The sequence below is a fragment of the Cucumis melo genome, chromosome 6 (assembly GCF_025177605.1).
Source record: "Cucumis melo cultivar AY chromosome 6, USDA_Cmelo_AY_1.0, whole genome shotgun sequence".
Classification (NCBI taxonomy): Eukaryota; Viridiplantae; Streptophyta; class Magnoliopsida; order Cucurbitales; family Cucurbitaceae; genus Cucumis; species Cucumis melo.
Genome location: NC_066862.1, coordinates 25,352,474 through 25,640,831, shown reverse-complemented (window position 1 = coordinate 25,640,831; position 288,358 = coordinate 25,352,474). Strand labels below are relative to the sequence as shown.

The 288,358-nt window shown below is 35.1% G+C and overlaps 9 protein-coding genes and 2 long non-coding RNA genes across 25 annotated transcripts; 9 read left to right on the top strand and 2 right to left on the bottom strand.

The window, feature by feature from the left end:
• Positions 1–9,324: 9,324 nt before the first annotated feature.
• On the top strand, positions 9,325–53,836 carry LOC103491686 (protein root UVB sensitive 1, chloroplastic). Of its 5 annotated transcripts, XM_051086936.1 has the most exons (8): positions 9,325–10,347; positions 10,460–10,589; positions 10,687–10,962; positions 15,051–15,107; positions 24,586–24,784; positions 39,514–39,629; positions 45,332–45,511; positions 53,283–53,836. In XM_051086936.1, exons 2-8 carry the CDS (start codon positions 10,479–10,481, stop codon positions 53,550–53,552), a joined length of 1,209 nt encoding a protein of 402 aa, XP_050942893.1. In that variant the 5' UTR covers positions 9,325–10,347; positions 10,460–10,478; the 3' UTR covers positions 53,553–53,836. The 5 variants fall into 5 exon arrangements, with proteins under 5 accessions (XP_050942893.1, XP_050942891.1, XP_050942892.1 ...); XM_051086934.1 differs by lacking the exon at positions 53,283–53,836 and adding an exon at positions 51,482–52,468 and having other exon boundaries at positions 9,388–10,589; XM_008451734.3 differs by having other exon boundaries at positions 9,390–10,589.
• Positions 53,837–60,097: 6,261 nt separating this feature from the next.
• LOC103491855 (uncharacterized) lies at positions 60,098–60,784 on the top strand. Its single transcript, XM_008451973.1, has 2 exons — positions 60,098–60,280; positions 60,362–60,784. The coding sequence occupies exons 1-2, from the start codon at positions 60,098–60,100 to the stop codon at positions 60,782–60,784; spliced, it is 606 nt and encodes a 201-aa protein (XP_008450195.1).
• A 36,096-nt stretch (positions 60,785–96,880) lies between these two features.
• LOC103491688 (uncharacterized) lies at positions 96,881–98,540 on the top strand. Its single transcript, XR_538096.3, has 2 exons — positions 96,881–97,438; positions 98,171–98,540. It is a non-coding gene; the product is annotated as an uncharacterized LOC103491688 (long non-coding RNA).
• Positions 98,541–116,839: 18,299 nt separating this feature from the next.
• LOC127150091 (uncharacterized) lies at positions 116,840–118,282 on the top strand. Its single transcript, XR_007822091.1, has 4 exons — positions 116,840–116,867; positions 116,963–117,033; positions 117,117–117,165; positions 118,114–118,282. It is a non-coding gene; the product is annotated as an uncharacterized LOC127150091 (long non-coding RNA).
• A 19,434-nt stretch (positions 118,283–137,716) lies between these two features.
• Positions 137,717–206,138, top strand: LOC103491690 (uncharacterized). 4 transcript variants are annotated; one of them, XM_008451737.3, is made up of 25 exons: positions 137,717–138,032; positions 138,434–138,923; positions 143,862–143,960; positions 144,468–144,692; positions 144,802–144,921; positions 145,188–145,271; positions 145,341–145,400; positions 150,486–150,614; positions 155,363–155,424; positions 160,226–160,282; positions 165,791–165,914; positions 172,574–172,708; positions 174,660–174,740; positions 175,827–175,940; positions 176,079–176,158; positions 181,405–181,540; positions 181,861–182,010; positions 188,066–188,151; positions 192,690–192,877; positions 192,953–193,045; positions 193,690–193,877; positions 193,997–194,108; positions 195,547–195,704; positions 203,824–203,940; positions 205,280–206,138. In XM_008451737.3, exons 2-25 carry the CDS (start codon positions 138,696–138,698, stop codon positions 205,499–205,501), a joined length of 3,048 nt encoding a protein of 1,015 aa, XP_008449959.1. In that variant the 5' UTR covers positions 137,717–138,032; positions 138,434–138,695; the 3' UTR covers positions 205,502–206,138. The 4 variants fall into 4 exon arrangements, with proteins under 4 accessions (XP_008449959.1, XP_016900840.1, XP_016900839.1 ...); XM_017045351.2 differs by lacking the exon at positions 137,717–138,032 and adding an exon at positions 138,039–138,192; XM_017045350.2 differs by lacking the exon at positions 137,717–138,032 and adding an exon at positions 138,200–138,351.
• LOC103491689 (eukaryotic translation initiation factor 5A-like) lies at positions 155,899–159,189 on the top strand. Its single transcript, XM_051086933.1, has one exon. It carries the CDS (start codon positions 158,455–158,457, stop codon positions 159,007–159,009), a length of 555 nt encoding a protein of 184 aa, XP_050942890.1. The 5' UTR covers positions 155,899–158,454; the 3' UTR covers positions 159,010–159,189.
• A 3,071-nt stretch (positions 206,139–209,209) lies between the features above and the next one.
• Positions 209,210–223,775, bottom strand: LOC103491691 (acetyl-coenzyme A synthetase, chloroplastic/glyoxysomal). Of its 3 annotated transcripts, none has more exons than XM_008451740.3 (19): positions 223,716–223,775; positions 222,188–222,404; positions 221,956–222,102; positions 221,677–221,832; positions 221,408–221,530; positions 221,140–221,308; positions 220,543–220,625; positions 220,060–220,161; positions 219,900–219,988; positions 219,723–219,813; positions 218,595–218,708; positions 218,315–218,391; positions 218,102–218,180; positions 211,991–212,059; positions 211,700–211,875; positions 211,514–211,570; positions 211,260–211,350; positions 211,009–211,107; positions 209,210–209,605 (listed from the first exon to the last, which is right to left on the bottom strand). In XM_008451740.3, exons 1-19 carry the CDS (start codon positions 223,724–223,726, stop codon positions 209,420–209,422), a joined length of 2,136 nt encoding a protein of 711 aa, XP_008449962.1. In that variant the 5' UTR covers positions 223,727–223,775; the 3' UTR covers positions 209,210–209,419. The 3 variants fall into 3 exon arrangements, with proteins under 3 accessions (XP_008449962.1, XP_050942889.1, XP_008449961.1); XM_051086932.1 differs by lacking the exon at positions 223,716–223,775 and adding an exon at positions 222,840–222,865; XM_008451739.3 differs by lacking the exon at positions 223,716–223,775 and having other exon boundaries at positions 222,188–222,962.
• A 32,978-nt stretch (positions 223,776–256,753) lies between these two features.
• On the top strand, positions 256,754–258,473 carry LOC103491692 (WD repeat-containing protein LWD1). Its single transcript, XM_017045370.2, has 2 exons — positions 256,754–258,002; positions 258,220–258,473. Exon 1 carries the CDS (start codon positions 256,957–256,959, stop codon positions 257,995–257,997), a length of 1,041 nt encoding a protein of 346 aa, XP_016900859.1. The 5' UTR covers positions 256,754–256,956; the 3' UTR covers positions 257,998–258,002; positions 258,220–258,473.
• Positions 258,474–264,517: 6,044 nt separating this feature from the next.
• LOC103491694 (glyceraldehyde-3-phosphate dehydrogenase A, chloroplastic) lies at positions 264,518–267,062 on the top strand. Of its 2 annotated transcripts, none has more exons than XM_008451753.3 (5): positions 264,518–264,881; positions 264,975–265,091; positions 265,657–265,961; positions 266,047–266,291; positions 266,408–267,062. In XM_008451753.3, the coding sequence occupies exons 1-5, from the start codon at positions 264,840–264,842 to the stop codon at positions 266,908–266,910; spliced, it is 1,212 nt and encodes a 403-aa protein (XP_008449975.1). In that variant the 5' UTR covers positions 264,518–264,839; the 3' UTR covers positions 266,911–267,062. The 2 variants fall into 2 exon arrangements, with proteins under 2 accessions (XP_008449975.1, XP_008449974.1); XM_008451752.3 differs by having other exon boundaries at positions 264,681–264,881; positions 264,972–265,091.
• LOC103491693 (OVARIAN TUMOR DOMAIN-containing deubiquitinating enzyme 12) lies at positions 266,637–273,016 on the bottom strand. 5 transcript variants are annotated; one of them, XM_008451749.3, is made up of 10 exons: positions 272,666–273,016; positions 271,958–272,129; positions 271,481–271,554; positions 270,359–270,413; positions 270,206–270,280; positions 269,426–269,499; positions 269,177–269,225; positions 268,645–268,729; positions 267,605–267,661; positions 266,637–267,485 (listed from the first exon to the last, which is right to left on the bottom strand). In XM_008451749.3, exons 2-10 carry the CDS (start codon positions 272,120–272,122, stop codon positions 267,439–267,441), a joined length of 681 nt encoding a protein of 226 aa, XP_008449971.1. In that variant the 5' UTR covers positions 272,123–272,129; positions 272,666–273,016; the 3' UTR covers positions 266,637–267,438. The 5 variants fall into 5 exon arrangements, with proteins under 5 accessions (XP_008449971.1, XP_008449968.1, XP_050942888.1 ...); XM_008451746.3 differs by having other exon boundaries at positions 272,622–272,998; XM_051086931.1 differs by having other exon boundaries at positions 271,958–272,211; positions 272,666–272,998.
• Positions 273,017–273,817: 801 nt separating this feature from the next.
• Positions 273,818–275,612, top strand: LOC127150090 (uncharacterized). The gene is made up of 2 exons (XM_051086930.1): positions 273,818–274,234; positions 275,522–275,612. Exons 1-2 carry the CDS (start codon positions 273,917–273,919, stop codon positions 275,594–275,596), a joined length of 393 nt encoding a protein of 130 aa, XP_050942887.1. The 5' UTR covers positions 273,818–273,916; the 3' UTR covers positions 275,597–275,612.
• The last annotated feature ends 12,746 nt before the right edge of the window (positions 275,613–288,358 follow it).

The following is a 288,358-nucleotide window of genomic DNA, read 5'->3' as shown; positions in this document are numbered from 1 at the left end:
ACGTTGTTGAGTTAGGGAGAGAAAGGAAAAGACAAAGAAAACAAGAAATTGGTGCTCTTTATATGTCTCCTACTTCCTCTTGAATTTATTAAGGTAATTTGTAGAACTGTGCACAGGGGAAGTGATAAACGGAGGGAGAAGAAACGAAAAAAGAAAGATCAAGAACTCACCGGTGACGATATGGGTCTCCTCACCGTGGGTCTCCGTCGCCGAGAAGAAAGAACGTGGAGATGAGAAGAAAGGGGTTAAGGTGAGGGTATTCGTCGTGTGTAGTTCGTCTTGTAGTGCTATGTGATGACTGTATTTATCAATTAATAAATAGTTGTTCGGAGTTTTATTTTGTGTTTATAACTATTGAGTGCATTATATATTTACATTTTCTTTGCAGCTCTGATCATGTTCTTCAGACACCTTTTCAAGGTTAGCTGATGGCTATAGTAAGTTCTCATTCTATAATGCTTTATAAGAGAAGTGTGGTGTGTGTTTTGTGGGAAGAGTGATCCTTAAAGTACTTATTGTCTTTATGGTGGTTTGTTTTTATAGATTATGACACTCTTGAGTGGATTTGCTGGAGTGTACACTGAGGTGAATTACTTGTGTTCATTTATTACGGTTCTCATGATCCTAAATCATGCCCTCAGGTATTAAACAATTGCACTCTTAGAGTTATTAGCATCAATAGTAGATCTTATCTTAGGCTGACTTTATGGAAGTCTTTGTTATTCATTCAATTAAGTCTTGTGGGTTTGTGCGACAGTGTGGAACTATACATTACAAAAATAGCACCAAGTCTATTTTCTTAATTTTCTTATATTTAGAAAAATATGGTGACAACATTTGTTTTTTCTGTGGCATTGTTGTATCTATGTGTTGAAGTATGTAGATAATATTATGAAGGTATTGCTTATTACAACTACAAGGCCTTAATTCATTTGATGAATTTATTTGTACCTTTAAGGTCTTACTACTTAAAGTTGTTATATTGCAGTCCAACTACAATCATCATCAAATGTGTATGTGTTGTGTTGTTGAAGTGAATGTGCTGTGTTGTTGATGCGTAAAGTCTACTCTAAAATTTCTTTTTCTTTTCTTACTAGGTTTTGAAAGAATCCATTGGAGTAGTGAAGTCATATTTGCGGCAATTCATTGATGTATAGGTCTTTTTGTAGGTTTGGTAGCAAAATTTTGGTTCAAATGTACTTATTTGAATAGCTTGTTCGTACCAAAACATATATCTTCATTGTTTCATTGTACAAACATGTTGCCAATAATTGTACAGATATTAGAAAGTGTATGCTAAAGTATATATATTAAAGCGTTCAATGTTTCTTTCCATATGGGTGTGTTGTATAGTACTTTGTGATTGTATTGGTCTGTGTAATGGTAGGGCGGTATGAAAAACAGGGATTCAATAAAAAATAGGGCAAGAAAAACAGGGACTGAAAATACAATTATGACATTTGAATCTAAAGAAAAACTGTCATCGAAAACGTTTTCTTAACAATTAATTAAAGTCATGGTAGGTGAAATGATGACAGTTAATAAGTGTCATAATTGATAAATAATGACATTTAATATCTGTCAAGCAAAATTAATAATAACACTTATTCACTGTAATAAAATATAAACAATGACAATTATTATCTGTCGTAAATATAAGTAATGACAGTTGTTATCTGTCATCAAATCTAAATAATGACAGTTATAATCTGTCATAAAATAATAAATTCGTGACATTTATTTTCTGTCATGAAAAACACATTTTGTGACAGTTCTGTAGAATTGTCATAAAATACTTTCCATAACTGCTACATCAATGACTGCAAATAACTGTTACGAAATCTTTCTATGACAACATTTAATTATCACAGTAGGCCCTTTTTCTACTAGTATCAGCAACAACAACAACAACAACAACTACAACAAAATTAGAATAATAATAATAGCAATAATAATAATAAGTATAATAATAATAATAATAATAATAATAATAACAACCATAACAACAACAATAATAATAACAATAATAACAACAACAACAACAATAATAATAATAATAACAATAATAATAATAACAACAAAAACAATAATAATAACAACAACAACAACAAATACAACAACAATAATAATAACAACAACAACAACAACAATAATAATAAGATACAGAAGAAGAACAAGAATTATAATAATAATAATAACAACAACAATTTAATTACGGTGATGTATCTCTGATGGTGGTATTCATATTTAACAGCTAATTAAATATGTCGTTGTGACGTGAAGATTTAGTTATTCTTGAACCTGGTAATCATGGAGATAGTGATATAGATGTAGAAGTTGATGAACTATTTGGTAACGAAGAAAATATGGAAAAAGAGAATGAAAGGAACCTTTCTAAGATATTTACACAGATAGATTGAGACATTGCGAATTCTATTTGAGAACAAGGTTCTACATTGGCAAATAGGGATGAATCTGTAGACACATCTTGTTTAATCCAGAAGGGAACATTATTTGACTGCAAGGAAGATCTTCAATTAGCCGTAAAAAAGTACTGTATGACGCAACACCACGGAATTGTTGTAGTGGAATCAAACTAGAATATTTGGTCTGTTCGATGCAAACAATGGAGTAATGGTTGCAACTGGAGGTTACGTGGAAGTAGGCGTAAGAGCCACGGATTGTTTGAAATCAGTTGACTAGAAAGAGAGCACTCATGTTTGTACTCAAACCTAACACAAGATCACTCACAGCTAGATTCTAATTTCATGAGTGTCGAAATTCAAAACATAGTAAGAGTTGATAGTGTAACTATGCCTGTGCTCGTGGAAATGATAAAACAATAGTATGGTTACACTGTTAAGTATAGACGGGTGTGACAAGCGAAGAGGAAAGCCCTGGTTGTCATTTTTGGTGATTGGGAGAAATCGTAAAACGAGCTCCCGTACTGGTTGAGTGCCATTGTACATTATAATTCGAGAACTCGAGTTGATTAGTTTTTTCTTTCATTTGATGTACACGACTTCCATACACGTCGGACGGTCAAATGTCTAAATGTTGATGTGGTTAATGGAAGTCGTGTACGAGGTACATGAGTTTTAGGGAAGTCGTGTACCCCGTACACGACTTCCTTCGAGAAATCCAAAATTACCCTTTTTTGACAATTGTTTGCCCAACTACCCTATATTTGCCATTTCTTCTCAACCTACCTTATTTTTGTCAATAGTTTTAAAAATAACTATATTTCTAAAATTTACCCTTTAATATTCCTCTTTTCTCTTTCTTTTCCTTTTTAAAATAATAAAAACACTTCTCTCTCTTCATTTAATAACCAATCAAATCTCTTATTTAAAACTCAAATATCCTCTCTCCTCATTAACCCTTCCTATCAAATGTTCTTTTTATCTTCTTTTCTCTGCTCCCAAAATAATATATATTTTCTTAAATAATTATATTATCTCCAATAATATAATTATCTTAACATTCTCACAATTTAATTAATTATATATACACATAAATATAATTAATCATAATTCCCTTAGCTTTACCAAATATAAATCAACCAATCTCATTTCACTTAAAACAAATCTTTCATAACACCAAAAATTCCAAATCTCCAAACTAACTAAATATTCTTCCAAAATATTTCATTAATCCTACTTTCCACAAAATCAAACAATTTCAACAATTAACACCCATAATAATTTCAACATGGTTAAAATTAAACTTAAAATAATTAAAATTAAAAATTACCTTATTTTGAGACATTACAGTTTATGTAAGTGTTAATTCTTTGGAAGGGTCTTATTCTACTGTTAGTATTGTACGAAACAATGTTGAGATGTCATTAAATGTAGGTTATTCTTCTTTTGCTTCAAAGTATAAAATTACAAGAGAGCTTTCTTATCATGGTGATTTGAAGAAAAAACTTTTATTTAAAGGTAAAGAAGCGCTTTTAAAATGTTTTTACATAATAGCAATGAAGAACAACTTTTAGTTTAGAACTACAATATCAAATTTGAGGTCTCTTGAATTCAGATGTTTGCAAGAAGGGTGCAAATGGTATGCTAGAGCATCTCGTTATAAGAAGAGCAAGTTGTGGATTCTACGAAAATACATTTATGACCATGACTGTTCATTGAACACAACCCAAAATTGTCACATGCAAGCCTTTTCATCTATTGACAATTGCTTGATATATGATTTTAGATTTATGCCTACTGATCGTTCCATTCCAAAAATGATTATCTACAAAGCTCATACAAATCTTGCAATTAATAAAGTTATCAAAAAGCTTAGAGAGAAAAAGAACACATAGTAAAGATATCAAAAGGTGACGCAAGTTGAATCGTACACATTGACTCCAAGCTTCTTTGATAAATTGGTATAATTAGCTTTCTATATCAAATTTACATTCATTTCCATATACAAATATCACATTCTATCTTAGATAGACAAAAATTAACATCTATCACTGTCTATCTATTAACTTTTGTTGGTGATGATAAAAAATATTTTGTATTTTTTATAGGTACATGCATTTAGAGATTGATGATAGTGGTCGATTAAAGTTTTGCTTTATGGCTTTTGGTGCATCAATTGAAAGGTGGAAGTATTGTACACCTATTATTTCTGTTGATGACACGTTTTTGTGGCATTCTATTAACAACCTCGTCAGAAGATGGTAATAATCAAAACTTTTCTCTTATATTTGCTATTGTAGATTCTGAAAATAATGCATCATGGATATGATTTTTTTAGAATACACAGATGAAGTTTTGCAGAGAGCAAGATAGCTTAGTCATTATTTCTTATAGGCATTTTAGTATTCCTAAAGGAGTTTTAAAAGTGTTTCTTAATATTGAGTATTGTATGTGCACAAACTATTTCTTAAATAACTTGAAACTCCATTTTAAAGATGCACTTCTTGATAAATATTCCTTTAGTTGTGCTTATGCCTACACTATTGTGAATTTGAGTACCACATGAGGTGTATGGAGTCAGTCTATCCAAATATCAGAGATTATCTTAGTAATATTGAGTTTGAGAAGTGGTCTCTAGCATATTCAAGAAGACGAAGGTATATAATGATGGCATCAAATTGTGTAGAAAGTGTAAACTCTGTGTTTAAAGATATTAGAGAATTATTTGTGGCTACTATGCTTAGTTTGATTAAAGATGTATGGAAAAGTAGTTCTATGAACGAAGTAAAGTTGCTTTGGCAATGAAGACTCGTTTGACTTCTTGGGCTAAAAATATGTTACGAATAGAACATGAAAAGTCAAGAAGTTTATTGGTAAGAATATTGTTTTTCTTATTGTATAGTTTATGAGTTTGTACCTCAGATGGGCAAAGATAGATTACTATCCTTATCTATCTGAGATAGGTACAGATAGATTGCTTGATATAGACAGAGATAGAATTCTATCTATGTTTGTCTTAGATAGAGATAGAGACAAATAGATTGCTATCTATTGTGCCTATATATGCCTATATATGCCTATTTTCTCTATATGTAATTTTCTCTTACTCGTCTTATCTATTAGGTTGATCTCATTAGCATCATTGAATACAAAGTAATGGATGAAAATTAACAGTTTGAAGTGAAGTTTAACTTAGGATCTTGTAGTTGTCGAGTATGAGATGTTGAGAAAATTCAAGATTAATAGTGCCTAATAGCGGATCCTAACCATTTTCTGTCATATCACTTAATATATTTTTAAAGTTTTTGTAGATTTGTCTTATTCTATTAAATTTGTTTTTCAATTGATCAGGAGAACAATTATATCATGAACCAACATTTAGTTGGCTTCTCATATAATTCCAACTACTCTTTGTAAATGTTGTTGTTGGTCAATTGCCTTTTGCAACCTCTTAATCCATTAAGTCTACAAATAGAACTTCACTCTTGTCCAACCATGGTCTCTCACTTCTTAATCCATCAATTTCAACAACCTCATCGACACAACGTTGTTTAGATGATTTTTATGACATCTAGAATGTAATATTAATTTTAAAGTAAGTTATTATGTCATCAATATTCAGAATTGAAAAAAACGAAACAGAATTTAATTTTAACTCTACTACCTATGATGCTCTAGAGAAAAAATGGACAACACAACAACATATTAACACCAATCAACGTGAGGAGCATCTACGCATGCTTAGCAAATTGAAACTCTTACCGTTTATACGCTTCAATGCAAGCAAGTTATGACAAAAAATTTCTAGATCAAGCTATAAAATCCTAAAATAAAAAAAAAACTAAAAAACTATGGATCTAACACCAAACAAATAAGAAATAGAAAATTGGAAAGACAAAGATTGAAATTCATTTTCTTGAAAATCCATAAATTCATAAAAATATGTCTAGGTGTAGTGTAGCATAATAATAACAACAAAAGTGTACAACATAAAACACGAAAGAGATAGTTAGGGCGTAGCTACATAGAAATGCTTAATAATAATGGAGAATGCGATAAATTATTTACAAAATAAATTTACTAGGAAAACTTTCATAAATGTAGCAAAACATCAAACTATTTATGGTCCGTGTAACAAAGTCCATAAAGTTAGCAATTTTTTAAATATTTCAGGTTTGCCCTTCCATCTTTCTTCTCTTCCTCCCAATTTCTTTCATCGTCTTCCTCTTGCGATTTCTTTCATCGTCTTTCTTCTTTTCCTTTTTTTTTTATGTTGTGATTTTTTTCCATCGTATTTCTCTTTTCCTCTCATTTTTTCTGCTGCGATTTCTTTCCGTCGTCTTTCTTATTTTTTGATTTTTTTACATCGTTTAATCTTTTATCGTCTTTATTCTTTTCCTTTTTCTTACGTCGTTTAAATTTGGGTGACCAAATCTAAACAACCGTATACAAAAAATAGAAAAATATAAAAAATCGGGTATAAAGAATTTTGAAAAAAAATCATTTAGATTGGAGTAGCCAAATGTAAACGATCGTGTAAAAAAAGTAAACGATTGTGTAAAAAAAAATAAAAGATTGTGTATAAAGAATCTTGAAAAAAATAATTTATATTGGAATAGCCAAATGTAAACGATTATGTAAAAAAAGTAAACGATCGTGTACAAAAAATAAAAGATCATGTATAAAAAATCTTGAAAAAAATCATTTAGATTGAAATAGCCAAATGTAAACGATCTAAATGATTGTGTAGAAAAAATAAAAGATAATGAATAAAGAATCTTGAAAAAAACATGATTTAGATTAGAGTAGCCAAATGTAAAAAAAAATAAACGAGTAAAAAAAATAAACTATCGTTTAGAGAAATCTAAACGATTGTGTACCAAAAGAATTAAAAAAATTGTGTATCAAATTTTGAAAAAAAAAAAAATCGTTTAGATTTGGATCGTATAACCAAATTTAAACGTAATCAAATTAAATGATTGTGTAACAAAATTAAACGATAGAATTGAAAAGATAAATTGTAGCCTTATCTAAACGATCGCGTAAACAATAACCAAATCTAAACGATGCAAATATATTATGCACCCGTTTTCGAAATTATTCTATATAGTGTAAATATTTTACTCTTTTGTTATATTTTTGAAATGATTCAAGTTAACTATGTACAATAATGTGTCAATTTTCAAGATATTGGCATCTACCCTATCATGAAAATTCTAAATATCCAACTTGAACCTACAATTATCACTCTAGTTTAAATATTGAATAAACAAAATATCAAATTTACATATGCAAGACTTGTTCCCACAAACAAATATATGTTAAAGTTTTTTTTTACAAACATCTACTTTGCAGTTGATGTGATCTGATTATATAATCCATTATTCTGCACATTCATAGCTTAGTTATATATTCTCGAATTGCTCGATTACACACATCCACCAACCCCATATATATAATGAGAGAATACAAGGAATGACAGACGTTATACACATTAAAATTCTACACATACAAATATGGCATGCATACAAGTATTTTACACACGACTTGTATATTTTACAAACATATACAAGTTATTTCAAACAATCAAGAACACAAATCACACAAACAAAACTAAAACCCAACTTCAAGGGGCAGCCTAAAATCACAGTGAACCAAAACACAAAAACAAAGACATACCTTTGTTAAGAGAAAGAGAATCAGAGAAGATAGAGATCGAGATGAAGACGGAGATCTAGAGGATAGAGCCGACGAAGACGAAGACAAAAACCCAAAGTGAAGAGGAAGACGAAAACCCATATCCAACGAAAACACAGATTCGACAAAGAGGAAGACGAAAACCCAAATCCGGTGAAGAGGAAGACGGAAACTCAAATTTGGCAAAGAGGATGACGATGTGTAGTCGGCGACGATGACAGGAAGAGGAAGACGATGGAGAGGAAGGGGAAAACCAAAATGGAGAGGAAGGAGAAAACCAAAATGGAGAGAAAAAGGGAAACAATAGAAAATACACAAGAACAAAATGGATGAAACTATTTTTCTTGTTTCTTATATTTCTTTAAAAAATGAGAAACTTTCTAATTTTTTTTAGAACGAGAAACAGGTAACGTTATCAAACATTTCCGTTTCTTAAGAAAATGAAAATACAAACAAGAAAGAAACAAGATTGAGAACTTTACCAAACGGATCCTAAGTTTTGTCAAGCTTACTGAAGCCCACTTGCCACTTGAGTCTGCGCATAAAGTCACCCTTTGTACATGTATTTTCATGGGTGAAATCTTTGTATCTAAATAAGGAAAGAAAAACATGTTGCATGAGCATATTAGTTGGCAGTGGAGTCTTGTCGTTAGTTAAGTTTTGTTGTAGGACTTATGACACTAGATAGTTAAGAGTGGTATGAGGTAGTATGTCATTAATAAGAGTTTTTTTTTTCTTTTCAGTTTTCTAAAGTTTAAAGGTATTTTTGAAACATTTGAACTATCAAATGTATTTTTGACATACAACCTTGGTGGTTTGATCCAAAACAAATAGTAAAGGTATTTTGAACTTTTGTTGTAAGCTTAAAATTATTTTTGAAACTTTTAAAAATCTACTATCATTTTTTACGCAAAGTACAAAGTTTAGTTACATCTTGCACAATTTAGTCTATTTAAAAAAATTGCAAAATGAACTTTTGGTATTCCAATTTTGGACTTACGTTTATTTACGTTTATTTGGTCCATAATGTTTCAATATAATTTAGTCTCAAGGTTTGCAAAATAATTCTAAATGACCCATGACTTAACTTTAGACGATGATGATTGGATCATTAAATGTTACGATGAGATGACAAGTTTTTTTAATTAGTTAATTAAAATGGGTTAAAAAAGTAAAAGAATCGAGAAGACTAACCTAAATCAACATCCTTTCTTGTACGCTTTATTCATAATCTTCTTCACACTTTCCCGACTACCCACATATTTGTTCAATTCTTCCAGCCCACTACCAAATCACTTCTACCATTCTTATCGTCCGCCTAGCCGCCATTGACATCAACATGCACCAAGCACCGTCAACTTTTACGAACTGTCGTCTCCCCTCTAGTTCAAACTTACTAACTACCATCCATTTACTGACATGATAATTATTTCTAGTATTGTTAATATCTTAACCCATTTTAGTTTTTGCTAAATAGTTAATTGAAAGAACCTGACATACCATCGTTTAATGTTTGAAGTTTGAGTTATTGCATCCCACAATCTTTGTAATATCTTTAGAAATACATCGTAGTTCAAGATTAGGACAAAAGACGGGCGTGCCGGTCGCCTCGAAACGATGCTGGCAGTGTCCCCAAGCTCGTACCTGCTTGTTTCGTCTCATACATAACTCCATCAATCTGCACCTCACCGACTCCCATTTACATAGCGACGGGAGGCTTTCTTCATTGCAATGTATGGGGTGCTGCCATTCTCTTATCAGCCACCGCCGGAGCTGATTCCACTACGGCGAGTCTATGTCGATGTCTTGAGCTACGTACCAGTCCGCCGTTTTCACCATTGCTTGGATTCTTCTATGCGAAGGTCATGCAAATCACTACGACCTCCTCTTAACGTATTTCCTCACTTTCTTAAACCCGCAAAACTCTTCCGAGGTTATTCCTCTCCTTGTAATGGAACTAGAATCAAACCTGCTCTCGTTCATTCTCCTTTGCTGGCTGGTGACGGCTACGGTTGTGATGGAAATAACAATGGTGGCTGGAATAATTCGAATCCTTTTGGGGGTTTTGGATGGTGGCAGTATGACAGTGATTCTCCCCCATGGTCGGACAATGCCTTCCTTGCCCTCTTTTTTACCTCCGTTCTGGGTTGTTTCTGCCTTTTTCAATTGGCAGTAGCGCTAGCACGTAACGATATGAAAACCGAGTCTATTTGGGAAGTAAAAGGAGGTAAGCGAATCCGCCTCATTCTCGATACGTATAGAGATGAGTTCCATGTTGCAACTGGCATGCCGTCGTCTTCGTTATCCTTTTCCTTTGTCAACGTTTGGCTTCGTTGCAGCGATATATTCAAGCGTTTGATGCTTCCGGAGGGTTTTCCAGACAGTGTCACCAGCGACTATCTGGAATATTCTCTTTGGCGAGGCGTCCAGGGGATTGCCAGCCAAGTTAGTGGGGTGCTTGCAACTCAGGTGCCCATTTAAGTTCATCTGTGGTTTCTCTTTCCAATTTCTCATCCAACAAAAATGTAATTTACTGAATTTTGCTTGAACCCTCGCTGGGAACCAGGCACTGCTTTATGCTGTTGGATTGGGGAAAGGAGCTATTCCGACTGCTGCTGCAGTGAATTGGGTACTGAAAGATGGATTTGGATATCTAAGTAAAATTTTTCTCTCAAAATATGGACGGCACTTTGATGTTCATCCGAAGGGATGGAGATTGTTCGCTGATCTTCTGGAAAACGCTGCCTATGGAATGGAAATGTTAACTCCCGCATTTCCCCTCCATTTTGTCGTGATCGGTGCTGCTGCTGGAGCCGGACGATCTGCAGCTGCGCTGATTCAGGTTATTGGAAGTTGATACGTAATTTAATTTGCAGACGATATTAGAAGTTATGCCCCATTCCTTGTGTTTGTTGCCTTATATTTGTATATTTATTCTGCTGGTAAGTTTCTTCGAATGCATAGCTTAATTTGATTTAGATAGTGAAATGCAGAAGTATTAAGTGAAACCAATGGATGGGCAAATTTCTAAGCTTTTGATAGGTCGTGGAGGATCTTGGTTCATGGAATGAGAAGAAGATCAAGATCACAGATCTATTAGATCACCTTCTCTTTAACAATAGAAGTGGAGGTGGGTAGTAGAGAAGAAGTTTCAGTTTCAAATGTTTATGTTCCTTCAAATTATAGATCAAGAAAGGTGTTTTGGGAAAAACTACTGGGCGTGTCTTTAAAGATATTGTGAGCGACAATTGTAGAGAATCCCCGAAAAAACAAGCCCAAAATGGATCCTGCCTCATCATTTGACTCTTAAAAATTTTGCCACGCACATATGCCATCATTAGCTAAATATAACAAATTATCCTTAAATTTGTTTTGCCTTCTTTCTTCTCGATTTTCTCTTTCTCGACTTTTTCCCCCTCTTCAGTTGCAAGGGTCATTGAATGTGGATTTTCACCAGAGAGGGGGCCGTTGAAAAGTGGGTTTTCTGCCCTGAGTGTGCTCCACTCGCCACTCAACATGGGCTCCTTGACATGTCATGTGTTGCGAGACTTGGGGATTTGACACTTGCTGACGATAATCCTTTACTAAAGAGAAGATGACTGATAGAACACTAATAGACGTGTTAAGGATTACAAGATAGAATTGATGATCTCAATTCTTGAAGGAAGATACAAAACAAACTAAGAACAAAGCAAAAATAAAGAACAATGATAAACGAAACCACCCTCTCTGCCTTTCCTTTCTCTCAAGGAAACTTGCAGAATTCTCCCACCAAATGATCTCTCCTTCTCTCTCCCAAGCTCGGCATATTTAACTACCTCTTTCCTCTAACTAACTATGGTCCCTGGTCCCCACTCTTAGTGCCTTCACTCTCACTAACACGTAGTGATGCCCTCATCCCCGCTAACACGAGCACTATCTTTCTTCCTTCTTCTACTATGAGGTCTAACATTGCATTCCTCCTCCAAAATCACCTTGTCCTCAAGGTGAAAATCGGGGAACTATTGTGTAAAATCATCCCAATCCTCCCAAGTTGCTTCGTGTGGTGGCAGATCTTTCTAGCTGATCAGTACTTCCCAGTTCCCACTCCTTTGTTGTAGGATTCTTTCAATACCCAAACACTTCTTCTGGCATTGTCATTCATTCAAGATTCTCAGTTACATATGGCAGCAGCTGTTGGATCTTGGTGTGATCACCTATCATCTTTTTGAGTTGGAAATCGTGGAAAATTGGATGTATTGAGGTGGTGGCCGGCAGTTCCAATTTATAGGCAACAGAACCTATTCTTTCAATTACTTTGTAAGGTCCAAAGAGTTTTGGAGATAATTTTTCATTCCTTTTCTTTCTCAAGGATGTCAGATGGTACAACCTAATTGCTTTTTTCTCATTCTCCTGTTCAATCACTTTCATCTATGTTTCGCCCTAATTATAGTCTTCCTCAATTATCTCTACTTCCTCCCCATTTTCTCGCACCACCAGGACCCTCAATTCCTCCTGTTCCTTCACTTTACAACGGTGGCTGACATGATATTTTTCTTCACATCGTAAACAAAGGCCCTTTTCCCTCTGAGCTTGGAATTCAGCATTTGTTAGCCTTTTTGATGGTCCTTCACATTGATTCTCACCCGCAGTCACACCTCGCAAGGTTATAGGTTGCATTGGAAAGTTCCCTCCCGTATTCGATTCATTTACATTCACTGGTAAGTTAGTTTTAACGGTAGGGATACTAGTTTGGACCTTACCTCCAGGACTCCCTTTGAAGCCGACTTCTCTCCTTGTAATCTCCTTGTTTTTAATGCGCTGGGCCAATTTCATCATTTGAGCGAGCCCAACTGAATTCCAACATTCCATTTCAACCTTGATATGTGGGCTAAGCCCATTCATGAACGTTTCCTCCAGTACTTCGTTTGGCAAGTAAGGCAATAGAGCCACCAACTTGTTAAACAAATTTCGATATTCTTCGATAGTCGTTTCTTGTTTAATGGCCAAAAACCTCCCACAAATGGATCCCTCCCTCACCGATGGAAATTGAACTAATAACTGTCGCTTTAGGTTTGCCCAATCCTGGAAGAGTTCACGCTCTTCTTGTGATCTATACCAATCCAATGCCAGACCGTCGAAATTGATCACAACCACCATTCTCTTCTTTGAATACGTTAACTTTTGTTTCTGAAAGTAACGATCGGCCCTGCACAACTACGAATCTGGATTCTTGCTGCTGAAGACCGGCATTTCCACCTTCTTGAATTTGTTTTGATCGGCCAAATTAACCTCTCCTTCAGATTGACTTTTCTTCCCTTTGGATGTCACTTCCTTCATCGTTGCATTTCCCCCTTCAATGAATCTTTCAATCGAATGTCCCTTACTTGATGAGCGTTCCATGCCTTCACTAATATTTGACTTCGCCTTCACCATTCCTTCAATGTATTTCAGAAGCAATTGTTGCTGGTGTTGTTGTTTCTTCGCTTGGATGCCTAGTCTTTCGATGCTCTTTGCCATTGATTCTCTTCAATCGTTGGCAGCCTGTGTAACTCCACTCGTATTTCGAAATGTCTTGATCAAACGCCTCAAGCTTCTCTTCAATCCGTTTCTGTGCAATGGCTAATCAATTCCCATGTACGTACGCTCTGATACCAATATGATAGAATACCAATAGATGTGTTCGCATATATTGATATATTTTTTTGAAACGGAGACAAACCTCTTTATTAATAATAATAATAGAGACTAATGCTCAAAGTTCAAGAGAATTATATTGAGAGTAAAAGGCCTAAAACAGATGCAAACAATAACTAAATCAAACTCAATAATAACAACGAGCTAATCAAAATCATCTAAATTGGAACCACAAATGAAATCTAGAAAGTAAACTAGGTACAAAGTAATTAAAATAGATGTCAAAAGGAGCCCAAAGTAAGCTGACACGCCCACAAAAGCTTCGAGTTGAGTGGAGAGGGAACATCAAAAGATCAACAAACAGCAAAGCTGAATCTTCACTAAGATAAAACCATAAAACTGCTAAAAATCAATACTTGTTCAACCGGTTGGAAAATAGTTCTTGAGCTTAACTTCTCCTTTGATTCTTGGGAGAGTACTAGTACAAATTGATTTATTTACGAAAGTTCAGTTTAAATTGTTAAAAAAATTGATACAATTATGAGTTTGGGATTTTTGTTGATACAACCCTCAAAGATAAGTGTAAATTGACCTTTTCCCGTTATTATTATTATGTTTCTCCTTCCTGTACTTTTCTTTAAAGTTTTCCTTTCATGTGTATTAACATTTTTAATCTACTATGTACACTTGGCCTGCTAGGTTCTTTATCAAAAAAATTATATTAATAGAATACAAACATATAAGTTTTCTCACATTCATCTTTTTTCTTTTGACGTATCCAACCGCACATGCATCTTTATTTTTTGTAACTTCAACTCTTCAAGTCATTGATATCTCCCTCGACATCTACATTTAGCTCTTGATTTCAAGTTGAATAACGTATATTGCCATTTTACTTCATTCAAGCTTTTTCGTATCAGGTGAAGTCACTGAGCCCATGAACCTTATAGCTTGCCTTTTTTCTGCCAGATTATATTGCATAAAGCAGGAAGTTTTTATTTTTATTTTTAATTTTTTGAAACCGGAACAGGCTGGTAGTCCTGTTTCCGTTTTAAAAAAAAAATAATTCTGCTTTATGCAATATAATCTGGCAGAAAAAAGACTCATAGTCTTGCTTTCATTTCAGAATTTTTTTTTCTGCTATATGCAATATAATCTGGCAGATAAAGGCAAGCTATAACGTTAATGTACTTGGTGACTTCACCTGATAGACCTTGTAAAATAAGTTACACTTTTCTTAAAAAATTATTATGATTTTAAGTTTCCATGGAGTTGCACAGTTTTTGAAAGTTGAATACAATTTTTTTTCTTCAGGCTGCTACTAGGAGTTGTTTCTATGCTGGCTTTGCTGCTCAAAGGAATTTTGCCGAGGTGAAATAGAGTAATCTCTTCTCTGGTTAGTGTATGTTAGCAAAGTTACGATTACCGTACATTCTTGTAGTTGCAAGATTCATGTTTTTTTTTTCCTTTTTTTTTTCTGAAAAGGAGACGAGTTTCATGTTTTATTAATAAAACTCGGCTAATGCTCAAAGTACATGAGTGATATACAAAGAGCATACAAATGAAGAGGCCATGGGTCAGTAGTTGCACTCGGACATCTCAACTAGGTTGACACTCCCATAGCGCCCTCAACATATCCACCAAAAGGAGACTAGCAAAGATCAATCATAAAAGAGCAACTCAAGATTGTGTAGGAGAAGGACTCATTGATTTCTGTAGGAGAAGGATAGCTAGTATTTGGAAGAGTAGGAGAGTGGAGTGGGAGGTTCTTAAGGCTGAAGGTTTCTTTGGTGGATTCTTGTGTTGTAGAACTCGAGATCGTGTATTGCTTTTGAAGTGATCCATGATAGGCACTCCATTACTCTGGCTTTTTTGGATGGTGAGGGTCATGAGTTTTGGGTCAAGGGGTCTACGGTCCCCCAAGGATTAGGGGTAGGAATCTATTTTGGGAAGAACTAAGAGATCATTTCGGTTATTGTGGGGCGAGATGGTGTGTGGTGGTGGATTTTAACGTGGTTCATTCTCCTGATGAGAAAGCTTTTGGAGGGAGAATCACCAAATCTATGAGATGTTTTAACAACTTTATTTATGGTTTGTTTGATCCTCCTCTCGCTGGGGGTAAAGATACTTGAGCCAATTGTAGTGCTGGCTCAAGAATTGATAGGGTTCTTATGTCGGAAGAGTGGATTGAGAGGTTTGGGATCCCTAACCAGGTTAGAGGGCCTAGAATCACTTTAGATCACTGTACCCTTATTTTGACTAATGGGAGATTGAATTGCTGGTTCCTTTCAGGTTTGAGAACATATGCTTTGACCATCCCTCCTTTAAGAATATTGTTTCTTGATGGAATATCAGTATCTAAGGTAGGTGGGAGGGTTTTAGATTCATGGAAAAGCTGAGGTCTCTTAAAGGTCAACAGTGAGCTTGGAACAAAGAGGGGTTCGGTGATATTCGGGTTAAAAAGAAGGAGATTGTTGCTAGGATTGACAAAATTGACAATTTTGAGGTGGATGGTCCGCTTGAAAATGACCTTATTGTGGAGAGATTTAGTTTAAAAAAGACTTGAAGAGGTGATTAGAAAGGCTAATGTGAACTGGTTTCAAAAGTGTAAAATTAAGTAGGCCAAGGGGATTGTAATATGGGTTTCTTCCATAGGATGGTTAACGGAAGAAGAAACAAGAACCATAGATCATTTGTTTTTGGAAAATGGGGTTTGTACTAGTGATAGGGACTAAATTAAGGGGGAAATTTTAAAGTTTTTCTTTACTCTCTAGCCCTGAGGTGTCGAGAAGTCATTTTTGGAGGGTTTTGATTGGAGCCCTATTTCGGCCTAGGGAGGATGAGGAGTTTGCGGTCCCTTTTATGATTGAGGAGATTAGGAAGGTTGTTTTCAATTGCAATGGCAACAAGGTTCTTGGAGCTAATGGGGTTTCTATGGCTCTGAATCTTTTAGAGTAGTTTTTCTATGGCAGTGGCGGCAACTTCATGTTCAGTCTAAGTTTCTCCTAGGTTGGTTTCTAGGGTTTTGTTATTGCTTGTCTCAGATACCATATTGAAAGCAATAAACACTAACACGAGGCTTTAGGTGGAAACCCAAGAACCGGGAGAAAAACCATGATATACTTAATTTTATTATTTTCTGATGATTTACACAAGTACAATGAGGGAGATTAAATAGAATGCACAATAGCATAATAAAAAAGGAAAAGAAAGATTTGTGGTAAACTTTCCATAAATACTTTTTTCCATAAACACCCTAAGGGCCAACCCACAAATACTAACATAAATGATTTGTGCATACATATATAATCAAGATTTATCTTGTATCCTGATTCTTGAATCTTGAGCTGTTGATGAAATCGTATGAATATGAATGACTTTTTCAAAAATTCTTAATATTTTATACACCTATTGTCATCTTCCTTAAAAGTAGAGGACTTTTAATTCTCCCAAGTTCCAGAATTAAGATCCACTTAACATCTTAGGGTGCGTTTGGGGGAGGGAAAGAGTTATGGGGGAAAAGGATTATAATAATCCTAGGATTATGATAATCCTAGTGTTATGATAATATGTGTTTGGGGGAAAGAATATAAAAGGTAGTATTATAATAGTATGTGTTTGGGGGAGAGATTATGATAGTAGTGTTATAGTAATATGTGTTTGGGGGAAGGACTATGATTGTAGTAATTTAAAAAATAATAATAGAATTTAGATTGGGTTATTTAGGTAGGGTAATGTAGGGTTGTAAGAAAGTAAAAATAGGATAAGATAGGGTTATTTAGGGATTAGGATTATTTATCATATTCCTTGGGCCAAACACGGTTTGGCCCAATTTCCTAATCCTTTTCCCTCTAAAACCCCACCCCAAACACGCCCTTAAAGGTTTGTTCCCTATCCTTTCTCTCCTCTCTCCTCCCTCCTCCTCCTCCCCTTGAAGCCCCCTCTTCCCTTTCCCACAACTTCAACCATATGGCAGCTGTAATCTGATCATCGTGCTCCGTTCTCTGATGAGAGTGTAACCAGAATATTTTGACCAACTATTCAAAAATAGATATGGAAGTAGAAAGCTGCAAAATAGATCATTTGTTTTACTGCATTTGGTACGAGAATGGAACATTCCTAGTTGAAGACATGGAAGCCAAGAAAATTTTGCCGATATCAAACTCCCAATTGGTTTGGTTCCAAGAAGCTATTTCATAGCTAAGCCAAAAACCAGAAAATGAATACCTCTTCAAGAAAGAAAAATTTGAAAAGGTAGTAACAAAATTTTCCAAATTCAGAGCGAAGAAAGGTTGGGTAATGAGATGCTTCGTCTGGCCTTGTAAAGGGGGAAGTCCTTCATTCATATTCCCTTAGGTGAAGACAAGCAGGTTTGGAATTCATTTAACGAATTGCTAGAAGGATTCAAGACAAAACACGAATTCTTCTCAAATTTACCATCAAGTAATGTCAAGAAGGATGAGGAACAGATACAAAATAAAACGACTGTAAGCTTTGTAGACGAGGTGAAGAAGAAGAATTACAGACAATCCCTTGTTTTGGCACCTGAAACACAGAGCATAAGCCGATATTGGGTTATCAAGATTTAAGAAGTATTCAAAGCAGATTTTAATAATTTTTTTTTTGAGAAAGGAAACAAGCCTCCTCGTGAAGACAAGGTGATGAGACAATACAAGGTAATGAAATACAATGTGATGAGACAATGCAAGGTAATGAAATACAATGAAGAGACAACAACAAAATCCTTTGTGGGGGGTTTTGTGCGTCTTTGAGTTTGATAATTGGTTCGAAATTATATATTTTTTGAAACATAGAGAAGCTTCTTTATTAATATAAAACTTAAAGTATAAGAGAATTATACAATGAGAGTAATAGAGAAGCCTAATAAGGAAGGTGGGGGAATCAGGAGACATACTCAGACATCTTAGCTAGGTTGACACTCCCATAGCGTCATCATATCCCATACAGCTTCCGAAAAACCTGTGAATTCCAAATTAACCAGAGACAGAACAGCCAAAAAAGGCAAATACACAAAAACATATAGTAGAGAAAAAACATCGGAGGAGATAAACAGTTCCAGACAGGCCCATAGATAATAGCCCCTATAGCTAACAATCAAAATAGGAGGTCTTCTCTAAGAGAAAACAGCAAACTTGCATGGTCTTGAGCTTCTGAAAAACACAGAGAGAACAACACCCATCAACTTGGATGATAGATGGAAGTCATCCAGTTTAAACATAAATCTTGGATGGAATACTCAAATTCCTTTTTTGAAGAACACCAAGCTGCAACATTTCTTTTTGCAGTGTCCACGGTATCAACCTAGCCCTTTGCCTTGTCATGAAATATACATTGAGTGCGTTCAAACTAGATTTCTGCGAGCAATTCTTTCGACACGTTCTCCCATATTAATCTTGGTCTCTTTGATATTACTGGACCCCTCAGCAACTGAAAGACATTTGAGCTTAAAGATCCATTGAAAGCCCAAGCTACATCAAATAGGGAAAAAATACTCCCCCAACAAATGGTTGAATAAGGGCAGATAATAAAGAGATGCAGCAGGTCCTCACTGTCCTTCATACATAGTGGGCACATCAAGGGCTCAAGGCACTTATTGAGGGTCTTTCTTTGCATAATCAAGGAACAATTTAGAAAGACCGAAAGCCATAATCCAGATCAATATATTAACTCTCTTTGGACAGCTAGATTTCCAAAGAGCTTTGGAAGTACCTTTGTTCAGCGAGGATGACGGAGAAAGGTGAACCGAAAGGGAGTTGATTGAAAATCTGCCTGGCGAATCAATTAACCAATATTTACTATCGTTTGATTCTATCACCCTCTTGGAAGAGAGAAGATATAGTATAGACTGGAAATCTGGAATTTTGTCTTCTTTTAACAGTCTTTGAAACACTATTGACCAAGACAACATGAAATGTCATCATCAGATTGTTGTTTGCAAAGAATGCTTTGGTTGGAACGGATTGAGGACCTTTGAACGAATTAATCTACAATCCAGGTAAATGGCAAGAACATGGCACCTTCCACCTAAAGTTTGATAAACGGGACAAATTTACTCACTGTAGACCATTGTATACGAAGGGATAAGGCATGTGGATCTTAATGAAAAATCTTCCACTTGATTATTGGAGCAAGCAAATGTTAGAAGCAATAGTGTTAAAGGAAATTAGGGTTTATTGGGTTCATTCCTATTTAATATTTTTCATATTTGTATTTTTCCTTTATTAGTATTTTGGTTTCTTTTTATTCACCAATGTAATAGGTTATTATGTACACTTTAATTTATTCTATATATTATATAAAATTATCATGGTATCAGAGCTTTAGGCTTTGTTCAACCTCTGCCTCTGTGGATTTGACTAGCCATCAACAGATGCAGACTCTCGTGTAGATCGACCCTCTCATTATCTAAGTTTGGCTTGCTTAGATCGCATTTACAAACACATCCTCCCAAGTCATTCAAATCCAACCCATTCTCTGCCAAACCTCCACTAGTCGAATGGCTATACAGTGGTAGCCATAAACTCAGATTTGCCGCTAGTCATCCTTTAGATTTGCACTGCTCAGATCTATCAGCGCACTTCACGTTCATCTCATCTTTGACCTCCTTAGATCCGTCACCATCACGCCTTTGTCTGCATAGCTCAACCCCGATCTCCTTCGTTGCCCAGATTTGAGGAGTTCCGCCAGCCACTTGAGGAATTTGCATCACTGCCCTCTGTTTTAAAATCTACCCTCGCGAACATTGTCTTCACTTTATTCGTGGCATTTGTGTGGGTTGTTTTCCATGTTTGTAGGAATTTACTAGAATTGATTTAGATTAGAATCAATTTAGATTTGGTTCAATTAATCCATGCCGGCCCCGTCACCACCTATTTCGATTCGGTTGTGTTCTCTCAGCCCATTTTGGTTTAATTGGCTCCATTTGCTTCACTTTGGTTCCTTGGTCAAATCAGTTTAGTAAAACCGGTCCAGTTTTGGTTTAATCGTTTTGGTCCCGTTCTATTTAAAAATAAAAGAAAACCAGTTTAGGTCCGGTTTGGTTCATTTCAATCAGGCTAGTTTTGCTCAATTTGGTCAGACCAATTTGGTTCAGTTTGATTCTTTTCTAGTTTCATCCTTTGGGTATCTGTTTCGTTTTCAAATCAGATTTCGTGGGTTTTGTTATAGATTTCTCTACGAGGATCTTTATTATTATCCAAAAGTTCATGTTTTGTTTTTCATAAGTTTTATTATGGATCTCTATACGAGGATTTATGTTTCTAAACCAGAAGTTTTTGGTTTTGTTGTTTGTGGGTTTGTTTTAGCCTTGAAGTTGTTTGTTTGTTTGGTTCTTCGTGAGTTTCTAATTCTATCCCAGAACCACTGATTTGATTCAGACGTTTTCTTAGCAAACTCAAGTTGTTCGTGATTCTACCACCTTGAGTTTCACGGGAGCGTGTTAAAGGAAATTAGGTTTTATTGGGTTTATTCCTATTTAATATTTTCCATATATTTATATTTCCTTTCTTAGTATTTTGGTTTCAATTTATTCACCTATATAATAGGTTACTATATACACTTTAATTTATTCAATATATTATGTAAAACTATCTGTGCTTATTTTGGTGGATTGGAAAATATTGTAACTGAAACATTAAACTTTCTTAATGTTTCAAAAGCCAAAATCTCCAAGTTAAAGGAAAATTTGTGTGGTTTCATTCTGTCAACGATATAAATTATTGATTAAAAAGGGGAACATCTTCTTAAAGTTTGGTGATAGTTCATTATTTTTTTTGGAAAAGGAAACAAGTCTCTTCATTAAGATAATGAAATGATACAGTACAAAGTGATTAAGATACAATGATGAGACAAAGAAAAAGGATCAACAAGTACACTTGGACTTCTCAACTAGGCTCAGTGGTGATATTTCATCAATTGAACCACCAACAAAGTAAGAGATCAATCTGGTTATGATTTTTCCAATCCAATCGACATAGTTCTTTTGAATCAAGTAATTAAAGATGAAGTTGAATGCAATTCATTAAAATCTTTTTTGAAAGGGAAACACACTTTTCATTAATTAATAAAATGAGACAAAGTCTCATAGAACAAGTACATACTTGAACTAGGTGGTGGACACTCCCTTAGCACCCTCATCATATCCAAAAAGAAAAACGAAATACTTAAAAGCTCCAAAGTCTGGCTCTCTATAATTGTTACAAGAAAAGAAAGCCCAAAACGCTAATAAAACATCAGTAACTGCAAAACCAGAATTACAAAATGTTGATATATAATTAAACATGCCTTCAACCTCTAGCTTAAGCTTTTGGGTGGATTGGTAGTTTAATATAGTACTAGAACAAGTGGTCCAAGGAGGTCCTGTGTTCAAGCTCCTACATTGTTTTTTCTCCTCAATTAAAACTCATTTCCACTTGTTGGGCCATTCGAATATTTCAAGCTCACGAGTGAGGGGAGTGTTAGTGATATATAATTAAATTTGCCTTCAATCCCTAGCTTAAGCTTTTGGGTGAATTGGTGGTTTAATACAAAATACAAAATACAAAATAATGTGAACGACTAAACAAAGAAGAAAACCAAAGTGAGAGCAGCTTCTAAAAAGCAGAGAAGATGAATGCCTCCCAATTTCAGTTGAGCTCTTGTATTGAGTAGTCTTTGAAATGTTGTGGAGCGTGCACCATGAGGAGACATTTAAACAAGCAAACTCAAATCGGTCTATCCAGTGGGAGAATTTATCATGAAAAACATGCTGGTTTCTTTCAAACCACAGCTCCACGAGTAAGGCCTTAACCGCATTGCTCCAAAGCAAAAAGGCTGGCCCTACCACAACTTGCAGCACGTTACTCCTAAAGTTCTCCTTGACACACATTTTTGGCAGCAGGTCCAGATGGGTTCACAGTAGAATTCTTTGTTAAATTTTGGGATCAGTTCAGATACAACTTCACTAGCCTCTTCAACGAATTCTAGAGGATGGGAAAATAAATGTGTGTCCAGGAGAACTTCATTTGTTTGACTAAGAAGAAAGAAGATACAGTTAGGGTGAAAGATTTCAGACATATTAGTCTTACCACTTCGGTGTGCAAGCTGACTGCAAAGGTACTAACAAAAAGTCTAAAGAAGGTCATGCCAAGCATCATTGCTTCTACTAAGAGTGCTTTCTTGGAAGGCTGGAAAATTCTGGACCCAATTCTCATTGCAAATGAAGTAGTAGAGTAATACTGAGCTAAAAAGAAACAATGCTGGATTCTTAAATTAGATCTTGAAAAAGCCTTTGATAGAGTGGATTGGGTCTTCTTGGAGAAAGTGTTGAAGACAAAGAACTTTGATCCTTGTTGGATCTCTTGGATTATGGGATGTGTGAAAAATCCAAAATACTCTATCCGTCATCTAAGAGGGAGAATTTTAGCTTCAAGGGGATTAGGGCGGATAGACCCACTCTTTCCCTTTCTTTTCCTACTTGTTAGTGAAGTTCTGTTTTTTAAAGGAAACAATCTCTAATTAGTAATGAGACAAAAGCTCATAATACAAGAGGATTGTACAATTAGCAAATAAACAAAGGATCAGGAGATGTACCCGAGCATCTCAACTCGGTTGACACCCTCTTAGCACCCTCATCATGTGCAAACAAAATATACATTGCCTATAAGCAAGGCTAACATAAGCCTACTTGTTACCGAAGTTTTGAGTAGTCTCATCTCCAAATTACACACAAAGATGTTTGAAGGCTTCATGGGCAAGGATATGGTTCATGTCCCTCTTCTTCAATTTGCGGATGACACTGAAGAGGAAATGCTGGAAAATTTACGAAAGACATGCCAACAAAAGCTTAGATCAACTGGCACCTGCGTATGTCCCTGAGGACAAGAGGTCTCGAGTTCAAATCCCAATATTCAATTTGTACTAAAAAAAGATTTGCCAAAGACATTAGAATTATTTGATTCCTTTCAAACCATAATTCAACAAGCAAAACTTTTAACTGCATTGTCCCAATTATATTTGTTGTTTTATAGAATTATCAATTTATAATATTTGAAGGGACCATAAATTTATATACTCATATTTGTGAAAATTATTATCTTATCAATTTATCGAAATTATTAATTTAGGCCTTTGGTCCAAGTTGGGACTGAAAAAAGTTATCAGTTTAGAGAGGTTACCAGTTTATCAATTATTCAATTATAGGTGTTCTTCTGTATTCCAATATTTCATAGCTTGTCTTTCTACATCTTTATGATTTGTACGTGTGGACAAATGAGGGATATATATTAATTGAATGGTGGACATATATTAGTTTATCTTTGCTGATTTTCTGCATAAATGTATTCTATTTAACCTTCGCGTGTAGGTGGATGCCTTTTAATTGCTTCTACATTTTTGTCACTTCAATCCATTTTGATAACTGTAGTTTACGTATTATTTGATCACAGAAACCATCCAAAGCGTGTATCTTCTAGTTTCAGCTGGGCTTGAGGCATATGCCCATTTTCTATGTTTTTCTTACTCTTGATGCATAAGGAAATTAAGGTCTTTTGTATTTCTTTTATTTTGTTTTGGTCCAGATGGTATCCCCTTTTATTGTACTTATCTTGGAAGCCTACAAGGATTGATATCTTATTCGGAAATGATGAGGTGCTAAGGGGATGTTAACCTAGTTGAGATGGCCGGATGCACTTCCTAATTCGTTGTGCTATGCTCTTTATTTCCTTTGTTCTTTGTATCCCCTTTGTACTTCGAGCATTAAGAAATCTGTTTCCGTTTAAAAAAAATAGATACCTTGAATGAAATTGACCTTATCCTGCCAATGCATATATGCTGACAGAAATTATTATAGGTGATTGCCAAAGGTGAAGCACAAGGAATGGTGAGCAAGTCTATTGGTATGATGCTTGGCATTACATTGGCCAATCATATAAGGTCCTCAACATCACTTGCTCTTGGGTGCTTTAGCATAGTGACCTTAATCCACATGTTCTCCAATCTAAAATCATACAAGTCCATTCAACTAAGGACATTAAATCCTTATCGTGCAAGTAAGTTCTCGTGCCTTCTTTTGGAGTTTAGGGCCGATGCGATGTATTAGTACTGTTTTTATTATTTGTTTGTATTTTTGGTATGTTTCGATTCATATTGGTTCTGAACTCTCGTAATCGTTGGTCTAGGATTGGAAATGATGAGAGTGCTAAGGGGTGTCAACCTAGTTGAGATGCCCAGTGCACTCGTTGATTCTTAGGGCTTAGGCTTAGTCTCTTCATTGTACTTTATCTATTTGTATTGTCTATTCATTTCCTTAACGAAGGGGCTCGTTTCTTTTTTTTTTTTCAAAACAATATATCATGGCAATTTCCTTGCTTGGCAGTATGTTAGACGATACTCTATTTCAAACCCACTCCTCTGCACTTCTTGAAGGGGATTTGTCGTAACCTTTTACATGGAAAATTGAAGACATTTCCTAGGGTTGATGGGGCAAGGTTGTTAACTTGTGAATTGAAATGTGATTTTGTTTTTAAAACGAAAACAAACCTCTTTATTAATATAATAAACAATTAAGTATTGCATTGTATTTAGCTCTCTACTGATGTTTTGAATTTTAGTTGCTTTTAATAGCTCGTTGTTTTTCTGTTTGTGATCGTTTTTTAGGTGGTTATCATATTTCTGTTGCCCGGGTACAACCTTCGTGTCAGTTATAGGTTGCATTTTCCCTTAGTCCTTTTTGCTCTTAGTATAATTGTTAGAATTGGTGGGCTTGGCCCAAAGAAAGATTTATCCTAATTGTCTTTCCTTTTTTATCATTAGCTTGTTATCTATTTACTTTTCCCCTTTGTATCTTTTCTGAACAAGAGATAATAATAAGAAAGTTATATCGTGGTTTTTCTCTGGGTACTTCGATTTCTACGTAACTCGGTGTTTATTTTTTTTTACGGTTTTTAATATGGTCTCAGAGAGGGGTAAAGATAAAACCCTAGACATCGAACTTGAAGAAACCCATATTGACCACGAGATAGTCGCTGTTGCCGCCAAAATCAATGCTGCTGTCACCGCTGAGTGGAAAAACTACTCCAACAGCTTCAGAAGCTGTCACTGAGTAGTTGTCTTACCCTTGGAGCCGGTTGTGCCGCCTAGTGGAGGGAACCAATTGCACGCATCCAGTTTTTCCGCCCACGCGACGCTGCTGCCTAGTGCGAATGGCCACAGTACCCTTTTGGTTAGCCAATGTCCAATTCCTCAGCCGTTCAGCCGGCGTACTCCCACCTGATTTCTCAAGTCTAGTCGCAGTACCCTCTTGGTTAGGTGCACACCCATGTGCCTCCACTGTCCTTGTTTCACACGCCGTTGCCCTCTGATTCTTCGATAAACCACCGGTAATCCATTAGTATAGCAGTAGAAAGAACAATTAGTTGAGTAAGTAGTTACAAAGTTAGTTAAGAAAGTCGGTTGAAGTGTGGGGACCATTGGGTAGAACAGAAAGTTATAATAGGACATTAGGAGAGGGAGTTAGCCGGTAGAATTTGAGTGAGTCATTGTGTTCAACCTTGAGAGATAACCTTGAGAGAGAGGTTATAGATGTGAGAAAGAGAGTTTTACGAATTGAAGGCATTCTTCAATTCAGTTCCTATATTGTAATGAGTTCTATTGAAAAGCAATAAAGTTCATCATTCATACTATCACATACCTGTGTTAGAATTGGATTCCATCATATTGGCATCAGAGAGGAAAATTCTGGGAAAGCAAAAGAAGATGGTGAAGAAGCATGAGGAGAGATTTGAGGCACTGGAGCAATAAGTTGCTGATATGAAAACGGATCTACAGAAGTTACCGGCCATGGAAGAGAAATTATCATCGATAATGAAGAATACAGAGCGACTGAGTATTCAAGGTGATAAGCAGCAACAACAGCAATTGTTGATGAAAAATATGGATAAGCAGCAACAACAACGTCAGATATTAATGAAATATATCGAAGGTATCGTCAACGATAAATCAACGACTACTTCCGATGTGGAAGGATTGTCTAGCAATTCAAAATCAAATTGGAAGATGGAAGAGAAGGACACGACGAACAACGATTCATGCGACGAATAAAAAAAGAGGAAAAAGAAGAACAAGAACAAAATGCCGATCGAAGAAAATTTAAAAAAGTTAAGATGCTAGTATTCAATGGGAGCGATCCGGACTCTTGGCTATTCAGAGAAGATTGATACTTCCAAATAGACAAGCTTAGCGAATCAAAGAAGATGACCGTATTAGTAATCAGTTTCGATGGACCAGCGCTCGATTGGTACTGATCACAAGAAGAAAGGGAGAAGTTCAAGGATTGGAGCGATTTAAAGAGAAGATTTTTAGAAAGATTTCATTCGATCAGAGAGGGCTTAATATATGATAGATTTTTCGCAATCAAACAAACCTCAACTATCAAAGAATGTCGAAATCTTTTCGACAAATTAATAGCTCCATTAATAGACCTGTTCGATAGGGTGCTAGAAGAAACTTTCATGAATGGGTTAGTACCATGGAACAGGGCTGAAGTAGAATTCTTAGAGCCCAAAGGATTAGTACAGATGATGAGGTTGGCCCAGAAGGCAAAAGTAAGAGAGATCATCAGGAGGGAGGCGAATTTAAGTAGATATTCAGGTAACAAATATTCTTTGTATCCAGCAAATACGAATAAAACTAATTCTTTTTTTGTTTCTGTTAGAATTAGTAGGGCTTTGCCCTTAAAATATTTTTGGAAAAAATAATATATAAAATTTTATTTCCTAAATATTTCCTAGATCTTTTCCTTTCTTACTCCTATTGTACTCTATTTATTCTTTCCCCTTGTACCCATTATATTCATGAGAAAAATAATAAAAACTAAAGTATCGTGGTTTTTCTCCTGGTTCTCGGGTTTCCACGTAAGTCTCGGGTTGTTAATTGCTTTCAATATGGTATAAGAGCAAAGCAATAACGAAATCCTAGAAAATAACCTAGGAGAAACCCAGATCGAAACTTAACCCTCACTACTGTCGCTGTGGACGCTGCCGTCTCTGCCACTATGGAGAAACTGCTCTAAAACCTATAGGAACCGTCGATCTACTTAACGGGAGTGGCTTTGCAGCCATACGCGCCGTCGTCTGACCAGAAGATGCCTCACGTGTCGCTCCTGTCCAGCGTGTGGGCCCACGCACCATCGCCTTTTCATCTCATCGCCCAACCCATTCCCTTCTACGCGCCGTCGGATGTCCAACCGTCAAACCCTTCTAGCCATCCGCATCCTCACGCGCCACCTATGAGCTCCGGACAGCAACCCTCAACAGTAAATCTGTCAAATTTGTACAGTAAGCATCCGTTGTACGTTGACTCTTTACAGCAACCGTTATTTGCTGGTAACAAAATTGATCAACCCCAGGACAGATCGGACATTGAAGCGGGCGAGTCTTCGATGGATTCCAAACCAACCGAGTTGCCGATGTATTCCAAGAACTCTCGTTTTCTAATTTACCGTCAAATTGTATAACTGGCTCTTTGGGTTCATCTACAGGGAATTTTTAAGGTGAAAAATTAAATGGGCAAAATTATTTTTCTTGGTCCTAATCAATAAATATGTTCCTCGAGGTCTCCACCAGTTCGGCTTCTTAACTGGAGAGACTGTACGTCCTCCACTAGGAGACGCCTTGGAACGACTCTGAAAAGGGGAGGGCTGACTTATTCGGTCCATGCTGATTAATAGTATGGAACCACAGATCGGCAAGCTACTATATGCAACCACAACAAAAGATTTGTGGGATACAACTCAGACCCTTTACTCGAAACGACAGAATGACTCTCGATTGTATACACTGCAAAAACAGGTCCATAGTTGCAAACAAGGGACCTGGGATGTGACTACCTATTTTAACAAGCTCTCTCACCTCTGGCAAGAGATGGATTTGTGCAGAGAGACTTTAGGACACACCAAATAACGGTACACAATATACTAAACTTGAAGAGGCTGACCGTGTTTATAACTTCATTGCAGGACTTAATCCTAAATTTGATACTGTTTGTGGTCGTATACTCGGACAAAGACCTCTTCCTCCCTAATGGAAGTTCGTTTTGAAGTCCGCCTGGAAGAGGATCGCACTAATGCCATGAGTGTACTGACTACCCCTACCATTGACTCCGCTGCCTTTAGCGCTCGGTCCTCAAATCATGATAGTGACAAGAATAATGGGAAGTCAATTCCTGTGTGTGAGCACTGCAAGAAACAATGACACACCAAGGATCAGTGTTGGAAACTCCACGGTCGTCCCCCAGGAGGTAAGAAACAGTTCTCCAACGCGAAACAGAACTTAGGACGTGCCTACATTAGTGAGACCATCCCTGCCAGCACTTCTTAATCAACTGATCCTACTGCGAGCCAAACCAAGACTCCGACTCTAGGTGCCATTGCTCAGTCAGGTATGCCTCAGTCCCTTGGGCTTATTAGCGTTGATGGGAAGAATCCCTGGATCTTAGACTTGGGGGACTACAGATCACTTGACAGGTTCTTCGAAACACTTTATCTCATATGCCTCGTCTGCCGATAATGATAAAATCTGAATAGCCGATGGCTCTCTAGCTCCGATAGCTGGCAAAGGACAAATAATTCCCTTTGACGGTTTTGCTCTCTAGAATGTTTTGCATGTCCCTAGACTGTCTTACAATTTGTTATCTATAAGCAAGATCACTCGTGAGTTGCATTGTAAAGCTATCTTCTTACTTGAATCGGTTTATTTTCAGGACATGAGCTCGAGGAGGACGATTGGCACTGCCTGGCATAGCAGGGGACTTTACATCCTTGATGATGATACCTCCTGTAGTAGTTTGTCTAGGGTTAAGTTTACTGTCATCCTACTTTAGCACTTCTGAACAAGACTGTGTGTTGTGGCATTTTCGACTGGGCCACCCAAACATTACATATATGCAATATTTATTTTCCCACATTTTTTCTGAACTTGATGTCTTCTTTAACTTGTGATGTGTGTATCGGGCTAAACAACATTAGGTCTTTTTTCCCTCACAACCATATAAGCCTACATAACCCTTTACCCTCATCCATAGTGACGTTTGGGGTCCTTCCAAGGTCACCACCACATCGGGAAAGTGGTGGTTTGTAACTTTCATCGATGACCATACTTGTCTTACCTGAGTCTACCTTATCACAGATAAATCCGAAGTTTCATCCATTTTCCAAAACTTCTATCATACTATTGAAACACAATTTCATACAAAAATTGCAATTTTTCGGAGTGATAATGGTCAGGAATTCCAAAACCATAACCTTAGTGAATTTCTAGCCTTCAAGGGGATTGTTCACCAAACCTCATGTGCCTACACTCAACAAAATGGAGTGGTCGAACGAAAAAACTGTCACCTTGTGGAAGTAGCTTGTTTCCATATGCTTTCCACTTTCCTTCCATCATACCTGTGGGGAGATGCTATTCTTACAGCTGCTTACTTAATCAATAGAATGCCCTCTCGTATCCTCTGCCTTTAGACTCCATTAGATTGTTCTAAGGAGTCTTACCTCTCTACTCGCCTTATTTATGAAGTTCCTCTTCGTGTGTTTGGGTGTACCGCTTATGTCCATAATTTTGGCTCTAATCAGACAAAACTTACTCCTCGGGCTCAAGCTTGTGTGTTTGTTGGATATCCCCTTCACCAACGCGGTTATAAATGTTTTCACCTGCCGTCTAGGAAATACTTTGTCACTATGGATGTTACTTTCTGTGAAAACCGACCCTACTTTCCTGTTAGCCATCTTTAGGGGGAGAGTGTGAGTGAAGAGTTTAACAGCACCTTTGAATTTATTGAACCTACTCCTAGTACCGTATCTGACGTTGATCCTCATCCCGTAATCTTACCCACAAACCAAGTTATCTGGAAAACATATTACAGGAGGAATCTTAGAAAGGAAGTTGGGTCCCCTACTAGTCAACCGTCGGCTCCAGTTTAAGATTTCGAACCTCCTCGAGACCAAGGTATGGAAAACCCTACAGAGCCTTGTACTAATAATACGATGAGTGAGAATGACAGGTCTGATGTTGCTGTTCTTGAAAATATGGAAGAAAAGAACCGTGGTGATGAGACTGGGGTTAGAATAGAAATTAGTAATGATGAAGCAGAACAGGGTCATATAAGGAAACTTGATGAGTATGATCCTTCTCTTGACATTCCCATTGCTTTGAGAAAAAGTACCAGATCCTGCACTAAACATCCCATTTGCAACTATGTTTCCTATAATAATCTCTCTCCACAGTCTAGAGCGTTTACAGCAAGCCTTGACTCTACCATAATATCGAAAAATATCTACGCTGCTCTAGAGTGTCCTGAATGGAAAAATGCTGTTATGGAAGAGATGAAGGCTCTTGAAAAGAATAGAACTTGGGAGATCTGTGCTCTACCCAAGGGACATAAAACTGTAGGATGCAAATGGGTTTTCTCTCTCAAATAAAAAGCAGATGATACGCTTGATAGACACAAGACAAGGTTAATTGCTGAGGGATTTGCTCAGACCTATGGTATTGACTATTCAGAAACCTTTTCTCCAGTTGCTAAGTTGAATACTGTTAGTCTTGCTATTTGTTGCTGTGAACAAAGATTGGCCTCTATACCAGCTGGATGTTAAAAATATTTTTTTGAACGGAGACCTTGTGGAGGAAGTCTACATGAGCCCCCGCCAGGATTTGAAGCCCAATTTGGTCAGCAGGTGTGTAAACTCTATAAATGCTATATGGTTTGAAACAATCTCCGAGAGCATGATTTGACAGATTCACTACCTTTGTCAAGTCCCAAGGATACAGTCAAGGGCACTCTGACCGTACTTTATTTACAAATGTTTCGTAGACAGGGAAGATTGCTATTCTAATAGTTTATGTGAATGACATTGTTTTGACTGGAGATGATCAAACAGAAATCAGTCAACTAAGACAGAGAACGAGTGATGAATTTGAAATCAAGGATTTGGGAAATCTGAAATATTTCCTTGGAATGGAGGTGGCCAAATCTAAAGAAGGTATCTCCATGTCTCAGAGAAAATACATCCTTGATCTACTAACCGTGACAGGTATGTTGGGATGTCGTCCTGCTGATACTCCTATTGAATTCAACTGTAAACTAGGAAATTCTGATGATCAAGTTCCAGTTGATAAAGAACAATATTAACAGAAAGTCTACCTCCAGGTATTGTACCTTTGTTTGAGGCAATCTTGCAACTTGAAGGAGTAAGAAGCAAAGTGTTGTGGCCAGGAGTAGTGCTCAGGCTGAATATAGAGCTATGAGTCTGGGAATATGTGAGGAAATTTGGCTCCGAAAGTCTTGTCAGATCTTCATCAGGAATGTGAGACACCACTGAAGCTTTTTTGTGATAATAAAGCCGCTATTAGTATTGCTAACAACCCAGTTCAACATGATAGAACTAAACATGTTGAGATTGATTGGCATTTCATCAAAGAAAGACTTGACAATGGAAGCATATGCATTCCGTACATTCCTTCAATCCAACAGGTTGTTAATGTTCTCACCACTGGGCTTCTTAGACCACACTTCGACCTTTGTGTTAGCAAGTTGGGACTCATTGATATTTACGTCCCAACTTGAGGGGGAGTGTTAGAATTAGTAAGGCTTTGCCCTTAGAGTATTTTTGGATAAAATAATATAGAAGATTTTATTTCTTAAATATTTCCTATATCTTTTCCTTTCTTACTCCTATTGTACTCTATTTATTCTCTCCCTTTGTACCTATTGTATTCATAAGAAAAATAATAAAAACTAAAGTGTCGTGGTTTTTCTCCCGACTCTTGGATTTCCACGTAAGTCTCAGTTTGTTGTTAATTGCTTTCAATAGTTTCAAATGAGACAAAGGCGGGAACCACCTTCCTAATGAGAACGATCACTTCAAGAGCAACACCACCTGGAGAAAAGAAGGAAGGGGGGGCCCTAAAAAAGACTCTTTGATGCAGGATTCCAAGCGAAGAGAGAAAAAGGATCATGCTTTAAATGTGACGAAAAGTACCATTCTGGTCATGAATGCAAAGAAAGAGAAGTGAGAGGAAGAAATTGTGGAAGAAAACGACTGTGAACCAAAGGAGCTGAATATTATGGAATTGTTAGAAGAATTGGGAACTGTAGTCGAATTATGCATTAATTATGTGGTTGGTTTGACCAATCTAGGTACAATGAAGGTGAGAGGAAAAGTTAATGGAGAAGTTGTTGTACTCGGTTGATTGCGGAGCAACATCCAATTTCATTTAAGAGAAATTGGTTGGATCACTTAAACTGCATACAAAAGAAACATCCAATTATGGGGTGATTCTTGGTTCCGACATTGCTGATAAAGGAAAAGGAGTTTGCGAGAAGGTGGAAACTATGTTGAATGATTGGTTAGTTGTGGAAAGTTTCTTACCCTTGGAACTAGGAGGGGTTCATGTCATATTAGGGATGCAGTGACACTACTCTCTAGGGGTCACGAAGATGGACTGGAAGAATTTAATCATGACTTTTGTTCACAATAATAAGAAGATTATCCTCAGAGGAGATCCAAGCCTAACTTAAACTCAAGTCATTTTGAAGAGTTTGATAAAAACACGGACAGATTCTGATCATGGCTATTTGATTGAATGTAGATCATTGGAAGCAATCATGCCATATACAGAGACTCAAGAAGAAGCACCCGAAATAGAGGAAACTGTCAAAACAGTGTTAAGCAAATATCAAGATGTTTTTGACGTGCCTGAAGAACTACCCCCAAAGAGGATGATTAAACACCATATACATCTGAAAGCAGGAACTGATCTTGTAAATGTGAGACCTTACATGTATGGATTTCAACATAAAGCCAAGATGGAGAAGTTAATCAATGAGATGCTTTCATCTGGGTGATTCGCCCTAGCACAAGCCCATACTCAAGCCTTGTACTATTAGTAAAGAAGGATGGCAGCTGGAGGTTCTGTGTTGATTACAGAGCTCTCGACAACATAACCATCCCAGATAAGTTCCCTATCCATGTTATGAACTTTTTGATGAATTGAATGGTGCTATTCTCTTTTCTAAAATTGATCTAAAATCCGGATAAAGAATGTGCAAGGAAGATATAGAAAAGACAACATTTAGAACGCATGAAAGGCATTACAAATTCTTAGTTTTGCCGTTCGAATTGACTAATGTACCAGCAACTTTTCAGTCTTTGATGAATAACATTTTTCGCCCCTATCTAAGAAAGTTTGTACTAGTATTCTTCGATGATATTCTCATATTTAGTAGGGGATTGGAAGAGCACTTACATCATATAGAGTTAGTTTTAGAAGTGTTGAGAGAAACAAACTATATGCTAATAAAAAAAAGTGCAGTTTTGCATATTCAAAAGTGGAATATTTAGGCCACATATTATCCGGAAAAGCGGTAGAGGTAGATTTTGAAAAGATCCGAGCAATCAAGCAATGGCCAGTACCTACTAATGTGCGTGAAGTCAGAGGGTTTCTAGGCCTAATCGGATATTATAGGCGCTTTGTACAACACTATGGATCTATGGCTGCTCCCTTAACGCAACTTCTGAAGTTAGGAGCATTTAAGTGGAAAGAAGGAGCTGAAGAAGCTTTCCGAAGATTGCAGCATATTGTTCTTGCATTACCTGATTTTAGCATACCATTCGAAGTAGAAACTGATGCTTCTGGATATGGTATTGGAGTAGTACTAATGCAGAACAAGAGACCCATAGTCTTCTATAGCCATACATTGGCAACAAGAGATCGTGCCAAACCAGTCTATGAGAGGGAGCTAATGGTTGTGGTATTAGCAGTACAACGGTGGAGACCCTATCTTTTATGTAGGAAGTTCTTAGTCAAGATTGACCAACGTTCACTGAAATTCTTGCTTGAGCAAAGAATAATACAGCCACAGTACCAAAAGTGGATAGCAAAACTACTCGGGTATTCATTTGACGTGGTGTACAAGCCCAGATTAGAAAACAAAGTAGCAGATGCTCTATCTCGAATGGGAGCATCTCGAATGCCACCCACTGTACACCTTTATAACCTAACAGCTCCCACATTGATCGACTTAAAGGTCATAAAAGAAGAGGTGGATAATGATGAACGATTAAAAGAAACTATCAGCAAGCTGCAAAGTGGTGAAGAAATGAAGAATTACTCTATGCAGCATGGTATGCTTCGATATAAAGGAAGAGTTGTGATTGCAAAGACTTCCTCATTGATACCAACAATAATGCATACATATCATGACTCTGTATTCGGAGGGCATTCCGGATTCCTAAGAACTTATAAGAGAATGACGAGAAATATTTTGGGAAGGAATGAAACAAGATATCCTAAAATACTGTGAAGAATGCACGGTTTGTCAAAGAAATAAATCCTTAGCCTTAACTCTAGCTGGGTTATTAATGCCTCAGCAAATTCCAGATAGAGTGTGGGAAGATATTTCAATGGATTTCATTGAAGGCTTACCCAAATCAGCCGGTTATGAAGTAATTCTAGTGGTGGTTGACTAGTTCAGTAAATACGCCCATTTCTTGACTCTTAAAACATCCATTTGATGCTAAAACAGTGGCTGATCTCTTCACTAAAGAAATCGTAAGGCTACTTAGATTTCCTCAATCCATTGTCTCAGATAGAGACAAGATATTCTTGAGTCATTTTTGGAAGGAGTTATTTCACTTAGCTGGAACCAAGCTAAACAGAAGCACAACATACCATCCACAAACAGATGATCTAATGGAAGTGGTGAATAGATCAGTAGAAGTCTATCTACACTGCCTTTGTGGTGAAAAACGTAAAGAATGGGCGAAATGGATCCATTGGGCTGAGCATGGTACAATACTATGTACCAAAGATCGCTGGGAGTCTCCTTTTCAAGTGGTTTATGGAAGATCACCACCAGCACTCATTTATTATGGAGATAGAGAAACCCCCAACTCAACATTAGATGACCAATTGAAGGAGAGGGATATAACTCTAGCAACATTGAAAGATCATCTACGGGTAGCTCAGGAAAAGATGAAAAGCTACGCTGATATCAAAAGCAGACATATAGAGTTTGAAGAAGGGAAGATGGTTTACATGATAATTCGGCCGTACAGGTAAGTGTCACTGGAAAAGAGGTAAAATGAAAAAACTATCCCCTAAAATACTTTGGCCCATATCGTATTCTTAAAAGGATCGGGTCTGTAGCATATAAGCTGGAGTTACCACCCTCGGCCACCATCCACCCTATTTTTCATATCTCTCAGCTAAAAAGAGCATTCGGAGAATGTCAAGAAAGGCAACATGTAGTACCCTACTTGACTGAAAATCATGAATGGCTAGTTGTGCCCGATGAAGCTTATGACTATACTAAAACTAACAAAGGCGAATCGGAGGTCCTAATGGGCTGGAAGGGATTACTGCAACATGGGAGAAATACGATGATTTTCAGCAGTCTCTTCCTGATTTTCACCTTAACCACAAGGTGAATTTGGACCGGGGATGCAATGGTAGACCACCGGTAATCCATCAGTATAGTAGAAGAAAGAATAATTAGTTGAGTAAGTAGTTACAAAGTTGAGTAAGTAGTTACAAAGTTAGTTAAGAAAGTCGGTTGAAGTGTAACTAATAGTAGTGGGGACCATTGGGTAGAACATAAAGTTATAAATAGGACATTAGGAGAGGGAGTTAGTAGGTAGAATTTAAGTGAGTCATTCTGTTCAACCTTGAGAGATAGGTTGCAGATTTGAGAGAGAGTTTTACGAATTGAAGGCATTCTTCAATTCAGTTCCTATTCATACTATCACATACCTGTGTTGGAATTGGGTTCCATCAGTCTTTTCAGCAATCGCACATCTGCGGTAGCAGAATCAATCAACTCCATAATAAATAAGGGTTTGAAGTTGGTGAATCTTCGGCACAATCCAAACCAACTAACTTGCCTATGTATTCTAATAACCTAGCAACTTCACTCCCTACTTTGTCCTCAAATTATTAACTAGTTCTTTGGTACCATCTACGGGTGTTTTTCCAGGAGAGAAGCTGAATGGCTAGGATTACTTTTCTTGGTCTCAATCGGTCAAGATGTTTCTTGAGGGACGTCACCAATTCGATTTTCTGACAGGGGAGACACTTCGTCCTCCAATCAGTGATACCCAAGAATGTTTTTGGTGAGGGGAGGATTTTTATTCGGCCCATGTTGATAAATAGTATGGAAGCACAAATAGGCAAGCCTCTTCTTTATGTAGCAACTATGAAGGATCAGATACTACTCAGATACTCTATTCGAAGCATTAGAACGCTTCTCGTTTGTATACACTGAGGAAACAAGTCCATGATTGCAAGCAAGGAACTCTAGATGTAACCTCCTACTTCAATAAACTCTCTACCTTGGCAAAAGGACCTGTGCAAAAAGACATTATGGGATACTTCGAATGATGGCATACAGTATGCTAGACATGAAGAAGTTGATTGGATTTATGACTTTCTTGCAAGTATCAACCCTAAGTTTGACATTGTTTGTGGTCTTATACATGGTCAGAAACCCCTTTCCTCCTTAATGGAAGTGTGTTATGAAGTTCATCTTGAAGAAGATCGTATGAGTGCCATGAGTGTTTTGACTACTCCTGCTACTGACTCTGCTGTCTTCGGTGCTAGATCCTCTATCCATGATAGTGAGGAGAACAACGGAAAACCGATCCTTATTTGTGAGCATTGTAAGGAACAATGGTACGCTAAGAATCAGTGTTGGAAACTTCATGGTCGTTCTTTAGGAGGTAAGAAATGGTCCTCAAATCATAGACAGAATTTAGGGTGGGCTTATATGAGAGAGTTTCTTGGAACTTCTCAATCATCTGGCTCTGCTATTAACCAGTACGGTCCTAGCACACCCTCCACTCTAGGAGCCATTGCTCAGTCAAGTATGTCTGTCCCTTAGTCTTATTAGTGTCGATGAGAAGAATCCCTGGATCCTAGACTCGGGTGCTACATATCACTTGACAGGTTCCTTCAAGAATTTTGTTTCTTATATTCCATGTGCTGGCAATGAAAAATCAGAATAGCCGATGTTCCATAGCTCTAATTGTTGGGAAGAGGCAAAATTTTTCCTTTGAGGCGCTATCCTTCTAGAATGTGTTGCATGTACCTAGGATTTCCTATAATTTGCTATCTATATGCAAGATCACTTGTGAGCTAAATTACAAAGCTACTTTCTTACCTGACTCTGTTTCTTTTCAGAACTTGAGCTCGGGGAGGATGATTGACACTACCCGACATAGTAGGGGACTCTATCTTTTTTACAATGATACCTCCACTAGTAGAAACTCTAGGACGAGTTTACTATCTTCATATTTTACTATTTATGAACAAAATTGTATTGTGTGGCATCTTCGGTTAGGCCATCCCATTTGTAACTATTTTTCCTATGAGGGTCTATCTCCACAGTTCAGAGCCTTCCTAGCCAACCTTGACACTACCATGATACCTAAGAATATCCACGATGCTTTAGCGTGCCTTGAGTGGAAAACTACAATTATGGAAGAGATGAGAGCTCTTGAAAAGGATAATGTACCCTCCCTAATGGACATAAAACCGTGGGATGTAGATGGGTGTTCACACTTAAATACAAGGCAAATGAAACTCTTAACAGATACAAGGCCAAGTTAGTTGCAAAAGGGTTTACTCAGACCTATGGTTTGGATTACTTTGAAACTTTTCCCCCTTTTGCAAAACTAAATACCATTGGAGTCCTGTATCTGTTATTGGAAATGAAGATTGACTCCTATACTAGCTAGATGTTAAAAATGTGTTCTTGAACGGAGACTTGGAAGAGGAAGTCTATGTGAGCCTCCTCCAGAGTTTGAAGCCCAGTTTGATCGTCGGGTTTGCAAACTCCAGAAATCCTTGTATGGGCATAGTAACTTGGCATAGTAAAAAGCAAAATGGGGTGGCTAGAAGTAGTGCTGAAGCAGTATTTAGAGCTCTAGCTCATAGAAGGAATATGGATAAAAAAATTACTTGATGAATTGAAGGTCTCTCAAAAGGCACCTGTACATGTATAGTGTGACAACAATGTTACTATCTCTATCACCCATAACTCAGTTCTACCTGATAGGACAAAACATATTTAAACCGATAAACACTTCATGAAAGAGAAACTTAAAACCGGTGTGTTTTGTATCCCATATCTTCCCAGTACAAAACAAATTGTTGATGTGTTGACTAAACGGCTATCAACAGCACAATTCGATAGATTGGTTTCCAAGCTGGCAATGGAAGATATATTTGAAGTAGCTTGGGGGAGAGTGTGGGTTGTAAATAAGATAATTAGTTGTAAAATCACCAAAGATTTTATTTTATTCTTTTTATAATTCTTTCCTTTTATGTATTGAGCCTTTCTTCTGTATAAGAAGACTACGTATCTTGCATTTAGATTATTGGAATACAAAAGTAATTGATTCCACACAAACCAAAACACCCTCATTAAATGCCCTCTCAAAACCACTACCAAAAATTAGTTGTAAATAAGATAATTAGTTGTGAAATCACCAAAGATTTTATTTTATTCTTTTTATAATTCTTTCCTTTTATGTATTGAGCTTTTCTTCTGTATAAGAATACTACGTATCTTGCATTTAGATTATTGGAATACAAAAATAATTGATTCCACACAAACCAAAACACCCTCATTAAATGCCCTCTCAAAACGACTACCAAAAATTACTTCTGTAAATTTTAAATTCGAACTTTATTTTTTAGTGGTAAATTTTACCTTAAATGTTTGACAGGTTTGGTCTTCAGTGAATATCTGTTTAGTGGTGAGGTGCCTTCGATTAAAGAAGTGAACAATGAAGAACCTCTTTTTCCGGCTGTACCACTCCTTAATACAAGGCTTGGTTGTGATGTGAGTGAATTTCTTTTCTATCTCTATTGATGGCATTTTCTTCTTATGATTTCATTTCCAATATGAACTACGTTAATTTGAATAGTATGCAAATGTAACGTTCTCATAATGGGATTGATAACCTGGAATTTTAATACCGAATGAAGTGGCAGAGTGGTAGAGAGTTAAAAAGCAGAAGGGTTGGGTTCTAAAGTTTGACATTGGAAAAGCTTTCGACTTGGTTAATAAATGAATGGTGATTGACTTGGTTATTTGGGACATTTTTAGAAGAAATGAAATTTAAGTGCTTTGACACAATAGAATCAAGGAATGTCAGGGCTGCATTCCTAATATAAAATTTTCTATTTTCATCCACTTCCTCCTTGAGATAGAGTTCTTGCTTCATACTATGGAAAAAGGAAAGGGTAAGTTCTCTCTCCCTTTCTCTCTTCCCTCTCGCCTCTTCTCTCTCCCCTTCTCCTGTCTCCCTTCAACATCATCGCTGGTCTATTACCTTCTCCGGTAGACACTGCTATACGTCAATTCGTACTTTGGCGATACCTTAGCAACCATTCTTCACAAATATGGAAGTAAAAAGCTGCAAAATCGACAACTTTTTTTCTCCATCTGGCATGAAGATGAAGCTTTTCACATAGAAGATGTTGAAGCTAATATTATTATGTCAATATCAATCTTTCAACTTCGGTGGTTCATTGAAATGGTGAAAGAATTAAATAAGAATTCTGAAGAAGATTATTTCTATAAGAAAAAAAAGTTGAGAGTGGAAGCGTCAAAACTTCCAAACTTAGAACCAAAAGTGGGTGGGTTTTGAGATGCAATGCATGGCTTCATATGGGAGAGAGATTATTTATTCATATCCCCATCGGTGAAGATAAATAGGGGTGGGAAATGTTTGGAAAAATTTTGGGAGACTTCAAGGACAACCATGAATACAAAATCTGGTTCTCTTTCCTAATCATCATGTCCAACACAATTATGAAGCAGCCAAACAGAAGTATGAAGGGAAGCTATGCGGGGATAGCAAAATCAAAAGAGACATCCAAGAACTCTTTCTTCGATACCACAAAACAGAGTACAAGCAAATATTGGGCGATTAAGAATTCGGTAGTCTTCAAAGTAGATTTTGATAATCTTTGGGTTGTTTCAAAATTTTTTGAATTTGATAGTTGGGTAAAAATTAATGACACATTAGAACTCTTTTTCGACTCAAAATTTATCATCAATCCATTATTTGCAGACAATGCTTTGATTGAATTGGAACGTGGTCCTTTGCAGGAGTTCATTGAAAATCTAGGCAAAGGGAAATATTTTGGTGCCTTTCATTTAAAGTTTGAAAATTGGAACAATCTCATCCATGGAAGACCATTATATTCGAAAGGCTATGGAGGGCAGATTACAATAAAAAAAAATCTACCATTTGATTATTGGTATAATAAAACTTTTGAAGTGATTGGAGCTCATTTTGGAGGTTTAGAAAATATTGTGGCTGAAACTATCAACTTCATTAATGTATCAGAGGCCAAAATTCAAGTGAAGGAGAATCTGTGTTCATTCCAGCAACCATTGAGATATCTGATGAAAGAAGAGGAAACTTTTTTTTTGAATTTTGGGGATATTTCTGTATCCAATCCACCCAACAAAGTACAAGGTGATTTGTTTACTTAGATTTCTCTAATCCTTTAGATATTGTCAGATTAAACCAAGTTATGAAGGATGAAGGTATTGAGGAACATTCATATGGCTCCAATTTTGACTTTCTCCTTCCTTCGAACTCCATTCCAAGCATGCAAAGGAACCCTTTTAAGTTGTCTAAAAGACTGTTCAAACATCATCATCAGAGGCCATCAACAACTCACAGGAATTGCAAACCAACTTCGGATTTTGGGAAATCTTCTCTGCAACCTCCGGCAAATGGCAATTCCGTTAGAAAATGGATGGCAGAAGACAAACGAAAGTTAGAGAAATCCAAGATCATTCTAAATCAGAACCACCAATCAGGAGAGGCTTAGTTTTCCCGCCAAAGGAGACTGCTTTTAGTTTTATTCCATTTGAAAAGTCGCTTGAAGGAGTTCAGCAGTCACGTATTTGCAGTATTAAAGATGATAATAATGTTGTCTATGAATAAGAGTGCCAACAAGACATTAAAGACTGCTTTTAGTTTTATTCCATTTGAAAAGTTGCTTGAAGGAGTTCAGCAGTCATGTATTTGCAGCATTAAAGATGATAATAATGTTGTCTATGAATAAGAGTGCCAACCAGACATTAATCACCATGAAGGCCAATAATAATGTTCAGACTGAAGTTGCATTCACTCTGCTGGAAAACGAAGCAATGTTATTAAAGAAGAGAGAAAGGAGTGCAGAAGACAGCACTGATATTTATTCAGTGGGTCTCAGGCACTTGCCAACGACTCCTATTTTTGAAAATATGCTATGCGAAAAGACAAAAAGGGGAAGCAAAAGTCACCCAACTTTAAAGAAAAATAAAAACAGTTGTGTCTTTCCTATAGATAACGATGCCAGGCCACCATTATTAAATCCAATCTCTCCGCATGGATCATCAAAAGTTGACATCCTTGCTTCTTCTCCAATTACTGTGTTACCAAGCAAGTTAGTTAACAAAGAAGAAAGACTTTCTCCCTCCTCGTCAGCTCGGTTTAACAAGCTCCAGAAGTTCTTGAAGCATTTTATAAGGAAAAAGACATCCTTCAACAATGTTTGGACTGCTCTTTTCAATTCTAAGTCTTTTGGAGCTTGTTCATTCAAGGATCAAGAGAAGCATTTCCAGGGTCAGCAATCATTTAGGTCTTCGTTCATTGATGTTAATCCGGATCTCCTGGAATTTTGCAGCTCTCTAGTCCAAGCTTCTGGTTGCAATACCAGGTTAGTCAACCCTCAATCTAAGCTTCATTCTTTCTTTTTCTCCGAATTCAAACCAGCCAGCTCAAATGTGTCCTTTATGCGAGGTGCATTGAACTCAGCAAGAGTGCAAGTAAAATACAAGCAAGGAGCAATATGGGAATGCTAATCCCGGAGGAAGCTGGCAGTCTCGATGCTCAAGGAACTCAAGACTCAGATGTTGAATAAGTTTCAAGCCCTTTGAGTTTTATAAACTTTATCTCCAGCCATTAAATTAGTCTTGAATGTGGTAGTGCATTGAAAGTCCTTTTGTGGAATACAAGTGAGCTAGGTGTTAATAAATAGTTAGGAAGCAGATAAAAGGATTACCTTGGTTTTGGTTTTGCTACAAGTAACAAAAGTAAACAGCAAGTATCCAAGCCTATTCCGTATTGCCCTTAATCAAAAAGGGTCATTTGCCGACCAATGGGACAGCCAAACCAGTCCTTGGTCTCTATATTTCAGAAGATTATTGAAAGATGAGGATGTCCCTGATTCGCAAGCCTTGTTGAGTTCATTAGAAGGAATCATGATAAATACCTCCCTAAATAGAAGAATTTGGTCTCTTGAATCAGCTGGTACCTACTGCTGCAAATTTTCAATCCTTGTTAGCGCTTTTGGTGACAACATCAGGAGCAACGTGCTGTAAATTTTGACGGGTCCAGCCTTGAAGAAAAATACTTTACTCTTATGGTATAACGCGGTCAAGGCCTTACTAGTAGAGTTATGGTTCGAAAGCAATCAGTGTGTATTCCATGACAAGGTTTCAAGTTGGAATGATCATTTTGAGTTTGCTCGATTAAATGAATCGTCATGATGCTCCTTATCCAAGGGTTTCTAGGATTACTCCTTGCAATAGATTCAATTGAACTAGCAGGCTTTCATTTTCTAAGTATCATAAAGAGTATTGTAGTATTTTGTTTTCTACATTCTGCTTTTAACTTTCAAGTGCTAGACTTTTGTATCTTTTCAGCTTGATATGGGCCTGAGTTTTTTGATGTAACTTGCTCAGCAAGTTATGGTTATGGACATGATGAAGGCACTAGGGGTCAACCTAGTTGAGATGTCCCGGTGCGCCTACTGATCCAAAGGTTCTTTGCTATTTGTATATTTCTCATGTACTTGGAGTTTTGTCTCTTTATTATTTTACCTATCTAATAAAGAGTTCTGTATCTTTCCAAATAAAATAAAACGAGATAAATGAATTGGATTTGAAAATTCCTTAAAATATAGACCTTTATTGACTTGATTATGGGCTTCTAATGAATCGAAACCCCCAAATTAAGGAAATAATTGCATTTAACAACATTTCTTAGTTCAAATGTCGTTGGCATAAATCCACACAAATTCCTCTTAACTTGATTTCTTATCTTTCAACAGTTGATGAGATTGAGAGTCTCCATCGCAATGCTTTCTAGCCCTCCCAAGTAAGCTCCAATGACTTGAAAAATATCTCTCCTCCAAAGATCTAAAGGGTGATTTTTCATAGTAATCACCCTCCATATCCTTTAATGACCGTTTATTCCATTTCTCAAATAGCAAATAGTACTTTCCACAGTCAAACCATTTTCCTGGAGTGACGATCAAGTCTAAACTGCAAACAATGGATTAATGATAATTTTAACTTGAAAAAAGCTTTCCAAGAATTCAGCTATTTCGTTCCAATCATCAAAGGAAAAAAAGTCTGGATAGAACCCATAAGTTGCTAAAATCTTTCTTATGAACGTCCCTGCCTTTTCTGACCCAGTAATTCTGCGTCCTCTGTTTACTGGTGAGAAAAACAGGGGATATTAGTTGGTTATTTTCCACTAGAATCAGCTCTGTTTTGTTGTTCTAGAAACAGGGTAGACCTCTTTGCCGTGGTTTCTCACCTTTTTCGTATAGCTTGAGCCTGGCTAATAGGTGTGCGAGTCTATGTTTGTTGTCAGAGTAATGGAGGAATGCCAGTCCAAGTAGTCTTGTTTCATAAGGGAGCTTTTTAGCATTTTTAAAACTGCTTGCCAGCCTTGCTTGTTTTCCCTTGAGAAAATACGAATGGAGGAATGGTAACCAGAAGTTGGTCGAACGACACACCTTAAAACCCAACCCGAATGTGCCTGAAAATTCATCAAACTCATGTCTCCCCTTTTATCCTCACCATTCTAAGAAAGAATCTGTTTTCTAAACCCTGAATCAGGTCGTTGATGGACTCAATGAACCATTTTAACTGTGGCTTTGTGACCTTGAGTATTTTGTTGAAATCTACGTACTCGATGTTGAATAATCCATTTTCGAACCAGATGCAGTTGTAGGAATTAATCACTTTGCTGCTTACCACTTCCATTTGGCCCTCCAAGTTGACTGCTCTATTGGACAGCGAAGTTGCCGGCGAGAAGGAATGGCCGGGGGGGGGGGGGGGGAGATGAAGGGGTCAGGGGAGGAGAGAGAAGAGAGAGAACAAACCTTTGACCCCGTAGGCCTTCACCACTTGAGTCAAATCAAATGTTCAGTCTATTTTCAATTGGAGAGTTTTTATCTTCCTAGATCTTTTTTTTTTTTGAAAGGAAATACATTTTCATTGATTAATAATCTCAAACATTACATGGAAAAATACAGAAAGAAATACAGTCAATGACCAAAATAAAGGACTAAGCTATAAATCAACTGGACTTAATGCTGGATAGATCCTCTAGCTGTTTGTATATCAATCTGACTAACTTTTTTTTTCCCTTTTAATATCAACTGGACTTTATGTTAGGAAGATTTCTAGCCGGTTCATATTTCAATTCAATTAACTGACTCGATAATAATTTTATTTTTGATAAGGAGCCAAAATTGGGCTTACTATCTGCTGAAGCAAAGGAATCAGCAGCTAATATTGACCAGCGACTGCAATTGGGTTCGAAGCTCAGTGATGTGGCCACCTGTGAGGCGGATGTTCTTGAACTCTTAAGTCTGTTTAATAAAGAAAATTATATTCTATCAGAGCACAGGGGAAAATATTGTGTAAGTTAAATCTAACCCATTTCATTTTAGACCTGAATAATACTTTTCTTTGGGAAAGGCACAGAGTTGATGGAATTATTTTTCCTGCTTAATTAAATTTGCATTTTGGTTAAATTTTGTTTCTTCTGATTCATTTATTTAACTGTATTTCCACTGTGCGTATTGTTTTGGATTATGCAGCATTCTTCTCAGTCCAATAAGTACTTAATATGAAGCTTTACACCCTTGTTCCCCATGGATTATTAGTCTACTTTGGTTTTAGAGAATATTGCAAAAATCATCTATAAAGTATGGTGGTAGTTGCAAACTGCAAAATGACGGGCTAGTAAAAAAACCTCTATACACCCCCTTTTCTATTCACCCTCTTTAACCATGTTTTGATATAAGGCCTCGGAACTCCTGTCACAAAAAGGAAGCACAAGAGCACACACAAGTAGTAGGGGGAATATATCTATTGAATTCTAGCACGCATAAAAACCAATAACCTTAGCCTAATAGGAGGGCTTTACACAGTGAACTATTGTTCATCCACAGAAAACACACATAAACCAAGATAACTGGCCTAGCACAAAACACCCAAATATATACCAACATTTCCTAACATAGGATCACGAAAACTACCCTTTTGTTGGGGTGAAAACCCCTTCCTACTCCTCGTATATACTTGCTTAATAGGAGGCCTTGCAATACTCCCATGGAGAAGAGTTACCTTGTCTTCAAGGTATAAATCAAGCAACTGGGCCTTAAGGACAACATACGATTCCCAAATTTGGATGGGAAGGATTGGACTCACGACAATCAGGGGGACAGGGTGGCCATGGTGGAGGATGTGGTGAGGTATCCAGCTATCACCAAGGACACTACAACAACAGGTCACACAACCATCCACCTCCAAAGCACCAAGCGCACATTGCTTCTTCTTCATCATTAATGGAAAACTTCCTTCGCAAGTACATGCTGAAGAATGATGCTCTTTTGAAGAGTCAAGTTGCTACCATCTGCAGTCTGAGTTACAGATGGGGCAGATTGTCGTGACATCTCCGGAAGACCAAGGGGGTTCCTCCCTAATAGTACTATAACGCCAAACCAGGTGGGGGATGAGGAAAGAATCAGTGTCAATCTGTAACACTAAGAAGCTCAAGGAACTTATCCATCCGCGAACTAGACCAAGAATATTCCATCTACTTCTACGCCCAATATCACGAATGACCATTCACAGAGTACTAACATGTTAGGATTCTAACAATATAAATCAAAAGAAATCCTAACCAATAGGCGAAAACTGAGAAGATACTTTGTTATTTATATATATTTCAGCCAAAATGAGTCAAGATGGAATAAAGAAGATAGAAAACGACAAAACTTACCTAGCACCTTTACATGGGGCTTGGAAAATACCTCAAAAGCCTATAGCAACTTTCCACAGAAAATGATAGAAAAAACCTAGGTACCCTATCCCATAAGGATGTATTTATAGCTCTCCCTCTCTTTCCTTCCCGTGGGCCCCACTAGGCACGATCTCCTGTTGTATCATTACCTCATCATTGGTTTCCTGTGTATTTACCTTTCTACCCTTTCTATACATGTAAACAATAGGAGGCCTTATATAACACCCCACGGTTCCAAGTTCATCTTTTCCTCGAGGTGAAAAGTAGGGAATTGTTGGTTCACTAGATACACTGATTCTTAGGTGGTCTCACTTTTTGGTAATTCCTTCCATTTGATCAGCCATTCGTTTGCTCTCAGTTCCTTACTCTAGCGAGTCCCCAAAAGTGTTTCCGACCATAGCTGTAACTCAAATTCTTCTGTCATAATAGGATGTTGGTGTTATACATCTTGCTATTTTCCCAGTTTTAACTTCGATTGAGATATATGGAACACATTATGTATGACAACCACTGGTGGTAGCTGTAATCTTTAAGCCACTTCTCCAATTTCTTCTATTATTTTTTGGGTCCATAATATTTATGGACAAATTTTGCACACCTCTTCCTGGCCAATGAGCACTGCGTATACGCTCTAAGCTTCAAATACACCTCTTTCCCACTTTAAACTTGAGTTCTCTCCTCTTTAGATTAGCTATTTTCTTCATTCGGTTCTGAGCAACACATAGGTTTTCCTTTAAAGCTAAGTCCCTTTCTTTCAATAGTGATTCTACTTCCTTGTTGGGGTCTTTCTATCTCCATAGAATAATGGAGGAGGTGGTGGTCTCCCATATACTGTCTGGAATGGGCTGGTCTTCGTGGAGGCATGAAAGGTAGTATTATACCATAGCTCCACCCAAGGCAGAAACTTATCTCATTTGTTCGGCTGCTCATTACAAAAACATCTAAAAGCACCTATTCACTCTCTCGATTTGTCCATCTGTTTGAGGATGAAAAGCAGCACTTTTTTTCAGTATAGTGCTCGTGGTTGCAAACAGCTCCTTCCAGAAGTTACTGAGGAAGATCTTATCTCTATCTGTAATTATAGACTTTGTATGCCATGCTTCCTCACAATCTTATCAATAAAAGTTGCAGCCACTTGTTTAGCGGAAAAAGGGTGTTTCGTAGCAATAAAATGGGCGTATTTGCTCAGTCTATCAACCACCACTACAATGACATTAACTCCCCCTGCCATAGGTAGCCCCTCAATAAAATCCATAGACTAATCTTCCAATATTCGATCAGGGATAGGGATGGGCTGTAATAATTTGGCTCCCTTAGTCGCTTCATATTTGTTTCGCTGACATGTGTCACACTGCTCCACGTATTTCTTTACATCAGCTTTCATTCCCTTTCAATGCAACTCTCCACTCTCATTCTCTTGTAGGTTCTCAAAAACTTGGAATGAACCCCTAGGATTAAGTCATGGAAGGTATGTAGTAAATTAGGGATGAGTGTGGAGTTCTTTGATAGCACCAACCTTCCTTTATTGAGGAGCCTTCCATTCTCCTATTGATATTTATTCTCTTCTTTTGGATTTTTCTTCAAATCTTCAATACGTTTCTAGAGCTCAACATCGTCTTCCACTTCTTTCGGTACCACTTCTAAATCCACAATTCCAGGGGTGGACATAGTATTAATTTTCGGGGATGGCTCTATTCTAGAGAGAGCATTGGTTGCCTTATTTTGTAACCTAGGTTGGTAAAGTATCTTAAAATCGTATTCAAGAAGCTTTGTCTACCATTTTTGAAACTATGGTTGGAGTTCTCTCTCTTCTAGTAAGAACTTCAAAGCTTTTTGGTCAGAAATTATATTGAACTTCCTTCCTAAGAGATAATGTCTCCATTTCTAAACAGAAAGGACAACGGCCATTAGTTCTCTCTCATATATAGATTTAGCTTGAGCTCTTGGGGACCGATTCTGACCAAAAAACACAATAGGATGAGCATTTTGGGATAACACGACTCCTAAACTAATTCCAGATGCATCAGTTTCTATAATGAATGGAAGAGACCAGCCGGGTAGGGTCAGGATAGGGATGGTGGTCATTGCTAGTTTTACTCTCTCAAAGGCTTCCGTAGCTTTTTCACTCCATTTGAAGGAATTCTTCTATAAAAGTTTGGTTAAGGGAGCTGCAATCTCTCTATTCCCTCTCACAAACTACGGTAATAACCAGTCAATCCGAAGAAGCTTCTCGGTCATGGCTGAGGCCAATTTACCATACTTATATAATTTTCTCCTTATCTACTTCTACCCCTTTCTTTGAAATTTGGTGGTCCAAGTATTGTATTTTCGAGTGTGCTATCACACATTTCTTTCTATTAGCAAAAAGTTGGTTATCCCTCGTTACAGCAAAGACCATCCCAAGATGTTTTTCATGCTCCGTTACATCAACATTATAGACTAATATATCATCAAAGAAAACTAATACATAGCGCGTTTTAGGAATGGTTTAAATACTTGGTTCATGAGTGATTGAAAAGTGGTAGGTGCATTAGTGAGGCCAAATGGCATTACCAGGAATTCATAGTGACCCACGTGAGTTTGGAAGGCTGTCTTTTTGATATCTTCCTCTCTCATCCTGATTTGATGATACCCCGATTTTAAGTCCAACCTTGAGAAAACCATTGCTCCATGAAGCTCATCAACAACTCTTCAATAATTGGGATTGGAAATTTGTCCGAGATTGTAACTTGATTCAACTTTCTGTAATCCACGCAAAATCTCCATCCTCCATCCTTTTTTTGAACTAACAGCACAGGGCTTGAGTATGGGCTGTGGCTAGGTCGAATCATCCTGCTTGTAGCATTTCGGTCACTAATTCCTCAATTTCCTCTTTTTGCACATGACCATATTCGTAGGATTGTACGTTGATAGGCTTTTGTCCAAGTAGAGTCATGATATGATGATCTACTCCTCTCTTGGGAGGTAACCCCTTGGGTGTCTCAAATATATCTGCATACTGTCTCAATAGGAATCTGATCATAGGTAGATCCTCCTCTGTGTTCCTTTTCAAAGTGATCCTCATCTTCAATATTAAAGTTCTGTAGCTCTAAAAGAAACGCTTGATCTTAACTTTCCCAGGTCGTCTCTATGGTCTTCGAAGAGCATTCTGCTTTAATGAGGGAAGGGTCTCCCTTTGAGTAATCTATTTCTCCTATCCAAAATGTCATGGTTAAGGATGGCCAGTGTACCCTCATTGTTCCAGTAGTTTCTAACCACTGCATACTCAAAATTACAAGGCTAAATTTCAAGGCTAAATTTTGGTCAGTCACCAACTGTGCTTCCTTCATACAAGCTTCCAGTGTTTGTGGACGTCTGCTAACTACCTCCACTTGAAGACACGGTTCTAAACCTGTCACATGTGAGGACACTCTCTACATTATGTGGTAATGGGGTTGAATAGTTGACGAATTTTTCCACTTAAAGACACGGTTCTAAACCTGTCACAAATGCATCCCTAAGGACACTCTCTACATTGTGTGGTAATGGGGCTGAATAGTTGACGAATTTTGTAACGTAGTCGTTGTAGGATCCATCTTGTTGAATTCAGATTAGTCTAGCACCCGAGCTTTTTTGTTCAGTGCACGGAAAAACTCAAACATCCTTCCGTTTAGGTTTTCCCATGTTTCAACTTTGTTCCGGCTATGGCTCCATCTATACCAGTCCACCTCATCTTGCCCAAAACTGACCACTGCCACCTTCACCTTCTTTGCATTAGGGAGTTTATTAATTTCAAAGAAATGTTCAGCTTTATACACCTACAATTCTGGATTTTCTCCAAAAAACATGGGCATTTTTAACTTTTTATACTTGCTCCTATCACCTGCAGGGGTATTCATCTTAGTTTCTACATTCGACTCCTCCGATTTCCCTTTTAGTTTCATGGCTGATGCATTTGAGGTACTTGATTCTTCCCTTCTTTTATAGCTAGTATTCTCCCTCATCTCATCTGCCATTCGATCCATTGTTTTCTTGAGTTCCAGCATCGTTTCCTTCAGCCCTAAGATCTCCTTTTCCATTCCTTCAACCCTTTCCTCCATCTGTCTTTGTGCCATTAAACGCGTAATAACTCCCATATTTTTATGGGCTCTGATACCAATTGTTAGGATTCTAACAATATAAATCAAAAGAAATCCTAACCAATAGGAGAAAACAGAGATGCTACTTTGTTATTTATATATATTTCGGCAAAATGATGATAACAAGTAGTCGAGATGAAATAAAGAAGATAGAAAAAAATAAAACTTAGCTAGCACCTTTACATTGGGGATCGAAAAATACCTCAAAAGCCTACAGCAGCTTTTCATAGAAAATGATGGAAAGAACCTAGCTACCCTATCCCATAGAAGATGTATTTATAGCTCTCCCTCTCTTTCCTCCTTGTAGGCCCCATTAGGCACGATCTCCTGTTGTATCATTCCCTCATCATTGGTTTCCTGGGTAACCTTCCTACCCTTCATTTTATACGTATGAACAACAGGAGGGCTTACATAACACTTCTCCTATTGTTATTTCTTCAACTAATGATCTTTCTTCCTTGCATAATGACATACAGAAAAACAAGGAAGTGGAGACTACCAAGCGAGATCCAGAACGTAGAGAGACGTCCAATCAGGCGTCATCATCTAATCTGTTGCCTCTCTTTTAACCTAGCATAGCCCCTACCGCCACATCACTTGCTTCACACTTCAGTTTGAAGCGTTGCGACCAATCGGGTGTAATGAAGGATAGGCTCTGAGGTCAAGTTCGAAACATCTGGTTGCATTTACCATCAAATATATAGGGTTGGTTGGCGCTTAACAGGTTGCTCAATGGCTTAGCGCTAGAAGGAACCTCTCATGAATCTTTTGTAAAAGCTGGCATGTTCCAAAAATCTTCATAGCAGTTTTCTCACCACATCAACCTTCGTAGAATCTACTTCTAAGCCTACCTTGGAGAGCTTGTGCCCTAGCACAATCCCCTCGATTACCATGAAATGACATTTTTCCCAGTTGTGTACTAGGCATATCTCCTCGCATCACTTCAACACCTTTTCCAAGCTGTTCAGACATTCGATATATGAGTTTCCAAAGATTGAGAAGCCACCCATAAAAATTTCTATTGATCACTCCAGAAAGTCTAAGAATATTGATGCACCTCTGAAATGTCCTTGGCAACTAACACAACTCAAAAGGCATGCAACAAAAAACAAGCGTGTCGTAAGGACAAGTAAATGTGGTTTTGTGCTGATCTTCCAGTGCAATAGTTATCTGGTTATACCCATAATAGTCATTCAGAAAACAATAATACTTGTTGTCTGCAAGTCGGTCCAGCATTTGATCAATAAAAGACAAGAGAAAGTGGTCCTTCTTTATTGCCACTTTCTGCTTGTGTTAATCCATATAAATCCATCATCTCGTCACTGTTCTTGTTGGGATTAATTCACTACCCATCGTTGCGGTCTTTAATTGATTATTTGTTGGCGGGTTGGGTAGCTTAGATGTGATTTGTTTCTTCCATTATATGCATTTGAGGCTTTTTTTTTAATCTTTTTCTTTTCATTTTTTTTCTAATTTTATTTGAAATCTTAACATAAAATTTACAAGTTAAAGATAGAGCTATTCAACTAATCAATGGGGAATTTGTTTCATAATTTCCTTGATTTCAAGATTCAATTGAATTAAATAATAATAACAAATAACAAAAAATTAATAATCTTCCAATTCTGTGTAGTAAGAATTCTTTGAACAACTGAAATTTTCTATTTGCAAGTGCCCAAACTAATGGTGAAAAGAAGATTTTGTCTCATGAAGTCAATTTGCTAGATTAGTCAACATAGTGGTGGGTGGTTTGACAAACCAAAAACAAAGTTCGTTGAAAGATCATCTTAAATAGAATTATTTGATGACTTAGACTTTGTAGTTTATAAACATATGTAATTCCATTAAATCTTATCAATTATTTCTTAAGGGCTAAATTATTGCATATTAAAGTGAATTGCCACAAAATATGAAGTATGTGACAAAATCGTTACAAATCAAAGTTCAAAGATTAAAGGGTTGTTTCCATCGGAGTTCATTGACCTCAAAAGGTTATGTTAAGCCAGAATATTATCACCCAAAAAAAAAAAAAAACTAGTTCATGCAGAGTTATTAAACAATCCATGCCCTCCCTCTTGTGTTAATTATCAAATCTTTCAATAGATCCAAATCCCCAAATAAAAGGTAGAGGAATTATCTTCATTTCATTTGAATGAAACACATCTAAGGTTAGAAAATCATTTTATTTGAAGTGACCAAGTTTTATTTGCTAAAGTATTACCATTTAAACTCAAATCATGCTGGCAATGTTATTTTATTGTGCAGGTAATGCTTAAAGAAAGTGCTTCACCTGTAGACATGCTGAAGGCGGTGTTTCATGTCAATTATTTGCATTGGTTAGAGAGAAACGCAGGAATAACAGCAAGAAGTGCTTCTAATGACTGCAGACCAGGAGGAAGGCTACAAATGTCTTTGGAGTATGTGGAGAGGGAATTCAAGCATGTCAAATATGATGGAGAATTGGCTGGTTGGTTGACTGATGGCCTAATTGCAAGGCCCTTAACTACTAGGATTTGTGAATGTCATGTAACTTAGGGACTGAATTACTATACTACAAATTAAAATACAAAGCTAGCCAGGACATTTCTACTAACACTGGATTTTTGAGAGATGGATATGAAATTCATCATTTTAAAAAATGAGAACAATCAAAATATTTCAGTAATAGTAGTTAGGAGATTATTAGTCATTAATCTGTTAGTAAAATTGTTACTATTTCAACTGTTTATTTCTTCTTCTCACACATTTATATGTATTGATTGGGCATTATCCCAACAAAGTGAGTCATTTTTAGTTATTTTTCTTCTAATATGGTATCAGATGTTGAGCTTTCTACCAAACTAATTGTCTTTAACCTTTTGACTTTAACTGCAAAAATTGCCATGACTACTGATAACCTTCGGCTTGAAGCTCTAGTTCCTCTGGTTCCTCCCATGAATTCTTCAGAGGCAGGAAAATGTTCATAATTCCTTTAGAGACTTCTTAACATTTAATGGATCAAAGTCAATGATAACTTAATCCTTATTATCTACATCACAACGATAACACAAGTTTGGTGTTAGTCACTGAGTCATTAATTGAGGAGAACTATGTTTCTGAGAGTCGTTTGATGGTGATTGGACTATCTATAAAAAATAATGCTTTTATTGATGGAACTTTTTCTTGTATGAGTGATGACCTTCCTTCATGGATCAAGAATAACATTGTCATATCTAGGATCTTGAACTTAGTTTCCAAGCCTATTTCAGCTAGTATTTTCTTTGTTGATTCGGCAAGAAGCATTTGGTTGAATCTCAAAGAATGTTTTCAACAAAAGAATACTCAAAGAATCTTCCAATTGAAGAGGTCTGTGTACTTGTGGAAGTTACCAATGTGGAGGAAATCGACAAATTGTTGAGTTTCTTCAAGTAGAATACCTCGTGTGTTTTATCGTGGGACTCGATGAATCTTTTGTTCAAGCTTGTGTTAAGTTACTTCTAAATGAAGTCAATTCCTTATGTCAGCCGAACATTTTCTCTTTTTCTTTAAGAACAATAGTGAACAATAGGATCATTCTCCAGTCTCACCAGTTGTTTCGCTTGTTGTCACTTCAAATTCTTCTAAATAATAATTTCTCAAACAAGAAAACGGAAAGAACAACCAGTTTGCACTTATTGCAACATTCTCAAACACACAGGTAGTAGATGCTACAAGATCCATGGCTTTTCACTTGGTTACAAGTCCAAACAACAGTGTTTCAACAACAATAATCTGAATGCATCTACTAATAATGTGAACCCAACAACAATTTAGAGCAATGAGACCTCTTCACCTTATCCAACTCTTGCTCCAAATGTGAACAGCATCACGAATCCAATAGAAGCATTATTGCAATGCCAAAGTCTTCTCAAGCGGTTACAATCTCAGTCTGTTGCATCTTCGAGTCGATCCACTTCCCACATAGTAGGTTTGAATCTTCCTTCTTCTTATTGAATAATTGACTCAAGTGCTTCCATGCATAAACGTTGTTATAAAAATCATTTTGTCGATTAGTCTGCCGAATAAGCTGACTTATGAAGTCAAAAGCATTTGTACCGTGAGACTATCTGAAACACTTGAACTGAAAAATGTTCTTTTTATATGCCTGATTTTTCAATCAATTAGTTGTCTGTGAGTGCTCTTACAAGGGATTTACCCATTATTGTTTAATTTTCTACTGATTTTTGCATCATTCAGAACAAGTGTGCTTTGCAGAGGATTGACAGTGCTAAAATTCTCTAAGGATTATACATTCTTGAATTACAAAGTGTTGCTTTTACAAGTCTGTCAGTATGTGCAATTGCTGATAGTAAAGCTTCTCTATGGCATCAATGGCTAGGCCATCTTTCCACTGAAATTCTTCACCAAGTGTTTTACATTTGAAGTCTTTGATAGATAACAAACTATCTCACAGTATTGTTTGCCCATTGGAAAAACAAAGAAAATTGTCATTTCCTTCCAACAATCATTCATCTCCAAATGCTTTTGATCTAATCCAGATGATGCTACACGTTACATCTAGGTGTTCATGTTTAGACCTATATCCATCATACCTCAGTTTTTCAAACTAGTTGAAACTCAATATCGCAAAGTAATCAAACAAATAAGGCTCATAAAGCACCGAAACTAAAGTCCACTTCTTAAGCAAAAGGTGTAATACATTAGTTTTCATGTGTCAATTGCTCAACAAAACTCTGTGGTAGAAAGGAAACATAAACATTATATTATATACTGCTCGTACACTTTATTTTTAATCCAAAATTCCACTAAATTTTTGGCGAGAATGTTACTAAATGTTTGTTTATTTCATAAATAGAACTCCATCCAAGCTTTTATTATGGAAGTCTCCTTTGCAAATGCTGAATAAGGTTGTTCTTGACTATAACACATTAAGCCTTTGGCTCTTTATGTTATCCCTTCACATTGCCTCACAATCGTACCAAGTTTCAACCCATAGCAGGTATCATTAGTGTTTGTGTTAGATACCTAGATTAGTATAGGATAGGGGTATAACGGTAATTAGCTAGGTGGTAGTTAGATGGTTATAAATAGGAAGTTGGGGAGTGAAGAGAGGGTATGAGATTTTTGTTAGAATTGTTTAAGCCATCGTAACTTCTTGAGAGAGAGAAGTACATTGGAGAGTGTATAGAGAAGAATTGAGAATTCCTCAATTCTATATTGTAACCCATTCATCAATCAATAAAGAGAGAAATTCAGTACAAGAAGATAGTGTTCCACCAAATTAGTATTCGATCATCAAACTTGGGAAAATAGAGGAAATGGCGAAGAAGATCGAAGAAACTTTGAGGTCTTTGACAGAGGAGATTGATCGGTTTAGGGTTCAAATTGAGAAAAACCAACCGCTGATGTTGAAGTACATTGAAATGATGCTGAAGAAAAAAAGAGAAACAAAAGATTTGCTAATGAAATTTGTGGAAGATATGGTACTTGAGAATTCTACAACAAAGAGAGCAATAGAAGGTTCATTCAGTTGAACAAAGACGAGTGAGAATATGGTAGAGTAAGTTGAAGCTTCGATACTTGAAATAATTAAGGAATCAAAGACGAGCAAGAAGATTATCGAGCATCAAGTTGAGAAATAACAACAGGTACCGTGCATCAAAAGCTTGGCGAAGGAAAAAATGCAATGAATGAAGGAAGCACAACATCGACAAGTCGAAGGGGGAAATACAACAGCAAAAGAAACTAGGGACGAAGAACAAAGAAAGAAGATAGGAATTGAAGAAGATATGAGTGATCGAAACAAATTCAAGAAGGTACAGTTACAGAGGTTTAGCGGTAAGAAGTTCGATTCATTTATTTTTTGGACCGAACAGAATTTCCAAAAATATAATTGATCGATTATGATAGAGTAATCCTTGCTGTAATCAGATTCGATGGAACCACATTAGATTGGTCTCAGTCGAAGGATGAACACTATGCATTCAAGAATTGGTTGAGATTAAAATAGAGGTTGTTACTTCCTTTCCAATCAGTGAGGGAAGAACTTAACCGTGGGCGATTTTTAGCAAACAAATCGAAAATCATGGAAGATCGGCGAGAATTACCGACGAGACCTGAAACGAAGATCCAAGTGAAGAAAAAGTTGCTGTTTGAAGACGTCGAAAGTGACTAGTTTCGATTGAAAAAGAAGATGGCAGCAGTTGTGTGGATGAGAAGGAGGAAGAAAACGCCGAAAAATGGTGGTTGTCCGAAAAGGTGATACGAAAAGCGGAAGAGTTGCGTAGAGAAGAAGATGTTGTCGTGATGCTGATGACGTGGCAGAAAGGGATAGAAAAGGAGGTTAGAGGAAAGAAAACTAAACCTTAAAATCTGTTGAAATGGGCTGCAACTTATCTTAGATAATACAATAGAGACCCAACATTAAGTAGGTGGAGTGACATTTGACAAAACAAATTGATTAGGGGAATCCGTGGAAATGACAAATATAAGAATGGAAATTAGAAAAATAGCAAACTGTTATTTTTTTTTTATTTATGGCAAAACTAACTGTCTGAAATAGTTTTCCACTTTTTTAGTTCGAAATTGCCTCTCAATGGAGAACTGTTCAGATTCAAATACAATATATCTAAGGAGATCGAAAAATCAAATAAAATATCACATATCCGATTACAGTGTATTTCCGAACACACCCACTTATGATAATTATTAACCAAATCAAAAAATTATTATATTCTTTCAAAGATCCCTAAACATATTCAATTGGTTTCAATATCTCATAATTATTCCGATTTTTACCTTCAATAATTATATATTCAAACTTTAGCTATTAACGCAATGAATACATCCTAAAATTTTAATGCAATGAATACTTCCTAAAACAATGATAAAGATGATGCAATAATTAACTATTAACAAAAACATTCCTAACCATTCCCTAAAATTATGGCAAATATAATTCAAATTCAAATTCCAACCATTCCCTAAAATTATGGCAAATATAATGGAAATATTTATGTTTAGAATCAAATCCTAACCCTCCCTAAAATTATGCCAAATAAAATGTGATCTATCTTTAATTTTGTCAACCAACCAAAATTATGGAAAACGAAAATAGAAGATTCACCGGAAGACAATCAACCGGAACGTTCATGGCCATTAAAACGTAAATTTCAACGAAGAACGGAGCAAAGGATATTCTTTTTGAAATTTTAACATCTTTATTGTCTAAATTACTTTAGAAAAATAACTAATCTTGCCTTCCTAACATTATATTCATAAGATTATGCTATATACATTTTATTTCCTTGCCCTAGTCTACCATATTTTTGTAATATCTGACCAGTACATCAAATTAAAACGTGATCGCTACAAATGAAACAGATACCCGTATAATATATGAAACAATAATTTAATTTAATATTCATCCTTCCTATATACAATCTACCAGTGAAGACTGTATTCGATAAACGTGTTCCCTTTGAATTTTTTCTATGGCTTTACAACGAGTGAAAGCCGTATTTGATGGTAGATGGATTGAGTCATGTTGATATATTGACTATCGCCTCCTTGATGTATATGTTCCAGTTTCATCGTCGTTTCAAGAATTTGTAAATTGTATCCAATGTAGACTTTTTCCAAATTCAGAAGTTTCTGTCTCAAGGTTGACCATTTACTGGAAAGATTGCAACAATTTGAACCTCATTCGGATTGTTAATGATAAGGATGTGTCTTCGATTATGTTAGTCATATCGAAATTCCCCGACAATGATCTACTTGTTGTCGTTGACACTGTACCTGTTACTGATATTGGAAATACCCCATATTTGAGTAGTGTTTTACCTAGAACCGAAGACTCGCATAGCGAAAATGTAATCATTGACCTTAATGCATTTGAATCATCACATACTGGTATATCCATTAGAGTTGGATCAATGTTTAGGCAAAAATCAATTTTGAAGAAAACTATTTATATGCTCGCTTTGAATAGTAGCTTTGAATTAGTTACTGTTAGGTCCAATCGTACATCATTCGATATTAGATGTAAAGATCCATCTTGGCCTTGGTATCTATGTGCTTCGGTATTAAAAAAAAGTGATATTTGGATAATTCGTTAATTCACGGATGCACATAAGTGTTCTGTTGACGTCGTGAAGAATGACCACAAACAAGCAACATCCTGGATTGTATCTGAGTGTACGAAATTAATATTTAATATGAATGACAAGGCTTCATGTCGTCCTTCGGATGTTATAAATTATATGAAGATTCACTACGGAGTGAACGTAAGCTATGATAAAGCTTGGAAAGGACGTAAAATTGCTTTGAATTCCATTAGGGGTACTCCGGAGGACTCGTATGCCATGCTATCTGCTTTTTCAGATGCATTGATTTGAAGCAACCCAGGTATAAAAATCACAAATACTTGTATTTTAACAAATACCACACGATCAATCTAGAAATACAATGTAATTCTAAACTACTTTATTTGACTGTTTTTAGGTACATATACGGCTGAAGAAGCAGATGATGAAGGTCGGTTTAAATTCTATTTCATGGCACTAGCTACTTCAATTGATGCATGGAACTACTGCGTACCAGTTATTTCTGTTGATGGTGCAGCCATGAAGAACAAATATATTTATACCCTCATCTTTGCTTGTACTATTGATGAAAATTCTCAAATTGTGCCACTAGCTTTTGCATTCGTTGATTCAGAGAATGATTTGTTATGGGCATGGTTTTTCGAAACCTTAGGGTCGTTTTTGGGGAACATAATGAAATGTTAATTATGTCTGATGCTCACAAAAGTATAGAAAATGGGTTTAATGTCGTTTTTGAAATAGCTGAACATGGATTATGTGCATTCCATTTGTTGAAGAACTTGAAAAAGAACCATAAATCACTTCCCATGGAGGACTCATTCAATAAATGTGCCAAAACTTATACACCATTGGAATTTGAGTACTACATGAGGCAACTCGATCAACTATCTCCATCTATGAGGCATGAGTTGGAAGCAGTGAGAAGACACAGGTGGGCTAGGGCATTTTTTGAGGAGAAAAAGATACCAGGTTATTACAACCAACATCTCTGAAAGTATGAACTCTACCTTGAAAGAACAACGAGAATTGCCTGTAATTGGACTTCTAGAATCAATTCGTAGTTTGGTTCAAAAATGGTTCTACGAACGTCGTACCAAATGGAGTTTCCAATGCACAAAACTTTCAATATATGCAGAAGATATGATTCGAGAATCTTTAAGGGAGAGTCGCTCAATGAATGTAAGTTATTTAATATTCAATAAATGCAATAAATGTGTGTTCACTTGTTTGTAAATGATATTTGTTGTACTGTTTTGACAGATATATCCTGTAGACCAACATGAATTTGAAGTCCACCATCGTAATGAACAATTTGTCGTCAACATTTTAAATCGGACATGTTCATGTTGCCAATGGGACCTTGATTTGATCCCTTGTTCACATGCATGTATAGCATTGTCCACAAGGAATCTTAATCTTCATTTGTACACCGATAAGTTCTACTATGTCTCAAATTTGATAAACCTGTACAAGAAGGGAACGCGTCCTATTGGTAGTGTAAACCAAATTAGGAATACGCACCAAGGTGGCAATGATGGAATACTTCCACTGCAGGTTAAACGTCTAGCTGGAAGACCAAAAAAGAAGAGGTTTACTTCATTTTTAGAGAAGAAAGCCACCGTTCGTTGCAACAGGTGTGGTAAAAAAGGTCACAATTGCAGGTCTTGTAAAGAACCCATTTAGTAATTGCCATATTTAATAATTTAAAGTTCTAATTAGTTTATATTTCCTTTCTAATTGTCTATATTCAAAGTTGTATTTTGTTATCAAGTGGGTTGAATGATTCGTTCAAATAAGATTGGTCTTTTGTTCATTTAAATACAAAGTATTTCTTAGGTATGTTGACTAAATACATTACATTGTATTGATCTGTTTTAGATTCAACTATAATTATGTTCAAAATCCAATGTATTTCAACTTACTTAATAATTATCAAATAAGCATGAATTGATAAGTTTTGTAAAATGAATATATCAATTTTGCCTAACAAAAAAGCATAAAATGAATATATGAAGCTTGACTTAGATGCAGATCAAACGATGGCCATTCTGAGGATGAATTCTCTTTATCTTTCCTTGGTGGAACTACTTTTCCTCTTAAAGCATCTATCCATATTCCCGTTGAAACTGGTGTAACCTCTCTATACTCTTTAGCATTTGATCTTTTCATTCCCAATCCTTCCTTTGTGTTGTTTAGCTAAAAAAAAAAAGAAAGTCAACGAATAGGACAACAAGTTATAAATTACGTATAAATTAGATCATATACTTACATGTTTTAGAATACCCCTCGCTGCTGGTATATTTTCCTTCATATTTGAAAGCCTATCATTACTTGGCATTTTCCCTATAATCTACAAGTTATTGGCAAACAAGACTCTATATTAAGTATGTTATTACCATTTTCGAAATGTTGAACCGAGATTCATACTAGATATGTTATCACCTTGGCCATCTGAGGTGTATCTTTAATTTTGTCAAATGCTGGTTGCACATTTTTCAACATTCTTGGGGTTGAATTCAATGAACATTGACCTTGTGCATTCTTTAATATTTCTCAGGTATTAGTTAAAGATACCATTCATAAACAACAATTCACATCTTTCTAAGGAATAGGTAGTCAAACCACACTTACAACCATTCACATCCTTATAGGCCACATTTCATATACACTCTAATTGTTATTTGAATTGCTTAAATATAATAGCCATACATTCATTCAATATTATACCTGTCCATTTATTAACTGATATTCATAATGTTAAATGTCTCATAGCAACCCATTCAATGATATTCATAATGATAAATGATATTCAATGGTATCTATAATGATAATTACCCAGAATAACACTGTAATCAACATATACTATGTAATTACCATCATTCGTTACAAAAAATAGTGGCAACTTGTAGATAACCCAAAAAAACTTTCATGTCATCGATTGCCACACACTTAAACTAATAGTCAGCTTACTACCACAGCTAAAGGTACAAATTCAATGTAGTTTATATTATAGTCATTAAACTAATAGTCATTTAGTATAATAAACATACACAAATCCACAACTTTACCGTTCTTCTCCTGTGTTCTTTTTTCTTGATCTCATCATATATAACACTTTCATCGATTGACCGTATCAACCTGTTTATCTCCTCATTTGTTTCCTCCGTGGCCTATTACAAATATGTACATATATTAGTCTATAATATGTATTATACACATCTTCAACAATTGGATTTTTTTCTTTACCTTATACAGCGAAGAATCTTTATCTCTGGCTGTTGGTGGTGTCTCTGATTTTGTCACTTTAGATTGACCACCATCTTGTCCTCTTGAACTTTCTACTCGACTTTCATCCACAAGCCCTTTTCCATCTTTGTCTTCATCGTCATCCGTTTTTCCAAGCACTGTTCGATCGCTTGAATCCAAGTTCAAATCTTCAACATCATCTTCTTCTTGGTCCTCCTCCACCTTGTCAAGGTGCTCTTCAAATGCCCTTGCTCCCTGCGCAACAAATACAAACCATATACACTGTATTTGTTAAGATTCTGTTACATGCACACAGATTATTCAAGTCTACACAACATGCTTACCATAAATTCATGGGTGTATTGACCACCTGAAGAACTACATTGTTGCCTCCTTATTGTTCTATTATTCCATTCATCTTCTGCCCTAGTTCTTCAAACCAATTATTCATTTTCAGCTCTACACATTTAAGAAACTCAAGAATACCTTCCACACTTGTCTCCATCCTCTGTTGGCTATTCTCAATCTTCTCTACCATTTTCATCAGGACATTAATCTCACTTGTAGAGGGCATGCCTCTATTCAGCGAAACATGGACTATGTGGTCAGAATTCTTGGTCTTTCGAAGCTCATCTTCTGCTTCTTTGAGTATGTCTTTTTCTATCTCGATGAATGGTGCAAAGTATGGCATTCCCACTTCAGTTGGGGTTGCGAGCATAGGAGACACTTCAAGCTGTTTCAAAAAAGAACAAAATACTCTATAAACAAAACTATTAGGAATATATAAACTACTACAAATTACGAGATTTACATACCATTGGCGAATCGAACACTTTCTGTTTTAAGTCCTTCCATTTGGGTTGTGTGTCAGCTGCCCAATTTATAATCCTAGGGACTTCATTGGAAATCCTTGTTGCAAAAAAGTTGGTCGGAGTACTTAATGTTGGGATTACCTCGTAAGCCCAAGCAAGAATGGGAAAAATAAACCCCCCATCGAAATACCCATTTGCCACTTGCTACAAATGACCTTATTCATGAAGTCCACTAAGAGTTCAAAAGCAACTTTACCCCACAGGTACCCATCAAATACTTTATCATCATCTACCATAATGATATGATCCCAATCTACACTTTGACATTCTTGCTTAGGGATAAAATAAACTCTACAGAAAAAACAGTTTGACCATTTTTATCCTATCATCATCGGTTCCAGCAGTACTTATATTGAACATAACGTTCAAGTATTGCCTTGTCACAGTTTTAAGATTTTTAAAATATACCCTTTTTAGCCGCCCACCACCCTTTATATCCTCATGGTTAATATCAAGAATCTCATGGCATTTTAGGTCGGTTATAAGCACAAATTCTCTCAATCCAAACCTCAGAACTCTTCCTCCTATTAGAAATTGAAGCTGACTAGTCGATTTAGGTTTGCACATTCGCTGAATAAGGTGCAACAACAATTGGGAGGATTAGTTTGTTATGGAGAAGTTTAGAAAGTGCCCAAATATGCCTTCCCTAAACCTATTAATTAGCCTATCTCCAAGATTTTCCTTAATTTTGTCTACTACTGTGCTCTTATGTGTAGATTGATTTTTAAAGGCTCGCTTCTCCTTTCAGAACACATTAAGTAGACCGAGTCCTAACATTGATTTGGAAAAATTATCAGTAACCACACACATATCTATCACATTTAATTGATCAACACTAAAGATATATTGTAACTAGCACAAATTAATCTCAGACCGTGAATACATTCAATGTAACAATGTAACAGAACATGGTTTACATTCGTAATAAAAAAATATTGTTTAATTGGATGCACCATATACACATATCTCATAATGAAATTCATATGCACTAAACCGATAAATACACTGTCAACATAAAATACAGTCAACATATATAATTGAATACACTATCAACATAAGGTAACATACAACACATTCACAATTTTCATTACCAATTTACACATACATTGTAATTAACTACATTGCATACAACTAAGTACCCTAAACATACAAAACATAGAAGCCACAAATGCAAAACACATAAAACAGAAGTACCATACAATACATTTGCAACACTACAAATACAATGTATCTAAATGACTCACATACAATAGAAATACATACCTCATATTTTTTTCGATTCATCGGGGCTTTTCCCTTCCTCTTTCTATCTTCTCTTACCTTTTCTTCTTTTTTAATAGCCTTCACCTAGTTTATAAAACCAAAATTTAAGGTATGTACGTAAAATAACATACACCAAATGGAAATTATTTGCTTACTTTCTTTCCTTTTTCTGCAGCCTTCTTTCTTTTCTTAGTATCCGTTGGTATTTCACTTGTTGATGAATTTGAATCTTCACCTACGGCGGTCCCCCCTTCCTCTTCTTCATCTTGTTCTTCTTCATATTGTTTTTCTTCATCTTCTTTATCTTCATCTAGTTCATCTTCTTCTACTTCTTCATCTTATTGTACTTTTTCCTCCTTTTCGCTTTTGCTTTCAGTATCTTCCTGTTTATCAAATTTATAATGAATTTATACACTACATAATTCATCCATAATAAATGTTTGACTGTTATACCTTTCCTTCAACCTCTTTTTGTTTTTTTCCTTCACCTTTCCCTCTATAAACTTGCCTCCTCGAAACCTAAAGAGGGAACAATATAAATAAAAGCTTTTTTAAACCTAACAGACCACAAGTCATTGGAGAATAAATCTACACTTTACCAAACTTTTAATCCTTTGTTTCTTCTTGACATTGACCTCGTATTTTTTCGTTTCAGTCCTCACCCTCTTTCTTAAAGTTCCTGGACTCTCTCGCTTGCTCTCGGAGCCTTCTCCCATTATATTTTATGTTCTCTGATATGTATAGAAAAACTTATAAACATCTATAACTTGTGTATAATTTCAGAAAACATGCATTTGTACCTCCTCAGAAGAACTTGATAGATTTTGAATTCCAGTTGCTAATGATTTTCTTGAACCAGTGATCCCCGCACTCTTAACCGATCACTTGTTCTTGTTTTGACATCTTCCTTCCCCTTTTTCATTTTTATATTCTATACAATTTGAAAAAGTTCAAAAGGAAATATATATTTATATATAACAACACAACAAATCCCAAGTAATACTCCTAAAATAAAGGGCATATCTGTTCACATTTTATGCTCTTTATTTTAGGAAACATAAATTAAGGAAATAAAATAAGAAGGTGGAAAGGGACGGTGTCGGGTGGAAAACAAATGCGGGTGGAAAGCCATTTGAAAATATGAAGAATGTTAGAACCGAAGAAAATTTGAAGAAAATTTTGAGAACTCGGTATTTTTTACCGATACATGCAGAAAATAGAGGAAAAATCAAAAGGTTGAAGAAGAAACAGAAGCGTGAAATGAAACAACTCATCGATACTTTGCACAATGGGTGGTGCAAACTGATTGAAAAAGGAGGGCGTGCAGATGGTGGAAAAGCGACAGAAGAGAAATCAACTGTGAAAAAGTGACGAAAGAGAAAGCAAAGGTGGAAAAACGGAAGAGAAAGCTACGGTGGAAAAACGATGGTGGAAATGCACTGGAAAGCCTTTAAAAAACGGAAGAACAAATGCGCCTGGAAAGCTTTTAAGAAGTAAAAGGGAAGGAAAAACTAGGGTTTTCTTGGAGATGTGGAGTGGTTGCTTGCAGAAGACGTGATGTTTTATAGAAGATGGTTTATTTTTTTGGGAGGGAAAATTAGAAAATTGAAGGGAGTGCATAGTATGTATTAGTTACAGGGTATTTGTGGTTTTTCTTACTATTGTATTTAGGAGTCTATATTGTAAAGTAGATAGGGACATTTAAGGCATAGTTATCCCATTTATTATGTGGAAATTAACTGTTTTGCTATTTTGACAATTTAAAAATAAATTTGTCATTTATCCAAAGTAAACCTTAGATTTTGCTATTCTTCTTGTCGTCCCAATTGATTATATGTCTAGCCTACTGGAGGAGAAGAGCTAAAAATAATGAAAAAACAACACGAAGCTGATGGAGGATTTTTTTTTTCCTGAAGGACAGATTACTAAAAATTGTTGATAACTTTAAAAAAGAAGAAAGCTGTAAACACACCTTGAGGACAAGGTGTTTTTGAAAAGTCGAGTAATGTTAGATACCTAGATTAGTATAGGGTGTGGGTATAAAGGTAATTAGTTAGGTGGTAGTTAGATGGTTATAAATAGGAAGTTGGGGAGTGAAGAGAGGGCATGAGATTTCTGTTAGAATTGTTTAGACCATTGTAACTTTTTGAGAGAGAGAAGTACATTGGAAAGTGTAGAGAGAAAAATTGAAAATTCCTCAATTCTATATTGTAACCCATTCATCAATCAATAAAGAGAGAAATTCAGTACAAGAAGATAGTGTTCCATCAGTTTTTCAACTATTCTCAAGGCATAAAAGCTTAGAAACTATATGACATTGAGCGTCAGCAGTTCCTTGTCTCAAGGGATATGGTTTTCATGAGGATGTGTTCCCTTTTTTACAAACTTGTCTTCTCAAATTTCATTTGATCCATTTCTAGGATTCTCGTTACCAAAATATTTTCATTAGTGGAGTGGTCATTCTTGCACATTGTCCATAGGTTTGATGCCTTCAGCTTCATAAAGGTTTCAACACTTTACTCTTATCTGAAAGAAATGTAATTGATGCGAATGACAACACAATTGAACCAAGTGGATCTTCACAGAGTCAACAATCAGATGAAAATGCTTGTAAAGGCAGTCTTGTTGAAACCAACACAAGCAATCCCCAAATTAGAAGATCCATGAGGGTTACCAAGCCACCATCATGTTAGCATGCTTACCATTGCAGTTTTCTTAGTGCTCGATCATTGCCCTAAAGGTCAACTCATTATCCTATCGATCAATTTATGTCTTATCAATCAATGTCACCAGCTCATAAACAATTTGTTCTTCAAGTTTCTATCATGAGGCTATTATTCATGAAGAATGGCGACAAGCCCTGAAGACAGAGTTAGAGGCCATGGAATGAAATCAAACTTGGAGCATTGTCCCCTTACGAAGTGGTAAAAATTTTGTTGGTTGTCAATGGATCTACAAGACAAAGCATATAGTTGCCAAAGGTTACACTCAATAAGAAGGCTTTGACTACTTTGAGATATTTTCTCCAGTTGCAAAAATGGTAAAACTTAAAACTTTGCCAACCATAGCTCTCTCTAAAGATTGGCCAGTTGTTCAACTTGATGTGAAATTTGTCGTCTACGATTAGGCTACAAACCACAAGTCACAAATCAAAGGGAGAAGTTAGTTTGCAAACGTCATAAATCCATATATGGATTAAAATAAACATTTGCTAGGTTTTTAACGTTTGTTGTTTCACTAGGGTTTCAACAGCCTAAAGCTAATTATTTTCTGTTTGTCAAAGGACAAGATGACTCATTTTTGGCTCTTCTGGTATACGTTGATGACATTATCATTACCAGAACAAATCATCTTAGTGTACAAATATTAAAGACCGCTCTTAGCGACAAGTTTCATTTGAAATATTTGGATCTCTCAAATTCTTTCTTGGTCTTAAGTTGGTTAGAATTACTTCCAAATTATTTTTGTCCTAAATGCATTATACACTACATTTTGTTAATACATGCACTCTCAGCAGATAAAGGCAGAGAGTTCTTTTGATAAAAAATACCGTTTGAAATTACACCAAATTTGGTATCAGAGCATCCCCGATCTTCGGACGGATGGCTGATCGGAGAGGAGGAATCCCTGTCGCGGGTGACAACCGTGAGCAAGAAAAGGTGGAAGAGAATGCCACCCTCTCTCCAAGGACATCCACGATGCGCTTGCTGGCTATTGAGGACTCGTTGAGAGATTTACACGAGAAGTTTGATCGAGTAATGGATACTTTGGAGACACTGTTCTGAAGGATGGACGAACTACCAGCCCCTGCAAGAAACGAAGCCAACGTAAATAATGATCGGAATGATGGAAACAAAGGAGGCCAACGAGCTCGAAGGAATTTTAGAGACTTGTCTAATCAAAGAAATGACTAAAGAAGGAGGCCAATGGAGAACCCGCTGCATTATGCCGATGATGATTCAATGGAGGAATATGAAGCTTAGCAAAATGGGCAAGAATGTGATTCTTCCAGCGATGATGAACAAGGAAATATTTAGAATGAAAATGGAGATATTCGAATGAGACAAGTTTATAGAGGACATGAAACACGAAGGGAAGTTCATCATGATTATAACATGAAAATTGATCTTCCAACCTATAACGGTAAGCGTGATATTGAATCTTTTTTATATTGGATCAAAAATACTGAAAATTTCTTCAATTACATGGATACTCCCGAAAGAAAGAAAGTGCATCTAATGGCTCTAAAGTTACGTGGATGAGCCTCGACATGGTGGGATCAACTTGAAATAAAAAGACAAAGGTATGGTAAGCCACCTATTCGTTCATTGGAGAAGATGAAGAAACTATTGAAAGCACGCTTCCTACCTCCGAATTATGAACAAAACTTGTATAACCAGTATCAAAACTGCCGCCAAGGAAGCAAATCAGTAGCATAATATATTGAAGAGTTTCATAGACTGAGTGCTAGAACTAATCTGAGTGAGAATGAACAACATTAGATTGCATGGTTCATCGGTGGCTTAAGATTTGATATAAAGGAAAAGGTAAAATTGCAGCCATTCCGTTTTTTATCTGAAGCTATTTCTTTTGCAGAAACTGTAGAAGAAATGATGGTTGCAAGATTGAAGAATATTAATCGAAAGAATATATGGGAAACAAATATTTCCAAGAAGCAATCTTACATTAATAATGCAAATGAGCAACCTTCAACATCTATTGCAAAAAAAGGTAAAGATGTTGAAGCACTGGAGGCAACCAAGAAGAAAGAAAATGCAGTCAAAGGAAGGGCTCTGAATAAATACAATCGACCATCATTAGGCAAGTGTTTTAGGTGTGGCCAAACTGGTCACTTATCTAATACTTGTCCCCAATGAAAAACGATAGCTTTGGCTGATGAAAAGTATGATTCTGCAAGTGATGGTAGCAAAACAGTGGAAGAAGAAACCGAATTGATTGAAGCTGATGATAGTGAGAGGATATCCTGTGTTATATAGAGAGTTCTAATTGCCCCTAAAGAAGAAACCAAACCTCAACGCCATTGTTTGTTCAAAACTAGATGCACGGTCAATGGAAAGGTATGTGACGTGATTATTTATAACGGAAGCAGTGAGAATTTCATAGCAAAGAGGCTTGTAGCTGCTTTAAATCTAAAGGCAGAAACACATCCTAATCCCTACAAGATTGGTAGGGTAAAAAAGGGTGGAGAAACTTTAGTGAGTGAGATTTGCACCGTGCCACTTTCCATTGGAAGCGGATACAAAGATCAAATTATTTGTGATATAATCGACATGGACGTATGTCATTTGCTCCTAGGAAGACCGTGGCAACACGACACTCAAACCTTGCATAAGGGGAGAGAAAATACCTAAGAGCTTTGCTGGATGGGGAAGAAGATTTTTCTACTTCCTCTATGAAAAAATAACGAAGGAGAAAAGCATATGAAGACTAAGGGGCAGCTATTTACCACTGTCAGTGGAAAGAGATTGATTAGTGAAAGAGAAAGAGACATCCTGGAGCCAGTTGTTGTTGATAAGTCCACAGGAGAACAAACAAAAATTATGGAACCTGAGTTACAATAATTAATTGCTGAATTTCCTTACTTGAGAAAAGAACCACATGGCTTACCACTTTTACGAGATATTCAGCATCAAATAGACTTGATTCGAGGAGCATCTTTGTTGAATCTAGCCCACTATCGAATGAGTCCTCATGAATATCAAATTCTTCATGAACATATTGAAGAACTGTTGAAGAAGGGACACATTAAACCAAGTCTAAGTCCTTGTGCAGTACCAGCTCTACTCACACCTAAGAAAGATGGAAGTTGGAGGATGTGTGTAGACAACCGAGCAATTAATCGAATAGCTGTAAAATACAGGTTCCCTATTCCTCGAATTGGTGCTCTTTTAGATCAATTGGGCAAGGCTAATATCTTTTCAAAAATTGATCTAAAAAGTGGCTACCATCAGATACGAATTAGACAAGGAGCTGAATGGAAGACAAGATTTAAAACTAATGAGGGCTTGTTTGAATGGATGGTTATGCCATTTGGATTATTCAATGCACCCCGCACCTTCATGAGATTGATGAATCAGGTGCTCCACCCTTTCCTCAATAAATTTATTGTAGTTTACTTTGATGATATACTTATTTAGAGCAGTAGAAAGGATGAACACATGCTGCATCTCAAAAAACTATTTCAAGTGCTAACTGAAACAAAATTATATATCAATAAGAAAAAATGCACCTTTCTAAAAGAAGAAATCTCTTTCCTTGGGTTCGTCATGAAAGAAGGGAAGATTAGTATGGAGCCTAAGAAAATTGAACCAATTAGAACTTGACCAATTCCGGCTTCTATCAAAGAAATCCAAGCGTTTCTTGGATTAGCTTCTTTTTATAGGAAGTTCATAAAAAGTTTCAGTTCTATTGTTGCTCCACTTATCGATTGCTTGAAGAAGGGAAATTTTAAGTGTACTTTACAACAACAAGAAAGCTTTGAAAACATCAAGAAGAGACTAACTTCTAGTCCCATTTTATAACTTTCAGACTTCATAGCACATCTAGACAAGCGTGTAGAACATATGAGCAGGAATTGTATGTCCTTATTCGAGCATTGAAACAGTGAGAGCATTACCTACTGTTTAAAGAATTTGTCCTCTTAACTGATCATTTTTCACTAAAGTATCTTCATTTCCAGAAAAGCATTAGCAGGATGAATGCTCGGTGGATCTCCTTCCTATAGAGATTTGATTTTGTTATCAAACATCAGGCCGAAAAAGAAAACAGGGTGGCTGATGCCCTTAGTAGAAAGAATTCCCTCCTTACATTGCTATCTTCAGAAATCATAGCCTTTAAGCATCTCCTTGATCTCTATAAAGAAGACATTGAATTTGCAGAAATTTGGTACAAATGCAACAACTATCTAAAAGCTGATGATTACCATATTGTAGAGGGATTTCTCTTTAAGGGGGAACAATTGTGCATTTCGCACACCTCCCTATGAGAGGCATTACTTAAAGAAGCTCATTCATGAGGCTTATTCAGCCACTTTGGCCAGGATAAGGCATATGATTTAGTATTTAAAAGATACTATTGGCCACAACTAAGAAGGGATTCCAATAATTTTGTCAAGAGATGCTCAATTTGTCAAAAAGCAAAGGGATCAAGCTCTAATGTCGACCTATACTGCCCGTTACCTATCCCAGAATCCATATGGAAAGATCTTTCCATTGATTTCGTGATTGGCCTCCTTAAGACTCAAAGAAACTATGACTACACCCACACACAACTCATTTATTTCTTCCAATTGCCATGGAGGTCATATCTTATGTAAAAGGACGAAAAACATAAGTGTTAGTGAGGGGTTGGCTTTGGACTAGAAAAAAAGTTGAAGCAAATCATCTTTGAATGCCCAAGAATAAGATAGTGTGCTCGTGTGCAAGTCAAGGACCAAGGCCGAGGCCTTCGAGTACAAAGCACGGCCATGGGCGCGCGCGCCGTGCGTTAGTGGGTTTGTGTGAGTCGCGCGCTGCATGCCCGTGCGTCTGCGGGGGCGTGCGCGCAGGGGGCCGCGCGCGCCATGCGTCTACGGGCGTGTGTGGGGCGTGCGCCGCAAGCCCAGGCGACTGCAGTGGAATGACCCATTTTGTTGCTTGTAGTAGACCGGTTCAGTAAAATGACCCATTTTGTTGCTTGTAAAAAAACGAATGATGCTATATATATTGCTAATCTCTTCTTTAGAGAGATAGTATGATTACATGGGATCCTTAAGACAATCATCTCTGATAGAGATGTAAAATTCCTAAGTCATTTCTAGAGAACCTTATGGAAGAAACTTGATACAACTCTTAAATATAGCACTACAGCTCATCCTCAAACAGACGGCCAGACAGAGGTGTCTAACAGAACATTAGGGAATCTCATAAGATGCCTTAGTGGATCTAAGCCTACACAGTGGGATTTATCCTTAGCACAAGCAGAGTTCGCATTTAACAACATGAGAAATCAGTCAACAAATAAATGCCCCTTTGAAATAGTCTATACTAAACAACCAAGGTTGACCTTTGACCTTGCTTCCCTCTCTACAGTAATAGACATTAATCAAGAAGCTGAAAACATGGCAGAGAAGCTTGAACAACTACATAAGGAAGTCACCGATCACCTCAGGAAACTACAGATTCCTACAAGAAGGCAGCTGATATGAAAAGAAGACAAGCCAAATTTGATAAAGGAGACTTAGTAATGATGCACTTAAAGAAAAGTAGAATCCCATCCGACACTTGCAACAAATTGAAAGATAGACAGATCGGCCCAGTACGAATCCTAGAAAAATATGGAGAAAATGCTTTTATAGTAGAACTCCCGCCAGAGATGAATATTCACCCAGTATTCAACGTCATCGATTTAAAGCCTTATTATGCACCGAACAAGTTTGAGCTTTCACGCTAATGGACTTTGGGGCAAGTCCATTCTAAGGGGGGTGGAATGATGTAAATAAAGTAATTAGAATAATACAACCATTAAAACAGTCTGCTGTTAGAAAGACTGTTAAGAAAGCTATTAGAAAGACTGTTATAATCTGTTCAGCTATAACTAATTAAGCTGCCTAACCACTTGTAACTACTTAAAGATTATTCTATAAATACATTGACTCTCAAGAGATAAAGGCAGAGAGTTCTTTTGATAAAAATTATCGTTTGGAATTACACACAAATTTATAAGAGTTTAAGGATGACTAAATCAACTTAAGATTAGTATAAGTAAGAGATTTAGACAAAAGAAAAGGTAGGTTATTCTAAGTTTTCATTAAGAAATTTCTTTAGGGTGGTGTTGCCGAGAAGTTTTCAGGTAGGAAGAAAACTTTTGGGTTTGGTGTTGAGAGAAAGAAGGGATACTAAGTAGTGAGTGGTTTTTCCAAAATTAAAATTGATTTTAAGTTTTCCTCTAACGTTTATGTTGTTCTGTGATGATGTGATTCACGTTTATATTTATGTTTTTTAAAAGCATGATTTATGAAGAAGTTTTAGTATTACGTTTGAGAGTTAAAGTTCATGTTTTATTGATTGTATTGTATGCTATGTTTGAGAGTAAACCATTAGTCAATTCCTATTAATGAGCTAGCTATTACGTGCACATAAGAAGTAAAGACAACCATGTAGAAAAGGGTTGCATGGTGAGTGAAGCTTGCCAATGCATAAAAGGAGTGTATTGAGCTTAGCGACCTAAGCAACAATAAATGAACAAGGAAATTCTCGGATGTTGTTGATGAAAAGGACATCACAGTAGTCTAAATGCAAGATGTCGAGTCTTGGCGTAGGGAATGGTTCATGTACTTGGTAGAAAGGAATATGTGAGACTAATGTGCATCTTTATTCAATTTTTTTATTTAATGAAATGAGGTGTTGAGCTTTTATTTGTGAAACGAAAATGATTTATTTTTTTGCATTATATTCCCTAAAAAGGTTTTCAAAAACTATCACTCACTAAGCCATTGACTTAAGATTTAAGTTTTTCCTTCCTCATATTTTGGTGTAGAGGCCAAGTTTGGGCAAAGAAGGGGAGTAAGCTAAGCTCTTGAAGGTTGAAAGTTGTGAAAGCATCTAGGATTTGCTTTTTTGTTAAGTTCTTGTATTAAGGTTGTTTGTATTATTTTTGTGATCGTAGAATGCATGGTTTTATGTTAATAAGAGAAGTAGTTTATGTTAAAGTTATTACGGTTCTCCTACTTAAGATTTTAAATTGCTTAATTGTTTAAGTTCAAAGCTTCTAATCGCGTTCTGTTGCTCACAGCTAGATTAAGGATGCATGCAGGGAGGGGCGTGACAGTAGTTGTTTGGCTTCGTGATCTGCTCAAATCGATGTATCTTCTCAAGCACTATTATTTTGTGATAATTAGGTTGTCATTTACATTATTAGCAATCTGATGTTTTATGAAAGGACCAAGCATATTGAGCTTGGTTGTCACATTCTTGGCAACCTAATGTTCTTTTAATTAGGTAGGATATATATATACCAAACCTCTACCAACAACTTCTCTTTTTCCTTTGATTAGCAAGATGAGTGTTAGAGTTTTTTCTGTCTTCTAGGGAGGATTATAGAGTTAGTTAAGTAATTATTAGTTGTTAGTCAGTTAGTTAATTTGTTATTATTTCAACACTTTATTTCTTCTTCCCACACGTGTTATATATATTGATTGGACATCATTTCAACACAGTGGGAAAGTCATTTTTTAGGGTTTCTCTTCTAATAATTATTATTAGGATACCTTGTAGATATAACAAAATGAGGCTAAAATTGATGGAACATGAGACACACGTAACACAATTAGGACTAAATTATACTCTAACTGCATGTAATTAAGCAGCAACTAACATGCATGAACCCGAATTTACCTAAATAGGGTATAGAAATTACACCTTTGTAGCTCTCAAGTACTTGTGAATTCTACACAGTATTGATACGAATCCGCCATTAGAGTTCACTCATTATCCTCTAGACTCAGAACCTGGCTGTGGGATCTAATGAGCGAAGGATTTCAAAAGAAGAAAGAGATGGAAATTTAGAGGAATATGAAAGTTTATAAGAGATGTGAGATGCGTCTTTTTTGGTGAATAATTAAGTAAGTAAAACAACAAAAGTAAAAAAAAAAATTAAACCTTTGATAATATCTAACTTTTAGAAAGGAATCGATGGATTTTAGACATGCGCACAACGAAATTTGATCGAACTTCTATCCTAATTGCTTTTAATTAACATGTAATTACTTTAAATAATAAATTAGGTTTTTGAGTAAATTTACCTTTGTAGCTTTGATTTCTTGAAATTCTTTCCGCATACTGGACTCGAACTACCATTAGAGTTGACTTACTATCCTTCAGACTCAAAACTGGGTTGTGGAACCCGAAGAATGAAGTAACTGAAAGAGAGAAAGAGATGAAAATTGAGGAATTGAGCTTAGGTGAGATATTTTTTGTGAAAGAAATTGATTTTTCAAAAAACAAGAGAGTGGGTAAATCCATCCCACTTGAAAGGGTATAAAAGAATGTCAACCCGAAATCATTTTGAAAAACCTATTATATGAAAAAACCATGCAATATGCATTAACATTTAGTGGGCTTATTGTCTTCACCAGAAGATCATAACACCTACACCACTAGAGTTAGTGGGATTATCCAACAAAATGTTAGATTTTTCCACTAACTTTGGTTAAAGGGCAAAATGGTCATTTGGTCAAAGTCAAATTTTGACTTTCAAACCAAAAGTTAACATTTTTACTTTTTACAATTTTGTCCGTCTGGACTAATTTCGATCTCTCGAACATGAATCCGCATTCATTTTCTCGAAATTTAAATCATATTTGAATATGTTGTCGATCAAAGTTTGACTTTTCAATGTAAAATGTCAACCCTTTTCATCATTGTACAACTTTTCACAACTTGACCATTTTAACCATTTTCGAGCTTTCGAGTATGAATTTTCATTCATATTTTTTTTTATATTTAAGTCATATTTAAACTTAAAGTTGTATCTCTGAACTGATAAATGACCGTTATATCACATATTCTAGTTAGTTTCTCTTTTCTTTATTAATTTGAACTATTCGAACTAATCCAAGATATTGTTCTAAGTTATTTTCATATGAGCTAGCAAGGGAACCTAATGGACCTATAGATCATGGACTTCAACGATTCGAGATTAACTGGATAAACTTTTTTAGATTGAGCTAATCAACATTCTTTAACTAACGAGTCATTCCACTAAAGTCTCATAGTTGTACTCTCCTAACTATAAATTATATATTGATGTCCATTTGATATAACCATGATTAGTAAGTTAATTATTCACAAGTCTTTTGTAATCTCGATTAGGTTAAAATTATTGTCTTACCCCACATATTACATATTGTACCTTAAGTCCCACTAATCCACTATTGAACAATTGGTTTAAAGTCAACCTATAAATCGAATTCTCTTCGGGCCAATTAGAGGGTGGACCCCCCTTATTCAAGACTTGGATTGAGTTCTTAAAAGTGAATTCCTTAAGGGAACAACCTATCTACTAATCTTATGATAGGAAGAAGTGAATTCCTTCTTGCAACCTTTGTCCCTAGTTATCCACCCAGTCTTACCTTTGAAATTGGAGGCTTATTGGGCCAACGTTGATTAGCTGCCCTTACCTATGAAGATCTAAGGACAGTCCCATGTAAACAAGAGTTCATAGTTAGCTCAGGATTAAAATTAAATTATTTAGGTCATCAATAAACGAAATAGTCAATTTAATACAATAAATGATGTTATAACGTAAAAGTGACTATTTCATGGTTCAGTCTTAAGTAAACTCTTGTCACATAAGATGTCTCTACTTTCATATCTTCACATGAACGGTTCAAAATCACATTATTTGTAGTGACTACAAAGCGGGCAACATCCATAGTATCCCAGAATAAGGTGCTCAACCTTATTCATATTGTATAGACCATTTAGGTTATATGCTTGAACTTGATCTATGTTTATATCTCTACATAAAGTTCAAATTTGCTCAAGATAGCCTCGGACCTTAGTTTATTGGATTCAAGAGTATTCAATTTCATTAATAATGCATGTAATTTATTCACAAAAGTTCGACACCTTATAATACAGTATCTCGTAGTGAGCTAGATGTAAGTACCTCATGCTTTCACTAAAAGGCCACTAGAGTTAGTGAGATTATCTAACAAAATGTTGGATTATTCCAGTAACTTTAGTCAAAGGGTAAAATAGTTTTTTCACAATTTTAGTCAAAGTCAAACTTTGACTTTTCAAACCAACAGTCAACATTTTGGTTTTTTATCATTTTGTCCTTCTTGACTAATTTTGACCTTTCGAACATAAATTCATATTTATTTTTTAAAAATTTAAATCACATTTAAATATAAAGTGTGTCAAGGTTTGACTTTTCAAATACAAAAGTCAACCATATAACTTTTTACAAATTTGACCATTTCAATCATTTTCGAGCTTTTGAATATGAATCTGTATTCAATTCTTGGTATTCAAATCTTATTTAAATACAAAACCCTATCTCTTAACTAATAGCTGACAGTTATATCATATATACTTATTTCTTCTACTCTCCTTTCTTAATTCAAGCAATTGGAATTAATCCAACATATTGTTCTAAGTTTATTCCATATGAATTAGTAGAGGAACCTAATGGACCTACAGATTATCATGGGATCCAACAATTCAAGATTAACTGGCTAAATTCTTTAAACTGAGTTATCAACATTCGTTATCTAATAGGTTACTCCACTAAAGTCTCGTAGTTACACTCTTCTCACTAGAGATATAATTATGTCCATCTAATATAACCATGATTAGTAATTCAATCCTTCACTAGTTGTTCGTAATCTCGGTTGGATCAAAATACTATTTACCCTCGTGATCATTTATTGTTCCTTAAGTCCCATTGATTCTTTATGAACAATGGTTTAAGGTTCAATCTATAAACCAAATCCCTCTCAGACCAATGATAAGACATGACCCCTTATTTAAGACTTAGATTCAGCACTTAGGGGACAACTTATTTGCTAACGCTATTAATGGTAGAAGGTAGTAGTGAATTCCATCTTTTACCTTATATCATCAGCTATCCACTTAATCTTACCCTTGAAAATGAGAGGCTTATTAGGTTAGCACTAATGAGTTGTCTCACCTATACAAATGTAAGGATAATCCCGTATGAACAAGAGTTAACTTAGGATTAAGAAGTTACTCAAGTCATCAATAGAAAGAAGTAGTTAGTTTTAAACAGTAAATGACACATAAAATTGACTATTTCATGGTTCAGCCTCACGTAAACTCTTTACATAACATGCCCCCAATTACATGTCTCTACATGAAAAAATTTAAGATCACATCATTTATACTAACTACAAAGCAAGTCACATTCATAGTGTTACCAAAATAAGGTGTCCAACTGTAACGACCCAACTTTTTATACTTAGTTGAGATCATTACTAGGAAAATAAAACTTTCTTAAATGAAAACGAAAAATAAAATAAATATTCATAATCAAAACCTCAAATACTCATTAAAATTATAAATAAACAAATTTAAGTAAAAATAAAATCCTTGCTCAAGCCCTATATAGTTTTAAATGAGTAAAAATAAAAATGCATAAATACTGAAATAAAAAACTAATAACATAAGGGGGAAGGCAAAAGTGTTTCCTTATAACACGCCACAGTCACTTCTTGTCCTTTGCCAGCTTTCCTTTGCAAGCTTTCCTTTGCCCTTACCTCTACCCTGGCCTAAAAATTAAACATAAAAGAGTGAGTATAAAAACATACTCAGTAAGGGACTTACTACTAGTCTCGCTAGGTGAGAGTCTTGTAAAGTGGTACCCCTAAATTGGCTCATTCCCGAACACGCGCAATCTGTGATCCCATAGGAACATCCTTGATTTTCGTTGAATCCAAAGGAACACCTAGGACAAAACTGGTCTTTAGTGAACTTGAAAGAAACACTAAGCCAATTGGGCTGTGAGTGATCCCGTCGGACCACTCATATACATATAATCTCATACTGGACTGGTGATCCCGTCGAACTACACAATCCTAAAAAGGTAGTGATCCCAAGGGACATCTATGTGGGGTACGACTTTAATAGATAAAACTAACAGTACACCCTATCTATAGCATGTAGCATAACATAACATCATAAGCATGACATGAACATTAATCATAGCATTCTTAATCATGAGATTAACATTTCATGCATTAACTTCAACATCATCAATCATCATCAACATAACTTAGTCATAACTATCAGTCATTATAAACATAAGCTCTGTCATGACTATCAGTCATCATAAAGATAAACTCATTATGCATCTTAGCTACACAATGCATAATGAAAAATTTCATGCAAGCTCTTACTTCAGTTCGAAAGTCGAGTAGGAGAATCTCTTATCTGAAGATTAGCTTAACCAAATATAATCGTGACAGAAAGGTCAAGCTTCCCAAGAATAAATCCTAAACAGTAAGGGTAAATAGCTAAGTTCAATAACTTAATTATCAGCTGTTAAGGATTCAAAAATTCAATTAATTCAACTTACTCAAAGTTGAGGTCGAATCCAATTTATCCTTAGTTGGAAAAATTTCACAACTCAAATTTCCAGTTAAATCTAACCAAATAAATCTAAATTAAATTATTTAGGGTCCAAAATTAATCTTTGTTGAGCATTAACCAAAACCCAATCAACTTATCACACTTACCAAAAAAATACATGAAAAAGACCGAAAATAAAGGCTCGCGGCTTAGCTAAGGGGTTCGACTCGGCTGGAGGTAGAAAACGGCTAGCAGAGAGGAGACGACTTACACGTGGCTTGGATCTGAGGCTATCGGCTCGGCAGTACGCGACTCAACTTCCACGCACAGGGGCGACTCGAGTAAGGACGTGTGTGGCTGAAGAGAAGAAGTGGCTCGCGGCTTGGTGAGGGTGAATCAGCTTAGAGTGGAGGTAGGTTGGGACGCGCGACTTACAGACGGCGTGGGGTTTGCGTGCGGCTCGACGTCGCCTCGAATGGAATGGCACTTGCGTTCGATTTGACTGGTGCAGACGAAGCCCGAACGACGACTGACGACTGACGATAGAGGACCGACTAGCGAACAACTGACGAAATGCGACAGAACACGGAGGAGACGTGGCAACTGACGACGAACATGAGACAGATGAAGAGATCGATGGTAGACGCGGCTCGACGGATGGTGGATGACTTGCGATGACTGTCAAACGGAGGATGGTAGCGAATTGAGTGGTTTTAGGGTTTTTTTTCTTTATAGGGTTTCGTGAGAAAGATGGTGAATAGTAAACCAAGCATCCCGAGGTTCTTTTTAAAGAAATAATAATATTATTATAACTATTATTGTTTCTCCTTTTATTTTTCCTTATTCTGTCCCTAAGTAAAATCTCATACTCTCTCTCTTCATTTAAAATCCATAAAATCTTCTTTTTTTAAAGTCAAATCTCCCTCTCTATGCAATCACATCACCTTTATCTTTCCAAAAATAATATATAACCTTAAATAATTACATATCTTCATAATATTATTATTTTAACTTTAAATTCAATTAATTATATACTCTCATATATAATTATTCAAAATTCTTTCAAATACAAATCCCCTAACACAATTCACTTAAAAACAAACAAATTCAATCATAAATTCCAAATTCAGTTAATTAGATATTTTCCCGTAGTATCTAATTAATTCTAATTTCTACAAATCAAAGATTTCCAACAATTAAATCAAATAACACCCAAAATAATTTCAACAATTGTCAAAATTAAAATTAAGATAATTAAGAATAATTTACCTTAATTTGAGGCGTTACACCAACCTTATTCATATACTATAGACTATTTCGACTATATACTCAAACTTGACCCATATTTATGTCTATACGTAAAGTTCACGTTTACACAAGATACCCGTTGGACCTTAGTTCATTGGATTCAAGAATATACAATTTTCACTTATAATTCTTCAATAACCTTTTTATTGAAAAAGTGAATATAAAACTACGAGTTTGAACACATAAAGTCCAACAAAAATATTGTAAAAATAATCAAAATTTCAAACCAGTTACAAATATAGAAAAATTTTAAAATCGGTCTGTGGAAAATGTCCAAAAAGTTAATCATCACAAAATCAAATAATTTTGAATTAAAAAACTACAGCAGATATTCCCAACATATGAACTCAACTGCACGCCAAACACAAACATGTATGCTTAGACAAAACATCTCTACACCTCAAATATTGACATATGAACTCTTTAGACATATAAACTATATAGATGTATGAACTTCATACGTTATATCTCGACTTAACACTCAAACAGACCCTAAAATAGAGTTTCTTCATGGGTATGTGACATTTCTCCATTGTAAAGCATGCTTAATTGCATTCAAGTTGTTTGTAAGCATTGTTTTGTTTTATCCTAATATTTGCTCGCTACAAGAAAATGTCGGTAGGTGTTTTGAAGATATTTTTAGGCAATTTCATAATTAAAATCATTCAATAAATCATTTTTTCCCAAATTATAGAATATAATACGTCAAAGAAAAAGTAATTAAAAATTTTCATTTTTTCCTATTTTTTAATATCACACGTGGAAAGAAAATATTTTTTTATACTTCTTTTTTGTTTAAATTTAATCTCAAAATTGAGAGGCTAATTAACACTCAAAAAAATTTTCTTAAAAATGATTATCATTTAATAATTAAGTTTCATTTTTAAACTTCACTTAGCTCGTACAACACACATAGTATCAAATTAGTTGCATTCAAATGTATTCGATAATTTACTTATGGTAAAAAAAATTGGACAAAAGGCAATTAAACATTTCTGTTTAAGGAACTTTGTTTCCTCCAGAGGTGCTTATAGATCCATTAAAAAAGGGTGATTGGTAAAGAGAGTAGGATAGTAAAGAAAGTAGGGTTGAGGCTTTTTCCATCATCCCTTTGAATAAACTTATAAACTATATCTTGTAAATTTTAGTTTCATCAATAAAACCCTAACATTGTATATAACGATAAGTGCCAAGATCTTTGAACTAGATAATTTTACAAATTAAAATTAGTTAAGGAACAATATACCTTGATCCATGATAATCTTGTTGAATAATTGTGTTTCTCTCACTTGCCTTCCTTTAGAATTTAATTTAGATTTCTTGATGGGAAGAATAAGCTACTTAATGACGCAGTGAGAGAACGAATCTCTAAGGTTCTATTTATAGATACCATACATCATGGTGTTGAATTAGGACATTATCTTTTAACCTAATGGACCTAATAAAATAATAAGCCCAAATGAGATAAATAATATATAATGCAATTGGGCCACATTAAAAATAATATTAAATTTAAGAATAAATCTAACATTCTCCCACTTGATCCATTGACATTATTTACCATATACGGTCAAAGACATAATGCACAAAATTAAACTTTATAACATATCCTATCAAGTAAAAAAAAAACTACTAAAGGATCATGGCGGTCATACATCATTGCATAACATACTCCCTTCCATGTATCATTGAAATAGTTCTTCTATTAACATGATATATAATAAGATAATCAATAATGATCCAACAATAAGTGTCTTTATCAAAGACGATGTCCTATTTGGTTTACATAATTCATTTATGTATATACTAATCATAAGAACAGAACCATAAGATAAAATCAGAAAAATTAAGTAAATGAGCTCAGAGTGTCAAATAACATAATCTTGATTTCAATAATTATATCTACTAATGCCCATACGTTCAACGTGATCATTGAACGTCTTTGGTGGCAATCCTTTAGTTAGTGAATTCACAATCATAAGTTTAGTGCTAATGTGTTCGATTGAGGCCCTTTGTTTATGAACTTCTTCTTTAACGACAAAGTATTTTAATTCCATATGTTTAGTACCTTTAGAGTACTTGTCGTTTTTTAAGAAGAAAACTGCTGCATAATTATCACAATAAATTATCAACGGCTTGGCAATACTGTCGACAATTTCAAGTCCTAAGATAAAGTTTTGCAGCCATAAACCATGAACTGTAGCCTCAAAGCATGCTATAAATTCAGCTTCTATAGTGAATGCAACTATAATAGACTGCTTTGCACTTTTCCATGAAATTGCTCCTTCAGCTAATAGGAACAAATAGCCAAAAGTGGACTTTCTTGTATCCACACATCCGACAAAATCTGAATCTGAATATCCAATCACCTCAAGATGATCAGATCTCTTGTAAGTAAGCATATAATCCTTTGTTCCTTGCAGATACCTTAAAACTTTCTTTGCAGCTTTCCAATGATCCATTCTTGGATTACTTTAATACCTGCCTAGCATACCCATAACAAAACTGATGTCTAGTCTAGTGCAAGTCTGTGCACACAATAAGCTTCCAACAATAGACGCATAAGGAATAGTTTCCATCTGATTTTGTTCTAATTCATTTTTTGGACAATTCATGAGACTAAATTTATCTCCCTTCTGAATTGGAACTACACTTGAAGAGCATTTTTCCATCTTAAATTTCTCTAAAACTTTATTAATATAGGTTTTTTGAGACAATCCTAACAATCCATGTGTTCGGTCACAGAATATTTCAATTCCAATCACATAGGATGCCTCACCCATATCTTTCATTTCAAAGTTTTTATAAAGAAATTCTTTAGTTTGACATAACAAACCAAGTCATTTGTAGCAAGCATGATATCATCAACATGTAGAACAAGAATTATAAACTTACTCCCACTGATCTTTAGGTATATACATCGATCAACGATGTTTTCTTTAAAACCAAAAGATGTGATAGTATCATTAAACTTAATATACCACTGTTTGGAAGCTTGTTTAAGTCCATATATTGACCTCTTTAATTTGCACACCATATGTTCCTTTCCTTCAACCATAAAACCTTCTGGTTGATCCATGAACACTTCTTCATCTAAATTTCCATTTAGAAAGGCAGTTTTCACATCCATTTGATGAAGCTCTAAATTATAATGAGCTACCAAAGCCATAATAATTCTTAATGAGTCCTTTTTTGAGAAAGGAGAAAAGGTCTCTTTGTACTCAATGCCATCTTTCTGAGTATAACCTTTGGCTACAAGCCTAGCCTTGTATCGTTCGATATTGTCATTTGAGTCACGTGTGGTCTTAAAGACCTATTTACACCCAACTCTTTTACTTCTTTAGGCAATTCTACAAGATCCCAGATTTCATTATCATTCATAGATTTTAACTCTTCTTTCATGGCATCTAACCATTTGGCAGAGTTATCTCCTTTAATGGCTTGTGAAAACGAAACCGGATCATTGTCAATGCTTAAGTCAAATTCTGACTCATGCAAATAAACCACATAGTCATCAGAAATAGCTGATCTTCTTGATCTTACAGATCTTCTTAACTCTATTTCTTGTGGTCCCTCAGTTACAGGTTCATTGGTTATAACATCATCATGTGGTGTTTGACCATTAATTTGTTGTTCTTGTGGATTGTTAACAGAGTCAACAACTACAGGAACAACAACTTGAGAAGAAGTTATAGATGAAGGAATTTCCACCCTAACTTCTTGAATTTCCACTTTTTGTGGTTCCAAACTCCTACTAATTATGTCATTTTCAATGAATCTTACATTTTCAGTTTTCAACTATTCTCGTACTGTGGTTAGGACAATAAAATTTATATCCTTCCTATTCACAGTTCACAAGGTGTCTTTGGAACTGACTTACTAAGAACTCTGTTTAATAAATATTGAGCAGTTCTTAATGCATACATCCACAAGGACACAGGTAAAGATGAATTAATTAACATGTTTCTAACCATATTCATTAATGTACGATTTTGCCTTTCTGCATCACCATTTTGTTGTGGTGTTCCTGGCATTGTGTATTAAGTACATATGCCGTGGCTTTCTAGAAATTTAGCGAATGGACCGGGGCATTGTCCATTCACCGGGGCATTGTCCATTGTCATCATATTTTCCATAATACTCACCACTTCTATCAGATCTTAAGATTTTCACCTTTCTATCTAATTGCCTTTCAACTTCATTTATAAATACCTTTACGATATTTATTGCTTGAGATTTTTCATGCAATAAATAGATATAACCATAACGTGAGAAATCATCAATAAAGGTGATAAAATACTTTTCTCCACCAAAAGATGGAACATCAAAAGGCCTACGAATATAAGTGTGTATAATTTCAAGAAGTTTGAGCTTCTTGTGGCTTCTTTATTAACTGTGTGTTTTATTTATTTTCCTTTAATACAATCCACACAAATTCCAAGGTCAGTAAAATCCAAATCTGGAAGAATTTCATTCTTTATTAATCTTTTAATTCTTTCTTTGGATATATGACCTAAATGTTTATGCCACAAGTAAGCTGATGATTCATTAGTTTGACCTCGTTTAGTACCAACATTAAGATGTAGGGTTAACAAACTCTCAGCAAAAACATTATGAAGCTTTAATTTATATAAGCCATCACAAAGAATACCAGAATCAATAAAAATGTTCTGTTTGAATAAACTAAAATACTTATTCCCAAATTTAAAGTAATAACCTGAAGTATCAAGTTTTGACAAGGAAATCAAATTACGAGAAATAGAACGGACATAAAAAGTATCAAAAAGGTCTAAATGATGTCCAGTGTCTGAAGTTAAACGATAGGTTTCCACAGCTTCAAGAGGAACTTTGATTCTGTTTCCCATAAAAATGAATCTCTCATTTGGGTTTATGGTTCAAGTCGTAAGGAATCCCTGCATCGTATTAGAAACATGAAGGGTACAGTAAGAATCAATCCATTATGTATTATAAGGAACTTCAATTAAGTTTGATTCGAAACATACTAAAGCATTATGCTTACCTTTATTCTCAAACCATACTAAAGCATTATGCTTATCTTTATTCTCGAACCATGCCTTACATTTTAGACAATCTTTCTGATAGTACCCAGGTTTGTTGGAAAAACGACACTTATCCTTAATTTGTCCATTTTTGTGGATTGGGGCAGATGACTATTTTACCTTTAATTGTCCATGATTCCCTTTTCCATTCTTTTTACCAACTTTGTTTCCAGCTCCTTTGTGACCCATGACATTGGCAGAGTGAATTACTGGTTTCTTAAGCCTCGCTTCCTCTTGAATGAGCATACTTTATAATTCATGCACATTATATTTATCTTTCAGAGTGTTATAGTTCATGTGAAATGGACCATACTCTAAAGGTAAGGAATTAAGGATAAACGTTACCAAAAAATTTTCATTAACTTCCATTCCCATGGTCTTTAATCTTGCTGCCAAGTTCGTCATTTCAAGGAAATGCTCATGTATAGTACGAGAACCATCAAACTTGATGTTGGTTAAAGTACTCATAAGTGTTCTAGCAAGTGACTTATCAGTCGACTCTGGCTGAGAACATTTTTCTATAGATTTCATAAATTCCTTAGCTTTATAGAAAGATCTACCCTCATCACTGCTAGTAGAAGTAATTGCAGCAGGTTTCTCACTTAAAAGTGCTAAATCAAGTTCCAAAACTCCAAGATGGAGTCGGATTTGTTCGCACCAATCAAAGAAATTGAGTCCATTAAACTTTATTATAGATGTAGCATGCGAATAAAGAGAAACAGGAGTAGATGCTGCAATTACAAAATAAATATGCTTATACATCATTGCTTTGAGAAATAAACTTAAAGATACTGACATATTTTTAGATAATATTAAATAATCATTAATTTATACATTGAAGTTCTTATTTGGAAGGCACAACAATGTACAACATTTACACTTAACTGATGCTAGATTTAGTTTCATATAATTGGTAATTTAAATGCTCAAATTAGATACATTAGCTATCTTTGGATATACTAATAATATCTAACCAAACACTTCAATTAACCACAATAAGATTCAAAATTATAAAACTGCTAATTACCTTTGGGCAAATTAAATGTTCTATAATAATGAAAATCAATATACTCATGCCAAATCATCAATGTTTCATAATATTAGCTCATTCATTAGCATCAAATGGACATGAGTAATTGAATCAACTTTAATTAGGTATCTCCTTTGAAAATGTTCCTAAGGGAATTGTTATTGAGAATGGTCTTAAGAATAATGGTACTAAATCAACATGGGCTTCTCTTTTTGGGACGTCTAGTGAAGGGTCTCTTCCTTATACTCTGCTCAAAGCAATTGGGGATAAAATTGTTGTCATTCCTCCTGAAGAGGTTATTGCTCAAGGAATTCGGGTGTGGAAAAATTCCTTAGTAGGACAATTAATAGATGAAAAAATGCCTTATGTTGTCATATATCGGCTTATTGAGAAAATTTGGGGGAAAGTTGAAATGCCCACGATTACTATTTTGGAAAATGACCTCATTTGTTTTTAATTTAGACGTGCAAAATTAGTGGAGTGGATTCTATCACACGGACCCTGGCACCTAGGCGACAAACCTATGCTACTCAGAAAATGGACTCCAGGTATTGTTCCTGAATCCTTTGTTTTTACTTCAGTTCCTGTCTTGATTAAATTGGGGAGAATTCCTATGGAGCTGTGGACAGAAGCGGGGTTGACGGTTGTTGCTAGTGATGTAGGTAAACCCTTAACTTTAGATTTAGCCACTAAGGAGCGTTGTAGGCTATCCTATGCTTGTGTTTGTGTAGAACTAGATGTGAACTCTCATATGCCTGCTGAAATTACTGTTAGTCTCAAAGGAGTGGATTTTATTGTTTCGGTAAATTATGAGTGGAAACCACGGAAGTGTAATCTGTGTTGTGCCTTTGAGCACTCTAGTGGAAAGTGTCCTCGGAGTGTGGAGAATTCAGTCCTACAGGAAGAGGTTGTGAGCAAGATTATTCCTGGCAAACGGGATGAACTAGACAGTGAGACATGTGGGGAAGTTGTTCTAGAATCATTCAAACAGTTGGAGGAAGGTGAAATTAGGAGTTCTCCAAATAGACCTAGTAGTCAAGTGGAGAAGGAGGTGGGTAAACGAGATGATTTTACCTTGTTACTCGCAAGAAGAGGGAGTTAGTCTCTGTTAGAGATCGTGGTAAAAGTTTGGAGGTGACTATGCCAAACTCTTTCGATAGCCTTTTGTAGGTGGGTGACGTTGAAAAGTGGACATTAACTATACTATAGGGCTTACCGCCGCCATTACAGATGGATAAAGATGTTGTTCTTCTAAGTGGTGTTAGTTCAGAGAATGGTCCTAAGGGAATACATACGCTCGATAACTCTCATGATTAGTTGGTACACTTGGAATGTACATGGTCTAAACCACCAGGTGAAGTGTAAGGCAGTTTTTTATTTTCTGGGGTCATCCTCTATGGGGTTCTGTTGCCTCTTGGAGACTAGAGTTCGCGAAAGTAATTTTGAAACTGTTTCTAGAAGGTTTGGTAATTCTTGGGATTACTCATGTAGTTACAGTAACAGTGGTGTTGGTCGAATTTGGGTGATGTGGAAAAAGAACAGTTTTTCTTTCTCGACTCGTGTGGTGGATGAGCAATTTGTTACAGGTACGTTAACAGATCTGTTGTCCGGTGTCCCTGTGGAGGTATTCTATGTTTATGCCTCTAATAGTAATATTGAGAGACGATTATTATGGTGTCGGTTAGTTGAGATTACTTATGGTTGGTCAAGCCCAGGGATGGTCATGGGAGATTTTAATGCTATTAGAGTGCATTTTGAAGCATTTGGGGGGTCTCCTATTCAGGGTGAGATGGAGGATTTTGATCTAGCTATACGTGATGCTGATTTAGTAGAGCCTTCGATGCAGGGTAATTGGTTCACCTAGACAAGTAAGGTTCATGGGTCGGGGGTGTTACGCCGCCTAGATCGTCTTTTAGTGAATGATGACTTGCTATCTGCATCGCCCACTTTGTTGGTTAATGTGCTACCATAGGGTATTTCTGATCATTCCCCTATTTATTCTATCCTAGCTTTCCGCAGAATAGAAGAGTGGTGTCATTTCGGTTCTTCAATCATTGGATGGAGGATCCTTCATTTATTGAGGTAGTTTCTAGGATGTGGGATCGCAATGAGGGTGTCTCACCACTAGTGAGCCTCATAAGAAATCTTCAACATCTCAAATCTACCCTCCGTAGGCATTTTGGTAGGCACATCCAAAGCCTCAGTGAGGAGGTGCGTAATGCAAAGGAGGCCATGGATAGGGCTCAGAGAGAGGTAAAACGTAATCCTATGTCCGATGTCATGAGTTGCCAAGCAGGTCTTGCTACTGAGGCCTTCTAGACGACAGTTAGATTGGAGGAAGCCTCTCTTCATCAAAAGTTCAGAATTCAATGGTTAGAACTTGGTAATCAGAATACGGCCTTCTTCCATCGATCTGTTCGTTCACGTATGAGTCGTAATTCTCTGCTTTCTTTAGTTGATTTGGATGGCTCCAGGGTTTCTTCTCATGATGGGGTGGTTTAGCTGGCAGTTAACTATTTTCGTAACAATTTAGGTTCCCAGGAGATTTGCTATAGAGAGTTGTCTCCCATAATTGATGACATTGTGCAGTTTAGGTGGTCTGAGGAGTGTTGTCAGGCGTTACAATTACCTATTAGCCGTGAGGAAGTTAGGAGGGTCTTATTTTCTATGGATAGCAGAAAGGCTTCTGGTCATGATGGGTTCTCTGTTAGTTTCTTCAAAGGTGACTGGTCTGTGGTTAGGGAAGATTTTTGTGATGTTATTTTGCACTTCTTTGAGACTTGTTATCTTCCTCTAGGAGTAAATGCTACTACTATTACCCTCATCCCTAAGCGACGTGGGGCTGAGTGTATGGAGGAATTTCGTCCTATTTCTTATTGTAATGTGATATACAAATGCATCTCTAAGATTTTGGCTGATAGGCTTTGTGTGTGGCTTCCTTCTTTTATCAGCGGAAATCAGTCTGCTTTTATCCCTGGGAGGAGTATTATTGATAACATTCTGCTTTGTCAAGAACTGGTCGAGGGTTATCATCTTAATTCTGGTAAACCTCGATGTACTTTCAAAGTTGATCTTCAAAAAGCTTATGGCTCTTTTAACTGGGACTTTCTGTTTGAATTGTTGATTGCTATTGGTACTCCTTTGAAGTTTGTGGGTTGGATTAGGGCCTGTGTTACTTTCCTTATGTTCTCTATTATGATTAATGGCTCTTTGGAGGGTTTTTTCCATGGCAGGAAAGGTGTAAGGCAGGGTTATCCTTTATCTCCATTTCTTTTTCTTATGGTGATGGAAATTCTTTCTCGTATGCTGAACATGCCTCCCCAGAGTTTCCAATTTCATCAACGTTGTGGAAAGGTTAAGTTAACTCACCTTACCTTTGCTGACGACCTTATGATATTTTGTGCTGCTGATGATCCATCTCTAAGTTTTATTCGGGAGTCTCTTCAGAAGTTTGGTGAGCTTTCGGGTTTGTTTGCAAATCTTAGGAAAAGCTCTATTTTTGTTGCTGGGGGTAGTAATGAGGTTGCTTCTCATCTGGCTGCTAGTATGGGTTTTGTCCTTGGAAATCTCCCTGTTCGATATCTTGGGCTTCCTTTACTTACTGGTAAGTTAAGTCCTAATGATTGTGCTCCTCTTATTCAGCGTATTACTAGTCGGATTCGCTCTTGGATTACTAGAGTTTTATCTTTTGCTGGTAGATTGCAGCTTGTTCGTTCTGTGCTCCGCAGTCTTCAAGTGTATTGGGCTAGTGTGTTTGTTCTTCCTGCGTCTGTGCATAATGAGGTGGACAAGATACTGAGGTCTTATCTTTGGAGGGGTAAGGAGGAAGGTAGAGGGGGTGTTAAGGTGGCGTGGGTGGAAGTGTGTCTTCCCCTTGAGGAGGGCGGACTTGCTATTCGAGATGGGCCTTCTTGGAATATTGCGAGTACTTTGAAGATTCTGTGGTTGTTGTTGACAAGTTCAGATTCTCTTTGGGTGGCTTGGGTATAGGCATATATTCTTAAGGGGAGGTTGTTGTGGGTAGTGGATAGTGGGGTGGGTCGGTCTTGGTGTCTTCGGGCTATTTTACGTAAGCGAGATAGGCTGAAGCATCATGTGCGGATGAACGTGGGAGATGGTAGTAGATTTAGAGTATGGCTTGATCCGTGGTTGCAGGGGGGTCCCATTCTTGAGCAGGTTAGGAAAGGGTGCTTTATGATGCGGCGAGTTGGAGGGAGGCTAGACTTTCTGAGTTTATTGACCCAGATGGGGAGTGGCAATGGCCACAAGTGTCAATGGAGTTAATTGATTTATGGGATAGGGTTCAGGCTGTTAGTCCGTGTCTTAGTGTTAGGGATATATGGGTCTGGGTTCTTGGTCGTCAGGGTGGTTTCTCTATCGCGAGTGCATGGGAAACTATTCGTCCTCGAGGTGGTCAGGTTCTTTGGGCTGGTTTATTGTGGGGTGGGGGGAATATCCCAAAGCATTCCTTTTGTGTATGGTTGGCCATTAAAGATAGGTTGGCCACTAGAGATAGATTACATAGGTGGGATAGTTCAATATCGATGTCGTGTATTTTATGTTAGGGGGGTGTTGAGTCTCGCAATCCCTTGTTCTTTTCGTGTCCTTTTGGGGGGGATGTTTGATCTCGGGTCCTTCGAGTCATGGCTTCCTCTTATAGGATTAGGCATTGAGGGGTTGAGTTGTCTTGGATTTGTCATCAGGGTATTGGAAAGGGTGTGAGGAGGAAGTTGTGGCGAGTTCTTTGGTGCGCAACTATTTATATTATCTAGAAAGAGCGGAATCATCGTCTCCATGGTGGTCAAGCTCGTGATCCTATTGTCCTTTTCCAGCTTATTTGTACCTGTATTCGTGCTCGTGCTTCCTCTTGGCGGGAGGATGCTCAACTTTTTATTTAACTTGTTCTATTGTCTGATTTTTTTTTTTTTTTTTTGCTTGTCCCCAGGCTGTGGGGTTTTACTTATGTTTTTTGTTGTGTTGTTTTTCCCTATTTGGTGGGATTGTTTTGAGTTTGTTGACATTTTGTCTTTTTGTGACATGTATGTACTTTTTTCCATGCTTTTGTTATGCTTCGTGTCTCATTGCTTTTTGTGAGCGTTTCATGCCCTGTTGCCTTGACCTTAGGCTGTGAGGTCCTCCTTTGATGTTGTATAATAATATTACATTTTCAAAAAAAAAAAGATCTACCAATTTGGCCACTTTGGTGACTAACAAATTGTTCATAACATAGGCATCATGATAAAAAAATTCCAATTAACCACAATAAGATTCAAAATTATAAAACTACTAATTATCTTTGAGCAATTTAAATGTTTTATAATAATAAAAATCAATATACTCATAATAACATCTTTATGTTTCATAATATAATATAATTCATCATCATCACGTAAATACAAGTAATTGAGTTTAACCTTAATTTGATATCTATTGAACTTACTAATTCGACCACTTTGGTGGCTAACAAATTGTTTATGATATAGATATCATATTAAAATAATCAAAAATAATTATTTCCTTAATTTGCAAAACACTATCAATGGAATATCTATAAAACTTACTAATTTGGTCACTTTGATGACTAACAAATTATTTCTAACATATAAATATCGAATAACATAATTCCAAGTGATTTACCTCATAATTTGCAGTTAGATAAAATAATTTCATGAAAACTTCATACATTCATACATTATCCTCTAAAATTTAATTGCTTAATTTAACTTTTAAAGATAAGTGGGTACTTTAAACATAACACATAAAATATAATTAACACATGATCACAACTTCAACATCAACTAAATATATGCATATTAAATATAGCAATTTTTCGAAAATCATCAAAATCTAAAAACTTAATTAGATTTAGGATGAATTAGATTTTCGACAATATCCTAACCTTCATTAGATTTTAATTCATTTAATTATAGATTAGAAAATTGATTTAAATTACTTATGCCTTCAAAAGATAATTGAAATTTATATCAAAATTCAATATCTTAATTCTTTAAATTATTAATTTTAATGAGAAATTTTAATCATTAATAATTAACATTCTATAGACTTTATGGCCGACTGTAGATCAAAAAAACTTGCTAGAGGAAATTTAAAAGCCTGAGGAAACAGTAAATAAATTGTAATCACAAGTTTCCTCGCTAATTTTACAAACACAAAATTGATTGCAGCTGGTCGTGAGAAATTCGATTTAAACTTCTAAAATTTTCTTTCCTTCTTCTGGCTTTCAATATAAAATCAAATTCCCAAATTCATAATCTTTAATCAAAGAATCTTTAATTCAAATGATAATCGATAATTAAAGAATCTCGATTTGAATTTAAGAAAACATGCAGCGGAAACATAAAAACAAATCATTAATCATCCATGTAAAATTACAAGTTCTCAATCAAGACTCTGATGCTACATGTAATCTTTAGTTTCATGATCATACAATAAAACCCTAACATTGTATATAACGATAAATGTCAATATCTTTGAACTAGATAATTTTACAAATTAAAATTAGTTAAGGAACAACATACCTTGATCCATGATAATCTTGTTGAAGAATTGTGTTTTTCTCACTTGCCTTCTTTTAGGACTTAATTTAGATTTCTTGATGGGAAGAATAAGCTACTTAATGAGACAGTGAGAGGTCAATCTCTAAGGTTCTATTTATAAACACCATCCATCATGATATTGAATTAGGACATTATTTTTTAACCTAATTGACCTAATAAAATAATAAGCTCAAAAGAGATAAATAATATATAATGTAATTGGGTCACATTAAAAATAATATTAAATTTTAGAATAAATCTAACATTTATAACAACATAGTAAATGCGAATTGTTATTTTTTTTATCCTTGTCTCTGAGGATCACTTGTCTTCATTAAGTGCACTATTAATTTATTTACCCTCCTTGGATTAGTCGGCTTGTTCATACTTAACTCGGTACCAAACGAAATAAAGAGTGGGAGTTTCTTTTGTTTTTTTTTTTTTTTTTTGAGAATAATATTTAACGTAACAACTTGACTTTTCAATATTCCTAGCAAGGATCATTGCTACCTCAAATATAATTTTTAAATAAAAAACTAATCGAAAACTTTTGTAAAAAAAAAGTTATTTTCTAAATGCATAAATAACTAAAAATAAGATTTGATCATATATTCCTAAAAACATCGGAAATAATCTATAAATGCAGTCATGAAACGTTTAAATAGACTCAATGTTATTGTTTAGCAATTGAAAACTTCTAAAAATATGAGACTAGGCGAAAGCATCGACACTTATCCGATATGACATCTTCAACAAATCTCCTGCCAAGGGTTTGTACTTTTTCATACATTATTTATAGAAAGGTTTGAGTATATAAAAACTATGCAAGTAAACTCACTAATAGGGTTATGCTATGCAAATACATACAAACATGATATGAATGTTCTTAATTAATGAGACCTAAACTTTACATTTCTAACATTCACTCCACTCCTTTCTCTTGATGGCATCAATTTCATACACATCAGCTCAATGTACATCAATTTCATATAGATTGAACACCGAACATGTGAGCATGCATTAATTTCATGCATGAGTGGACATCAATTTCATACACACTAAAATCTATTCAAGTATACATTGGACTTGCATCAATTTCATGTCATCTATAACTACGGGAAGGAAAGGAGGATGAAAATTCTTACTTCACATATTTCATGTAGTATACACATATGCATGAGGTCCCACATAAATCTATATAATAACATAATGTCATAATACATGCTTATCAATCAAAATTTGCATATTCAATCATATAAAGAAGATCATATGCTTAGTCAACCTACATAACATAGACATTCAATCGATTTGCCTGGCTCGAAGGAATCCGAGTAGTATGATCACGTACCTTGAATTTGAGCTTAGATAAAACTCTGCAAGCCAAGATCCTTCCCTTTCTAACTTTTAGGAATGCTTGTTGGAAAAAATAGTTGTCTCTCTCAAACAACTAAATGTCTTTGGAATGAAGTGAATGGTTTGAATATGTAAATTTTCTACGAGGATCGACCGACAGCTAAAAAAAATGTGGTAAGTATCTTAATCAGAACTTCTTTTTTTCTCTAATTGATTTCTCTTTGGAATGAAGTGAATGGTTTGAAAAGAAGTGGATGGTTGTATTCACAGAGGAAAAAAATTCTAATCCTAAATTATTTGGGATTTTATAACTAAAGTAATAGATCAGTTAAGTAGAAGATAGATTAGATTTTTTTTTTAAATATGACATCTTATCTAATTGGGAAATATATTCTTTAATTTAATTAAAAAATCAATAGTTAAAGAAATATGTAGATTAGATTTTCTTTTTGAATAAAGACACTATCTTTAATTAGGAAATATACATTTTAATTTATTAGAAAATCCATAAGTAAACTAGTAGATAGATCAGATTTACTTTTTGAGTATGACATAATCTAATTAGGAAATCCGCATTTTAATTAATTAGAAAATCTGTAATTATTTTTGTAAAAAAAGAAAAAATTGACAAATTATTTACGTTCAATTGGACAACCATGTGATTTGATTTTTCTATGAAATATAAATATTTTGTCAAATATTCTATTTTTGACAATTTCATTTTTTAATATGACATAATCTAGTTCAAAAATCCACATTTTATTTAATTAGAAAATTCATAAATGACATTTTCAAATTAACTTAGTCTAAGAGGGAAAACTTTCATAAATGTCACAAAACACCAAACTATTTACGGTCCGTGTAAATAGTTTAGGGTTTAGGGTCTATGTAACAAAATCGATAAAATTAGCCATTTTTTAAATATTCAAGGTCTGTTCTTCTATTCTTCTTCCCCATTTGTCTGTTCCATCGTTTTCTTCTCTCTCTTTTTTTCTTTCTTCCCCTTTTTGTTTGTTCCATCATCTTTCATTCTTTTCGTCTTTCTTCTTTTCTTTTTTTTTTCTTTATTTCCTTTTTCGTCTAATCATTCTTTTCGTCTTTCACTCTTTTCTTTTTTTTTGTTCAAGAGATCGTGTACTCAATATAAAAAACTGAAAGAAAAAAAATGTCGTTTAGATTTGGGTAGTCAACTTTAAACGATCTTGTACAAAAAGTAGCAAAATCTAAACAATCGTGTACAAAAAATCCTAAAAAAATTATTTAGATTCTGGTAGCCAAATCTAAACGATCATGTACAAAAAAAAATAAACGATCGTGTACACAAATCTAAACGATCGTGTACCAAAAGAATCTTACAAAAAATCGTTTAGTCAATCTAAAAGATCGTGTACATCGTGCAGAGAATTTAAAAAATAAATCGTTTAGATTTGGTTACCCAAATCTAAACGATCAAATCTAAACGATCGTGTACAGAAAATTTAAAAAATAAATCGTTTAGATTTGACTATCCAAATCTAAACGATCATATACCAAATAATAACCAAATATGAGCAATCGTGTACCAAATATATTAAGCGCATTGTTGACGGGGCATTTTTGGTATTTTCCGTTGTGGGCCTGTAGGCTTTTTCTGTTTTTAGAATTGTTCTATACAGTGTAAATATTTTGCCAATATTGTTATATTTTTTAAAAGACCCCATTTAAGAATCCATATTTTAATTAAATTGAATTTTATAGGCGATCTTTAAAAATAGAAGAATTGGGCAAACTATTTACTTCCCATAGCAAAAGTTTTTAGCCATTTTGTAGAAGCCATGCATTGTAGATGTGAAATACCAAAAATGCCCATGCAAAATCGTAAAAAACCTAAATTCTTTGGCATTGTTTGGCCCAAGAAAAGGAATATCTTATTCCTTTCCCCTTTTGGCAATTGAAAAAAAAAGGAGAGGAAAAAAAATTCCCCTCATTTTCCCTTTTTAATCCCTCCCATAACCCCTCTCTCTCATCTTTCTTCCCTTATTTATTCCTTCTTTTTCTTAATACCTACCCATCTTCCTTCTTCCTCTCTCCCTTTCCCCTCTACCCAAAAGCTCCCTCTGTCGGCCACCATTTGAACCGTCTTCACCTCATTTATTTTCCATTTTCGATCTTTCATTTAGGCATATTTTATTTTTTCATTTTTTTCGGCTTAATGGTCACAAATTTTTGTCTTTGCTTTTGTTCGACAGTTCATCTACGTGCACTATTTGCTTGTAAACCCATTTCGATGCCGGTCGATCTCTTTCTTTAACCCTCTATTCGGCCGCAAAGTTGGAAAAGATATATTAGACTTGAAATTTTTTTCCTTTTACACTCCCGTTTGGCAACTGATTCCTTTTCTCTTTCAATCTGTGCATGACTTCTCTATTTGATTTGCCGCTCGAATCTGAACCATATCCTTCGTCTAATAGCTTGCTGCTCGGATCACGCCATTGATGCTCCGATTTTCCTATTACGATGAGTTATGGATACTACCCAGTTGTGGCCTTGTGGATCCGAGAATGGTAGGGTATTGAGGTATACATTACTTCCTTTTTTCTTAATGCCAATGATAGGAAAATCCTTCTGATATATTTTGTTTGTTGTCCTCGGATCTGCCTTGTTCATGTGTTGTTGTTTCAATTTTTTTTTTTTAGTTTGGAAAAATAATCACTATTGTAGATCTGACCATCGTTGAATGATTTGTTGTTGGGTTTTGATCTTTATTTCACTTTACTTCTCGGATCTACCTTGCTCTTGTGTTCTCGACTCTTTTTTACTTATCGGTTTACATGTATTTCCGGTATAGCAAGGTTTTTTTTAGTTACATGTGTGTTTGGGTTTAGGGCATTTGATATAGTTTCATGTTTTTTTCATATTGGTACAACATTGTTCATACGCCATTTTGATGTTTCTTTTTTTGTTGCATATGTTTTTGTTGAAGTGTCTTCCACTCCTCGGCTGGTCTACTTTTGTTGTTATGTGCATTATATATATACTGATGACAGTCAACTTTTGTTTGTCGCAGAATACTGTTCTCTTTTTTTTTTCTTTTATGTCTGAGTTATGTTGTCTTCTTTCTAACTTGTTTGACCATATATTGCTTTACTCTATTTAGGGCATTAACTCTAGTTGAACCTCAATTTTGTATGGTCTTTAATGGAGCATTCATGTGTGATTTTTACTTATGCATTTATGACATGCTCCATGTGTGATTTTTACTTATGCATTTATGACTTTTGTATTGTTGGCATGTATGGTCACTGAAAGAATTGGGGGGACTCCCGACGCACACACACGTCAGCAAAAATGCTAAAAACATCGCAATATGATTTTCCGACGCAGAAGGCCACGTCGGGAACATCGTCAGAAGAAATGCGTGGGAGAACATTTTTTGAAGCGTCATAACAAGGTGTCGGGAGTAACCGTCTCCCATACGTTCTATTTTCTGATGCTGCCGCTGCGTCCGCAATAAAGATTTCCTGACGTCCTCATTGTCGTGTCGCCTGTGCATCGAAAATACCTACTCTCGACGTCCTCATTACCAATGTTTTGTGCTTCAGGAATTCGTTTTATATGTATTTTTTTTAAAATATGTAATTTTTATTTGTTTTCCCTAAAATAAACTATAATTAGTCAAGTCTCTATTTTATGAAATATTCACATTCGTTTTGGATTAAATTAAAGGAGATTCAAAATAAATTAGTAAATTACGAAATATTGATAATTTAGATAATACAAAAAAGTTCAAAAAATATAATAGCGTTCATATTACAAAAAATATAATTATGTTCATAATAGACAAAAGTGCAAAGAAAGTCGTACATCTTCTAACGAGCCTCGTACGCAATTCTACATCGCGGGTCCTACAATGATACAAAAGTGGATAAGTTTAGTACATATATATCCATATCATCATTGTCATTTCAAAAAACTTAAAAATAAAAGAAACATATATATGTATTGCAAAGCTAGGGATCATGTGGTGGTCCTTACTGTGCCTGAGTCATGTTTTGTATCAGCTTTCGCATTTGTTCCACTTTTGAAGCTAACGCTTGGTAATTTCTTGTCTGTTTTTCAATCCGTTCAACCTGTTCCAAAGCTTCATCAAGCTTAGCTTGTAATTGAATCTCTCTTTCTGTGGACTGCGAATCGTGATCATAAATGATCATTGTTCAATCAGGTGGACTATCTAGTAATTTGATTTAAACGATCATTTACAACATTCAAGCGATAATATTAATTATTTTAAACGATCATTTGACAACATCTAATCAATAACATTAATTATGATAAACAATCGTTTTACAACATCTAAGCGATGATGTTATACAAGTTAAACGATCTCGTAGTTAATCCAAAACGATTAAATGTAAATGTTTAACAAGTATAAAAGAGAGAAGTTCTGAAAAGTTCTTAGACATTGATTGTAATGTTATTACATGTAAATGTTATCTGCCTTTCTTAAACAAACTTCCGATTGTATGTAAATGTTATAGAACATGTAGAATAGACGTTCATAAAATGTAAATGTTCATGCACATAATGTGTTTATAATTTTGACCATCCAAAAATCATACAATCATTTCATTAAAGAACACTGGAGTTTTGAAGCTCTTATCTACCCATTTTGAAATGAATCTTGACCATCCAAAAATCGTCCAATCATTTTGTTAATAAACATCAGAGTTTTAGAGCTTTTGTCTACCAGTTCTGAAACGAATCTTCCAGATCAAAGTCAAGATCTGTTGTGAAGCCAACTTTCTATTTCTTCTAGCAGGATCTGGAAACTTCATAATCTAGGAAATATATAAAAGCTTACCACAGTCTTTTCAAAACATTTTCGAAATCACCATCACAGTTTGGGTGAAGAAGACCACACCCATGTTACGGAACATGTAAAACTACACATGCTTTACATGTAAATGATATCTGCTTTGTAGGGAAGCTTCAGAGTCGCAGAACTTGATAAGAGCTTTCCATTTTTAAAAAAAAACTTTGGAATCACCATTACCGTTTCTAAACAGCAGAAGATGAAGGAGAAGCAGATTTTCTCCTTAAGGAAGTTGATAAGAGCATACCATAGTCTTTTATAGAGATTTCCATAAGCAACTTGAACGTTTTTTCCTTTTTCTTTTGGACCTTGTAGTTCAGTGTCCAAATAGAGCACCTTGAATCTCAGCATTTTGAACCTCATTTTATGGGAATGATGAAAAGTTTGAGAGGAAAGTTCGGAAACCCTAAAATCTAATGGTTTGTGAGAAAGGGTTTTAAAGGAAGATGAAGAGACGGAAAAGGAAGAGTTTTTTTTTTTTTTTGCATTATACTCGCTGACAAGTTAATAAATGCGAATTTATTATTTATAACACGTGTATTGCCCTTTTTCACCATAAACCTTAAACTTTACACATGGTCGCATCGTAGCCTTAATCCCTTTAATCTTATAATTGAAATCACTTTCACTAAACTCTACACACGATCATGCAAGTAAATCTAAACAATCCTGTTATACGTTCTAGATTATGGTAATATATGTTAAACGATCGTGTAGTTATGTCAAACAATCTTTGGGTATGTCTAAACTATCTTGTCATTGTATATGAACTGTAAATGATTAGGTTTTAAGTCATAAACGATCATGTAGTGTTGTATAAACGATTGTTTATGTAAGTAAATGATTTGATAATAAAATCCAAACGATCTTCAAACAACATGTAAATGAACTTTTCTATTTACAGAAGGTGCTCTAAAGGAAGATGATGGGATGGAAAAGGAAAAGTTTTTTTCCATTGTACTTGCTCACAGGTTAATAAATGCAAATTGATTATTTACAACATGCATATTCACCTTTTTCACGTACAAACTCTAAACTATATACATGGTCTCCATGTGGCCTTAACCCCTTAATCTTATAACTGAAACCAGTTTCACTAACTGCGTGATAAAGGTAAACGATCGATTAAGATCATACAATAATCTAGACTTTACTGTAATCTAAACGATATCTGACTTAAATGTAAACAATTGTGTTGTTAACCTTACACGATCGTGCTAGTAAATCTAAACGATCCTGTTATACATTTTACATGATGGTAATATATATTAAACGATCGTGCAGTTATGTTAAACGATCTTGTCATTACATATAAACTATAAATGATTAGGTTGTTAGTCATAAATGATCATGTAGTGTTGTATAAACGATGGTTTATGCAAGTAAACTGTAACGACCCAACTTTCCGGACTAAGCTGAGGTCACTACGCAGTACCAAGACTCAACCATAAAACACACAAGCTTATAAAAGACCGGTTACGATTCATTAAAAACGTTTCAAAATATCATAAAAGCAGTTTCGGGCCCTATTTTAAATCACATTCACGAGAGTTCCAAAATACATTACTCAACTCATCAAAACAACAAAACCACAAACCAAATATTCTAACCATGACTCGATCCGACAATGAAAATAACGAGCAACAAAATACATGTAACGCCCAAAAAATTTAGATAATTTTGGAGTTAATTATCTTAATTTTGTTTAATTAGATTTAATTTTTGGGCGTTATTTTGAATCCATTTAATGAGAATTATTTGATTTATGTGGGAATTAAAATTAATTAAATATTTCTTGGATGAATATTTAATTAATTAGAGGTTTTGACACGTGGTGTTTGTTGAGTTTTTATTAAATGGTAGGTTAAGAGGATTAAGTAAAGTTGTGGATTTTTTTGTGTTGTTGAAGTTGAATTTAATTAAATAATTATGGACGTTATTTAATTAAACCGTAGGGTGGAAAGTTTGTTGGAGATTTGATAATTATATGTATACGTGGAAATATATATATAATTATTATGTCAAAGGAAAAGATAATTATATTTGTTGAAATATAATTATTTAAGGAAAAGATAGTTGTATTTTGGAGAAATGATATTTATTAAAGGAGAAAAAGTAAAATAATTATATTTTGGGAAAATATAATTATTTGTAAAAGGATAATTAATTACTTTGGAGAAGATAAATAATAATTAATTATTGTGGAAGATAATTAATTATTTTGGAGAAAGATAAATAATAATTAATTATTGTAGAAGATATTTAATTATTTTGGAGAAAGATAAATAATAATTAATTATTGTGGGAAATAATTAATTATTCTGTAGAAAGATAAATATTGATTCTGGAGTGAAGTTGTTATAGTTGGGTTAAGATAATTCATGTTGGAAGTTATAAGTGATTTATTGGAAAAGATTTGATTGATTAAAATAATTGAGGATTTAAGTTAATTTGAGATCTTGGAGGGAAAAGTTGGTTTTGGTGGAATTGTAATTAATTGAATATATATATATATATATATATATATATATAGATAGATAGATAGATAGATAGATAGATAGATAGATAGATATTTAATTAATGATATGGAAAAGTGAAGTTAATTATATGATGGAATATAATTATATTTGTTTGGAAAAGAAGATAATCCATAAGGGGAGAGATGGTTGATTTGATTGGACGAGAAAGATATATATTTATTTATAAGAGAGAATAATGGTTTAAATAAATATATATTTATTGTAGATTTTGGTGAGAGAAAAATAATAATAATAAAGAAGTATTATTATTATTACTAATGGTTATAAATGTCTAAGATTAAGGCATTTATTTAGGAAAGATAATGGGAATAAAGATATATGTATATTTTTTTTGGTATTATATATATATATATATATATCCTAAAAGGAAAAGGAAAAGGAAATAATAATAATAAATATTATTGTTATTATTTGGGTCTATAAATAGCATTGGAATGCTTAAATTAGAAAGTAAAAGGAAAAAAAAAATGGTTCTTCATCTTCTTCTCTAAGATAACCCTCTGTTGTCGCCGCCTCATCAGTTGAAGTTAAGATTGGTCTCTTTGGAAGCTTGAGGATTTAAAGTGATGAATTTTTCCATCAAGGATAAGAGAATTTTTCAACCTTCATCTGAGTAACCTTGGTAAGCCAATAAAATTAAATTAATATTGTATTAATTTAATCTTGGATCTATTTGGGGTTTCTGTAAAGGTTCAATTGGCTAAACTTTTTAAGATTTAAATCTTGGATTTTTCCCAATCAAGGTTGAATTGGTTTCAACCCTTTTTTTTAGAAAGTTAATTAATTTGGGAGAATTTTTGGATGTTAGCCAATTGCTAATTTCATTAATTAAAATACTAAGTTTTCCTTTTATGATTAGGATCAAGTTAATTGGAGAATTTTTACTGTCAACTAGGGAGTACCTTTGTTTGGCTAAAATCTCCAGGTAAGAGATTCTCCTACTAGACCTTTGAACCGAATTTAAGAGACCGCATGTAATTATGTTTATGCATTGATGGTAGCTAAAATGCATAACTTGATGATTGATGATGATGACTGATGTTATGTTAATGACCGGTAGTATGTTGTTGATGACTGTTGATGATTGTTGATGCATGATATATTAATCACATGATCAAGGACGTTAAGATTAATATTCATGTCATGTTATGATGTTATGTTGTGCTACATGCTATGGATAGGGTGTTCTGTTAACTTTGTCTATTAGAGTCGTACCTGCATGGGTGTCCTTCGGGATCACCACCTATTTAGGACTGTGTGGTCCGACGGGACGCCAGTCTAGCATGTATATAGATATGATTCGAGTGATTCGACGGGGTCCTCGCATCCTGATTGTCTTAGTGTTACCCCCGGGTTCACTACAGACCAGCATGTCCTAGGTGCTCCCTCGGGACACCGAAGACCAGATTTTCGTTTCTACGGGAGCGCATGTTGCACGTGTTCGGGAACGTGCCAGAGATTGGGTACCATTTACAGGACTCTAATGGGAAGTTAATAGACACCTAGCGGGACTAGTAGTAGGTCCCTTACTGAGTATATGTTTATACTCACTCTTTCTATGTTTAACATTTCAGGCGAAAGTAAAGGTAGAGGAAAGCTAGCGAGCGACAAAGAAGGATCCGTGACATGCCACATGGGGACTCAGTTTTGCGTCCGCGTTTATGTTTCAGTGTTTTAATATTCCGTTTTTAATGAAAATTTATTCTTCCCTCGTTTCACTCTTTTTAGTAACGACCTCAGCTTAGTATAAAGAGTTGGGTCGTTACAATACATCAGCGGAAGCATAAAGAAAACCAGACGCGTCCATATGGCCTTCACGCATCCTTCTTGCCCCTCGTCGGTCTCTCCCTCGCTGTACCCTTACCTGAAAAGATAAAGAGGAAAAATGGTGAGTATAAGATATACTCAGTAAGGGACTCACTACTGGATCTGTTAAGGAATAACAGTTAACTTCCTATTCAGGGGTACCCTACATAAACAGTCTAGTGGTTCCGTAGAACGCACACATCAGTCTCGTGATCCCGAAGCATGCACGTATCAGTATAGTGATCCCGAAGGATACACGTATCAGTCTAGTGATCCCGAAGGATACACGTATCAGTCTAGTGATCCCGAAGGATACACCTATCAATCTAGTGATCCCGAAGGATGCACATATCAGTCTAGTGATCTCGAAGGATGCACATATCAGTAAGGTACACTACCCCATAGATGAAGCTAACTGTTACCCCTCAGTCCATACTAAACCATCTACAACAGTCACACTCCGACAACGTTCATACTAACAATTCTGTCATAGGCTTCGCCAGTCAGACAGTATAGGTTTAAACAACTATGTCCTTAGTTGCTACATGCATATCCAATTCACACATCATTGTGACATTCTTTAGATCCAATCAACTAGTCAAATCAGAATCGGACTCTTAGTCCTTCCACGACATAACTCCATAACCAATATCCGGACAATAGACTGCCATATACCTAACATTCAGACTTTAAAGTCCACCGACATACAATTCCAGTTCACAACGTAGCCCACCAACACAACTACAATACACAGAACATGCGGATATCGGTGTCTATCCGTAAACAACTCATTACACACGATGGCACACAAGCTACAACTAGCGGTCACGCTACCTTTAATCATACAAGAGCATATAAGTGATATGTATTAGTCAAACATGCGTCAATTCATTCAGTACAGTTACTAACGTATAATCCCCTATGGATTACTACGTTTCCAGCCTCGATCCGAGGTCCAGTAGTAAGAAATCCCTTACCTGACACTTGGTTATGCCCCTTGATCGAGTCCACGTCCAACGAATCCACCTAAACGAAATCACAAGGGTTTAAACGATGACACTAGTAAAAGTCATTTTTAAATGGTCCTAAGCAACATCCGTTGACTTACCCGAGTAAAGGAGAGTTATCTCCAATCAAGCCTGCCACAGAACACGAGAACTTGAGCGTCAACTTCCCTAATACCTTCAAGGAATGAAAGGTAGGACCATGTCTTACTCCAAAATCTAAACTCGAATCGGTTATAGCAACAATAGGAAACTCACCAAAATAATCCTTACCAAAGACTCACCGTGACCCGAAGTGGAGGAAAGAAGGCTTAGGTGGTTCGGTGAACAAGGAGCTCGGCTCGGCTTGAAGGTGATCGGCTCAGCTCGACTCGCAGCTTGGGTTGGTCAGTTCGCGGCTCGGCTCGGCTTGGCTTAGATCAGCTTGCAGTTCGGCTTGGATCGCAGCTCGACTCGGCTTGGATTGCTGCTCGGCTCGGCTTGCAGCTCGGCTCGGTCTTCGGCTCGGCTTGGCTCGACTTAGCTCGCGGTTTGCGACTCGGCTCAACTCGCGGCTTGCGGCTCGGCTCAACTCGCGGCTCGTGGCTCGGCTCGATTTTCGACTCGCGGTTCGGCTCAGCTTGCGGCTCGCGACTTGCTCGAAGTACCCGGCGCACACGCGAACGGCTAGTCTTGGCTGCACGCGACGACGGACGAAATCTCACACGGCGACGGCGGTGACTATCTGTGATTTAGCCCGAATCTTCTGGGCTGCACCAGACGGCATACAAAGGAAGGAACGTATCTTGCGGTATAGACAGAGATGGCCGACAGATCTACGGTTGCGTGAGACAGGGAGGTGGATCGGAAAGAGGGCGGCTGCGACGGCTGTTCGATGCAGAGACGGAGACGACGACGGGCGACAACCCCAGAGATGGAGACGGAGACGAAGTTAGAGACGGGGGACGGAGGCGGGACGCGTGCTGAAGAGAAATGGATGGAGAGACGGCGGCGACGTCCGCTTCGTGAAGGGCTGAAGACGAAGAACATGAAGGAGCAGGGGGGGCGCGCGCGCGATTAGGTTTCTTTAAAAAAACAATAATATATATATATATATATATTAAAATAATAATAATAATAATCATAATATAATTAATAATAATAATATAATTAATATTATATTATTATTATATTAATTTATACTATATTATATTTAAAAAAAATCATATCCCTCAATTTCTTCTTCTTCCCTCTTCAAAACCGACCAAGAATTAACACCAAAATTTTAAATTCCCGAAAATTTACATAAAATGATAAAATTTACCTTGAAAATTTTGGGGCGTTACATAAATGATTTGGTAAGAAAATCCAAATAATCTTCAAAAACAATGTCAACAACATGCTTATTGACCTTTTTCACCCACAAACCATCATTTACACTTATCATTTAATATATTGAATGATGTTTTAATTAAATAATTACATGTAAACAATTATTTACAAAATATAAACGATTTTGTCGTTATCGTAAATGATCATTGTTCATTCATGTGGGCGATCTAGTAACTTTATCTAAACAACCATTTAATAACAACCAAACGATAATGTTAATTATTTTAAACTATTGTTTAAAAAATCTAAGCGATAACGTTAATTATGTTAAACAGACATTTTACAAAATCTAAGCGATAATGTTATACAAGTTAACGATCTCGTAGTTAATACAAAACTATCAAATGTAAATGTTTAACAAGAATAAAACAGAAAAATGTTTAAAAAAACTCTTATACATTTATTGTAAACATTATTACATGTAAATTTTATTGAACATGTAAAATATACATCCATAAAATGTAAATGTTCATGCACAAACTTCGGATCTAGAAGCATGAAAACCTTATATGTTTTTAAGCATAAACACAGGACGTTTCAAAATGTAAATGTTCATAGAAAAAATGTGTTTATACATCACACCATCAAAAAAAATTTACTCGTTATTTGTCAAAACCACGTTCCATCTATTTCGATTTGGTTGGAAGCTTGTAACCCCTTAAAAAAAACTATACAATCATTTAACTAAAAATGCACGAGTTTTGACTTCTTCTTAATCCACCTTCAATCTGTTTCCATCTGGCTTTGGAAGTTTGTAACCTATTAAAAAGGGTATATAATCATTTCTACCAAGACCAACGTTTTCTAGAGCAGAAAGAGGATTTGGGGTCATGGAAGTATGTAAGAGCTTACCATAGTCTTTTATAGATATTTCCGAAATTACCATCACAGTTTCCTTTGTCAAACCTTCCATCCATTCCTTTCCATCTGCATCTTGCACGCTTTTTCCTTCTTCTTTTCGATCTTGTTGTTCTTGATTGAAATAGCAGCATCTTGAAGCACATTTTAAGAGAGGGAAATGTTCGAGAGGAAAACTTTGGAAACCCTATATCTAATGATTTGAGAGCACAGGTTTAAAAAGAATATGAAGGATCCAAAAATGAAAAGTTTTTCTGTGAAAGGCTAATAAATGAGAATTAATTGATTATTTACAACACGCAAACTCTTCACATGGTCTCAACGTGGCTTTAAACGATCGTGCTGCTAATAATTCATATCATCACCACAATAGACGTAAATGATCTCATAGTTAATCTAAAACTATTAAATATAATGTTTAACAAGAATAAAACAAAGAAATGATGGTAAGATATGTTAAATGACCGTGTAGTTATGTCAAACGATCTTTGGGTATGTCTAAACGATCCTGTTATTACATATAAACTATAAACAATTGTATACAAAGAAACTCTTCACATGGTGTACACGTTGTCTTAATCTCTTCATACAGTCGCAACTATAAACATAAACGATGGTTGGTGTTTAACCAACACTATCGATCTTCTACAACTTTAACTGATTGTGTTGCTAATAATGTTAAACAATTGTGCGGGATATTATTTAAACGATGCTTTTAATAATTTTACATGTAAATGATCGTACTAGTAATTCTAAACGATCTTGTATTGACATGTAAACGATCGTGTTGTTAAATTTACACGATCGTACTAGTAAATCTAAACGATCCTTCTATACGTTTCACATAATGGAAATATTTGTTAAACTATAGTGCATTTATGTTAAAACAATCTTTGGGTAGGTCTAAACGATCATACTAGTAATTCTAAACGATCATGTATTGACATGTAAACGATTTTGTTGTTAAACATACACGATCATGCTAGTAAATATAAAAGATCCTTTTATACATTTATGCTCAAACAATCTTTGAGTAGGTCTAAACGATGTTATCACTAGATGTGAATGATCATTTAATAATATTTGAAAGATTAGTCAGTTAGTCATAAACAATCATGTGGTGTTTTATAAATGAATGTTTATCTAAATAAATGATATGATAATAAAATCTAAATGATCTTTGATTTACATGTAAATGATCGTGTTGTTAAACCTACACGATCGTGCTAGTAAATCTAAACGATCTTTGTATACGTTTTATATAATGGAAATATTTGTTAAACGATCGTGCATTTATGTTAATAAAATATATTGTATTCTATAAATAAATGTTTATGCAAGTAAACGATCTGATAATAAAATCCAAACAATCTAAATGAATATTTATATTCTTTACTATAAACGATTGTTTTACAATATATTGCCACATGTTACTGTTTTACAAGTTAATACAGAGAAATATTCAAACGTGTACAAATTCTTGAGTTATTGGATCTCACTCTCCATCTCCTTCGACTCCTCAATTGTTTTCTTCCACTTCCCAAATCCTTTAGGATCAACCTCAATCTTGTCTTGGTCGACCATGGAATCATGAGTAAGATTGTCAAGCCTCAGAAACTCGTATTTACTTTGCAGTATCTCATATTCTTTGTTCTTGCTCTCAATCTCCTTTCTCATTTTACTTCTTTAGCAACCAAAACCTCCTCAGCCATAAATTTCAGTCTCAGCCTGGTATACAATCAATTTTAACCAAGACCACTATTCTATAGAGTTAAGGAGATTCAGAATAAAGAAAGTATGTAAGAGCTTACCATAGTCTTTTATAGACATTTTTCAGAATCACCATTATAGTTTTCTTTGTCAAACCTACCGTCCATTCCTTTCTATCTGCATCTTGCATGCTTTTTCAGGCTAATAAATGTGCATTGATTATGGACAAAATGCAAAAAAACCCACATTCTTTGCATGGTCTCCACGTGGCTTAATCTCTTCATACGATCGCCACAACGGATGTAAACAATCGTTGGTGTTTAACCAACATTATCAGTCTTCTACATCTTTAAACGATTATGCTGCTAATAATATTAAACGCTAAAAAATGCGAATTAATTGACTATTTACAACACACAAACTCTATGGATTCCACTTGACTTTAAACAATCGTGTTGCTAATAATTCATATTGTTGCCACGATAGATGTAAACGATCAATTGTGTTTAACTAACACCATCGATCTTCTACCACTTTAAACGATCGTGCTGCTAATAATGTTAAATGATCATGTTATACGTTTACACGATAGTGTATGATATTATTTAAATGACGTTGTTATATATTCTACATGTAAACGACATTGTTATACAATTTACACGATCCTGTAGAATATAATGTTAAGCGATCATGTTGTACAGTTACACGATCATGTAGGATATTATTTAAACGATGCTATTATACATTTTACATATCAACGATGCTGCTATACAAGTTACGAGGTGATGAAAGATATTATTTAAACGATCATGTAGTATGGTGTAGTTATACGTTTAAACGATAGTATTGTTGAATCTAAACGATTGTGATAATAAATGTAAACGATCTCATTTACTTTTACATGATGGTGTAGAATATCAAGAGTGGAATGAAATACAAATTACTCGAGTATAAAATAAAGAAAACTTAAAAAGGTAAAACTTATAGATTTGAAGCTTTATGAACACTATAAATCGTCTCTAAAATATTGAGAAATTTTTAAGTCAAAGGATGAAAATGAGTCAATGTATTCATGAGTTGACATTTTTCTTTCGTTCTTCTTGTTGTTTTCTTCTTTTTTTGAAATTGGTTGTCTCCATATCATTTTTTAAACTTTTGGCTTTTTTTGGTCACCACCACCTTTTTTCCTTTGCTTTTCTTTCCTTTTGTTTCCAATTCTTCTATTTCATCTTCTTTATTGCTATCAGTGTCAATCTCTTCTTCAGTTTCCTTATTATCAACATCCTCATCTTCATTCAACTTTTGTTTCCCTTTTGTTGTATCTTTTTTATTTTGTCCACCTTCAACTTTGTCATCCTATTTTTCTATTTTCTTTTCTTCAACAATATTTACCAATTGATCTTGGCTTTGTTTTGTTTTGTTTTCCCGCCTCCTATTTTCTTCTTCATCACTTTCATCTGATGTTTGATTATCTTCTTGTTCATTTTCAACTTCTTTTTTCTTTTCTCCATCTTGAACTTCATCTGTCTGAATGTAACAATAGAATATGCTGTCAAAATGGTTGTGCAAGAAAATGTAAACGATTGTGCAATGTAAAGATCGTTTAAAGATCTATACACGATAGTGTAAAATATATAAACGATCGTGTAACATAAATAAACGATCGTGTAAACTATATAACTGATTGTGAAACAGGTAATATACCAAAGAAATTAAAGTGTCTATAACCTAAATGAACGATCGTGTGAAATATATAAATGATCGTGTAAAATATATAAACTATCTTGTAACATAAATAAACGATTGTGAAACCAGTTATATACTAAAGAAATTAAAACATTTGCCAACACTAGTGTTTTTGGTGTTTCTAAATTTATGATTTCTTTCTTCATCATCTATCTGCAGGTATGTAAAATAAGAATGTTGAGAAAACATCATATAGAAAACCATCTCTTACTATCACATATAGACAGAGATAAACCTCTATCTTTGTCTACACCAGATAATGTGTATTTATTGTTTGCAAAAGAATTAAACCTGCGGTAATATTTGTATTTTGGGTGTTTCTAAATCTGTAGTTGCTATTGTTTCCAAACTACTTTGTATTTCAAAAACCACAGTTCTCTGCATAGAAAAAGAAACAACACTATTGTCTTTTACTTGGAATTTAAGCAATTTTAAACAACACAAAAGAGTAGATAATGAATAAAGCACTAACCGTAGAGCAATATGTTGTTGCATACTTCACCATTGTATTAACTTTTTCATCTTCATCTAGAAGGCCAAGGCTAGAAGTAGGTGGTTTATTTTTCTCCACGAATTTTGCAATGCACTTTCTTTCTTTCTCTATTGTTGTTGAAGTTTGGTCGATGTGGCTGAACATTCAATCTTCTCATAACCAGTGTCAACATGCTTTTTATTTCTTTTAGTCCTTGTCTTAATAAAAAAAAAATTGCTTCTATTTTTTTCCATTTTTTCTGATTTCTCTTATTTCATTTAAGATTTTGTTTGTTTCTAGTTTTTTTCCATTTCTTTCTCTTTTTTCTATTGCTCTACCTGTTCTTTTCTATTCTGCTTCTCAATATTTTTGAAATATTTAAAATTGTTTGAGACTCTTCTTCTGTTGATTCTAGTGGCGTCATGGAGAACGAGAAATAAAATGATATTAGATTATTAGTGAAAAATAGCAAATGTATTGATAAACAGTAACAGATTTATATCATCATCTATTCCAGATAGACATGCATAAAAAAATTCTATTGTCTATCTAGACAGACATATATAAAGCATGCTCTAAATTTACTTACATTCTCATATTAAAAAATGATCATGTTTAGAGTCTTCCAATCACTTGTATCCAAACATTCCCATGTCACAATTGTTGGCCCTTCAATTCCAAGCTTTCTTCCAAACCCAACATCTAAATTGGAAAGTCTTGGTATTGTCTCAAAAGCCTAATAGACTAAAGCTAAAGGAAATCCTTGAAGGTATACAGCATCCTTGTCGCTATATGATGCTTTTTTTAAGAATTGATATGTTAGGATGTATGATAACCTTCCCCATGGATAGTCTTTGAAGGTTTCTTCATGATCCAATATGTCTAGATGTGGGAGATTTATATGGTTGTGTTGTTGCTTGGAAATTAAAAACACTTCTAAGATATAAAGGTTAACTAGTTTTTTCTTTCAATCAATCTTTTTCGTTGTGTAATGCTTTGAAAGTTTTTTCTATATCTCTTCTTGTTATAAAGTTTTCATGATGGAAAAGGGCATTTTTCAAACCATTTTATTTTCTTTTTTCTAGATTTAATTCTGAGAATTTGTTGCCTTTTAATTTAGTCACCAAACAAAATTCTTTCAGCTCAAATTCTTTCTATATGTCCATTAAAGTTGAAAGCAAAGACATTGGTTTTATTGTATTGCATTTCTTCCTTATTAAGAAATTCAGGAATTGTGTTGTCATTTTGGCCACTTTAATGTTAAAGACTGGCCAAAAGGGTTGTTCATCAAAACTCGAGAAAGAATTCTTTGGTCTATTTTTAATTTGATCTGATTTAATGTTTCTATAGTATACAGTAATTTTAAAATTTTTTTGTTCATCTTCTATAATAATGTCATTTGGATAGTGTTTCACCTGTTCAAAGACATAATAAACAGTTAAATAAGGGCTAGTTTTAACAAATTCATAAATGCACAGCACTATTCAAACAAAGATACACAAATATAGAATACAGACAGATATTCACATTCTAGTTTGTTACCTTCATTTCTTTTTCTTTCTTAATTGTTCTTTCTTCTGCATTTCCTTTAAATTTCATTGATTTGCTACTTGATGCTTCTTGCTTACCATTTATTTATTAAAAAAATGTCAGTGATATGTTACAAAGAAAAATAATTATGATTATTCAATGAAATATATATAATGAATATAGATTCAGACATCTTTGTATGTGAGATAGATTGTGATAGATAAAGATAGATGATTGAGATCGATCTAAATAGATGGAGATAGATTTGATTGTGGAAACAAAATATAGATTAATGCCGAAAACAGATTTTCGAACAACCGAAAGTAAAGAATGATTGCTGAAGAAGAATTTTTGTAGTTCTGATGAAGTAGTTACGAGGAAATAAATGATTGACGAAGAAGATGAACAACAAAAATGTAGGGAAGAAGATGAATGATTGTAAAGAAGATGAAAAGTCTGACCAAGTGCCTTCTCCTTTTTTATAGCGCCTTGGTTTTGATGGTATTTTTGTAATTATGAGTGATTAGAGCTAGTTTCTCTAAACGATCGTTTATACTTACATATAGGATCATTGAAGCTACTTTACATGATCGTCTACATCTAAACTTTTTCATCATCGTTTACCCTTTATTACCTTATCATTTATATGTATGGTAATTTACAAGATCGTGTATGACTTCTTTCTTTGTTTATACGATCGCATATGCTGATCGTTTATACTTAGATACATGATCAGACGTACATATGTGATGATCATTATAGATAATCTACATGATCATTTATATCTAAAGTCTTTCGTTATCGTTTTAACATTTATTATTTGATTATTTATATGTTTGGTAATTTGCAACATCATATATCAATTGTATCTTATTCTATACAATTGCGTATAATAATCATTTAATAAAACATTAATCGCGCGCGTGGTCGACTAATCGCCATTTATTGGGATATTTTTTGTATTTCGCATTGTGGGCCTATGGGCTTTTTCCATTTTTGAAATTGTTCTATAGAGTGTAAATAATTTTCCGCTTTGTTATATTATTGAAAAAACCCCTTTATTTAATTAAATTAAATATGATTTAGTTAAAAGTTAAATAAATCAAAAAATCCATATTAATTAATTTGTTTATATAATGGTTATATATTGTTAGATGTATGTTATATGTTTGTCTAAAGTTTTTAAAAGTGTATAAAATGAATTAGACTTTTAAAATCTATAACAAAGATAAGTTGTATGCTCACCTAGGTTAAAAACATATCAACCAATTTTTTTCATAGAATTAGGTTGATAACTTGTAAAATTGGTTACAAGCGGCTCACCTGATTCGATCTCGTCAACTAGTTAGATAAGATAACTAATAAGGTTGGAGGTTCTTAAGTTGATAGTTTACGGAACACCTGCTACCTAGAGATCATAATCATTTCTTGAGCTTAGTTAACCTAGTTTTATGAGTAGTGAGAGATGTGAGGTAATAAAACTGGTTTATCACTTAAACATTGTAGGTTAAAATCTGGTATGATGGAATGTCGGATGTTTCACCTAGACATAGAATGTGTTTAAGTTAGCCTAAATATGATCCTATTTTTATGAGTACCCTTTAAAACTTTCTTAGAACACTTCAGCTAGAGAAAAGTAGCGTACTTTTAGCTCCAACGTCCCTAAGAGTTCATCGTGAAGTCTATGTAGGGCTTTGGGTCGTGCATAGGAGCGGGCTCCCTTTAGAGAGTGTCTGCATGGATCAATATCAAAGTGAATAAGGGAAGTAGTTCATAGTAAGTGGGTGAAGGATATGTGACAACACATTCCATGGTCTCTTCCATTAGGTCGTGCCATGAGATTCCTATAATGTACCTGCTTGTCTGTTGTGGAGCGATGTTCCCTTCAGAAGGTTGTATTATAGGATTCAGAACACTGCAAACTTCTTATTGAATAGGGTCTCTTTGAGCGGTTTTCATATTGACTTTCTACTTTTGGGAGCATAATGATTCTTATCCTAAGATCCAAAAATAGATGATTACACTTCCAAGAATTACTAAGTTGTTAGTATTTTCTCGATCGAAGTAGCGGTAACTATGTGTTATGCGAATATGAGATATTCAGGAGTTAACATTTGGTCAAGATTGTCCTGGTTCAAAATAGGAGTAATCGACTACTCTTCGATAGAGGTTATTCTAAACTTTTGAAATATCGTTGTAAAACATAATAATGATGGGTACATTATTAGAATTTGTTAAGTTAATTGGTTCTTAAAGGATTGTAGTTTTTCACTAAATAGAGTATGTTTTATTTTTTAGCATGAATAGCTCAATAGTACAACTCTTAGCTTCTGAAAAACTTAACGTCGACAATTATGCAACTTGGAAATCAAACCTAAATACAATACTAGTCATAGATGATTTAAGGTTCATCTTAACTGAGGAACGTCCTCAAGCCCCGACCTCAAATGCTAACCAAAATGTTCGAGAAGCATATGATCGATGGGTAAAGGCTAATGAAAAGGTCTGTGTCTATATTCTTGCCAGGATGTCTGATATTTTGGCAAAAAAACATGAATCTTTAGCCACGGCTAAAGAGATTATGGATCCATTAAGGGAAATGTTTGGGCAACCACAATGGTCCCTAAGACATAAGGCAATCAAATAAATTTACACTAAACGAATGAAAGAGGAAACCTCTGTTAGAGAACATGTCCGGGACATGATGATGCACTTCAACATCGCCGAAGTAAATGGTGGTGCCATCAATGAGGCAAATCAAGTGAGCTTTACTTTACAATCTTTTTCGAAGAGTTTTGTACCATTTCAGACAAACACGTCTTTGAATAAAATAGAGTTCACCCTACCCACCCTTTTAAATGAGCTCCAGCGATTACAACCTTACTATAGGTAAGGGGAAGGAAGTGGAAGCAAATGTTGCAACCATAGAGAAAACGTTTATGGGACGATCGTCCTCTAAAACTAAAGTTGGACCTTCACAAATGAAGAAGAAGGGAAAGGGGAAGACTTTCAAGAATACTAAGGGAAAGAAATGTAACGTCCCAAAATTTCGAGGTAAACTTTTATCGTTTTGTGTAAATTTTTCGGAAATTTAAAATTTTGGTGTAAATTCTCGGTTTCCTTCGAAGAGGGTAGAAAAAGAAATTTAGGGATATGATTTTCCTTAAATTTAATATTTGGGTAAATTGATATAATAATATTAATTATATTATTATTATTATTATTTATTTTTATTATTATAATTTAATATTAATATTATTATTATTATTTAATATTAGTATTATTATTATAATTTAATAGTAATATTATTATTATAAATTAATAATATTATTATTATCTAATATTAATTTTATTATTATTAAATATTTTATTATTATTTATATTATTATTATTATTATTATTTTATTTATTTTTATTTAATATATATATATATATATATATATTAATTTTTTATTATTATTCAAACCCTAAAGAACGCGCGCGCGTCCCCCCCCTTCATCCACTTCGTCTTCTTCTTCCTCGCGCCGCCGCTGCCCATTTCCAGTGCTTTCTCCCTCTCCGTCCTTCACCCGACGACTGCTGCCGGCCGTCTTCGCCTCTTCTCCTCCGTCGCGTCTCCGTCTTCGTCGTCAAGGTTTGTCAGCTTCAACGTTTCGTCCGCCGCAACCCCCGACCATTTCTGATCTCCTCTCGGGCTCACGACGCCAGCAATCGGCGTGCGCCTCTCCTTCGGTCGTCTGCCGCGTTGAAGCAGGGCCGGTCGTCGAACGCCTATAAGCTGCGAATTATCCCGATCGTCGAACGCCGACCCGACCCGAATCGCGAATCCAAGCCGACCCGACCCGAAGACCAAGCCGAGTCGCGAGTCGAGTCGCGAGCCGAGCCAAGCCGAGGGTGAGCCGCGCCGAGCCGAGGGTGAGCCGCGAGCCGAGTCAAGCCAAGTTGAGCCGCGAGCCGAGCCGTGAGCCGAGCCAAGCCGAGGGTGAGCCGCGCCGAGCCGAGGGTGAGCCGAGCCGAGCCGAGGGTGAGCCAAGCCGAGCCGAGCCACCTAAGCCATATTTTTTCTCCCTCCACTTCGGGTCACGGTGAGTCTTCGGTAAGGATCATTTTGGTAATTTACCCAATGTTGCTATAACCGTTTCGAGTTTGAATATTGGAGTAAGAATGGGTCCTATCTTTCGTTCCTTGAAGGTAATAGGGGTTTGACGCTCAAGTTCACGGTCCCACGACAAGTTCATTTGGGAATAGCTCCCTTTACTCGGGTAAGCCGACGTTGTTGTTCCGAATGATTTAAAAAGGTGACTTTTACTGGTGTCATCGTTTAAACCCTTGTGTTTTCGTTTAGGTGGATCTGTTGAGCGTGGACTCGATCGAGGGGCATAACCAAGTATCAGGTAAGGGTTTTCCTACTACTGGACCCCGGATCGAGGCTGGAAACGTAGTAATCCACAGGGGATTACACGTTAATAACTGTACTGCATAAATGGATGTATGTTTGACTTTTAAGTATCGTTGCTATGCTCTTGTCTGATGTAAATGTAACGTGACCGCTAGTTGTAGCTTGTGTACCATCGGGTGTAAGGAGTTGTTTACGGATAGACACCGATGCCCGGATGTTCTGTATATTGTAGTTATGTTAATGGGCTACGTTGTGGACTGGAATTGTATGCTGATGGACTTTACAATCTTAAGGTTAGGTGTGTGGTAGTCTATTGTCTGGATGTTGATCATGGAGTGTTGTCGTGGAAGGACTATGAGTCCGATTCTGATTTGACTAGTTGACTGGATCTAAGGAATATCACATTGGTGTGTAAATTGGAAACGCATATAGCAACTGAGGATGTAGTTGTTTAAACCTATACTATCTGGCTGGCAAAGCCTATGGCGAATTTGTAATATGAATGTTGTCGGAGTGTGACTGTTGTAGACGGTTTAGTATGGACTGAGGGGTAACGGTTAGCTTCATCTATGGGGTAGTGTACCTTACGGATAGGTGTATCCTTCGGGAGCACTAGACTGATATGTGCATCCTTCAGGAGCACTAGACTGATGTGTGCATCCTTCGGGAGCACTAGACTGATATGTGCATCCTTCGGGAGCACTAGACTGATATGTGCATCCCTCGGGATCACTAGACTAATAGGTGTATCTTTCGGGATCACTAGACTGATACGTGCATCCTTCGGGATCACGAGACTGATATGTGCGTTCTACGGAACCACTAGACTGTTATGTAGGGTACCCCTGAAAAGAAAGTTAACTGTTGTTCCCTAACGGGCCCAGTAGTGGGTCCCTTACTGGATATATTTTATACTCACCCTTTCTCTTCTTTAACTTTTCAGGTAAGGGTACAGCGAGGGGCAGACCGACGAGGGGCAAGAAGGATGCGTGAAGGCCATATGGACGCGTCTGGTTTTCTTTATGCTTCCGCTGATATATTTTGTTAGGATATTTGGTTTTGTGATTTGAGTTTGATGACTTAAGTATTGTATTTGAAACTCTCGTGACTGTGATTTAAAATAGGGCCCGAAACTGCTTTTGTAATATTTCTAACGTTTTTAATGAATCGTAACCGGTCCTTTATGAGTTTTTTTGTGTTTTGGGGTCGAGTCTTAGTACTGAGTAGTGACCTCAGCTTAGTCCGAAAAGTTGGGTCGTTATAAGAAAGTTGCTAAAGGTAAATACTACCATTGCAACCAAAACGGGCTTGGTTGAGAAAATGCAAAGTACCTTGCTCAGAAGAAAGCTAAGAAGGAAGCACAAGGTAAATATGATTTACTAGTTGTTGAAATGTGCTTAGTGGAATATGATACTTCAACCTGAATACTAGATTCAGGAGACTACTAAATATATTTACTTCTTTTTTCAGGAAACTAGTTCTAGAAAAGCTTGTAGAAGATGGGATCATTCTTAAAGTTTGAAACAAAAGAGGTGTCTCGGTTAAAGAAGTGAGAGATCTGAAGTTGTTTAAAAATATATCTCATACTTAACATTATTTTGTACTATTCTTAAAAGTTGAGAAATTTAATATATATTTCTTGTATTTCAGAACAAATGTACAGAATATATTTTGAAATGAAGTGTTCATTTTTTTTAGAAAGTGTATTCAGATTTGTTCTACTATAACAACTCATATAAATTAAGACCAATTAAAGCAGAATTTGTCTTTAATACTGAAATGTTTAGAACAACAGACAAAAAGTTCTAATACCTATATATGGTACTTAAATTCAATCACATAAATCTCAATGCAATTGGGATATTGGTTAGGAGTAGACTTCTAAATTTGTTAGAGGATAACTCTTTACCTTCATGTGAGTCTTATCTTAAAAGGAATAATGACTTAGAGATCTTTTGCCGAAAAGGTCTTAGAGCCAAAATACTTGTGAGCTTGAACATTTGGACCTTTGTGGAACTATGAATGTCAAAGTTCAAGGAGGGTATGAATATTTCATCAATTTTGTTGATGATTATTCAAGGCTTGGTCATATTTACCTATTGCATCCTAAGTCTGATTCTCTTGAAAAGTTTAAAGAATATAAGACTGAAGTTGAGAAACAATTACGTAAAAATATAAAGACACTATGATCAGATCAAGGTGGAGAGTATGTGGTCTTAAGATTCCTAGAATACATGATAGAGCACAAAATCCAATCATAACTCTCTACATCTAGTACGCTTAAGCAGAACAGTGTATCAGAAAGAAGAAACCAGACCTTGTTGGACTTGGTTCGTTCTATAATTGGAGCTCTTTTGATCCTCAAGAAAATAAGAAATTTGCATCGACAAAGACCACATTCTTAGAATAAAACTTCATCATTAATCATCAAACCATATAGTAAATTAATATTGAATATGATTTGAAAAGACATTATAAAACTAGTTCATCCACTAAAGTAGTTAATAAAACTAGTGAATCTGGTTAGGCACATCCTTCTCATGAGTTGAGAGTGCCTCGAAGTAGTATGAGGGTTTTTCATCAGCTTGACCATTACCTGATTTTATTGAAAACTAAATAACCATACTTAATGATGGTTTAAGAGGATCCATTGACTTAAGAACAAACAATGAATGATGTAGATTATCTAACTGGCGTCAAGAAATGGCTAGCTATGCAATTTGAAATAAAAGATTTCAAAATGTGCAATGTGTTCTCAAGATCCAAATTGTTCGGAACCACGAGATCAGAATACTAGCCAATCTCAAGCATCTTATATAGACAAAATGTTGTCAATATATAAAATGTAGAACTCCAAAAGGAATGGATTATCGTTCAGTATATTCTAAAACAGTTTAAGAAATCAAAAGACTATGTGTTTGTATATAATGATAAGGATTTAATCCTTAATCGATACAATGATTCTGATTTCTAAAGATGCTACAAAATCTACCACGAAATCAGTATCACTCTATATAGAGGAGCAGTAGTGTGAAGAAGCGTAAAGTTAAATTGTACTACCTTATCTGGGTAATTGTACATCATATTGACATTGTAGTAACCCTGATACTTGTTGGGCAAATCGTGGTTGTTTGGTTTACAAAGTCCTTCATGGCTAAAGTGTTTCAAGGTCACCTAAATAGTTTAGGTCTATGCAGTTTGTGCACTAGGACAAGTGGGAGAATGTTTGGGTGTATGCTAGTTTATTGTATTGATATGTTTAATTCAATATTGTTTTTTCACACTAGAGTTTTAATCCAAGTGGAAGTTTGTTGGAATTTATGTCCTAAAACTCGTAATTTGTAATTTAAATTACATTCTATTCAATAAAGTAGGTATTAAGAACTTATTAGTAAAGATAGAATACTATAATCTGGAATCCAATAAACTAAGGTCTTGAGGCTATCTAGTGTAGACTTGAACTTTATGTAGAGACATAAATGTGGATCAAGTTCAAGTATATAGTCCAAACGGTATATAGTGTATGAATAAGGTTGGGCGTCTTATTTTGAGAACACTATGGATGTGGTCCGCTTTATAGTTAGTACAAACAAGTTGATCATGAATCGTTCATGGAGTGGGGGCATCCTATATAAAGAGTTTACATAAGACTGAAACCATGAAATAGTAACTTCTAAGTTATAACATCGTTGACTATATAAAATTGATTGTTTCAATTATGATGACCTAGGTAACTTAATCTTAATCCTCAGCTAACTATGAACTTTTGTTCACACAAAATTATCCTTAAATTTACATAGGTGAGAGCAACTTAACGGCGCTGACCCAATAAGCTTCCCAATTCAGTGATAAGACCGGGTGGATGGCTAAGGACATTTGGTGTAAGACACAATTCACTCATACCCGTTTTAGGGTTAGTAGATAGGTTGTTCCCTTAAGAACTAAATCCAAGTCATGAACAAGGGGCCCCACCTTTTCATTGACCCGAGAGGGATTCGAATTATAGGTCGCACCTTAAACCAATTGTACAGTAATGGATCAATGAGACTTAAGAAACAAGATGTAATCTCGAAGGTAAAATGGTATTTTGATCCAGCTGAGATTACGGACAATCTGTGAAGGATTAACTTGAGATTATGGTATTTTAAAACTACTAAGAAATAAAAAAAAAAACTAAAATTGAACTAAAGGCTATCATAAATGTAGGATAGCCAAAACGAATCTCAACCAAATTTTTAAAACAATAATAACCCTCGCCCCCCCCCCCCTCTCAAAATTTCATCTTAAACCCCACTCCTAATTCTCAACCCATCTCCTTCAAATATTCAATTAACCCCCCCCCCCCTCAATAACCTCTCCTTCAAATTTTCAAGCCACATTAAAATTTTCAACTTCAAAAACCAAAATCCATTCCTAAATAATATCCTAAAACTAATTCACCATTGAAATCTTAAACTAACTTCAGAAAACAAAACTCTAAACATACTAACCCAATCTAACCTAAGTAAAACTAACATTAAAGGATTTGAACTTACCCAATAGGGATGAGAAGCAGCAGTGGCACAGCGGCGAGGTTCTCTTTGTTTCTTCTCTTTCCATTCCACTCTCTCGTTTCCTCTTCGTTTTCGGTTTTGTGAATTATAGAACTGAAACGAGTATAAATAAGGGAACTCCTAATGCACCAAGAAAATTTCAAGAGATACCCCTATTCCCGACGCCATTAGTAATTCGTTGGGAATAGTCAGGAACATTTCTGATGAATCACTAATGGCATTGGGAATAGATAAAACCATTCTCGACGCCATGCATGGGACATTGAGAATCTTGATCTAACATAATTAATGTTCGAATATTTTTTGACGGTCTTCGCACAACGTCAGAAATGAATTTAACTATTTTTGACGCATGACGAATGCCGTTGAGAATAGGGGTGTCCATTCCTGATAACAAGCATGGGGCGTCAAGATAAGATATGTATTTTATTTTATTGCAAACTATTTCCAACTCTCTAGACCTAGTCACCAGGAATGGCGTCTTGTTTCCCAATGTCCCATGCACTTCGTCGGGAAAAGGTAATATTAAAATAATGTGTTCGCCATTTTCCAACGTGTGCAACACGGCATCAGGCAAAGGTGTCTGTCCCGACATACTTTCTTCCGACGCCGTTTTGTGCATCAAAAATCCCCTGATTTCTTGTAGTGATAAACCTCTCTTCAGTCAATCAAATAAAAATTTATAATTCACTAAACTCAATAACTACTACAAAGAAAACATAACAATTTCGGCAAGTCTAGAGTCAAACCATAGAAATGCATGAAAGGTAAGTTCAATTAAGCTTAGATTTAGTTAAAGTGGTAAATGAAAGGTTTAGTATGGAGAGAAAGATAAATGAAAGCAAGAAAGTAAAATGCAGAAATGTAAAATAGAAATGCAGTTAAAGAAAACACTTTACTTAGGGAATTGGAATGAATCAATGCAACTTTGTTCATTAAAATGCTTAAAATAAAAATTATGCTTCTTGTTTATACCCATCCTGATCAATCGAGACCTCAATCGACGGTCCTAGTTACCAAACTAGCTAAACATTCCAAGTCGAAACTTGCACCTAACATGCTTGACCAATCGTATTATGCTCTAAGAATTATGCTAAAATAAATGCTCGAATTTCACCATCAATCAATCATTCAATATGGTTTTCCCTAGGTCCATTTGACAAAGCACAATTTGTTATAGACAACCAATAGCAAGCCTATCTAACTGCAGGCTTCTATAAGATTAACCTATAATTTTCATGCCACGTATTATAAGCTAATAAAAAAAACATTCAATCACATAATCCTGAGTTGTTTGTCAGACATACAAGAGAGAATACAATCATAAAACACTTAAATTAGAAAAGAAAACCATTACCAAGATATAAGATCATGTTAGGAAAAAATCTTCAAAAATTACATTGTTTCAAAAATTCCTAAGCTAGAGAACAAGGGTCTTCCCCTACTCTATTTTGGAACTTACATCCTAAACCTTGAAGTTTGTAGTTAAATTATATTATATTCAATAAAGTGGTTATTAAGTACTTATGTAACGCCCCAAAAATTAAGATAATTTTGGAGTTAATTATCTTAATTTTGTTTAATTAGATTTAATCTATTGGGCGTTATTTGGAATTCATTTAATGAGAATTATTGGATTTATGTGGGAATTAAAATTAATTAAATATTTATTGGATGAATATTTAATGAATTAGAGGTTTTGACACGTGGTGTTTGTTGAGTTTTTATTAAATGGTAGGTTAAGAGGATTAAGTAAAGTTGTGGATTTTTAGTGTTGTTGAAGTTGAATTTAATTAAATAATTATGGACGTTATTTAATTAAACCGTAGGGTGGAAAGTTTGTTGGAGATTTGATAATTATATGTATACGTGGAAATATATATATAATTATTATGTTAAAGGAAAAGATAATTATATTTGTTGAAATATAATTATTTAAGGAAAAGATAGTTGTATTTTGGAGAAAGGATATTTATTAAAGGAGAAAAAGTAAAATAATTATATTTTGGGAAAATATAATTATTTGTAAAAGGATAATTAATTACTTTGGAGAAAGATAAACAATAATTAATTATTGTGAAAGATAATTAATTACTTTGGAGAAAGATAAACAATAATTAATTATTGTGGAAGATAAATTATTTTTGAGAAGATAAATAATAATTAATTATTGTGGAAGATAATTAATTATTTTGGAGAAAGATAAATAATAATTAATTATTGTGGGAAATAATTAATTATTCTGTAGAAAGATAAATATTAATTCTGAAGTGAAGTTGTTATGGTTGGGTTAAGATAATTCATGTTGGAAGTTATAAGTGATTTATTAGAAAAGATTTGATTGATTAAATTAATTGAGGACTTAAGTTAATTTGAGATTTTGGAGGGAAAAGTTGGTTTTGATGGAATTGGATTTAATTGAGTATATATACGTGGATATATATATTTAATTAATAATTTGGAAAAGTGAAGTTAATTATATGATGGAATATAATTATATTTGTTTGAAAAAGAAGATAATCCATGAGGAGAGAGATGGTTGATTTGATTGGACGAGAAATATATATATTTATTTATAAGAGATAATAATGGTTTAAATAAATATATATTTATTGTAGATTTTGGTGAGAGGAAAATAATAATAATAAAGAAGTATTATTATTATTATTATTAATGGTTATAAATGCCTAAGATTAAGGCATTTATTTAGGAAAGATAATGGGAATAAAAATATATGTATATTTTTTGGTATTATATATATATCCTAAAAGGAAAAGGAAAAGGAAATAATAATAATAAATATTATTGTTGTTATTTGGATCTATAAATAGCATTGGAATGCTTAAGTTAGAAAGTAAAGGAAAAAAAAAGTTCTTCATCTTCTTCTCTAAGATAACCCTTTGTTGTCGCCGCCGCCTCATCAGTTGAAGTTAAGATTGGTCTCTTTGGAAGTTTGAGGATTTAAAGTGATGAATTTTTTCATCAAGGATGAGAGGATTTTCCAACCTCCATTTGAGGAACCTTGGTAAGCCAATGAAATTAAATTAATATTTTATTAATTTAATTTTGGATCTATTTGGGGTTTCTGTAAAGGTTCAATTGGCTAAACTTTTTAAGATCTACATCTTGGATTTTTCCCAATCAGGTTGAATTGGTTTCAACCCCAATTTTTAGAAAGTTAATTAATTTGGGAGGATTTTTGGATGTTAGCCAATTGCTAATTTCATTAATTAAGATACTAAGTTTTCCTTTTATGATTAGGACAAGTTAATTGGAGAATTTTTACTGTCAACTAGGGAGTACCTTGTTTGGCTAAAATCTCCAAGTAAGAGATTCTCCTACTAGACCTTCGAACTGAATTTAAGAGACCGCATGTAATTATGATTATGCATTGATGGTAGCTAAAATGCATAACTTGATGCTATTGATAATGACTGTCATTGTATTGATGTTGATGATGATGACTGAGATTATTATGTTGATGATTGATGATGATGACTGATGTTATGTTAATGATTGGTAGATTGATGTTGATGATTGTTAATGCATGATATATTAATCACATGATCAAGGACGTTAAGATTAATATTCATGTCATGTTATGATGTTATGTTGTACTACATGTTATGGATAGGGTGTTCTGTTAACTTTGTCTATTAGAGTCGTACCTGCATGGGTGTCCTTCGGGATCACCACCTATTTAGGATTGCGTAGTCCGACGGGACTGCCAGTCTAGCATGGATATAGATATGATTCGAGTGATTCGACGGGATCCTCGCAGCCCGATAGTCTTATTGTTTCATCCGGGTTCGCTACAGACCAGTATGTTCTAGGTGCTCCCTCGAGACGCCGAAGACCAGATTTCGTTCCTACGGGAGCGCATGTTGCACGTGTTCGGGAACGTGCCAGTTCTTGGGTACCATTTACGGGACTCTAATGGAAAGTTAACAGACACCTAGCGGGACTAGTAGTAGGTCCCTTACTGAGTATATGTTTATACTCACTCTTTCTATGTTTAACATTTCAGGCGAAGGTAAAGGTAGAGGAAAGCTGGCGAGCGATAGAGAAGGATCCGTGACATGCTATATGGGGACTCAGTTTTGCTTCCGCGTTTATGTTTCAGTGTTTTAATATTCCGTTTTTAATAAAAATTTATTCTTCCCTCGTTTCAAAAAGTGTCTCTTGTCATTGTTTCTTTTTAGTAATGACCTCAGCTTAGTATAAAGAGTTGGGTCGTTACAACTTATTAGTGAAATTTAAATACTATAGTCTTAAATCAATCAAACTAAGGTCTAAAGGCTATCTAGTGTAGACTTGAAATTTATGTGGAGACATAAACGTGGATTAAGTTCGAGTATATAGCCCAAACAGTCTATAGTGTATGAATAAGGTTGGGCGCCTTATTCTAGGAACACTATGGATACAGCCTGCTTTGTAGTTAGTACAAACAAGGTGATCCTGAATCATTCATGTATAGACATGGAAGTGCAGGCATCTTATGTAAAGAGTTTACTTAAGATTGAAATCATGAAATAGTCGATTTTAAGTTATAACATCGTTGACTATATAAAACTGATTGTTTGATTATGATAACCTAGGTAACTTAATCTTAATCCAAAGCTAACTATGAACTTCTGTTCACACCGAATTATCCTTAGATTTGCATAGGTGAGGGTAACTCAATGACATTGACCCAATAAGCCTCCCATTTCAGGGGTAAGACCAGGTGAATGCCTAAGGACATATGGTGTAAGACGAAATTCACTTATACCCGTTTTAGGGTTAGTAGATAGGTTGTTCTCTTAAGAACTAAATCCAAGTCTTGAACAAGGGGTCCCACCCTCTCATTGACTCGAGAGGGATTCGAATTATAGATTGCACCTTAAACTAATTGTACAACAGCGAATCATTGGCACTTAAAGAACAAGTTTGGTTTATAGGTTGGACTTTAAACCAAATGTTCAATAGTGGATCAGTGGGACTTAAGGAATAAGATGTAGCCTCGAAGGTAAAACGATATTTTGACCCAGCCGAGGTTATGAACAACTTGTGAAGGATTAACTTACTGATCATAGTTATATCAGATGGACATAAATATATCTATAGTGAGGGGAGTGCAACTACGAGACTTTAGTAGAATGACTCGTTAGTTAACGAATGTTGATTAGTTTGGTCTAAAAGGATTTAGCCAGTTAATCTCGGATCATTGGAGTCCATGATCTATAGGTTCATTAGGTTCCCCTGCTAGTTCATACGAAATTAATTTAGAACAACATGTTGGAATAATTCGAATTGTTCGAATTAGGTAAAAGAGAGAGAAACCAACAAGTATATATATGATATAGTCATCGGTTATAGCTTTAAGCAAGAGCTTGATTCTTAAATGTGATGTAAATATTTAAAATATGAATAGATATTCATATTTGGAAGCTCGGAATTAATTGAAGTATAAAAGTTGCAAAAAGTCAAAATGTTGACTTTTGACCTTGAAAAGTCAAATTTTGACCGGCTTTATAATCAAATGTGATTTTAATTTTAGAAAGATGAATATGAATTCATGCTCGGGAGATCGGAATTAGTCAAGATGAAAAATGGTAAAAAGTCAAAATTTTGCATGTAATTTGCTTATAAATAGCTTACTTTTCAAATTGAAAAAGACTTTTGGTTTTTTTTAATTTGAGAAATATATTTTAGATCTCAACCCTCTAAATTCCATCTCCTTTCTCTTTCTTTTTCCTTCATTGAACGAGTTCCACAACCCGATTCTAAATCTAGAGATTAGTGGGTAAACTCTAGTGGAGGTATGGGATTGTGTTCGTGAGGAGTTTTTGAAGTATCAGGAAGCTACAAAGGCAAGTTTTTTTTCATCCCTATTTTAATATAATTAGGGTTCTCATAAAGCATGTTAATTACTAAAATTAGTTTAGTTGTAATTAGAGTAATTATCCGATCCTGTTTCTGTTGCAATTGTATGCTTTCCATCATTGTTGGAATTTATGTCCTAAAGTTCATAGTTTGTAATCATATTCTATTCAATAAAGTCGTTATTGAGAAATTGAATACTATAATCTTAAATCCAATAAACTAAAATTCCAAGGCTATTTTAGTTCATCACAAATTTATCAAATAAATTAAATACCCACCATATGCAATTGAGTAAAATAAACATATGAATATAATAAACTAGGGCACATGCCCAATATAAAGTCATAAAGGATCTAGATAAGAGTTGCAGGTTAAATAAGATCGACATGTGTTGTTAGAAGAAGAACGATGTGATTAGCTTCACGCTACATCTCGGACCTAGTGAGGAGGTACTCCGGAATGGGGTGTGACAGATAGGACTATGAACATAATTCTCTATTAATTATGTATTAGAAAAGGTTAATCTTGAATTAGTTAATCTGGACATAAGACTCTTAGATGTATGATTATCATAATTTCAATCAACGATAAAAGTACTTAACTAACTCATTGATGAAATTATAGTCCTAAGAACATGTCTTTACTTGATTCTCAGCCCAGTAGGTAGGTGGGTCTATTATGGCTTTGAGTCACGCCATAAATGAGTTAGTTCTGCGACTCGGCTTAGTAAGGAGTTCAACCCAACTTAGTCAATTCACACCAATTCAAGGCAGTCGGCTCCATTATGGCAGCAAAAGTAGTTTTACAATAGAGATTTTGCTAATAAATATTTTTTTAAGCTTTATTTTATTATAGGAGCCAAACTTATTAGTTCAATTGACATTTAAATGCTTTGTGGATGTCATTTAGATAAAATCTACCATATTTAAGCATATTCATACATTTTTAGTATATTATAAATGTTATAATATATGGTATTAATGCATGATGATTTAGTTCATGAGTTATTTAATGTATGTTGATATATTAAATATATGAAATTAGATAAATATGATACATGTCATTACTTAGGTAAATATTAAAAGTTATATTTAATTAATGTCTTGTATATGCTTGTCCGATTTTCATGGATTTATTTGAAATAAGTGTTATATTTAATGAAGATGAGAATCAATTTGCGCAGAGCGTGGAATACAGAATTCACTTCTACCCACTTCAGAGTTAGTAGATAGATTGTTTCCTAAAATACTGTATCCAAGTCTTGATCAAAGGGCACCCTCTCATTGGCTCGAGAGGGAGTCAGTTTATATGTTGGACCTTAAACTAATTATTTAATAGTGGATTAGTGAGACTTAAGGAGAAAGATGTAGTCTTAGGGGTAAAACGGTAGTTTGACCCAGCTGAGATTACAAACAACCTGTGAAGGATTTACTAATCATGGTTATATCATATGGACACAAATATATCTATAGTGAGGAGAGTGCAACTATGAGACTTTAATGGAATAACTCGTTAGTTAACAAATGATGATTAGCTCGGTCTTAAAAATGTTTAATGAGTTAATCTCGGATCATTAGAACCCATGATCTATAGGTCCATTAGGTTACCCTGCTAGCTCAAATGGAACAAACTTAGAACAGTATGATGGAATGAGTCGAATTGTTCAAATTAGGTGATGAGAGAAAAATCGACAAGTATATGTGATATAGTTGTTGGTTATCAGATTAGAGATAAAGCTCTATGTTTAAATGAGATTAAAATATTAAGAATATGGATGTGGGTTCATATTTGGAAGATCGAATTGATGGAAATGGTCAAAGATGTAAAAAGTCAAACATTTTACTTTTGATTTTTGAAATGTCAAACTTTGACCAGCAATATATTCAAATGTGATTTAAATTTTGAGATAATGAATATGAATTCATGCTCGGGAGGTTGAAATTAGTCAAGATGAATAAAATGATAAAGAGTCAAAATATTGAATTTTGGTTTGAAAAGTCAAAGTTTGACTTTTGACCAAATGACCATTTTTCCCTTTGACCAAAGTTAACAGGAAAATCCAACATTTTGTTGGATAATCCCACTAACTCAAGTGGGCTAGGTCTTACCTTGCTGTGAAGAAAATAAGTCCACTAAATGTTAGTGAGTTATGTGTTGTTGGATTTTGGTGAAGAACAAACATGCATTTTTGCGTGGTTTTTTCTTATAAATTAGGTTTTACAAATTGAAAGTGGGTTGGTCATACTCTCTAAAAGTAGGCTGAAATTATCCATTTTCTCTATTTTTCTAAAAAAAAAACAATTTCTTCACCAAAATAAACTTTTAACCCTAAACTTAATTCCTCAATTTCCATTTTTTACTCTCTCCCGATTCCTTCACCCATAGGGTCCCATAATCGGGTTCTGAGTCCGAAGGATAGTAGGTGACTACTAGTGGTGATATGAGTTCGTGATCAAGGAGTGGATGATTAATTCGAAAGGTACAAAGGTAAATTTACCCTGAACCCTAATTTCTTATTACCTTAAGGTTTGGAACTATGCATGAACCCGCATTCATATTTTTAATATTTAAATCTCATTTATACATAAAGCTCTATCTCCAAAATAATAACCGACAACTATGTTAAGACTGAGCTAATCAGCATTCGATAATTTCAAAAGTCGTGGGCTCCAACGATCTATACATCATGGGAACAAAGAAACTTATGGACCTATAAATTATGGGCTTCAACGATCCGAGATTAACTCGCTAAACTCTTTTAAGATCGAGCTAATCAACATTCGTTAACCGAGTCATTCCACTAATATCTCGTAGTTACACTTCCTTCACTATAGATATATTTGTGTCCATCTGATAAAACAATGATCAGTAACTTAATCCATCACAAGTTGTTCGTAACCTTGGCTAGGTCAAAATACCATTTTACCCCTAAGACTACATCTTGCTCCTTAAGTCCCACTAATCCACTATTGAACAATTGGTTTAAGGTTTAACTATGAACCGACTCCCTCTCGGGCAAATGAAAGGGTGGGACCCCTTGTTTAAGACTTGGATATAGTCCTTAAGGAAACAACCTAGCTACTAACCCTAAAACGGTAAGAGTGAATTTCATCTTGCACCCTATGACCCCAGCTACGCACCTAGTCTTACCCTTGAAATGGGAAGCTTATTGGGCCAGTGCTAATGAGCTACCCTCACCTCTACAAATCTAAGGATAATCTCATGTGAATAGGAGTTCATAGTTAGTTAAGGATTATGATTAAGTTGTTTAGGTCATCAATAATTGAAATAGTCAGTTTTTAAATAGTAAACAACCTTATAATGTAAAAGTGATTATTTCAAGGTTTAGTCTTATGTAAACTCTTTACATAGGATGTCCTCACTTTCATTTCTCTACATGAATGATTCAAGGTCACTTCGTTTGTACTAACTCAAAGCAGGTTATATCCATAGTGTCCTCAAAATAAGACGTCCAACCTTATTCGTATACTATAGACTATTTATGCTATATACTCGAACTTGATCCACGTTTATGTCTCTACATAAAGTTTAAGTTTACTCAAAATAGCCCTGGAAACTTAGTTTATTGGATTTAAGATTCAATAATAATTTCTCAATAACGATACTTTATTGAATTGAATATGATTACAAACTACGAGTTTTAAGACACAAATTCTTACTTATGGACTCATTGAGGAGGATGTTCAGGCAACCATCATACTCCCCAAGACATTAAGTAATTAAACATATTTTACATAAAGTGAATGAAGAAAAGGGTCTCTATTAGAGAACATGTCCTAGACATGATGATGTATTTCAACATTGCTGAGGTGAATGGTGGACCCATCGATGAGGCTAATCAGATTAGCTTTATCTTACAATCTCTTCTAAAGAGTTTCATACAGTTTTCAGAAAAACGTGTCATTGAGTAAGATAAAGTTTAACCTTACCACTCTTCCCAATAACCTTCAACAGTTCCAAACTTTACTTTAGTTAAGGGAAAAGTAGTGGAAGCAAATGTTGCTACCACTAAAAAGAAGTGTTTAAGACGATTGTCCTCAAACAAAGTTGGACCCTCAAAACCTAAAGCTCAAATGAAGAAGAAGGGAAAAGAGGAAGACTCCCAAGATGAGCAAGGCAAAGAAATGTGCAGATAAAGGGAAATGTTTCCACTGTGACCAAGATGGACATTGGAAAAGGAATTGCTCGAAGTACCTTGCTAAGAAGAAATGAGAGAAAGCGGTACAAGGTAAATATGATTTATTAGTTGTTGAAATATGGTTAGTGGAATATGATACTCAACCTAGATACTAGACTCAGGAGCTACTAATCATATTTGCTTCTCGTTTTAGGAAATTAGTTCTTGGAAGAGGCTTGCAGAAGACGATATTACTTTCAAGGTTGGAATAGGAGAGGTAGTCTCGACTGAAGTAGTGGGAGATTTGAAGTTATTTTTTGAAGACAAATATCTATTACTTAACAATGTTTTGTATGTACCTTAAATGAAGATGAACTTGATATCTATCTCTTGTATCTCGAAACATATGTATAAAATATCTTTTGAAACTAATAAAGCGTTCACTTTCTGTAAAGGAATTCAAATATGTTATGCTATATTAGAAAACAACTTATATACATAAAGGCTAACTAAAGCAAAATTTGTCTGAAATACTAAAATATTTAGAATAGCCGAAACTTAAAATAAAGGACAAAAATTTTCTTCTGCTTATTATGGAACTTAAGACTTGGTCACATAAATCTCAATAAGATTGGGAGATTGGTTAAGAGTGGAATTCTAAGTCAGTAAGAAGATAACTCCTTACTTTGTAAATCTTGTCTTGAAGGAAAAATAACCAAGATATCTTTTACTAGAAAAGATCTTAGAGCCAAAGTACCTTTAGAGCTCTTACATTTGAACCTCTGTGGACCAATGGATGTCAAAGCTCGAGGTGGATATGAATATTTCATTGGTTTCATCAACGATTATTCAAGATTTGGTAATGTTTAACTAATACATCATAAATTGGATTCTCTTGAAAAATTCAAAGAATATAAGACTGAAGTTAAGAATAAATAAGGTAAAATAATAAAGATGCTTCGATCAAATTAAGGTAAAGAGTATATGGACTTACGATTCCTAGACTATTTGATAGAACATGGAATCTAATCATAATTCTCTACACCTAGTACCCCTCAGTAGAACAGTGTATCAGAAATAAGAAATTGAACCTTGTTAGACATGGTTTGCTATATGATGAGCTTTGCTCACTTGCCAGGTTCCTTTTGAGGATATGCTTTAGAGACAGTTGTCTATATTTTGAGGATATAATTTTTCCTTTAAAAGTGTTTCAGAAGCACCTTATGAGCTATAGAAAGAGCGTAAAGGAAGTTTACATTACTTTAGAATTTAGGGATACTCGACACACGTGTTGGTGCAAAATTCTAAGAAATTGGAACATCATTCAAAATTATGTATATTCATAGGTTATCTAAAGGAATCAAGAGGTGGTTTGTTTTGCGATCCTCAAGATAATAAAGTATTTGTATTGACAAATGCCACATTCTTAGAGGAAGACCCCATCAGGGATCAACCTTGAAGTAAGCTATTATTAAATGAGATTTCTAAAGATGCTACAGATATAGCTAGTTCACCCACTAAAGTAGTTGATAAATCTAGAAAATTTGGTCAATTGCATCTTACTCAAGAGTTGAAAGAGCCTTGACATAGTGAGATGGTTGTTCATCAGCCTGATCGCTACTTGGGCTTAACTGAAGCTCAACCTGATGATGGCGTAGAGGATCCATTAATTTATAAACAGACAATGAATGATGTGGATCGTTACCAATGGATCAAAGCCATGAACCTCAAAAAGGAGTCTATGTACTTTAATTATGTTTGGACTCTAGTAAATCAACCAAATAACATAAAAGCTATTGGTTGTAAATGGATTTACAAAAGAAAACAAGACCAAGTTGGTAAAGGGTTATACTTAAAGAGAGATAGTAGACTATGAAAAAACTTTATCTCCTGCTGCCTTGCTTAAGTCGATTAGAATACTCTTACCCATCGTCACTTTTTAGGATTATGAAATTTGGCAAATGGATGTCAATATAGATTTTTTTTAATGAAAATCTTGAGAAGAGTGTCTATATGACTCAACTAGAGGGGTTTATAGAACAAGGCCAAGAACAAGAGATTTGTAAGCTTAAAAAATCTTTTTATGGATTAAAACAAGCATCTAGATCATGGAATATAAAATATGATACTACGATCAAATCTTATGCAAAAGCCTTGTGTTTACAAAAAAAAAAAAGAAAGTTGTCAATTTCATTGTAGTATTCTTATTTTTGTATGTCGATGATATTCTACTCATTGGGAATGACATGGGTTATCTTACTGACATTAAAAAAAAGTCTAGTAACGAAATTTCAAATGAAAGGTTTGGGAGATGCACAATATGTTCTCAACATCTTATATAGACAAAATGTTGTCTAGATATAAAATGCATAATTCCAAAAAGGGTATGATATTGTATAGATATGAAATTCATTTGTCAAAGGAACAATGTCCTAAGACACTTCAAGAGATTGAGGATATGAGAAACATTCCTTTCCATTGTTGGGAGTTTGATGTGTGAAATTTTATTTACTAGATCTGACATTTGCTACTCAGTAGGGATGGTCAGTAGGTATTAGTCTAATCACAACCGTTAAAAATATTCTAAAATATCTTAGAAGAATAAAAGACTACATGTTCGTGTATGGTACTAAGGATCTAATCCTTACTGGATACACTGATTTTGATTTCCAAACTAATAAAGATGCTAGAAAGTCTACATCAGAATCAATATTCACTCTAAATGAAGGAGTATTAATGTGAAGAAGCGTAAAGCAAACTTGCATAGTTGACTACACGATGGAAGATGAATACATAGCAGCTTGCGAAGCGGAAAAAGAAGTAGTATGGCTAAGGAAATTCTTGAAAGACTTAGAACTTGTTACAAACATGCATCTGTCAATCACTTTATATTATGACAACAGTGGTACAGTTGCAAATTCAAGATAACCTAGAAGAACCTAGAAGCCATAAACGGGAAAAACATATTGAATACAAGTACCATCTTATTAGGAAAATTGTACATTGTAGTGACATTGTAGTGACCCATAAATCTTATGAGCAAAAAATTGCTAATTCTTTTACAAAACCCCTCGTGGCTAAAGTGTTTGAAGGTCACCTACAAAGTTTAGGTCTACAATGTTTGTAAATGAGGATAAGTGGGAGAGTTATTAGGAATGTGCCCTAGTTTATTATATTCATATGCTTATTCTACTCATATGTATTATTCTCTCTCATGGTTAAATTCAATGTTGTTTTATTCCACTAGGAGTTTTAGTCCAAGTGGGAATTTGTTAGAATTTATGTCCTAAAACTCGTAGTTTGTAATCAGATTCAATTCAATAAAGTCGTTATTAAGAAATTATTAGTGAAATTGAATACTATAATCTTAAATTCAATAAACTAAGGTCTCGAAGCTATTTTGAGTAAACTTGAACTTTACGTAGAGACATAAATATGGATCAAGTTCGAGTATATAGCCTAAATAGCCTATAGTGTGCATATAAGGTCAGACACCTTATTTTGTGGATACTATGGATGTGACCCGCTTTGTAGTTAGTACAAACGAAGTGATTCTGAATCGTTTATATAGGGACATGAAAGTGGGGGCATCTTATGTAAAGAGTTTACATAAAACTGAACTATGAAATAGTCACTTTTACGTTATAACGTCGTTTACTGTTTAAAAAGTGACTATTTCGATTATTGATGACCTAGGTAACTTAATCTTAATCCTAAGCTAACTACGAACTCTCGTTCATACGAGATTATCCTTGAATCTACATAGGTGGAGGCAACTCATTAGTGCTGACCCAATAAGCCTCCCATTTTAAGTGTAAGACTAGGTGAATAGCTGAGGACATAGGGTGCAAGACAAAATTCACTCTTACCCACTTTAGGGTTAGTAGATAGGTTGTTTCTTTAAGGACTGTATCCAAGTATTGAGCAAGGGATCTTACCCTCTCATTGGCCCAGAGGGATTCAATTTATAGGTTGGACCTTAAACCAATTGTTGAATAGTGGATCAGTGTGACTTAAGGAGCAAGATGTAGTCTTAAGGGTAAAACGATATCTTGACCCAATCGAGCATGAATCTGCATTCATTTTTCCGAAATTCAAATCACATTTGAATATAAAGCCAGTCAAAAGTCAACATTTTAACTTTTTACAACTTTAACCATTTTTATCAATTTCGAGCTTTCAAATATGAATTTGTATTCATATTTTTAATATTTAAATTTCATTTAAACATAAAGCTCCATCTAAAACTGATAACTGACAGCTATATCATATATATTTGTCGGTTTCTCTCTCTTTACCTAATTCGAACAATTCGAACTATTCCATCATATTATTCTAAGTTAATTCCATATGAGCTAGCAGAGGAACCTAATAGACTTATAGATCATGAACTCCAATGATCCGAGATTAACTGACTAAACCCTTTAAGATCGAACTAATCAACATTCGTTAACTAACGGGTCATTCCATTAATGTCTTGTAGTTGCACTCCCCTCACTATAGATATATTTCTGTCTATCTGATATAACCATGATTAGTAAGTTAATCCTTAACAGGTTGCTCGTAATATCGATTGGGTCAAAATATCGTTTTACAATCGAGATTACATCTTGTTCCTTAAGTCCTACTGATCCACTATTGAACAATTAGTTTAAGGTCCAACCTATAAACCGAATCCCTCATGGACCAATGAGAGAGCGGGACCCTTTGTTCAAGACTTGGATTCAGTCCTTAAGGGAATAACCTATTTACTAACTCTAAAGCGGGTAGGAGTTAATCCTGTCTTGCACCCTATGTCTCTAGCTATCCACCCGATCTCACCCTTGAAATGGGAGGCTTATTGGGCCAGCGCTGATGAGCTGCCCTCACCTATGCAGATTTGAGGATAATTTCGTTTGAATAGAAGTTCATAGTTATCTGAGGATTAAAATTAACTTACCTAGGTCATCAATAATCAAAATAGTTAGTTTTATACAGTCGGTATTATAACTTAAAAGTAACCATTTCATAGTTCCTGTCTTATGTAAACTCTTTATATAAGATGCCTCCACTCCTATGTTTCTGCATGAACGATTTGGTATTACATCGTTTGTACTAATTACAAAGCATGTCGCATCCATAGTGTTCCTTGAGTAAGGTGAATAAGGCGCTCAACCTTATTCATACACTATAGATCGTTTGGGCTATAAACTTGAACTTGATCCACGCTTATGTCTCTACATAAAGTTCAAGTCTACACTAGATAGCCTCGGGACTTTAATTTATTGGATTCAAGATTATAGTTTTTTATTTTCACCAATAAGTCCTCAATAATCACTTTATTGAATAGAATATAATTTAATTACAAACTACGAGTTTTATGACATAAATTCCAACAATCTTATGCAACTTGAAACAATATGCAGTTGAAGTTTATGTGGATCTTGTTTTAAGTAATAACCTAAAGGGTCTATAGTATATGAATCAAGATTAAGTGTCCTATCTTGATAATACTATGAATACAATTCATTTTGGAAATGTTACAAAAGATTTGATCTAAATTGTTCATGTGAAAACTTGCGAGGGAGGTATCATATACATAAAGTTTGTATAAGATCATTTTGCGAAAATATTAATCTCTCATTGCAACATCGTTAAGTGAAGAGATCATATTTCATATGATAACCATATGAAAAGATTAATATTTCATATACGAGAGTTGGTCCTTTGATCTATATGAGTGAGAAAGGTCCAAGTTGCCTACTTAACGAGCCTACCATTTCGACGATAGAACTGAGTGGGAAGTTGAGAAGATAACATAACATAGTGGAATTCACTCCTTGGACCTTAAGATATGAATGAAAGCTCACAACTATTTTCTAAGCAAAATACCAAATTTGTACGTTCCATAACTAAGAGATAATAAAACACAAATTTGGAGGGCACAAGTGGAATGTATGATGGAGAACATTTAGGCCCTCTGCCTTATAGATTTTCTTTTTTTTTTCCAAGTGAAGGGTGTTTTCTTCAATTTTTTTACTAACCCCAGATAACTTTTTAGAATTTTACTCCCACTCCGAAATTAGATCGACTACTTCTCCCTTGTTCCTCGTGTCGTACACTGGCCGGTCGACCAACTCCAACGCTACCGTTCCAGTCGGCCATTGGAGGACCTTGCCTCTGTCCGCCAGCCTTAGTACCCACACAGCTGCTCCACACCTCATAAAAAACCCATTGACAGCGTGAATCGAGGGGAACAGAGGCAGGCCAAGAATAGAAAATAAGTCACCATCCAATTCTGGCCCAGCGTTGGTTGAAGTCTACAAAGTGAGATAATATCAGACTACACCTTCTTTTATTTCTGATGATTGTTAATTTCATGTTCGTCACATTCTTCATATGCAATTCTACTCATTGGACTTGATGCATATTTGTAAATAGAAACTTTGAACAAAAGGTTTTGCCCCTTCGCCGTTACATGTCCCAGGTTGTTTACTTTAATCTGAATACAATTCTCTGATTTTTTTGCTGCTATACAAATCAAATCGGCATGATAGGAAGCGTCCATGCGATCGAATTTTCAAAGGGAGATGATAGGATTGCATCGTAATGATTATGTTGATTGGTTTAATTTGTGAGAATTTGGGTAAATTAACTTGTTCTTAGCGAGATGGTGAAACAATTACATGAAGTTTCGCTTATTGATATGTTCGCCTATTCATTTCCAGGGTTGTAAAAGTTGTAATCCTCTGTGGACTGGGCCAGTCGCTTGGGCGTAATCTGCGGGAGTATATAATGCAGCCATGGACACAGGTTTAGAGTAAGCATATATGCTGTAGGATGGCGTCGCGTTTAGGAATGGAATTTCTTGGAAGTGTTTCTGTAGTTGCAGTCAGCATTGTTAGGCCATTGTTATGATGTGTCCGAGGCAATTGCTAGCTTCTCCTTGGAATACCGAAAACAAAGATAATCTACATAGGTGCTAAAGAGATGGAATTGCGAATGAAAGTCAGTCAAGCAGTTCACGTTCTAAATCATGATACCCAATCTTGCAACCGCGTGGCAGCAAATCAATGGTTAGTTCAGTTTCAACAGACAGGTGCTGCTTGGGAAGTTGCCACTGCTATCCTTACCTCCGATCATGTTCAGCCTCCGCTGTCCTCCTTTGTCCCTGATTTGGAAGTCGAGTTCTTTGCAGCTCAGATTCTTAAACGCAAGGTTAGTAGTTTGACTTTAATTTTAATTCTAACCCAATTTTGCATTGTTGAAACATCTTTTTTTCCCTTATTTTGTGCCAGCCTATTGTTTTGCTTAAGCAAACTTCGACACTGGATTTAATTTTGCAACCAGGAAGAATCTAACCTACAAAATTTCATTTTAAAAAAATTAAAAATTAAATTGTATTAATTTATCTATCTTTTTAATTTTTTTTTCTATTTTAACAATTAAAGAGACCTTTCATTCAGAGCAATTTGATAAGCCATCATCTTTATTGGGTCTTTCAGTAGCGTCGTTCCTTTCCCTGTTGGAGTCTTAACCTTCTTCTTCTTTGGCTTTTCGTAGCCTGTTTGATCAATAGGGAAACAATGGATGTCTTGACTCTTATCTTTGTGGGGATGTTTGCCTTTGGAGTTCTTGTTAGTCCAAAGACTTTTCTTCTTCCATTGCTTGTTCATTTTTCTCCTAGTTAGCAGTTTTGTTTTTTTTTCCCTTGGTATGGAAGATGTGAACTTCCAACTTCCAAGATGGTAAGTTATTTGTGTGGCAGGTTCTGCAAGAAAGAGTTAACCTTGGGTACGCTCTTGGCTAGGGACCTTTTTTGGTTAGGCCACATTGTTGTATTCTTTGCATGCAAATAGTGGAGGACCTTTACCATATTCTTTGGAGTTGTGATTTTACTCTGGTTGTTGGCACGTTTCTTTGATATGTTATACTATATTTGCTAGGTTGTAGGGACTTGGTGTTGTAGGGAGTCGATCAAGGAATTTCTCCGCCTTTTCGGGGGAATGGTCTATTTATGTGGAAGGCACAGGTGTGTGCTATTTTATGGGGTATGAACGGGGAGAAAAACATTAGAATCTGCAGGAAGAGGGAGAGTTTTTGTAGTGATGTTTGGGCCCTTAGATTCTGTGTTTCTCATTGGGCTCAAATATCTAGATATTTTTGTAATTTTTCACTTAATCACATTTTTATTTTATTGGACCCCCTTCCTACCGTTGCATCTTGTTTTTGTTGGCTTCTCTTTTTTGTACGCTTTTGTACTCTTCTTTGAAAATATGATTGTTGCATAAAAAAAATCTTTTGTATAAGAGATTGTATCCCATGGTTTTGTTGTAAAAAGTCTTCCAACCTTACCTTTGGGATTAAGCTTATGCTATACCTATACTTTGTCTGACAAAGAGACGGTTGATATGTTGAGTCTTCTTTCTTTTCTTCGTGACAAGTTGGTGAGCTTGGGAAGAGGGTATTTTAGATTTTTGGATCCTTCAAGGGACTTCTTGTGCCATTTCTCTTTCTATATCTTGCTGCTATACAAATCAAATCGACAACCACCTTTGACAAAAACTCTGGTGACCATGTTCGACGACCAATTTTAGGCTTTGGTAACCACCTTCAATAACAAACCTCGACGAAAATCAACTTTGACGATGACTGTCACGTGATGAATTTTAGTCTCCAACGACAAATTCTTGCGACCAACTCCAAGATCACTCTCGTGCAACCACCTGTGACTGCAAACTCTGGTGAAAATCACCTTTGATAATGAAATTTGACAACCAACTTCAACTTCAAGCTCAATAACTACCTCTACGATAAACTTCAACGAAAATCACTTTTGATAATCAACTTCAATGAAGAGTTTCGAATTCTTATGGGGCTTTAGTCACAGGGGAAAGAAAGGGTTATAATCAACCAAAGTTATTGGCCATTGGCTCTGGTTGGAAATCTTTTAAGCAAAATCATTCCTTTGAATTAAAGCTGGAAAAGTTCTATGAGATTACAGAAGCCTCCGTCGAATCGTTAATCTAATAAGGAAACTGGCTTTTGGACATTGTTTGTCTCCTTCAATATGCACTTTTGCTCTGCCAGTAGTGACTCTTCACACAACCTGGTTTTGATTGCTTATTCTCAACTTGTTTACATTGTTGTCAGAATTGTGTTTGGGAAGATTCTAGAAATTTTTTCAGAGCAAGCTTCTCAGTGTAAGACCTCGATGGTGTCATCAACTTTTAGCCTCCTCGTGGGTTTCCTTCTCCAAGGATCTCAAGTTTGTCTCAGTATGAGTTGATGGATGTTTTGGTCTGATATAGTCTTTTAGTCTTTTTATTTGTATTTTTTTGTACTTCTTTTGGTTTTGTTTTGCCTTTGGACATTACTCCTTCGTTTTGGTTTTTAGCTTGTTTGGATATGATGAGGGTGTTATGGGGGGTGTCAACCTAGTTGCACCTTCTGATCCATGGTTACATACTCATTGTATAATTCTCTTGTACTATAAGCTTTTGTCTCATTATTATTATATCAATAAAGAGGCCGTCACCTTTTAAAAAAAAAAGATAATCAACGTCAATGAAAAGTGACAACTACGTCTAACAATCAATTCCAACATTCTCCTTAAGCAACCAAGAATGTCAAAAATCACCTCTAACAATCAACTTAAAAAATTATCACGTTTGTCGGCCAACTCTGAAAAGGGCCCGATAAGCTTGGTGTCGTGTGCAGTAGATATTGTATCCCATACTAGGTTGCAAGGAATATGTTTCTTTAACGGGGTTTAGGTATTTCTAATTTTGAATAAGACAATTAATTGGCTCACATGTACTTTGAGCTTTGGCTCTTTGTTATTATCATTTATTAATAAAGAGATATGTTTCCGTTTTAAAAAAAATTAGTTGGCCTGTTTTTATTTGTCCTTAATAAAGAGGCTTGTTTCCGTTTTAAAAAAATTATGCTCTGCATCTGCCCTCTCTTTCAAGCAAGTAGTGAAACTTTTTTTTTTTGAGTATGTGTTGGTGGAACTTTTTCTTGTATTTTAATGTGCGTATATCTTTTGGCGTTCATTTCTTATTGATGTCCACCAAGTATTTGGAGGATCCTCTCTCCCGTCTAAAGTCTAAATACTTTGGTAAAATGCAGACAAAGCTTCGTTTTAGCAATTAAAAAGGTAAGTATGCTATCTCATCTCTCCTCTCTCCTTCCTTCGCTGTCTTCTCCATTGATCATTGCACCTTCCCGGTGATTTCTTTGATGTTGTCTCCTATTTCGGTCAATCCCCAACATCACTTTCAGTTCCTCCGGGGTTTTCTTCGACTTAGTTCTAGCACAATGGAAGTATCTATTTTGCAACTTAGCCTTGAGGCCATTGCACCAGTCCTATTTTCCTCGGTGTTAGATTGTTAGATACCTAGATTAGTATACATGGGTTTATCTTGTATAAGGATAATTAGATTAGTATAGGATTAAGGGTATTCCGTGGAGTGATTTAGGGCTTGGGGTGAGAGTACTCAAGAGGGAGGTTCTAAGTGCCTTATACTTGGGTTTATCTTGTATTTTCTTATAGTTCATTATAATAAATTACGATCTTGTGTTGTACTGTGTTTTTAAGACTGTCTTGAAGGCTGTAATTTTGTTGAAATTGGGCTGTTTTATGAATATATAGAACACTCTACTTGGTGTTCTAATGTTGATCCCACGAATAGATGACTTCTCCTAGTTAACTTTTTGGCCTGAGCACCATTCAAATAAAACCAAGGTCTTCCGAAGATTTTCCATCATTAGTTTGTCAAATTTACAGAACACAAGAGTATTGTTAGGAAACTGGAGTAGAGGAACAACCTTTTCTTTGTCTACTGTAAATCCTTCAAATATCTTCTTTACAGTTGCTTTGAAACGAGACTGCTTAATATTTCACTTGCTAGAAGGAAACGAAAAGGGGAAAGTGGGTCACCTTGTCTTAAGCTGTCTTGAAGCATGTATTCTGCCTCTTGGCTGGTCGTTTATAAGTTTAGCTTCTGTTATAGCTTGTGACTGTATTCTTCCATAGTTCTCTTGCTCTTAGTATAATACTCTTGTACTTTGACCTTAAGTCTCATTCATTATCATTAATAAAGAGGCTTGTCTCAGTTTCAAAGAAAAAAACTATGTTTCAGCAATTTGTTCGAGTGTAATCAAAGAGGCTTTTTTTTATTTTTTTTATTTTTAACAATAAAGCCATAGTTTGGTCAGATTGCTTCAATTCGACCAGCTCCTTGCATCCTCTTGGTGTTCTCAATCCAAGCTCTTTGAGGATTATTCCATCTAAGATATATGCCTTAATTGGAATGCTTTTATCTCTTTAATTGAATTGTGTTCTTATTATTCCTGGCAATGATTGTAATTTTTAAGTCTTTATCAAGTTATTTGTAATTTTCTTTTTGGAGGTGATAATGGTGCTAAGGGGTGTCAACCTAGTTGAGATGCCCGGGTGCACTTCCTTATCCATATCTTTATGCTTTGTTGTTTCCTTTTTGTTCTTTGAGCATTAGTTTGATATCATTATCTCAATGAAGAGACTTGTTTCTATCAATGAAAAGTTTGTTTCCATCTCAAAAAATTATGACATGCATCCTTTATGTTTCTTTGTCGTTTCTTAACTTTTGTTTCTATCTTTTATATTTTTAATTCTATTGTATCCCAAAACATTAGTTTCTTGTCATTTTCTTATTGAAAAGATGTAACCTTTTCTTTTAAAAGAAACAGCATCGCTTCAGTTTGTTGTGGGCTTGGTGACTTCGACCTAAACCTAAGTGGGACTGCTAGGGTGGTTGATTCTCTCTTTTTCTTTTATTTATCTTTTGTAGTTCTTTACCTTTCCTTGATTGCTTGGGTTTCCGAGAGGTTGACTAAGAATGTTTGTCGAGGGCTTTAAAGCTGTGACAACTTTTCCTTCTAGTTGTAGTTCTGTTCATATTATCATCATCTAGTTCATAGTGATGACTTAGTACTTCGGGGGGGGGGGGGGGGGGGGGGAGGGGGAAAGAACAAATTTTATCTACTCCTTGATGGAACTATATGATGAAATGGTATGTGGTTATCTATTACATCATCATTTAAAAATACACATTTGAAGGCCCATAATTATACAATTTCTCATTTGAATTTGAAATTCTTACCTGCCAGATCCAGAATGAAGGCTATCTTTTACAATTAGGAGTAAAAGATGCTCTACTAAACGCTCTTCTTGTGGCTGCCAAAAAGTTTAGTTCAGGCCCTCCTCAGGTGCTTCACCTCTTTCTTGAAATTTGAGCTTTTGTATCTTTTTATCGTTAGAAATTTGCGTCTTTGGTAAAAAAGAACAGATATTTGTTAATATTCTAGATAGGTGTGCTTATTTTAAAATTTTGCTTTCTCTTTAAACTCCCTCTTAAATTTATTTAGTCTCATATCCATGAAATACATGAATGTCTCTCACCAAAAATTAGAAAAAAATATTTATTCATTTTTGTTTGGGTAAGAGGTAACTGTGTATGATGGAAAAGTTTCTTTTATTTTAGAAAAGGGAGATAACAATGTATGAAGTTTGAAGTCTAAATCGAACCTATAACTTCTTTAACCGTAGTTCAAGCCTATAATGTCCTCCTCAGTTCAGGGTTTTTTCTTGGATCTATTTCTATTATAGAGTACCATATCATGTCTCTGTATTATTTGTTTAGTTAATGGTCTAAATGAGTTCTTAACTTATTACTTCTTCCTTACCTTAGGATATGCCCTTTGCTTTTGTGACAGCTTTTAACTCAAATCTGTCTTGCACTGTCTGCGCTTATTCTGAGAACAGTGGAGCATGGGAAACCCATTGATCGTCTTTTCTACAGTCTTCAGAATCTGCAGAGTGTGGACAACGGCAATTTGGCTGTTCTGGAGATGCTTACTGTTTTACCTGAAGAAGTCGTTGACAGCCAAAATGTTGATTGTAAAATAAGTTCATCCTGTAGAAGCCAATATGCCCGAGAGGTGTAGGAGCTTTCTATCTGTACTAATGTGTTTGCAGCCTTGAGCCTTCTAATTTATGGTCCACTTCATCTTGTATTGTTTTCCATTTTGTTGAACTTTATTCCTGCAGCTTCTGTTGCACACTCCTATGGTTCTTGAGTTTCTACTGCAGCAATCTGAGAAAGGGTTTGATTGTGGAACTCAGCCGCAGGAAAAGAACAGAAAAATTCTTCGATGTTTGCTGAGTTGGGTATGACGACTATCAACATTGTGCCTCTCTGATGAAACTAAAATTTATAATGATCTGTTGGGTGGTGCTTTTTTTCTGTCTGTTTATAAATTTCCAGGGCTAAGTATTGACTATTATCTCATTTAAAGAAAAAGTATTTTGCCATGTTTTTCTTTAGCTTTTGGCATGAAATTTAATTTTCATTTTATTATGTCTCATTTCCTCGTGAATGTTACAGCGTCCCTATGTTTTTTCTTCTTTATAAAGGTTAGTTTTCTTGTGTCCAGGTGCGTGTTGGGTGCTTCTCTGAGATACCTCAGGGTTCATTGCCAACACATCCCCTCCTTAATTTTGTGCTCAAGTCGCTTCAGGTAGGAATTGTAGTCACACTTACAAATTGCAGTCTGACTGTTTAGCATCTAAAAGTTATTCTTGTATAGGATGTAGCTTCATTTGATTTGGCCATTGAAGTTCTTGTTGAGCTTGTGAGTAGACATGAGGTATGTATCACCCCTTACAAGCAGTACGTTATTAAAATATAGTATTTGTTATATATAACAATCAAATTATGTAAAAAATTTCTGGGAAGATTCAAGATTGATCATAAATAACAACGAAAATTCATGTTTTTTCCCTTCTATTTTATCAATGACAAGATTGCTAATTTGACATCATAATTTTAATGAAAAATTTAGTTTCTTATTAGAAAAGGTCTCCATCTTAGTTGAAAGGCCTGTAGGATGTTTTTATATTATTTTCTCAGATGGACTTCCAACATTAAATATATCATTTTCTCATAAACAAGAACAAAATCCATCCATATATGTTTTTTTAAATGGAGACGAGCCTCTTTATTAAAGTATTAATAAAAGAGACTAAAGTTCATAGTATAAGAGAATTATACTAAGAGCAAAAAGAGCGATTACAAACAAAGGTACATACAAATTGAACTAGAACACAAATGAAACCCCCAGCAAAACAGTAAACTTAAAAATCAAACAAGAAGCCGAAAAATAGCTGAAGATTGCAGACTAAAAACTTCAAAATGGATGAGAGAAAAACACCAAGGGAGACCAAACAGCCATGCAGCTTCAAGTTGAGGTTTGTTGAAAAACTATGCCTCCTAAGTAGTCCTTAAATCTTTAATGAGTGACTAGAACCAGAATACTTCATAAGAAACTTTAGGGGGCAGAATAATAGAAGCATCTGCCGAACCTCTCGTGAACCTCTAAAACCACCTTAAAAAATAATAACTGTAATATTACTATTATTTTTCTTTATGCTTCTTTATTTTTGCTTTATGCTTCTTTATTATTCTCAATATATAATATTGAAAGTAATTAACACCAACACGAGACTTACGTGGAACTAGTCATGGCCAATATCATCAGTCCCTCCCAATATGCCTTCATTGAAGGTAGGTAAATCCTTGACCCGATGTTAATTGCCAATGAAATTGTGGAGGATTACTGAGCTAGGAGGAAGAAAGGGTGGATTCTAAAGCTTGATCTCGAAAAAGCCTTTGACTGTGTGGATTGGCACTTCCTTGAAGAAGTCGTGTACATAAGAAATTTTGGTTAGAAATGGATTTCTTGGATATGAGCTGCCTCAAAATGCCATGTTTCTCCATTATAGTTAACGGTAAGCCTCAAGGCCGCATCTTTGCATCTAGAGGAATTAGGCAAGGTGACCCCCTTTCTCCATTCCTTAATCTTCTAGTCAGTGAGGTGCTGGGAACTCTTTTAAATAAGCTAGTAGTAAATGGGCGCTACGAAGGTTTTGTAGTTGGCAAAGAAAAGTTTCAAATACCAATCGTCCAATTCGCAGAAGACACCCTTCTGTTTTGTATGTATGATGAAAGCATGCTAATGAAATGGAAGGCCACGATTACGCTCTTTGAATGGTGCTCTAGGCAGAAGGTTAATTGGGAGAAATCAGCCTTATATGAAGTTAATGTGGAAGAGGATGAGCTGAAATATATGGCTGGGAAAATGGGATGTTCCTCGGAAAAGATGCCCTTCCTGTACTTAGGGCTTCTTTTGGGGGGTTTCTGAGACAGCATACTTTTTGGCAGCCCTTGATTGATAAAGTGCAAGAAAACTAGACAAATGGAGGAGATTCAACTTGTCACCAGGAGGTAGTGATACTTAATATCAATCCGTATTAGCTAATCTTCCTACATATTACATGTCTCTGTCAATGCTGGTTAATATAGGATCTTATTTGGAGAGATTAATGAGGAATGTTTTCTGGGAGGGGCACACAAGAAGTAAAATTAATCATTTAGTTAAATGAGCCAAAGTATCCAGCCCCAACTTGACGAAGGTTTGGGTTTGGGAGCAATGCAAAATAAGAACATTGCCCTACTTGCCAATTGGGGCTGGAGGTTTATGAATGAAGAACTCTCTATGGAGACAAGTCATCCGAAGCATCCATGGAACGGAACCTTCAACTGGTGCGCGATGGGAAATTCTTGCAACAGTCTAAAAAGCCCTAGATTGGTATCTCATGGGTATGGAGGAAGGTGGGGCCTTTAGCTACTTTTGAACTTGGAGATGGTTCAAGGGTTGCCTTCTGGACAGATGGTTGGATTGACAACCTACCTCTTGACACTCAATATCCCCCATTCAAGATTACAGTTCTACCAAAAGGCTCCATAGAAGCCCACTGAGATTATTCAACTTCTTCTTGGCCCATAGTCTTTAGAAGGCTTCTTAAAGACATTGAGATTTTGGAATTTCAAGACTTGATGGCTCAACTAGCTTTCAAAAGGGTCTCGGACAATCCCGACAGAAGGATTCTGCTCCTTCTTGTAGTAGAAATGCAGCTAAATCTACTTTTCTATCCTCTTAACACTGCATGACCTTGAAACATTTCTCTAGTGTCCTAATTCACTTCTCTGCCTGTTTTGGATCTACTGTTCCAGTATATTATGTGGCTCCTAACGCCTTGAGCCTTTCTATTCCGTACTTTTCTCAGGTTCTCTAGACAATCGATCAATCAACCTTTGTGCCACTCTATCATACAACACCTCTTCTTTTTCCCTTTTGGCGTCCGGATTTACTGAATGAGCTTTTGAATCCATGCTAGGTTCAGTTGTGGTATGTGATTTTCTCCTAGCTCGTCCTCGTCCTGGCATGATATCTTTTTAAAACTTCCTACGAAAATAACTTAAGTCTTTAGCTCAACTTTTTAACAATAACAAACATGCACTTGTTCCATTCCCAAGGAATGTAATGCTCTAATACCAAGTTGTTACACCCTGCAACACGTCCTAAATCTTGCTTTGCTGTGCAAGAACATGACTTGAGTAGTCCTATCGTCTCAGGATGAAATGCTAGAATGCTTAACTTAAAACCTTGAATTTAGCTTCATCGCCTAGTTCCAACTTAACTCTTAACTACTAAGTGATAAGAACAAACAAAGAAAGATATCATACAAGACTTCTTTTATTTCTTAAACAATATGCGTTCCAATGTACATATTACAAGCTTGCTTTACAATAATACTCAAGGCCTCAAACGCCTAGTGTAGTTCCTTCAACTTTAAACACAGCTTACGCCTCAACATGTAGCAGGTCGCCTTACCTTTCTCATCTTGGCCTTAACACCTGGTAACCTTGGGATGAGAAACTTAAAACATAAGTCAAATACTTAGCGAGTGAGTTTTTGTTAAACCTTTTGGGGAAATACAATCACTGAAATTCATTTTCATAGACAGGCTCTCAATGCCTCATTCTATAAAACATAAATCACACATTAGCCTTCCACATTCCTTTCACCAAGAACATGAACCATTCTCATGCATGGACTATTGTGATGGCCTTTCCTTCAATAGCATCCATTGGAGAATTTTCTGGTTCATTTCTCATTGCTCAGGCTGCTAACTCAATACTCTCCTTTTACGCATTGGCCTACTTCATATCGCCATATAGTCCTTTTCTACATGGTTGCCTTTACTCCTTATGTACACATAATTAGCTAGCTCATTGATAGGAATAAGACTAATAGTTTACTCGCAAGTGTAGCATACAATCATCAAACATGAAACTTTAGCTTAGAAACACAGCATAAAAGCTTTCTTTAAAAATCACATTTCAACATTAATGTGTATTACAAACATACAAGACAATATGAAACTTAGAAAGAAAGCTTTAAAAATTTTAATCAACTTTAGAAAATCACTCACTACACTAAGTTTCCTTCTTCTTTCTGAATGTCTAACCCGAACCTTCTTTTCGCCTGATAGCTTCTGAGCAACAACTTAGCTCTTTCTTTGACCAAAATCTTAGAATAACCTTCTTCACTTTTGCCATCTTCTTTTATTTATATTAATCCTAAGTTGGGATTAGTCACTCCTTAAGCTCTCTTAACTCACCAGTTCCTATTTCAGTGCTACCAGTGCTTGTTTAATAATTCTCTTAGCCATGCTTAAGCCTTACTTTGACACATAGCCCACTAAGTTAATAAATTTCCTCGAAAATTCCTAACTCTCTTCGCTTGGCTTCATCTCGCAGTGAACATCAAAACACCTTGATATTTTGGATCGCAATTCCCTTCATCTCGCGTCGCCTAACTTCAACACCAACCATCAGAACGCCTTATTCAAAATATTTATCTAATCCTTATAATCAAAATTCTCACTTCATGATGACCATTCTATTCCAGTCACGTTCTCACACTTAGTACCTATTATGATTCTCTCTTTGTACCTATTTGGACATTTCATTCATTAATGAAATGTTTCTTATCCAAAAAAACAAACAATGGACCCTTGAGAAGACGAAAGAACTTGTTTGACGATTGAGGAGGCTCCTCGATCATATCTTTGACATCTTTGTGTCGGGAACAGAAAATGCCAAACGTTTGGAAAAAAGAATCCCGAACGTAGCCGCAAAATCACAATGCCAAAGAATATTTTTCAAGTCTTCCTTTGCCTTCTAACAAAGAATACAACAAAAAGGCCCAACCATGAGTGACATCTTCCTTACAAGCCTATCGAACGTATTAAGATGGCCATGAAGAAGCTACGAAATAAATAACCTCACCTTTCTAGGGACCTTAATCCTCCACAACCCTAAACTACTCAACTTAAACTTACTTAAGAAACCTACGAAGAGAGAGGAGAGTGCATTTTTGGTCTCTAATCCTCTTAAAAGCTCTTGTTTTCCTCAACCTAGTTGAGATGTCTAGGTGCGTCTATTGATCTCTAGTTTTCTTAGCTCTTTGTATAATCTTTTTGTACTTTGAGCTTTTGCCACATTATTAATAAATGAGACTTGTTTCCTTAAAAAAAAGGCTCTTATTTTCTACTTTTTTTGTTTATTCAGTTTTAATTCTGAATCCAATATTCTGTTTTTTTATCTTACAAAAATGCTGAATGTTGGCTAAATTTTTTATGGAAATTGTAGAACTTTACAACTATTGATATTTGAAAATCATGCTTCTTTCCATTAGAATCTTACTATCCTGTGATTGTGCTATCTGCATATGTGGTTGAGACAAGTTCTAGATCAATCCTCTTAAATCTTTGTTAGATTCACGTTACTTCTTCTTATATGCTTTGATGTCTGTGAATCTCTGCAGGGGTTGCCTCAGGTCTTGCTGTGCAGAGTTCATTTTCTTAAGGAAATGCTTCTTTTGCCTTCTCTTAGTACTGGAGACGAGAAAGTAATCAGTGGTCTTGCATGCTTGTTCTCAGAAGTTGGGCAAGCAGTATGTTGCTGTGGACTCCTGTTTGTGTTATAATTATTATAATATATATGTAATATATATGTAATTGTAATTTCCTAGTCTTTGTTTAGGGTTTCCACATATGCCTATATATATTGAATTCTATTGTATGGAATGAAGTAAAGGGTTGTTTCATATTTTGTTCCAACTTCAACATGGTATCAGAGCCGCATAGGGGTTAGAATATTCCATCTAGGTTGACATCTCCTTTGTGCCCTCATCATATTCAAGAGTACATCAAATGTTACACAGAGACTCTGGCTAAAACAAAATAAATCCCAGGCAAAACGAAACGAAAGCTAAAGAAAAACAAGGTTTAACAGTATCAAAACTAGACCAAAAGTAAAACACCGACGTAAACATTATAAGGCAATAAATAGTAGGTCTTCAGCAAAAACTTCATTAAGCTTGAGAGTATATATTTAATTAGTCTTTTGTCCTTTATTGTAGTTTCCTAGTCTTTATTTAGGGTTTCCATGTATGCCTTTATATATTGAATTCTATCGTATTTTGTTCCAAGTTCAACAATAATTTTCTTATAACAGCCTGTGAATTAGTTAGCAACCTCAGTTGGTTCTTTAATTCATAGTATTGATTCTTGGATTGAAGAAGATGAAGTAAATATGTACTCAGAATTACACCTTTAAAATTTATAAGCTTGGATTCACTGAGTCAATCGTGTTTCTAAAGTTCTTGTTTCCGTTGACTCCTTTCATTATATCAATGAAAGGTATTGTCAGGAAAGACATGTTACAAATCTAATTGGGAACAAACGTTAGGTAAGTTCTCTCTCCCCTCTCTCTTCTGTCCTCTCTTCTCTCTCCTCTCCTCTATCTGGTTGCCAGCATTTTCTTCCAGTCTCCTCCGGCGAGCTTCAAAACAAAAGTGGAGGTAGTTAGCTGAAAAGTAAGCCAGTTGCACTATTGCATTGGACAGAGGAAGGTCATTTTTACATTGAAGATGTGGAAGCCTGCAGAATTCTATCAGTTTCTGAATACCATCTCCAATGAATTTTTACAGCAATATTGGATCTACTAAGAGGACCAGTTGATAGCTTTTTTAAAAAATTTGGCGTAATTGACAGAGGAAGATTGAAGATTTCAAAGCTCAAAGCAAAGATTGGTTGGGTCCTAAACTGTGATTATTGGCCATATTCAAGGGGTCATTCCGATTTAAGAGTGTGCTCAAGAGAAAAACAGCAGGGCTAGATGTCTTTTTGTAATATGCTGAATAAATTTGTAGAAAAAGAGAAGTATGTCAAGTGTTACTCAGGCAATATCTCGAAGAACCCCTCCCAGCTATTGGCATAAAATTTGAGTTATGTAGAGGAGGTTAAATCCAATGGTTCAAACAATTCAGTATCTAAGATCGAAACAGAGAAAGTTAGCGAGGCAGCGGGACAGAGGAAACGATTGCTCACGACAGGTCATCCCCCTTCTGCAGCAGCATCAAAGGCAGAAAATCAGAAGCAATGGGTGATTAAGAATCTAGAAGTCACTCAAACCATGTTTGATCAGCTCTGGATCGTTACTAAGCTAGCTATTTGCGTTCGACGACTAGAGAGAAATACATAAAGTATTTGAATCTTTATTTCAAACTGAGATTGTTATAAACCCCCTGTTTGATGAGAACACTCTCGTTAGTCTTGACCAAGGCTCAATATGGACTATTTCGGAGGAGATGGTTTATGGCACCAGTTGGGTCATTTCATCTCAAATTTGAACAATGGGACAAACTCAAGCACATCTGGCCAATAGTCATGGAAGGATTTGGTGGATGGTCGAAAGTCAAAAATCTTCCTTTGGACTATTGGTACAGGAGAATTTCTGAGGTTATTGGAGACCATTTTTGGGGACTCGAGCGCATAGCCTCAGAGACACTCAATCTTATAAACTATACTGAAGCTAGAATCAAAGTCAAGAAGAATCTTTGTGGTTTTATGCCCTCAACGATAGAAATCAAAGACCTTAAGAGAGGAAACACTTTTTTGAACTTTGATGATATTGAACAATTGAACCTGCTAAGCAAAATAATGAAAGGCACTAGTAGTTGAAGACTTTGAAAATTCAATAGACCTCTTGCGAATCAGGACAAGTCTACACGGTGAAGCGGTAGATCTTTTCACTTCCTCCTGGTTATGAACGTCCCAAAATCCACCTTTGCAGTGTTACCCTAGGCATGAAATCTGTTTGAACTTCTGCAAATCAATCATGAACACTCATCAGCACTGGAGAGAAGAAAAGAGACGTTCAGCCAAGCCGAAGTACCATTTAGCCGTCAGACCAACTCATTGACGTTGGAAATACTGCTGTCAAACTAACCTCTTCACAACAGACTTCAAATGGCCTATCTATCAAAGAAGCCCATTTAGCTGGTGCTGCCCAATCTTCAACAAAGGATACTACCCCAATTGAACTCAGACCAAGTAAAGGAAAGAAAAAGCCAGTTCGTCGAAAATCCCTCTCAAGCGCTTCATTAGAAACCAAACTTCTTTTGATAATGCCTGGACTACATTGCTAAAGTCTGAATGACTTGATGCTTGCTCCCTCAAAGCGTCGAAAGAGGCCCCACATAAGATCTCAATTAGCAAGCTCTCTTTGTCAGAGGATAACCTGGATCCCCTGGAAGTATGTAGCTCCAAAATTCAAACTGATTCGTAGTGAATCAAGTCCGTTACAGTTCCCTCTGCTCCTAAACTCTTCAACTACTCGAGTTTCATAGATCCTAACACTAAAATCACTTTATTACAAGGGTCTCCATGCCAATCAGTCGACTCATTTCAAAAAAAGTCAAACACAGAAATTGTCTCTCCCTGCAGTGTTAGCAGTGAAGAATCTGCGGGTTTGAAGTACACTTACAAGGGCGAAACAAATGCTGAAATAGAAGCAGTGGATTTGATTACTCTTTATGAAATGGATGATGCTGGCATTGGCACAACTCCCTAGTCCTCTCCTGTTAAACTATCAGAAGTTCCAAAGGAATTGGTGTCCATTATAAATGATTGCGGTATTGTGCTGGTCTGAGTAAGCCATTTTGTTGCTGTCCTTTAAGGAGTCCTTTCCCATGAAGATAATCTCTTTGAATACAAGAGCTCTGAAAGATCCTACAAAGTTCATAGCCCTCAAAGAATTCATAAAGCACCATGGTTATGATTCTAGAATTGAAAATGGAAACCATTGATGCAGTTTTTATTAAGTCAATATGGAGCTCCAAAGACATTAGATGGGAGTTCGTGGATTCATTAGGTGCATCAGGGGGTATTCTCACGATGTGGGACAAGAGCAAATTACGGTGGTGGAGCATGGTCATTAGTTTCATGGGGCAATTTCTCAGTCAAATCTCTTTCGACCCATCTTTCCCCATCTTCTCTGATGGACAAAGCTATCTATAAAGCCCTTGGAAGACAAGCTGCCCAAGGAGAGTCAACATTTTGTTTCGGATTATGGCGTTTGGTCTACTAAACTGCTCCCTGATCATGCAAAGGAAATTCCCCAACAAGTGCTTTTTACCTTTGATGTGCCCTCTATGCCTAAAGGACAGTGAGGATTTATTACATCTATTTATATTTTTCCCCTACTCCTTTAATTGCTGGAATAGTATTTTCTCTATCCTTAAAGTGGATTTGGCATTCGACGGATCCTTAAGTTCCAATGTTTTTCGGTTGTTGTGGGGCCCTTTGCTGCCCAATGAACCAGGGCTAATTTGGATAAACATAGCAAAAGCTCTGTTGGCAGAAATATGGTTTGAGCGCAATCAGCGCATTCGACAAAGGAAGGGGTTAGTTTGATACTTTGGACATGTCAAAGAGGAACGCAGCAGCCTGGTGCTCTTTGAATGTAGAATTCAAGGATTATTCAATTCAAGTTATTAAACGGGCCAGCTTTCATCCATCAACCACTTTAATGGGGACTAATTTCATGCTATCTTCAAAAGACTCAAGCCTCTGCAGTTTTACATCTTTCGCTGCTGCTGTTAGAAGAATTCCTGTCCAGCTTTGTTATGGATATAAATCTTAGTATTTGGGGACCTTTGGGGTTGTATCTCCCTTATAATTTTCTTTGTTAGTTGGGGGCCTTTTTGTTTATGTGTTATTTCCCATGTGGTCTTTCTTTTCTTGCTGTTTTGTCTTGCTTTCGTTTTCCTATGTCTGTCCGTCTTCTGATTTACACGGTACCTATGTGTTCTCTGTGGAGTGTTAACCTAGTTGAGATGTCTGGGTGCGCCTCCTGATCTTCTATTTCTAATTTTATTTTTAGGCTTCTCTATTAATCTCATCGTATAATTCTCTTCTACTATGAGTTTTATATTAGTAAAGAAGCTTGTCTCCGTTTCAAAAAAAAAAAAAAGAAAAATCAATGAAAGGTCTTGTTTCCATTCAAAAAAAGAAAAAAAAAATTGCGTAAGTTAGTAATATGGCATAAAATGATCTTTGTATTATTTGGGTTAGTCTCTGTAACCCACTCTTAGAATGTTTATTTTTCTTTTAGTTTTATTACCTTTCCCTCTTTATTTGGGTTTGGATCCTTTAATTCTTTTTTCTTCTACTCCTTGTTGGAATTTGTATCATTTGAGCTTTTTTTTTATTTATTTTCATTGAGATGAAAAGTTCATATCGTGTTGAAAAGAGGTAACAGTGCTTGAAAATATAAGCGAAACACATTTATTTTCCCGAATTGTTTTTGTGTACTTGTCCCATACTAATTATGACTATTATCTTCAATCTATGTCAGGCACCATCCTTAATTGTAGAGGCCAGTGCTGAAGCCCTTGCTCTAGCTGATGCTCTCTTGAGGTAATCATTTGTTGGGTTTTTGTCTATGGTTTTCCAAATATGTTTAAACGTGAAAAAATTTAAATGAAATGAATTATGATAGCCTTTCTTTGACCAACCTATTGAGGAGAGACTTATTTGAATGGTATTGAACTACATGTGTTGCGATGACGATGATGTCCAATTTCTGCTTGATGAGTATACACGCAGTCGACCTCAGTTATATCACAATGATGGCCTTTCTTTTGACCAACATATTTGCAAAACTCGACTATTGACAGGAGTGTGTGGCACACATGCATCAGGAACTTACTAAGATCATGTAATGGGATGTAGGGAGGATACAAGTCGTACAATCATATTCGACCTTCGTTGATGTCAATCACCAACATGAGCCAATGTTGACAATAATTGATTGGGCTGTAAATGTAGTCAACATCTGCCCATGCTGGCTGGTAGTTCGGTTCCAACCTGAGGACAGAATCCATGTATACATCCTCCTTCTGCCACACCAACGCAGTCTCTTCCTTTATTTTGTTTGCTATCTCCCAGAACAGGCTACCTTCCATGCTAGAGTTCATGTATCTGTAAACTACAAAACGTTAGGATCAATGCTTCTATTTGGTGCTCACTATCAAAAGACTTCAAACAATTCTCCGTACAAGACAGAAGTCTTAATTGGCAGGCTTTTATTTTTAGTTCGTAGTCAACTATTGTATTTTAATGCTATTTTCTTTTTGAATTTCTAGTCAGTGGTTTTAACTCTTGGCTTTGTAGTTTTTGGGTTATTTGTATGGGTTAGATCTATTCTCGTCATTGCTGTTGGTTATAACTTTTGGTCTTAGTCGGGATATGATTAGAGTGCTAAGGAGGTGTCAACCTAGTTATGATGTTTGGGTGCAGTTGCTGATCCTTAGGGCTTTGACCTTTTCTCATCATTGTATTTTCTTGTGTATTGTCTATTCATTATCTTTTATTTTTTAAAAAGGAAACAAGCTTCTTTATTAAATAGAATGCAAAGTACAAGAGGATTATACAATGACGAAAATAAAGAAGCCAAAAAGAGGATCAGAAGGCGCACTTGGACATCTCAACTAGGTTAACCACCCCCTTATCGCCATCATCATATCTAATAGTACATCAAATAATACATAGAAACTCCTACTAAAACAAAGTAAAAAACCAAATAAAGCAAAAACGAGGCAAAAACTAAAGAACAACAAGGACTAAATAGTTTCGAAATGAGACCAAAAATAAAACACCAAAAGAGAATAAAAGCAAGTAAAAATAGGAAGTCTTCAGCGAAAAACTTCAACAAGCTTGAGAATCTTGTCCTTCTGAGATATGGCAGAGTATAGAGCATGTTCTATTTAGGTTGTGAGATGAAAGCTGACCAATTTAAGCACAAATGTTGAATGGAGTAATCAATAAATTCCTTGTTCAAAGTGCACCAAGCTACTGGATTTCTTTTTGCAATGTCCAATCTTTCAGGCCATCCCCTTGCCTTGTCATGAAAAATTTGTTGATCACATTCAAACCAAAGTTCTGGAAGCTGCATTTCCACGGAGCTTTGGATATTCCTTTGTCCAATGGGGATGATGGAGAGATATGGGTCGAATGAGACTTAAATGAAAAACTGCTCGATGGGTCGAGTGACCAATGTCTTCTATCATCCGAATTTAGCACCCTTTTAGAAGAGAGTAGATAAAGCAAAGATTGGAAATATGAGATTTCGTCGTCTTTTAAGAGTCTTTCAAAAAACAATTGACCAAGACATTGTGGAATTGTTCTAATGAACATCAATAGATCACTAGGCAGTAATGATATTCTAAAAAGCTTTTGGGAATTGAAGACTAAGGAGGATGTCACCGATCCATTAGTCTGTCCAAAAAGCAATTCTTCTGCCATTACCAAGTTGAACATGCCAAGGCTTCCACCTTCCTCCAAGCTCTTGAAATGCTAACCCAGGGACTCTTCAAACTATTACCAGATTTGCCCACCGTGTGCGAATCAAAGGGTTCTTTACTGCAAATACTTTTATGACTTGTCTCCATAGTGAATTTTACCTTCCACTGAGAATCTTCAGCCCCATTAAGCAAGAAATGCTGTGGTTTGAATTTTAATGCCTCCTAAGCCGAGACCCCCATCTAGCTGAGAATGTGTAACTTTGTTTCATTTCACCAAATGATTGATTTACTTCCTAAACGCCCTTCCCAAAAGAAGTTTCTCATTAGTTTTTCTAAGGAAGAAGCCACATTGTTTGGGATAGCAAAAAGAGAAATATTAAGTGGGAAGGTTAGCTAAAACAGATTTACATACTATTTGCCTTCCTCCTCTTGAAATATTAAACCTTTTCCGTCTATCCAACTTTTTATGGATACGGTCAATCACTGGTTGCCAAAATGTTTTCTTGCCTTGGATAACCCTCCAAGGTAAGTCATAAGTACAAGAATGGAAGTTTTTCTGCCTAGCACCCTAATTTCTCGGCCATTTGAAACATATCATCTTCCACATTAACTCCACTTAGAGCTGATTTATCCCAATTAATTTTCTGCCCTGAAATCTATTCAAACTATCTTATAGCCTCCTTTAGCTTAGTGAGCATTTCCTCTTCATGCTTTCAAAACAGAGGTGTATCATCGACATATTGAAGAATGGGAATGTGGATCTTCTCTTTTCCCACCAGAAAACCTTCATAATCCCCACTTTTGTACAACTTATTGATTATAGCTCCTAGAGCCTCGCTGACAAGAAGAAATAAAAAAGGAGATAGGGGGTTTCCTTGTCGGACTCCTCTAGAAGCCACAATCCGGCCCTTTGGCTTCCCGTTGATGAATATGGAAAAATGGTGATTTTTCAAACAGCCCAACATCTAGAATGACCATTTGGTGTCGAATTTTTTTGCAGTACATTGCCTTTTCTAGAAGACCCCAATCCACTCTATCAAAGATTTTTTCTAGATCTAGTTTCAAAATCCTTCCTTTTTTCTTTTTAACACAATACACTTCAACGACCTCATTAGCAATTTAATGAGTATTCCGTTCAAGATTTATGCTGTCGCACGTCTCTGAGCCAGTCTACTTTTCTGTCATCACCCTCTCTTTGAACTTTTTTCCCAACAAAGCCATGTTAGACGAGGAGCACCACTTCGAGTCTAAGGCTGACGCCGAAGCTTCCAAGACTTATCCCCAGCATGCTGGAACCATCTGGAAGAATGGATACATTGTCATCAAGGGTAGACCTTGCAAGGTTGTTGAGGTTTCAACCTCAAAAACCGGAAAGCACGGACATGCTAAATGTCACTTTGTTGGCATTTTCATTTTCACTGCTAAAAAGCTCGAAGATATCGTCCCCTATTTGCACAATTGTGATGTTCCACATGTCAGTCGTACTGACTACCAGTTCATTGATATTTCTGAGGATGGATTTATTAGCCTGCTGACATACAGTGGTAGCACCAAGGATGACCTGAGGCTTCCAATCGATGAGAATCTGCTGTCCCAGATCAAGGATGGATTTGCAGAGGGGAAGAATCTGATTGTGACCGTCATGTCTTCAATGGGAGAAGAGAAAATTTGCACTCTCAAGAACATAGGCCCAAAATAGTTTCCTTTGATTGATAAAAATACAGTTTGCAGCAAAAACCTTAGAACGAACAATGTCTAGATCCAGTCTATAATTGTTTGAGAAGCATGGTTCGTTGACGATGCTTCCATTCATGATTTATGCTTAACTGGGCCGCTTTTATCTCTCAACCCATTTAATGTGTGCTGATCTCTTTACGTTTTATCAGAAGTTCAAGATATGGTAACTTGTTGAATTTTTAGCAGAAGACTTACTATGTCTACCTTTTTGTTCTCTTTAGGACATTATTTTTTTTCTTGTTTTGGAATTGTTTATCACTAGTTGTTCTTTACCTTCCATTTTTGTTGTTGTTTGCCTTTCTTGGTTGTTGTTCTGGTTTAGTAGGAGTTTCTATGTTTTTGGATGTACTATTGGATGTGATGATGGCGCTAAGGGTGCCAACCTAGTTGAGATGTCTGGATGCACCTCCTGATCCTCCTTTTAGCTTCTTTATTTTTTTCCATTGTATAATTCTCTTGTACTTTGAGTTTTAATTTAATAATGAAGCTCATCTCCTTTGAAAAAAGAAAAAGAGAGCACCAAAGAAAAAAGAAACTGAGGATCAACAGGCGTACCCAAACATCTTAACTAGGTTGACACTCCATAGCGTCCTCATCATTTCCTCCACATAAACTTCATAATCCATCAAACAAAAGTACAGTAAGAGCTAACCACACCTCAACAAACAGCCAAACCAAACCAGAACAATCCTACCACCCATTTAATAAGTAGAAAATAGTTCCTTCGGTTGCACATCAACAGGGCCTTCTTTTGGTCAGTTTAAATTTAGAGAAATTGCCTTCTTTTTTGTGGGGCGAAGAACAATCCTTAAAGAGCTTTTTGATAATGTTATGTTCCTTGCAAGTTCTTATTGCAAATTGTTTCCCTTCTCTCACTCTCAGCTTTTCTAATCTTTTATCCAATCGGCAGCCTTTTGATAGGTGTTTTTTCTTCCTTTTTTCTTTTATAAATTTCATAATACAAGAATGTACTTGCTCTGATCAAATGTATATGTATGTGTGATTAAGTACAGTAGTAAGTATGGCTAGGAAAGAGCGTGACACCTCTGTTTTTGAGGCAATTTCCCATTGCTAATTATTCGATCGTACACGCAAAAATGTTATACTGAAAATCCTTGTGTCTTATATTAGATTTTCCTCTGACACATTTTGGTTTTCCTTTTTTTAATTTGATGCAGTTGTGTGGCTTTTCCAAGTGAAGATTGGGAGATTGCTGACTCAACATTACAATTTTGGTATTATCATGTTCTTGCTAAAATTCTGAATTTTTTTTTGACACAAGAAATGTTGATGTAATATAGTGTCTAAGAAGCAGTGGAGATGATCAAATCTTAGAGAGTAATGAAGATTCTACGAGTTGGAAATTTTTAGTATGAATGAGAATTTTACCCCCTTTAAATAGACCCAAAGGGTAAGGGCTTGGCCACACCTAAATAACTAACCTAACTTATTTAAATAGGCCCAAAGAGGAAAGTTTGTTCATGTCTAAACTTGTTATTGGCAATGATGTTTCCACGACCATTTGTAATGGCACTTGGGTTGGGAGAACCACTCCTTTATTTTCCCTTTATTTTTCTTTTTAAACAGAGACAAGCCTCTTGATTAATAATAATTTTTGAAAAGGAAACAAATCTCATTTATTATAAACAATGTGGCAGAGCTCAAAGTACAAGAGGGTTATACAATGAGCAACTAAGGAACTAGGGATCAGTAAATGCACTCGGACATCTCAACTAGTGTTGACACCCCCTTAGCGTCCTCAACATAATGAAAAATAGAGAAATGAAATGACATTGAGTTAGTAAAAATGGTCCAAAACATAAGACCTTTACATCAGCAGCCTATCATTAACAAAAGACTAGAAGACAAATCTAAACCAGGCAAAAACAGGGCCCTTACCTAAATCACCTTAGCTGGATTGAAAAAGTCTAAACAATAAAAGCTTGCCAGTTAAGGTGAAAGTCCTTTATGGAGTAATCCTAGAATCTTTTGACCATGGAGCACCATGATGAAGCATTTAAACGAGCATACTCAAATCGACCATATTGTGGAAAACACGTTGATATCTTTCAAACTATATTTCTACTAATAAGGCCTTGACTGCATTGCACCATAAAATTAATGAGGTTTTATTTAAATCTGGTCCATAGAGAATTTGCAGCACATTACCACTAAAGCTGTCATTAAAAACCCATCTTAAATTAAAAATTTGCAACAGCCTACACCAACATTCACTGCATAAGGACACTAAAAAATAAGGTGATGAAGGTCTTATTGATTTGTACAACATAGATGGTACATATGAGGAGATAGGCAATGAGAGGGCATCTATTTTTGCAATGTAGAGGCACAATTTAAATTCCTTTGAAGCATAATCCACACGGATATGTTGACTCTTTTAAGGCTCTTAGTTTTTCGAATCCCCTGTATAAAGGAACATCAATGGAATAAGCAAGTGATAGATGAGTAACCAAGGATCTAATAGTGAAGATGCCACTTGGTTCTAGGGACCAAACTTTCTTACCCGGGATAGAGTTTACCATTTTCCCATTTAAAGAAATCATCAGTGGTTGTTTTCGACCTACTGCCTATGATTTATGATTTTGTTTTGGACATTATTTTATCATTTTGGTTTGCCTTGTATTTGTGGCTTTTTGACTTGATCTTGTATTGAGAATAGAAACCTAGTATAAGGGTTTTATTTTCGCTTTTTGGATGTGAGAGGGCGCTAAGGTGGTGTCAACCTAATTGAGATGCTCAAGTGCGCTTGTTGATCCCCTTATTGCTCTTTGTATAACCCTAATGTACTTTGAGCTTTCTCTCCCTATTTTTTGATATTAATAATAGTGAGACTCGTGTCCTTTTCACAAAAAAAGAAATCATCAGTGGTTGAAAGTCAACAATCCCTCCTCTTTCATTAATCTTCTTAAGTAAACCGCCCACGAACTAGTTTGGCTATCCTAGTGTTTGGAAATTGACCCTTTAGGCAAGAGGGCAATATGAGATAATCTAGGGGACTTGTTGTTTAGGGGAATATTATCCAGCCATGGATCAGTCCAAAAATACACTCTGCTGCCATTACCAATTCTAAAAGTGGCTAATGCTTCAATCTTTCGCCATTCTCTTGAAATACTAATCCATGAGCTTCTCAAACACGAATTCTCCTTCCCGCTAGTGTGCCAAAGGAAGGGGTGGATACCGTGAATATTTTCAACTACTTTACGCCAGAAGGCCTTCTGTTCTGACATGAATCTCCATCCCTATTATGATAAAAGACCCACATTTCTTATTCTCAAATCACTTGGTTTAATCTGACAATATCTAACGGATCGGAGAAATCATGAGTAAATAAATCACCTTGTACTTTGCGGGGTGGATTGAAAACAGAAAGATCCACAAAATTCAAAAAAATGTTTCCTCTTCTTTCATAAAGATCTCAATGGTTGCCGGAATGAAACCACACAAATTCTCCATCACTTGAATCTTGGCTTCTGAGACATTAATGAAGTTGATAGTTTCAACCGCAATATTTTCTAAACCTCCAAAATGAGCTCCAATCACTTCAAAAGTTTTATTACACCAATAATCAAAATGAGCTCCAATCACTTCAACCTCCTTAGCCTTTCAAATATAACGGTCTTCCATGGACGAGATTGTTCCACTTTTCAAACTCTAAATGAAAGGCACCAAAATATTGCCATTTGCCAGGATTTTCAATGAACTCCTTCAAAGGACCACGTTCCAATTCAATCAGAGCATTGTCTGCAAACGATGGATTGATGATAACTTTTGAATCGAAAGAGTTCTAATGCTTCATTAATTTTTACCCTACTATTGAATTCAAAATGCTTTGAAACAACCCAAAGATTATCACAATCTGCTTTAAAGACTACTGAATTCTTAATCACCAAATATTTGCTTGAACTCTATTTTGTGGTATTGGCGAAAGAGATCTTGGATATCTCTTTTGATTCTACTATCTCCGCATACCTTCCTTTCATATTTTTGTTCGGCTGCTTCTTAATGGTGTTGAACTTGGTTTGAACCAAATTTTGTATTCATGGATGTCCTTGAAGTCTTCCAACATACCAGACTTAGCAATGGCGCTTAGAGTAGGGAGTTGGTTTGGCTAGTAGTAAGGCCAGTTGGTTGAGAGGTGCTGGCAGTCTCCTTAACATCGCTGCACCCTGAGTTCTATTGCTTGTTGAGGAACGCTTGTTATCTCTTGGGAGCCGACTGTGGAGTTCCCAACAGTGATCCTTGGTATGCCATTGTTTCTTGCAGTACTCACAAACGAGAATTTGTTTTCCATTATTCTTTTCATTATAATGGGTCAAGGATCGAGCACTAAAGGCAGCAGAATTAGTTATATAATTTGAAGGCACATTAGGAAGCGAAATTACTGGGTTCTTGAAATACATTGGTAGATCGATCGATTTAGACTTTGCCGAGGATGTACCAACTTCTAAAAGAGCTCTACTATAGGTTTGGTTAATCTCGAGACCACAAACATATGGCTGTCCATAAACGGAGAGTGCTGATGACTCTCTCGCTTTAATCCCCAATCTGTTATGGAGTTGGTCAGCTCCGTTCCTATAGAAGAAAGGTTGCTGTAAAGGATCGACGGATAGAATTGCATTGTTGTACAGATTTGACAGTTTTGCAGGTTGCTGTCCGGCGGCGGAAGACCAAAAGGGTGAGATGGTTGGGTAGGCGACGACGTGTAGAAGCAAATGGGATGGGTGGTGAGATTAATGGACAACGGCGCGTGGGCCCATGCGCCCGACAGCGGCGGCGCGTGAGGTTGTTTCTTGCCAGAAGGTTGTGCGGACGGAGGCGAGGGTTGGTCCATTGGATAGATCAACGGTGTCTGAATCCTTTGGAGTAGTTTTTCCATGGCGATGTCAACGGCGGCGGCAGCTTCTGTTTTGGTCTGGGTTTTTCCTAAACTTTTTTCTAGGGTTTCTTGTTGCTTCGCTCTAATTCTATGTTTGATAGTATGGGGTTCCATCTCAAAACCAATTGGCAATGAGAGGAGTGACCCATCCACCTTATAAGGGGTGTGGATCTCCTTGGCTTTTCGAAAGTGGGACTCACAACATCTCAACATTCCCTCTCAAGATGGTGCCTCTTTGAGTTCACCTATCTTGGACCAAATACCCGTTTGGGCTTAATGGGCTTCGATACCATATTGAAAGCAATAAACACGAAACCAAACTTATGTAGAAACCTGAGAACCGGGAGAAAAACTACGATGTATTTAGTTTTTTTTATTTTCTAATAATCATACAATAGGTACAAGAGGAGAATAAATAGAAAAATACAAAGAGATAAAAAGGAAAAAATATTTAGGGTAAATCTCCCGAATGGGCTAAGCCCACTAATTCTAACAAATATTTTACGAATCAGATGTTCTCTGGTTGGTTTCAAGATAGCTCATTTCTTTCCTTTCGTCCTCTTGAGATGCATCTTCTTCAAGCTTTTCAAAGATTACTTCTTTCATGGTTATGGTTTTTGGAACACATGTGTTTCCTTTCCTGAAATTTCGTTTGTATTGAATTATTTCAGCTCCTGGTTTTGTTGTTTTTCTGCCTTGTTTGGAGTTAGTTAAGCAGTTGGGCCTCGTTTTGTTTGTCCGTGTATTTGGGTTCCGTATTCTTTGACCCTTATAGAATCTAGCTTTTTGTAGAAATCTTTTGTACTTTTAGCATTAGTCTTATTTTATTATATTAATGAGAAGGCTCCTTTCCATTTCGAAAAAACAAAAAAAAAAAAAAACTGGAGGGATCAACAGTTCTTTTTGGTGTGCGCTTTCTAAGTTTTTTGTGATATTGTTTTGGGAAAATTACTTTTTTAGTCCCTAGGTTTTGATGAATATGTATATTTGGTCTCCGAGTTTTAAAAGTAGATTTTTTTAGTCCCCAAGTTTATAAGAATAAACCATTTGGTCCTTGAGTTTTCAAAATATACCTTTTTAGTTTCGGAGTTTTTAAATAGGTCTTTCAAAGAACTTTATACTTTTATTTTAAATAATTATATGACATCTTAAATTAGACGAGTAACTTCTAAAAATCATACCTTCTATAAAACAATTTTTTTCTGATTTTAAATATGATAATTATTTTTAAAAATCAAATATGAAATACTTTTAGGACCTTATAAACCTATTTTTTGAAACTCTGAAACTAAAAAGATACATTTTTAAAATTCGAGGACCAAATGGTTAATTCACTTGAGGACTAAAAAGACCCATTTTTAAAACTTAGAGACCAAAAGAACTTATTCTTCAAAACTTGGGGACTAAAAAGGTAGTTTTCCCTATTTTTTTTCAAGTTATCTGTTTGTTTGGGAGGCTTTTATTTTCTCTGGTTAATCATTGCTTTGGTTCAAGGTACCCTTGAGATTGTACTATTTAAAGTTTCACATCTCTTACTATTGTTTCATTGTATTTTGAGCAATAGTCTTTTTCAATTTTGTCAATAAAAGTTGTCTCCTTTAAACAAAAGTATAAGATTGTCGAGAATGGGTTGGGCATGCAGTCATAGGCTAACACTCCGTGGACATGCATGCTCGAAACAATATGAAACTGGTATAGTGATTTTTCTGCTCTAGCTGTGCTTTTTCAAGATAACGTTATTACATCAACTACAATGTTTATTCCTTTATTGTTTCTACCTTTCTTTAATGTACTCTTATTGTGTTGTGAAAATTATAAGAATGTGAGTTCTTACATCTCTTATCAGGTCTTCTCTTGCAAGCTATATTCTTGGCCTTGATGAGAATAATTCAGCGAATAAGAAACACGTGGAAGATGTATTTCTATCTGTATTTTCAGCACTACTTGATGGGCTTCTATTACGAGCTCAGGTTTCCTTTCCTGTTCTGCTTGTCCTGGATTCACCAAACACAATGTTGGTCTTAGTTGCTTTCTTATTTGAGCGTGTGCTACTTTATTTTCTGCTATCTGTTGAATAGACAGTTAGAAACATGCCTAGTTCATTATTGGGCGGAATTTGTTGTGTGTTTTTTAAAGATATATGTAGTTAAGTAGTTCTGCTGCATTAGAACGTAACATTTTGCAGCTTCTTTGAATTCTATTATGATGAACGTGATGATGTTTATCTCTTATATATATATATATAAGAAACATCAAACGACTTCATTCCTCAACCAAAGAAGCAATTTGAAGCTTCTTGCATTTTGCATTATGGAAACTAGAGTTTTGAACATGAGGCAGAAACCAGTGGTTACAATCTTGAGGAGCTAGTTGTTTTTTTTTTTTTTCCTTTTCCCTCTCCAAAGATTTGCAAGGAAAATGTTCATCAGTATTTTTGTGGCTCTAAGTGGAATTCACAAGCTTATTTTCCTCGGGAATATGCAGTCAAGGTCTTGCTTTTTGATATATGTTTTGAAAGAGATTAGCCTATCTTCCAAAGTTCTTCTTAAGTCTTATTGTTCGGTGTGATTTGGTCTGTTCAAAGGTTGCTTCGTGCTGCTTTGTCTCTGAATATTTTGAAGGACTTACAATTCAAGACGTCATCCTTGTTGGATTCCATCGTTCATAGAAGCCAAGGATCAGGAGGTGCCTTTTGCCTTGGCGGATGACTTGGTTGGAGTCAGCAAAAACTTTAGCCTCCTCGTGGTGCTCCCTCTCCGAGGATTTTGAGAATTACTCGGTGCGAGATATAAGCCTAAATTGGTCGTCATTTCTTTAGATGGATGTTCAGTCTTTATTTGTATTTTATTTGTGTTGTTAGTTTTGCTTTTGCTTTTTCTTTTGGACATTAGATATTTGTTTTTGTTTATTTTATATCGTTTGGATAAGATGAGGGTGCTAAGGGGGTGTCAACCTAGTTGAGATGTCTAGGGACAATTCCTGATCCTTGGTTTAAATGCTCATTGTATAATCCTTTTAGCTTCTATCTCATTATTAATGTATTAACAAAGAGGCTGTCGTAAAAAAATCTTGTGGGGTTTCGAAGGATCATAGTCAAAGTATTGGATTGTACCAACCTCTTCCAATGGGTTTGATCTTAGGCCTTCCTCGAATGAAATGTGGTTATAATGGAAGTAGAATGTTGTATTATTGATAACTTGTTTTTTCGCATTTCGTACGAGGATGGATCATTTCATTTCAAGTGGAAGATGTAGAAGCCAACTTAATACTGTCATTATCATACCCCCAGCTTATATGGTTTCACGAAGCCATTTCAGTTTATAGCCACAAACCAGAAGATAGATTCTTTTTCAAAAATGAAAAAGTTGAACTGGAGGCTTAGAGGAGCCGACGGTTGACTAGTAAGGAACCCAACTTCCTTTTTGAGATTCCTCTTGTAATATGTTTCTAAGGAACTTGGTTTGTGGGTAGAACTATAGGATTAGGGTTGATGTCAGACACAGTACTAGGAGTAGGTTCGATAAGGTCTAAGTGTTGTTAGACTCTTCACTCACACTCTCCCCTTGAAGATGGCTAACGGGAAAGTAGGGTCGGTCCTCACAGAAAGTAACATCCATAGCATTGAAGTATTTCCTAGACCGCGAATGAAAATATTTATAACCGCGCTAATGAAGGAGATAACCAACAAACAAACAAGCCTGAGCTCGAGGGGTAAATTTGGTTTGATTAGGGTCGAAATTGTGGACATAAGTGGTACACCCAAATACATGAAGGGGAAACTTAGAGATTAGACAAGTAGTGGGGTAGGACTCTTTAAGACAATCTAAAGGAGTCTGAAGGTGAAGGATACGAGAAGACGTTCTACTGATTAAATAAGTTGCTGTAAGAATCGCATCTCCCCACAGGTTTGAAGGAAGGGAAGTAGATAGCATAGGAGAGCATGCTACTTTCAGAAGATGATGGTTCTTTCGCCTGACCACCTTATTTTGTTGAGGAGAGTAGGCATACGAGTTTGGGTGGACAATCCCCTTGGAGGCTAGGAATTCATTAAGGTTATGGTTTTGAAATTCTCGACCATTATCACTTCGAAGGATTGCAATTTTTGTATGGAATTGTGTTTCAATTGTGTGATAGAAGTTTTGAAAAAAAGAGGAGACCTCAGATTTATTGGTGTTAAGATAGACTTGTAAGACAGGTATGATCCTCAATGAAAGTTACAAACCACCGTTTCCTAGAAGAGGTGGTGACCTTGGAAGGACCATAAAAGTCACTATGGTTAAGGGTAAACGGTTGTATGGGTTTGGGAAATGAAACTCAATGTTGTTTAGTTTGAATATACACATCACAAGATAGAGAGGAGACATCAATTTTAGAAAAGAGATGGGGAAACAAATATTTCATAAAATTAAAGTTTGGGTGGTTCAACTGAAAATGCCACAACCTACAATCATGTTCATAAGTGCTAAAATAGGAAAACAGTAAACTAGCCCTAAAGATACTACTATCAGAGGTATCATCATCAAGGATATAAAGTCCCCTGCTATGCTGGCCAGTGCCAATTGTCCTCCCCAAGCTCATGTTCTGAAGACAAACAAATTCAGGTAAGCAGATAGCTCTGTAATGCAACTAACGAGTGATCTTGGTTATAGATAGCAAGGTTTAAAACAGTTTAAGCATAGGCAAAACATTCTGGAGAGCAAGATCGTCAAAGGGAACTATTTGTCCTTTGCCAGCAATCGAGGTTAGAGAGCCATCTGCTATCCGAATTTTTCATTACTGGCACAAGGGACATAAGAGATAAATTGCTCTGAAGAACCTGTACTGTAGCCCCTGAGTCTAAAATCTAGGGATTCTTCTCATCAACACTAATAAGCCCTAAGGGGACGAGGCATACCTGACTGAACAATGACACCCAGAGTAGGAGTCTTGGTCTGGCTTGTAGTAGGGCTAGTCTACTGAGAGGTGCTGGCAGTGGTAGTCTCACTAACGTGGGCACGTCCCGAGTTTTGTTTCTCGTTAGAGGACCATTTCTTACCTTTTGGGGGACGATTGTGGAGTTTCCAACACTGATCCTTGGTGTGCCATTGTTTCTTGCAGTGCTCACAAACATGGATTGATCTTCCATTATTTTTGTCATTATCCTGAGTTAAGGACCGTGCACTAAAGGCAGCAAAGTCAATGGTAGGGGTAGTCAGTATACCCATGGCATTAGTACTGTCTTTTTAAAGATTGACTTCAAAGCATACTTTCTATTGGGAAGGAAGGGGTCTTTGTCCGAGTATACGGCCACAAATAGTATCAAATTTGGGATCAAACCCTATAAAGAAATCATAAATACGGTCAGCCTCCTCAAGTTTTGCATATTGTATACCGTCATTTGGCGTATCCTAAACTGTCTCCCTGCACAAATTCATCTCTTGCTAAAGAAGGGAGAACTCATTGAAATAGGAAGTCACGTTTAGGGTCCATGAAAAATAATTTTGACCATTTAATTTCTCACTTGGAAATTCCTTGTGGAGGATCCCAAAGCGCTAGTTATATAATTCGAAGGCAAATTAAGGAATGAAGTTACCGGGTTCTTGGAATACATCAACAACTCGGTTGGTTTGGAATGCGTCAAAGACTTGCCCGCTTCAACATTCGATCTGTTATGGGGTTGGTCAGTCCTGTTACCCTAGAGAAACGGTTGCTGCAAAGGGTCAACAGACAGCGGATACTTGCTGTACAGATTTACGGTAGAGGGTTGCTGTTCGGAGGGCATAGGCGGCGCGTGGGGCTGCGGCTGGCTGGAAGGGTATGACGGTTGGAAATCTGATGGTGCGTAGAGGGGACTGGCTTGGGCGGTGAGATGAAACGGCGTCGGCAGTGGGCCCATGCGCCGGACAGGAGCAGCACATGAAGGTCAGACGGCGGCGCGTACAGTTGTGAGGCTACTCCCATTAGGTAGATTGGTGGTCTTGAAGGTTAGGCAGGTTCAGGTTCAATCTGGGTTTCTCCTAGGTTGGTTTCTAGGGTTTCGTTATTGCTTATTTCTGATATCATATTGAAAGCAATTACCACCAATATGAGGCTTACGTGGAAGCCCGAGAATCGGGAGAAAAACCATGATATTTTTAGTTTTATTATTTTTTGATGATTTACAAAGGTACAATGAGGGAGATTAAATAAAATACACAAGGGCATAAGAAAAAAAGGAAAACAAAATTATGGTAAGCTTTCCATAAATAAAATTTCCAAAAATACCCTAAAGGTTAGGCCCACAAAATCTAACAGACAAAAATATCTAGCACTCTAAAATTATTCTTTGGTTCTGATGTCATTATCAAAACTTTGTCTGTGAAAAGTACTTTACTCCATTTGGATCAAGGTGAGGTGGAAGAATTTGTTGAATACTCGGGGAAATTGCAAGTTTGTCGCCATTTTCATTTAAATTTTGAAAAGTGGAACATAATGTTGCATGGTCGTTCGGAAGTCGTGAAGGGCTTTGTCCGGTGGATTTTGATTAAAAGTTCACCCTTAGACTACCGGAGACGGCAAAACTTTGAAGCTATTGCGTCTTATTTTCGCGGTCTAGTATCTATTGCAAATGAAACATCGAACATTGTTAGTGTTGTTGAAGCACAAATTCAAGTTCAAAAAAATTTATGTGGTTCTATACCATCTACTGTAGAAATCTCAAATGAAAAAAGAGGTAACATTTTTCTGAATTTTGGAGATATTGAATGTTTGGAACCCCCGATCAAAGTTCAAGGTGCTTTATTTATAAAAGATTTCTCCAGCCCAATTGACTTGGCTCATCTAAAGCAAGTTTTGATTGATGAAGAGATTCTTCCGATTCCATATCAAAGTTCACGTCTTGTTTGTTGATGCTTAAAAAAGAAAGCCAGTTTCAGATTCCACTGGATTCTAAAAACATAGACTCGCTGACCGCTTTATTCCTATAGCCGATGGAAGATTCAAGGGGAATCGATGAAACTCATGCTTGTTGGAAGAGAGAGGCTAGGACGTCCCATGGAGTTCTTGAAAGTAGCCTAAGGGTCTCAAATCCTCTTGGTGTGAAAAGCCCCTCTCAAAATTCGCCAGTTGTAAGCCCCCAGTAGGAAGTCCAAAAGTCAAGGGCCATTAAAGAGCCATCTTTAAGGATTAGAGAGAAAAAGAAAATGGTCTCCAGAAGTGAAAGGAAAAATGCAGGGGAATTTCGAAAAGCAACCTTTAGAGAGGAAAGAGAATTTTTTGGCTGAACATACTTTATTGCCAATTGGAATTCCAAGCATTAGTACAGATGGGAAAGCAGGTCTTTCCAAGTTACTTCCCTCATCCTTGTCAAAGTTTTTTGCTTCTATCCCCATTGCAGATTCTGTACCCTCAGTAAAAGCTCGATCTTCCAACTCTTCCTCCGTTGCTCTTTCTTCTTCTTCCCTCTCTTCCTTGGCCAAATCTCGGTCAAAGGCTAAGTCTAGAAAACATCCAAAATCAAGGGCTCTCCCACATCCCGTCAAGACTTTCCCAAAGCATTTTGTGAGAAGGAAAAGGGTTAAGGAGGGCCTTAAAATAAAAGTAAGTTCTCTCCCCTCTCTCCTCTCTCCTTTCTGTGAGCAACTTTGTAACGATCTAGCCATCCAAGAAATTTGTCATGAAAGACCCTTTGATTTCTTTCAAATCATAGAAGCTGCCTTAGCGATTCTCCTCCTAGAAGCTGCCTTAGCGATTCTCGACAATCCTTAACACCCACGACATAGAACAAAGTTTTTCAACAACTGTAACGTATAGTGTTATTTATTTTTACAATTTTTGTTTGAAAATGGTATTTCTTTGTTTTGGGGGATTTTGTTGTATTATCAGATTGTTTAAAATTGCTGTGTTGTCATTTGGTAGTTTGTTGTCTTTAGAGTGTATTTTGCTTTTAGAGGTATGGTTCAAATTATATTCGCATGGGTTTGGTTTTTCTTTTCAATGAAAGCCCGGATGTGATGAGAGTGCTATGAGGTTTCAACCTAGTTGAGATGATCGGGTGCACTTACTGATCTCACAAGCTTTGATCTTGTATGTGATGGAACTCCTTGTAATCAATTATAATCTCTCTTTATTGAAAGTAATTCTCAATTACAAGTAATGATCCTCTCTCTCGGTTATTCTTTCTTTCAAGAATTAACCAAATACTTCCTCATAAGATTTTTCCTTCTATTCACTGGACTTCTATAGTTATTTATAATGCACATATTCAACTACTTCTTTAACAGATTTCCTAACTAATTTGCTAACTGACCATAACAATTTTCTGTTAACAGATTTACTAACAAACTTAATTGCTTTTCTTTCTTCTACTGTATGTTTGAATGATAGGGGTCTATCAGTATGTTCATTGTACTCAAATATTACTTTGTCTATTCATTTTCTTAATGAAGAGGCTTGTTTCCTCTTTTTTTAGAACATATGTAACTAAAACCATGTCTATTATTATGTTTCTTAACTAGATATTTAGGCAGCCGTTTTTCTAACTTCTGCTCGTTTTGGTTGTCAAAATTTTGGTTTCCTATGAACTTAGTATTTTCTTCAATTGATAACACTCTATATGTTACAATTCTTGTATGGTATTAAGGCAACTTATCATCTTCTTTGTGATTGATAGGTGATTGAATCTGCTTTCAACGAGGAAAGAGGAATGATAGACCTACCGGATGGTCTTATCCATTTTAGAATGAATATCGTTGAGCTTCTGGTGGATATTTGTCAAATTTTAAGGTCTTCCAGATTTATGGAAAAGGTATGCTCATTTGTGGATGTGCTTTATCAATGGTAAACTAGTATGAAATAAATCTGGTTTCGGCACTATATTCATATCTGTTAAATGATAAGAACATTCAGACTTCTTAACTTTCCATCGAATAATATTGAACTGAAGATTTTGGTGCTTGGAGCTGATAATAAATGTTAGAGAAGAATGACGAGTGCAAAACAATATACTTATGAAAGTAAATCCTAGCGGAACTAAAGAAAGAATTCTCACGTTGTTGCCTCTGCCTCATTGGTACTTTTCTGGATGATAACATTCTCGTGAGATTTGAAGATGAAAGAATGTTCAGAAGCCGTGGTCAATTGAGATAATTTTGCAGCTATAATTTTAAAGTAGATAAATTGAATCTTGGAAAGCAGAAGAAACAAGAAGTAAAAATGAGGATTGGAGGTTGGATGAAACTTCAGAATTTTTCTTTTAACCATTGGAATAATGATGATTCTGTTGGGCCGCCCATTATATTACAATATAGTAGGAGGGGGAAAAAGAGGAATGCACGTGTAATGGGGAGTGTGGCTGCTAAGGCTGGGCCCCGCAGTTAGTTAGGAGGGAAAGAGGGATTTAAATAGCAGAGAGGGGTACGGAAGTGGGAAAATCATTTGTCTTCATCCCTGAGAGATTGGATAGGCAGTGGGAGGTATTTTCTATCTTTGTTCTTGTTGCATTCTGTTTCTTGTGAGGTAATTGACATTTTATCAATCCTTTCTTTGTACTGATTCTGATATTACAATTGAATAAGATGACTCTCAGTTGGTGTTCTATAAGATTCCTTGAAGCCCTAGGCAGGTTACTTGGGGGGATCCGTAAGATGCTCTACCGATATGGCAATACCTTGAATTTCTTTGATATCAAATTGAATTGATCATCATTTATTGTTCCTTTGTACATTTCTTTACTCTCACTACTGTTGAAGTTGTATCTTTTGACTCTTGCTCTATTTTCCTTTTTTGAATGAAAAATGTCTTTTCTTGTTAAACAAAGAGATATTTGTCCCTTTTTTTTATTTTGTTTATCAATAAATTTTTGTTTCTTATAAAGTAAAATAAATAAATAAAAATGAGAGGGGTGTAGATGAGACTGATGAGTTTTGTAGTTTTCTTTTGATAACTTACCACTAAACCTAAAACTTTAAGAGACGGAGAATATCTTTTTTCCATTTGATGATAGAAAAAAATTGGTCCAAACGTAGGACTTCTTGTTTGATACCATGTTAAATCACTTAAAGTATATGCTTCATTGTGACAACTGTTTGGAGCAACATTTCTATGGATTTTAATTATGTACCACTAACACTCCCCTTCACGAGTGGAAATCAATTTTAATCGAGGAAAAAACAAACGATGCAAGGGCTTGAACATAGGTGGCATCCTTGACCATACTGTTCTAGTACTATTTTAAATCACTAATTGATCCAAAAGCTTAAACTAGTGGGTGAGGGAAAATTTAATTGGATATTACTGAAACAGATATTAATACTTTATATTCTCTTGTATTGAACAATTGGAAGTTGGAACTCTTGTCCGTACTTCCAAGTATTTTTGCTTTCACTTTGTATTATATGTTGTTCTTTTATCTCTCCTAATCGATAGCTCATCCAAATTCGTCTATTTGATATTTCTTGAGGGTAATATAGGATTATGGATGTGTTAGAAACAGTACCCTCATTGGAAGCTAAAGAGTTCAGTTTTGGTTTTGTCGGCTCTAAATGCTTCTATTTGAAGGATTCGAGAGTATCAAATGAGAGATAAGAGAGAAAATATGCCTTACTGCAGCTGCGAGGAGGGTGGGGATTTCAAAATATTTGCATTCCTGCTGCTTCTCAGTTTTCCCCTATTTTCTTTTGCACTTTTTTAATAGCCATCTGTAATCTTAATTTTGCTCTCTATGATTGGTTTTTCTCGTTTTCTTTTTCTTTTTGTAGCTCTTCTTTAGTGGTTGGACCAATGGTAATGTACCAATTCCTTGGAAGGAAGTGGAGAGCAAATTATTTGCCCTTAATGTGGTGAGGCAACATACCAACCGTTTTGTTTGTTTCTTATATTATTAGATGTAACAAACTGGAGAGCATTTATGTAGCTCTCGGGTCCTTGTTACATTTCAGTATCTTAATGGAAAGTGCTTGATTCCTATGAGATAAAAAGAAAGAAAAAGATGGAAAGACAAGATAACCATCATGAAACACTAGAATATTCATGGAGAAATAATAATTGATTCAGCAAGTACTTCCTTTCTATATCATTATTATAAGGGAAATTATTATTATTATTATTATTATTATTATTATTATTATTATTATTATTATTATTATTATTATTATTATTTTGAAAAGGAAGCTGACCTTTTCATTGAAGAAATGAGAAAAGACTCTGCTCAAAATACAATAAAGCCAAATATAAAAACAGAGTACTATGACAAATACACATAAATGCTAAGCTGAAAAAATAAAAGCATTCCAATTTAATCATAAGTCTTTGCCAACAAAAAAAAAAAAAAAATATAGACTTCGAAAGAGAGCACCAGGAAGAAACAGTAATCTGAGCAACTTTAAAATGATCCAAGATAGTAGTGATCTATCATGAAAAACTTTAATTCCTTTCAGACCAGATTTTAGCAAGAATTGCTTTCTCCGCATTTGACAAAATCAATTGAGATTTACGCATCAAATCTGGACCAGCCAAAATGTGAACCACATTGTTCTTTTATACGATTAGTTGAAACCATATACATTTGCCCATCCATCCTTGATAATAAGCTAATTGCCCAATCTTCCAAACGCTTCTACATCCTGCATTCAAGATCAATAGATCTCCAAATCGGTTTGACTACACTTCTATTCCTTCTTTAATTTGTTTTTCTTAAATCGTTATTCTCTTCCAAAAGAAGAAAAGAAAACAAACCACCTTCCAGATTAATGTTCTTGTTTTCTGTTACTTTCTTTACGTAGTTTTCAAGGCCCTAGGTGTTCTAATATGCTGTCTTTGGTTGTTTTCTATGAAAAAAAGATGACTCCCACAAGGAGTTAAATAGAAATAATCATGTGAAGTTTTTTTTCTTATTTGTATGATTAAACAAATTTGTATCATTACAGGTCGCTGAGGTAGTCCTACAGGAGGGTCAAACCTTTGATTTCGTCGTAATAACGCAACTGGTGACCATGTTGGCGGCTAGACCTTCAAATGAGATCAAAGGCGTAATGTGCCTTGTATGTTGGTACCTTACACTTCTCCAGTGCGAATAGCTTAGTTTATCTAGACCTCAATGGGAAGCTTTATGGCCTCATAAACCAGAAGGTGCACAGTACTATCATTTATCTAACCCTTGTTTAAAAATGCCACTCCAGGTTTATAGATCACTGGCAGAAGTTGTTGGATCTTACTTTAGGTCAATTTCTGCTTTTCACACAGATGCCAGACCCTTGCTGTAAGAACTCTCCTTTATTTTCTTTTTCTTTTATGTTTTTCCCAATTTACAGGGTTCAATTCTTATTGATTGTCCATTTTGTTATTGGATGTGCTCAACTTATAAGTTTATAATCATTTTCTCAAGATCAAGCTGATTTGTTAAGGCTCAAGTAGTTCTTGTTAAATCATCAATCAGCTAAAAATCAAGCTGATGGATTCTGGTAAATTTAATTGGTTATATCAATTGTCTAACATTCTCCATCACTTGTGGGGTTGGAAATTTGTAGAAGACCCAACAAGTGAACATCACTATTAATTGGGAAGAAGAAGATACTGTAGGGTTTCAAATACAAGATGATCTTCTTTGATTACTGTGTTGAATCACCAATTATCCCAAAATGAATATTGGTAAATTTAATCATATCAGTTACTACCATTCTGTGCTCTCTTCTCTCTCCTTTCTTTCCTTCTTCCTCTCCCCTTTTTCCGGCTAGCCTCCCCTTCCAGTCAACCTCCGTCGTCATCCAGTTATGTTTCTTGCGAAGTTCCATAGTATTCCCAAGTTTTTGTTCAAAGTCTCCAGGTTTATTTTGAATATGGATATCAAAAGTTGTTGTGTAAATAATCTTTATTTCGGGATTTGGCATGAGAGGACCGATTTAGCTTGTAAGATTTGACTTTTTAAGAGGAAGGTTCTCTTCTTTTTCTTCTTTACAAGGGTTTAAAGAAAGGTTGGTGGAAATGCTTCAATATCCCGTCAAGGATTTCTTTCAGAAGATGAATAGAAACTAAAATGATTTCTAGGCTATTTGTTTATAATAACTGGAAAGATATCATTAGAACTTTGGAGGAAAACTTCCAATCCAAAATCTGCATCAACCCTTTATCTGCAGATAAGTCCATAATTCATCTTATCGAGGGAACTTGGAAAATTTGATTGAGAATCCTGGTAAATGGAAACGTTTTGGGCCCTTTCATATTCTATTTGAGAAATGGAACAAGCTTAAGTATGGCAGACCAGAAGTTATTTCAGGTTTTGGGGGATGGTTGTCCATCAATAACTTACCGTTTGATTATTGGAAAAAGGATGTTTTTGTTGCAATTGGGAATTACTTCGGCAAACTCAAGAGCATATCCTTGGACACATTGAATATGAAGAAAGTACCAAAGGCCAAAAGTAAGGAAAGCCCTGAGTGGATTTATTTCAGCAACAATCGAATTGAAGGATAAATCTCGTAGAAACTTCTATCTTAGTTTTGGTGATATTGAAGTTATGGAAGAACCTTTAATCGTTCAAAATGCCCTTTTTATCAAGGCTTTCTCGAACCCTATTGACTTGGCCAGATTTAATAAAGTTTTGAAAGATGAAGGTTTAGATTTGAATGTCTTAAATCTAGATTGGGATTTTCTCCCTTCGTCCATTTCAAAGCGAAGCTTCTAAAAGAACCCTTTTGTTGACCTCATTAGTAACTCTGTGCAAGCTTTTCTGATCGGGGATCCTTCCTCATCTCACCGAAGTAAGTTTGAAAGAGAAAATGAAGAGTTGCAATCACCAAGGAGAGGGAAAATTGCAGCCTAGACTTTTGCATTATCGAGTGACCAGATTAATTCGTTTGATACCTCATTAAAGGAAGGTAAAAGGCAAAAAGTCGCCTGCATGGCTCTCAGACTTCTTCAAATTACCGGTAGCTACCATCTGCACCATCAGAGCATTTTGTCCCCTCTCCATTTGGTGCTCCGGAGCCCTTCAAAAATTCCTCCGGCCAAGCTCCCATCCACTCTTCATCATCAAGCTCTTTCTTCTCTTCTACCCTGCACTCAATAGCTAGATTGGGGTCAAGATTAAAATCGAAAAGAAAAAAATCTTCGAAGGTCTTCCCACATTGTCTTAAGCCTTTTTCGAAAATTTTCATTCCAAGGAAAATCTTGGTTAAGTGTTCCTTAAGAGCTTAGATTTTTGATCAAGCTCAAACTTGTTAGTGGCAAATCGTGTTTGTTTTCAACCTTCAGCTCATTCCAACAATTTCAAGGAGTTTTTAGAGACTAATCCAGATTTATTGGAAGCTAGTTGTACATAATTGCGAGCTCCAACCTGTTCTACAAAGTCTAGTTCTAATTCATTTCGTCCTACGCATTTTAAGTATGTTGAGGCTTCTTTACCCAACTTGAAGGTGAAATTCTTGAGGAGCTCCATGAGCAAAATCCCTCTCCATCCCTCTAGAAAAAAGGGGGAGTCCTCTAGCGACTCTCCTTTTAGCGTTAGTAGTGAGGAAATGAAGCATTTTGATAAGACTGTTGAGCTTGAGGGGTAGAGACATTTTGGGCCTCTAGAAACAGATCTTAATGCCCTTTTCCAGTGCGTGGAAGATCCAATTTCGGAAAAACTGCCCCTGCCACTCGCCCTTTTCTTCGGCGTTGCAAAATACCAGATCATCTAAAATCAATAGTTTGTTGATTGCGGAGTTATTCTAGTATGATCCTTAAAACGTCCATTGCAGTCCCTCTAGTTGTTGAACCATTGCTGCCTTTCCCAGAACTCTTTCGCGTGGGTGGATGAGTTTAAGCCTTGTTGTTTGTGGTAGCATGCTTGATATTGATTTTGAGTTTTGGTTTTCGTTTTTATGGCTTACCAAAGGGGAGTATTTTCTGGAGAGTTCTTTTGGAATCAGTTTCGGCTTGTTTTGGAAGATTTATGTGAGTTCCTTTGGGTTCTAGATGGCACTGACAAGAACAGTTATGAGGTTGTTGGCTGCTTCTCTTCGGCGCTTCTCTTTCTCTTGACTCCTCTCATATTGAAGATTTGGCTGTGCAAGTTATTATTTTCGGATGGACTCTTCTTGAGAGAGTTGTCAAGTTTTGATTTATATTTAGATTTCTACGAATATTTCGCCTTGGAAAGGTTTTGTTCCGTTTGTTACTTTTCTGTTTGACTTTGTTTGTTTAGGCTGCCTTCTTTTTGTTGCCTAAGTTTTTCACTTTAGATCGTATTCTCCTCTAGTTCTTTTGCTCTTAGTACACTACTCTTGTACTTTGAGCTTAAGTCTCATATATTATCATTAATAAAGAGGCTTGTCTCCGATTCAAATCATTGTTTTAAAAATGTTTAAAAATTTTCTGTCACCTCAGACTTTTTTTTCAAGTAAACCCAAGATAAACGAGTGGGATCATCAATAAAAGTAACAAACCATCTTTTTACAGTGTGAGTTGCAATTTTAGACGAACCCCAAACATCACTATGAATTAAAGAAAAAGGTTTTGGAACGTATGTGGATCGATGATTTTTTGCAAAAATATGACTTTCACAATCAAAAGATGAACAATCAACCCCTTTAAATAAATTTGGAAACAGATGTTTGAGATAAGAAAAATCGAGTTGTCCTAATCTATGATGCCAAAGTGTAATTTGTTCTTTAACAGAAAGAGAACCAATACTACATAGACCTTGAGTTATTTTATTTGCTAGAAGAGCCTTTATCAAAGTAATAGAGTCCATCAAACATCTTAGCATTCTCAATCATCTTCTCCGATTCCTGATCCTGAAAAATAAAGCGAGTGACAAAGAATATAACATGACAAATAGAATCTTTAGGGAGTTTAGAAATATATAAAAGATTATAGGCTAATTTTGGAACGTGAAGAACAGACTGTGAAGAGATGTTATTAGTCAATTTAATGGTTCCTTTTTCTGCAATAGAAGAAAAACTTCCATATGCAATTCTGATTTTTTCATAGCAATATGATGGACAATCTTCTGAGAGTCTGATTTTTAAATATCAGAACTAGGCTTCTAAAAATGGTTAGTCATCCTTCAAGTACCTTGAGAGTTATTGTTATGCTTGCTGATTAGAGCACTATTAGGTTGAGAAACAAACAAACCAGGTTGGAAACTCTCAATACGAAGAACATGACTGAACGCCTCAGCTAACAACAGAATCTCATAATTAAACAGGACTTGTGTTTTAGCCATTCCAAATTTAGTTAGCAGTGTTAAAAAATATCATAACAAACATCTTTTTTCTCTGAGTTTGTTGAACCTTGACATCCAAAGCTAAAAGGTAATAGCAAAGCAAGTTCAGCAGTTGTCTTCTTAAGCCTCGTAAAGTAGCTTGTAACAGATTCAGCCTTTTGTTCAACTCGTAAAATTTGCATACAGATATCAAACATTCGATGAACTTGTTCTTTGCCAGAGTATAGAAAGTCTTAAGAAGACTAGGAGCTCTTCCACATAATCACAATGATCTACCAAACCAACAACATTACTTTCAATAGAATTCTTAATTTGAAGATAAAGTCAAGCGGAGCCAAGCCTTTTTCTTATCATCTCTTGGTGGCTTCACAGTCACATGATCATCCATATCTATACTAAGTAAAATTGAATCGTACAATGCCAATTATAGTAGTTAGATCCATTTAACTTGTGTTAAGTTATCTTCGATGCTAGGGGAATAACGTTGGATACAACCATGTGCTTCACATCACCCATTATGAGCTAACCAACAGTTTGTAGATCTCATCAAGTGAAAGAGAAACAAATAAAAACCAAATCAGGGATGCCGCCAAATCCTTCAAAAGAGAGTTAACTGAAAGTGAACCTAAGGCCTCCAATTTTCAGCTTCTAGAATCCCTTCTATTGACCACCCTTTAGTCGTAATTAGAGTTAGTAACAGAGATAGTCAGGAGTTGTTTTTCAGCAGTTGGAGAGTTAATTCAATTCTTTGGTCACTTAGTGTCTGTGAATAGTAGCTCTCTAAGTTGTAAAATAATATTCAATCAATAATAGATTATCAATGCACCCCTACTTATATGCTCTAATATTATTCATCACACTGAGCTCCTTAAGTCCCTAGATTCATGATGTTTTTGTGTTTTTTTAATTATTATTAGGAAACTATGTTTTTATGCTTATAACCAATTATCATTACACCCCTACTAATGTGCTACTAATATTCTCGATAAATACCTATTAGTACTTTTTCATATTCCATGAGTGCTTCCTTGTCGACCCATGACTTCATGGCTTGCAAATATTGTGATTGGTCCTTGAGAAATACTGTTGGGCATCGGATCTTATCAAACCAGTTCATCTATAGAAATATGATAATGTTGGGATGAAGTTTATTGTTTGAATGATTGTAGTCTATAATTTGTAATCTATTGATGCAATGCTCGTTCCTACTGTATCATCTTCTCTATGATCAATAAGATGTAAATATATTTATTTTTGAATTGTAGTTTTTCCTTTTTATATTGATCTTCTGTTTTCAGATTATTTCTTGCTACTGGGATCACAGAATCTGTCTCTTCACATGCTTGTGCCTTTGCCCTCCGTAAAATTTGTGAAGATGCAACTGCTGTAATCTTCGAACCGCCAAATTTGGAAATTTTGATTTGGATCGGAGAGGTAATATTCTTTGATTATGAGTCATCTAAATTTGAACGAAAATTAATATTGTGTAATCCTTAGTGACTGATGTTACACTTGATGAAACTAAGAGTTAAATCCAGCACACAATATTGTTTGATGTTATTATAAACATTTCTCATTAAATGTAATATGTGATGTTTTGAAACTCTATTGCCATTGCGACAATATGGAAATAGTATAAATTGATGTAAACTAATTGTTTTTGCTTTTTTTACTTTGACTAGATTTATGTTATTTCTTGTCCTGTTTGTATAATGATCTCTTGTACTAAGTCTAACTAGCCTTCGGTTTCTTAGAGTTTGGAGAAGTTGCATTTACCTTTGGAGGACGAGGAAGAAGTAGTGAGTGCTGTAAGTTTGATTCTTGGTTCAGTTCCTAATAAAGAACTGAAGAGCAACTTGCTGGCTAGATTGCTTTCGTCAAGCTATGAAGCAATTGAGAAACTAGTAAGTTTCCACTTATAACTAGTTTGATATTAATGTTTTCTCATTTCTTGGTATATTGTAGGTCTGTTTGGAGATTTCTTTCTGACAAATGAATTTTTCAAATAACAATAGACATCAAGTGTCACTTGGCCATCGGTCTTAGCCTATCTCTATCCCATTTCTCAAGATTTAACCTGATAAGGTCCTGTTTCAATAAAGATAAAGGAGAGGGATTAAAAAGGAGGTAGCAGATAGGACGAGGTATTCTACTTATCAAAATCGACAGCCGGTCACTGAGAAGTTTTCCAATGAATTTGAATAACGAAAGAGAAATATATTTAGAACCTTCCCTGCAACATACGTAGTTTTTCTTTACTTTGTATTGTACTCTTTTTTTTCTTTTTTTGAAAGGAAACAAGATTGGTTGTTGAATAAATGAAAGGAGGTTACTGCTCAAAATACAAGGGGACAATACAAAACAAGAACTTCTCAAGTACAGTTAGAGCCGTACATATACAAAATTACAAAATTCTGCAAATAGATTTAAAAAAGAATCCCAATTGAGCATAAGACTTGCAAAATTCTGCAAATAGTTTTTAATTAAGAAGCTTTAATTTTGGCAACTTTAAAGTGGTGAAGCTAAGAGGAATTACCCTAAGCTTCTTATGTCTAAGACCGATGCTTGAACATTCACTCAATTGTGTGGAAGCCGAAAGGGAAAAGAATTTGATGTTTCAACCTAGAGATTTTGCGACTTGATCTGAAGCAAGATGGTGAAGAAATTGATACTCATAAGTCAAACTCATGGGTCAAGTTGATGGGAGGCGCCGTCAAAGCTTTTCCTGCTTTTATTGTGTTTTTTGCAACCAATTTCAAAATGTGACCTACAACTACAATTTCTCTAGTGAAGAAGACGTGGTGTCCTTCATGCAATTTTCTCTGCCCTAGAATCTGACCTACTCGATCTAAAAGCTACACAACTCAACCCTTTTGTGGCCCTTACCTTTTCATATTTTTGCCCAATCCAATATGTGACTCGACTCCAATTTCTGTAATTTCGATCCATTCCTTGTGCAAGTCGATAGAAAAACTTTATCCTAACCAAGATTTACCATTCTTAAGCCAATTTGGAGCTCATTTATTTTTAAAAGATGTTGTGGACTGGCCCATATGTGACCAACCTATTGCTCAGCACACGTCCCAGACCTTTGTTTCTTAACAATTTCACTTGGTCTGAATTCTTTTCCATACATACTCTTGAGGGGTTTTCTTCGACCAATGATTTTTTAGTAATTAGTCCTTTGCTTATGGATTTGAATTAACTTGATGGAAATTTTATATCTTAGGTTTTTCTTTTTAACCATAATATTTTTGTACAAGGTTGGTTTGGCCATATGTCATTGAATGAGTTTACTTTGCAGATGGTTTTGACACCTTGTTTTAGAATGGAGAAAATGTTCAAGCATAATTGTCACCGATAATTCTTTGCTTGGATTGAATAATGTGGTTTGCAAATGAAATCAATTCTAGCTCGTTTTTCTTCATTTAAAGTTTAGCTTCTGGAAACAAACTCTTAGTAAATGATATTAATAAAGAGCCAAAGCTGAAAGTACACAAGGGATATACATGAACAAAACCTAAGAATCATGAGGTGTTCGTGCACCAGGACATCTCAACTAGGTTGACACCCAATTAGTGCCCTCACCATGTCCAAAAACACTAATAATAAAGAAAGGATTACAGCAAAATACAAAACCAAAGCCTTTCCCCATAGGCTAACAAGATACATTCTAATAATAATAATAGAAGAAATACACTTCCTAATGCTTGAACTTTATATAGGAAATCACGGAAAGGATGAAAGACTCTTTGTGTAGTTTTGAAGATGAAGGCCTGCCAATTGAGTTGAATCTCACGAAGGGAATATTCTTAGAAAGCTTTGGATAAAGAAACACCATGACGAGAGCTTATTGCGCGAAACTCAATGCGATCACTTAGATTTATCAAGGGAGACTCGCAGATTTCTATTGAAAGGATGAAAAAGACTTTGTGTAGTTTAGAAGATGAAGGCCTGCCAATTGAGTTGAATCTCATGAAGGGAATATTCTTAGAAAGCTTCGGATAAAGAAACACCATGACGAGACCTTATTGCACGAAACTCGATGCGGTCACTTAGATTTATCAAGGGAGACTCGCAGATTTCTAACGAAACATATTTCTATTAGTAGTGCCTTGACTGCGCTGCACCATAAGAGGAGAGTATTTTTCTTCATCACTAAAACCGTCTGAATTTGCAGCATATTATTTCTAATGTTAATGTCAAAAACCCAAAACAATATTGGATATTTGCTCTCTTCTTATGGTGCAGTGCAAAATTACAGGATGAGGACAGCCAAAAAGTTGTTGAAGTTCACTAAGGGGGCGTTTGGTTAGCGATAAAAACAAAGAGTTGAGTTGGTAATGATTATAGGGAAATTATTGGGGGAGTTGACACGAATAACAATGTGAGAAATGTGAGTTGCTGCAAATAACGAGGTAGCAAACCTCTTTAGTTATTGGTGAACCAAATAGGGGGTTGGTCTTTTTTTACCCACCAAACCCAACTCTTCCAAATTACTTACATTGCCAAGTGTCACAATTGCAATCTTTCAAATACGGGATGGGCGATTGTGCGGCACTTGCTCTAATCCAGCAAGCAGGTTAACCGTACGAAAATCGAAAATCACGGACAAATTCACTATATGACGAGCCTTGCTTCACATTTCGAGAAAGAGTGCAACAAGACTTAGTCAATTGCATACATCATTAAAGAAAGGATTGAAGATTGTCAATTGCAAAGAAAGCTAAAATTGCAAATAGTACAATAAGGCTTAGTTGAGGATATGACTAGTGGGTCTCCCTTGTAGTATGTTTCAAACATTTTTAAGTTTGACAAACTATCATATGAAAAGTGTGAAATGTCACTTACAAAGTCAGCGACATAGAGATTAAAGCAATAAGCTAAACTAAGTACAAAACATAAAGATAAAGTGGTTTGAGGTTGTTTGGGCTTGCGGCCATAGACAAACAATGCCTTGGACAAGCATGCTCATGACATTCTCCCCACTTAAACAGTTGACATCCCTGTCGACTGGCGAAGCCTAAACTCTTTGATCTTTTACGTCCAGGCTTCTAGGTCTTCGACACGCTATCAATTGGTTTCTTTCATGAGAAGGTTCTTCCACTTTTCCAAGAATTCGTGGATTCTTCTCATGGGTCCTCTGCCCTTCCTTACTTAATTAGCAAGGATTTCTTCGATGTATTTATCTTCTTTTTTATTGAGATCAATGCTTGGTCGAATGATAACGTTGTGTTGCATGGCGTTGGGATCTTATGGCAGGGTTTTAAGTTGCTCACATGAATTACTGGATGGATTTTTATCCATGTGGGCAACGCCACTCTGTAAGATGTATTCCCCATTTCTTTAGAACTTCCACGGGTCCATCGTATTTTCTGGTGAGGCACTGGTCTTTGCGTCCTTAAAATTGGATCTGTTTTGGTTGTAGCTTGACGAGGACTTGATCTCCCGCCCGAAACTCCAGAGGACGATGCTTCTTATCTGCCTACTTCTTCATACGCTTCGAGGCTTTCTCTAAGTAAGCACAAGCGATCTCGGTTGTTTGCTTCCATTCCTTTGTAAAGTTGTGAGCCTAGGGATTCTTCCCTGCATAGGGATGATAAACAAGGTGAGGTAATTTGGGTTGTCTGTCACATAAAATCTCAAAGGGGCTTTTCCCTGTCGACAAACTAGTTTGAGCATTGAAATAGAATTGAGTCACATCTCGTAGTTGGACCCAATTCTTATGTCTTGCATCTACAAAATGGCACAGATATTCTTCAAGCATATAATTGAATCACTTAATCTGGCCATCGGTTTAAGGATGGTAGCTTGAGAATATATTCAGACTTGTCCCCAAGAAAGTAAATAATTCATTCCAGAAAGTGCTAATGAATCTACCATCTCTGTCGCTCACGATACTTATCGGGACTCCCCACAACTTCACGACGTTTGAAGAACAAATGTGTCGTTAACTCTGCCGAACATAACTTTGTAATGAGGATGAAGGTGGCATATTTCGAAAATCGGTCAATGCTGACCAAGTTGATCTCAAAGTTGTCCACCTTTAGGAGATGGGTGATGAAACCCATAGAAACACTCTCCCAAGGTCTTATCAAAACTAGCAAAGGTTCAAGAAGCTCATTAACTTTCGCTTTCTCAACTTTACCCTGTTGGTAGTCTAAACACGTTTTAATATATTACATGGCATTGTCTCCCACCCAGAATGGCAAGGTGTCATGGCATTCGTGTAGTAGTTTATTCCTTAGATCCCCTACTCTAGGGACATACAATTGATTTCGCTTCTACCCAAAATTGTCTTGTCTTACCAGCCTTTGCTAAATTCATGACGATTTTGGTAGAGGGATCCTTCTGCAGGAATTCTCTCAGGACGTCGCACATCGACCTAACTCATTTGAAGATGAGCTAACATGCACAAGGTTGCATGTTCTCTTTTCTGACTCGAGGCATCGACTGCTCGATTACTCGATCCCTTCTTATGTTCAAAATCAAAGTCAAATTCAGGTAGAAATTCCTGCCATCTGACTTGCTTCGAGGTCAATTTTGGCTGATTAAAGAAGTGACAAGTGGCATTGTTGTCCGTCTTCACAAAGAACGCAAACCCTAATAAATATTGTCTCTAGGCCCTCAAACAATGGACCATTGCAAGCATTTCTTTTTCGGAAACTGTATACCTCTTCTCTGTTGCGTTCAACTTTCGACTTTCATATGCGATGAGGTGTCCATTCTACAGGAGAACACCCCTAATGCATAATTGGATGCATCAGTCTCGACCTTAAAGGGTTTTGTCACATCAGCAATCCCAAGGATTGTCCCCTCAATCATGGCTTGCTTTAGACCATCTAAGGCGGCCTGACATTCGGGTGTCCAACTTCATTGAGAGTTTTTTTCAACAATCTAATTAGCAGACTTGCTCTTTTGGAGAATCCCTCCATGAATCGTCTGTAGTAATTGGCTAACCCAAGGAAGGAGCTCAATTCCTTGGTTTTTGTTGGTATTTTCCGAGCACGAATTGTCGCAATCTTCCCTTCTTCCATACCAATTCGTTCACACTCTATCACACTCAATTCCCTAGGTTGCAGGGGCGTTGGTAAGGCCAAAGGGCATTATGAGGAATTTGAATGCCTATACCTTCTGACACATGTTGTCCTAGACTCACCTCTTTCAGCAATCCTTACTTGATAATATCTCAATTGCAAGCCTAGATTCAAGAAATATTTGGCTCCATGCAGCGTCGAATAAATCGGTGATTGTGGGGAGCGGGTGTTTATTGCAAATTGTGAGCTTGTTCAAGGACGATAGTTAATGCATCACCGCAAGCTTTCATCCTTCTAGTAAAGAACTGGGGCTCATATGGAGCTTTTGTAGGTCTAATGAATTCTCTGCACTCAACTTGTCTAACTATTTTCGAAACTTAGCCAACTCCAGTGATGCCATACGATAAGCATTCTTCGCAATGCGGCCATAGGCCATAGGCACATGTTTGGGCATGCAGCCATAGGCAAAACATAAAGATAAGTGGTTTAAGGATGTTTGGGCATATGCGGCTATAGGTAAACAACACCTTGGACAAACATGTTCATGACACCAAACACCCCTTAAAGGATTACTCAGGCAGAATTTTGACTCATTTATTAGTAAGTTGGGCCTAATTGACATCTACGTCTCAATTTGAGGGGGAGTGTTAAAAATAATTGTACTAAGGGTATTTGTGTAATCTTTATACCCTTGTTTATTTTCTTTTTTGTTAAGGCTCATTATGGCCTATAATATTCCATCTCTTGTATTCTTTTGGTAACAAAAAAAATATACAAAAAACTCATATCGTGGTTTTTCTCTTCCTAAACTAGGGTTTTCCGTGTATACACGGTGTATTTTTTCTTCTTCTTTAATTAATTTTTATAATATGAATTATGTGTAATCATTAATAAATTAAAAGAAGCGTGTTTCATTTTTCAGGTCGATGAAGATAATGCACTATCGTTGAGACAAAATCCGGCTACTTACACAAAAATCTTAACCTCTGCTGTGAGAGGCCTGTATAGGTATCGTGATTAAATAATTTGTCGTAAGAGTATATTATTTTTCATGTGTTTAAGAGTTGTTTTCTTATATATGTTTATAGCTTTATTTTTATTTCCATATATGTTTAGACTGCAAGTAGTTTTTATTGAAAAAAAAGACGATAAACAAACACAAGTTTTCCGTGGAAACCCTAGTTCAGAGAGAAACACCACGGTGCAAATCTCTATTATTATTTTCTTATACTAACAAATGATATAAGGGGGGAAATAAATAGACTATAGTGAGGAATAAAAAAAGGAAAGAATGTTAGGTCAAATCTTCCCTTGGGTCAAGCCCACTAAATCTAACACTCCCTCTCAAGTTGGGACGTAGATATCAATGAGAACCAACTTGCTAACACAAAAAATCAAAGTTCTATATGGGAAGTCCCTTGGTGAGGACATTAGCAACCTATTGGCTCGAAGGAATGTACAAAATGCATATGCTACCATTGTCCAGCCGACTCACTCACATACGCCCCCTTGTGTTCTATTTGTCGTGGGTAGAGCGTTTCTTGCCTCCTGGCGTATGACAGTGTAACTTCCAACACTGCTTATTGGTATGCCATTGTTTTTTGCCATACTCATAGATAAGAATTGGTTTTGCATTGTGCTTGTCACTACCACTAGTAAAGGACCTCACACTGAAAGTAGCAGAGTCAATAGTAGGAGTTGTCGAAATACTCATAGCACTTGTACTATCCTTCTCGAGGCGGATTTCAAAACAGACTTTCGTCAGGGAGGGAATCGATCTCTGGCTTAGTATACGCCTTCGAACTACATCAAATTTGGAATTAAGACCGGCAAGAAATTCATAAATCCTGTCAATCTCTTCCATTCTAGAGTATTGCACACCATCACTAGGACTGCTCCAAACTAGTTCTCGGCGTAGGTTCATTTCCTACCAGATTAGAGAGAGTTTGTTAAAAAATGATGTGACATCTATGGTTCCTTGCTTGCATTCATTAACCTGTTTTCGTAACGTGTATAGGTGAGAGACATTTTGACGTTTGAAATATAGTTTCTCAGTTGTGTCCCAAATATCCTTAGTTGTTGCAGCGTACAGTAAGGGTTTGTCGATTTGTGACCCCATACTATTGATCAATGTGGATTGAAGAGATTCCTTTCATTTCCAATACCGTTCCTGTGGGTCTCTCGGTGGAGGACGAGGTATTTCTTGTCAGAAAACCAAATTTATGTCGTCCTTCAAGGACCATTTTTACTGACTAAGACCATGAGAAATAGTTACTGCCGTTAATTTTTCCCTGGTAAGATATCCTGTAGACTGTGCCACTGTAATAGTCACATAAGAAAAGGATAAAGTGGGGAACAAGGTTACTGGATTCTCAGAATACATCGGTACAAGTGTATGAAGGTCATGACTAAGAGTGTTGGATATCGCCCCTAAGGTAGCCTCAATTGCTGCAATCTATTGTCGAAGCCCACCCAGTTGTTGGTGAGCTATTTCTGAAGAAGCGGAAGCTTGCACGTTATGGCTTCAATTTGTTGTCATGCTTTGGCATTGTAGATTAGGACATCCCAACTTTTCATTATCTTAAACATTTATTTCCAAATTTGTTAAAAATATGGATTGTTCTTCTTTTCAATGTGAAAGTTGCATTTTTGCAAAAAGTCATCGATCCACTTGTTTTCCAAAACCATACAAAGCCTTTAAATTGTTTTATTTCATTCATAGTGATGTTTGCGGTTCTTCTAAAATTTTGACTCAGTGGAAAAAAGTGGTTTGTTACTTTTATTGATGATCAAACACGTCTATCTTGGGTCTATTTAATGACAAATAAGTATGAGGTAAAGATCTTTTTGCAAATTTTTATGATATGATTGAAACTCAATTAAAACCAAAATCAGCATTTTACACTCTATAATGGATCAAAGTATTTCAATGCTTATTTAAGTGATCTTTTAAAAGAAAAAGGCATTTTACATCAGTCTACTTGTCGACCCCCAACAAAATGGAATTGTTGAACAAAAAATAGACATTTACTTGAGGTTGCATGTGTCATGATATTTTTGGGTTATGCCTCAAATAAAAAAGGCTACAAATGTTTTGATCCTGCAAAAGAAAAAAAAATCATGCGAGTAAGGACGTGTCTTTTTTAGAAAACTATATTTTACCTCAAATTCTCTTCAGGCAAGAAGTTAGATGTAGAAGATAATTTTTAGGAAATATCTTAACTACCTTCTTCTGTTAGTCATCTTGACATGTCCATCCCAAGTTCTTCAAAGTCAAGTATAGAAATTTCTCATTCAGGGGGAGAAATACTATAAACTAGCCCTATAGGTCAAACACAAAACCAATTTGAAGCCCCGATAAATGATGCTGTAAGTCCTTCCTCAATTCTCAATGATGAAAGTTCAGGAAATCCTTCTTCTCCTTCTATTCCCAATATTTTGAATGTTCAAAATACCTCACCTATTATCTCTGATCTCGAAGTTCCTATTGCTATTAAAAGGGACTAGAACATGTACTAAATATCCCATTGCAAATTAATCTCATATGCAAAATTGTCAAGTAGTCATAAAACCTTCACATCTAGGATAGATAACTTATTTGTTCCTAGGAATATACAAGAAGCCCTAGATAATCCAAATTGGAAACTAGCAGTTCTGGAAAAAATGAATGCTCTAAGACAAAGTCGAACCTGGAAAATAACAAACATACAAAAAGATAAAAAGACTATGGGTTGCAAATGGCCATTTACAGTAAAGTGTAATGCTAACAATAGTATTGAAAGATACAAGGCCAGATTAGTAGCTAAAGGCTTTGCTCAAACCTATGGAATCGATTATCAGGAAACTTTTGCTCTAGTTGCAAAAATCAACTCAATTAGAGTACTTTTGTCTCTTGCGGCTAATTTGGGTTGCCTTCTTCATCAATTAGATGTTAGGATTGATTTTCTCAATGGTGATTTAGAAGAAGTGTTTATGTGTTTACCACCAGGATTTGAAATGGAATTGGGAAATAACAAAGTTTGCAAATTAAACAAATCATTATATGGTCTCAAACAGTCTCCAAAGCATGGTTTGAACGCTTTGGAAAGACAATCACTAGTTACAAGTACCGGTAAAGTCAAGCAGATCATACAATCTTCTATAAACATTCTGAGAATAATAAAACTGCTATATTAATTGTCTATGTTGATGGCATAAATTTTTATCGGAAATGATGAAGAAAGTTTGGTTGATCTTAAGAACAAGCGTGCAAGTGAGTTTCAAATCAAATACTAGGGAGCCTTAAAATATTTTTTAGTGATGGAGTTTGCAAGGTCTAAGAAAGGGATTTTTGTTAATCAGCGGAAATATGTTACCGACTTGCTTCGAGAGGCAGACTTGCTTGGCTATCAAATAGTAGAAACCCTTATTGAACCAAATCTAAAATTACAATATGGAAATTCCGAGGAAGTCAAGGACAAAGGCAAATATCTTCATACCAAAGGCTTGTAGGTAGACTGATCTATTTATCTCACACTTCCAGATACAGCTTTTGTTGTAAGTAGGTAAGTCAATTTATGCATTCACCTAGACCTATTCACTTCGAAGTACTGTATAGAATCTTGAGATACTCAAAAGGAACTCCAGGTAAAGGTATATTGTTTTAGAAACATGGTCATTTTTAAGTTGAAGTGTACAATGATGCTAATTGGGCTGGAAGTACTACGGATAAAAGATCTACTTCTGGCTATTGTCCATTTGTCGGAGGAAATTTAGTTACATGGCGTAGTAAAAAACAAAATGTAGTAGTCAGGAGTAGTTCTGAAGCAGAATTTAGAGCTTTAGTCCATGGAATTTGTGAAGGCATATGGATAAACAGGATCCTTGAAGAATTGAAAGTGTCTTCAAAGACACCTATACGAGTTCATTGTGATAAAAAGGCTGTCATTGCTATAACTCATAATCCAGTTCTACATGATAGGACAAAGCACATTGAAGTTGACAAGCATTTCATAAAAGAGAAGGTGAAGATTGATTCAGATTACACATATCTTATATTCCTACGACAGAACAAACAGCAGATATGCTAACTAAAGGTCTTTCGAAAAAACAATTTGATAAATGTCTTAGCAAGCTGGCTATGGATGATATATAAAAACCAGCTTGAGAGGGGGAGTGTTGAAATTCCTTTTCTCTTGTATTATTATTTTTTTATTTGTCTATAATTTTTTCCTTATTTATCTTTTCCTTATTTGTTGTTAGTCTTTCTCTATGTAAGATCTTGTATTTGGTTCAATAATGTAGAGGAATAATATTACATTATTTTTACTTCCTTTTTTAAGTTAATGTTTTCAGGTATTACATCTATTTACTTCTTGAGTCTTGTCAAGTCCCTGAAGTTATAGTATTAGCATGGTCACACGCCAGCCATCATCTATTTTTACATACTTGGTTTTATTTTTATTTAACTTTCATGTGTAAAATGCTCAATCAGCATCAGCTACAATTTTCCTCTATGACAGAATGTTTTCTACACAAACCTTTATGTCTGGTTTGTTTGTTTTCAGGATGGGAACTGTATTTAGCCATCTAGCTACGTCTTTATCAACTGAGCCTACTCTCGATGATCCTATGTTTTCTTTGTTGATAGTTTTCTGGCCAATGCTAGAGAAACTTTTAAGGTGTGAACACATGGAGAATGGTAATCTCTCTGCAGCTGCTTGTCGTGCTCTATCTTTAGCCATCCAGTCTTCAGGTTTGCTGGTTTACCTTTTGATTACTTTGGTTTTTGTCATCTACTAAACCCATCCATTTAATGTTTAATATCCAGGTCAACATTTTGTTACATTGCTGCCAAAAGTTTTAGATTGCCTATCGACAAATTTTGTTTTGTTCCATGGTCATGAATGTTACATCAAAACAGGTACATTATTTTAATCTTTATTGCAGTTATTAACTTCATTCGATGATGTGGGAAAGTGTGATTTAGCAACATCGGCAGTGGTTTTAGACACTTCAGTTGAGTTAGCTGTTTTAGTTTGAAGTTAGCTAGGTATATATCTTTTTTATTTTTAACTAGAAACATCTTTTAATTGATATTATGAAGACGAACAAGTGTTCAAGGAATACAAAGAACCATAGGGAGTGAAAAAGAAAAATATAAATAGAAAATATTGCCAAATAGATTAGCCATAGAAAGTAGATTTATGGTTAAGCAGAAAAATACAACCAAATATTTATCTGTTTATTAGTTTTTTGGTTAATCCATTAAACCTCCAAAAATATATCTTGTATGCATTTTCTTTTGGATCTTAAAAAAAAAATCGTATCATTTTTAATCCCTTGTATGCATTCATATCTTATCGTGGTTTTTTTTTTTTTTTTTCTGTGGGTTGTAACCTGTTGAGTTAGAATATTGTTATCTTGGTTAAGTTTGTTTCTTCCATCGACTTGATTATGATTTTCTTAAAAATGTTTTTTCCTTGAGGCGCTCTCCCTCCTTAATTTGTGGACACATATAGGTAGTGCTTTTACTGACCAACTATTTTAATAAATTATCATTGGCAGCTTCAGTTATTGTTGAAGAATATGGCCATCAAGAAAAATTTGGGCATTTGTTTATCACCACTTTTGAAAGGTTTACTTATGCAGCTTCCGTAAGTGCTATTAATTCTTCTTACATATGTGACCAAGAACCTGATCTAGTGGAGGCTTACACAAATTTTGCATCAATTTTTCTCCGATGCTCTCATAAGGTTATTCTTTTAGTTCATTATTCTTTTCCTTTTTCCTTTAATATTATATGTCTGGTATCATTTGTCCTTTAGAAGAAAATAAAATTGGATGGTTGTTTGATTTCTGTGTTATATTCCAGGAAATATTAGCTGCGTCTGGTTCTCTTTTGGAGGTTTCATTCCAGAAGGCTGCTATATGTTGCACTGCCATGCATCGTGGGGCAGCGTTAGCAGCAATGTCATACCTATCTTGTAAGTGCTGTGCATTGCTTCTTTTCCACCGGTCCATGAGAATATAGTTGTGTCGCCACAATGGAATAGAAAATCCAAACGATAGTGTGCAATGCAGCTATGATCTTACAGATTTACAGTTCAAATGTCAGTGACCAATTTTTCTGATGGCCAATGTCTGGTTGCATGCTTGTCCTTTTCTATGGGAGTGACTGATGTGTCCAATTCACATAAGTTAAAACTCACAGTAACCCAATGATCAATGTAGCACAATTCAAAAATGTCACGTAGAGTTTAGCTACTGGAGCAATGATTTCCTAGTCGTCAATCTCATTGAATTCAGTAAATCCTCCCTCAACACGGCAAAACAGGCCTAATCTTTAATTTTCAGTGCTCTCATCTGCCTTATCCTTTACCGTAAAAGTTCACATGCATCCATCTCATACCACTTTTCTCCAACAATGCATTAGAACTTCATGAATTTTGGCTTGTACTTAATCACGGTCAATTGTAGAAACAATGCAAGTGCGAAGAATAAGAATGAAAAGCCTTCAATTGGAAGAGTTTAAGAACTCTTGTGATCGGAACAAGTTTAAATTGTAATAGAAGATAAAAGTTCTTTCTTAAATCACCAAATGACTCTTCATTGTATTTCTGGTTGTAATATTTTATCCGTTCTCCAATTCGTTTGGTATGTTTTTTTGGTTTGAACTTTGTAAGACTTGGTTTAGGCTTAGCTAGTAATTATGGCTAGATATTTTGTATTGGAGGTGATGAAAGTGCTAAGGGTGTGTTAACCTAGTTGAGAGGTTCAAGTGCACTCGCTGATCCTTAGAATTTAGTTGTAGTCTCTTAATTTTGCATGTCTCATTTTTTTTATCTTAATGAAGTGGCTTGTTTTCTTTTAAAAAAAATTACCAATCGACTCAAAAGCTTAAGTTGATGGGTAAAGACAAACTTAATGTTATATCATTTAATATTCTCCTTTACTTGTGAGCTTCAAATATGTAGAAGAGCCAACAAGTTAAAATTAGAAGTTTCTTTAGTTTTTCATTAACCAGTATTTGCCATTATTAGTTCTATTTTTGTTTTAGATTTCCTTCCCCTTTGGGAAAATGTATATCGATACTATTCTCTTTCTTTCCATTAGTCACTGAAACTTTCTTTTTGGTGTTAAGAAATACAATGAAAACTCATTGGAGAAAATTTTTGTTAACGTAAAAGTATTCACGCTGGTTTGTTCTGTGTCTGTTTTATCTTTATGCATAGCCTCCTAGTCATTTGTATCCCAAGGAAATAAACAGAAAAGAAACAAAAGAAACAAGTAATCAAAACTTATACATTTTTCCCGGAAGCCATCTACTCTACTCTTTCCTCTTAGCTTGAATTTCATTGCCATTATACACCTGTACATAATTAATTTGAGTCTTATTTTCTCTAAATTGATCTGCCTTTTTAGGTTTCTTGGATGTTAGTCTAGCTTCAATGTTAGAATTTGCAAGTACTAATTCTGAGGGATCATTCAATTCTATGGTTATCCACGTTCTATCCCACAGTGGCGAGGGACTTGTATCGAACATTTTGTATGCTTTGCTAGGTGTTTCAGCAATGTCACGGGTAATCTTCTAATTAAATGTGTATATATGAACGCATGTTCAAGTTCTTTCCTTTTTTCTTTTTCCACTTGCAAGTACCGTGCAACCATATATGGTCAAAATGGAATATGTATATATGGGTACCTTACATAAGTAGTTTATCATTTTGAAAGAACTGTCGATGCCTGATTTTTTTTTTTTTAGTAAGAAATATAACCTTCATTATCAAAGACAAAGATACAAAAAGAGTAGCGCAACCCCACGTAACAGAAAAGTTACGAAAAAGGAGTCCAACTAGTATAGATTTTGGTTAATACAAAAGAATTTAGAAGTAGAGGAGGAGGACCAAGTAGAAGGAAAAAGAATAACCAAACGCCGAAAAAAGTCCCTGTTAGTTTCTTGATGAAGAAGACTCTAGACCTTCTTTCAAATCATGGCTCCAAAGGAGGGAGAAGATCCCATTGTACCAAAGGATTTTCTTTGAAGCATTTAATTGAGTACCCTCAAATAACTGTTGAAGAGCATTTAAAGCTTTCTGAACTAACACCGCTGTTTTTTGAATAAGCTAAATAGTCTCCCCTAATAATCAACAACAAAGGGACAGAAGGCTCCTCACTGTTTTTACAAAGAACGCACCAATTAGGAGTGAGCTCAAATGCGAGGGATTCTCTAGATTCTGGAGCAAGTGTTTCACCATTCAAAAGAGAAGATCTACAAGAAAACTTAGGCTTTCTTAGAACAAAAAACCCTTCCAAAGAAAATCACATTCTTGTCTTTTGGAAGCTATTTTTCATCAAATTGAGATTGGGAGAGAGATTTAACCGGAAAGGAGCCATTATTACACACCATCTGCCAAAATATTATATTTCTGGTATGTTTCACAAAGAGAGAAGGATTTTCATAAATAGAAGAACAACCCATTACAAAGTAGGAAAAAATAAATTTACAATAAAATACAATACAGAAAAGGAAAAAATCAACGCTCCCTCTCAAGCTGGTCTGAAGATATCAATCATTACCAGCTTGTCGATCAATTTGTTGAATTGCCACTTTTCAAAGTCTTTACTTAACACATCTGCAATTTGTTCTATTGTCGGAAGATAGGGTATGCATATTACTCACTCATTGGTCTTTTCCTTTATAAAGTGTTTATGGACTCTAATATGTTTCGTCTTGTCTTGAAGGACTAGATTGTGGGCAATGGAAATTGCTGTCTTGTTACCAAAGTAAATGTGCATGGGCATTATCTGAGTGAATCTCAATTCTTCCGTCCATCTTCTTATCCATATGCCCTCACAAATATCATGGGCTAAAGAATTTCTTCTTGCAACCACACTTTTTTACTCCAAGTAACAAGATTTCCTTTCAACAAAGGAACTGTATCCATAAGTGGATCTTCTATCAATCGTGCTACCTGCTCAATCGGCATCAATATAAACTTGAACATTGAGATGGTCATGTCTTTGAAATAATATGCCTTTTCCTAGACTACCTTTCAATTATCTTAGGATTCTATAAACTGCGTCAAAGTGAACTAGCTCAGGAGCATGCATGAATTGACTTACCATACTAACTACAAAAGCGATGTCAAGACGTTAGTGAGAAGGATATATGAGTCTCCCCACAAGTCTTTGGTACTTTTCTTTTTCATTGATCTTATTCTTGCTTGCTGCTTCCAATTTCAGATTTTTCTTTATGGGAGTTTCTGCTACCTTGTAACCAAGTAAACCTATTAGTATATCAAGGATATACTTACTTTGGTTGACAAGAATGCCACTTTTGGACCTAGCAAACTCCATACCTAGGAAGTTCTTTAAAGTTTCTAAATCTTTGATTTGGAAATCATCTGTTAATTTCTTTTTCACGAAAGTCAGTCCAGTCTCATCATTACCGGTAAGAATGATATTATTGAAAGCAATTAACACCAACACGTGGCTTATGTGGAAACCCGAGAATCGGGAGAAAAACCACGATATTTTAGTTTTATTATTTTTCTGATGAATGAATTCATCCGGTACAAAGGGAGAGAACAAATAGAATACAATAGGAGTAAGAAAGGACAAGATTTAGGAAATAAAATCTTCCATATTATTCTTTCTAAAAATACTTTAAGGGCCAAGCCCTACTAATTCTAGCACTCCCCCTCAAGTTGGGACGTAAAATATCAATAAAGTCCAACTTGCTAACAGAAAAGTCGAAGTTTGGTCTAAGAAGCCCCTTGGTGAGAACATCAGCAACCTGTTGGCTTGAAGGAATGCACGGAATGCATATGCTTCCACTATCAAGTCTTTCTTTGATAAAATGTTGATCAATCTCCACATGTTTAGTTCTATCATATTGAACTGGGTTGTTAGCAATACTAATAGCAGCTTTATTACCTCATAAAAGCTTCAATGGTGTCTTACATTCCTGATGAAGATCTGACAGAACTTTCTGAAACCAAATTTCCTCACATATTACCTCACTCATAGCTCTGTATTCGGTCTCAGCACTGCTCCTGGCCACAACACTTTGTTTCTTACTCTTCTAAGTTACAAGATTGTCCCAAACAAAGGTATAGTAACCGGAGGTAGATTTTCTGTCGGCAACAGATACTACACAATCTGAATCAGTATATGTCTCAACGGTCTTTTTATCTGTTTTTCTAAACATCAACCCTTTACCAGGTGTGTTTTTCAAGTATCTCAGAATTCTGTTGACAACTTCCATGTGTTTCTCATAGGAAGCCTGTATAAACTGGTTGACAACACTCACAGCAAAGGAAATATCAGGATGAGTATGGGATAAGTAGATTAATTTACCTACAAGGTGCTGATATTGTTCTTTATCAACTAAAATTTGATCGTCACAGTTTCCTAGTTTACAGTTGAATTTAATAGGAGTATCAGTAGGATGACATCCCAACGTACCTATCTCGGTTAGCTAATCAAGGGTGTATTTTCTCTGAGACACAGAGCTTTAGATTTGGCCACCTCCATTTGCCTCCATTTCAAGGACATATTTCAGATTTCCTAAATCTTTGATTTTAAATTCATCACTTATTCTCTGCTTTAGTTAACTGATTTATGTTTGATCATCTCCAGTCAAAACAATGTTATCCATATAAACTATTAGAACAACAATCATCCCTATCTTGGAAACTTTTGTAAATAAAGTATGATCATAATGCCCCTGATTGTACCTTTGGGACTTGATAAAGGTAGTGAATCTGTCAAATCATACTCTGGGAGACTGTTTCAGACCATATAGGGATTTCTAGAGTTTACTTACCTATTGACCAAATTGGGTTTCAAATCGGGGGGTCATGTAGACTTCCTCCACTAGGTCTCCATCCGAAAAAGCATTCTTAACATCCAAATGGTATAGAGGCCAATCTTTGTTCACAGCAGTAGATAGCAGGACTCTAACAGTATTTAACTTAGCAACTGGAGAAAAAGTTTATGAATAGTCAATATCATAGGTCTGAGTAAATCCCTTTTGCTACCAACTTTGCCTTGTGTCTATCAAGAGTACCATTTGCCTTGTATTTGAGAGATCACTCATTTGCATCCCACAGTTCTGTGTCCTTTGGGTAAAGCACAGATCTCCCAAGTTTTATTCTTTTCGAGAGCCTTCATCTCTTCCATAATAGCATTCTTCCATTCAAGACATTCTAGAGCAGTGTAGATATTTTTCGGTATTATGGTAGAGTTAAGGCTTGCTGTAGAAGCTCTAAACTGTGGAGAGAGATTATCATAGGAGTCATAGTTGCAAATGGAATGTTTAGTACAAGACCTGGTACGTTTTCTCAAAGCAATGGGAATGTCATGAGAGGGATCATACTCATCAAGTTTCCCTGTATGACCCTGTTCAGCTTCATTGTCACTAGTTTCTATTTTGACCTCAGTCTCATCACCACGGTTCTTTTCTTCCACATTTTCAAGAACAGCAACATCAGACTTATCATTCTCACTCATTGTTTTATTAGTACAAGGTTCAATAGGGTTTTCCATACCTTGATCTCGAGGAGGTTCGAAGTCTTGGACTGGAGCCGATGGCTAACTAGTAGGGGACCTGACTTCCTTTCTAAGATTCCTCCTGTAATACGTTTTTCAGGGAATTTGGTTTGTGGGTAGGATTATGGGATGAGGATCAATGTTAGACACGATACTAGGAGTAGGTTCGATAAATTCAAAGGTGCTGTTAGACTCTTCACTCACACTCACCTCTTGAAGATGGCTAACAGGAAAGTAAGGTTAGTCCTCACAAAAAGTAACATCCATAGTGACAAAGTATTTCCTAGACGGCGGGTGAAAACATTTATAACTACGTTGGTGAAGGGGATACCCAACAAACACACAAGGCTGAGCCCGAGGGGTAAATTTGGTTTGATTAGGGCCAAAATTATGGATATAAGCGGTACACCCAAACGCACGAAGAGGAACCTTAAAAACAATATGAGTAGAGGGGTAGGACTCCTTAAGACAATCTAAGGGAGTCTGAAGGTGGAGGATACGAGAAGGCATTCTATTGATTAAATGAGCTGCTGTATGAATAGTATCTCCCCACAAGTATGATGGAAGGGAAGTGGAAAGCATAAGGGAACGGGTTACTTCCAGAAGGTGACAGATTTATCGCTTGGTCACTCCATTTTGTTGAGGAGTGTGGGCGCACGAGGTTTGGTGAACAATCCCTTTGGAGGCTTGAAATTCTAAGGTTATGGTTTTGGAATTCCCGACCATTATCACTTCGAAGAATTGCAATTTTTGTACGGAATTGTGTTTCAATGGTATGATAGAAGTTTTGGAAAATGGATGAAACCTTGGATTTATCGGTGATAAGGTAGACCCAGATAAGACGGGTATGGTCATCGATGAAAGTTACAAACCACCGTTTTCCCAATTAGGTGGTGACCTTGGAAGGACCCCAAAACGTCACTATGGATAAGGGTAAACGGTTGTGTAGGTTTATATGGTTGTGAGGGAAAAGAGACCCGATGTTGTTTAGCCCAAATACATACATCACAAGATAGAGAAGAGACATCAAGTTTAGGAAAAATATGGGGAAATAAATATTGCATATATGTAAAGTTTGGGTGGCCCAGCCGAAAATGTCACAACATACAATCATGTTCAGTAAACTAGCCCTAGAGAAACTACTAGAGGAGGTATCATTATCAAGAATGTAAAGTCCGCTACTATGTCAGGCAGTGCCAATCGTCCTCCCCGAGCTCATGTTCTGAAAACAAACAGATTCAGGTAAGAAGATAGCTTTACAATGCAACTCACGAGTGATCTTGCTTATAGATAACAAATTGTAGGATAGTTTAGGGACATGCAAAACATTCTGGAGAGCAAAACCGTCAAAGGGATCTATTTGTCCTTTGCTGGTGATTGGGGCTAGAGAGTCGTGGGCTATCTAGATTTTTTCATTATTGGCACACAGGACATGAGAGATAAAGTGCTTCGAAAAACCTATCAAGTGATCTGTAGCCCCCAAGTCTAAAATCCAGGGATTCTTCCCATCAACGCTAACAAGCCCAAAGATCTGAGGCATACCTGACTGAGCAATGGCACCTAGAGTAGGAGTCTTTGTCTGGCTTGCAGTAGGGCCAATTGATTGAGAAGTGCTAGCAGGGGGGAGTCTCACAAACATGGACACGTCTTGAGTACTGTTTCTCGTTGGAAGACCATTTCTTACCTCCTAAAGGACAACCGTGGAGTTTTCAACACTAATCCTTAGTGTGCCATTTTTTCTTGCAGCGCTTAAACCTGAGAATCGCGAGAAAAACCACGATATTTTAGTTTTATTATTTTTCTAATGAATGAATATAATAGGTACAAAAGGGAGAGAATAAATAAAATAAAATAGGAGTAAGAAAGGAAAAGATTTAGGAAATAAAATCTTCTATATTATTCTTTTCAAAAATACTCTAAGGGCCAAGCCCTACTAATTCTAACAGATTTCATCAACATAAACTATCAAAAGCACAACCTTGTCATTTCCTGTATGTTTGTCGAACATTTAAGACCTCAATAATGGGGTTTACTAGCCAATTCATAACCATGGAGTTTTCAGCATCCCATGTAGAAAACAAAGGATCGTCTAGTTTTGGAACAGTTTTCTCTCGAGTAATGTAGCCAATTTTCCTTTGTCCACGAATATACAACCCAACACTTTGTGACCAATGAAGAAAGTTGTCTCCATTAAGTCAAGTCGTGGTTATTTGGATAGTGGGGCTATTGGAATGGATTCGATTGTCAATGGTAGACGTCTCAAACAATGGTGAAATCAATGGTAGACATCTCAGACAAGGGCGACCGGTGAAGACAAAAGAGAAACCACAAAAGATCCACCAACTTACACCAAAAGATGCAAGAAAAACCGGTTGTCGGTGATGTTTGACGAGCTGTGGCAGTGTCAACGATCAATTGAAGCAAAGCGACGGTGGCAATGACCCTCAAGACGGCGGATGTAGGCGGTAGCGGCGGGGGCTATAAGGGATTTAGGATTTTTTAGGTTTTTCAAAAAGTTAAGGTTTTTAGGGTTTTCAAAAAACCTGCCAAAATAATATATTTTTTTTTTGTATATTTTACAAAAAGAGAAGGATTTTCTTAAATAGAAGAATAATCCATTACAAAGAAGGAAAAAATAAATTTTAGAAACATAATACAACCAATACAGTAAAATATAATACAAAAAAGGAAATAATCAACACCTTCCTTGTTGTTCGGTCCAAAAGGTTGAAGCTTCTTCAAAAGAGCAACTCAATCATCAAATTCAGCATCCGTGAAATTCCCTTAAACTTTAAATACCATGTACAAAGAGAATTAGACAAGCACAAACAAATCCAAGGAATGTTTGCCTATACTTTTGGTTGTTGATGTCTGATGTTTCACGTATATATACAAAATGATATATAATTAAATTTATCTTCATCCATCAACTTAAATTTTTTAGTCAATGGGTGATCTGAGATGGTATAAGAGTTGGTGGTTTAGGGTCCTGGGGCTGGTTCAAGCCCCTGCATTGTTGTTTCCTCCTCATTTAATATTGATTTCTACTTGTTGGACCTTTTTTATATTTCAAGCCCATAGATCAGGGATAGTGTTAGATGATATATAATTAAATTTTTCTTCACCCACTAACTTAAGCTTTTTGGTCAATTGGTGATTTAAGATATATCTATATATAGGGGAAAATATCAATTTAAGTCCTAAGCTTTGAGGGTTGTATCAATTCAAATCCTAAACTAACCATTCTATCCATTTAAGCCCTAAACTTTGGGATTGTATTAATTTAAATCTCTAACTAATAGTTGTATCAAATTAGACTCTGAACTTTTCTAAGTGTATCAATCTAAATCTTTAACTTTCATAACTATATCAGTTAATCTAAATCTTTAACTTTCATAACTGTATCAATTTAAACAATCTACTATGTTTTATTTGGATGCACTTGTGAAAGTCGAGGGTTTAAATTGATACATAATTGATATACTTATGAAAGTTCAAAGTCTAATTTGATAACTATTATTTTGGATCTAAATTGAGACCATCTTAGAGTTCATATTTAAATGGATACAATTATTAGTTATAGGTTTAAATTGATACAACCTCAAAGTTTAGAGTTCAAATTAATATTTGCAGGAGTATGTGTAGATGTAGAAAGAAAGAATTACGTAGTTTAGCAATTTTAAGACGAGCATGGGAACCTGCTATTTCGTATGGGTGTTAAATCCCGATATTTGAGCACTTGAAACAGTGAAAACGTCGGTGCATCATTTATGACGTTAATGAATCGTGTGGCCTGTTCTTGTTTGTGAACTTCGTTGTCATCTTCTTTTTCATTCTATATAAGTGGGGCCTGCTTGTAAATGAAGATGGTCTGTTGTGTGTATAATAACATACTTCGGGTAGTTTTCTAGGAGATGAATTGGAAGAAAATTAAACGATCTCTTAGTTTTCTTTCATTCTTGAGTTATATAGTAAAATATTTTTGTTACTGCTCATTATGTTCCATAAGCTCTTGGAGGCCTTTCGCTGTTTTGTTGGGATTCTTTCATTCTCCTTTTCTTAATATCGTGCATGAAGGAAATTGTTTCTTGTCTAATTGAATATTGCAAGCAGTGCAGTGAATTTAACACGTAACCTCTTATTCAGGTTCACAAGTGTGCAACAATTCTGCAACAGTTGGCAGCAATTTGCAGTGTCAGTGAAAGAACAGACTTGAAACCTGTCCTTCGCTGGGAATCTTTGCATGGCTGGCTACTATCAGCGGTTCTCTCTCTCTCTACATACACACACATATATCAGTTTGTAAATATTGACTCTTACATAATGGTTATAATTTAAAGGAGGAGATTTTGCTAGGGTTCACTATACTATAATTTACTTTCCAAGCGTTTTAATAGTTAGAAAGCAGATTAAAGACAAAATGCATGTACTAAAAGATAATCGTTTTTAGCTATATTTCTGAAAAATAATACAAACAAATAAATCCTGCGTAATTTTTAATTGAGACCTAATGAAGTTACCTCTGGTACCATGAGTTGGCTGGATATATTTGCTGTATTTGGAAAAAAAAAACTTAATAGATAACAATAACTTACGAGACCACCAATCATCCTAGTATAAGAGGAAGGGCAAGAATGTAATTGTGGGAGGAAGTTAGTATGTATGGGAGTGAGGAACGGGAATATTATATAATATGGGTGAGCGGACCATTTGAGTACTGAGGTAGGAAGAGGTAGTATAAGTAATAGAGATAGGTACTTCCTTTTTCTTCAGCTTGTAATTAGTATCAGTCTTTCACAATAAGAGGAGTGGTAGCCTTAGGGCTCTTTCTCATTCACTAATACTTGTTTGTAAGGGGATACCTTACATAACTACAGTGGTTTAACTTAGGATGTTACGAAACCAAATATGATCTAAATTAATATGTTTTGATTCACATTAATGAGTAAAAAATATATAACTTTTTTTTTCAAATGCAAACAAGAATTTTAATTGAAAACTCACCTCCAATTAGACTTCAGAGAAACTTACCAAAATTGGACTCTTTTGCTTCCATTTGCTGCCTCTGCTTCGGGATATGGAACTTCTCGACCACATTTTGTTCCCATTCTGCTGTCCCAAAAAGTTTTACTTCTACCATATAGTATTGGATGATGAATTATAGATATGGCACTTTATCGTCACAATAAATTTGTAGACTTACTTTGACGAAACCTCAATTCTTCAAGTATCCTTTTGATCTCTGTCTTCAAAAAAATTAGGGTTAATGCTCTAAACTCTGCATTCTTGTTTTTTTTTTTTTTGGTAGTCTTGATTGAAGAGTTTGTCTTTTAGATGAATAGCTCCAAAAAGCAGGTTTTAAGTCTTTCATCATTTATTCAAGAAAAAGCATGTTAACACCTAAAATAATACCCTGCCACCAACATGAAAGAATAAGGACACTAAGAATAGGATTGTCAACATCTTCGCAACTAACTGGTTTTTAGATCCGTGGCTGCTGTTCTATACATGAATTGAAATCATGGCTCAGTTCAAAATTTATATGCAAACAGACTTTTTAATTTTGCTATTTTAATTCTTAAAGGTGTAGACTTTTTTCCAGGTGCAGGCTCTCCCACTTGAATATTTAAAACCAGGGGAAGTTGAAACTCTTGTGCCACTATGGTTAAAGGCTCTTGGAGATGCAGCCTGTGACTACCTTGAAAGTAAAAGTTGTGATGAAGAGGCTAATTATGGACATATGCAAGGGAAGGGTGGAAGAGTCCTGAAGCGTCTAGTCCGTGAATTTGCTGATGGTCACCGCAATATTCCAAATATGACTTAATTGTTGCATCTCATTTATACATCATTAGAGGAGCCCAAGCTCTTAGCTTTTCTGCTTATGGCCTCTTCTGTTGTTGAGGTGCATTTGGCAGTTGAATGTTCAAGCTGGTTTGGAAAGTTTGGTCAATCTTGGGCAATGCCCTGCATAAAATTATAACCATTCTCTATAGCTACTTTCTCTTCTTTCTTTTTGTACAGTCCCGTATTTAAATTTTGTTAAATCGCCAAAGGTTGAAATTTTGTTCATATCATTCATTCTTTTTTGCCTTTCAAGCCCAGGTCAGAATTTTGTGGCTATTGGAGATGATACAGTGATTTGTTCTAATTACTTCCAAGCTGCTCGGTGTTCGATAGCCGTATAAGCTTATGGTTACTCACTCTTGTGGAATGAAAAGACGAATTAGAAACACATTATTTACTGGTAAAGAAAACATTGCAGAAGCTAAAAAAATAGTTGGCGAAGATTGGACGAATTTCTTGGATGAAAGCAGCGTTTTGGTGATGAATAGAGGTGATCTTATTTCGTCTACTTCTCTTACTAGAGAAACGACGGTTAAAGTTGCTTGTAATGAAGTATTTACTATTTAACATTGTAGTGTCTTAAATTTTAACTAAGGAAGTTTGGAATTTTTTGCTTTTGTTTTTGTTTTTTCCTTTTCCCAAGTATAACCATGGTAATGGATTATTTTGTTGTTGGAAAAACCTACCACTCCTATAAATAGAGAAATTAAGAAGTATTTAACCATTTTTACGTAGAAAATTTCCATGGAATCTTCTTTTGACACATCAGTCACAAATCAAACACATCCCTCCCCATAATACCTATACATTTTTCAAATAATGACGAACTTTCATATCTCTAAAATCAAACTACCAACAATATTGTTGAATATCAAACTTGTCATGGCTTATTGTTGTGAGCACAAGAGAGAGTTTGTATGTATATATAGAGTTAGAAATACAAATGTACTCAAGGAAGAAATAAACGATAAAGAAACTAAATGGCCTAAAGATAAATTATGAGGAAACTAAATGATCTAAAAAACTTAAAAAAAAAGTTTTTCTTCCACTTAAAACTATTCCACATCACCAAAATAATGAAATCTTTTTATTACCTTCTAACATAAAATTTCATCATTTCCCAAAAAAACAACTTACAATTTCTTTATAGCAAAAAAATAATGACACATGTTGAAATTAATTTATTTGTCCTCAATATAAAACTCATCCATTTTCTTTTAAAACAACCCTTTAAATTTTCCACATCACAAGAAATAAACCAAAGTTTTCTTTAAAAAATACTCTTTAAACTTCTCCACATCACAAGAAATAAGTCAAAGCTGCTCATTATTTAAAAATTGGAATTAATTGAAAGAGGAAAAGAGATAAAAATTACATCAATATTTAATACTCAATTATTTAAATATAAAAATAACAAATAATTGAATACAAAAGAAGAATTGGAAAAAATACTAAATACAAGGGTATAAGGGAGAAAATTTTCTCCACTTCTAAGCTTCTATATATAGTATAGATACAACTTCCAAAGAAAAAGATATTGCATTTGTTTTGGATTTGATGAAATGTTGTAAGCTTTTATGTTTTTCTTTGGTTCCTTCCACATTTTTCAGAATATTATATATTATAGAAAGGTTAATTCTCAAATATTATCTATCATATTTTTTGTTAATTCAAAAGTGAGAAACAGATAAAATTAGCACTTACCCACCATTGTGTCTTTATAGGTTTGGTTTTTTATATAAAATATTTTATTTAGAAAACCATGTGATTTTATGAGAGGTTAGAAAAGTAAGGGAATACTTTCACATTGGGTTAATTTAGTTTTAATTTTAATTAATTTTAATTTTGTATGTAGTTCATCATTTTAAATTATATATTTTTCCCTTTTTAATTATATCTTTTTCCCTTCTTGTAACTTTTAATTATATTTGATAACTTTTAAGTTAGTCTATTTAAACTTTTTTTATTCTTATTTTTAAAAAAATCTTTGTATCTCATTTAATTTTGCTTGAATTTTTTATTTTGCCTGGAGTAGAAAGAGGAGAAGAGAAGAATGATTTTATTTCTCATTTCTTAAATTATGGAATTTTTTATGGTATTTGTTAAAAAATATAACAAATCGACAAAATATTTACACTACATAGAACAATTTCGAAAACGAAAAAAGTCTGCAGGCCCACGATGTGAAATACCAAAGATGTTCCAGTCAACAAGTGATTAACCAGTCACACGAACACGTGTAATTCTTATTCTAAATGATCAGGATATAATATGTGATCGTATAAGAAATGATACACGATCACGTACCAAGATCTAAACGATCGTGTATTAAATTTAAACAATATTGGTTCAAGATCGTTTATCAAGATCTTTTATATTTGGTACATGATCTTATACCAATATTGTTTAGATTTGGGTCTTCAGAATATACTAGGTTTTATATATAACATTATTACAATTGTTTTATAATATAATATAAGGTATATATATGCTAAATAATTAGATATATATGTGTATACTCACATTAAATGCTCCAAACTAGAAGAAATAATAAATACCCAAAGTCAAATTTGAAACTAACTCAATAAGAAAACTATTTTTATTCATTATTTTTTCATATTTGTGTCATTACGAATTATTAACCATAATGATGGATAGTCTTGATTATTTAGGCCTTAATTTTGTGTTAATTTGAAACTTAATGTGCCCTTATGTAAAAAAAATTGTAATTTTAAACTTATGTAATTGAGCCTATGTATTAGGTTATATGAGTTAAAACCTTTTTATAATAGTACATTATAAATCCAATTAACTCGCTAAATGTATATGGAGGTGACATCCATTGATGCTTCATCAAAATTTGTCAATTGTTAGTCACATCAATTTCTTTTAATTCTTTTGATGAGTTTGAGACAGCTTTTTCATTGTATTTCTTTCTTTCTTTTAGTACAACTAAGGGATGTTTGGTAACCAATGTGCAATTAAAGCAAATGCATAAAAAACTTCATCCATCTTATCTCACATTTCTCAAATCCTATTTGTGTTAACTTATAATTCTTATCTCATTATTTGGGTCAACTCTCATAATTATTCTCCTATAATAACTACTAACTCAATTCCACAAAAATAACTACAACCAAACACAAACACCTACTGAGAGATACATTCAAATCCATCTATCATCCCTTTCATTTCCTCTTCCATTTACAATTGGAGTTTCTTTTTTCTTTTTCTTTTTTTTTTTCTTTTCTTTTTGGTCAAATGCGAGACATTCTATTAAAGTGTAACAAACCCTTTTACTAAATAATTTCCCATGACCTTGTTTTTGCTTTTTTTTTTTTTTTCTTTTCTTTCTTTTTCTAATGCGTTACTTTTCCAATTAACCCTACTATCTCACGTAACTTCTTTAAAAGTTTTTTTATAGAAAAATAAAATACTCTTTTCATTCCTTTTTCTCAAGGATATTTATCTGACATTAGCATGCATAAAGCAATGTCCTTAGGTTTTGAAGATGTTTCATAATATGATATATCTCTAATATAATCATCTACAATCGACATAACTAATATGAAATAAATTAATATTGTTTCGTAAAACTTTTCATTTCCAGAGTAGTGACTATAAAGTTATCGAGGCATCAAGTCAAAAGGAATTCTCTACAAGTAGCATTGTGAGATAAAGTCGACACTTTTGATAGTGTAAATGAGGATTGATATTGAGATTTATAAAATGGGGGAGGGATTCAACATTATTTAAGTACTTTGTGGACTTGCCAGGACACAACAAAATGGTTCTGCTCAGGGCAAGTTCAGAAATATATGTTTAACATCTAGTTTATCCACATGCTCTCACTCAATTGCCAAGAAAAAACTCGTGTCACCTGCTATGGTACTCACCTTCAGCAATCAGCAAGCTCGATGAGTTGATTGACCACACCAGGGTCGGCAAGCGTGCTAGTATCTCCAAGTTCGTCCAACTGCTTGGAGGCTATTTTCCTCAGAATCCTCCTCATTATTTTTCCACTCCTTGTTTTTGGAAGTCCAGGTGCCCAATGGATTTTGTCTGGTGCTGCAAAAGCTCCTATCTGAAAGTTGTAAAATATTTAATCTCAGAACATCAACGGATATCATACAAATGCACATTTCTCAAGTCTATGAATGACAATGAAGAAATTGAAAGAAATGAGAAAATAAGAGGTCCTTAGAAAAGACTCCACTAAGTATATATGATATACATAATATATTAATGTAAATGGTAAGATTCTAAATTTAGGGGCAAAAGGAACTCTAAGGGATAAGAACAAGTGAAATTGAAGTAGTACGATTGAGAGAACAAAATATTAAAAAATCCCAAAGTATCTTGAAAGTACAATGAAACCCAACTCCCTTTCTAATTTCAGCAATACCCCTTTCCCTAATCAAACCAAAAATGTGTATAACAGCGACAAGAAACCTAAAAGAAATCTACCAAAAAGAATTAAAAAATTCAGTGAAGGGAAAGGTGTCTTGAAAGAGCTCCCTAATCTTCTTTCATGGGTTTGGTGTGTGGTGGGGAAGGGAAGAGAGATGTATTTCTGGGAAGACCTCTGTTTGTATCACTTATCTTTGAAAAATTATTTTGTAGCGGACTTTTTAGTCCGGAATGGGAACCCTTGTTCTTTCTCCTTTAGGTTCCATCATGCTCTTTCCGATAGGGAAACGTTGGAAGCGACCGTTCTCATTTCCTTTCTTGAGAGCCATTCTATCTGTCTTGGAAAGAGAGATGTGAGGGTTTGGAGTCCCTCCCCTTTAGAGAAATTATCGTGTAAGTCTTTCTTTCAGTGTCTGGTTAATCCTACCCCTGCATGTGAATCCGTCTTTTCTTTGGTTTGGAAGATTAAGGTCCCTAGAAAGGTCAGGTTCTTTTATTGGCAGGTTCTTCATGGCCACCTCAATACGTTGGATAGGCTGTCCAAGACTTTGCCTTCGTTAGTTGGTCCTTTTTGTTATATTTTGTGTCGAAAGGTAGAGGAAGACTTGGATCACCTTCTTTGGCATTGTGAGCTAGCAAGTCATGTTTGGGATGATTTTCTTTAGACTTTTGGTTTGTCGTATGCTCGTCGTAGAGATGTTAGAGGGATGACAATCCACCTTGCGGGGAAAGAGGTTGGTTTCTTTGGTGTTCTAGTGTTCGTCTTGTGGGTTTCGTGGGATCAAAGGAATAGGAGGGTGTTTAAGGGAGTTGAAAGGGGGAGTAAAGAGATATTGTTGGTTATTGGGTATCATGTTTCTCTTTGTTCAATTTATCCTTGACTAGAATAATAACATCGTAAAAAAGTGAAATCAAGTGGTACAGTTAAAGAAAAAAACCACACACAAATTTTAGAACAAGGAATATTTTGGAATTTCCAGAGGACAATGACAGAGTAGGAGCATTTATGCAACATGGAATGAAATATCTTGTAATATATCATTATCATAAGAGCATGTGTCGAAATACAAGACTGACCTGCTTTCTAACAGTGAGAATAAGGCTTTTCCGGAGCTCTTCACTATAAGAAACACCATCCACTAGAGTCACAAATGCATAAATGCCTTGTCCTTTGACCTGCAGCGTCGGAATAAAATGATCATGTATACTGGCCGAAAGCATTTGTACTAAATAGATCCAAAATTTTCAAATGCACCAATCACAAGGGGTGCTTTCACCAGTCATACTCATAAACTCACAAACTAACATACTAAAACCAGCAAACCTACCTCATGCTCAACACCAACTACGGCAGCTTCTGCACATTGGGGATGTGAAACAAGGGCAGATTCCACTTCTGCAGTGCCAATACGATGCCCACTGCAAAAAAAAGTAACATCCATACCTAAATTGCAGCTTCCTTCAGAAGAGACAATGATAACTTGCCAAGAAATTAAATTTTGTACCACAGGCATATACATTTGTAACTACTAAATGACTTATGCATAATATCATAGAAATATGAGGGAGAACACTAACTAACCTGACATTGATAACATCATCAACTCTTCCAGTAAGCCAGTAGTATCCATCCTTATCCCTTGAAGATAGAGACATACTTGGTATAGTTATCATCTTAAACGAATTCATTCTTAATGTGAGCAATATCAAATCTAGGATACAATTTCTGGGCACCATAACAAACATAAGATCAAACGCCTTGATTTACCTGGTGCAGCCATCGCCTGTAAAGTAATACCCAGGGAATGGCTTGAAGTAAGTCACTTCATATCTTTCTTGATCATTATAAAGAGTTCTAAATGCTGAAGGCCATGAGCTTTTCAAGCATAGATATCCACTGCATTCACCTTCAATCTCATTCCCTTTTTCATCCACCAGTACGGGCTACATTTGCACCAAGAAAGTTTGATGAAGCAAGAATGATCATTCGTGAGGGGCAATTATGAACAAAATGTTGAAAAAGGTTGATTATGATAGCTGCTCAAGTATCTTTGAATACCTGAACTCCAAAAAAGGGAAAAGTAGCAGAACCCGGCTTCTGAGGCCATGCACCTGGCAATGGAGTGATCTGCAAGAAATACACATACACACATATATATGGTTACTCCTTGAAGACAAAATGAAATGTCAACTACATGTCCAAGAATTGAATTGAACAAAACTGCAATTGAGAAAACTTTGCAAATTTTAGGAAAAGAGTTGTGGCATGTTTGATAAACACCACTAGTTAAACTATTATTATGAACGTCATTGAAATTTTCCATGAAAACATGCCATGTAAAGGATCCACAACCATTACGCTGATGGTAATTTTTCTGAAAAGGAAACAAGTCTCACTATCATTAGTATTGAAAAATAGAGAGACAAAAGCTCAATGTACAAGAGGATTATACAATGAGCAATTGGGGGGATTAGCAAGCGCACCGGGGCATCTCAACTAGGTTAACACCCCTTAGCGCCCTCATCATATCCATAAAACGGAAATAAAAGAAAATCCTTACTCTAGGCTCATATTAGCCAATACAGGGACAACATAAAAGCCACAAAAACAAAGCCAAAATAAAATAATCTAATCTGTCCATACAAAACGTAAAAAACAGAATGGCAGCAAAGAGTAAATGAAAATCAGTTAACAATAGTTAGGCTGATGGTGATTACAAAAGGATTCTCCGTTAACAATAGTTAAAGAGAATTGTCACAAAATTTTCTTTCCAAGGAGGCCTTTATGATATCACAAAATGCACTTGAAGTGTATATGTATCCCTCTCAATCCTTCCCCCATATGTGTATTCCTCTTAACCATCGCTACAAGGATCTTGTAGCCATGAGCCAAAGGGTCCTAAGCTTTTGTTAGATATTATATTAAATTTATCCTTATCCACTAGCTTAAGTTTTTGGGTTAATTGGTGATTGAAGATGGAAGAAGAGCAGCTTGTTCAAGATGTCCAGAGTGCAAGCCCCTGCAATGTTATTTCCTCCCCAATTAATATACACTTCCACTTTCTTGGCTCTTCTTCATATTTCAAGCATGCAAGTGGGGGAGTGTTCGATACTATATTAAGTTTACCCTTACCCACTACTTTAAGTTTTCTGGTTAATTGGTGATTTAAGAGTTTACCAGTAGAAAGATGTCTGCTATGAACATGAATGAAACTCCTCATCTCTAAGTTAGAGAGGACTGATGCAGCATATTACATGCTTATTTTGTTTATGTCACGTGCTTGTAGATAATGTCCAGAAGAAAAACACTTTTTGGCTCAAATGGAAGTTGAATCAAAAGCTGTAAAAAATACACCATTTTCTTTTCTTTTGATGGAAGGCCAAGCAGACGAATTAAATAAAGCCTTTAAACGATTAAGGCAAGAAGACCCCTTTCTCCATTCCTTTTTCTCCCAGTGGCTGAGATACTGGCTGAGATACTTGGCAGATTATTGTCCAGAGCAAGCTCTATAGATGTGGTGTTTCTGAAGTGGCAAACTCTGATGTAATGATTACCTTAGTTAATTTAGTGATTGGTTAGGAGCATGGTTAAAAAACCAAGCCATCAGAATTCTATCAATCCTCTCATGTTACAGGGACATCTTGGTTTTCAGCGAAGATGAGAAAAAATAAGTTAGGTAATGTCTCTATGTTAAACCATTGAACATTTCAAAACCTTAAATTGATGAGTTGGTAAATTAAATTGAATAAATACTTTAACAATCCCCTACATTTGTGAGTTTGAAATTTTGCAAACCCCAACTAGAAATCAACAGCAATTGGAAAAGAAATGATACGAGTATGACAAGGATTTGAATACAAGACTCGCTATGGTACCATTTTAGATCATCAATCATCCTAAACGCTTATTGTTAAATGATATACAATTAAATTTATCTTCATCCACGAGCTTAAGCTTTTGGGTCAATCGATGGTTTAAGAAAGTATCATAGTAGGTTGGTTCAGAAGGTTCTATATTCAAATTCATGCATTGTTGTTTCCTCCCTAATTAATATTTATTTCCACTTGTTAGACACTTCAAATGTCAAGCCCACAAGTGAAGGGAAATGTTAGATGATATATAATAAAATTCCTTTACTCACAAGCTTAAACTTTTAGGTCAATTAGTGATTTAAAACTTACGTATTGGTTACGATAAATTTAGTTATATCGATACTTCAACACTACAATATTCTTAATTTATTTGGAAGTGCATCGAGCTTAAAAGTAAATCGAAAGAAGACAACTATTAATGGAATTAACATAAATTAAGGCTTAGTTTCAATTATTATTGTTATTGTTATTGTCATCATTATCATTTTCGTTCAAGATTAATGGTTTGAGATTGTTATTATTATTATTATCATTTTCGTTCAAGAAATTTTTGGTAAATTTCAAACATGTGAATAGGTAGGCTAAAATAGGAATATTCTCCAAAGTTGTTTTCGTATCGAGAGTTTCCAATCTAGTTCACTTGCTTCTCAACCAAGTAGTGCCCTAATCAGCAAGAATAATAATAAACCTCGGGGTCCTTCAGGGGTGCCTAACAATTTTCAGAACCCTAGTTCTAATATTTGAAAATCCGACTCTCAAGAGATTGTTTGTTACTATTGCCATAAGCCAGGACATCTAAAACGTGATTGTCGAAAGTTATTGTATAAGACTTAATGATCTCTTTATACTCAAATAGCTTCCACCAATGATATGGGTGAGCAATCTGTTACTATCTATGCTGGCAACTTTGCTAAGTTTCAAGTATTCCAGGAATCCTTGCAAGCATCTTCCTCATCGAGTTCTATTGCCACCGTTGTTGAGCCAAGTATTACGAAATGTCTTCTTACATCATCCACCAAATGGATCATTGACCCTGGTGCCACCGTTTATATGACAGGCAATGCTAACTTATTTTCTACACCTTTGTCCCATCTCATCTCATTTGTCACCTAGGCAGATGAATCATCCTCCTCTAAGCTTGGATCTGGCACCATTACTCTCACCATCCCTTTCTTTGTCCTCTGTATTAGACTTGCCTCAATTGTCCTTCAATTTAATTTCTTTTAGTCAACTTACACGTGATCTTAACTGTTTTGTCTAGTTTTTTCCTAGTTATTGCTTGTTTCAGATTCATATGATGAAAAATTATTGGTAGAGAACATGAGTCAGGAGGCCTTTATGTTTTTGACCACCCGATATCGAAAGTTGTAATTTGCTCAAGCATTACATCTCAGTTTAATGCTCATTGTATTTTGTGTCTTCCATCTTTGTTCGGGTTGAAGAAACTGTCCAGAATTTCATTTCTTGTCCTCTTTGAATTGTGATTTGTGTCAATTGCTAAATTTCATTTCATTAGTTCTAGTCCTAGAGTCCATAAACGAGCCAATGCTCCTTTTAAATTAGTTCATTTCGATATTTGGGGCCTTGTCTAGTTGTGTTTCAAATAGGTTTCCGTTATTTTGTTACTTTTGTTGATAATTACTATTAGGATATATAATTAAATTTGCCTTCAACCACCGGCTTAAGCTTTTGGGTGAATTGGTGGTTTAATATGCTATCAGAGCAGGTGGTCCAGGAAGGTCCTGTGTTCAAGCTTCTGCATTGTCGTTTCCTCCCCAATTAAAATTAATTCCACTTGTTTGGCCTTTCAAACATTTCAAGCCCACAAGTGAGGGGGAGTGTTAGTGATATATAATTAAATTTTTCTTTAACCACCCCCTTAAGTTTTTGGGTGAATTGGTGGTTTAATAAATTACTCTCGTGTAACTGGGCTATATTTAGTGAAAAATTGTTCTGAGTTGTTGTCTCACTTTTGTGCTTTTCATGCTGAAATTCAAACTCAATTTAATGTCTCTTAATACCTTGTGCACCGATAATGCTAGTGAATATTTCTCTTATGTACTTGGTCTTGCTTACGTGATTATGGCATCATTCATCAATCCTCTTGTGCAGACACTCTATCTCAAAATGGAGTCATTGAAAGAAAGAATCGGCACCTACTTGAAACAACCCATGCTTTATCATTTCGGATGGCATGTTCTGAAGCCCTTTTGATCCAATGTTGTTTCAACTGCTTGCTTCCTAATTAATCGAATACCTTCCTCTGTCGTCAATGGTGAGATTCCTCATTGTGTCCTCTTTCCTGCTCAATCTTTGTTTCCCATGGCCCCTAAGATCTTATGTTGTGTTTGTTTTGTTCGGGATGTTCGTCTTCATCGTACTAAGATCCAAAGTCCTTGAAATACATGTTCTTAGGCTACTCATGTGTTCAAAAGGGGTATCGTTGCTATTGTCCTACTCTAAACAGGTATCTTGTATCTCCTGATGTTACATTTTCTGAAACTCTACCCTTTAGTCAACCATTGTCCAGTTCGAGTCGGGGGGAGGATGACGATTCTTTTTCTCTACAAGATTATCTCTCCCACATCACCCTTTCCTCCACCTTCATGTGTCCCTTCCCTCCAGCCCACATGTTCGTAGTGTCTACTCCAGGCATCCTCCACAATAACCTTTAGAATCATGTCCTCCACCAAACTTCTTCGCCATCTGATCCAAGACCCAATGATGATCTTCCTATTGCCCTTTGGAAAGGTAAATGCACTTGTACTTATCCTATTTCTTCATTTGTGTCGTATACTCAATTGTCCTCTCCCACATATTCTTTTATTACATCTCTTGATTCCACCTCTATCCCTAACTCTGTTCGTGAAGCTTTATCTCATCTTGGGTGGCGTAGTGCAATGATTGAGGAGATGACAGCTCTAGATGATAATGGTACTTGGGGTCTGGTTTCGCGTCTGGCTGAAAAGAAGGGAATCGGGTGTAAATGGGTGTGCTATAAAGGCCAATCCTGATGGACAGTGGCTTGGTTGAAAGCTCGTCTTGTTGTCAAAGGTTATGCCCAAATCTGGGATTGATTTTTCTGATACATTCTTTCATGTTGCAAACTTCCATTCAACTATTTCTTTCTATGGCTACTACTCACAGTTGACCCATGTATCAACTCGACATTAAAAATGTTTTTCTTCATGGTGATCTTTAGGAAGAAGTTTATATGGAAAAACCACTTGGGTGTGTTGCTTGGGAGGAGAGTGATAAGGTATGTGGTCTTCAGAAGTCTTTGCATGGGATAAAACAAAGTCCTCTTGCATGATGGTAAGTTTAGTCAAGCACTCTGAATATTTTGGTATGAAGAAAAGTACATCTGATCATTCTATATTCTGTTGACGATCTGACAGTGGTATTAATTTGCTTGTTATATATGTTGATGATATAGTTATCACTAGAAATGATGTGTCAGGTATACCTTCTCTCAAAACTTTCCTCTAGGGTCAATTTCATACCCAAGATTTGGAGCAATTGAAGTATTTCTAGAGTATTGAAGTAATGAGTAGCAAGAAAGGTATTTATCTGTCCCAACAAAAATGTGTTTGATTTGTTGTCTGAGACAGGTAAACTAAGAGTCAAATCATGTAGTACTCCAATGATACCAAGTTTGCAACTTGCTAAGGAAGGAGAATTATTTAAAGATTCTAAGAGATATAGAAGATTAATTGAAAAGTTGAACTATTTAACAGTGGCACAACCTGACATTGCCTATTTTGTGACTGTGAGCATAGTGAGTCAGTTTATGTCTTCCCCAACATAAACCAACAATTTGAAGTCTTTTATTAGCTGATTTGAAGTCTTTTTTTAGTACAACAATTGTAAAGATGAGGGATTAAACCTTCAGCTTCTAGGGAGGAAGTCCTATTATTTAATATTTTGTTGGATAAGAAACAAGTCCTAATTTAATCTAATTAGTTTCTTAATTGACTAATTAATTAAATGTAATACAAATATTTGAAACAGAGAAGAATATTAATTTTTCACATTTAATTATTATTGAAAAGAAATTATTAACTTCAGGTATTAACTCAACTCAGCTACTTTTATCCATGAATAATTATTAACCAGTTCTTAAAAAGTTGACACTCAGGTAACAAACATGGGTATAATGGCCCTATAGGAAATGCTTTTCTCCTCTTTATACCATATGGAAAGTAAATGAAACCAAAATACCATGAAGCCAATTTTTATCAAGTGGCTTATCAAAAAATAATACCATGAAGTTGTTTGTTATTGAAAGAAAATATACCATGAAGCCACCAGTTTCAGTTTGCCACCAAGTGTCTGATATAGGACACCTCGACTCTCCAACCACATTGAAGAACCACCTACAAGAAATCAATATGAATTTATATACATCTTATAATCGAAAGGAATTTGAGCCTTTGGCTGATAATTCTTTTTCTTTCATTTTTCTTGGAATCAGCATAAAATATTCAGGTAACACGGTTCATATTCAGACCTCCATGCACTGGGATTGATGGGCTCACCCACACTTCCAAGAACTCGTAAGGATTTTCTCGAGTAGCGAGTAACATGCTGGAAGAGAAAATTTTGAGTCAGCATACCATTTATGTAAATATGTAATGAAGATCACGAGGCAGACTCATTCACAATGGAATAGGATACAAACTGTTGACCAAGGTTTTATCAACTAAACTCAACCGTTATGATAAGTGAACCAATTTTGAAATTGATTCCACCAACAAATTTATGAATATAAGATTAGATTCACAACACACCTCATTCCCTTCACGCATGAGGGACCGTACCAATGTTGGAGCAGTATAGAATATTGTCACCTTATACTTATCAACTATGTCCCAACAGCGTCCAGGATCAGGATAATTTGGAGCCTGCAACCAGAAAGCAGTTTTTTCGTCAAGACTTCAAATTTCAGTGGGTACACAGAATATGTAATGCTAGCTAATAGTAAGTAGAAACAAGCATACAAACTAGATGAATGTGTTGTTAAATATATTGGCTCATCAACTCTGAACACTCAAAGTGAAACTGAGGCTTCTTAAAATTCTTCGAAAGAAAGAAATATATGATACTTCCCAAAGTCCCAAAAACCGAACACTACCCAGAGGTTCTGACATGAACAAAGTTGTCTTAGATTCTGCGCATAGTGTTTGTGAATCATTTGTTGAATTAAATAAGTTGTGTTTCAAAATTTTAAGGCAGATTTCTTCTTCTGTTTGAGCTTCTCTGGCTCTTGGAACCCACATAACATTTTGAGTTCCTATTTCATATTGCATATACTCTCTAATATGAATATTCAACCCACATGCATATAATGCATGAATGGAGAAGAAAATTACTCTTCCTTTCTTACCAATTATCATTATCGTCATTAGAACATACTTGTCCGAACAAAGGCCCTTGAAATACATACATACTTAAAATAATATCCAATTAGTTGTTTTGTTTTCTTTGCAAAAAATAAATACATAAATAAATAAAATAATTATCCAACCATCTAAAGGAGAAGTATTAGCCAATTTCAGAAGTACCACAAGAAGCCTATAGAATTACTTTCCGATAGTTCATTGTCACTGCCTATCTTATCTTCAAAACTCCTTAGTTTCTTATCTTTTAAGTTCACTAAAGAACTACAACAATATAGATCGTGCTAATAATTTATTGGGTTTTTACATCTTGAGTCCCTTATAAACTAAATCAGTAAGTTTTCAAATATCGACATCCATCAGAAAAACACAGTCAAGATCAAAGATCACCGATCATTTATTAATTACTCCAAATGAACAAAGGCCAAAAAACCTTTTGTCAATTAATTTGATTACGGATGGATTTTTCTCTTCTAAAATATCAAAGGCCAAAGAATATTGAAATTGTCGATCTTTTACCCCTTCAAAGACAACAACACTAGCTCCATTTAGCAAAGGCCCGTACGTGACATAGCTGTGCCCAGTGATCCAGCCACAGTCAGCTGTACACCTAAAATCAGAAGAAGGATATTCGTGAAACCATAAGCATAGATGTATGTTAAAGGAGGTTAAGGTTCATCTTAGTTTCGGCAATACCAGTACACGTCAGATGGTTTGTAATCAAATGCATACTTGAATGTTGTTGCAGTATATACCATGTATCCTCCAGTTGTATGAAGAACACCCTTCAAAACTTATATTATAATTTTTCCAGTGCAAAGTAGAAAGGAAACACTAAATGATAAAAAAGGTTTACCTTTGGCTTTCCAGTACTCCCACTAGTATAAAGCAGGAAAAGTGGAAACTCTGCGTCTACCCACTCCACCGTACATGTGGTTGGATATGTAGGCACAACATCCTGAATTTATTAGAAACCAAGACCAATCCTTAACAGCTCTACAAAAATAGTTTCAGCGTTGCAACCCAAACATATAAAATACAAATTTACAGGTCTTTTTAAGAAACTTGTGAAATTCATGCAAAAATAAGAGCCCAACAAGAAATCCCCTTAATGTCTCAAGAAATGTAGGACAAAATATACAATTCTCACTAGATTCAATATCTTATGAGATAATGTTTCGTATTTTATGTGACAGGAAGAGCATTAAGAGAAAAATACGCTTGTATGTCTAAGTTGATGGCATGCAGCTTACATATATCAGCAGGAAGCAAGTGGACATTGAATACAAGTCATTTAATATTAATGAAAATTCATTAGCATGAGGTAGGATATACAAACCTGCCACCATATATCCCTCCCTTCCTTCCATTTAGTAGATTCTCTATTTAGTGCTGACTCATTCTCATAGCAAAGGCATGTTGCTGCAGAAGAAGTCGAAGAGATCAAAGAGATTAAAAGGAAGAGAGGAAAAATGCAGAATAGCTAGATTATCTAGCAGATAAACAACAGAAAAAAAAAAAGGGAAAAATTCTGTAGCTTCTTTTTGGTGAATTTATATTCTTGATATTTCTTATAAAAAGAAAGGTGTTGGAAGTTTGAAATCCGTTTCAACTGGAAGTGAAAAGCTCCAAAGACAACAGTTGCCCCAATTCTATTCTAGCTAATAACAACCAATTATGTCAAAAAAGTGTAATATTCAGGAAATTTTCACAACCCTTTTTTCTTAAATTAATTTAATAAGAATAAGAACGGTCTTATTTCCTATTACTAGCTTCAAACTTCCTAGTACCAAAGAATGGACCCAATGTCTGCATAAGAAAGCGGAATATTAAAATTCCGATAAAGAAATGCTTATTGTGAAATAAGGTTCTTAAAGACCAAATAAACACAGTAAAATAGTCATAATAACAAAAATCAACTTCAAAAGTTCCCCACCTACAGAGACTCCATTTTGTGCTGAGTCTATGAGAGCAGCATCTACAATGTCTTTAAGGTGGATAGCTTTAGAACCCCGTTTAACAGCATTGCAAGTAATCACAATTTTTGGTTTGCAATCTATGATTCTTTGAGCGAGGGATTCTGAAGAAAACCCCGCAAAAACAACCTGAAAGAATAAATTTTCTAATATAAATGAAAAGCAATTGATAGACTATAATGAAAGAAAATCTCAGGTAGGAGGACAAGGAGTAAAGTTGATCAATACCGAATGAACAGCACCAATTCGAGCACAAGCAAGCATAGCAATAGGAAGCTCCATTAGCATAGGCATATAAATTACAACAGCATCACCTTTTCTGACCCCATTATCTTTCAAGAAGTTTGCTAGCTTTAACAGGTGGATAAGGTCAAAGTCAGATCAAAACAACCATAAAAAATGACTGGGTTTATTCTACTTCAGAAATCTAACACAGGTTACAGGAAGAAGTAGTGAAACAAAAACATAGAATTTATTTAAGAAGGTGCAACAACAACCTGACAAACTTTGTGTAGAAGCTCAATGTAAGTTAAGGTGCCATCAAAACCAGGCTCATTTCCTTCCCAATAAAGAGCAATCTTTTCCCCAAGTCCAGCCTCGATATTTCTATCAAGGCAGTTATAACAAATGTTGGTGATTCCACCTTTAAACCACTGCTCAGAATAGAGAAATCATTAAAAGAAGAAAGTAAGATGAGTGATCGTTTAGATTTAATGATAAAGATACAAGGAAAGATAAATAGTGAGAGGTCAAAGATCATCAGAGTTTAGCCTCACCTCTATCTTGATTTCCCCTTTTCGCACATCAAGATTCTCAGAATACACTTGCTGATCCCATTTCTGTTTCCAGAAGAACTCTGAAGACGCAATGTCGGACCAAAATCCAGCAGGATCCTCAATGGACCTTTTGTACATCTCCAAATACTGATGAAGAAACATAATAGAATTTGAAAAGAAAATGATCCAATCTAATCCAGATTCCAAACAAATACATGAAGCGAGACCAAACCTGATGGTAGGAGGAAATATTAGCGTTGGAAGAGAATTGATCGCTGGGTAAAATGAGCTGGTCATCTTCGGTAGCAGGAGACTCCCCAAGGACAGCAGCATTCAGTCGAGGAATCTTCCGAGCAGCCGATGAATCCAATGCGGCTACATCCGTGAAACCACCCATGGAAAAGTTCTTATCCCGCCGGCCGTCGCCGTCGCCGTCGCCGCCCCTGATTCTGGTAAGCGAGGAAGAAAAGGTGGAGAGGGATGAGGAGAGGAAAGATCCCGCAAAGGGAGGACGGAGAAGACAAGAAGAAGTAGTAGTAGAAGAAGAAGAAGAAGAAGAAGAAGAAGAAGAAGTAGTAGGATAAAAGTAAAGAGAGTGATGAAAAGAATTGATGTGACGCTCCTTACAGTAATGGAAATAGGGATTGGAATAATCGGAAGTAATGGCAGTGGCGGGGGAAGGGAAGAAGATTCCGGGATTGGAGGACGCCGGAAATGGAGGGGCGGCGTTACAAGAAGAAGTTACAAAAAGATTCAACATTCCAAACGTTGATATGGTAAGCTCTTTATTTGAAAATTTTTAGTAAAACTAAAATTATTTTATAATTAGAAGGAATTGTTAATTCATCTGGATCTCATCAAGTCTGTTGAATTCATCTATTTACCTGGGAATAGATATGCCGAATTCATATAATTCTTTCTTCTTTTTTAATTTAAATTATCATTACTTATATATATGAATTTTTTCATTCTCTCCTCATACAAAAATAAAAATTCATCTGTTGTTTTGTTTGTAGTCTGTATGAATTATATCATATCGAAATTTTGAAAAAGCAAAAAATATCTTTTGTCGAATTATTGGGATTGGATTAGGCCATCCTACTTGTCTTTGTCCTATTTTCTTTTTCTTTTTTTTCTTCTTTTCTAGTTTCTTTTCAATTCTAAGCCTTTTTCCTTTTACATTTTCCACCTCTTAAATGTTTCTTAAACTGCAAAAATCCTTCTACTTCTTTCTCTTTAAGGTTTTTTCTCTCACCGCTTCGGAATAAAGCTGAATTTACGCCATGGTTGTTCCCTCACAATTTCAATCGCAAACCATAAAATACTCTTACCATTTCTCTTTTTTTTTTTTAAATTGCCGTAACAGATAGTTATCTGATATTTTTTAAAAGAATATTTTATGTATCTACTAAATACAAAATTATCGTTTTAAAACTTTAATAATTTATAAGACATATTTAAAAGCTTATGGACTAAATTTGTAACTTAAATGTTCTTTTACTCTTTTTTAACACTTTTCAGTACACTAAATATTCTATAAAAGAAAAAAAATCAGACCCCCACACTCTGAAATATTAAATTGAATAAGCATATCCAACTCACGTAAATTGAGTATGTAAGAAAAAACCTAAAAACATATATCTGATGGTACATGAAATAAATTCTTTCAAAACATATATAATAATAAATAATAAAATAAAAGGATAAGTAGAAATTAGAAAAGAAAAAAGAATTAGTTGAGAGGAAAAAGGAGAACTAACCTTTTAACCATGGAAAGGATCTATTGTGTCACCAAGTCAACGCTAAAGAAAGAAAATATAAATTTAAAAAAAAAAATGGAGGAGGACCGATTCTATTCCATCATTTTTATTTTAAAAATTAATTTTATTTTTTTTTAAAAAAAAAAAAAAAAAGAAATATGTTTGTTTGGGGAAAAAGACAGACAGGCAGAAGAAAGGGCATGAAGACAAAATAGAAGTTTTGTTTCTGTCTATGCGAAATCCAACGGTGGAGGAAGAAGCATTTGGAGACTTGAAGATCAGATCCGTGGATGAGGGCGGAGAGTTTAAAATAGATCGTAAAGTTGGGATTTTAAGATGAAACACAATGAGGAACGCACGCCAATGCAAAACGGTATCTTTTTTAAATGGTGAAAGCGTTGTTAAACTATTAGTTTTTTCAATTGAATTATTAAATTCTCATAAATTATATTATCTTTAAATTTTGTTCATCTACCTTACGATCCTTTGGTTTAAAGCTTTATACGTAGTCACTCTTTAATGGCTGCCAGTTCCAGTTATTAATTGTTGACACAAAAAAACTAATCATTTATTATAGTCTAAAAGTTCAAAAGTTTTTGTTTTCCACCAGAATTGCACCTTTTTTTTCTCATTTTGACTACTTTTGATCACTCTAATTTGCAATCATAAATTAGTGAAGCAAAAAATTGTTATAATTTTCGAGAGGAAAAAAAACCATTTTTGCTGCTCAAAATGCGTAAAATTAGCTTTAATGACAGTTTCTTCTCTTTCCTATTTATTTTTGTCATTGTTGATGTGTCCTTGAAAAGAATCCACTTTGCTTTTGTATACTTTTTATTTTCTAGTTTCCAAAACTTTGGCGGTTTTTAAAAACATCCATAACAATTTGATAGTAGAGCAAAAAACTAGAGGTTAAAAATGTGGCTATAGACTTCAGTTTCAAAAACTAAAATCAAAAGGGCACCCATTCAAAATATTATTTTCCTCAAAAATATTTTTTTTTACTTATAAAGAATTCAAAGCATTAAATTTTTAGAAACGGAAGATACTTAGATAAGTACATTAACAATTAATGATATTGGTTAAATAATGTTTAAAGTCAAAATAGATCTTATTGTTAGTTGGCTCACAACATATAGATAAGTGGAAATAAGTTGTGCAATGTATACATTGACAAGGAGCTATTTTTTTCCCTTTAAATTATCGATCACTCTATTTTAATATAACTCTCAATCTCAAGGTTCCAAAGGACTATTTTCTGTTGTGCTATTATTATTAATGGAAGGTTTATTGTATATGAACCCTCTTAGCTTTTGTTCTTCAAATCTATTTTTAAGATTCCATTTGATAAGGATTATGTTCTTAATTTAATGTTTAATAAATTTATATTGGTTCCTTCGTAATTTCATTCATATTTGCTATGACTTTTGCATTCCTTACAAATACTATAATTCTTATTTAAAATTTTAAAAACAAAAATAAAGGTTTAAAAATAGTTTAAAATCCCAAACAAAGGTTCAAATAGATTACAAAATAATCATACTTAGAGTAGTGTTTATAAATTTTACTTCAGAAAATGTCAAATAGCTATCCAAGAAAATAAATAAAATGGTGCGTAATTCGGTGGATAAAAAGGTCAAATAAAAAAAATCATTAAACTCATATTAAAAGAATTAGAAAATTCTAATTTATGTTGAGAAAAGAAAAGAAAAACCTATTTATAAAATAGAAAAATCGTAAAAAATAGTAAATTTGTATGTTGTTTTACGACATATATAAATTTTCAAATTCTATCAATAATAAATATTGATAGATATTTATAGAATTCTATCAGTAACATTGATAGATAGTAATAGATGTCTATCAGTTTCTATCATTGATAAAATCTAAAATTTTGTTATCTCATAAATATTTTAATTTATTTTATTTTAGAAATGTCCATACAAAATATAGTAAAATAAAAAAAAATAAAATATTTGAATTAGTCATATAGAATTTGATAGATTTTGTTATATTGTGTAAATAGTTTCATTTTTTTTTTTTTTTGTTATATTTGAAAATGTCCTTTTATTTTGATTAGGAGGTGTACAATCTATCAAAATCCAAAACCGTTAAATTTTGTATTAGTGATTTATTAATTGATTAAATATATTTGTTTAAGTTTCTTAGTTTGTTGCTGAACTGTTATCTTCGTAGTCCTAGAACATGTTATAGAGTGCTCATATTTGCATTATTTTACATATTTGATTCGCTAGGATGTTTGCTTTTTTCACAACTCAATTGATTTATTATGTGGATATTTTCTTTACTTCCTTGTCTTATTTAAGCTCATGAAGCATTTGTTGTGGGTTTCTGCACATGTTGTATTGCTTGTTCTTGTGAATTCAACAGAAATCTTGTGTTTGAAACAAATGTTCTTTTGTGTATGTGGTTATTGTTCTTGTGAGTAGTTCATTGAAGATTGTATTCATTCAGAACTTACTGCATTGTTTTAGGGGGAGCCTAAAGCTGATTAACTTGAGGAGTTCTCATCCTTAAGAGATCCCAAGGTTCGTTCTTGGGAATGAAGTTCTTATTCACTTAAGGGGAGTCTTAAGTTACTCGAGTGAAAGAAGTTCACAAATAGGAAAAGGAATGATAATTTTAAGTGAGAGGGAGTTTCACATGCTTAAGGGAGTCTAAGTTACTCGAGTGAAGGAAGTTCACAAAGAGAAGAAGGAAATATAATTTCAAGCGAGAGGAAGTCTCACACACACTTAGGAGAGCCTAAGTTACCACTAATAGGCATATACTTAAAAAGAACCTAAGTGTTCATTGAATTAGCTCTACGGTTATTTCTATAATATGTTATATGTTGTGTTGATTTGCCTTTAGATTAGTTTCTTATATGTTAGTTATGTGTTGTACCTATCTGTTGGTGTGTCTTCTTATTCTCTGCAACATGTCTGATGCTAAAACATTTTCAGTGACATTAACTAGAAGATGACAAATTTCGTAGAAGATTATTTTCCTCATTTGTCAACCAAAGTTTTTAGATTTTGTGATATGTTGTATTTTTTCTTTATAAAGTTGATTTATATCTTCATCAAGATTGCGTACGCGCGCGTGTGTGTATATATATATATATATATATTTATGGGTAAAAGATTGTTGAGAACAACTTATTTCCAGTTAAATTGTTGAAAACTGAGGTTTCAACCTAGGAATTGTCAACAAACATGCAAAACCCATGTTTGCTTGCAATTTGAAATAAGCAATTGCAAAACAAGACAATATTACCAGTGTAAATTACATGGAAAAAGGAACAAAGCAAATTAAAAAATATATAAAGAAGACGAAATCCCACATTAGTATTCTACTATATAAACCAACCCAGATTGAATTAAGAATAGTTTATGAAATTGTTGCCTTAAAATGAACATTCTACCACTCTTTTGAAACATCCTAACTTCCCACCAGCTAACTAAATTACAAGATATTCTCTTTAACAAAATTAACACAATAAATTTGAATTTTCTTTTTAGTGCAGTAGTCAGAAAATTGAAAATTGGTTGAAAAATCAGGTAAATCATCGTTAAACTAAATTTACTATGTTATTATTTATTGATTAGATTAGATTAGATTAGATTAGATTAGATTAGATTGCCCTACTTAATTTCATAAATTAAATATAAAAACAAATTCATTTACAAACCTTTTATTCTCATAGTCTTGTCTTTAATGATTGTTTTTGTTAATCTATGACTTATATGAATTATCATTTAAAATCAATTAATAAAAAAAATTAGATGAGTTTGGTAATTAATTATATATGAGAAAAATGTGAACCAAACACTTGGCGAAAAAAAATATTTTCGAATTAGAGAAAACTTGTTACGTTGTTCAATAAATTAAGATTGTTACGTTGTTGAATAAATTAATCATAAATCAGGAATATTAATAGTGTTTATGTTGGTTTTAATTTTAAGAAGACATTAGATTCATGGAAGAAGATTGAGTAAATAAAATAAAAGTGTACAGTAATTCCCACGTTACTAAATTTCAACTATTATTTGAAAAATTAATAACTGATGTTAACCCATAAATGAGTTAAATTATTTTTTCTGAATGGTTGAAAAAATATATTTTTTGATTGAGATTTTTTTTAATATAAAAAATCGACAAATTACTTACACTTTATAAAACAAAACCACGAAAAGGATCCATTACACTTGATTTTTGATTTTTGATTTTTGAAATGAGGAGAGTACAAATATTTTGTCAAATTTTTTATTTTTAAAAAATTTCATTTTTAATATAATTTCTAACTTTTGGATTTTAAATTGAAGATATGTTTTATTATAAAATGAAATCTCAATCTCTTTTGTTAATCTAATTAATATAAATAATGGTTTTAACATTGGGGGATATTTACGTGAAAAGGATAAATAACAGTTTTGAACTTCCGGAGATCCATTATTCTTTACACCATCGTGAAAATCAACTAAGAAAGAGGAGAGGTGCCCAAATGCTCCATTCGTCACTCATTCCTTCTTCCATGCATCTATTCATGTTCGTTTTGGTGTCTAGGTTAGCATAAATACTTTACATCTATAAAATAGATTAACCTAAGATCATTCATGCTAAATTGTCAAGAATATATTACATATTTGATTTCATTGAAAAATTGACGATGGTTATAAAATGGCTATTGTCTTCCTCGACCAAAGCTTTGAATGCCGTTAGTGGGATCTTTCTCTTCTTGAGATATAAGAAGAACTGAATTCTTGTTGTTTTGGTGTATTGGGAAACATAGCCCTAAGTCTCTTTATATACTAGTTCAAATAGATTTCCTATTAAATGTTAATCAATCTAGGAATAGGCATTTACTCATTTAGTCCATACTCAATTAGGAATCTATAACCTTAATTAAATAGATCACATAATAGATTCAATCTAATAAAATAACTCAAAGTGATAAATTATTAATCCATATACATAGCCCACACCTTAATTATACATATTATTATTTAAATACGTCTAACAATCCCCCACTTGGGTTATGCTTTTGTAGCTGATATATATAATTAAATCACATAAACCTTAAGCACATAAATAGGTTAATTCAATAATTTAATTCCTCTTTAGTTCAATATAGTTCATCTTATATATAAGCAAATAATAAAGGCAACTTTTGTTACAACCCTTGTAACTAAACATTCTTTGATCACCAATTCCAATACATTCAATGACATTGATCAAGTATGGATGGGTAGCATGAAAGCTACATACAAAGTGATCTAGATCATGCATGTTTCCAATTGGTCCAAATTTATTAGTGAGATCATTCTTGAAAAATTCTATGCTAAACCGCATTTTCAAATATGTATGCATGATAAATAAGTTCAGATAATAAAACATAAAATATAAACTTTATCCTATATAGAAAATAAATAAATAAAGATCAAAGAACATCCTCAATAACAAACTCCCACTAAACCATGTAATTAGAAAATTGACTAACATCAATGTGAGCAACATGCTCATGGAAAACTTTAGAGGTGAACCTTTAGTCAATGAGTCTGTCACCATAGAGTTTGTTCTTTATGTGTTCTATCAAAAGTTGACTACTCTAAACTCTTTCTTTTGCAAATAGAAGCTTTACGTCTACATTCTTTGATTTTGTATTGTTTCCGTTGTTTGTTATTGAAATACATCAATACCTACTTATTGTCACAAAATAATTATAGTAGTGTTTGCCACCCACTATTTGTAGCCTATAGACAAAATTTTGTAATCATATTCTATGACCAAATGCCTTATAACATGTAATAAACTTCACATCTATGGTAGAAGCTATAAGTCGTTTAACATTTTTCAAAAATACAACTCCTTCAACTAACATGAAGATATAGCCTAAAGTGGATCACAAAATGTATTTGCATCCAACAAAATCGGAATTAGAAAGCCAAATGATCTCCCAAATTTTTAATATCCGATAAGTGAGTATATATATATATTTTTTCTATTCTTTGCAAATACTTTATAACCCATTTGTATGCTTTCCAATGATCCATCTTTGGTTGCTCAAATGTCTGTCTAACACTCCAACTATGAACGCAATATCTGGACCCTATCTACTTGAGTGTACATTAGACTTTTCAACAAGTGATACATAGGGAACCATTTGCATCTCTTTAATCTTGAATGCGATTTTAGGGCATTGGTATAGAAATTTATCACCTTTTGCAACAAGGATATCTCCTGGTGCACATTCACTTTAAGAACATAAGTAGCTGATTGATTAAATTTGTCTCCACTAAGAAATATATGCTTTCATGATTTTTATGTCACTTTTTATGATTTTAGTCGAATTAACAGTTTGTTCACTCAATTTAGCTAAGTTTTTCTCAAAATCCGTTTTAAAACTATTAGAACTAAGAGCTAGCATAGAAATGAAATCTTCTAAGTACGTACCTTGTGATGATGATGAGGAAGAAGAAGTGTTGGTAGGTTTTAGTTCTTAAGGGCCCCACCTTAGGTTTGGATGGTCCCTCCATCCAGAGTTGCAGGAGTTACTCTATGAATCGTTTCTTCTAAATCCTCCCATGACACTTATCTCTTTAAGCTTTGGGTATTAATCATTATGGTGGCTGAGCAAGCTACAAACTCTACAAGAGGTGACTTTAGAAACCTCCCTCCTCACAAAAGAAGTAAAAAGTTTAGTTAGTAAATTCACTTGTTCCTTAATAGAATTATCACAAGACAATGAAATATTTGAATCAAGTGTTCTACTAGAAAAGTTTTAAGAATTCTCGATCATTCTAGAAACTAATATTTTATTTTCTAGGGGGGTTTTCCCCATTAAGGCTCCTCTCGAAGCGACATCAATCGAGTCCCTAATTGATGGCAACAATTTCGAGTAAAAATATTGTACAATGTTCCTTTCAGTCAATTGATTATATGGCAACCTAGCACAAAGTTCGTTATACCTTTCCCAATACTCAAATAATGTTTCATTATGAGATTGCCTAACACCATAAATTTCTTTTGAAATCGATTGAGCTCTAGAGATTGAGAAATTTTTTTAAGAACTTTTTCTTGAGTTGTTCCTGTGAGTTATGGTTTGAGACTCTAGGTTTATAAGCCATCTTTTGGCACTATCGGCAAGGAAAAAGAAAAATGCCCTAAGGTTTAACTGTTTCTCGGTTACCCCGTGAGGTTTAAGGAGATCACGTGCCCAAGAGAAGTCTATAAGATGCTTATTTGGGTCCTCCCCATTGGATCCTCTAAAGATGGATAAATTCAAGATTAAGTCCAACCTAAGGTGGAAGTTTGTTGTGGTAGTGGGATAACTATACCTATTGGCCTTTGATGCACATCGAGCTCATAAAGTACCCTAAGGGTTTTCTTGGATGCCTCTTCTTCCATTCTAGACTTTAAAGAGTTTTCTAAGGTTTGCTTTAAAGGAATATCTAATAGTGGTTTTTCTTCAAAGAGTATGTGAGATTCAAAGTTATATGAGCTACTAGCCCTTTTCTTTTCTTTTTCATAGTTTCATTTCATGCAAAGTAATATCTTCAAAATATTGAAGACAAGATGTTTTTGACAACCTAGACATGCACCAAGGAAAGCAAAGAAAAGAAGATAACATGCAAACATTTTATATGTTTTTTTATTTTTCTTAAAGAAACTAGAAAAGTAGAATGCTTTCTAAAAATATATAACAAAAAAAAAATATGCAAGCAAGAATTCAAGATTTTTTAAGGCGTGCCACTCCCCGGCAATGGTGCCATTTTTTTGACAAGGCTTGAAAGGTATGTGTAATATGTAATTGGTAAGTTCGTTTAAAGAACACTTATGCTACAATATATGCTAATGAATATGAAGATGGAAAACTAGTTGCAAATGAAAGCAATTAGAAAAAGGGTAAAGACTTACCAAATTGAAGGAATGGAATTCCTAAAGCGGAAGCGTATAAACGCCGTGCAAGTGAAATTCAATTTATGAAACCAATAAATTCAAAGAAAAATAATAAACATGCTTCTCATGGAGGAAAAGGTGAAAATAAACTAACCTTTGTAGAACCAATTTTTCTTCCAAGCTTCGAGACACCACAAAATCTTCCTCATTATTCTCCAAATTTAGAATCACAGAGAGTTGTGGGCTTCTGTAATTTTGGTGAGGGAATAAGTTTTTTAGAGAATTTTTGTTTCCTTTTTTGAAAACAGAGAGATCGTAAGATTGTATTTTTTTTTTCTTTTTTAAAAACAAATCTTAACCATGGAGAAATAACTTCCCCTTCTTTCCCACGTAGAATAACTCCCAAGGGGAGTTATTCATTCTATTTAAATAAATAAATATATATATATATATATATATATATATATATTAAATAAAATAAAAACAATATAAATATAAAATCAATATAAATTTAATTAAAATATATTATATCTCATATAATATTAACTTTATATTATATCATATATAATATAACCAATAGTTTAGATCTCTCATATAATCTATAGTTCTAATATGAATCGAATTCAATTTTAACCTATAGTTTATTTATGAATCTTATTCAAATTATTATTATTATTTGAATCATATTCAAATATTAACTTCTCTCATAAAAACTTTATATTATAATGTATCAAATACATTATATTAATTGTATCATATACAATTTATTCTCTTTAATCAATTTGAACAATTCAAATTAAACCAAAATAAATTTGATTCTCATTTATCCTTATTGAGCTAACAAGGGGACCTTATGAACCTACAGATTGAAGCTCCAATGAAATGAGATTAATTAATTAAACTCTTTAATTAAATTAATCTCTATTCATTAACTATTAGTTATTCCACTAAAGACTAATAGTTGCACTCTTCTTACTGTAGATATATTTTTGTGTCCATTAGATATAACCAATCAACACTGCAATGACCCTTCACAAATTGCTCGTAAGTACAGCTATGCCAAAAATTACCGTTTTGCCCCTGTAGTTACATCTAACTCCTTAAGTACCACTGATTCCTCTAATGAACAATAATTATAGTCCTACTATAACTAAACTCCTCTCAGGCCAAGAGAAGGTGTGGCGCCACATTGTTCAAGCCCTAAAATCAACCCTTAAGAGAGCAATTTCTCTACTTACTCTATCTATAGAGAAGGAGTGAATTCCTTCTTGTGTAGCTGCGTTCCCAGCTCCCCAATCAGACGAATCCCCAAAATAGTAGGCATATTGAGTCGGCTACATAGGCCACTCTCACCCATACAAATCAAAGGATCGCCTTCATAGGCAGGAGTTCACAACTCACTCAGGATTCAGGTCAAGTCACCTATCGTCATCCTGGTGAAATGTAGTCTCAACTAGTAACGGTGTTAATAAGAGAGACTATTCATTTCATGGTCCGATCTTATACAAACTCTTTGTATAGAATACCCTCGCTCTAATGTCTCGACATGAATGATTAGGATCAAATCATTTGTAGCACTTTAGAACAATTGTAACAACTACAAAGCAGACCGTATTCGTAGTGTCACCAGGATAAGGTATCCAGCCTTATCCATTTACTACAGATCATTTAGGTTATCACTTAAACATGATCCACTTGGATGTCTCCACATACATGTTTAGGTCACAGAAGATAACCTTGGATGTTAGTTTATTGGTTTTGTGAGTTAATGCAACTAAATGTCAAATAAAATAAAATACTTTATTTTATTAGATAAATAAAAAGTTTGTATAATATATACAATTACAAACTACAAGACCACGAGATTTAGGGCATCAACCCCAACACAAATTACCTTGACAAAAGATTCTTTGTAAAAAAAACCCTTGCTTCTTACCTTGACAAAAAATCCTCTTTGGATCTTTCTTCTTCTATTTTTATTTTAATTCAAGATTTCTTCAGCTCCTTCATTCATCTTCTTTTGGTTAAATAAAATACAATTTTCTTTCAAGATTTTCTTTTTTCTATTTTTATTCATCTTATTTCTCTTTATTTCTTTCTTCATTTTCTCTTTCTTTCTTATAGCTCCTCTTCCAGGTTATCAAGATCGTTTAAATATCACTTTGATATGATCTAAACAGTCGTTTAGATTTGAAACATTTTTCTAATCGTTAAAAAGAATTACATGATCGCATATATAATTTTCTAAATGATTGTGTAACAATTCGACCTACATGATCGTGTATCGTGATTGTTTAGAAGAAGAATTACACAAAGCATTTTTACCATCATTAAAAAAAAACAACACGATCATGTATCGTTTTCTACACGATCGCATATCATGATCGTTTAAAAAAAGAATTACACGAAGCATGTTCCCATCTTTAAAAAGAATTACACGATCATATATCATTTCTTACACGATCGCATATCATGATCGTTTAGAAGAAGAATTACACGAAGCATTTTCTTATTATTAATAAGAACTACATGATCGTGTATCATTTTCTACAAGATTGTATATCATGATCGTTTAGAAGAAGAATTACACGCACGTATGAGACCGATTAATCGCGTGTTGACCGGGGTATTTTTCTATCGTGGGTCTGTGGGCTTTTTCCATTTTCAAAATTATTCTATACAGTGTAAATATTTTTTCAGTTTGTTATATTAAAAAAAAAACTCTTTTGGTTATAATGTTTTACTTATATCTTTAAAATAATAATATTGCACAATTAATGCAATGATAAAACTTCGTGTAGGTTACAAGACAAAAAAAAATGGAGATTTGTCAAAAATAGAACAAAACGCGAAAATATTTACACCATATCAAACAATTTTGAAAAAGGAAAAAGCCCACAAGCCAACAACGTGAAATAGCAAAAAGTACCCCCACGATTAATCGATCACACACGTGTAAATAAACGATTTTGTACTCAATCTAAATAATCTTGTACTAAGTTTAAACGATCTTGTACCATTGTACCAAGTCTAACGATCTTATACTCTTGTATCTAGTCTAAACGATCTTGTACAAAATCTAAACAATCTTATACCAAATCTAAACGATCTTATACCTAGTTTAAATGATCTTGTATCCTTGTAGGTAGTCTAATGATCTTGTACCCTTATACGTAGTCTAAATGATATTGTACCAAATCTAAACGATCTTGTATCCTTGTACCCAACCTACACAATCTTGTACCCTTGCACCCAATCTAAACGATCTTGTACCCAATCTAAACGATCTATTAGTGAAAGTGGTCTCTCTGTCCATTTGGGATGGCCAACTGATCGTTCAAATATTGGTACACGAACGTTTTGATCCTATACAAATATCTTTTAGATATTGTACTAAGAAGAAAAAAAAGAAATATGAGAGATGAAGAAGGAAGAAATTCTTGAAGAGAAAATAAAGAATCGTAAATAAGAAGTGGAAATATGATGAAGGAAAAGTAATAATATGAAGAAATTAATAATACGAAGAAAAGATAATAAATCGCAAAGAAGAAAAAGAAAAAGAACTTAAAAATTGTTTCGCAGTAACGAAAACCAATAAGGATAAATATGAAATTTATGAAAAAGTAGTTGAGGTTTATAAACTTTTCTTAAATTGTTATACGGCCGAAAATATTTAGCACTTTTGTTATATTTATGTAAATTTACCAAAAAAAAAATACTAATAACTGATTATTACGAATATAAAATCATATTAATATATCAATCTTTAGTTTCAAAAATGAGAAAATTATTAATATACCAAACAAATTCATATATTTGTTTTCTTTCTATTTATAATTCTCATAATAGATATTGAAGAAAATTATTAGATATTACCGAGGCCACCATGCAATTTAAAATGATCAACAAACCATACATGTACAACAACTAGGTCGAAATCAATTTGTTTCTAACAATTTAGGAGGACTTTTTTTAGATAGATGGAGATGAATTTGGTAATTTTTTTTTTTATAATGTTTGATTTTAGTAATTTTGGTGAAACATTTAAAAAAGGAAGCTTAGGTTTTTTTTTAATAAATAAGATTAATATAGGAAAATTGTCAAAAATGACAAATTTGACAAAATATTTACAAATATAGTAAAATTTTATATTATATCGATGATAGACCTTGATAGCTAGATACTAATATGCTTTTATGAGTCATATTGATATACATCAATAGAAGTTTATTAGTATCTATCATTGATATAATCCAAAATTTTGCTATATGTTATAAATATTCTATTTTATTTTACTATATTGATAAATGTCCAAATTAATATATGCTAAATTTCCTTTTTGACCCATACATATGTACAAGAAGTTTGGACAAAAATCAAATTATTGCTAATAATTTGTGAGGGCTGGTTTTTATAGATAGATAGATGGAAATGAATTTGATATATATATTTTTTTATAATTATTGATTTTAGTAATTGAGCTAATGAGAATTATTTTTACATGTTTTTCTCAAAAATTAAAATGTTGTTAATAAATTGAAATTAGACCCTTTAATTGAAATAAATAAGTTAAGGGGACATAATATAATCCTAAATTGCCTAACTAATATTGCATATTTAGAAAGTTGAGTGGTAATTTGCAGATTTGTTGGTTTAATTTATATATATTATATATGTATGTATATGTATGTATATATGTATATGTATATGTATGTATGTATATATATATATATGTATGTATATCACCGCACAATTATAAATGTTATAACTAGATCAGCCCGGGTGAAATGAGTTCGTTTCCAAAAAAATATATAAATTCATCTCTATTTGTGGCAAAATCAACTGTAATGAGTTTTTATCATTTAGTAGTTTTTTTTTTTTCATAAAATGTAAGTAGTTTATATTTTTTTTATTAGTTTGAAAAAAACTATTTTTAATATTCACTCATTATATAATATTTTTTAAATATTATTTTTTAAATATAACTGCAGAATTAAATATAGTAAGTATTTAGAAGGTTAACTTTTATAAATATAACAAAACACCAAAATATTTACGGCCCGTGTAATAACAAAATAAAAAAGTTCATAAAACAATTGCAAAATCAAAAAGTCCAAGAAATCGGTAAAATAGTTTCATAAATTCTAGATTTGTCCGTGATATTGCAGAAGATTCATCATTTCTCTTTCTTCTTCTTCTTTGCGATTTATTCATCTCTTCTAGATTTCTTCAACTTCTCTTCCAGATTTTCATTCGTTCTATTTTTATTCATTTTCTTTCTTTATTTCTTCATCTTCTTTTTCTTTCTTACAGCTCCTTTTACATAACATCAAGATTGTTTAAATATTACTTTGATATGATCTAAATGATCGCTTACCTAGTCAACACGATCGTCTAGCATGATGAACATGATCATTTAGATTTGAAGCCTTTTTTCATTGTTTAAAAAGAACTATACAATCGTATGGATATGATCTCAATGATCGCTTACCTAGTTAACATGATTGTTTGGCATGATCAACATGATCGTTTAGATTTAAATCATTTTTTCCCATCGTTTAAAAACAACTACACGATCATGTGAATATGATGCAAACGATCGCATACCAATAGTCAACCTGATTGTTTAGTGTGGTCAACACGATTGTTTAGATTTGAAGCATTTTTTCCATCGTTAAAAAGAACTACATGATCGTGTAGCATTTTCTACACGAGCACATATCATAATCGTTTTAGAAGAAGAATTACATGCGCGTGTGGCCAATTAATCACGTGTCGACTGAGGCATTTTTTGTATTTCTCATTTTGGGCCTGTGGGATTTTTTCATTTTCAAAATTGTTATACAGTGTAAATATTTTGTCGGTTTGTTATATTTTTGATGAAAAAAACCCCTTTATTTTTCCTTAGTTATTAATCTAAATAATTGTAATTATGAAAGTATCTTTGTTTCACATCATTTAACTATTTAATATATAATAATATACTCTACAATATTTGATAGAAAGATATTATATATTAGTCACTATCTTATCATGCTATATTGTTCATAGAGATAAGGCACTCATTAATTTAATACATTATGTTTACCATTTGTATTCATAGGAAAACAAAAAATGCCTCAAAATGAGAGGAAGGGAAAAAAGTATGTAGAGCTATCAATTGAAGAAAGACGACTTAAAATTCAAAAGTCTGCACATGCAAACAAGATAGCATGAGAGGGAGAATTCGAAAAGAAGTTTTCAACAAGGACAGTACATGTTCCTTTCAAGAAGTACATATAGCCGCAACAAGTGATACGCTTTCAAAAATCACTTACTCATATTTTAAATTCATAGTATATGAAATACAAAATAATATTTCATATTTTATAACAGGTGAAATTTCACATGAGGAAGATGTTATTCATGAACTCAAATCAATGCCTCCATGTTCATTTTTCAATGCCAAATGTTTTGAATTTGAGATACTAACATTTTGTTGCCATAACCGAGAAATTAAGCTTTCTTATTGAAAATGTTCTTATGATCCCCTCCTCAATTTTAGAAAGAATATAAGGGCATACAATAGTACTTTTTTTTAAAAATATAAGGGCATACAATAGTACTTTTTTTTTTCTTTTGCTTCTTTTGGAGTTAATTTGGACAAAAGCTTAGCTTCATCAAGAAAAAGGATTTACACATTCAGAGCCCCAAGGACAAATATATCATGATCTCTTAGCACTTTTAGTTGTGGATGTTTAATTATGTGTTTGTTTGAGCGTTCATTTGTTCGTGATTATGTCATATAAGCACTAAGTGGTTGACTTAGTAGGCGATTAGGATAGGATTATGCAATAAAAGGTGCTTCCTACCTATATACGTTGCTGATTCCTAAATAATAAACATGTAGTACAAGTTTTCCTATCGTTTGTCCAAATGTAAGTGAAACGATAGGATTCCTAGGAAGTCTAGGGTTGCACACAGGAAATTTCTATCAAACCTTAGCTATAAAACTTACTTCTCATCTGAGTGGTATACAATTACTATACAATATAAAGTAAAAGTATAACTAAACACTAAATCTAACATCTATACTAGAAGTTTCGTAAAAGGTGAAATGGTGAGGAATGAACTAACTTGCGCTAAGAAGGTGTTAAAGAAGGTTTCCGCGTTCTAGGCAGTTAAGTCATGCGGTAGGCCTTGATGCGATAGAAGTCATTTAATTAGCTTCTAATTAAGGCAAACACCTCTCAGTGCCTTAAATGCCATAAATGCTCACCTTTTGGAATGCAAATGATAAAGCCTAATTAAATGATGGCTATCTAGAAGTTGTTACTTATAAGACTTATATTACCTCTCTTTTAAGGGTAGCAACCTCTTGGCGCCAAGTCACCATACTTGTTCTCCTTTCGGACATGATGGAGATTTAATCGCCAAGATGGAGCTTGTCTCCTAACTTCTTCTTATGCGCGTTAGCTATATCCTTGCTACTTACTCTCTCGAGTAATTGGCAATAGACGCTGGCCAAGTGATGGAGTAAAGCTCAACTAACACGATAAACCTTATAAGTTAGGCTTCTTATCAAGAACTTATCACAAGCTTAGACTACTTATAGCACTTTGACAAAGGAATAGTAAAGATATGATGGATTGAAAAGGAATAAACTTGTAATGTATCGAATAATGTAGGCCTTCGACCGCTGTATAATATAAACACATAAATTACAATGAAATACAAAAAAATGGAAAGTAAAGAGATGAAGTCGAGCCGTAAATGCCTAAGCATTTTTTGGCTCTCTTACAAGTTAGAGGAATAACGTAGTGGTGCTCTAAGCTCTCACTTACAGTTGATCGAAGAAAAGGATGAACTTTTACAAAGGGTGGAAAGGACTATCCTTTTCGCTAGCTCAAATGGAGCTCTTTAGGTTCTAGTCCATTTAGACCAGTCTTTGACCGATCCATTCAGACGTCTAACCTTCATTTTCCTTGATTCAGATGGAGGCTTTATATAGGCTACTTTCGGCAAAAAACTTCTATTTTTCTGTACATGTTAACGTCGATTCCAATTGCAATCTTGTAAATTTATATAGACTACTTTCGATGGAAAACTTCCATTCTTCTAATCATGTCAGCGTTGATTGCAGCCTTGTCAAGTCACATCAACTCCAACTACCATTCTTATTCTCTAGTGAATCTTCATCGCATGCTAAAGTGGTTCCTCGTCTAAAGATGTTTAGTCGTCAGACAAGCTTCTTATCGCGTAGCACGCGCACCTCTGTGATTCACTATCTTTCTTCTTTTCTCTACATCCTGCAATAAAACATTGAAAAACAAGGTAAAAATAGGCATGGAGACTTATGCAAGCTATACTCTTTTATAGTTATGAATTTGCGATTGAAGCTACGTGTTTTTTTACCCTTTTATCCATCGTTTTGGCTTCATTCTTCTACCCAAAAGGCCACAATAACTTGTATTTCTACAAGTTATCAACTTCTATCAGAGGATCGTCCTAAATACTTTTAGTTATATCCTTTTACGATACATAAAACGAAGTGAAAAACAAAATGAAGATACTTTAAGATGGACATCTAAACGAGTCAATTATAGAGAAGCTAATAAATGTCCTCCAAAATAAACCGTACACTCAAATTTTTAGATCTTTGAAACACATTAAGTCATTCGAATATATTCATGTTGCGACAAGTAATGTGAAGGTTAATCAACAAGTTTATAACTTACCTATTATAGATCAAGTGACGGCAATATGGATCAAAGGAACAAAGAAAATGTGCCCTTTGTGAGAGATATTGTAGTTCATGCACATTTTGGAAATCGACATAAAATGAAACATTATTTTATTTGTTACGACTCACACTGTTATTCCCAAAAGAATAACCTAGGTGGCATCAAGAAATAGATAGATGCACTAGTCGAAATAAAACTCTCCATTCAAATGTGATGAATTATTATATCGAGGAAACTCAAACTATTGAATGACAAGAAGAAATCATTAATCGAGAATGTATAGATATCATACTCTCTCTCGATGTGTATATATTTTATTTTGTAAAGTTGTTCCATATTTTAACTTTAGAACATAACTGATTGTTAGGTATATCAAAGAAAGGACATAAAACAATTTCTTGTAGAGAGTATTATTGTTTCAAGTTTCAAATAAGGCAAACCCCACAAATTATTCTTTTGGTTGGAAAATTGTTCCAACAATATGCAGTTGATATGTACATAAAATTTGAAACAACAAGGCTAGATTTCTTAAGAGCACAACAATCTCGCATAAGATCTGAGTTGAACCAAGGGTTGGTAGATGTTGTTAATGTAGGAGAAACCAAAAGTGATAAACCAGGTACTTTTGTTGGTGGTCCAAGAGATATGCGATGAATATACTTAGATGCAATGACCTTAAAACAACGATTTAAAACTTGATATTTTTATTAAAATGACGTGGAATTCATATTGAAAATCAATTCAAGATGAACTTTTATTGGACAACGACTACAAGATAAACCAGAACTCACTGCACGAGTTTTTTGAGTAAAACTCCAAGATCTTAAAGATCAACTTTTCAAAAAATAAATTTTGGGTAAGGTTGTTGCATATGTTTATGTCATAGAATTTCAAAAAGAGAGGATTACCACATGTCCATATTTTAATTATTTTCCACGACAACAAAATAATGAATGTTGATGAGTACGATAACTTTATTTGTGTTGAAATTCCAAGAAAAAAAAAAGATGAACCTCTCCTCCATGAGTTAGTAATCATACATATTGTAACGCCCCAAAGTAAGTAATTTCAAGTTTAAGTATTCTAAGTTTAATTTTGAAAATTTTGTAATTTTTGGTGTTATTTGGTTAATTGGTTGATTTATTTGATTTATGAAGATTGGATTTTATTAGATATTAGGAAAATATCTAATTGTTGTAGTGTTTGGAGTTTATGAATTAATTGATTGTATTTGAGAAATTTTGATTGTATAATTAATTAAATTTTGAAGGTAAAATAATTATATTATGTGGATAATATAATTAGGTAGGGATATTTATTTTTGAAAGATAAAGATGATTGGTTTGGAGAGAGAGGGAAATTTGAGTTTAAAGAGGAGATTTGGTGGGTCTTTAATTGAAGAGAGAAATAAAGATCATAGTAATATTATTATTATTATTATTATTATTATTATTATTATTATTATTATTATGATTATTATTATTATTTAATAGGGCATGGGGAGTTGTGCACTTCATCCCTTCCATTTAAAAAAAAAAACCTTAATTTGGAGAAAACCCTAGCCTCTCAAGGACCCGCCGCCTGTCGCCTCTATCACGTCGCCTCCATAGCCCCGCCGTCTTCGTGAAACGCCAGCCATCGTCCCCCTCTGTCGAGTCGTTCAAGTCGTCCGGTCTCCTCCTTCGTCGCCATTTGCGCTCGTTAGCCGCGTCGTTAGCCGACCGTTCTGCAAGCCGCGAACGTGAAATCGCAATTCACGCGTCACGCACGTCGTCGCTTCGTCAACCGCACTCTTCTCCGCGTCTCCTTCGCCATCCGCCGTGTCGCTCTGCCTAGCAGCCATCGATGAGCCTCATCGGTCGTCGATCGTCGGCCAAGTTGAACACCCGAGTGTCGCCAAGCTTCATTTGTCAGTAGTCGGTTTTGCCTCGTCCGAGTCATCTCCGTCTGAGCCAACTGTCTGTAACAAGCGTGTCGTTTAGTCGTTTGAGTGAGTCGCGTGTCGTGCGTTCGATTAAAGCTGAGTCGTCCCCAGCCGTCCGAGTCGCCCCTTCGTGAACCAAGCCAAGCCGCACGCGACTTCAACCAAGCCGCACACGACTTCAACCAAGCCGCCTACCCGAGCCGTTTCTGCCGTGCAGCCTTCTAGTTGAGCCGCCTAGCTGTTTCTCCTTAGCCAAGCCATTTTTTAGCCACTTAGCTTATTTTTTGGCTTTTTCACCTATTTTGGTAGGTTTTGATTGAGTTTTTGGCATACCCATCAAAGATTATTTTTGGACCCTAATTGAATTAATTTTGGATTATTTAATTAGATTTTATCTGGAAGTTTGAGTTGTAGGTTTTTTTTAATCAAGGATAAGTCGGGTTCTACCTCAACTTTGGGTAAGTTGAAGTAACTAGATTTTTGGATCCTGATTTAACTGCAATTGAGTTATTAGCTTGGTATTTTACCCTTGCTGTTTAGGATTTTCCCTTGGGAAGTTTGACTGCGACTGTTAGGAAAATCTCGATTGTAACTAATCTCCAGGTAAGAGATTTTACTACTAGACCCTCGAACAAAATTTAAGAGATCACATGTACTTATGGTTATGCATTAGTGATAGTTAAAATGTATAACTGGATGCTATTGATAATAACTGCCATTATATGGGTGTTTGATGATGATAGTTGTTAACATGTTTATTGCTGGTAGTATACTGATGATGACGACTGTGTTATGTCTTTGATGACAATGTTTGATTTAAAATGACATGATCGATACTTATGTCACGCTTATGATAATGTATGCTATGTTACATGCTATGATTAGGATGTGCTATTAACTTTAGCTATTATAGTCGTACCCACATGGGTGTCCTTCGGGATCACCACCTTTTATAACTATGTAGTCTGACGGGATCACCAGTCCAATATGACATAGACATAGATATGATTATTAGTGATTCAACGGGGCCACTCACAGCCAGATCGTCTTAGTGTTTCCTTCGGGTACACTAAAGACCAGTTGTCCTAGGTGTTTCTTTGGGTTCACCAAAGATCAGATATGTTCCTACGGGATCACAGATTGCACGTGTTCGGGAACGTGCCAGTTTAGGGGTACCACTTTACAAGACTCTAATAGGAAGTGAACAGGCACCTAGTGGGACTAGTAGTGGGTCCTTTATTGAGTATATTTTTATACTCACTCTTCTTGTTTAAATATTTTTCAAGCAAAGGTAGAGGTAAGAGCAGAGGGAAGCTGGCGAATGACAAGAAGTTACGTGGTGAGCCATAAGGATCTTTTTGCTTCTGCTTTATGACATTGATCAGATGCAGTTTTTACTTTACTTTATTTTGTTTATTTATTTATTTTTCTTAAAATTAGATAGGGCCCGAGTTAGGATTTTATTTAATTTTATCTTTACGTACATTTGTTTATGATTTCTAATGAGTATTTGAGGTTTTGTTTTATTTTCTATATTCAAATTTAAGAAATTTTATTTATCTTTTAAATTAGTAATGATTTCAGCTTAATATAAGGAGTTGGGTCGTTACACATATGCTTCATGGACTCTATGGGAAAATGAAAAGAAAATAGTTCATGCATGGTTAATGGAAAATACAGATTTCACTATCTAAGACCTTATAGTTAAAAAACTATGCAAGGAAACATGCATATCCAAAGAAAGAATGATGGAACACAAGTAAGTATTTAATTTAATATCTATTTTTTTATTATACCAATTTAATTTTCAAAACAATTAGATATATTTAAACTGCTTTTATTTCGTTCACAGATCAATATTAGGAATGTGATCTTAGATAATGCTTGGGTTGCTTCTTATAATCCATGTCTTCTTACAAGATATAATTGTCACTTTAACGTTGAAATTTGTTCAGCAATTAAGGATGTAAAACATCCACACACACACATAAAGGTCATGATATCGCAACAATTTCAACAAGAAAGATGATGATGAAAAAATTGTCAATGAGATACAAGACTTTCAAGATGCAAGATAGGTTTTAGCCTCATAAGCCTTATGGAGAATTTTTTACTTCAGATTGAATGAGATGCATCATGTAGTTATAAACCTACAGTTGCATCTTCTAAATCAACAATTGGTTTCATTTCGGGAGAACCAAAATTTGTGACAACTTAATGGATTTGAATGTGCTTCCAGAACAATGTTGACAGAATTTTCTAAAATGTGCCAAGCACACGAGGATGATGGAAAATTGCTTTATAAGGATTTCCAAAATACTATATATGGGATAGAAGTTTAAAAGAATGGATGTTCCATAAAAAAGGATATGTTATATCTAGAATCAACGAGGAAAATCCAATTGAATGATAAAGGTAGTACCTCAGACTTTTACTAAATCATGTTGTAGGTCAAATATCTTTTCAACACTTGCTAAAAGTCAAAGGAATTTATTGCCTTACATTAAAAAAAAATTAGCACAAAGAAGAGGTTTTCTTGAATCTGATCAAAGTTTGAAAGAATGTTTAGATGAAGCTGTAATGATTCAAATGCCATATGAATTTTATAGACTTTTTGCTACTTTATTGGTGTATTGTAAATCAATAGAAGTTAGAACGCACTATAGAATCTTTATTGAGAATTGAAGATTATAGGGACAAAAACAGTTTTACGACTACCTAAGAAATCCAATTAGTCCTTAGAGACTTAAAACTTCTTTTTGGAGTTGCTGGTAAAACATGTTAGACAACTTGATCTACCTAAAATTGATGAAGATATTCATGATTATGAAGAAAATTTCAATAAGGAGAACGTAGATGAGGAATCTATTATAATAGATGAAGTAAATATCCCAAAACATCATTAAAGTTGAATAATGATCAGAAAGTTATTTATGATATGATCATCGAAACAATTAGTACAAATAAATATACAACATTTAGATGACCTTGGAGGAACTGGAAAATCCTTTTTGTATCAAACACTTTTAGCTACAATAAGGTCAAAAGGAATGATAGCTTTTGGCAACTACAACATCTGGACTAGCAGCATCAATTTTGTCAGGTGGTCGAACTACACATTCTAGGTTCAACATTCCTTTATAAGCAAATGAAACATCAATGTACAACACATCAAAGCAGGGTGCAAGGGTGAAATTAATTTGAAAAGAAAATTTAAGAATTTGGGATGAAGTTCCAATGGCAAAAAAGTATACAATTAAATGAGTTGATAGAACACTGAGAGACATAATGGATTGTCCTCACCCATTTGGAGGTAAAGTAATTGTCTTTAGAGATTTTCGTAAGTGCTTCTAATGCTTCCTAAAGGAACAAGAAAACAAACGGTGGCTGTTAGTTTGAGTTAATCATATGTTTGAGAAAAAATGCACAAAATTCAGCTTAAGAAAAATGTGAGAGCATATGATGATACAAGATTTGAAGATTTTATTTTGCGTGTTGGAGATGGAAACAAGCCCATCATCAAAGATGATGTCAGTAAATTGCTTGAAGAAATTATAGTTGTGAATTCTGGAAATGAGGCGAAAGGGATATTCATCAAGAAAATATATCCAGATCAAGAACTACATGAAAACCAACAGACTACGTAACAAATAGAGCTATTTTGACAACAACATATGACCATGTTGATAGTTTAAATGTAGAAATGATACAAAAATTTCCAAGAGAAAGTACAATAACCTTCATCAGTTTTGATCAGGCCATATAAATGATACCAATGTTTACTAGCAGGAAGAGTTCTTAAATTCTCTACTATAAAATAGAATACCACCACATAAACTTATATTAAAGGTGAACTGTCCTATTATGTTAATGAGAAATTTAGATCCATCCAATGAATTGTGTAATGGGACAAGATTGGTATGTTAATCATTTAACAAAAGTATTATACATGTTGAAATAGAAATGGGTGATCATGGAAGAAAACAAGTTTTTCTTCCATGAATACCATTAAGCTCACCAAATGATAATAGATATCCATTCAAGTTCATCAAGAGAAAACAATTCCTCATTCGTCTATGCTTTGCAATGACAATTAACAAAGCAGAAGGACAAACAATTCCTAATGTTGGAATATATCTTCCTGAAAACGTCTTTTCTCATGGACTACTTTATGTTGTACTATCTAGAGGAATTTCAATAAATACAACAAAAATTTGGATAACACATAATTGACAATAAGTTACCTTCAACTTGTACTAAAAATTTGTAGGTCTTACATTTAAATTATCTTAGGTTTTGATATAATTATTGTAACTTATTCCCACGTACATCTAATTCTATTACATTTTAAATTTTATACTTTTAAATTTAGCACAACCTAAACATATACATGCAATGTTTACTATAATCTAAAGCTACAAATTTCATACGTGTCTTTTGCTAGTACCATCAAAGGAAGCCATTATCTTTTCCCTTGAGTTATGCAAATCAAATCGTTGTTGTTTTTTTTTTTTTTTTTTTTTGCTTATGTACCTCTACAATTAGTATTTTTGCCTATACTTTGTTTGAGAAGGACACAAAAATCAGTATGTAAACATCATATGCATAAGTAAAGTTATCATAAGGAAAACTACCTAAGAAACTCAAAACCCAAAGAAATGGGCAAACCATTAAAATATATCTATTCTATTTATCAACAAAAGATAAGCAAGAATTATTTTAATGGTGACAGAGAGCTAGCAACAAAAACAGACAATAGTTTAACAATAGAAGACTTGGAAATAAGAAAAACTAGAAATCAAATGTCATGGGAATGAACTTGGAACATAATACCCTTGTCAAAATTTCTTAGGAGCTTGTTTTAGACCATAAAGAGGTTTGTCTAACTTACAAACTTCATTTTTTTTTATCTAGGACAACAAAGTTGTTGTTCCATATAAATCCCTTCTTCTAGTTCTCCATTAAGGAAAGTGGTCTTAACATTCATCTGATGTTCTAGTAGGTTGTTTAAGAAGTCAACGTCATTTGATTCGATGAATACTTGGTTTACTAGGTCAAAGAACCTATAGGCTTCATTATTTAAGGCATAACCTATAAAGATACGTTCATAGGCTATACTAGCAAGTTCTCTTCTTTTAGGTTCTAGAATTCTAACAAATGCAAAACACCCATAAGATCTAAAGTCTAAAGTAAGACAAGTTTGGTCTTTTATTCTTAAGGATTTCATATGATGAAGTGGTGTTTTTAGATTTTGGAATTCTATCAAAGACATAACACAAGATAAGGATAATTTCACCTCAACAATATGACACAACTTTTGAGTTGAGTAAAATGGTGACTACTAGCTCGATTAGAGTTCTATTTTTCCACTCGGCTTTATCGTTCATTTGAGGAGAGTAAGACATAATTTTTTTCATGTATTACTCCATGTGAATTATAGAAAGTGTTGAAATTGCCTAAGTCATATTCAATTCCCCTATCACTACCAAGTGTTTTAACCTTCTTATCATGTTGATTTTCTATTTCACATACAAAAGATTTCAAAGCATCAATCTAAGGTATCACTCTTATTTTTTAACAAGTAAATAAAAAGTGAAGTCAGTAAAATCATCTATAAAAGTAATAAAATATCTTTTACTACCCCTAGTCACGATGCCATCAAATTAACATAGATCATAATGAATTAAGTCTAAAGGCTCAGATTCCCTAAGTACAGTTTTATACAAAGTTTTAGTTATTTTAGCCTGACTAAAAAGTTCGTATTTCTCAAATTCATTCATGGACAACTTAGGGATTATTTCTAATCTACAAATGTTGCCTATTAGTTGTTTATTAATATGACAGAGTCTAGCATGCTAAAGTGAGGATAAATTTAAACATGTCCTTCAATAGCATAACCCTTCCCCATAAATACATTTTTTTAAGTAAAAAAATCAGCTCCTATAGTCTGAGCAAAGCTAACCTTGTTGAGGAGATAACCTGAGACCATATTCTCCCTTATTTCTGGGGTGTGCAAGACTTCCTTCAAAGTGAGGATCTTCCCAGAGGTGAATCTTAGCTCTACATATTCGACGCCAGAAACCTTCGTTGAGTGATGATCACCCAGAAAAATATTTGTATTTGTAATCCTATTATATGTTTTAAACAGCCTATGGTCGTGACAGACATGACGCTTAGCTTCAATGTCTATCCACCATCCCTTAGAACCACCGATCATATTTACTTCTGTGATCGATCATGGCAACTAATGGTTCTTCTAACAAGTTCACCTGACCAGTAGGGCGACTATTTTTTCTATAGCTTTTAGCCATATGCCCAGGTTTATTACAATTATATCAGAGGAACTGTACCGTTTCTCATGAGGGGTGTTTATATTTCTTTGGATTCTGGTGGTTATTGGATCCTCGAATCTGGCCCCTCCTTTTGTTTCCTTTATTCCACTATTATGGTTCCACCATAGCAAGGGCAGGTTTCCTCGGTATAAAGTTTACCTCCTCCCTCTGGTCCTCTTTCAAGTCTCCTTCTTAATCCTTATCCGAGTAATCAGACTTTCCAAGGAGAATTTCTTGGTCATGCGCCTTAAGGTGTTTTTAATATCCTTCCACAGAAGGGACAGTTTGTCAATAATAACAGCTATTTGAAATTGTCCATCGAGGGACATACCTTGAGATATTATTTCGTGGATATTTTCTGCAGTTCATGAGATTGAACCTTCACTGATCTATCATCCCTCATTTGAAATCTTAAGTAATAGTTGACAACGTATTTCTCTGATCCAGCCTCCTCAGTGTCATATTTTTTCTTCAAGTCCTTGTATATCAGTTTTGCTATCTCCATTATACTGTAATGGTCATAGAGCTCATTAGTCGAACCATTTAAGATAAACATTTTTCATAAGAAATCTTCAAATTTCTTCCCAGTTAGCAGCCGCCTTGATTTGTTCCTCGTTAGGATATTTCTCTAGAACCTTAGGTTTCTTCGTGGTATAGGCATTAACAACTTTCTTGACCGTAAGGATGAACAACATCTTCTATCTCCATTTTTTAAAATTTGTCCCTTCAAAACGGAACGAACGAAAGCATAGACATGAGAAGTGAAGGAGTGTTCTGATATAGGCATGAGAAAGACACGTGGCAATCCAGGACTTAGTAAATGCATCGACTTGGTTTTCCTCTTCTGAGCGTGACATGTGGGCAACCATTTTTAGAGTACAACCAATTCTTAAAGAGACCAACTCAAATAATAATAATAATAATATTATTTTTTTACCAAAATATTTTTTTAAATTAATTTTTTTCTTAAACAATTTTTTTCTTAAATAATTTTTTTCTTTTTATTGGCTTGACCATGTTTTCTTTTACTTTTAAATTTAATCAATAATATGTCTATAATTATTTTACAGAGAATTATGAGAATAACCTATCCCAGAAAGTTTAGAGAAATGTTATCTAAAATTTTGACTCTATTATTCCTTCACATCTTTCAAAGGAGGTTCGCATAAGTTGAATTCTTACTAGAGTCACAATCAGGAAGATCTTATGGAGGAGAATATTGTTTTATGGTGCATCATGCTACAACTACAAGTTTGCAATGAAATTTTCTTTTATGCTTAATTATTTTTTATTGGTTTAGTATATTTTTAATTCTTAAAAGAAATTAAGCACGTGGTTCCATCGCTTCCATGGTGGGATCAAATCGTTTGATCCATTATGTGACAACATTTTTGGGAGACTAACTAAAGTCTAGTCATCAGGTTGTACGCTGTCATTTTTACTAGGGGTGTTCAAAAAACTCGGTAACCCGACCAACTCGGACTACCTAACTCAAACTTTAAGGGTTGAGTTAGGTTAAATTATGTTTTGGGTTTGGTTGGGTTAGAGAATTGAAAAAAAGAAAGAAATGGGCGGATTTGCTAGGTTGGGGAATATATATAGAAAAAGACCCTAAATTAACATTTTTCATTTTCATTTTGCCTTAAACCTCGCGTACGCAACTCAACCCCTTCGGCCTTAATCGTCCCGAATCACTTCGACATTCAGACCTTCACATTTTGGCAATGTTCAGAACCTCTTGCACGTTCCAGCCTTCACATTCTAGCGAACGTTTTGGCCTTCGCACGTTCAAACCGCAAGTTCGCAGTCGACACGACACTCTATTCCCTTCAATCGCAATCCGCACTCTCCTTACACTTCCTTCCTTTGCACGTAACTTTATTTTACTTCCCTTCTCCTTCACAATCACAATCTGCACTCCGGTAAGCCTACTTTAATATCTTTATTTTACTTTTGTCTTTTAGCATAAAAATCTTAACACTTTGTATCAAATTCTAAGTTCCATATTTCCATTATCTTCTCTTTAACATGATTTAATTCTAGCTAGTGATTTTTAAAATCACTGAAATTTTAATAGATGATATGCACAAGTGTTCAAACCAAAAGAAAATCAGATAAGAGAATATATATTTGACTATTTGGGTTTGAAAGTAAATGGATATGTAATTCTCCAAAACCAAATCCTTAAATATTCCTTAACATATTTTTTTCATCTACCAGATTGATTATATTTATAAATTCAAATTTAATTTCTCCCTTCACCAATTTTTTTCTAAATTCTTCGTTGTTTTTGCATCATTTTAGAGAGTCAAAGTAAATTAAAAAGACAAAAAGATTTTGGATGATTGTTTCAATTTTTTGAAAAAAATATATAAAAAAAAGGCCAACCCACCAACCCAACCCGAATGTTTAGGGTTGGGTTAGGTTGGATTGACCTTTGAATATTAGGTTTAAATTTTGCAAAACCCGATTACTTTGGGTTGGTCCATTTTCTTCCTCCAACCTAGTTCAACCCAACTTATGTTCACCCCTCATTCTTAGGTTTTGAATATTGAGGATGCATTTTTTCTTATGCTAAATATTGAGTTTCATCAGCGTTCTTTGCAATTCTCGGTTTAGGATTGCACACTTGAGCATTTCATCGTTCAACTTGCTCATGGAGTGCTCAAACCTTGAGTACGAAATTAATTTTCCTTATATATAGTCTTTGATCACAATGAACCTTCTCTAATTAACTTTTTATTAGATCTGTATCATTTTATTTTAAGGTTTTAGGTATTTATAATTAGGGATTTTATCAACATTCTTGAGGGTTGCTCAAGGCAAGACAAGAGTCCAACGAAATTTTAGAGCCTATATAAAAGTTTTGCACGTTGATACCGCTTAAAATATGCTATTATTCTTCTCCTAATTTAAATTCGTTCCTTGATTTAATGTCTAATTGATGGATTTGTAGGTGTTTGGTGTCCAAGGAGTCAATCAGACAATATAGGTAAAATAGTGTTAATTGGAGCCAATTTGGAGCTAAAACGAGCCAAAGATGAAAAAAGGGAAAATGACTCTGACAGTGCATATCAGTAGTGCCTTGGTGCTTGCCGGATGCAAAAATCTAAGAGGACCAACCTAGGTGAAGCATAGCGACACTAACCCAATGTTTATTGTGAGACCCGTACCTAAAAAAGAAGGATCATTTTGGGAATAAGAAGCTAAGTGCCTTGGAAAGGGAATCTCAAGGTAACTTTGTGAGATCTCGATCGAGATTCGAGACAGAAGGTTGATCCTAAGGCAAAACTTAATCTTGCTCGGTCGAGAGGAAAGACAATACTTTTTATGTAAGGATCTCTGGCAAGACTGAAAACAAAAGTGTAATTTTGGGGCCATCTTGATGCTTGTTCAATCGAGATGAAAGACAAAAAGCTTAAAAAGTTGGGAACTTGGGAAATCTCAAGACCTTGTCCGACTGAGATTAAAAGTACATAGCAAAAGTTAAAGAGCACTCGAGCCATTATAAGGTCGTGCTTGTAAGGCCCAAGTCACGTAACCACCAACACGATAGAAGCCTTGCGGTAGGAATGTCATGCAAAGAGACTTCTCATAGTAAAATGTGTCTCGCAAAAAGAATATGCGATGGAAGGTCCCTATGTGGGAAGGAATACACGACGGACAGCTGGACAATCTAAGTTACGCCATCAAGAAATTAGTGATGTGACCCTGCTGTCAATAGGCCTATGATTGATCAGACCTTGCCCCCCAATCTAAATTTAGGATAAGGGTTGCACAGAGACACGTGGCATTGTGAGATTGAGTCACTTCTCGCCGCCGGAAATGGATAATCATTTTGTCATTGGGAAATTCATTGGAGAGGCCTATAAATACAGGAATTCCGATCAGTTAAGGTTACTTTTTTTACCCTGAGCAACATTCGACAAAATTGGGCAAGTATCCAAGGCCCCAAGACGCCAAAAGAACTTATTTTCGACAAAGATTTCGAGAGGCATAAGGAAACCTGACCGAGGAAAATAGGCTAAGCTAGTTGACTACAACTGTAAGTAGTTCTTACCTTTACAAATGTTTCCAAATATAAAGGATTTTTAAAACGTGTTTGAATCCTTAGACCTATTTTTACTAAGATCTTGTTACATGAATCTCCTTATGCTTCCCATTTTCAAAACATATGTGTGATCTATAAATGAATTGAATTAATGGGGGAACAGAAATGAGGTGGTAACCTATATAAGAAAGTATCTTACGAGTGTACTTTCTAATAAGAGACATGTATTGATAATGATTTCTCCACGCCCTTGAGATAATTATGTTTAAACCTGTGGCATGCTCATGGAGGATGTTGGTGTTATGTGGAAAAATAGAAAACCAATGTTGCATGGAATAAGATTATCTTTGTACCCTATGCGAAATAATGCTTTATCCTTGCTGTGTGATCGGGGATAAGATGCTCTATTCTTGCTGTGTGATCTGGAATAGAATGTCTTATCCATACTGTGTGATCTTGAATAGCATGCCTCATACTTATCGTGTGATCTGGTGTGGAATGCCCTTTGCTTCTATATGTGATTTGGCATTGGAAGACATATTGTGCGTAATAAAATTGATGATAGTGCATTGAGTTTTCTCCACACAGCTGCAATTTGACAAAAGAGTGTGACAAACGCTTGAGCCAAGGAAAGGGGTACAAAGACGTAATAAAATATGCCAAAATATTTCTACGAGTCGGATATGTAGTATGCAAGAGGCATACGATGCGACATGAATTATGATAAAAAATAAACAAATAGATCTGTGAGAACTATGAATTGTTGACAGTTGTAAACATTGAAGTACATTGACGTCCGAAACTAGTGTTTAAATCTAAAAGGAAATAGTTGAATTACATTTCACTTGGCAACTGTTTTAAAAATGAATGTGCGATATGACAAATTGAATTATTTAAAGCGATTGAGAAAAGATTCCACTCACTAGACATTTAGTCTAGCCTTTCAAATGTTTTGTTTTATTCCCCCTAGGTAGCGAAGAACATCCATCGTTGAACTTACAGCATTGATCGTCTATTGTGCCTTCCTAATCGCATCATTTTGGGTAGTGGCCACTGTCTACTCACATAACATATAGTGGTTAAGCGAGGGAAAACCAAGGCTTGTCTTGAGGCATGTGTAATAGTGTTGTACTGAATGCTATAAACAACACTAAAATTGTTTGTAATTGAAAAATTAATGTTCTTGAAAATTTTCCAATTTCCATGTTAAATTTCTTTATGATTGCTTTTCATTCCACTTATTAGGCGTTCGGCGTGTTGTTTTATCCAGAATGTCTAGGCGGTCGTGTCTTTGTTCCATTGTATAAAGCGAATTGGGGCGGGGTGTGATAGTGTTGGCCGAGATGAAAAACATAAGGGTTTTAGAGATGGGTCTCAGACCATCTCGGGATCGTGTTTGGCCAAAATTGGAAGCATAAAAGGAAATTATTAGAGCTCTCCAGCATGAATTTGGACATGTTTGACCAAGAAGGGTGAAGATCTCGGAGGATCTCGGTCGAGAATCCAGGTGTCGTGACATGCAAATACTTAGAAATTAGGCTAGCAGAAGCTAGCGAGTTACTAAGGGTTGAAGGAATGACTAATCTATTTTGGGATTAGTATATATAATTGGAAAAGAAGGGTCATTAGAAGAAGATGATTAAACTAAAATTCTTAAAGCTATTCTGCTGAAAAGAAGTCCTAGTCGAGAAGAAGGTTTTTGGATTATTAGGCATTTTGAAGAAAAGACTTAGTACAATGAGTATTTCTTCTAAAGTAAAATTGTTTTTAAAGTTTTCTTCTAAAGTTTCTGTTGTCTTTTAATGATGTGATTCACGTTAATGTTAATGAAAAGTGTAATTCTTAAGAAAAGCTTTTGTGTATTACTTTAAGTAAAGTTTTATGCGTGATGATTGTATATGCTATGTTATGAGTAAACCATTAGTCTTATTCCTATCAATGAGCTAACTATTATGTGCACATAATGAGTAAAGGCAATCTCGTAGAAAAAGCCTGCATGGTGGAGCGAAGTTGACCAATGCATAAAAGATGTGTAATGTGCTGTAGCAGCCTAAGCAACGGAAAATGAACTACTAAATTCTCTAAGGGATGCTGTTGATGAATAATCTATGTGTGGGAATGGTTCATGTTCCTGATGAAAGGAATAGTAAAATACTAATGAGTGTTTGATGATTTATTGAACTAAGGCATTAAAGTCTATTTTATGAAAATGGTTTTACGTACTGTATGCCCCAAAAGGTTTTCAAAACTATCACTCGGTGAGTATTTGATTTACATGATAAGTTTTCCTCCGCTAGAGTATGAGGCGTTGAGACCAGGTTAAGAAAGCAAGGCGACCCGGCAAGGCATTTAAAATTTGGAAGTTGTTGAAGGCGTTTAAGCTTTATTTTTAGATTCTTGTATATGAAGTATATTGTTGGAACACATGATTTGAGTTAATAAAGAAACATGTTTATTGTATTCCACTGCTTGTGTGTCACGTACTTTATCACTTAGTAAGTAAGGATTTAAGTTTGAAGTGGGCAATAAAGCTAAGTTGAAGGACTTAGGTTGAGCGTTCCACGTTTCAACTTGAGGCATTAGGATCGCTCTAGTTGCGTCATGTTCTGCATAGCTGAGGTTTAGGACGCGTGACACCTACCCTATGCGTTTTCCAGAGACTTCAAATCCAGATGAAGCACAGCGGTGCCCTAAACTTGGCTGGACGGATATCATGCTCAAGCACTGAATCACATCCATGGGGAACAACTACACTTTGACAAGCATGCCAAATGCAACGGCTATCCTTAGGTCCTGCAACGCCTTTAGAATTTTCTTTTCTTAATTAGTTCATCTCACTTCTTCATTTATGGAAGCTTTTAGTGGAATTTAACCTAGTTTTTCTAATCTTCTTTTCTCTATATTCAAACTCTCTTATCCAAACTTTAGTTTGAGTTTTTGTTTTCCAAGAACTATAGTTGAATTGAGTTGATTTTGATAAAGAACGTGATCGACTAAAAGTAATTACTTGGCTTGGGTTTAGAGGACATGGTATTTTTAATGCTTTCATTAAGATTTAGATTTGTAATTCAAGAACTTTTGTTTGAATGAGTTTATCTTGTGATTATCCTTCATTTTATCTTTCGTGGAATTATTTGACGTGTTAGCCATATTTGATCGAATGATTACTTAAAAATCTTCACTAGTTCGGAATTGTTAGGAAAGTTTCGTCAAGAAATAAAAGATTAAGTTAGGTTCCTAAATTGATTAGGGTTCCCATAAGAAGCATTTCTCTAACTAATCTAGATATTTATCCTAATTAATTAGTTGAAAGTTGAAAATCAATTAATTGCTTAACTTACTTTAATCTTAATGTCTGTTCACGGATAGTTTAGGAGAAGGTTTTCACCAAACTAAATGTTAAAAAGAATTTATGGACTTTCACTTAGAGTTTTAAGTGAAATTGACTAAGTTGCTAAGCAAGAGTCACATACTTAATTGACATGAGTAATCAATGATTAGATAGCTAAAAGAAATACTACATCTCACCATACTCAAACTTCACAAACTGTGCACGCATTTGTTTTCTTGTATTTCCAAGGAGTGAGAGGATGAACCTTATAAATAGTCTTATCAACATCCAACTCAAGGAATAAGTCATTTTAGTGTACTAGCTTTGTATCAAAGTGTACTCAACTCGACACCACAATGTATTCAAACTAGAAGAGAGGGTTAGAGGAGCACCATAAATCAAATGTAAGTTTCTAGACCCAACATACATAAAACGGTTCTTTATTTTTTGCTATGATAACTACAGGAGTGTGTGATTGAACCTCCAACCTCTTAATACAAATGTCATATTAATACCACTAATCAAACACCCTTCGGTAATAGTAAGAACTTCTATATACAATGAAAGAGAGAGGTGTTTATAAGAAATGAAAAAGGAAAATGGTTACCAACAAAGGTTGCAATTCGAATATATCAATATGTCCGGGGCTAGAATTTAAAAAAGAAAAAGAAAAAGAAAAAGAAAAAGAAATGGATATGTTTTATGTGGGAAATGGGAAGATGGTGCATAAATAATTTAGGTGGATATTGGATATTTGCATAAATAATTTTTCCTTTTTCTTATACGGATGATAGGGACAAGGACAAGGACGAGGACAAGGAGGGTTAACCAAGTTCCTCGCTGCTCCCAATTCATCAATCGCACCCAATTCAACTGGATTGACTTCTTCCTTCCCTTGCATTCTTCACCTTGCATTCATTGAAGAATAAGAATAATAAGAAGAAGACGACGACGACGACATTTCCACATAGATTTCCGATGGGTGCAAGCAGCGATCCTAATCAAGATGCTTCCGACGAGCAGCAGAAGCGCTCTGAGATCTACACCTATGAAGCCCCATGGCACATCTACGCTATGAACTGGAGCGTCCGCCGTGACAAGAAGTACCGTCTCGCCATTGCTAGCCTCCTCGAGCAGTATCCCAATCGTGTCGAGATTGTCCAGCTTGATGACTCCAGCGGCGAGATCCGCTCCGACCCTAATCTCTCCTTCGAACATCCTTACCCTCCTACTAAGACCATCTTCATCCCCGACAAGGAGTGCCAACGCCCTGACCTTCTCGCCACTTCCAGCGACTTTCTCCGCGTTTGGCGTATCTCAGATGATCCTTCTTCTGTTGAACTCAAGAGTCTTCTTAATGGCAACAAGAACAGCGAGTTCTGTGGCCCTCTCACCTCTTTTGACTGGAATGATGCTGAACCCAAGCGTATTGGGACTTCCAGTATCGATACTACTTGCACTATTTGGGATATTGAGCGGGAAACTGTTGACACCCAACTCATCGCTCATGATAAGGAAGTCTACGACATTGCTTGGGGCGGTGTTGGGGTATTTGCTTCCGTTTCAGCCGACGGTTCTGTCCGGGTCTTCGATTTGCGCGATAAGGAGCACTCTACTATTATCTACGAGAGCTCCGAACCTGACACTCCCTTGGTTCGATTAGGCTGGAACAAGCAGGACCCGAGATATATGGCCACAATCATCATGGACAGCGCCAAAGTTGTCGTGCTTGACATTCGCTTCCCGACGCTTCCCGTCGTCGAGTTACAGAGACACCAAGCTAGTGTCAACGCCATTGCTTGGGCTCCGCACAGCTCTTGCCACATCTGTACTGCAGGGGATGATTCTCAGGCCTTGATTTGGGATTTATCGTCCATGGGGCAACCTGTCGAAGGTGGGCTTGATCCTATTCTTGCCTATACAGCTGGAGCAGAAATTGAGCAGCTGCAATGGTCATCTTCCCAGCCGGACTGGGTTGCGATTGCCTTTTCGACTAAGCTTCAGATTCTGAGGGTATGATGCATGTGAGTGATACCATGTAACTTTTCAAGTAGTAACACATATGGGATCTTAGTTGTTCTGGCATGTTCCTTCGTTTTCTTTTCGCAACAACACTTTGGTCACGCTGCTAATTGTTGTTCATCCCTGCTCTTAGAATGCCGAGTGGTTGATGTAGCCATATTTTATCTGTAGCTGTTTGCACTCTATTCTTTTAACCGAATTTCCTTTTTGTATATGCAGCAACACCTAGCTTTGGTTCTTCACCTACACAGATAGTTATGTCTGAGAATCATCATGTGTAACTTTGTTGTCTAGTTAATGTCAACAATCCATCCTTTAAATACCTACAGAACCTGCAAAAGATGCATACTTAGTTTTCTTTATCTCATATTCACAGGGCTTTGTAGATGGACCTCTCTGTATGTAGCAAGTTACCATCTATAGAATGATTTATTCCGTTAATGGCACGAGGATCCAACGTGCAGTTTTCTAAATTTTGTTTTGTTTTCTTTAAATTGAAATTTCTTGAAAGTTGATTTAACACTCGAAGTTAGTTTTATCCTTGATAATGCGTTCCTCAGTCACTCAACTTTCTGTTTTGTGAACTTGGAGAACCCGACATTCTCATTTCTCAAGGATAAAAGCTAAAAGGGATTTCTGCTTGATTCGAAGTGTGCGAATCTTCTGTTCTGTTCTGGAATGGAGCAGAATTTAATGAGAATTAAATCCGTTGATTGAACTACATGACCTCATAGTTGGTGCTTTTAAAATTGACTGATAATTAACTTACATGACTTAGTAAACTGACAGAAATTTAGAGGACAAAAGTTATCTCAAAGAAAAAAGTTTCCAATTTCTCCCCAAAATTCTTAGGAAACAGTTGAAATTTCAAGTTTTCACTCTCTTTCGTGACCTGTTTTATTTTTTCTCATCTAAATTCTAGCAACCAATTCATTGAATAATATGCCATGTAAGTTTATCATGAATGTTGAGGAAAAGAATGCAGGTGTGCGATATGCCATTGTTCACCTTGTTTGCTTGAAGCGAGATGACCACCAAGACATGACGCTTCCAGTCTCATGCGTCTGAATTAGATGTTCCCAAGCATTTTCTTCAAGAGAACCTACTTTTATATGCTTTAATGTAGAAGGTCTTATAATTGAAAAACAAAAATGAGGACCGGTTCTGTGGGCATCATTACTCTAGAGTCTTTTGTGTATCAAGATCAACCTATCAGATCTCCCAAACGATGTACCATCTGCCCAAGTCTCCCTAACTTCCCCATTCCTCCACTCCACCCAAAATCTTTCATATATACCCTAAATATTCTCTTCAATTCCCCATTGGTAGTGTCTACTAATATTCCTTAAAGAAAAGGGTCGTATGTGGACTTCGTATTCTGTTGCTCTTAGTTCCCAGATCCTAGTCCTACCCTGAAAAATGATTCAAAAATTAGAATCCAAGTAGGTTAGCCCTTTCCTTCAAATTTGATTACCTAGCTATGTAAAATTAAGGTTTTATTATGATGAAAGAACAATGAATCTTCGTCGCTTATGACTTTTCTCTATCTTTGAAGTCAATACACGTGAATTGAATATTTTAGCTTTATATTTAAATTGTTACGTTGCCTGATATTATTTTCTAAGAGGTGTTAGGTATTGTGCACCATCCAAATCATACCTAACCCAGGTTTAGCCCTGTCTTTAGATCTTATGTACCTTAGTACATGTTTCACCTTTAAGAAGATTGCATCTAATTGTTTCATAGATAAAGCTGGGAGGGGTAATTGCTTTTTGATCCCTACAGATATTTTTTTCTTTTTTTTTTTTTGGAATCAGGAGCTATATAGCCAAAATGGAATACAAGCTTCTTTTCTTTTCTTTTATTCTTCTTCTTCTTCTTCTTATTATTATATATATAATTTTGAAAGGGAAATACAAGATAAGGAGTGCATTAAAAAGTCAAAGAAATCGGGATCTGTCATGTGCATTGATCAATTTGAAAGAATAATGCAGATAGCCTTAGCTACTGCGATCTATTTACGGAGGCAAATCTAACTAACAAAGATCATTAATCCGTTGCTTTGGTTGGTTTAGGAATAAGATCAATCAAAGTTTTTCTATTTTTTTATTTTCTGGAATGGAAAGAAAATGAATACATTTGGATTGACTTCATTATGGTAGTTAGTTTTAGTTTTATAATTGTCATACTGGTATGGATGGTCCAGGATTAATTTTTGCTCCAAATTGAGTCAAGCTGACTTTTTCATAGTCCTACCATCTAGATCTAGAGTCGAGATAAAAAGTCTAGTATTTCTTTAACATCTCAATTTTGGAGTGAAAAAACTGGATAAATATTGTTGGAAGATGGTAAGTTTGATTTTTCCTCCCTCCTTTCGTTTTCTCTATTTTGAGTTGACTGGATTCAGTATGTTGGTCATTCTGAATTTTCTTTTTGTCATAATAGTATGAGGGTCTGGGTCAGTTTTTGCTTCAAATGGACTCAAGCGGATCCATTCATAACCTAATATGAAGAGCCAAAGTCCAGCATTCAGGAGGCTCACTCAAGCAGATTTTCAACATCTTTCCAAGGACTGCTGGTTGATGGTTGATACAGATTGATAAATCTTTTCCTTAAATCTTGTGATGACATTGCCACCGATTATACCCCTCCAGTTAAAGTTAAAGTGACTGGAAGAGCGGGGAAATGATTTGGCTGCTACAAATGGACATTTCGCAGATTTTCAAGTCCAATTGGCAGGGGAATTATCAACATGTACCTTTCACCCTGATACCTTATCAAATCTGGCTCTTTGGCTTTCCTATTCAAAGGATGTCTGATGTAGTTGTCGAGAAAATTATTTGGGTTGCATCAAAATGTCAGGGAAAACTATGCGACCACTGTAAGCACTTGGAGAATTGGCATTTAAAGGTTTGAGCACACACTAGCTAGGGGAGAGAAGTTATGTGGGGGTTGGGGTTGAGAATTAAGAAATTTGGGATGTTTAGTCCAAAACTCATGATTTTGTCTGAAGTATTAACCAATTATTTAAAAGATCCCACCTCTCGAAGTTGCTTATGAAGCGAAGCTACCAACAACTATTCTTCCTATTTTGAACGTCTCGGAAATCCTGGAAGGCGCAAAGTCTATGAGGGCAAGAATAAAGCTTAATTTGATTGTCATCAAAGTCGACATCTTTCCAATCTCATTCTTCTTCCATCCCCCACCCTTGGACAAGAACACCCTCAAATGTGATCTCTTGCGTGACAAGTGTCTTCTTCTACCTAATGAGCTAGCCAAATTCATCAATCTTGCTTGGGTCATGCCAAAAGATGTACAGATGCTTTTCAAGGGTAAAGTTCTTCTAATCATATAAATACAAGATTATGACTGAGAAATTTCCAGTACTACTATAGTACCTTTTACTCTTATTCATAACTTGATCAAATAATTTATTCATTGATTTTAAGGATTCACATCATTCGTAAATTCTACCTTTGTGGCAAGCAATGAATTGAGGTAGTATGAAAAGTTTTCTATATTATACAATACTTTCGATTGTAGAACATGTCATATTCCTGTAAATTAAATTGTTGTAATCTCTGATATCTAAGCCTCTATGAGAAGAGGGATTAATGACATTTATACCTAAAACTACTGAGCTTGTTCTTATTACATATGCGCAAATAAATGGTTTCTAGGTCCATTTTTCTAAACCTGATATATTTATTGCTTGTTTTAGCATTTGTTTTAGTACTTCAATGAATCAACCCATCTTATAACATATGTCTGAAAGAGCTAGTGCCAGTATCATGTGCTTTGCAACGTTGTCATCGTTAACTTTGTTCCTTTGTTCAAGAGCCAAGCAAATCAAATTCTCATGTTCAAGATAGTGTTTAACTATTGTACACCCTTTACATTTCCTCTAAGTGATAAAAATGTAAACTAAGTAGATTGAAAATTTAAGTAGATTTTTCCTTTGAAACATGGTTTCCTTGATGTGTGATTTGCTACAGCCCATGTGAAGCGGAAGTATGTGTTTCTATAAAGATGTTATATCAACATAAGGAATGTAGAGGAATAAAGGAAATAGTGGATTAAGGACTTCTTGTATTTAGGGTATAACATTCAACCATGAATGAGCAAAGACAAAGGCAAGTGGGTTAGAGGGAGAATTTTTCCATTGCGTAGATTATGCCCAAGAAGTCTATCGACTGTTTGGTTTAAACTTTAGTTTTCCTGTATTTGTCTGTTAAGATTTTAACTCATTTGGTTTCTCAGTTTGTAGTTGAAGTCACAAGGGTTATTTCTGACTTTCAGTAGTTCCTTGGTGGTGTATCAATAACTTGATATTATGAATACATCAGGTTTCTTATAGATACCTCTAACTCGAATAAGAAATTAAATGTTGAATACCGATTATTGATTTCACGACAATGACAAGATTACTGAATCAATTTTGTTAGCTTGGATTGGAATGATGCAGTCCAACTAAAATAATAATTTTTTTGACAAAGGAAACAACCAGCTTGCTGTGACATTTCTTAAATTCTATTTTACTAGAAAGTAAATTCATCGGAAGAATATGATTCTTTCCCACACACTTTTTCTTTCTCTTTACGTTTCCCTTCTAATTGTGTAGAGGGGAAAGAGGAAAATTATGTTAATGAATCATGAAAAAAGGGAGGGAAAAAACGTAGTGAGTAATGAGAGCTAGGCCTCAATATGTGTACAATATAATCTGAGATCAATTATGTAATTTCATTCAGCGACCATGCAAACAAAACGTGATTTCTAGAATGTGGGTTAGATCAAAAAATGGTCTTGTCCATATGTAATGGCATCAACGTATTACGTGCCTCTTCATAAAAAGATCTCAAATTCTTATTAACTTAGATTAAGATGTATTTGAGATAGATTTTAAAACTATTAAGAATAGCATGTTTTTAATCGTTCAAAATTATTTTAATGTTTGATTTTTTACTTTTGGTTTTGATTTACATGCCATTTTAAATTGACCTTTCATGAAAAATCGTATGTTTTTGGTGTGATTTCGAGTATAATAAAAATGATTTTAACCATTTGAAAATCACTTTAAATTACATCTAATGGGTGACTGAGGTTTTAGCTTTCGTCTTTGTTTAGCTCTAAATTTGCATGGCAAGTTTTCCATTCCAATGATTGATGTGGCTTGTAATAGTTGAAATATATATGTATATATATATATATGAGGTATCAAAATCCCCAGCCTTGTGTTAGGTTGAATATGGAGGGAGTGGGGAGTTATTTTTCCTGCTCTTACCCCGTTCCTAATTCCCACCTTGTTTACTATGTGTTATTGTTATTGCCATTATAAATACATAATATTTCGATTAGAAATTTTATTGTTTAACCATTAGACAATTTTATATGTCTAAACCATAGGTTTGAACAAACCATTTAGATTATATATATGTTGACAATTAGATACATTGATGGGGCAATTATTTTGTTTATCCTAAAAATGGTAAATAATGTTCTTAAACTTGGTTCTTTGTGAAATACCTTCAACTTTCAAAGTTTTTAATAATATTCTTACGCTTATAAAAAGAAAAAAAGGATAAGTTGAAAAAAGAATACTTCTATGATAAATTTTAGATGGAAACTATTTACTTTTTCATTTAAAAAATACTTTTCAAATTTATGAAGTTCCAAAAGTATGACTTAAAGAAATAGTTATACCCTTATTGATAATATACGACAAAAACAACGCAATATTTCGTTACAAAAATAAATCTAGCTGCATTACTATCTTACTTTAAAGATGCTCTTATCGTCTATCTAAACTACCTTACTCTAGAATTAATAATTAAGTTCCTTTTACTTTATAAATATAACTTATTCCTATTATTAGTATATATTTATATTGGTATCTAATAGCTAATTTTGAATTTTGTTCCAAAAATATCGCTGAGTTTTGAAGTTTTTTTTTTTAAATATATATTTTCGATTAAAGCTAGATGTTGCAGTTGATATGTAGATTTAAAAGAAATGTGTGAGATCGCTTATAACTATATAGAAGATTAAGCATTTATTACTTCAAAATATATCGTTAAAATTATTCACATAACCAATTTTTACTCATCAAATATTATGTCAGAGAAAAGAAAAAAGAAAAAGAAAACCTACTTCAACGGACAAAGAAGTCCTTAGTTCAAATCTTCAAACCTTTATTTGTATTAAAAAATGGCATATAAATTTTTTCAATTTTTACACATTACCTGTTGCGTGAAAAACATTGATTTAATAGAAAAGAACTGTCCTTTCAGTTTTGTTTTTTTAAAACCAATTTCGAAATTCAAGAATAGAAACAAAACTTTAAGTCTAGAGGATCACTAAAATCTATCATAAGGCTAGAAATACATCTTGTAATCTGCAGTAGGCATTTGCCGGGATGACAATTTTCTGGTGCTTGGATTAAGAAAAAAGAAAAAAAGAAAAAAGAAAAAAAAATGGTGAGGACTTAGAGGCCATAATGAGTTTGGCATTGGGCCCACAGTAGGATGAGTAAATTATAATTGGGAGAAAATGAGCATAGGGTGTGGAGGGGAAAAGGAGAGGGCTAAAACACTATCACAAATCACACAGTAGAAGATACACAGAGAAGAAGTAACCACAGCCATTCATTGAGTGAGAGGCTATCCATAACTCATCCTCTTACCCTTCTCATCATTCATTCAAAGCCATTCAACTCAACATCCCACTCTTAGTTAACCAACAAAATATATATACATCCTTCTCAATTTCCCTTCTCTCTACTGCTTTAATCTTTTGCTTCTTCTTCTTCTTCTTCTGCTTCTGCTTTCTCAATACCCTCAACCATGGCTACGGCTACTCTATCAGTAGCCAAACCATCTATTCAGGTTCCTCCATTACTAAACACCATCCTCTTTCCCTTCCACTCTTCTTTAATTTTTTGTATCTGATAAACATTACTGCATTTTCTTGCATAGCAGGCTAATGGAAAGGGATTTGGGGAGTTCTCGGGCCTCCGCAACTCGTCGACCTGCCTTCCCTTTGCAAGGAGAACATCTGATGATTTCCTTTCCATCATTGCCTTCCAAACCTCTGCAGTGAGTACTCTCTTCTTAAGAGTTTGTTATGTTTGAGCATTGGTTTCTTATCATTATTTCAGCAAAAAGTTAAAATGTGCATGAGGAGGAACTAATCTTCATAATGACGCATCAGACATTAATGTGTTAATAATGTTCAATCAGTTATCTAATGTTTCTAGTAATCTACATTAAGTCGTGGGATGCAACAAAAGTGTACTATGATCATATGAGTTATTAACATATATAAACAAACATCCATGGTGTACAATTAAAGCAGCTACAAGGTCATTAAGTTTAGAAGGCTACGAAGTTTAATTCTTGCTTTAATTTGATTATCATAAAAAGGGTATTTGTATTTAAATTTCTAACAGCTTATATAGCCAGAGAATGTATACCACTTCCTTTTGTTTCTCCTCCAAGCTTCTTCAAGCACGTACTATGGTCTCTTGTTTCATATCTAAAAACTCCTGAAATTAGGCAGCCTATCCAAGAAAACATCATGTGGGAGTTATATTGAAGTAAATATTCATACTGCACTAATGATTGTTCATGTGTCTTACCTTCATCCATTGAATCCTTGAAGGTGGGAAGCAATGGAGGATACAAGAAAGGGATCGTGGAAGCAAAGCTTAAGGTAGCCATCAATGGGTTTGGAAGGATTGGCAGGAATTTCTTGAGGTGCTGGCATGGACGCAAGGATTCCCCACTTGATGTCATTGCCATCAACGATACCGGAGGCGTCAAGCAAGCTTCTCACCTCCTCAAATACGACTCCACCCTTGGCATCTTTGAAGCTGATGTGAAACCTGCCGGAGATGAAGCCATTTCAGTCGATGGCAAGATCATCAAGGTGGTTTCCAGCCGCAATCCTCTCAACCTTCCCTGGAAGTGGGTGTTCCAATTCTTAGCTACAAATTTTCTTCCATCATTTTGATGAGACCAGAAATAAATGACTAGATGTATAACAATGCAGGGACTTGGAAATAGACTTGGTGATTGAAGGAACTGGAGTGTTTGTTGATAGAGAGGGTGCAGGGAAGCACATTGAGGCTGGAGCTAAGAAGGTCCTAATTACAGCACCTGGGAAAGGTGACATTCCAACCTACGTTGTTGGGGTTAATGCTGATGCTTACAGCCCTGACGAGCCCATCATCAGCAATGCTTCTTGCACTACCAACTGCCTAGCTCCTTTTGTCAAGGTCCTTGACCAGAAATTTGGTAATGCTTACTGAATCCTAGCATAAATTCTTCACTAGCAGTTGCATTTCTAGGTTCTTGCAGTAAGTTTAGTAAAGGTCATGTTTTTTATGGAGTTGGTATAAAATATATGGCAGGTATCATCAAGGGAACAATGACTACCACTCACTCCTACACTGGTGACCAGAGGCTACTCGATGCCAGCCACCGTGACCTCAGGAGGGCAAGAGCTGCTGCACTCAACATTGTTCCTACATCCACAGGAGCAGCCAAAGCTGTTGCCTTAGTCCTCCCTTCTCTTAAAGGAAAGCTCAATGGGATTGCACTTCGTGTGCCCACTCCAAATGTTTCTGTTGTCGACCTTGTTGTCCAGGTTTCTAAGAAGACATTCGCTGAAGAGGTGAATGCTGCATTCCGGGAAAGCGCTGAGAAGGAGCTCAACGGTATCCTCTCTGTTTGTGATGAGCCCCTTGTTTCAGTCGATTTCAGGTGCTCTGATGTCTCCTCAACTGTCGACTCTTCCTTGACTATGGTTATGGGGGATGACTTGGTGAAGGTTATTGCTTGGTATGATAATGAGTGGGGTTACTCTCAACGGGTTGTTGATTTGGCTGACATTGTTGCCAACAACTGGAAATGAGCATGATTGGGTTGCTCTCTCTGAGCTAACCTCATTTCTAGGTTGTTTCTGCATATCTGCTTATTTTTTCCCTTATTAATTTGTATTGAGAACGCCAAAACCATTTTCCTTTACCCATTACCCATCACCCAATAAATATATATGCCGCAAAACTATGAGAGTGATAAAGTTCCAAAAGTCAAGTCAAGTTCGAGATTTCATGAATACAAATAAAATATATCTTGCTCTGTAGGATATGCTAAACTGAATTCAGTTATGCTACTTGAACAGTTGCATCAGAATCTAGTCTTTGAGTTCATAACGAGACTATAATTCCATTATAAAGTTCACTGGATCCATAAATGCAGTAATACAAGGCGATGTATGTGTAATGAATTATTTACATACAATTAAAAAATATATATATACCAATCATATAATTTCTTTTTCTTTTTCTTTTTCATTTTTTCTTTTAGAAAAACAAGATTTTTTCAGTGTAGTATACTCAAATATCTAGGATGCTATCTATACTCACAACAATCCATTTACCTAAAACAACCAATGTTTTCTTCTTGGTTTTTGTTGAACTGGAACGTCTGCAAGAAAGAAAAACACATTATTAGTATAAAAAACACAATTACCAAATAAGCGCAACCACTCTAAATAAACCTTGCTACTCTGAGAACCAGAAAATGAATTTCAGCATAAACCAAACCTTGAATTTCATAAAGTGAATTGTAGTGAACCTCAGACCAGAAACTTAACCAGAGCTCTGCATTATTGCAAAGGAAAAGGAGTTGTAAGAACCCTAGTGTTTCAAAACTACAGCAAAGCATTTAGTGTATAAATGCAAAAGTGTTAAAATACAAACGTCTCAGCCCTACACATTAAGAAACTGAGGTACCTGGAAATATACATCACAATTTAATGTTAGTTTGGACACAGACCTGATACCAAGTCTCCTCCTATCTAACTAATGTATATATTGAAGTTCACTGACATAAAATATCTTGGAAGATGTTTTATAATTACCGGTTCCACCTTAAACTAGCAGTCATATTTTTTTTAACTTAAGCAGCACAAATTATCATTCCTTCGATGTAGCCAAAACCCTTGGAGAAAAAAGAACTATAAAGGAAAGAAATGCAATAGAAGTTGGATTTATGAAGGCTTTTGGAAAAGACATTTTCGGGAATTTAAAAATATAAAAATAAACTCAACTGCCAATTCAGTTTCTTGCAATTATGTTTCAACACCAGTGGCTTGGCTTTCCATCTCTTTTTGTACCATTTCATACAATAAAATATTTATTTCCAGTACAAAAAAAATGAATTCATGAGACTTTCAAGAAATATAAATTATCATACCAACTAAGAAGCACAACTTTAGTTTGGAATGTCTGTTTCTGTATCTGACACATGTCAGACACTCCCAAACTTGCTAGCACAATGACACATATCAGACACTAGTTGTATAAAGTTAAACAGGCCTTGTACTTATTAGACATTAACTAAACACTCATTAAGCATAATAATAAATACACACAAATAATAAGTTTTAAGCTAAAATATATCAAACTCATTTCTTAAGTTGATAGATAAATTTAACGACTTTAATTTCCTTCAAAAACAATCATGATATATGTTGTTGAAAAATGGATATTTTAAGAAATGTATTGTATTTATATAAAATGACATGTCTCCACATCCATATCATATTTATCTCTTGTATCTATAACCATGTTTCTTAACTTACCACGCTTGGGAGTTTGAGATAGTGGAACAATTTCTATGAAACAAGTATCTCTGAATGACGTCAGGAGACAAATCTTTGCCGCAAACTGCACATAATGAAGCAGCTGGATCAGAAACAAACAGAGAAGGCAAGGCTGAATATTCCGATGGAAAATCTTTCAGAATTTTTGTAATATAATTCACTCATGGAACTGGATAAACAATTTTTTTGAAATAGTTAGTCATTTATTGACATATTGTCGCTCATCTCTCCAGTCTTTCTTTCCCTCTCTCTAGTAGTAGTTTACAACTCAGAAGTCAATGATAGTTGGAAAAGCACCCAATCCAAGAGTCTGACATCAGTGAGGTAACAAATACAGTAGTTAAGTGTCTCAGTAATTGTCGTCCATTGCCTATATTTCCAAGGATGTGAAAACTTGCTGCCCATACCCTTAGTGCATATATTATACAATATCTTAAATTATAACCAATTAATCAGTAAGTGTAAGGTGGCAAACACAAAGGTGTCTTCTAATTTTAGCTATATGTTATACCTTATCAGCTGCTGCTTGTAGGGTTACATGGTCCCCCCATTCACCAGATCTGCATCATATACTAAGAAATCAAAAAGGAAACCTTCTTCTCAAGAAAATGTTTAATATCAGTTAATCCACAGAAGTTCATTAATTCAATAAGCATATGACCATCGATTCAATAAATACACGATCATTGATTCAACACACATATGACCATCAACTCAATAAGATAAAAGAGAGAATACGATCTTGAACAATTTCACATACTTTGCCATTTTTTTGTAATAACGACTGTACTTCATTGGAACATAACCTTCATATAGAGAACGGTGGTCCTTTAGCTGGAACATGATAATAAACCCAGATGAGTGATACATAAGCAGGATATTCACCGTTGCATGAAAACTATGTTTGCTTCAATTTGGTAATAAAACATGGGTAAGGCCTAGGAAGCACGGACACTGACATGCGACACATGAGACGATACGACACAACGATACGTCCAATTTCTAAAATAGTAGCACATGACACGTTATAATTATTTTTTTATTTTCTAAAATAATGTATGTGATAATTCTTGTAGATAAATGACTCATATATGTTAGAACATAACAATACTTTTTTAAAACATAAATAAAGAGTACATTAGTTGTCTGAGTTCATTAAAAAGTTCCAAACTACAACACAAATAGGACATCCTAAACAGAAATCACACATTACCAGTTACAAGTGAAAAGTTTAATAGATCAGATTTAACTTATGCTTATAGACTAAAATTTGTATAAGAGCGGTTTCAAAAACAACAAAAAGGAAAAAAAGTACAAGAGCAACTCTAATCTGAGTTGTAAATCAAAGTTTAAGATTCTAAAATCAAGTAAAAGTGAATTTTGCCACTTGTTCTCCCATTCTCAAATACTCAGACAACATTCTACTTAGACCTTCCTAATTTCTCTTTCAATTTCCTTAACCAATGCTGATCTTCCCATCCCAGAAGAAAAGGAGCCACTACTTTCCCTAGTTCAAGCACCTTGAGATATAACAGTCTACCTGCTTTACAACATCTTTCCGCACGTGCTTGTGATACTCAGGTGATCTGTACAACTGATCTGAAAGTGCTCGAAACTGCCATATAAGAAGAAACTATAAATAGATTGTATATAAAACGGAAGCTTCTACTTCTTACTTCAAAAATCTACAAACCTGACAATTTCCATCACCAGAGACCTTCACTTCATGCAAACCATAGACACTTAGCCTGAAACACAATGAGATGAAAGCTACTTTATCACCAGTGGTAGGGGCAAGAAGAGAAGAATAGGTCGATGGTAAATTGTAATGACATTAAACATACACTTGATTTATACCACCATCAGTTTTTATCTGAGTAATTTTCAGCAATTTTCTCTTTGACAACATATGGGTGCAACGACGAACCAATGATCCTTGTTAGACATTAGATATTATCTCGCCAATGACAATTAACATCCAAGGGACAAAACGCAATAACTATGTCTTTTTTTTGGATTAGTCCTATGATGCCATATTCATCTTGAAAACCTAGCTCTAATCCAATTTATAATTTTAAAAGAAATGATGAGCGAGGATTCAATTGAAGTCGCAGAAGCAACATAATAAGAAGGCTTAAATTAAGAAAGAAAGAAGCCCGTCATTAACTTAGTTCATGTTGTTAGGAAGACACAGAATCAAACTGCACCTCGGAAGAATAAAAATGTAGACTAGAATTTGAATGGCTCAAATGGTCTTATGTTGGCGAAGTCAGTGATCATGATGCCCAGCTATTCTTCATTATGCTTGTTAGTTTTTTAATGCAATATTTTTAGATTTGTTTGAACTATTCCTCCATCAAGGAATTAGCTATGGCACATAAGATGACTACCCTTAATCACAACCAAGAATATACCAAAACAGTAACAACAGTAAGGCGAGAAATTGGATAGTGGTTTCGTTACCTTCAAATGGGATCATGATTACAAAATCGCCCACAAAGAAAATTTAAGAACTTAATTCACCGTCTACACTCCCTAGAAGTAATTTTCATGCTACTTGCTTGTTCATGAATGTGGGCGTAGCATTTGCTTTCTTTTTTTTTCTTTTTGGATGGGGAATATGCATGTGTTGCTTGGAAAAAAATTATCTAGCAGTTGTTATTTGTGTTAAATTTCATCGTTATTCTACAGAGAGAAAATGTGGTATTATATATATATATATATATATATATAGAGAGAGAGAGAGAGAGAGAGATCCACCTGTTGACCAAGCGGGAAATCTACCTTTTACTTTCAGAAAATGTGGTTTACATACCTCTGAAGAAGCCTATGATATTCCAAACTGGCATCACTTTGGTTGGGGATATATAAATTTATCCTTGGAGTATGCTGGAAGACCACAAAGAGTGCAGTTTAACATAGAGTTTATGTAATATCTTTTTCTCAAAAGTCGGTCCAAAATTGTTCATAAGCCAAGAGATGAGGAGAATAATCAGAAAACCAATAAATCAAGCACTTCGGACATTCTATTAGAACACAATTTCAGGACAACGATCTAAGAAGAGAAAAGAAAAAACTTTCGCAATTTCACATGAGAAGTAATAACTAATAAACTTCTCTGATCAAATTCCCCAACTATAAATTGAGAATTTCACAGATAGTTCCTTAAAATCCAGATATAAAGTGATTGGTGGTTTTATCTCCATTCTGAAAGAAAAAGCAGTGGCTTTTAAATTATTTAAGAAAACAAAAAACTAAGCAATAACAAAAAGAAAAGAGCAAAGATTCATACAGCAATGGGGGCAAGGTTGGAGAGGCGTCTGGCAACAGCACCGTCTAGCTTAGCATACTCTTCCGATAATGCAACAGCAATCATGCAATCATCATCAACGTCCTGATGAGAGCTCAATGAAGTAGAACTTGAACATTCTCCAATGCTCTGAGTTTCAGGCCTCATGCTGCCACTAAGCAATGACTCGCCATCACTTATAAAAACAAAGAATAATCGATGCTTTCATGTTACAGACATAAAAAAAGGAATAACACCTATTCCACAAAGGTCAAGTTAGAGCTCAATCTATTCAAAGAGTGAGAAACAAACATCGTAGATCGAGAGAAAAACATTGATTAACAATGGAAGTGCTATGTTGATTGGAGAAGACAAAAGCATAATATGGGAAATCCTGAAATGTGCGTACAACCATCATAACTTGAAAATATTCCAAAATGATTAAGCAGGAAGGCAACAAGAACGAAATTCAAAATCAAATGACAGGAAACTAATTACACAAATCACCATCAAACACGCATAAAGAGACGGGCATTGATCTAATTAGAACTACACAATAAAATCAATCGCAAAAACGCAAGAGGGTCAGGTCAATCTTGAGCAATTCATTCAATGGTTGTACAGATTGCAAGAAGTAAAGTAAAAGAAGGCGAGGACAGATTGATACCCGAAATATGAGGATAAAAAAGTAAGAATTAGATGAATCAATACCTGGAATTGGAGTTGGAAGGAGGCGATGAGGGGGAAAGGAGGAAGAAGAAGGAAATTAGGAAAAAGGGAAATGTGGGCTTTGAAAAAGAGGTTGGGGTTTGACTTCAGCGGCAGTTGTTTGAGGAGGGAGGGGAATAGGATATTTGAGAAATGGGAAGAAAAGGGAAAAGGGAAAAGGATGGAAGCTTCAATAGAAAGAGAGGGAGAGGGAGAGACAGAGAGAGGGGAGTTGCTTTCGCGGGTTTCTTCCTGTGAGGAAGTAACAGTCAATACCCGGCAAGGGGGATGGTGGGGTGTGGGTCCTACACTCCTACTCTTATGTTTTCAGTTTTTTTTTCTTTGTTTTCTCTTTCTTCTTCGAAGTAGCTAATCAAATATCACACAAAAGAAAGAAGGTAAGCTAATCAAATCTTTACTGATATGGCGCTATCTCTACCCTATGTTTACGATATCAACCGTTCAATTTTATTCCACGTTTTTTCTTTCTAACTTGGGAAAATGTGTAATTTTTTTTTGGAAAAATTCTATTTTTTAGTTACCAAATTTTGAAGAACCTCGGGGGAAAATACTTTTTTTATCCGTTTACTAGATGGCGAAGTAGCAAATATGAGTTGGAAAAAATCTCAACTTTTTTATTATTTTTAAATTATAAAAAATATCTCCCTAACTTTGCGTTAAAAATAGTTTTAAACTTCTAAGGCCTGTTTGGGGTTAGGGTTAGCACTGTGGATTTAGGTTAGTCCAATCCTAACACTTGTTTGAGCCCAAGATTAAGGAAACCTTGGTTTCCTTAATCTCGGTTTTACCTTCAAACATCTCCCCCTCAATCTGTCGATTTTCCTCCTCCATTTGTGTCTTCAACCCGTGTTAACTCTTCAATCCATCTTCATCCCCTTCGATTTCTCCTTCTTTCATTCTGTGTTCTCTCCCTCATCATATCCATTTGCATTTTCGGTTCTCCCCTTTGATTACTCCTTCTTTCCTTCGGTGTTGTCTCCCTCATCTCCTTCATTACCATTTTCAGTTCTCCCATTCGATTCCTCCTTCTTTCGTTTTTTGTTGTCTCCCTCATCTCCTCTATTATCATTTTTCAGTTCTCAGATGTGTTTCATAAACCCTCATCTGCCTTTTTTTCCCTGATTCCCTGTTCAAACCATGGCCATTTATTTCCCACATTTGTTGATTTTCATAACACTCTAACCCGCATTTTCTATATATTTTGTTCCTTCATTCGTCCGTTGCGTTTTAACGATGAACCCCCATTTCCTGACACCAAATCTCTATCTACATCTCTCTCATCCGTCTCTCTTAGTCCCCAAAGGTTTTCTCGTGTTTGTTGAAGCCGACCCTTTAACGGCGTTGGCTCCAAACATGATTTCCTTTTCAGATCTAGGGTTTTACCTTCAAACACGTTTTGTTGAAGGCGATCCTCTAATTTTCTCTTTGTTGCTCAACGTTCCATTATTGCGGCTGAGTGTTTCGCTTGTCGTTTCGTCATTTCCTTCACTAATAAGACAGACACTTCACACCGTTGTCTGCAATTGGTTGCCGATGGAGCTTGGTAGGGAGGTATTGGACTCTTTTGAATCCAATTTTTTTAGCCGATGATGAGTTTCCATTCCTTTGAATACAAATTAATTTTGTTTTGGAATATATGTATCTATTTGCATTCCGTTCTCTGTTATAATAATTTACTTTCGATATTGCCATGATTTCCCATTGTTTGCTATCATGTCTGACTTTTGTTTTCCATATATGTATGTAGACCGATTTGTGTATGGTGTACTTTATTTTGGCCTTCCATTCTGTCTCCTTGGTTTACTTATGTATGTTGGCAATGGCTTATATGTTTCCATATATTGACCCAACCCTTCATTTCCTATCAATTTGGTTGCCTGATTTGGGATTCACAAAATATGCTTCAAGTTTTTTACACACTTTTCTTGCATCACCGATCTTTTGGGTTAAAAATATGTGGCTGCATAGAATCACAAAGTTCGACATTATATTGTCTCTTCCATCTGTTCAGATTGTATGTTTTTGGTATAGCTTCCAGTACATAGCCTTTGACTGCTTGGACTTTTCTATGCTTTTAGTCCGTTGTAGCAGAGATTTCCTGTCTTTTAGTCCTTGATTTTATTGATGGATACCTTGCAATGTATTACTTCCCTCTTTATTTTTTGGTTTCCCTTCATTAAAGCCCTCATAACTTTTCCCATCTTCCCCTATATATACACCACGTTTCCTCTTTTCATTTATCACTTTCACTTCTCTATCACTACATTCTTCTCTCTATTTCTATCTTCTCCTTGGTAAGTTACTTCTTTTTTTTCTCATTCTCCTTTTAATCTGCCTTCTTTTCTATTTCATTCATTCATCTATTGTATTCATGTTCTTCTGCAATTAACTTCTGTCCTCTTTTCTCACTTAGGAACTCTTTTGTATGTACTTATATTCATCTATTGTATTCATGTTTACCTTATATGCTTATGTCCTCCTTTTTCGCTATCGTTTCATGTTTTTAATGCATTACCATTGTCCATTCTCTTCTTTATTATTTTCTATTTACGCGTGTTCTGTTTATTCGTTTATCTTCTTTGTAATTTTTTCATTCGCTTTTGATGTTTCAACTACTAGGAAATTCCATTTATTATGTTGAATGGATTTCAAAACTCTTTTTTTTTTTGCATTTTCTTATCCTTTCCATGTTGATTATTAATGTCATTACTCATTCAATGTTGATTTCGGGTCATATTTGTCGTCATAGAAGCTATGTATACGTAATATTATTTCATTTTTTTCCTTCTATATCGTGTCTTATGAACATATGTTAACAATGTTGTTTATCTTATGCAGGACGTCGCCATTCACGAGTATACTCTTCTAAGAGGTACTATTGTAATGGCCGTTTATAGGTATTCTTTTGTTTAGTTTCATATATTATGATCACATACAGTAACTTTTGTAATTTCTTTTCTATTGTTATAAACTTCAATATTTTTTTGCACTACTAGAAAAAGAGGCTTTCTTGACGGTTGCAGTTTTATTTTCTTGACGATTTTTAGAAAAAACGTCAAGAAATGGGTGGTTTAATAGAAAAATCGTCAAGAATTTTTATGAAAAGGCAGAGGGTAGTCAATTTTTACCTTTTCTTGACAGTTTAAACTGTCAAGGATTATCTTCTAAATTCTTAACGTCGAGAATTTTTATAAATTTGACATTCTTGACGTTTTTCAAAACGTCAAATAATATGTAGTTATCCTTGACGTTTTAAAAATGTCAAATAATATCGATTAAATTCTTGAAATAATATGTAGTTATCCTTGACGTTTTAAAAACGTAAAATAATATCGATTAAATTCTTGACGTTTTAAATTTTTATGAAATGCGAAGAGGAATAATTTTAAAATTTCTTGACATTTTTAAAACGTCAAGTAAGATGATTTTTCCTTGACTTTTCAGAAACGTCAAGAATTACTAAATAATTGAAAAAAATAAAAACATAATTTCATTTTTTAGAAAAACCTAATTTCTTTTTACTTTTTAAATAAAAAACTAATTTCATTTTTTTTAAAAAAACCTAAACCCCCAATTTCCCTTTCCTTCTTTTCCTACACAATTCCCCCTCCCCCGATTTTTTTCGCTCACACACTGAACGCCCACCCTCACGCCGGACGTTCCTTACCGAATTACGGCGCAGCCTAGCTCCGACCCCTTCTCACGCAAAACGCCCACCCCACCCCAGTCTTCTTCTCACGCCAAACGCCCACGCCCACCAAATTTTCTTCCTCATCCAACTCCCGTATTTTTCGTCTCTTCCGTCTGTAGCTGCCGTCGTCTCTTTGTCTGTAATTGCCTGTAACGCCCCAAAATTTCGAGGTAAATTTTATCATTTTATGTAAATTTTTGGGAATTTAAAATTTTGGTATTAATTTTTGGTTGGTTTTGAAGAGGGAAGAAAAAGAAATTGAAGGGTATGAATTTTTTTAAATATAATATAGTGTAAATTAATATAATAATAATATAATGTAAATTATATTATTATTATTATTATTATTATTTAATTTATATATATATATATATATATATATATATATATATATATATATATATATATATTATTTTTTCAAAAAAACCCTAACCCCTCCCGCGCGCCGCCCTCCCCAGATTTCTTTTCTTCTTCTTCTTCATTCTTCTTCTTTTTCTTTTTTTGTCCACCCGACGCCACTGTCGCCCCATTTTTTTCTCCTTCTTTTTCGACGGCTCCAGCACTGCCGTCTCCATCTCCGTCGTCATCTGCCTCACAACGCCAACGAACAGCCGTCGTGGCCGCCCCATTTTCGATCCTCCTCTTTGTCTCACGTAACCAGTCGACTGCCGACCACCTTACCTTCAGTCGCGCGTCTTCTTTCGGTCCAATCGCCGTATCCGGCAACTTCCTTCTCCTCATCCCGTGTACCCGACACAACCCAGAACAACCGAGGTGAGCTGCTCACTTCCGCCGTCGTACATTCCTCATTCAGCCGTCGTCGAGCGAAGTAGAGAAGGCCAGCCGTTCACATGTACGCTTGCTACTTCGAGTGAGCCAAGCCGCGAGCCACGAGCCGAGGACTGAGTCGAGCCGCGAGCCGCGAGCTGAGGACTGAGCCGAGTCGCGAGCCGCGAGCTGAGCCAAGTTGAGTTGAGTCGAGGACTTAGCCGAGCCGCGAGCCGCGAGCTGAGCCGAGTTGAGTTGAGTCGAGGACTGAGCCGAACCGCAGCCGCGAGCTGAGCCGAGTGGAATTGAGCTGAGTCGAGCCGAGCCGAGTCGAGCCACCTTCCAAGCCAAGCCGAACTTCCTGTTCACCGAGCCACCTAAGCAATTTTTCTTTCCACGTCGTGTCCCGGTGAGTCTTGGTAAGGTAAATATGAGGAATTTCTATGTTTTCAATATTCCGTGAGAGCCTAAATGTCGGATTAGAATGTTGAACTGATTGATTAGGTTATCCGTTGAACCCCTGAAGGTGTTGGGGAGGTGACGCTCGACTTCAGGAATTTTACGGTAAGCGCAGTAGAAGCCAACTCTCCTCTGCTTGGGTAAGTCGGTAGTTGTTGCTTTGGAGCGTTTTATACTGTGGGTTATGGTGACGTCATTGTTAAACTTGTATGTTTGTATTTAGGTGGATTCATTTGGATGCAGACTTGAACAAGATTTTAGCTACATCTCAGGTAAGGGATTTCTTACTACTAGACCTCGGATCGAGGCTGGAAATGTAATAACCCACATGGGGACTATACGTTCGTAATTGTATGAAATGAATTGGCGCATGTTTGACTAATCTATATATCACTTATATGCTCTTGAATGATTAGAGGTAACGTGACCGTTAGTTGTAGCTTATGTGCTATCATGTGTAATGAGTTGCTTACGGATAGACACCGATGCCCAGATGTTTTATGTATTGTAGTTATGTTGGTGGGCTACGTTTTGAACTGGAATTGTATGTCGATGGACTATAAAGTCTTAATGTTAGGTATGTGGAAGTCTGTTGCCTGGATATTGGTTATGGAGTTATGTCGTGGAAGGACTAAGAGTCCGAGAACCTCTCGTGTACATTGAGTATACGCCGTTGAACCGTGCTATAAACTGAATTGATTGTCATGTATAATGTGGACGTTACGCATAACATAGATTTCCTGGGGATACACTAGGTTTTGAGTTGAGTCGAAGTATCTTTAGGTGGCTTTACAAGGTGAGGATTTGACTAGTTGACTAGATTTAAAGAAATGTCACAATGATGTGTGAATTGGATTTACATATAGCAACTGAGGATAGTTGTTTAAACCTATATTGTCTGACTGGCTAAGCCTATGACTGAACTATTAGTATGAACGTTATCGGAGTGTGACTGTTGTAGATGGTTTTGTATAGGCTGTGGGGTAACAGTTAGCTTCATCTATAGGGTAGTGTACCTTACTGATATGTGTATCCTTCGGGATCACTTGACTGATATGTGCATCCTTCGGGATCACTAGACTGATATGTGTGTCCTTCGGGATCACTAGACTGATATGTGTATCCTTCGGGATCACGGGACTGATGTGTGTGTTCTACGGAACCACTAGACTGTTATGTAGGGTACCCCTGAATAGAAAGTTAACTGTTATTCCCTAACGGGCCTAGTAGTGGGTCCCTTACTGGGTATATCTTATACTCACCCTTTTTCCTCTTTAACTTTTCAGGTAAGGGTACAGCGAGGGGCAGACCGACGAGGGGCAAGAAGGATGCGTGAAGGCCATATGGACGCGTCTGGTTTTCTTTATGCTTCCGCTGATGCATTTTGTTACTCGTTATTTTCATTATCAGATCAAGTCATGGTTAGAATATTTGGTTTGTGGTTTTGTGTTTGATGATTTGAGCACTGTATTTTGGAACTCTCATGAATATGATTTAAAATAGGGTCCGAAACTGCTTTTATGATATTTTAAATGTTTTTAATGAATCGTAACCGGTCTTTTATGAGCTTGCGTGTTTTACTGTCGAGTCTTAGTACTACGTAGTGACCTTAGCTTAGTCTGGAAGGTTGGGTCGTTACACTGCCCCTCTGCTTGCAACGTTGCCAGTCGTCGCCGTATCTTTCGTCTCTTCCGTTTGTAGCACTGTCGTCTCTTTGTCTAACTGTCGTCGTCTCTTCCCTCTGCTTGTAACATTTCCAATCGCTGCCATCTCTTTCGTCTACTTGTAACGTCCGCAACCGGTTCATCCGTTGCCGTTTCTACCCTTTTCTAGTCTGATCTCCTCAAGCCACCGTCGTCTGCTCATTGCGTTCACCGGTTCGTCCATCACCTGGTCTATCGCCATTTATTCAAGAAATGAATTTGGGTTTTTTCGAACCTGCCTTCTGCTCTCTTCCATGGAAATCCACACAAAAATGAATTTGGGTTTCTAGGTATGTGGAGACAGCCCATCAAGTATCTCAAATCCCATCTTAGAGCTCTAGTTGTGAGGTAATCATTTCTATTTTTGTTCTTTGTAGATTTTTACTTCTCTTTTAGTTGTTTTCATGAGTTTAACTAGGTGGAGGTTTATGTAAATTTGTGTTCTCTGTTCTTTTTACTATTTTTTTAAAAAAACCAGTCATGGGTTTGGGATTTCAGCTGCCTTTTCATCTCTATTTTGAGCTTTAACTTTTGGATCTTTTTGTAGATGTTTCTCTGTTAAATGATATTGCAATAAAGATAATTATTGGTCTGAACTTGAAATTCTTATACCATATATTATTTTAACTTTCTCTTGAATTTACCTCTAGAAATAGTGTTGCGACTAATATCATTCCTGGTTTAACTTTCAATCTTCTTCCTTTAGTGTAGTTAGAAAATGAAATTCTTGCAGTTTTCATGTTAACTCAAGGAGCCAGAAATGGATCTTGATTCATTCAAATTTGATATAGTTTTTGTTGTTTTGTTTGGGGTTGTTAGATGAAGGGGGAAGGATGTGGTTATGTTGTGGAACTTGTTATTTATGAGGCAATCCAGTGAAATGTTTATGTAGATGCTAATCAACTAACGTTGGTGAACCGAAAACAAAAATAAATCTTCTTGACAATATTAGCAATCTTCTTACCAATTTGTTAAGTGGTGGAATTTTGGGATCTATGTCGATAGGTGAAGGTGCAGTCTCTGATTTGTTTGGCCCCCCCACTCTTCTTTACTTTGTATGATTGGTTCTTAGAGGTATTTGCATCTCATAAATCTCATCGGTTTCTTTTAATCTTTGATATTGGTTTGTTTATTGTTCCATTTGAATAGGATTGGTGGATTAGGCATAAATCTCATAAGCAAAGCGACGGTAGTTTCTCTTTGTTGTGAAGGAGAAACTATTTTAAGATCATGATTAGCTTTATTGGTTTTTGTTCTCTCTTTTAATTATAAACGTTGGTGTTGAATGTTGAATCGTCCTTCTAAGCTTCCCAAATGGAATTATGATGGATCTAGTACAGGTCAAGCTCCAGGAGAAGACAATGAAGTGATCCTTTAATGAGTTCTTTATACCTTCTATTTTTCCAATATTATGCATAGAGTTGAACCATTGATTGGATCTTAATTAACACCTTTTCTTGTTATTGAATGATGATGAAACACAACCCACAAGCAATTTTTAGGGACTCATTTAGCAGAGGCAACAATATTCTTATAAGTTCATTAAGTTGTCAATCAAATTCATTTGGAGTGCAAGTACCCGTCTGCTGTTGTTATATACTTATTTTAAGATGGTTTGAGCTTCACACTGATAATATTGATTGGTTAGGTTATATGTGATGCTTACACACCATCAGCTCTGAATTTGTTTGTATGTTAACAAATGCTCATAGCTCAATATAAAATGTGTATACGGTCGTTTAAGAAGGGTTATCTTGATTTTAAATTTATTTTGTTACAATTTATATATTTTGGTTTCATTAATTTATAGAAAGATATAAATTTCATGGAGCACTTTAATGTGGTATATTTCCTTCATTTGTGCCTTTTCTTTTTGTTGTTCTCGTTTATCTTTAGAAAGTCCCAAGTCTTTTTGCTTGTTGGTTAAACCTAGCTTGAACACTAACTTAAGCTAAAAAAGCATGACATTACCTTATGGGTCTTAGTCTAGAAATTGGCTTGTGCTATATTTGAAATAGCTTTTTTACCAATATATGTGTATGTTTGTAATAAGTTTCAACAAATTTGCATCCATTTGACAAGTAATGGTTTATATGTTTGTTATTGTTCACATCAACCAGCAGATTTGAATTTAGTAAACCATGTTTCTTATTTATGTTTTGTTTTATTTTCATCTCTAATATTGTCGATCTTGATGTGAAGTTGTTTACAAAGTACAAGTGGTAACTTCAAGTTTTTTATTCCTCAATAGGTAATTTTTTTGATGTATACCATTACTTTAATGCAAGAGAAATTTACAGTGTGCATCGTGTGTATGTGTTTCTCCTGCGCATGGATGACTCGATTTGGAAATTTTTCATATTACTATGCTTGTAAAGATTTTAGCCTCTCTAGATTTGCCTAGTCATGTTCTCCTGTTGATTCTTCAATTTCTTGCCAGCTAGTAAATTTTAAAAGAAACAATCTTTGTAATCAAAACTATTATTTCATTGACTTTTTACATCATTTTTGTAGAGCAGATGATGTGGCTATGGTGTGACTATGTTCTTAGCCTAAGTTTACAGGCTCATCACTACTACTCAAGGTCAAATTTATCTACCTTTCTTCCTCTTGTTTCTGTTTTTTTTTCTCATATATAACCCATAAAACTCTTGAAGTATCTCTTAAGGATTTGTATTAAGTTAATACAGACATTAGAAGATGGTGATATAGCTTTGTTTGATATGGGAGCAGAATACCAATATAATACCAATAAAATACAACCAATATCAATCTTTTTTCAAGAGACCATATCAACATAATACTTAATAAGATACACCCAAAATGCCATTAAATGTAAAATATAGAATGTCAACTTCTATTAAGTACGTATAGATATTTTTGCATTGGGTTCCATAATGGTTAGGGGGACCTCACCCAATTTTATGACAACTCTTTCTCACTGTTGGTTATTCTTTGATGGAAAAAATTGAACAGACTACTTGGTCACCCCCAACACGATTGTTTAGTGTCCTTAAATGTTCTGTTAGATTTTTTATAAGAATGTGCCCATCACATTAAGATGATACACGTCATGTGATCATATCCAACATGATACATTAAATCGTCATACCCAACATGATAAATTAAAGAATTTGATAGTGAACTATTTTGATGAACACTTTATGTTATGGTGATATATATGATTGTATGCAGGAGTGTTTATGTGAATGTGTGCTATGTCAAATGGGATATTTCTCAACAGAACAAATAATTTCACGATTGCTATTAGTGGCTTATGCTTATTGATTCTCATTCCTGATCTATTCTTGGCATATTCCATTTATGAACACTATTAACTTAATATCTATCTGCATTAAAAAAAAAAAGAGATCTTTGTAATGCACAAATTTTGGTTTTGTAAAGTAGATAATGTTAGGATTTATGTATATTCTTGGTATTGACTTTTTGTTTGATTGGTTGAAACAAATTTATAGTTCGAAGTATTAGAGGGTTGACCACCTTAAATTTGCAATTCCATTTTGTCTTACCCTTCTGCATTATAATTTTAATTGTGTAGAAAAATGTGTGTTTGTTTAGTTATACAATGCTAACATTACTCCTTTAGCTATTTTGAGGTATAGGTTTGGAGCTTTCATTTACATGATGTGTTTTATTTAGTTGGTGGATTGGGTTACTCTCTTTAGTTTTTGGTTCTCAAGCTTCACTTTGATCATTTTAATCTCTTGTAAAGTGTTGAACCTACTTTGTGACTCTTGAAAAATATTGTGTTTTTATTACGTCTTGCACCAATATCCAATCAATCTACTGTAGTGATGAACCTACCAAGAATGTGACTGATGTTTGGTTAGTGACAAGACTTGTTGTAATTTCGTTATTCACGACAATACCTTGTTGTATTTAGTTTCTTTGTAAAAATATATTACCAAGATTTAGTTTCTATTTTGCTTGTATTTGTCCCTTTAGGGAAATTCGATAGATTTCGTGTACTCAGTTTCTTTGTAAAAATGTTATCTATGTTATTGTTATATATGAAAGTTCTAATGTTTTTAAAGTTTTGGAAATGATATGGTAAAATGTTTTATATTTGATGAATATTGTCGTTTATATGTATTTATGGAACAATTGTTGGACCACTATACAGGACCAATGGGAGCATAATACGGAACAAAAATATAAATAAATTACAATTAAAAAAATGAAAAATTGCTTGACGGTTTTGAAATGTCATGAACAATAGCTTTCTTGACGATTTTAAAATGTAATAAACGACATTCTTGACGATTCCTAAATGTCATGAAAAAGCATTCTTGATAGTTTTAAAATATCATAAATATTCATATTCTTGACGGTTTCTGTCATACATACTCATATTCTTGATGGTTTTAAACTGTCATTAACACTTATACTCTTGACGGTTCTAAACTGTCATGAAAAATTGAATACTTGACGGTCATAAACTGTCAATGTTCACCATTCTTGACGTTTTTAGCAACCGTCAAGAACTTTGTCTTTCTTGACACTGGATTCAATGACGATTTTAAAACCGTCAAGAATAATCATTCTTGACAGTTTAAAACCGTCAAGAGAGTCTGTTTTTGTAGTAGTGTTGTTATTTTTTTTTGTTTTATATAAATTTATTATAAACATTTTTTTAAACATTATTTGGTTTATAAGGTGTATGCATTGTTTATTTTAAAAATCTTCTTTACGTAGTTTTTACATATGCAAGATGAATATATGTTTTTCAACATTCGTCTATCTTCATATCATGCAATTAACTACTATATAGGGGAATTAAATTAGTATAACGGAAATGAGGGTACATATAACATAGTAATGGAGTAATGTATTTTTAAAATTAATTAACGTAAAATCCTACTTTCCATAATAAATACCAATTTAAATCAGTTCTTACCACCATCAGTTGAAACATGTAAATGAGGGGTCCAAGTATGTTACAAAGTTAATAAAATAAAATTGCAATTTCATAACAACAAAAATTGCATAAAGTTTACACATGTTAGTTGTTTGTAATTAGTTAATACCATGAAAAGAATATGTCAAATGAATGTTGAAGTTTTCAAATTAAACTCGAATTTTTTTCTTTAATTTGTTTCAAACAAGTTTTCAGTGCAATTTTTGTTAATGTCTTTATAATAGTTTTCAGTTACTTCATGACTAGCTAAAGTAACGTATTATCACATGCGTAAAAAAAGTTTTCAAATTCACGGTTCATTTAATTGTAATTTCAATTACGAAGAAAATATTGAATTCATTATCAAATGTAATGGTATAACTTTTTTTTTACAAATCTAACCCCTATTTTTTTTCGTAATTTAATTGAAAAATCATTTTACTATAACTATTTTTGTACGTAATAGTTTCACATTATTTATCTTCGAATACTTGTTATTAATTTCCTTATACTAAATTTTATGTCCATTGTATATGAGCATTCTAATAACATACTTAGGCACATATTTTGTACGAAAGTCAAGGTCATTTCACATGGATCAACACACTTCTTGGAGTCCTAACTGTGTTCACATTGGCCCAACGTCAGATGCTCCTAACGTTGGAGCTACTAATGAATGACAATAAGCATCTCCCACAAACACCGTTCGATATAAGGCATAGAATTAGGCAACTTGTGTACTTTCATATGATACACGAGTCTGATCTTGTGTGTCGCGAAAGCACCCGCATGGATAGGCGCACATTTGCAATTCTATGCCACTTACTTAGAACTGTAGTAGGTCTTTCATCGACAAAGATTGTCGATGTTGAGGAAATGGTTGCAATGTTCTTGCACGTCCTTGCACATGACATGAAGAACTGCGCAATTCAATAGAAATTTGTACGATCAGGCGAGACAATCTCGTGAAATTTTAACCTCGTCCTCTTGGTTGTGGTACAACTCCACAACGAGTTGATAAAGAAACTTGTGCCAGTATCAAACAACTACACTGATCAATGTTGGAAGTGTTTCGAGGTACGCATAGTTTATGTGGTAAGTTTGTCACGTATCAGAACGTCACAGTAATGTAAGCCTCTTTCTATAAACCTGCAGAATTGCCTTGGGGCATTGGACGGGACGTACATAAAGGTCAACGTGTCTGCAGGAGATCGACCTTCGTTCAGAACAAAGAAGGGGGAAATTGCGACGAATGTACTCGACGTCTGCGATATGAAAGGGGATTTCGTATATGTCCTTGTCGGTTGGGAAGGATTCACAGCAAACTTACAAATTCTCTGAGATGCCCTTTCCCGAGAAAACGGACTGCAAGTGCCAAAGGGTATTTACAATTTTCATTTTCGTTGCCATTTTCGAAGTTACATATGGAATGCCCATAGAGTATTGGTTTTCAGTACAGGATATTATTACCTATGCGATGCGGGTTATACAAATGCTGAGAGATTCTTTGCTTCATAAGAGGCTGGTGCTACCACTTGCAAGAGTGGCGGGGTGATGGAAATGCCCTAACAACTGCAAAGGAATACTTCAACATGAAGCACTCTTGGACAAGAAATGTGATTGAGTGAGCATTCGATGTTCTTAAGGGAAGTTGGGCAATACTTCGTGGGAAGTCCTACTATCCGGTCCAAGTGCAGTGTCGAACAATCCTAGCATGTTGCTTGCTCCATAATTAGATAAACAAAGAAATGGTCAATTGTGACGACATAGACGAACTCGATGAGGGGGACTCCACATACGCCACCACCACCACTACAGAAGACATTCAGTACATTGAGACAACAACCGAGTGGTCAAACTGGTGCAACGAATTAGCTGAGGTAATGTTCACTGAATGGCAGTTGTGTAATGCTTAACTAAAACGCTTTTAAAATTAGGTTCCATTGGTTGTATGGCAATGTAAATTACTTTGTTACTTTATTCTTATTTTATATGTAATGTAACCATGCATTTGTTATAATATTGTTTCCTCTTTGTTTATGTGTCGTAAATGTAAAAATGTAAAATTACTAATGGCTTCTATGAATTGTTTGTTGTTTCTCATTCTCAGTATGGCAATCTCATCACGTGCCCCAAGGCATGTATAGACTAAGGAGGAGGAGGGCATTATTGTAGAGTGTGTTAATAGATTTGGTAGCCATGGAGGATGGAAATCGGATAATGGTACGTTCCAGCCAGGTTACCTGACACAACTGGTATGCTTGATGGCTGAGAAATTACTAGGATGTCAGGTTCGCAAAACCACTGTAATCGACTGCAGAATAAAGAAACTAAAGCGGACTTTCCAGGTCATCGCAGAAATTCGGGGGCTAACGTGCAGTTGATTCGGTTGGAACGACGACACAAAATGCATAATTGTGGAGAAGGAACTCTTCGATAACTGGGCTAGGGTAAGGAAAATAATATACACGGCACACTACTTGCGCAATGTACATTTACTTCATAAAATTTCAATAAGTACTTAATAGGAGTCCTCTTTAAATTTTTTGTAGTCGCATCCTATAGTGAAGGGACTCCTTAACAAACCATTTCCCTATTACGATGAACTTGCATATATGTTCAGCCAGATAGGATGATAGGTCGCTTCGCTGAGACATTCACCGACGTGGGGTCTAACGAGCCATACAGGTATGAGGGGTTTGACATGCCAGAAGGGAACAAGAAGTTCCCATCCGTGTACAGCCAGGGGATTGACATGTCTCAGGAGGATGTACGCATATCACGACCTTTTTGTGCTTCAGAGGGTAGGGCCAGATCCAGCGAGTCGAAGAGGAAAAGGGGAAGCCAGCGAGAGGTGGATGTTGAAGGCATACATTTGGCGTTCGACTGTACGAATGATCAACTCAAGATGATTGCGGAATGGCCTGCACGCGTCCTTGCCAATGACAACCATGTGCGCACGGAATTCTTCCGTATATTGCGTGAGATATCGAAACTAACGAGTTTGGATAGGGGTTATTGCAAAGGCATCTTTTGTCTCGTATGGACGACATGCAGGGTTTTGTACTCATGTTTGAGGATGAGAGGGAGGGCTTTCGTAGAGTCCTCCTACGAGACATGACCAAATAGTTTATGTTTGTACTGACCTGGCTTGCTTCTTATTTGCTTACTTCACTTTCACTATGTTATTGACTATTCATTATTTTGCTATTGTAGGCAATTGTTTTTTTCCGCATGTACTTGAGTTGTTTATGCATATGTACTTTTTTCTCCCTTCTACATCCCTTCAATTCCATTCATAATGTTTCTTTAAAATTAAGGAAAATAGTAACAATTTCACCAATGTGTCGTTCAACTGCTACATAATAAGTAATATAATAAATCATTATAAATATGGACCCAGACGTTAGACCATGTAATTATATATGTTCAAAAGAGGGGGACGTTGCTATCACTAATTACAAATAACCAATAATTAATTTGTTTTTCTAAAAAATGAATTTGAAATAAATTTTTCACAATATGTTAAGAAATTAATTTGAAATTGGACAACTGTCTTTACTAATTTAATAACATTACATATAGAATAAATTATTTGCAATAAGAGGGGTTCGACGCTTTCGTAAAAACGTATGCAATAATAATTTTTTTCTCATATTTACAATGTCATTTAAAAAACATTATACTACATAAAAAAAAATTAATAACCCAACCCACATAATACTTTCCCCAAATAAATTTTATCATAAATTTCACATAAAACCTACTCACCTAACCCTTCCTCTAAACACATCTTATCATAAAATCCCCATAAACATACCCACATAACCCTTCCCCCAAACACATCTTATCATAAAATCCCTATAAACATACCCATATAACCCTTCCCCCAAACACATCTTATTCATAACACTATCTCATAACCCTCCCCCAAACACCTCTTATCATAAAAAACTACATTTCTAAACTGTTTCCCTAAACAAAGGTTATGATAAAACTAGGTTTATCATAACACTAACCTTCCATAACTCAATCCTTCCCCCAAACACACCATTAAAAGTTTAAAAAATACTCTTAAATCTTTAAAAGTTTCAAAAATACTCTTAAACATCTAAAAATGTTAAAAAAATTCCTTA

Bases quoted from the DNA above. Each gene is read 5' to 3' on its own strand.
- LOC103491693 (XM_008451749.3), bottom strand. From the start codon at position 272,122: ATGAGGCCTGAAACTCAGAGCATTGGAGAATGTTCAAGTTCTACTTCA. The intron at 269,226-269,425 runs GTATGTGAAATT...TATATGATGCAG, and splicing joins TATTACAAAAAAATGGCAAA to ATCTGGTGAATGGGGGGACC. The intron at 267,662-268,644 runs GTAAGTTAAGAA...GCAATAATGCAG, and splicing joins ATCTCAAACTCCCAAGCGTG to AGCTCTGGTTAAGTTTCTGG.
- LOC103491689 (XM_051086933.1), top strand. From the start codon at position 158,455: ATGCTGTCGCACGTCTCTGAGCCAGTCTACTTTTCTGTCATCACCCTC.
- LOC103491855 (XM_008451973.1), top strand. From the start codon at position 60,098: ATGAACTCTACCTTGAAAGAACAACGAGAATTGCCTGTAATTGGACTT. The intron at 60,281-60,361 runs GTAAGTTATTTA...CTGTTTTGACAG, and splicing joins GGGAGAGTCGCTCAATGAAT to ATATATCCTGTAGACCAACA.
- LOC103491686 (XM_008451734.3), top strand. From the start codon at position 9,852: ATGTATGGGGTGCTGCCATTCTCTTATCAGCCACCGCCGGAGCTGATT. The intron at 10,590-10,686 runs GTGCCCATTTAA...GCTGGGAACCAG, and splicing joins GTGGGGTGCTTGCAACTCAG to GCACTGCTTTATGCTGTTGG. The intron at 15,108-24,585 runs GTGAAATAGAGT...AAATTATTATAG, and splicing joins CTCAAAGGAATTTTGCCGAG to GTGATTGCCAAAGGTGAAGC.
- LOC103491692 (XM_017045370.2), top strand. From the start codon at position 256,957: ATGGGTGCAAGCAGCGATCCTAATCAAGATGCTTCCGACGAGCAGCAG.
- LOC127150090 (XM_051086930.1), top strand. From the start codon at position 273,917: ATGAACCCCCATTTCCTGACACCAAATCTCTATCTACATCTCTCTCAT. The intron at 274,235-275,521 runs GTATTGGACTCT...TATCTTATGCAG, and splicing joins CGATGGAGCTTGGTAGGGAG to GACGTCGCCATTCACGAGTA.
- LOC103491694 (XM_008451752.3), top strand. From the start codon at position 264,840: ATGGCTACGGCTACTCTATCAGTAGCCAAACCATCTATTCAG. The intron at 265,962-266,046 runs GTGGGTGTTCCA...ATAACAATGCAG, and splicing joins CCTCTCAACCTTCCCTGGAA to GGACTTGGAAATAGACTTGG. The intron at 266,292-266,407 runs GTAATGCTTACT...AATATATGGCAG, and splicing joins GGTCCTTGACCAGAAATTTG to GTATCATCAAGGGAACAATG.
- LOC103491690 (XM_008451737.3), top strand. From the start codon at position 138,696: ATGGAATTGCGAATGAAAGTCAGTCAAGCAGTTCACGTTCTAAATCAT. The intron at 188,152-192,689 runs GTATCGTGATTA...GTTTGTTTTCAG, and splicing joins GCTGTGAGAGGCCTGTATAG to GATGGGAACTGTATTTAGCC. The intron at 193,878-193,996 runs GTTATTCTTTTA...GTTATATTCCAG, and splicing joins TTCTCCGATGCTCTCATAAG to GAAATATTAGCTGCGTCTGG.
- LOC103491691 (XM_008451739.3), bottom strand. From the start codon at position 222,715: ATGTTGAATCTTTTTGTAACTTCTTCTTGTAACGCCGCCCCTCCATTT. The intron at 218,709-219,722 runs GTAAAAGATCGA...TTCTGGTTGCAG, and splicing joins GTGTTGTTGTCTTTGAAGGG to GCTCCAAATTATCCTGATCC. The intron at 218,392-218,594 runs GTGTGTTGTGAA...TTTCTCTTCCAG, and splicing joins TCATGCGTGAAGGGAATGAG to CATGTTACTCGCTACTCGAG.